The sequence below is a fragment of the Agelaius tricolor genome, unplaced genomic scaffold (assembly GCF_023055355.1).
Source record: "Agelaius tricolor isolate 1412-34295 unplaced genomic scaffold, bAgeTri1.0.p SCAF_2, whole genome shotgun sequence".
NCBI lineage: Eukaryota > Metazoa > Chordata > Aves > Passeriformes > Icteridae > Agelaius > Agelaius tricolor.
In genome coordinates, this window is record NW_027269262.1 from 11,291,369 (window position 1) to 11,546,660 (window position 255,292).

Here is a 255,292-nt window from a genome sequence, read left to right on the forward strand (position 1 = left end):
CAAAGTTACCCCAGAAAGTTCATTTCCCACCTTGGCCAAGAGGTGGGAAATTCATGGGCTACTGTGATGAGAGGGTATCAAGCCACCCCTTGCCAGGCCCTGTTGGAAGCAGTGTACCATGGCAGCACTGCAAACACAGCTGCAAACAATTGCTTGGCGAGCTTCCACCTCAGCCAGGCCAAAACTCCAGTCAGGGTCTTCAGGGTCTTGGTCTCTGTCTTTGCAACAATCATGAGGCAAATGAGGGAAACTCCAGACCACCCCTTCCTTACACAGGCCCAGAGCAAACAACCTGAGAAGGGTGTAATCTTGACTGCCTGATCAGAGGTTCAAGACAGAGGGTGTATGCCAAAGGCTGTTGGTTGCAAGACTGTGTGATGAATGTATCTCTTGGCACTCTCTGTGGAACTTGATGAAGAGACATGTTGTAGCTCTTGATCCAGGAGTTGATAACAGTGAAATTATCCAAGTCAATTGGCTGCAAACCAGAGGAGGAGGGAAAAGGAAAAGATACTGTGATGATGTAAAACCCTGTCTTGGTTTTGGCTAGGATAGAGGTAATTTTCTTCCTACCAGACAGTACAGTATTGTGGCTTGGATTTAGGATGAGAATAGTGAAAATAACACACTGATTTTTAGTTGTTGGTGAGTAGAATTTACTCTAAGTAAAGGACTCTTCAGCTTCTTAGCTGACTCACACTGGCCAAAGACATATTCCAAACTATATAGAGTTGTGCTTGGTATATAAGAACAGAGAAAAACCTAGGCAACATAGGCAACAAATGCCGTTTCAGTGGCTTCAAACTAAGATTTCAAACAAATGTGGAAGTTTGTCTTTCCTTTTCTGCCTCTGTACAGGAAAGCTCCAGGGAAGCTGTGCAAGAAATGTTTTTCTGATGGAGAAAGGTCTATTCAAGAGATTACATTGCCTGGGGTGGGATGAAAGACTCATAAAATCAAAATATTTTAGACCATGGAGGACCAAAGTGAAATTGACTCCAGAGACAGAGGGAAGGTTTCTTGTGGACTTTACAGGTTGTCTTGAAAGACAGCCCTTTTGGATTGGAGATATGAAGAACATAGGAAAGACATGGCGTACCTGCTGTGCGGGTGAGAAGGCACAGTAGCAAAGAGAATTTCAGAAGGACAGTGGGACTATACCAGTGGATGCTGCTTCCTTTTTTGTAAGATTCCTTCCTGCAGTATAATGAATTAGACATAAGAGATGTTTAGAAATCAAACTTTAGCAGAGACCTGAGATTTCCAGGTAATACATTGCAGCAGAAACAAACTCTGTGAGGGACTGCCAGCACAAGTGAGACATCCACTGAGGTTATTAAGCCAAAGTTTACCCTGGTGTGCACACTGTTCCAGCAGATGCAGGGGAAGTTACACAAAGGCTGTGATTTACCCTGGCACATGCAAAGTCCTCATTGTGCCTTATTCAGTAAACTTAAAATGTCTCAGGGGAGAGGAAAGAAAGGAAATTCCACGCTTTACTTTGCAGGTCAAAGAAATTACCATACCTTGCCCTAAAGAAACTTGCAGCAAAGGCTTGGCTGCCCTGAAATTAGTGGCAAAACTCACATGATTTCATGCTGCTTCACATCTGATGTTTTTTTCTTGGCAATTAACCTCTCTGACTTTTGTCACACCTTGAATCTTGCTCATGACTGTGTGCCTATTGCTTCCAAACTGGAAATTGCTTTTCGTGGGCCAATACATTCATTGCAACCACCTCCTTCCTCTTTCTTACTTATTCTTCTTGCCTCCTGTTATTTCCCTTTTCCCAGAGAGAAATTATAGTTGCACATTTTGCTTTTCCACTTTTACATATATGCATGTATTTTCCAGATGTCAATCCTCAGGTGCACATGGTAGTTCTAGGTGTGATCTGAAACTCTAAGAAGGTGATCCACTGCTTCTTGGAGTTGGGGCCTGACCTAAAAGAAGCCTTGAGACAGCTCTGGGAGCCCCTGTACAGTGGCTGCTGCTGTCATGGAAGAATTTTCTTGAAGTTTTTGTAAAAAATGGTCTAGAACCATATTCAGATTTTCTCCTTGGTTTCCAGCTTTACAGCTCTGTGGCCTTTGTGAGATGGGATGGGGAGCAAAGGCTCACCCTAAAAGCCTGTTAGTCTAAACTTCATCTGAAACAAATGCATTCTTTTGAAAAGGCTTGTCATTTTATATCCAGTCACTGGAGCTGGCTCTTCCTCTGCACACAACTGTCTCATCTTGTTATGCATGCCTATGTACATTTAAGAGGTCACCTACTAAGAACTGGCATAATTTGGTTTTGCATTTGACCTGCAAGGTTACACCCTTTGTTGCTCCCATGGGCTGTATTTCCTGGGATTTGGAAGGAATTTTGCAATAAGGTACTTACTGCAACTACAAACTTTCTGTGTGTCTTGCCATCCTCCTTTCCCAAGTGGCTGTCCTGCAGCTGCCTGGCAGGTGCTGCCTTTTGCCCTGCAGCAGTTTTCTCTCTGCCCTCACTCAAGGGCAGTGCGTGTCTCACTGCTCCTTTTCTCCCTTCCCTCTTCCATTTTGCCAGGGGGGTCTGATGTGTCCCAAACTGACCAGTTCTCCCCTGTTCCAGTTGGCTTTTTGGGACGTTTTAAGGCTTGCCAGGAGACAAGCAGAACTCAGGTAAGTAGGGGAGATGTGGCACACTAAGGCTTGCAGTGTGATCTGCACAACTGCAGAAGTGGCCCAGTCTACCAAAAAGGATGCTGGCCACTCTTAATCTCATTGTCTTGTCAGGAGAGGACATCAAACCCACTCCAACTCACATCAATAGGTGCCTCTGGGTTTTCTTATTGTGTTTGAACTCATCACACTCAGCATTGATGGAAATTACAGAGTGCTCAAGAACATCAGCTTGATCATTGGAGAATTGCTTCTGTGAGGCCTTCTGCCCCAATAGCTCTCAGTCAGTCTCCATTACTTAAGGTATTCAGGGCCTTCCCAGACACCCTTTTGGTTTTAAAGCAGCAGTAAGAACTTAATGTATGTGGATGATGGGTCTCAAAAGGACATGCTGGACATATTAGAATAAATGCTTTCTTTAGCAAAGTTTTCACAGAAGGCATTCCTATGGTCCTCCTCTTGTATCCTACAACTAGACTGTCCTATGTATGTTTGCAACAGTAGTGTAGGATGTTCAGGCACTAAGAATGCCTTTTCCTTGGCTGTGTTTACCTTCCATGTCTTGTTTCTAGGAGTCATCTTTTTCCTATATTGTAAACTCTGATGCTTGCTGGCATTACTAAATTCACCAAGGCCGGGTTTGCAGTTCTGCAACTTGCAGAACTTCCCAAAAGCAGCAGGCCCATATACAGCAGTACAAAGGGATCTTTCTTAATTCTCTTCTTTGTTCCAATTCCCAAAACTACACACCAGCAAGCCTAGTGCACATTGCCTGGTATTTCCTAAAAAAAAAACAGCTTAGGCTTATAACTGCAAATGGTCTTTACACGATGGTATAGTCATGGTGTCCCCTTACATGATGGTACAGTGGTAATGTCTCCTACCATGAGACTTAGATTTTCAGAAGAGCTGACCTGTAAATAAGCTCTTTTTGGATTAAGTGCTCAGTGCTGAAAGCTAAGTCTGCTACTGTTGTAAGCCCCAGAGCACTAAGTGTCTTTGGTGGCAGCAAGCTCAAGTTGAAATACTAAAAAGTTGTTCTTAAAATCCCCAAACTTTCTGCATTATTTTATTATTATGTTGGTTTAAATTGTATATTATGTGATGGCTGGCTAGGAATTATCTGAGTTGTGAGTATGAGCTTGTCAAAATGCATCAATTCATCTTTTGCTAGACAAGAAGGAAGTGACATAGCAGCCATCAAAAAAACTTCCAAACCTGTCCTTGCAGAGTGTCCTTAAAAGAACCCTTTTCAAAATACAAAAATGTGGTTTCTATACATGCAAAGAATTTCCTTTTCCTCTCCTCCTCACAAAGGTGTTCATTATGTTTCAATGTGCCCAGGTTGATTCTGTGCTGGGCTCCTCTTGTTGCAAAAGAAATACCTCTCTTGTCCCCAATAACAAAGATTCAATATGAGAATATTTTTATTGATGTACGTGGACCAAATACCATCACCCTACATGGGATGTTAATGCAATTACAGGGATAGATGCCTTTTCTCTGGATTTGCATTCATGAACGAAAGGCTGAGCCTGACTTAGAAGTTATTCCAGACTCATTTCTGATGGCAACCACCACACTTGGCAAGAGTTAAATTACCACCTTGTTGATGAAGGCAGATATCACCCACTAATCTTGACTGAACACATGCCAACCCATAAAATGTGGGCCCTTCAGTTAATTTTCTTGAAGAAAGAAGCAATGGAAAAAGTTGAATTTTTCTTTTCTTATGGATCTGCTACAGAAGAGGGCTACACTGTGACTGAGAATGCCAAGTCTAGCTCCTGTGAACAGGAGCAACTTCTCATAAGCTGTTCTGCCAAACAAACTCTTCTAATTCTTTTGCTCTTATAGAATGCTGTCTGAAAATAGAATTAATTTTCTGCAAACATGCATAAAATCATGAAAGGAAATGAACAGGATATTAAAATGCTCTTGAAAGTCCTAGATTTCTAATGGAGAAGATAAAAGAGTCAGTATATATATGGGTTAAAGAGATCATTATTTCCTTTTTCATTAGTTTTTTTTTTTTTATATCTACTACAGTTCATGCTCTTTTCTCTGGAAAATATTTTGGATATGAAATTGAGGAGAAAAACTTTTGTCTAGTTTCAGAACAGCCAAACAGGCAAACTTGTTTCACTGCTTCTTTTTGTAACACGAAATGAAAATGTAAGCAAATGAAAGTGAGAGGAGTTTAAACTAAAATTAATTTTTAAACATTTTCCTTTGGATCTACAAAGAGAGGGGAGGCTGCTTCTTTGTAAGGAAAATGTTGCTTTTATCCTCCTTTCAGTTTTTGAAGGGGAAAGTCTTTGTAGCATTTACCACACAGGAGGGATTTATTGCCCAGAGCCGAGCACAACTGAGAAAATAATTTTGACCTGATACATAGAAGTAATGTCTAGACAGAGAGCATTGAAGTGCTCAAGGGGAAACTCAGAGTAGGAGCCAGTTATGACAAATTGAGCTTTTGAAGTGACAAATAGAAGCAAACATGTAAAAACCTGAAGATTTCATAAAGTAAATGTGAGATTTGCTGCTGACCTAAATGAAACTGTAAGACAGGACAAGATAAATGAGAAGGTATTTGTTTCTGCTGCCCTCCTCTTCCAAACAGGAGCCAGAGCAATTGCTAGTGGGGCCATGCTATGCAACCAGAAAGGTGAAACCACCTTTTTCATTTGGGTTGGGTTTCTAAACAAAGCCAAGACTTCCTTTTACCTGGTCCAGGTGGAAATCTGGATTGATCTGACAAGAATTTTCATTAGGATGACCTAGAGGTTAATGAGCTGCTTTGTGTGGGCAAGTATTGTAATTAACTGGGCTGAACTCTGTAGGCAGCTGAAGGGAGCTGCATTTGTGAGGTCCTGAATACATCATATTTGGGGGCATTTTGCCTTGGCAAAGCTAAATGCTTATTTGTTGGTATTATGTGTTGTAAAGACGCCAAAGTAAGTGTCACCTGCTTCTGCAGGAATTGAACTGAAGAGTGATTTCAGATTATCAATGCTTCTGAAATGTTAGAAGTGGGAATCTGATATTGGGATGAGAATTTTGATTACAGAATAGAATTATCAAAAAGGAAGACCAATTGCCAATTGTCATTTGCATCCCCACAAAATATTCTGGGTTCTTGATCTGTATCAAATCATTCAGCCTTTCTCTCTGCTAATCCACTAAAGAGCCTGTGGCATTGAAATTGACTCCAGAGTCACAAACTAAAGAAAGTTACCTAAATACTGGACTTTTCTTGACTAAAGAACATTAAAAAAATGAGGAAAGAGCAGGGGGTTGTTTATATTTAAATAAGCACAGCAAATAGGAACTTTCTTTCTTTCTCTAGCCTCTGATGGTTTTGTTGTTTGGGTTTTTTTTAACTAGGAAATCTGAATGTTTATCAAGGCAAATAATAAATCCTCACAATCTGAATTAAAACGGCAACAAGAAGCATGCAATAGATACTATTCTTCTCAAATTTCTTTGAGACTACATTTTTCCTGCTGCTGTGTGGTACAAAAATGATTTTATTTTGAACAGCAATAAATTATTGAAGTTCTTGAGTTCTGATGCATTCTCAGATATCAGCTTTAAGACTATGTGGATGTATTCTACATGGTGGAATATCTTGCACTAAAGGTTTTTGGCCCCTTGACTTTGGAGGGAACTGGAGCAGCAAAGGAAGAGCATGCGTCTGGAAGTGTTAGGTGATCCAGTGCAACATCCTGTAATAACATCCTATTATGCTTGTCTGAAATGATTTGATCTCTCTTATTTTGGGGGGCTGGGGTGGTGGGGGGAGTGAAATAGATGTCAAGAAATGATTTTCCTTCATGTATTAGGCCAAATGACTCTGGAAGAGTTAGCTTAGTCCAAAACCTGGATTGACTGACACTTAAATGACTGCTATGATGCTCACAGTCAATGACCTTGAGTTACACATCACTTAAAGCATGGCAATAGTTTTAACAGAACCTGTTTCCTGCTCACACTCTCCCATGCTGACTTTCAAGAGAATGACTCCATCATGTATCACAGGACAGGAAATGGCCATAAACATGGCAGAAGAGAAGATGGTGTTATTGCAGGCTTTCACATTTCTGGTATGTTTAATTTTCTTTGGTTGTAAAAAGGACATTTTAGGTTTAATCCATGCAAGTAGGTTTGTAGAAAGTAGAAAATGGAGATATGGGGCATGAGAACTACACAAGGGGAATGTCTGAGAATAAATCTAAAATGGAAATGTTTGCAGTGTTTTGCTTAGGGCACAATCAACATAACCAGAACATGATATTGCCTGTTGCAAGAGTATGTAAATTACTTGGCAAGTGCAATGCACTGTATTGATCTATTGGTGTTCCTGGGTTGTAGCTAGAGTCCTGTATCAGAAGTGATGAGAGATTAGAACAAATGACCCAAGAGACTTCTAAAAAAGCTTTTCTAAAAGTGTGCTATTTTGGACAGGTCTAGGTAACAATCCATGGCAGCTGATCTGATCCAACCAGAATTACAGGGTTACAGGCATGATAAAAACACAATTTGCAAGCAAGATATGAATGCCTAACAAAATATATGTGATAAGAATTGATAGCAGTAGCATTAAAGTATTCCTTACTTCCTTTTGAACCAAGTGGTAAATGTTTATCATGTCTGAGGTGCATCACAGGTCCTTAGTGTATGACAGAGCATGCCCACACAGCCACATGATGCTGTGTAGGCACAGCAATCTGTTGTCAGGAGGCATTACTTGGGAAAGTGTTCACTTCAAGCATAATGAAAGTGAAATTGCTCCTAAATGCAGTTGTGAGCTGCTATTACTCTTTGGACTGTATGCCAGGGGTTGCCAGCAAATACACTGTAGATTTTCTGCTTTCCACCAGGACAAGAAAATAATCTCCTTGGTTTTTTTTATTTCCTTTGTCTTCCTTTATATGCAATATGGGCGGTTTTTTTCAGTAAAACACAATTTCACTTTTAAAATATTTTTTTGGTTTTTTGAGGTTTTTTTCTGTTGCTGATTGTTAGTAGGACCACCATAAATTCACACTGGAAACATTACAAGAAAGGGAAAAATTAAATCCTTCAAGTGCTAATAGTTCCTTCTTACATATGTGAGGATTTATACAATGTAAAAATACTGGTTTTAACTTTTGTATTAGACAGTTGTTTGATAATTTGCCTTCTTTCCCATTATAACACTAGATTTGTTTCTGGCACATCTTTATTTCTGGCACATCTTTCCCTGTCTAGAAGGATATGTTAGAGACACACAGCACTCTCCTGAGAAGCATGCAGTCTGTATATGTAATAAATTCTTCATCAGCCCCATTTATAACTTGGGTTATACTGAATAATATGACATTTTCTCTGAAGTAAAAAGTTTAATTATCCTTCTGTTTTACAAGGAAAGCCTTGTAAACCTCTTGTAATTACAAGCTGCTAAATATTATCTAGCATTGAAATTTATTCTACTTGAACATACAAAAATTATTTTCATCTTTATTGAAAATTCCTGAATTATTTACTTAACTAAAGAACTTGGATGCTTAAGTATGAGCAAAGCAAAGGAAAAGAAGACTTTTTCACTCAAACATTTTCCTTTTAAATATGGGAATTGCATATAATTTCACACTAACAATAAAACAAGGCCTACACTAGTATAAAGCCAGGTTCAAGCCCATGGAGTAGAATTCTAAGTGTGAAACCTTATAGTAGAGCCTTTGACAAATTCAGCAAAACTGGAATTTTATCCTGAGGCTTTACCATCTCTTTCATGGTCATGACCATTTCAACTTTAAAACTCACAGAAGCTTGAGCTTTTTATTCCCCTTTATTTTGAATGATGGAGCATAATTACAGTCCCTGTGCTCCACATTCAATTTTTTCTATTTTGCAGAAGTGCTAAGACTTCAAAGCAGAGAAGACTCATGGGCAGGACTTTTTACCACAGAACTGCTCAAGAAAATGCCTATTTTTGAAAAGCTGGTTTCTGAAAAGGCATTATAATACTTCAATATTTTATTCTGCAGTTTGTAGTTAAAGCTCTAATCCTCCTACAAATTCCCCAAAGCATTTTTCTTGCAGAGTGGAGGGGGATCATTCTGGAATGCTTTTTAAAATACAGATGTGTATGAAGGAGTATTTAAACTTGCATGACCCAAGCAGGAATGGGAGTTAATTTGAAAACAGAGTGTAGCATTTCAAAGCATGGAATGAGGTAAGTTTTCAGCACTGAACTTACTCACCAACCCTGTAAGTTGCCATATAGATGATCTTTCCAGATCAGAAACCTTTCAATGAGCCTAGGATCCAGTTAGAAACTCTTCTTAATGTTGAAGCTGATCCTGCACATCTTTCACAAGTTGGTCATCAGCAATCTAGGCCATTATGAAGAATAAAGCCAGGCCCATGTGTTCGGATGTTAAAGGAGCTCATGGAGCAGGATGGGCTGCACGTGATTTCCGAGTCCATTCGTTTAGGCGGGAAGGTGGCACCATGTTTGGCTCTTTGAAGGGACTCGCAGTAAGCGCTCTGGGCATCTAATGCACAGCCCCATACAGCTGACAGGACTTCACCAGTCCTTGTGCAGGTAGTGGAGAGCAACCTTCCCTGCTCAGGTTTCACAGCCCCGTTTGGCCACCTTATGGGACATATAAATCTAGGAGCTAAGAGTGTTAATGAGCTTCCCACATATGCCAACAAAGGGTGATATACACCACTTATTTTTTTTTGCTGCCTTTTCATTCTTCTTAAGCATACATAAATTAATTGCTTGTTTTCCTTGTACAGTTGTTTATGCTGAGATCCAGCTATTCAAACTTCAGTGTAGATTCAGAAGAATTTCTTTCTTGGGGAGTTGTTCAAACTTGGGCCAGTGTACACAGGGTAAGAATCTCCCTGGACGACACTAGTGGATTTAGTCTGGTTTTATATTTGTAGAGCAGATGTTTCCTTGGAAGAACAGGCAGAAGTTCTATTTCAAAAACTTCAACAGCAGTTAAGCTTTGATAATACACTCCCTTCTTTGCTTTGTTATGAATACCTGCAGGAAGAAAGGAAAGGGTTTCTTTCTTCTGAATCCCAAGTACATTAATCTCTGAAGTGACTAGTCAGGACAAAGTTCAAGTGTCAGATCATGATATCTGAAGTAGATTTTAGCATAATTGCTCAATATTACATGTTGTTGAGGAAGATGGGGGAGGGTGTTTGTTTTTTTTTTTTTTTGTACATTGCATCTGAAAAATCCTGCTTCCTAAAACTTTACAGTTGTTATTGTTTATTAATTTGTTGCAAAAACCCTCTAGGTTACAAGGGACCTCAGGAGGTCTGTAGTTCAGCCTGCTGCCCAAAGCACAATTAGCAATGAGATCAGCCCACATTGCTCAGGGCTTTATGCAGCCAAGTCCTGAAATCCCCCAAGGACTGAGATTACACAACCTTTTGGAAACCGAGCCACTGCCTGACTGCCCCAATGGGTAGTTTCCCCCTTCTATACCTGTTTCAGTTTGTGGTCACCATCTCTCTGCTATGTACTTCCCTTTTTATCTCTTCTCGAAAGTGCAGGAAGTCTACTCTCATGTACCCAAAGATACCCCTTCTCGAGCCTGAACAAGTAATGGTCCACCAATGTCTCCTCACAGACCTGTGTGACAACTTCTGGCCCTCCTGGACTTGTCCTGTCTGACTCTACATGTTTTCACCCCTGGGGCCAGAGCTGGATGCCATATTCTAGGTGTAGTCTCATGAATGCCAAGTAAAAGGAAATAATTTGTGATCTGTTGCCCATGATGCTGCTGGCCACCTTGGCTATCAGGCAGGCTGTGGCTGGTGCCCAGGTCACTATTCATCACCACCCTGAGCTCCTTCTCAGCAGCACTGCTCCCCAGCCAGCACTGAAATCAGGGATTTTTACTCAGACTATTCCTCCCTGGAGCAGAAGCAAGCCCTTGAGCTTTCTGAAGACCATCTCTGAATGAGTCAAAAGCTTAGGGACCTTTCTGAGCACAAGAAACCTGCAACCTAATAACTGTGATGAATTCCTTCCAGAGGTCCTTCCTCTCCTTGGGAACAGAAAGTTGGTAATGATGTGTCTGTTACACACAAGCACCCAGGTAATGATCTCTGTGCGAGACAGATATGCACAACAGGGGTTTCTACACCACACTGTGTTTCTTGAATCCTACTAGGGAAAGCAAAGCAAACCGTTGCTTCTATTTCTAAAATCATCATTAGTTGTTAAAGCCACTGTTACTTTTCAAAAGTACCATGGTGCTATTAAAAAGGCAAAAAGTACGGCAAAAATGCCCTTTAATTAGTTACGCAGAGATGAACTCTTAATTCTGTAACTGCTTCTGTGCTTTATTTTGAAGGAGCAGGAAGGCTGCCTGAAAAGGAATAAAGAAGAATGAAAGTCTGAATTCTAAGCTCAGTTATGCCAGCTAGTATGCAGTGCAGCTTGGATCCAAATCTGTTTTAGGAAGGACTTTAGGATTTAGCTTGTTAAATCTGTACAAAATGAATTACTGCAACAAAGGAAGAAAGCAAGCCTTGTGGTGGTAGGACAAAAAAGGTTTTATTGCTGTTTTTTCACAGAATTTCCTTGGTGATCTTGATATTTTTAGGCTGTGCAACTTGGTCAAGCTTGAGCAGCTGTGGGTGGGCACCAGACATGCATATGCAGGGATGTTTATAGTAAGCAACCTGATTTTGAGAGAGTTTGATCATCAAACCTTCTAGTTTGATGTGCTCTACTTGGCCTTCCAATTCATCTGATGTGCTGTGGTCTGACTGGATGTCCCCAAGTAAGCAGATGATGCTTGCACAACCACATCTGTGCTTCACCCTTTCTTGAAGGAAAGGACTGATTTAATGCATGGTTCTGCCTTAAAGCCGGGCAAGAAGGATTTGGCCCTCCAGTCCTGTTTACTGTTTTCGAAATTGTTTTTTTCAATTTCTGAATCAGTGGACACAGCTGATATCTTGGATTATCTGAGTCCTGAGTGGGAGACTCAACTGAGTGTCAGCAATCTGAGAGAAAAATAAAAGATGGCACTTTATATTCTCAATGAGTTCAGCCTCAAATCTACTAAATTTTTTTTTTTATGTCCCTTGGCATCTGAGGAAATTGAGCGTGATTTGAAGAGGAAAACATTTATCAGGAAGGTCTCATCACATGAAAAGGAGCAAGCTGGGAAGCATTATGTATTTTTAATAGTTTTGTACTGACAATGGTGGGAAGCAAGTGGGATGCAATGGCAACTTTGTATGTTTTATGTATTTTTATGTTTATTTCCCTCAGTCATGTATTGGGGTCCCTTGTCTGGTAGTGGCAGCCATGTGCAGGGGTACCTACTTCGGCTCAGTCTTTCTTGCTGGACAACTTTGTCATTGCTCCAGTAGGCAAAGAGTGGTTGCTTTTTCTGGGAAAATTAAGCCAAGTTATTTGAGTACCAAATATGGCTTTGGAAAAGTACTATGGGATAGATAACTTCTGGGTTTAGACTGGAAGAAACTGCTTATCAGTTTTGAAGGTTGTAATACATCATTGAGAGGGATGTTAGGAATAATTACTCTAGGGCCAGCCAGTCTTGCCTTCTTGGGTGCTATGGCATCACCAACCCTTGGAACTAAATGGAGAATAAAAAATGCACTGTTGGAGAAAAATGAGCTCTTCTGTTCTTGAGTTGTACTGTGGTAAATTTCTCTGCAGACCTTCTATCCATCTGGTTTGCTTTCTAGAGTAAGATAAATCCTGCTAGCAATTGCTAGAGAAGCTAGAAGATAAATTAGTGTGTGATTTTCAGCACTTAGCACTACTAATACTTCTCTGCTTTAACAGTTATGTGTGCTGTTACATACTGGCACTTCTCAGTAGAAGACAGCAATGCAAACATATATTTTAACAAGTCTCTGCTGCAGCATCACTGATTGTAGCCAACTATTGTTCTCCTGAATCCTGCCTAAGACAGGGAGTGAGAAGCTTCCTGGGATTTTAGGCCCAGACCTTTTTGACAGGAAGCCAGGGAACAATTAAGAGGCATTGAATCTCTTCCCCCACACACATGCACTTTTTAAAATTGCAACTGTGGAGAAGAGGAAGTCAGAAGAATTTCCCTTGCTTTACTCAGGTGCTGTGCAAGGGGCTGGCTGTATGTAACATAGTTATGTTCTGAACTGCTTTGTAGACAGGGCTTTTTCTGGCATGGGGTGGTATCAAGCCATCTAAAGGGAGAAGTTGCTCAACTTCTCACTCAAAAGAAGGTGACATTTGTGAGCTGTGGCAAGGCAGGAACAAAAGCTTGCTGCTGCTCCACCTGCCAGGACAGGCTTGCATCCATCCATCACCTATTGGAAAGCACAGGAGCGGCAGTTCCCCACAAGCAGATGGCTGATACTTATGCTGTTTCTCCTTTGTGCTCTTTGCTTCCTTTCAGGATTGGAGGATACAAGGCCCCAGTATTGATTTTTCTGTGCAGCTAAAAAGACATGAAAGCTGCTGTGCTTTTCAGGGCTTAGTCTGTCAGTTTTCTTATTCCCTGTAGGTCTTCCCAAGGTCTCTCATCTCTTTTTCATCTCTGCAGATGCCTCTGTCTTCACTAGATCCTTCCTGATGACTCTTTTTAGAGAGGAACAGAAACCTCAAATTCTGGTCCCATTGAAACATTTTGCTGTAAAGCTCCAATTCCATGCCTAATTCTGCATGGGCTTCATTGGCTTCTGTGTTTTATTGTGCTGACACGTAGCTGTACATGGGAGTGATCAGAGCTCTCTGGTGCTTTGCACCAGTTAATCTGTGCTGGTAGAGCTACATCAATACAAAATTTTCAGAAAAACTTTCAAATTCATGGGGAATATCTTCGGGGATGAGTGAAAAGGTGTCCTTCACTGTGTTTAGTCCTAACAAAAACCAAGTTACCCCACTATTCCCATCCAGCCCCCCAAGCTGAATTATTAGAAATTTCTTGGAACAACCAACAAATGTTGCTTCACATTTGGGACTTTGTCAACAAACAGTATCCTTACAACACTAATAGTGCTTTTATTACAGGTCTCTTTGTTCACAGCACAAGCAGCATTATGAAGTTTTGATCACAAATGTTAAAAGAAAGCAATTTAAAAGCAAAAAAAAAAAAAAACAAACCCCAAGAGTTCCTCAGACAGAATCATTACCTGTCCTAGTTGAAATACAGAGATGATACAAAGCAGCACACTCCATTTTTAGAAGGCTTCAAAATTGTTATATTATTTCATGCATGCTTTTTATACATCCTTACAAAACTCATAAGTTTGCACTTTACTCATTGGTCAGGAAAGACAAACAAAGTGCTTATTGGAATAGGCAGTTGCAGGTTTCTCTTATTTATCCTTCTTTCTTTTTTGGTTCCTATGTCAACAGCCTTGGTAGGAAATTCTTTCAGGGGTAAACATGCATCCTCTTATCAAACTTCTCTCTGGCTCCCAGAAGTCACTGTAAAACCTCTTCCACAATTCCTGTTTTATTTTTTAATAAACAGAAGATGCACTGGCAATATACATTGGCAAAAGAGTTTCCAAAAGCAAATACAAGTCAAAGAAAATGGCACATAATAGTGGCACTTAGCTAACTGTGCATACCTCTCATTTAATCCTATTTTTAGTAGCTCTAACTGCAGGAGTCACCACAAGATGACATAGGACTGGGATTTAGGTCAGACCTTTTTGACAGGAAGAATAGGATCCTCATTACACAGGAAGTTCACCAAAGATTAGGAGAAAAAAAATAGCACTAGTTTAGCAGCTACAAGTAACCATTCTAGGCAGTTTTTGTCACCTCATCTTGAGTTAGAGTAATAGGAAATAAGAAAACTGAGACATCTAAGTGGTAGGAGTGGAAAAACAAGCCTTAATATTTGTCAGGCAACAACTGAAGAGAAGCAACTTGATCAACAGGCTAGCTCACAGATCCATATTTTACCATATGTTTAAGATAAGATTGTATTATCCTATCTCTTTGTCTTATATAATTAAATCACTGGATGTTAGTGATGGCACTGTTAGGAGTGGCATAAAAGAAGAGTTTGGCACCAAGATAGTGTTCCCACCCAAAGAACCCCTTCTTCATGCAGAGGTTCCCATCTGCAGAGTTTGTGAAAATGTCTTTCATAATTAGACACTGAATTGAGTAAAGTAAGGTTTTGAACCCTCATGAGTAAATTCCCTACTAAACCTCTTCAGAAACCCTTTTGTATTTAGATTAAGATTTCTTCTTTTGTTAACTTTTTGCTCCAGTCAGACAATATGTATTTTCCATCAGAAGTCTGTATTTCATCATTTGTTGCTTTCTCATTGTATTGAATCTTTAATTTATTTAGGTCAAAATGTTTTTAACTACTCCCATTAAAACCTACTTCTCCTTCAGGAGGACTCCTTGAACTCCCTTCATGTCCACTTGATTTCTGGGATGATTGATTGTGTGTACAGCTACCAACTTCTAATACAATTAATTTCTATTTGCAGAAGTTTCACTGAAGTAGCAGAAGAGATGGTCTTGGACTAAGGGCTGTGTTGGGATCATATAGTGATAACAAGGGGTAAATTTTGGTGGGAGGGCCTAAAGAAAACATGCATTGCATTTACAGCAATCCTGTGGCATGATATTTCAGCAATTCCTGCTGCATAGCCCTCACTTTCAGCAGAAATTGAGAATTTGTACTTTTGATATTGACAGTGAAGACCCTCCCTCTCTCACAAGATGAATTGGGTTGGTGCCTCATGTTGCATTGTTTGTTGGCTCTGACCCATGGGATATGACAGCATTGTGTGCTGAAAACTGGATGCTTCTGTAGATTTTTTAGCTGGACTAATTTGGGCTCACTGCACTTGAAAATCAGTTGGTGTCCAGAGGGATTAGCACTGGAATACAATGAGCCTTTACCTGCATGGTATGGAAATAAGAACAGGCACTGGCTTTGCATCCCATCTTCTCCCAGATAAGACAAACAACATATCATTAATGCTGAACCTGATAGGTTTTTGCACTGGAAGCATCTATGCAGTCTAGTCAAGAGTCTTTTTAATATGGGAAGAGGTTGTTTTTCCAGCAATTTACACTACAACCACTGTATGTCTTCTGCTTCATTCTTCATGCTTATCTGAGGCTTCACAGTGGGTTCAGTTGAGAGTCCTTAGTTGATGTTACAGAAGAATTAACACTGTCCTATGCAAACACACAGATTTTCTAGGTTTTTTTATTAATTTCATTCTATTGAAAGTGACAAGAGTTGTCCATCAGATCTTGTCTTTATAAGGAGAAGGTGCTCTGCTACCTTTTTCAGTGTGTTTTAAGTGTACATGATCCCAAACCATATGGATGTTTAAGATCTCTGGCCTCTATAAGGTGACAAATAATAATAAGGACTTTAGGGAAAATATTTCTCATATGTCTGCTTGGAAGGGGTAAAACCTGTAAGGCCAACACAGTATTTGATCTAGAATGCTATAAAGGGAAATATCTTTTCTCATAGAGATAAAAAGCCTCGATTCACACATGAGCTGCACCAAGTAGAACTGATTAATATAGCACAATAGTCCTAACAGATTCACTACAAGCCCTGTCCTGAATAACAAAAAAAAAGAAACAAAGAGGAAGGGGGCAGGGAAATGGTTACCTTCTTGCTCTTGGGAAGAGTTAAAAAATAGAGTGCTAAGCAATATAGGGAAAAAGGGAAAAATAGTCACATATTATTCATGCTTCACTTGTGTTTGGTACATTTACACAGGCATATTACGCATGAAAAGAACTCTGAAATGTAAATAGAGACATTCATTGTGTGGTTTTACTTTATTTTTTAAGGAGGAAGGCAATAGAACAAATGGACTCCCCACTCTGCTCTTTCTCAGAAGAAATCTCTTCTGCAGCCATTCTGATGAAAGCATAATTAACCTTGTTTTCATTAATGGGTCTTTCCTTTGTAGCTCAGATGACAAAAAATGGGAGAGAGCATGGGCCACCCTTGGCGATCAAGGAAACATCATAAAAATTGAGACTGAGGTTGTTGTGCACAAACTGAACTATCAAAGGTATGATGGGCTTGAATTCAATTCCCGTAATTATACTAATGATGCAGAACATAGCCAGGCCAAAATAACTCAGGTAATTACTTAGCATATTGCTCCAGTTTCTGCAGTGGCAGTTATTGTTTACATCTCTAATTATGCTGTGTAGACACATCAAATCACTCACGCTTGTTTTGACTTCAACTATTTGAAACAGCAAACACCGATGAGCTGTGTCTTACGGATGCTGCCGTGTGAATGAATGCAGTTCAGCAATACTTGTTCCTCAGGCTCAGGGTCCAATCCTGCATGTCTGTCATACTCAGAATTCCTGTTGCTGTGACTCCCTTATGTATTTCTTTCATTGAGAACTTGTCCTTGCCTTAAGCAGATGTTGAAGGGCACCTTATTCACATAGCTGAGCACTTTGTGTGCCCTTAATTTTAAGAGCATGAATAGCTTATTGCAGGTCAGCAGGATGGCTCAAACGTTTGCAGAAGAGTTATCCCTGTTTAAGACACAGAGTTTTCATCTAAAATAAGGGCAATTTCTTCTTCTGGGGTAGTGTAGCAAGAGCAAAGGAAAGACTCATTTCAATTACTATCAACAGCAGCAAAAAAATACCTAGTTTGAAGTTGTTATCCACTGCCTACCATTTTTAAACTGAGTGATTTTTCTTCACAAGAATGAGAAAAAAAAAAAAGGAAGAACATTAGAACAGTTTGTCCTTAAAAAAAAAAAGAAACCAAAAAAGGATTTGTTAGTATGTGCAAATGGCTCTGTTGGACATATACACCTTTAGTGGTCATATGCAATGTGATTGGTTTCCTTCCCCTGCAAAACAGTATGTTCTCTAAGGGCTGTATACAAACTCACATGCCAAATGCTACAAATACTTCAGACTTTAGGATGACCTCTTTCTGCAGTCCAAGCAAGCTGCTTTCTCTTCTCTGTGTCTCAGTCTCCCCTTCTGCAGACACAGAATAATGATGCTCATCTATTTTAACACTTTAGGGCTTCCTATTTCAAAATGCAATACAAATTTGCAGTGTTAAGCCATCTGAAGGATCATTACAAACTGTACTGAAGGCCAGTATTGTGGACCTCTTTATTGCCCCGATGGCTGATTGCACTAGGCTAAGAGTCTGAAAACACAGATAAATTTTGTCTTGCATATTTTGATGCCAATGGTTTTCTTAGCAACCTGCAGGTATATTTACTTTATTTTGCTCTGCTAGAAACATAGTGAAGACATATTTTCTGTGTTGTCTCCAGGAAAAAGGCTCATAAAGGGTAAATTGTCCCACGAGAAATATTCTCCTATTACATGAAGTTAGTTTACCCTTTGGCAGGAATATACCTAGCTTTCAACTGCAGTTACAGCTCCTTGAGCATTTATAATACACTTTTTAATGGAAGGAATTTCAGGCTGTTCTATTAAATCCAATTCAATGTCAACTCTAAGGGAGAAGAAGGGGTCTTTCAAGCACTTTTTTACCCAGAAAGTATGTTACAGATTCTAATAATAGGCTGTGCATACATTAATGCCTATATTATAAGGTAGCCAAAAGTGGAAAGATGTTGAGGACTTTCTAAACTCCCCTTGGCTCTAGGAGGGCTCAGTACTTTACAGAATCTGCCTGAGGGAAGAGGGAAGGAGAACAAAGTGAGTCCCAGCAGTGCCCTGGCTATGCATGCAAATATTTTGCAGTCAAAACTCCCCACAGGAGCATGAAAGAATGTTTCAGTCTGTAGCTCATTTAATCTAGGGCTCCCCCTCAACAGAGGTGTTCAGAAGGAATGGATCTTGTCCTGTGGACTAGAGGCTAAAACAGGACAGGCTGTTTTGACTTTGGCTTGTACATTCAGAAAAAAACCCCTTTTAACAGAATAGTGCATATTGGGGGAGAACAGAAAAAAAACCCCTATGCCCACCCACCCTATGTTGTTTGCAGGTATTACAGAGGAGAGGGTTGCTCTTTAAAGCCCATCATTTCCTTCAACTGCTTGAGTAAGTGTATAAAATTTCAATCCCTCTTGCTTTACGAATTATTTTGTTGAGCAATTGATGAAGATTTTTGTTACTCCAGCACTGCACTGGCAACAGAGGCAAATGAGCTAACTGAGCTTCTTTGCAAAGACTCCAGTCTCCTGTTTTACCAAATCTGATAGCTGAGGATGGAAATGTTACCCTGTTGTTCACTGCAGGGTTTCAGGCCATCCACGTTCTCTGACAGAAAGATTTTTAAAAGGCACCAGACAAAAGCTGACAGATGACTCCAGACCTGGGAGTTGTGGTGGCCTTTTGACTTAAGTGACTTCAGGTACTGAATAGTAAAGAGCAATTATTAATGGAGCCAGGCAGCTTGGATATAATTTTTGCTTCCTTGTGCAAAAGAGACCTTGCACAACCAGAGAGCTTCTTAGCCCATGGCAGGCATTGTCACTCTCCTGCCCCTCCTGGACTCTTTCCAGGGTGATGCACCAGAACTTATTTAGACTGATTTTTTAGATCAGCATTTTCCAATCCTTCAGTTTTGGTGGCAGTATCTGCTAAGGGAAATACTCCCTTGTTTGCCCCTGTCTGGTTGTTCCTGCTCTGTACCTCAGTAATGTGGTTTTAAGCATGATCACCTGGCAGGGGTAATCACTGTGGTGCAGAAAACATGACTCTGACAGTGCTGCCAAAGCCAGGCTGCCTGCAGTTCACAGCCTACCTCCATCCTTGAGTTCCAACTCAGCTTTTCCATGAGAAGCTTCACCTTGAGGTGTCCCTGTTCCAGAGACACCCACCTTTCAGATGGAAATGTGTGTTGGCTGGTTAGTGGCTGCCACTGTTACAATAATCTGTTTCCTTTAAAGAGGTTAATGATCCAAACAGAAGTCGTGAAACCTGCCAGTTTCACTGGTCAGGTCATGCTCACAGAAAATATGGCTCATTTATTCCTTATGGTGAAAATTTTCTTTATCCCTTGTTTGCAGTTTTCGACACTCCTTATTAATTAATATAAAGCCTGCCAAAATGCCAAAAATGAGGACTTTAATTATGAAAATAGTAGAAAAGCCTCTTCCTCCCCTGAGAAGTATATAGTTCATGGATGTGGACAGAAAGAGGGTGAATCATCATGCCTCTGTGCTGAGGGTGTTGAAGCCACAATGGTAAAAAGGAGCTCTAAAATGACTTTGAAACAATGACAGGGAGAGATCTTAGATATTTAGATGAAGTTCCACCTAAATGTAGATGCAGTCTGGGAGACAGTAATTGTTGGGGACTATAGTGAGGGCAGAAGAAAGTGCTGCAGTGGACTGCAGGCTGTAGGACATGTGAAGAAAAATGTAGATAGTATAGAAATAGCCTTTAGAAGTCTTCGTAGCCTACTTTTATATGACAAAAGGCGAATATCCCTATAATTTCCACTACACTGATGAAGAAACCTGAAAAAGTAGGGCTGACATGCCCAGCACAAAGTTAGAGCTACAAGCTCATTCGACTTCATTTGTGTTTCTAGCCCCAGTTCATAACCCAAATATAAGAGCCAAAGCTTACCTGCCCTTGAGCTTCTTAAGCACCATGATTTGGCCCTGGCCTGGTTTCAAATCCAGGCAATTTTGCTGCATCATTTTGATTGTGTTTGCATTGGTTTGGTCAGAGCAACCTTTACAGGGCCTGAGTCCTTTCAGCAAAGTTATTAAGAGTATGTGGAAGGTACCCTGCATGGATTTTAAAAGAATGAAATCCTTTACAAGTTTGTGAAAGTAAAAGGCAAGATCATAAAATTGATAGGTTAAAATCAATCTAATAAATGGCCAAGCAAATGCATGCATTCCCATAACATTTTCTGACTCCAGTGAGACAGTAAGATCACAAAAATGCAAGTGGATAAAACATAGGCTGTTGGCTCTTTATTCTCTAAAGTGCAATTGCCAGTAATGGCTTTTGTCTCAAAACTTAAAAATGGAAAATAGTAAAACTGCATGTCACACAAGAAGGAATAAAATGTATTTTAATAAAGCACATCTTTCTACTTTAAATAAAGTCAAATACATTTTTCTATTTTCTGCTGAGGAGCAACCATGGCACAGTGCCTCTGTCCATGCTGCATACGTGTAAAAAACTTGTCAAATGTAAAGGCCCAGCCTCTCAGTATTTTTAAAAGTTCACAGGAGATACAAGTTGTAGTCTGACAGTAAAAAGAGCTAATAATAAAAGATACTTTCATCTGGAAGATGTCTATGTCCTTTGGGACTATCTGGTCTTCCTGAACATCCATTTTACATTCCACGAAGTAGATACCTTGTGAATTCCACCATCCTCCTCAGCACACTGCTAGTCTAAAGCAAACTTTTCTTTTCTGTATGTAAGCATGGAAGGAAAAAAAAGGAAAACCTTTCTGGAGCCACACAGTAATAGATGTTTATTACTAGCCCAACTTTCATGAATATCCCTTGTGCTCATGTTTAATGTGTGGTCAACATTACACTGCTGTAATAGGGGCTCTCCTGACCCAAGGGGAGACAGGACATATATATGTACATGCCCTGCCACCTGAGCTGAGAATGAGATTAGATTGTAGTGGGTTACCAATTTGGCCCCAGGCAACAAGTGCCAGAAGTGCTCAGTGGCAGGATTAAAGCTGTGCACAGTTCTATTTTTCACTCCAAAAGGGGATGTTGTTCTTCTGGAGTTACTGGATTAATGTTTTTCTGAAACAGGATCGTACTCTTGGGGGAATAACAAACTGACCCCGCATGTTCAGCATTAGGCATAAGAGTACTTCTACCTTTCGTACTTGTAAAATTCAGTAGGATCTGGCATCAGGATGACAGTTTCAAGCCCTTTAGGTATAGAATTTTCAGCTTAGACTCATTTTCCATGAGCATGCAGTGACAGGTACACAGGGGTTTGCGTGACTTGAATATTTTTGCTAAGTTGGAAGCATGGCACCAGTCAGACTAAAAGAGAAAAACAGCACAAACTACTTAATGCTTAAACCTACAAGATAGCACATGCCAACTTTAGCCCAAATTGAGAACCCCCAGCCACGACCTTGTGGAGTCCAGCTGAAGCCAGAGTTTCTACTTGGTGCTGAGAGCCTCAGAGGTTTATTGAGTGACACACAGGTCGTGGGAAGGCCAACAACAGCAAAAATCATTCTATTGCAAATGCAGAAAATACCAGTCAGAATGAGCAGAAGTCAAGTTCTTTCATTGCTTTAACAGAAGCACTGCAAGGCTGACATCTTTACAAAAGGGGGGGTTACTCTCATGGTTCTCTTCCTAGAAGTTTCACTTCCTTTGGGTGTGTGTTTATTTCAGGTTAGCACAACAAGTGCCAGAAGAGAAGGCATTTTATTTGCTTGGATTTTTTTTATATTGAAGAACAGGCAAGACCACCATGTACTGGAACAAGAGGAGGGATTACAAAAGCCTACCCTGAACAAAAGGAGCTGTGTGGAGTCCTTTCTACCATACAAAGGTTCACAGTAATTCCTTTCCTGTAAAGCCACACTGAACTCTCTGAACAGTTAATACGTAGTACTTGGGACATATCTAGCCTGACAGTGATGTGAAAACTCTTTTTCTGGTGATCCAAGGTGATTCTCTGCCACGTTTTGCTCTGTGAAAGGCTACACACTTCTTTAGGGGAAGCAAGTGCCTTCAGGTTGTTTGCTTTTTTGGTTTTGTACCACAGCTCTGGGCCTGGCACTGCTCTCTGTGAAGTCAGTTTAGCAGGAATAGGATCTGCTCTGTCATCTTAAGTATCGCCCACCTGTTCTCAAAACCACAGATTTCTCTAAAGAAATGTCTGCAGGTGCAATAGAGCAAGGCTGCAGCAAACAGTCACGTGCCTTTCTGTTTGGAGAGATGAGGCTCAGTTGCTTGTTTGCATTCTTTATATATGACTGTGCTTCAGAGAGAGCTAAACCCAGTTTTATTATGTAGAAGGAAAACAGAAAATATACAATTGGGACACCATTGCAATTGTTGGAGCTGCTTTAACGTAGAGGCATGTAGAACCTGAATGATGTAGGCAGCTACCTGCAATGCTATCTATTGAAAAGAGTGTGGTTTAGTTATTTAATTATGCATTTTACAAAAAACTATTATATTTCACCGTTGTGCCATCCCATCATGCTTGTTTGTGCTACCCCAAGCTGACCCAGCCATGATGCTCTCCAAGCACTGCTTTTTGGCTGATCCTTGTAACAGTGGACTTGCCTGTGGGCTCTGCTGGCTTTTCTGAGAGGTTAAACAGCACCTGAATTTTTACCATGTGAATTCTTGGTCTCCTGAGCCACAAATGTCACTCTGGCAGAAAATGGCTTAAATTTTATAGTAGTGTGAGTGTATCGACCTCTGACTTCCCCAAATTATACAAACAGGAAGGGTCTCTCCTGCCCTGGGCCATGGCATGACCCAGGGAAGTTCCTCCCGCCTCCCTTGGCCCTGCCGAGCCCCTCTGCCTCAGAAAGCCTGATTCCGGAGGCCACTGACTTCCAGCAGAATCCCGTTTTGGATGATGCATCCTACATCACTGCGCTGTCATTCGCTTCACCTTCAGTATGCATATCTTAACCCCGCAGCTCCAAGGCATTTGCAGGCATCCAGGCATCTCCCACACACTTCCTTGCTCTGCAGTGCTGCTCCGGTTTTGCCAGATGCCTGCTGCCGACTGCTGCGGCCCCCACCAGCTCTCCCTGTCCCCGCTTTCTGGGCGTTGGGGCACCGCATGGCATGTGGTCCCGGTGGGAAGGAGGGACTGCATTTGCAGCACAGACTTCCCCATCTCCCTGCCGTACGCGATGCTCCTGGAGGCGCCTTCAGGGATGCCGTCCCGCCAGACTGTTATTAAAAGGCCGAAGGAGTCCCAGGCACCAGCTGCGTGCTCCCTTCCTCCTGTTTTTCTTCTCTGTGCTGGCGCCCCTTCCCGCTGGAGGGGCAGGCTTGGCTGCCGGGGGCTCCACCGAGGTTTCCCGGGGCACGGCGGGGGCGCTGATCCGCCCTGCCGGCTGACAGCCTGGCAGTCTCCCTCTTCCTCCCTCAGCTGGCCGGGACGGAGGCTTAAGGAAAAAAAATAAAAACCGAAAAAAACCTTCTGGGGTCACTGCGAGGAGAAAAAAAAATATTCCTCGTTATGTCTGCGGTGTCTGCGAAAACGTCCCGAGAAGGGAGAGGAGGATCCCGCCCCGCGGGGACCGCGGGGTTCGGCGAAGGGGGTGGGCGCTGCCTGTGGGGCCGGGGCGTCCCCCCGCCTTTAGACGGGAGGGGCTCTGCCTTCCTGCGGAGCCGAGAAGAAGAGGCCGAGCCACCCTGCTCCCCGCCCCGGAGGGGGTGAGGGCCGTCCCGCTCGGCGCCGTGGGCTCGGCGGGGCAGGGTGCCCGGGCCGCCGTCTATGAGGCACTAGCGATCCTCCCTCCAGCGCCGGGAGGCGACACAGCCCCGGCGGGCAGGGCCAGGCCGGGGGGGCCGTGCGGCGGGTGGCACCCCCCTTCTCTCTTCCTCCTCCTCCTCTTCTTCCTCCTCCTCCTCCTCCTCCTCCTCTTAACTTGGCCACGGCGGCGCGGGGCGGTGCGCTTCGCCCTGCGCCGGCGGCGGGGGATGTGCGGGCGGCGGCGGGATGGCTTCGGCCGTGTTTGAGGGCACCTCGCTGGTGAACATGTACGTGCGGGGCTGCTGGGTGAACGGCATCCGGCGGCTCATCATCAGCCGGCGGGGCGACGAGGAGGAGTTCTACGAGATCCGCACCGAGTGGTCGGACCGCAACATCCTCTACCTGCACCGCAGCTACTCCGACCTCGGCCGCCTCTTCAAGCGGCTCCTCGACTCCTTCCCCGAGGACCGGCCAGAGCTGTCCCGCTCCCCCTTGCTCCAAGGTTTGAGCGGCTTCCGCGGCCCTGGCGCTCCGTGCTCGGCGGGCGGGCGGGTTTCGGTCGCCGCTTCCCCGGGGTGGCGGTGGCCGGGGAGGACGGGCGGGCGAGCTGTCCCTCTCGGCGGAAGGAAGGGGCTGAGGAGCTGAAGCCGCTGAGAACCGGACGGGGCGGGGGGGGGGGCAGAAAAACTGCGGGGGCGTTTTGCGGTCGGAAACTCCTCCCGGGATGTTGATTTGTGTTTCTCCTTTTTTTTTTTTTTTTTTTTTTGACTGTACTTTTGGAGCCGAGGGCTCCACGCAGGACGGTGACCCCAGTATCGCTACTGCTGTCTCCAGCTGCGCGGCTCCGGGCTAGGCTGGGCTGGGGGGACAGAGGGATCTCCGTTGGCGCTGCCCCTCTCCGGTGCCTCCGGGCTCCCCGAGGAAGGGCTGGGGGTGGTTGGCAAGAAAAAGGGTGTAGCTAGAAAATCTCCGCATGTTGCTATGTTGTTTGCCACAAGAAGAGGGCAAAAAAAAGGGCTGCGGCGCTTGCCAGGGGACGGAGCAACTCTGGGAGTTGGCATAATTCCTCGCATAACTTCCGTGAAACGGGAATTGCAACAGCGCTTAGTAGAGACGTCTGTTCTCTTCCAGTTTCTGAAGTGGATTAACCAAACTCGAGGGATGTTGTCCATGCTCAGGCATTGCTGTGCAGAAGCAGGATGCACCCTAGATGTCTTGCGGGTTTGGGTTCAGTGTGTTTAATTGTTGGGATATTTTTTAGATAGAATTACGTGTTCTACTCTGACGTATTTCAAGTGTGTAGAGTGGTGAGGAGCATCCAGTCATCTGAAAATGGGTGTACGCCTAGCCCTTCCAGTCTCCCCACTTGTTTGAGTTACGACGTAAATGATTTGATTGACAGGAACGGGCAAAAGACGATATTCTCTGTGCCTGATTTTCTCTGTGAGAGGGTGGGAAAGTTTTCCCAAGCTCCCACCTTGCTAGTGGGACCCCCTTGCAGAGGGTCTGCGTTTTGCTGTTCTCTGAACTGGGTGTCCACCGCTCGCAGAGGTGTAAACCCTCTGGACTTCATTCCTGGCCCGTCCCTGTGTGACAGCGAGCTCTGTTCCCTGCCAGTGGCGATCTCTCCCGGGCTGCCCCCCCCAGGATGTTTTCTGACAGGTGTTTATAGTGACACAGGTCTTTTTCCATGCTCCTGCCAGATCCCTAACCTCTAGTGGTGGGCTTGGTTTGGGTTTTTTTATGTGCCTCGCATTAAAACGTTCGTACCTTTCCCTGTCCATCTTCCTGGTGTGGCGGGAGCCGCAGCCCTCTCCCCGCCGGTGTCCCCTGGCTCTGTGCTTTCCCGGCCCCGCTGCCGGGAGGTGGCGGCCCGGCCCCGCCGGCCCCGGGCGCTCCGCAGCACTGGCGGGCCCCGAGTGCCCTCTGCAGACGGCGGGAATGGGCGCAAGGCAGCCTGGGCGGCCGCACCCCCACAGCCCCCGCTCGCTCCGGGCTGCGAGGGGCAGATGCTCGCAGGGCTGGGTGCCGGAGGGGGGCTGTCTACTCCCGCTTGGGTGCAGGCTGGGAATGGGGCTGTTCCTGCGGAAGCCAGACCCCACCTCTTAGCCCGGGTGCGATTTTTGCTAGTGCTGAGAGGCAGTGAATTCTCAGTAACATGGCCTTCAAGTGTATGTGGCACCTGGGCCACGGCTTTTGAGGATACTGGGTAGGTTTGGAGCGAGCCTGCCTGTGGCCTGCAGGGCACAGCACCTAGTGGAGTCACTGTGACTAAAAATTGACGTCCCAGGGTGCCGGTAGTCCTTCTTGTTGGGTTTATGAGGCTCTGAAGAGTAGCTTGGCAGCTGGACTGGGGTGTGTGCTGTGTCTGGCTGTAAATGGACTCGGTCCTTGGCCTGCTGCCCCTCCCAGTGCTCCTTTCCCATTGGTTACTCACAGGAGCTGCTGCTTATCCTAAAGCCCTTCTCATTCCTCAGTGCCTCTCTCAAGCGAGCATGGTTCCTCTCCTGTCTCAAGGCCTGCCTGAGCTTTTGCAAAGTATTCAACTCGTTTCACTTCTCTCCAAAGCATTATTTGTGCGGTTTGAGCCAGATGGGATTATGGTCCCTTGCACTGGCTTTACTTGACAGTCCCAGGTAGATACACCATTCATGCATGAACAGCTGGGAAAGATTAACCATCCTCAGCCTGCGTTGCTCAAGCTCTGCCTAAAACCTGGAGCCTTGGCTTACCTTTATCTCAGGAACAGGCACGCTGTCTTCAGTAGAATGGGGAATGAGCAAAGCATCAGTTCAGGATTTGAAAAATCGAAACCTAATATAAGTAGATTATGGTCTGTTTAGCTTGTTGAAAGGGTGGGGGTTAACTTTGCAACAGAGGCAGAATAAAAATCAGGAGTAGTTTCTAAGCAATTACAGTGTGCGTCACAATTTCAGCAATTCTCTGTTTAAAATTATGCCACTCCTGCTCTAAAGAAAATTACTTTGCAGAGTATGCTTCTCTGCCTAAAGAACACTTCATCAAACCAACATTTTAAATTGGCTGGTCACAGCCTCTGATAACTTGACAAAGTTGAAACATAAAAATCTCATTTAACTAAGTGACAGTGATGCAAAGCTTTGCATGTAAAAAGAGATTGCATGAGGCATGTCCAGTCTTTACAAAATTCACGGGGTAAGCATGGTTTCTTAAGCCATGTTTGAAAGCAGATGTCTTGCTGTCTACAGTGAAGCTCAATGTACTTAACCCAACAAAAACACCTGACAAAAGCCCATTCTTGTGTGTGTTAGCATTTAGTCATATACATTTGCGTGTATTTTTATATATATATATATACAAATGTATTTGCATATGTATGTGAGTTTATATGTGTATGTGAGTGTTTATCTTGGGCTTCCTGAAAGAAGGTGAATATCAGCTGTGCCTTTTATCTGGAGGAAGTGATAAAGTGTTGCAAGCCAAATTTGCATTGCATTGAAGGACTCCGAAGTCCCTACAGATTTGCCTAAGGAGCATTAAGAGGACTAGCATTATCCTACAGCTCAGTCAAGCTGCAGTGTGTTACGTTTAAGGGATATGACTGAGAGGGGAAGCTTGAGCTTTTTGATGTTATTAACTTTTTAAACGAAGGTTGTGGTTATTTTAAAAACGTCAGCAATTTTAGAAAGAGTTGGTTGTTACCTTTATTGCTGGCTTCAGCAGACAGTTCATGCTGTGCAGGAGTGTGCTCCTTTTCTTGCTCAGCATGAGGAAACCATTCTCTCCATTCCTTTCTTGACCCCTCATCCTCCCGGACAAGCTTCCACAATACTCTCCCCTTCCTTATTTGCTGGAGCTGCTGAGTGCTTTGAGATTGCAGAGGAGAGGATGGGAGGTGTAGCTGTCTGCAGTGACTGTTCATCTTACCTTTTCTTAGATATGAGAGATGGGGAAGTCCCAGGGGAGAGTAGGGCATTCCCACAGTTTTGTCTTTGGTATCTAGTAGGAATGCATGGCAGAGTGCGCTCTCTGGAATGTACACTGATGCTAAAGGCCAAGGATGTTCAGCAGCACAAGGCATCTCACTGTGAAGCTGGTAAACAAGGTTAGATATGTGCATACCTGCAGGGTGGCTAAGTATGATTCACTGTGATGTTGCCAGTAACTTGCTAGTATTTTATTTGTCTTTGAAATCTGCCTGTCCCTTGCTCTAGGTAAATGTACAAAAGAGGATCACAGGAGAACATGGGTTCATTCACTCCTGCAATGAACACAGCCTAATGTTACTAAACTGTCTGTTTCTCCATGCAAAGTCTACTTTTGAATTTAATCAGTTTTCTTGAGAAAGGCAGAGCTAGGGACTTAGAAGCTGACTTAAAATTGATGGAAATAGAAATAGTTGCTGCAGACCAAACAGACACCAAAACTGAGGTATACATCTGGAAAAGGACTCTTCCTTCCCCCCCCCCGCCTCCTTTCCTATTTTCTCTAAATACCATTTGTGAGGAGGTCTCATCTAAGGTTTATCCTTGAACTTGAGCCAGTTGCAATACAGTCAGCAGTCATACACCTCCCTCACCTCTGACTTCAGCGCAGGCAAAATCAACCCCTTAAGGAAGCCAAAAGAGCACATTAGCAGCCTTTCAAAACTGGGATTTGTTTTGCCTTTGGAGTGCCAGGGTGGTTTCTGGCAATCCTCCTCTGCACTTGTTTGTTGCTTTGTTACCAGGACAGAGGCTCAGATGCTCCTCCAATGTAACTGTTCATATTGTACATACCTGAAGTGCCTGGTCCTGCTTTGATACTCTGAGCTGCCAAATCAGAAGCCCTCTGACAGATTTATTTTATTACTAGATGGGCCTCTCTTCCCAAAGTTCTCATTTTCCTCCTTTCCATGCCTCCTCTGACTCATTCTGCTTTGTCATGGTTTTTTTCCCCTTGCTCTTCTTTCTGTTATTTCCTCTCTGTTCCTTTTCTTTTCCTCCAGGTTTCCCTCACCGGTGTGCCGCCCTCCATGGTTATTTATGGCTCTGCAGAACTTCTCTGTTCCCTTCCACCTTGCGGGTGCTCAACCTCTGTCCATCCATAGAAGTTTTCTAGTAGTGGTGGAGATTTCCTGTAGAAACCTTGCACCTCTATTTTGCTTCCTAGCACAGAAGCAGTCACTTTACCTGCAGCAGACCTGAGCAGTCCCTCAGAGAGACTAGGCTGAGCTCTAGCTCCAAGCCCTGTGCCTGCCTCTGGGGTGACATCCTCCTGCAAGAAGCAGGTGATCAACTGTTTTCCATGTCCCAGTGCCTGTGCAGGGAAGCTCCTGCAGGGCTGCCATTGGAGGGATGTGCACAGCACAGAGGGCAGTTCCCAATGAGCCAGCCCAGGAACATTGTTTGCCTGCAAATGCTGTGCTCATAACTTAGTTTTCTATATGCTGCATTTTTGTTGTTATTGTTGTTGTTGTTGTTTACAAGACCATCTGGGAATGTGATTTATGAGAAGAGGGAGCTCTACAGAAGCAGCATAGTGGTTTCCACAGACAGCAGCTGTTTCTCGGTGCTGTGACAATACAGATAAATACACTGCATCTATTGTGCTCTTTTCATTGTTGACATTGTCAACAGTTCATTAGTGGAGCTTGCTCAGAGCTTCTGTCTGGCAGACAAAAGATGCAGCTCTTGGTTATCAGGCTCTAGCAGAACTGTATAACCAAAATTAAGTTTATGGCTTCTGGGTTTGTTTTTTTATCAGCTGAATTTCATGGTTCATTTGTAATAATGGAGATAAATGGAGCTGACTGTGTTATTATAAAGCTAGACACAAGTTGCCTTTTTGTGGTGAACCAAGGCAATATGTCAGGGAAGGTTTTGGTGGAAGGGAATGGAAATGAGGTGAGTTTTTCATGACAGCTCTCACCTGATAAGAAACGAGCACTAAAAATGGTTGTATGAGCTTGCATTTTTCATCAGATTTTGACTGCTTTGTTCACTCCTATCTCATGCTTCTTTGACATCTTTTTATTTCTTGTGGCTCATCAGGCATCAAGACAGGGAATTCTGTGGGGAAAGCCTGTCTGCTGTGTTCTGCCACCAAAACGTGCTTTCTCCATTCCAGAGATCCTGAGAGATCCCATAACTAATAATACCATGTGTGGAGAACCCATCATCTTGAGGGTCTGGGTTTCTCCGCTTTTGACCTGCCTCCTTTCTTTGCATGGGTGTTCGAGAGTGCCAGTGTCATCAGGTCATGGTCACTTTTGCTTTGGGGGATTGCAGTCAGACAGTTGTTTGGACAGGACTTCTCCCCATCCTGCATCTCCTTCATATGAACTGCAAAAGAAGAAAGGTGTGGGCAGGCTTTTGAAAGCTCTCTCTCTTTCTGCATCAAACAGATTTATCTTAATATCTTCAATATGTTTGCTACTACCTTGTGGAACTTCTGAAAATATGGAGTGACTCACATGAATTTTGTGTACTGATACCTCTTTAAAAATTTTGGTCCCCTCTTAAAAGCTTAAGAAGGGCAGCACAATGTGATAAATGTCAAAAGTCCACCTCCCTACACCCACCCTTCTTTTCAGCTCTGCTGTGTCCTTTTAGTTGCTCCCTCAGTAATGCCACCAAGAGAGATCTTGTCAGCAATATTGCATTGATAACAAATCCTTTTTAAAGGCTGTAGTGACTCCTGTCACATGAGATGGATGAACTCCCCCACAAGGGGAAGGGGTAAATGTGTCTGCCCCAAAAGAGATGGGTTGAAGAATTAGGAGAGAGGCATCAAAGAGGAGTTGCTAGAGCCGCCAGACTTAAGTCAGACCAGTGCTGTAGCTAGCTCTAGGATCCTGTCCCTGGTGATGAGAACCAGATGCTCCAGAAGACAGCATAAATAAAAGGCAGAGAACAAAAAAATGACAGTCCTGGTCTCTAGTAATTGAAGATCTGACATCCCTGATTGCCTGTAATTATCTGCCCTTCTCTGGATCTTATCAAGTCTTTGGACTTAAGGGATCCCTGTGGTGCTATTTCTGCAGTTATTGAAGGAAAGTTGTGTGAAACAAGCTTTCCTATCTGCTGGGTTTTTTTTTTTTTCATTTCCTGCCTTTACATACCCCTGAGTATTCCTTTGCCCTTCTAGCAATCTTTTATCCTTCTTTCCTTCACCAGAGAGGAGGCAGCCGTTAATGGGAGCTGGTTTGGCCTTTTCAGAATCCAGCCTGAGGTGGCTAATGACATAGTTCTCAGGTGGCAAGGTTGAGGGAACAGTGTTTGGGGTGAGGAGGGATCCTACCTGGCAGCTGCTAGGAGGAGCGAGGTATGGTGGCCATGAAGCAGGGGAAAATGACAGCTGAAATGGTATTGAGAAGACCCAATTAAGCAGATGGAGGAGTTAGGAAGCAGTGCAAAGGAGCAAAAGAGCAGAAGAAATGGGCCTGAGTTGTCTGTCATCTTTCAGCCCTGATCCATGTGCCAGCTGAGTAGCTTCAGTTTCTGCATGTTTCTGTGGAATATCTGTCTGTGGGTCTGTTCAGAAGTTGTCTAGATGTGGTCCCTAACAGCCTGATCTGAGTTTGGACCTGGCCCTTCTTTGGATGACTCAAATTAGACTCTTTAATTTAACATTATTCTCTAATGACTAGGACCTTCCTTCTATTGCTCCATCTACATCCTGGATTGTGTGTGTGCACAAGGCTTAGAACATATCTGAGGGAAAGGAGGAATGAGGGGAAAAGGATAAAAAAGTTTTAGCACTGCAGTGGTAATGAATGCTGTAACTGGGGAAAAGGGCCACATCTCCCTTTGAAGTCTGGTCAGGAGAGACAGCAAAGTAGCAGTCTCCCATGCAAGGCAGCTTATATGTTTTCCCTAAAGATTTGAAATCCCTAACTGCTGCTTGGAGTCTTGTGCAAAGAGAGAAGAATGGACTCATGATTTAAATCTATAAGCCTCAAATCTTTCTTGCAGTGTAGATTAGCAGAACACAGTAGGGTTTCTCTCTGGATTTATTTGTTACTCATTTTTTCCCTTTGATACCTACTCTGCAGTCTCCCTACAGGGAATGGAAAGACAATTAAATGAGAGGGTTTCAATGCAACTTTAATCTTCATAAAACACACAGCATTTAGGACTATTGGCATTCTATCTTGCATGTATCTTCAGAAAGTACACCTTGGCTTCTTGTTCAGCTTCCTGTATGTATAGAACTGATTTTGAGAAAATAGGGTATCTTTTGGACATTCTTTACTCCTGTCCTGACCAAAAACATGATGTGCAGTCCTTCAGACTGGAGAGATGGGGTTTGCCCGCAGTTTGGTATTACGTATACATAGTGACTTGTACATCTCCAGAGAAACAGACTTCTGTGTGTTGTTGTCATTGACATGACATTACAGATACATACTTGACTTGGGCATGAACTTACTCTTCCTTGGAGGGCACTAGAGGATTTTTGAGACAATGCTCATTGTGTATGCTGACTGTCAGGACTGCTCTGTGATTTCATTATGAGCCATGAAGCACATGCTGCAATTCCTGTCCTGCTTCCTGTGGTAGAAACATGGGGTGCATTATCTGTGGTTTTCAGAATGTCATTAGTTGCAGATTTGGTGGCTCACAGCAGTAATAGGACAGCCCTACCAAGGCTTGTGTGTTTACATCAGGAGTTGGCTCCCTGTTCATTCTCCCCTGCTGCTGAGCTCGTTTCCTGCCTGTGTGCAGCTCTGGGCCCCTCTCCCACACTGTGAGCCAGCGTGCCAGGTACACAGCTGCTGGTCTGCTCTCCCAGCCTCCTGCAGCTGCCCCAGCACCAGGGAGCCAGGGCAGGAAGAAAGCTGCAGGCTTCTGGTGCTGCTTGTGCCATACTTTTCCAGACACATGTTGCTCTGTGCAGAGTTGTTGCTTACGCTTAGTCTGAAACAGAAAGCAAATCCTTTTCAGTTTTAAGGACTCTGCCCGGGGCTCTTTGTCTGGAAAGGGGCAGAGAAAATGTCAAAAGGATTGAATGAGGTCACTGATTACGTAATAAAAATAAAGCAGTCTCCCAGGCACAGGTGAGTGCCACACTGGTTTAGGCAGTATCATCCCTCTTGTCACCCAGCCTGTTGGCTCCCCTCTGTGCAGGGTGAAGGAATCTTACAAGTTTGTGGTATTTGGCAGCAGGGTTTGTGGCAAAAAATGGAGCCAGGAGGACCCCAGTTTATGTCAAACCCTATAATGCTATAGGTGTTTATAGCATTTAAATCACTTGAAATAACAGCTAATTGTCCAAGTACAGGATAGGTAACAAGACAGAGAGCAAAGTTTTCCTGGGAGGAGTTTGTGCATGTTTTCCATTAGCAGTCCAGACAAGGGCCAGAGCTGAGAAAAAGGCATGAGAACAGCCTTTCACCATGACCTCACTAACAAATTTCCCAGCTCTGAGTTCAGCTCTGTTGCATGACTGAGCAAGTGAAGAAAGCACAACTGGTTCCAAGATACTGGCTGCTTTACTAGTATCTTATTTTTATTTTATATCAAACCAAGTAAGGTTTCTTGGGTAGTAAAAGCCCCAGATGGAAATACAGGCTAGACATGTGTTTATGCCCATGGGCAGAGACAGCAGCCTCAGGACATGTTGTGGCTGCTGTATGGATGCTGTATATGTGGCCAGGGGGTCCCTCACACTTCAGATGCATCCACATTTTGGTGCATTTGTGTCAGGGTTAATGAATGATGGGGGTGCTGGGCTCTGTCTGCAGTGTCAGCTGGCATGTCTGTGTGTCTGTTTGTTCAGGCGTTTCCAGTGTCTGGAGATCCTACATCAGTCTCTGGCATTTTTTTTTCCTCTTTCTTTCTGCCTTGACAAATCTTCCAAACAGGAGAAAGAACACAGGCAAAGGAGAAACACCCACAAAGTGAAGGATAGGCCTGGAAACTTGGGTGAGGTTCTGTGACCCTTCTTTACACAAATTCTGGCTCATACTTAATATAGTGCCTGGGTGAGAAAGGAGCTTGGATGGGGCATCCTTGCCTGCAGTCTCTTGCTTCTTCTGTGGAATCTGGGGTTTCCTGAGGTGAAGCCTTTGACAGGAGTGGTTTGAAGTATTCCCTGCTGCTCACCTAATTGTGCTAGCAAAGCAGAAGCAGCTCTGTGTTGTGGTGTGGGAGAGGAAATGAGGTGCAGGGGAGGGTGGGAGCACCTTAAGCCAGTGTTGACACCAGAGACTTTACTTTGTGAAACCCCAGTGTTCCTCGTGCACTTTGGTGCTGTGGATGATGACAGCAGCCAGTTAGAGAGTGCTGAAAGAGATGGAAAGGAAGGACCAGAACCTCCACTCCTCCTGGTTGCTTGGGCAGGCAGGGCCTCTCTCTGGTCAGCGTGGCTGTGTGGTTGGGAGCACTCTGAGGTTGTGGGATCATGGTCTATGACTAACTGAAAACCACAAGAGCATCTGTTAACTTTTAAAAACAGAGACTTGTAGAATTAAGATAAATGGGGGCCTTACAAACTTCATGACAATTGCAGAAGAAATTAGAGGCTTAAATATATGTATATAAGGCCAGTCAAGTGGTTTCTGTTTGTTTGGGTTGCAGATGTATGAAAATAAAGGCTTTAGCCTGGCCAAACTGAACTCCCTGTATGGGGAATTCATTTAAGGTCAGCAGCCTTACGTCCCAAAGCTGCACATCTGCAATCACTGAGCACATATATAGGAAGCTGTCCAGGCAGATGTATCACCCTCCTTCCTACACTGTCTGCTTTTTGGTTTTGATATTACTGAAAGCTTCAGTAAGAAACACTTTTATGGTGTCAGATGTTACAAGTTTTCTGTGCCAGTTTCCAGGTTGGAGTGTGGATTTGCATGGCTGGTGTCTTTCCAAGAGGTGGAAGGAGATAATATACCAGGGCTGGAAATTCCTTGTGAATGCAAGAAGCTGTAAAACCTCCCACGGGGCGATCTGTGACACTGCAACAGGCTGACAGCCTTGTCTGACTTCTTGGTGAAGCATAAAAAGACCATGTGGAGCTGCAGATGCTTTCCCTGATTACTAATGAGAGAAGTCCTGACCACTTGGCTGCTTTTCCTCATGGGATGAATGTTCAGGGTTGTTGCCGAGGTGGTTTGGGTTTTTTTTTTCTTTTTCTCCCCCTCCCAGTCTGAATATCTTCATTTGTTTGAATTTATCCCTCTTCCTGGTAAAATACTAGTTCCAACAGTGCATGCTTATCTGGGAAATGGTCCGAGATCCAGGGCAGATTGGAGAGGGAGCAGCTGAAAGCTGAATCCCTGGTGGATTGGCAGTGAGGTGGGAGCCACAGCTGGGCAGTCTCTGCTCTGACTATATCAGTGTTTATGCAGAATGGATCAAGACCAGCAGGAGAAATGGAGCAGCACCCCATGGCAGCTGGCACCAGGGTGGCTGGCTCTGTTTTCTCTGTGTTTTTGATGTGGACTGCAGCATGGCCAGCAGTGTGTTGCTGTGTGATGGGTGTCTGAGCTGTGGGGCCATTGGCAGCTTCTTCTTTCTTTTAGGGAAAATGACAACCCTTTCACTGAAAAATCTGAACTCAATCTAAATGTGGGATGGGAACTATTTGTGGAGGGGCCAAGCAAATCCACCCAGCCTGCACCCCATAGTTAGGATGATGAAGGGTGCTGGAATGCAATTCAGGTCTGTAATGTCAAGCACAGCCTAGCTACTATGCAGTCTGTGGACCCATGCAGATGAGTTTATTCACATTTACAGCCTTTCAGAGAATTTCTAAGCAAAGCTACCTGACTGTAGTGTACACCAGCCAAAGCAAGACACACAGCACCTCCCTTATACGCCTGCTGGTGTGCATTGCTCTGCTGTCAGGAGAGGGGGCGAGTTGTACCTGGGTGAAGGGATAGCCATGCTGAAAAAACAGGCAAAATGAAGGACTCTTGAGCAACAGAAAGGCTTATACAAACAGGGGACTTTTGTGGGACAGCTGTCAAGTAAACCTGGTTGCTTTGGAGACAATCTCTGTTTTATTTAGAGCTGTAACTGGAGGAGAGCTGACAGCTTCCAAGTCACACTTTTGTTTGGAAAGTTTTTGTGGGATTGTATCTCGTTGGGAGCAAACAACAAGGACTGGTGCAGACTGAAACTGTTTGTGGATGCTGTTCCCACACTCTGCATGTTTGATGGCTCTATGTTTGTCTTTTGAATAGGAAGATGCAGATAAACTTACTTTAACACAATGTAGTATATTGAAGTGCTTTCTCACAGACTGCTTTGCAGATTTTTAATTTTGATGGTTCTAATTGATTGTGTCTTTTCCTGTTCCAGCTTTTTGTTTGGTTTTTTTGTTTGTTTGTTTATTGTGGCTTCTTATATTTAATAATTTCTCTTAGGTATTTCATTTTCATGGGTGTATCCTGCTCCTTGGAAAAGATGCACAAATGTAGAAGTTAAATGATGATTTGATTAGAAAAAGTAGGTTGCAAATATCAGCAATAAAAGGCTCACTATAGGGATGTGAGATTTTGGGATTTACTTCTCATATGCCCCATACATGCATCCAGCCTGTGCTGTATTTCCTTCAGTCTGCTGGAGGAGGGGAAAGTTAGAGATGTCCTGCAGGTTATACGTACAAAATATGGTATCAGTGTTTGAGATCACCATACCAAGCAATTCCATTTTGCATTGAAATGCATTATTCAGGACATTGGCAGTGAAATTTTGGTCTTAATCCCTTCTGCAGCACTGTGATAATTCAGTGACTGAATAGATGAAAAAAAAATCCTAACAGTTATCTTGCACTTGAAAAACATGATACTGACAAATTTTCCTTGGACCACTCACTGGGGCTTACAGTCAGAGAAATACGAAACTGCTCTCAAAGCCTTTTGTTTAGCTTGTATTTATTTTTTTCCCTCTTATCTGTAGGAAGTGTCTTTTGGTTTTCTTGGGTTTTCTTTTGCTTTTTATTTTCAGAAAAAAAAAGGGATGAATAATGGTTCTTGGAAGCAGAAAGTGGGCTGTTTAACTATCACTGCTGGGAATGCTGTGTGGTGAAACTGTGGGTGAGGGAGTAGGTGGTTCTACTTCTGCTTGTCTTGCAATTCCTACATATGGTCATAAACAGCTGAGTTTGTGTCAGGCTTGCAACTCTGCTTGTAAACTACACCCACCTCAGTTTGGGGTGCATGCTTTATCATCAGTTGGTTTAAAAGACATTTCTGGAAGGCATATTTGAGGTTGTTCCACATCTTCCTTAGGGGCTGCTTCTGGCTGCTAAAGTGTGCCTAAGTTAGCTTTTGTTTATGCTTATTATCTGTTTACTTTGTTTCTAGGGCTCATCACAATAAAAGAAGCCCATGATATAGAAGCCAGACTTAATGAAGTGGAAAAGCTTCTGAAGACTATTATAAACATGCCCTGGAAGGTGTGTAAGCCAAGTTCCAATTTAGCCCAGCTTGACTCCTCCTTCATGGTGACATGCAGTCTCATGCAGATTAGAATGTGATGGGCTTTGCCAAACTCTGAAAGAAGCAGCAATTTATTGAGTAACTTGGAGAAATGCTGAGTGCCAGAACTGTGTAATGATGCCTCCAAGCTGTCACTTATTATAAGTCTTCTTGTCATACTATGAAGGGGTGGAAATAGAGAAGAGGGACAAAGCAAACTACTGGTTAAAAATGGATGTCTGTTTTTATTTCTCTCTTTTTAAGTATTCAAGGTCTGAAGTTGTCCTCACGTTCTTTGAGAGATCACCTTTGGACCAAGTTCTAAAAAATGACAATGTCCATAAAATTCAGCCAAGCTTTCAAAGTCCAGTTAAAATATCAGGTAAGAATTGTTATCTACCTGCAGTTGACACAAGAATTGAAGAATGAAAATTACTTTATTTGCTGTTCCCATTATTATTTCTCTATCAACAATTCAAAATGTAGTTCTCAATAGTGCTTTGTGATACAGAGCATATAATTTTCCTTGTAATACTGTGCAAGGTGCATTCAGGCAATAAAGTGTCAGGTGAAATGGGAGGCTGACAAATGCAAAGCAGTGAATGTGAGGAAAATGCAGTCCTTACTGCACATCATCACATATGGATGAAAATTTTGAGGCTATTGATACAGTTCTGTGAAAGGGTAAGCTTGGTGCCAAGCAATGGGCAATGTCAGCAGTGAGAATATTAGGTACTATTAGGAAAGGAGAAGGAACCAGAGGAGAGGAGCATAGCGCCCTCTTGAATACAATATGCACAATTTTGGTTTCTTCATCTCAGGATATAATAGAATTTAAAATTATACAAATAAACGGCGAGGACTCAAGTTGTTGAACAGCTTGTCTAAGAAAGGGGTTATTTAAAGAAGGACACCTTCACCTGTGAGATAAGATGACAGACTGGTATGTCTGATGGAAGTCCACAAAACTGTGAATAGAAGGAGGTCAATTACCCTGTACTTCTTCTGAAACAAGAGCTATAGGTTATCCAATATCATTGACAGACAACAGGCTTTAAACAAACAAAAGAAAGGTTATAATATTGTTTTGTTTCCATACAAAGCATAGTTAAGGAGTGGAACTCACTGTCATAGGATAGAGTGGAACTGAAAGCAGAAGTGACTTCAAAAGGGAATTAGACAGGAAAGTGGAGGACAAGTGCATTGAAACCTGTCACAGGTGAAGACATAGGAAGTTCTAAACCACAGATTGCTAGTGGGTAAAGCGGAGAGCCTATCCTTGCCTATTCTTTTAGCCTTTCCCCTCTTCATCTGCTACTTTTGCTGTTGCCAAAAGGTCTGTGAGCTTCTGGTGTGCCTGGTTTTGTATTTCTATACTGAAACTTTTTTTTTTAGGTTTAAACTTTGTTTAAACCTAGTGCCAACTCCTGGTTTTGTGTCACCAGAAGAGCTTATTTACAGTTAATTGAAGTGAAATACTACATAGTCCTCCAAGGTTTATGATATTGCAAAGAGCTGGTATCAATTTTCTTTGGTACTAACAAAACTAACTATCTCAGCTGAGTAATAGCATGTTTTAATTCTAAATTATTGTTGGTAGTGACAAGTCATACCTCATTAACTGGAGGAAGATTCTCCTACCTATGCAGCTATCCAGAAGCATCTTGTGGTAATTAATTTCATCATTCAAGTGATTGCTGCAATTAATGCTAAGAACATAGGTGGAAATTTGATGTTAATTGATATTTGCCTCATCTGGATGTTGCACAATGGAAATGGTTCAGTGTCTGGCAGTGCTGTCAGTAGATGGCAGTAAATGATAATGAGTAAAGCAGTTCATGCAGCAGTGGAATGCTGTAACTCTTAGGTCAAATCAAGGACACTAGGAAAATACTGACATTCCTGTTACTCATAGTGCAGCTCTCTACCTGGCTCTCAGTCTTGGAAAAGCAGGCAAAAATGTTTTGTATTCTCTGAAAAAACAAACTGTTCCCTGAAAGGTGCTGCTCAGAGTGGTAGGTGATGGAGAAGAGAGAAAGGGCTGCCCTCTAAGATGAAAGCTGAATTTGAATTTTTGGTGTAAATCTTATTTAACAATCATACAATGATGGCTCAAGATGAGTCATGTGAAATGTGATTCTGCTGGGGTTCAATGTTTTCACAACCCCCAAATGTATTCTACTAAAATGAGCTGCAGTGAAACACGGAATGAAAGTGAAAGATGAGTCTCAAAGTGAGTATTGGCTTTACCTTAATGCAGGCACATGTAATGTTAAAAAAAAGTTACCTCCTCTCTCATGCCTCATCTCCTGTTCATTGCTTGAACTGTATATATAGATGAAATTTGTTGGTTGTTTTCTGCCAGCCATATTTTGTGCCACAGACTAATTTTTTTTGTTGTTGTGCTGAAAATGCAAGGCTGTAACACAGGGTCTTGAGGCAGATCAAGAGTTATCCTACTTAAGTCAGTGCTGATTTTTTTTGAAAAGTGCATTTATTCAAAAGAAATCCTTGTGACTTGCCTAGTTTGATTTTCCATAGAGCACAGATGTGGATAAACTTCTCATTCACATAAGATACTGTTCTTTAGTTATCAATTCTCCCCATGGTAGTAAGTCAGTGGAATTAGGTGTAAATTTTAGATATTCTGTATTGGAGGCTTCTAACACAGTTAGAAACAAATAAGCAGTATCAAGGGCAGTGTAAAACATGATATTTCTTTATACATCTTAGAGGTTGAATTAACTTGTAAGGTCACTTTTCATTTCCCTTGTTATGTCTTTTTTATTTTTGCTTAAGCCTGGCATTGTCTGAGAAAAATACAATTATGATTTGGTAGTGGTAGTTGCTTCAGATGCTCTGTGTCATTAATTGGTTAGGTGAATAAAATTACTTGAGCACTGTCAGTTTGCAGATTTAAGAAGCTGTGAAACCAACTCTTCATTCCTGCTTTCCTGTGCAGATTTTCAATGTCCTATGCACATATCAGTTCATAGCCATGTCAATTACATATGATATACAGTTGTTTTCCAGCTTTTTTTTTTAATCTTGTTTTCTTTCTTCTCCCAACAGAAATCATGAGATCAAATGGATTCTGTTTAGCCAACACTGAAACAATAGTCATTGACCACAGTATACCTAATGGAAAAGAGAAGCACCTGGATGTAGATTCAGCAGAACATTTGTAAGTGGGGTTTGAGCAGGAGCAATGCTGTCACCTTCACTGTAGCTTTCCCACCCCCCTAGAAAAATGTTACTGTCTGCCTAAGAGCAAGACTGGTACAGCTGTCATCCTGACTGGTTAAAGGTTACTGGGCCTGATTGCTAACACTTCACAGCAATTTCCTGTTAAAGTGGGAAAAAAGGAGAATGATTGACCCCAGAGTGATCAATCCTCTGTGTATGAAAAAAGAACAGAGGTTGCCATAGGGGTGCTGCAAAGGGAGAACAGAATTATATCTTTCTCTCATGACCGTGATGAGAACTGGTTTGAGCCCAAGCTTGGAAACTCCAACAGCCTAACAAACGTCATATTCTGCTACAAAGGATCGTAGGATGTTTGGGAAGCAAAACACTGTCCTCAGAGGGGAACACATCCCTGAAAGGTCAAAAACTGAACAAAGGTGAACAGCTGCACAACTGGGACTTGGTAGCATGTGTATATCTTTAGGGAAAAGGCAAGTTAGACTGGTTTCATTGGGCAGTTCTGCTTCCTAATGCATATAGGTATTCTGGGGTCAGAAACCTGTAACCAGGAGGGCTTCTGTGGCCATAAAATAAATCACAAGGAGTTCCATCTCAACATGAGGAAGAACTTGACGTTGAGGATGGCAAAGCACTGAAACAGACTGTCCAGGGAGGTCATGGAGTCTCCCTCTCTGGGGGCATTCTAGATGCAAAACCACCTAGACATCTTCCTATGTCATCTGCTCTGGGTGACCCTGCCTTGTCAGAGGGTTGGAGTGAATGATCTCCAGAGGTCCATTCTAAACCCAATCATTCTGTGATACATGTAGGTCTTAAGCCAGTGACTGTATTCAGAGATGGGTATTGATGGAAATATGCTCTTACAGATTTCTGTTATATCAGGTGATTGATATTTCAATGAGCTTCAGGTAGTGAACCATTTTAATATTTTTGATGAGAAATGTTGACCTACTTTTTCATTAGAGCAGTCAAATGAAGGAAAGAGAATAATGAAAGACTAATGGAGCCTTTATCTTTGAATGCAATGATCTGTCTTGTCATATTTGAAATGCCAGTCTGTAATAAGGTTTAGAGCTTGGCAACATTTTGTCAGAGGCTGGAGAGTATGTCTGACTTGAGTGTAATTTCTTGAAGTCTTTTTATTAATTTATCACTTAGTGTTTGGAACCTTGACCTTGCTAACAGCATTTAAGCTTATAAGATTGTAATAATGAGGCTGAAATGGCACACTAGAGGTAATTCTGTAAGGCCAATACCTGGAAATTAAAATTTTTATAGTTCACAGTGGATCACTCTTTGTACTGAGAATGACAAATTATAGAGGAAAATTACCAAAGAAAACCTTTTCCTGCCTTACTTTGATTCTTTTAAAAAAAATTATTTAAAAAATATTTATAGCTAGTTTTGATTTTAAAAATGTGCTCCAGCCCAAGCAAAACTTACCAGCCTGGAATCAGAAACTACAATCATCTAACTGTCATCCCATTGAAGTCAGAGACTGTTAAGGTCAGAAAATACTAATGTGACAAAAACTGAATGGTAGGCATAGTTTCCCATAAACTGTGGTGGAAGAAATTAATCCAGGGTAACAGCCTCATTTTGTGCAGCCTGACTTAGTTTAACTTTCCAAAGGATGTGAAGTCAAGAGTCAAGAAGTTAATAAATTTCCAATGTGTGTTTGATACGGTGCCCTAAATTTTCCCATCCTGCAGCTGTATTTTATAGCCAAGACCTAATAGCTAGGAGATAGTGGAACCAGTGTTCCACAGCTGTTTTGTAAAAATTGAACCTTTTACAAAAGCAGAGATTTTCTATACTGTTGGTTTAAATGTATGTTATTAGCCCAGAAAGGAAACTTTAAAATCTTTCAAATCCTATGCTGCTCCCTTTCGGTTTCAGTAAAATTGGATTTATGGTGTGTTCTACCCTGAAATCAGACTTAATTCCTTGTGGACTTGATATCCTCAGATGGGAATTTTTTCCTTTCAGCTGTATTAAACTCTTTATGACTTCTGGGTTTTGGCTGCTGATGGACTTGAATGAGACATTTTGCAGAGCAAACCTGTATTTTTTGGGAAAAACTGCTTGAAGCTTCAGCAGGAAGTGCTCATTCCTTATACTGGTTAGCTCTATAGCCTGCACAACTGCCTGCCCAGTGATCCATCAACTGAAAAGTCTCATACTTGTTGCAAAAGAAATCACAGCACTTTTCCAAATTTCAGTTGCTTACTCTGTTGTTCTGAAGTAGGTCTTTTCTGCTTCCTTTGTTTTCTTTTTGATTTTAGTTGGCAGTACACCACACTGTTGTAAACTATAGTGAAGCCAGTGTGCTCAGCATCCATGTGGCATAACTAGTCCTTTTGTGTGTGGTTTTGGAGTCTGAAGTCCTTTTGAAAGAAAAAGGTGGTAAATAAATGCAATTGAACTCATGGTTTGGTTTTGTTACAGAGGTACCTTTCTCTGCAAAGACTGTTTCCACTTCTGTCTTCTAGGCCAGCAGCAGAGTCTGTGGCATTGGATAAACTGCCTTTTTGGCAAATTCACTCCAGTACCTGAAGGAGGCCTGCAAGAGAGATGTAGAGGGAATTTTCATGGAGGCATGTGATAGGATAAGGGGGATGGCCTTAAGCTGAAGGAGAGTAGGTTTAGATTAGCTGTTAGGAAGAAAATCTTTAGATGAGAGTTGTGAGATACTGAAACAAGTTCCCGAGGTTGTGGATTCCCCATCCCTGGAGGCATTCAGAATCAGGCTGCATGGGGTCTTAGTAAACTGACCTAGTGGAAGGTGTCCCTCTGCCAATGGCAGGGGCATTAAAACTAAATGATCTTCAAGGTCCCTTCCAAAACAAACCATTCTGTGATTCTATGATATGTGCATCTTTTAAATACTTCCAGTGGCGGTGACTCAACCACTTCCCTGGGCAGCTTGTTCCAATGCTTGATAACCCTTTCAGTCAAGAAATTTTTCCTGATATCTAATCTAAATTTTCCCCAGTAGAACTTGAGGCCCTTACTTCTTGCCCTGTCACTTGTTGCATGGAGAAGAGTCCAACCCCACACCTTGCTACCCTCCTTTCAGGCATCTGTAGAGAGTGACAAGGTCTCCCCTGAGCCTCCTCTTCTCCAGGCTAAACACTCCCAGCTCCCTCAGGTACTTCTCATCAGTACTTGTACTGCAGACCCCTCAGCAGCTCCGTTGTCCTCTGGGTGTGTTCCAGACCCTCAATGTTCTTCTTGCTTGAGAGGCCCAGAACTGGACACTGGATTCAAGGTGCAGCCTCACCAGTGCTGGGTACAGGGGGACAATGCCTGCCCTGCTCCTGCTGGTCACTATTTCTGATACAGGCCAGGGTGCCCTTGGCCTTTTTGGCCACCGGGGCACACACTGGCTCCTGTTCAGCCACTGCTGGCCAGCACCCCCAGGTAGTTTTTTGCCAGGCAGTTTTACAGCCACTCTGTCCCAAATCCATAGCTCTGCATGGGGTCACTTGTTGTGACGCAAGTGCAGGACCCATCATTTAGTCTTGTTGGAGCTCATACAGGTGCCTTCAGCTTATCAGTCCAGCCTGTCCAGATCCCTCTGGGAAAGCCTTCCTAGCCTCCAGCACATTGGCACTCCCGCTCAGCTTGGTGTCATCTGCACACTGACAGAGGATGCACCTGACTCCCAGATTCAGACCATTAATAAAGATAGACTGGCCCCAAAACTGAGCCCAGGAAAACACTATTTGTGAAAGGCTACCAAATAGATTAAAATGATAAAGAATTTTGTCTTACACCACAATAATTAGGCTCTTGCAAAAGACAGTGTGTCTGTCAAGGTACTTAGAGGAAAAAAAAATAAGGGCAGCAGTTCAGGCATTTAGGAATCTGAAGGTCCAAAGTAGAGTTGCAGAATTTATTTTAAGAGAAAGGGCTGTTAGTAACAGCACAAAAGCATTTTGACTGTTGGTGTCATACACAGCTTCTGACTGTGGTAAACAGTCCTGGTTTATTGAGTTTGGTTTTGTGTGAGCACTCCAATGCAGTGCTTTGCAGACTGCTGTGCACACACTTCATTTTTGGTGGCAATAAAAGCTTTCTGCTTAACCACAGCATCTGATGTCCACTGCTTTGCTCCTCACATTCGGCTTGTAGTAACCTATCACTGAGGCTGGAGAACCACAAAATCTGTGGGACCTTTCAGATGTAATAATGTAGCTTTATGCTGATAAGAGAAACAGAGCCGAATCTGAATAGCCTTCTTGACTCCTCTTCCGCTTTCTTCACTCTATCTGCCCCGCTGGTATTTCATAATCTGTTGTTTCTGGATCACTTGCAGTCCATAAGACAGCACAACGTGATCTGTGGAGTATTTTCAAGATACCAAGTCAACTCCCTTGTGCACTCGTTCCCACACACGCAGGCAAGTAAACAGCCTGGAGGGACTAGAGGAATGAGGGTAATAAGCATTGAAAGTTCAGTCTCATTGCTGTTTCATTTAAAGTGAAGAGCAAAGCCACAGCACTGCAGGAGAAAATCTGTGAGTTTCTGCTCAAAAAAATGTTCTCTATTTTGGCTCTCATAGTTGAAAAAAAAAGAGATGAGAAGGACCAGGAAGGAGTATGGAAAAGATAGAACTTGTGGCCATATGTTGAAGAATGTATAGACCAGGCTATTCTATAACCCATGATAGTTCTTAATAAAATTTTGGGAAGAGATGGGAGTGGGAGACTTATCTGTTTGTTTGCCCTGCCACCCTTCTTCAGGTCCTCTGAAATACTCAGCTCTTAAGTCACCCTCTAGGGTGAGGTTAGAGGGATGTCCACAGTTGTTTCACTTATCTAAAGAGTCTAATTAGTTCATGTATAGATGAGATGCAGTTTTAAGTATTAATTATTTTTAGGCTCATCTGTTTATCTGTCATTCGGAGAGCTTCAGTAGGCCAGCTGAGCTGATAAAGGTGTTAGAGACACATGCTAAAAGTGAGAGCTAGGTTAGAATTTCTTTTTCCATCTTGTACAATTTTTCAGTTTCTACTTCCATTTATTTCTCACTCTGTCATAATGAATGAAATTTCTTTCAAAATATTAAAGAGAGTGTTTGAGAAAAAGAAACTTTACAGTTCTTCAAACCCCTTTTAGAACTGAGGTGAAATTTAGTCCTTGGCCTGCAGTGACTGCCTTTAACTGTTAGGCTATCTAGGAAGAAGATAATGTTTCTTACTGCAGAAATTCAAGCCTTCTTGAAATGGGAATGTGTAACTGTGAGAAGTGTAGGTTTTAACAGCTCGATGCCTTCTGGTTGAGAGTTGGTATGAGACAGTAAGTAATTCTTGCAAAAGTGCAGGTTATGAAACAGGTGTTGGGAAGTGGGGAGGAAAATACCAAAACAAGTGAAACTAAATTTGGGAATCTCTTTATATTTGTAGATTCTTTGATTGTCAAAATCTAAACCTTGTACCATAGGAAGTACAGCTAGACTCTTGAAGAAGGACACCCTAGTCATTTTTTCCTACCTATGTTAGACACTTGGCCTATTAAAAAGCCAAACCCAGAGAAGGTGCCTGTGAAGTGAAAGACTGAGTCCAAATTCAGATGTGAAACAAAAGCAGTTTCTTTTTCACTTTTATGTGACAATTGAGGCATCATGTGTTGTTGACACATGCTGTGGGAACAAAATAGAAAGATGTGGACTTCAACTGCATGATTCACTCTTACAAGACTCACTTGCTGCTTTCTTCCTTCCTTCCTCACTAGTAGCTTTGAAAGTCAGGGGTGACAAGATTAATTGCTTGCATTCACCATGGTTCTCACTGGCCCGTGGTTTAGTCATAAACACATGAGTACAGGAGATGAAGGAGGTGTGGATGAAATCAGCTCCAAGTGCTTCTCCCACTCCCTTAGTACTTTTTCCCCAATTCCTTTGATTTTCTAAATGACTTAATGCCTTTTGGTGGTTTTTTTTTTATCTCTCCTTAGGTTTGAAAGTGTTAGTGACTTTACCTCAGAGCTGGAAGACAGTGATGATCCAACAGCTTATGTCACCAATTTGACATACTACCACCTGGTCCCATTTGAGACTGACATTCTGGACTGAGGCTGCTCAGGGGTGCAGCTAGCCAGCATCCAGCCAACCTCTTCATCCATAGGTTCTGCTATCTTTGGCATTGCATCTCTGTGAATGAGGCTGTGCAGACAACACCAACAGCAGGGAAGCTGCAGCAAGAGCGCCACAAAGCTGGTTTTGTAGGTGTGGTCCTCTGTTGTGTGTTACGGAGACATCTTGTGAGGAGGTATCTGCTTTGCTGCTGACAACAAACTCACTTTCTGAGAAAGCAAGGCAGCAGAGGCTTCCTGGGGATCAAGGAAATCTCTGCTATGTCTGTGGGAATTGCCACCCTCACACAGCTGTCAGAAACTTGTGCTGAAGCAGGCACAAATCACCCATGCTCCTTGTGGTGCAAGTTGAGTTCCCCTTTTAGGATACCACCAGAAACTTCCTTGGATGGCGTGACCACACTTTTTATGCTTTGTAAGCAAGAAGACAAGCAAACCAGCTGAACTTTGTCAGTTCCCTCTGCAGTTGCTTAATGGAGGTCTCGTGGGTCGCTTTTTGCTCAGCTACCGGATGATTGGTGCCTTACACGAGATGTCAGAAATACCATTGAGTGCCTCCAGGACACAGAACACACGAGCTGACAGCTTTACTTCTTTTAATCATGGGCTTTTGTATAATCACTGGAAGGGCAACTGCTCTTTCCTGGAATAGTAAAGCAGACAGCAACTAGCAATGCAATGAGCTGTGCATGATGTTTGGGTACCCGGATGATTTCAGAAGTCTGGAAAGCCAATGGGAAAGCTGAGCTGCTCTACTAAGAAGGGTCAAGGCTATGGCAGGCACTTTGATAATATTTTTTCTTTTCATGTGGACCAGCATATGTGAATGGTGCTTACAGATGTTTACATCAGAGAGATAATTCCCTATGCATATTTCTTCCCAGAGGATGGGAAGGAAGACACTGAGATTTATGTTGTGTTTGGACTGAAAAAGAATGATAAGCTGCAGTGTTCCTACAGTGGTAGGAAAAACAGTCTCTCCACTTCCACCCTGTCTCAAGGAGTTTGTCCAGCTTTCTGAGATTGGCCTGGAGGGGCAACGTGCAGGCCTCCTTGTTGTGTAATGACGTGGATTTCAGCAGAGATAGGACAGTGGCAGCAGGAGTGGGATTGGACCCTGCAGCCTCTTGACTGTTGAGCAGTGCAATGTTAATGTCTCCTTGGAGTCTGTCCCTTGCAGAGCACCCTGAATTCCCAGCTCTCACTGTGAGTGCTCAACACTCACCAGCATGACCTTTCATTGAGCTTTTTGCCATCTGTTTGCAAATATTATTTTGAAGGGACTGAAATGGAAAGAAATGCATTTTTGGACATGTTTCTTGGACAAGAGGCTTGCTTGGTCCTGAAGAAGCTGATACAATTCCCTTCCGCAGACTTTTCATTTCTATCTATAGAATATCAGTCAAGCAGAATTTGTTAATGTAAATACTAAATTATTGAGAATCCTAATTCTTTTACACAGTATGTTTTTAAAATATATTTTAATGAAATAAAATAAAATATAACTCACCTTCAGTACACTTCTGCAGCTTCAAACAGTGCCTTCTTTTTTTTTTTTTTTTGTCTTGTTTTGAGTACACTTTCCCAGATATGTCGCATCCTCTTTCTTTTCCACATAGTTTCTGAAACATGCTGAGTAATAGCAATTTCTGTGCTCCACATGTTATTTATACTGTAGACATGGTGTGTATCCACATGGAACCTCTGCCTAGCTGTTGAACTTAGGTCTAGGTCTACGTGGTTTAATGCCACCCAGCTTAGTGGCAGATTTCAGTATTTTCACTATCATCAGTGAAATCAAATTTGGACATGATTGTTTTTGAAGATGAAGCAGATTCTTATAAGGTAAATTTCTATAGTGGAAAGGAATATGTCATTACTCACTCAAAAACTTTCTGAGCAGCCTCTTCAATTAGAATTGGGAAGATTTTTTTTTTATTTTGTTTGTTTTACTCTCATTTGTGGAGGGATAGAATGTAAGAAAATAAGGATAGTGCAGAAGGTAGTCTCACACCTGAGGAGTTGCAGCTGTACTAATCACCAAAGATTAGGAACAGGCCTGCCCTTAATAGGCCACAGCTGTGTCCAATGAGAAGATGAGTGCTACAAAAGAGTGGGTTAGCTGGGTGAGGAGGCAGTTTGGGTTTGTTGGCTGTGCTGTGAAGCAGGAGTTAGTGCTGCAGGGAGCTGCCCATGAGCAATCACCAAGAAGGTATGAGAGCTTTGCAGTAAGATGACAACACTCATTAGTTTTAGTTATTCTGCTAGTGTTTTTAGTTAACTGTGATGAAGTAGAAATAGCATCTGGTAGACATGTGTATTGGACTGGATACTGGAATATTTTATTTCAATTCCTGACCTTGCTGTCAGCCTACCACATTGCTTTGGGTAATTCTAGTTCATCTGCCTTTCACTGAGTTATCCTTGACTGATATTTTGGAAAGCAGTGTCAATGGCTTTTGATGCAATGTTGTCCCCTAATTCATAATTCATTTGAATTTTCCGATGAATTATTGACCACATGGTAACTACTTATCTTGTAAAGCACTTTAAATTGCGTGAATTAAAAAATAAATAGATAAGTATTGTTAGTTTTTAAATGTAAAAAATTAACATCATTATTCATTAGTTAACCTATTGATGATTCCAAAGGAAGTGATTGGCACAAGGATTTTGTCCACAAACCCCTCTCCGTTCCATGCCAAGACACTTCCTACGTAAGGCTTGTCCTTGAAAAGCTGGTCTGTGTTTTCTCTGCAACTTTGGCTTCTGCCCTTGGCACACATCATGGGGATCATGTGTACCAGTGCTTGCTATGAGCTTCCTGAGCAGAGCTGGAGTGTGCTGGTATCTAGGGAAGAGCAGGAGGTATGTGTCTCTTGGCAGGAGCAGTAATGACAAAATCATTTGGTTTTTATTTCTCGAGTCATGAAATATGCTGACATTATAGTGTTGCCAAATCATAGGAGAGTTAGGGAAGACAAAGTGTATCACACTATGCTATGTTTTGTCCACCAGTCTCTTTTTATTGGTTGCATCAACTACTATTTAAAAACTCAGTCTTGGATTCCATGTCCATTCTTCGTATTTCATAGCAGCAATAATCTGTAGCTTAGTATCAAACTCTAAAATAAAAATGGGGGAAAAAACAACTTTTTCTAATTGCTTCCTGTAATAGCATTCCTGCTCCAGTCAGCTATCTCTGAACTCCCTTCCCCACACATACACAAATTATTCAGGCTATTTTACTGATCAGCTTTCATCGATGTAATTGCTTTCTTGTGGAAATATTCACACCCTGAAGTGCAGTTCTCAAGTTTTATAGCACACAAACCATTCCCATTTTCAGTGCTGTCAGATAATTTCTTCTTGCTCTAAACTCATTCTCCTTCTAATTAACTCTGTTAGCTAAATCCCCCAATGTATGTGTTACTAAGGGCGAAATATCAAGGTAATAAACATAATATATCTAGAGTTAAGAAATGGAGAATTCCTATTTACCTAAAAGCAGCAGTGAAGATTGGTGGGATGCATTTACAATTGAGCTGTATGAAATCAGACTTTCCTGGGCTTTCTCAAACCCTGTTATTATGCTTCTGTTTCTTACAGTTAATTTATATAACCCCACTGTACTCTGTTGTGAGAAAGAACAGCTTGAACTTTGGTATCACAGAAGGGAAGATGGAACACCAAGAGTTAGTTGAGACATAATTTTGCAGTGCTTAGTTTTTGTCTAAGCAGGACATCTAGCATGCAGATGCCTTGCACTGCAGGATAGGAGTTGCTGCAGAGATTTGGGTTGTCATTCTTCACAGACTGCTGTTAAGGGAGCCTGCTCAGGTTCCAGGATTTAGAGAAAAGCTCCTTATTTTCTAAAAGTTGCCTTGTCTCACTTTTCAGAGTAGCAAAGTTAATTTTCTGTTGTCCTGTGAGGCTACCTACATGTCTGAACTGAAGAACTGGCTGGTAGGAAATAATCTCTCAGCTGCACAAGTGCCCCCTTCTGCCAGAAGGTATTGGATTAGAGCCCAGCCCTGGCCTGGGCTGTGGAGCCTTCTTTTAGTCCTCAAATTCTGCTAAAAAGTTTTCAGAAACTCTTAGATAGAAATGACAGCTGATATACTGGCAAGAAGAAACCCCAAATGTGAACAGGGACTCTTGATTAAAAGCATCCCAGCACCAATTCTGTGTATGTATTTTCCAGTGAACTTCAAAAATGAGAAGATGCTTCACTAAATGTTTTACAGCATCTGTTGGCACTCTGTGTAAGGCCTTGCATGTCCCTCTGGTACAGCTCTTTCTGATACAACTTGGTAAGAATCAATGCTTGGCCACAGTTGCAGCATGTGTGTTTGTAAAGTCTGTGAGATAGTAAGCTTCCTTTGCATCCCCTGGCAACTCACAGGAGGCTCTTAATTCCTTGGAGGCACCTGTCAACTCTATAGATCTCTGTGCAGTCACATTAAAATTCCTCCTGTGTTCTGGGGGTTCCAAGCAGCTTTGATAATTTCCATTAGTAAGTTAGCTCCATTTAGCATTGCAGTTCAGTTTGGAAACCATCTGCAAGTAATCTTGTTTAGCTGTATCACCTTGTACTGGGCAGGCTGGAAATAGAAATAATTACATGTACCAGAAGCCAACTTTGTTATGTAAAATGGAAAAAAAAACCACCATCGGCACTACCCCCAGCAAAACAACCATTTCCTATTATTTTCTCTTGTAGCCATTAAAATTAAGTTGAACAGATTCCATGACTTTTGAATAAACATGGACTCATTTCAGAAGAGAAATGTTCCAAATTTTGCCAAGTTTCCCTTTGTCTTATGGGAGCTGGCTTCAGTGGTTGAGCACAGTGATAGCACATGGTACATCTAGCCATCTCACAGTGGCCTTCAGAGAGGAAAGCAAGCAGTGGCTGTATGTCAAAGGGAGGGCAGGAGGCAGAGGCATGGCTTGGAAGGAGAAGGAATGAGAAATAAACAAAGGATTGTAATGCAAACAGAGGAGGTCTCCAGGGATAGTTTCAGTCTTGAAGCTGAAATAATTTATCTTTGTCAGAGAGCTCTGCTCTGGTACTGTCTGAGTGCTGAATCACTGTTCCTCACCCAGTATCCTGCAAGGAGTGTTACCAGCCCTGGCTGGTTTAGTTGAGAGGAGATGTCTGTGTCTGATCAGGTGCCTTTGTATAAAGTGAATATGCTGAACCTTGTGGAAACAGATATTTTGCAGCAACAAAGTTGATTGTGATTGCCACTTCAAAGCTCATGTAAATGATTTAGGAATTCAGCTTCTGTTTCAATTATTCCCACATGCACCTTACTCTGCATTCCTCATGCCCATATGTGTAGGATTAAAAATGGAGATGGCTGCAGGTGATGGCCATGAGGGCCCTCACAGGCTTGGATTGCCCTGACCAGCATCAGCTGGGACCTCATTCACACCCTCCAACCAGAGGCTCTTATTCAGCTCCACCCAGAACCTTTAGCATTTTTTAAGTGGACTACAAGAGTGGTTGCTTCTAGTCCTGCAACTGAGTTGTTGGAGGGATTCCTCGGGCTGCCTTCTGACATGAGATGTGTCATGCCTGATGCTCACTTGGGTGACTGATGACCACCCTACTTCATTCACAGTGAGTTCCCCTGTTTTGTCATCTTTACAACCATTTCCTGATATTAGCATGATTTTTCCTGTTTTAGAGAAATACTTTCCAGAAATCTCTATAGAGACTATATGCCTGGGGATACATTCTTTGTGTAACATGTGAGTTAAGAGTATAGCCAGCTTGTTCTGCAAAGTATAGCTGCTTGATGACTCAGCTGCTAGAAAGTAGTGATGTGACATTGGTGTTTGTGATAAATTAATGTTGCCCAGGGTTTTAGAATAAAACAACATCTATTCACATGTAGTTTCCAAAAATAATCAAGTTACAGGCTTTGATGGCTGGGGGATTTTCTTGTGTTTCTTCTCTGATTCCAACCATTTTCAGAAGTCAGTGGGCAGTTCACTTGAAGTGATTTATTCATGCTTTCCCTCTGTAAAGCTAGTAAATATCTAATCCAATAAACAAGCTGACATCATTATAACCTGTCCTGGTTTAGGGCAAATTTGGGAGAGAATCTCCAAAGGGGAGCCCCTCCAGAAAGCAAACCCACATGGCCCCTCCCCCCAACCAGTTCGGGAAGAATTCCTTAGAGACAAGTGGAAAGAACCTGTTTATTTAACAGGCACAGCACCCTCCAGCACACAAAATGAGCAATACCAGATGACACCACTCTTTCACTGCTCTGAAAAAGATGACAAATTCAGAAAGTCTCTCTTGGCGGTGGTTGCTCTGTTATCAGTCCCTCTGGTGCTGGGGCAGCTGCTGCAGACACAGGGTGCAAACTCTCGGTGTTCCCAGGCCACAGTCTGGAGCAGGTTCGAGTAGTTCCAAAAAAGGGAAAGGAGGAACAGTCCAGGAAGAAATTTGGACTGTTTAGCTGAGCTAACTAATGAGCAGAAGCAAGACTGAGAGCAAAGCAAAAGCAGCACCATGTACTGCCCTGTCTCTGTGTCTTGCCAGCTGTGGGGGAGCAGGCTGATAAGAAACCAAAACAAAACTTTCACCCTTCAGAGCCAGTCTTGAAGGCACAGAACATAATATCCAGCATAAACAGATCACATGAATGGGGATACAAGCATCATAATGTCACCCTAGGACATAACCACAAATTTGAACCGATATTGGTCATATAACCTGTGGTTTCAGGTGGTAAATATGCTCATTGCCAGAGGAAGAGTGGAGGTGTTCCTGGCAGAAGACTCACAGAGGTCAGGGGTTTGATAGATGTGGCATCACCATGGTGCCTGCACAATCACTGGTGCTGGACATGTTGAATGTGCAAGCAATGAGTTTCTCAAAAAGAAAAAATTTATCTCCTTTCTACTTAATATCATAATACCCTTGGGTTTAGTTGTGGACAGGTTAAGAGGGCTGGAAGTCCCATTCCTCAAGTTGAGGAGACAACAGGGACATTTACCCAGTCTGCACTGAAATGTGTGGAACTGCAGCTTCTGAGCTGTGAGAAGACTCGTAATTCAATTTGTCTCCTTTGTGCTTAACAACCTGAGCAATGACAAAGGTGGCAGGCCAGCTGTGGAGGATGGATGCATGACTGAGGGGAGAAAAGGCTGGCTGCTAATGGGTGTAAGCAGATACCAGCAGAACAGGAGCAAGAATCCCCATCAAGGGCTACAGTAACTGCAGCAATATATTGTGAACCTATGGGGCTTTGGCTTAAGACCTTGCGGGCATTTAAGTGGAAAACAGGCATTATTTTCCATAGGGCTACAGTGCCAGACAGGATTTTTATGAAGCATGCAACAGGGCGGAGAATTGTATATCTCAATGAGTCAGAGGAGAGGTGCAGAGCAGTTAAATGGACATGATAAATAGAAAAGATGGAATTACCACTTTAGGTGGCTCTGAGATTGTGGATACAGACTTTGTGTTTTAGCCTGATCAGGGAGTATCAGGCACTGTAGTGCCTAGTAGAAGAATAGGGGTTTTTCACCAATAGAGTGGTTTAGGTTAATGAAGGAAGCAGGAGGCTATTAGAATTTAATGTGCAAGTTTATTAGGCATCTAAATGGTGATTCAATAATAGCTGCAAAGGAAGATTAATATCTTTCATTCTATATGCAGTTAGATGCTCCCACTTGGAAGCCTCCCCTAATACACTTAATTAGCCTGAAGAGGGAAATTATGCTCCCTGTGTACAGTTCTGTTGTCATTCCAGTCACTGAAGCAGCCTCCAACCTAACACATCCTATGGGGCTGCTGTGCTAAAAATAGCTGCCCACTGCTTACTACTGCAGCAGAGGGCATGGCTGCAGATTAGACACGCAGACTCCTACAGCACTCCTGGATGTCGAATTCTTGGTTAAAGCAGATGTGAGTGGCACACAGCTGGAAGAAGTGTGACTGAGCAATTAAAGCCTGTAGTGAGCTAGAGCACAGGACTGATTTCTCCAGGTGGGAAAAGCAGCTTCCCACCTGGCTGTTGCCACACTTCAAGAAGTGGTGAAATTGGATTTCTGCTTAGATCAGGACTTGAGATGGCTCTGCTCTGCACAGTCCTGCATGGTGTTTATATACCAAGCTATTCCCAAGTAACTCACCTCGAAATTAGTGTCAGCACAAGTCCTGTAGCAGGATCTGCTACTCATCCAATTTAAATGCATTACCTTTCATGCACCACCCTGCAGATACAAGGTAAGGATTTTGTATCTCTCTCTCTCTTTAGGTCCAGTGTCGGGTCCGGCTGTCTGTCTCTGCCTCGACACGGGTAGGGTGGTTCTTGGGTGGCACGTGTTTCAAAGGACGAGTCTGGACTCTTCAGCTTTTTGATCTTCAGATTGTTTATTGTTTCTTATCTACAAAATTTTCTGTCTGCCCAACAGAGGTCTGATCTGCAAGGCAGCCAAGGGCACTCTTGACCACCCACGGGGCGGTCATGTCTTTTTATACTAAAATCTACGTACATGATATTCACCTTTATTTTCCAATACTTTTCACCCGTGTTGGCAAGTACACCTTCACCATAAACCAATCCCCAAGTGCCAACATCACAGGAGATGGAGGACAAGAAGAAGAAAGAAGAAGGACGAGACACGCCCTGATCCCTCCATCTTGTCTCCATAACCCCCCTGTACCAAAAACCTTAAAGTTTATATTTCACCCTCTAAATGTGTCCCTTTTACACCTTTCACTCTAAAGCGATTCTCATGTCCTCAAACTGCTGTCACTTCTGTGGAAGGATCAAAATCAAGCCACCAAGCACTCTTGACAACATTCCAGGATTTTCGAGACCCCCAAGGGTTCTCCTGGCATCTCTGGACATCGGGAATGATGTGCTGAGTTCCCACAGTCCAGCACAACAATTTAAACCTTTTGAATGGCAAGGACCTGGGAGAAAGGATATGATGTGCAATGAAAAATACTGACTCCTTAGGCCCTCTTCCTTTGACTATGGCCTGTGTCCTAGGTTTATGTAGTCTGAGGCATTTATGTGGAAAAAGCCCTTTCTGAGAGCCTTTTAGACCAGGATTCCAAGTCCTTATTCCATTTAATATTCATAGCTGAGGAGTGTCTTGTGATCCATTGTAACTATTATCATCAATAACCTTTCCTATCCTCTGGGGGGACACTGTATGAAATCCCCTGTTCAGAAGCCAAGTCAGGACATTCAAATGCAGGATTAATGTTAAAAGCTGAAAGTGAGACAATTATCATGTTTGTTTTCATTCTACCCTGTTAATACCAGTGCTGCTTAATCTTAGAGATGGCACTGGAATCTGATTTAGGATAAATATTTTAGGCAGCTGAGCTAAACATTAGTAGGCATGACAACTTTGGGAGCCAAAAGTTATACAGAGTTTAGTTATATTAATAGGAAATTATATGGATGGGAGGGAGAAAAGGTGAAATTTCAGGTACAGTCTTCCTTCAATAAGAATAACTATGTTCCTAAAATTATTACCAACATATTTGTTTTAAAAAAAACCAAGCCAACAAATATTGTCTCAGCCTCCTGGTCTGTTTTTCTATATATTTCTATACATGCCATTATGGCAAGGCTTTTCTTAGGGCAATTTTTACCCTGAACGGTTTCATTATAAGAAGATGTATTCTGATTTTTCTTTCCCCTGATGTTTGTATTGCTGTTTTTCTCCCTGCTGTACTCCTGCCACTACCACCAAGAAGGCTGCAGCAAAACAGAGGAAGGAGAGAAGGGGGAAAAGAAAATTTAAAATGCAGAGCACCATAAAACTGCATTAATTTTCTTAAATAGAATCAGGAGAAACTATAAGATATTTTAGTATCGGGGTGAGTTTTGTACCAATAAAACCTGCTGTTTTGAAAACCTGTCTTTCTAAGGTGCTCTTCCTGTTTCTGCTCTCCTTGCTGTTCACTTATAGCTTGTTGAGATGTGGCTATAGAGCTTAGATTGACTTTTGGTTTTAACTTTTTGTACCTCTGTATGTATTTCAACACAGAGTTATCAATATGCATTAGCATTCTTTTTGAAGGCTATTTAATAATTAGTACTGTAGAGGAGAATTTTCTAAAGCATAGTCAGTGGAAGACTATATGCCATCTCCTTTGTAGATTGGCATAGTAAAGTTGTTGCCAAAATACAGATTTTTATAAAGGAAGATCTGCTAGCTGAGGCTATGAGCTGGCTACATTGACACAATATGATGTATTATATTCATGAGTAAATTTTAGGAGCTTTAGCATGAAAAGCTATTTTCTTCAAGTTTGAGTGCATCTTGACAAGACTTAGGGATATCTGATGCCCAACCATGTGCTAGTTTATTTATACATGCTGAACACGGAAGAGGACCATTATCTTTTTGGTAGATTTTCTGCAGAAAAGCTCATCTTGTCCCTGCTCTGTAAATGAAGCCTCTTTCTTGACTTGCTAAAGTTAATGGCAATCTTCCAAGTTTTCCTAGCTGTAGTCAGGGCTGTTGCTGTTGATATTTGTTACAGGGAGGAAGGAAGGAAGGAGCATTCTTTTGTTCTCAGGAGAAAAGTTTAATCCCTTTTAAGAGCAAGAGGAACTGACAGGGAGCAGTTGAACAACCAGACTGAGGTCATGCACAGGGATTGCGTGTGGTGTATGCAGTGCCTGAGCCTCCTCTGGTAACACCAGAATAAACTGGAGGTCCCTTTTTCCCTTCTCTCCACATATCTTTTCAAAACCATTCCTCAGGTTTGTTCATCATGGGTTTGAAATTTATGATGTTAATATAATACAAATATGAGAATCAGATGGGAAAAGGACCTGGTTGTCCTTCCATCCTGTCTGCCAAGCAGAAATGGAGCTGAGGCTGCTGCACAGGGGACAGGGAGCCAGGAGTGAAGGTGAAGCAAAATAGGTGGGACAGTGCCCTCATGGTGGGTCCTGGGCAGAGTGGGCTGGGTGGTGTTGACCAGGGGCAGCCAGGAGTCCAGCTGGATACACGAGTCTGTTGTGACAGGGAGGTGCGGGGTTGGGAAGTTAAATTATTGGGTTAGATTTGGGTGCTCAGGGCCAGCTACAGCATAGCTTGGGCAGGGACCAAGAGCAAGGGCTTGAGCTTAATACACTGGAAGGTGCAGAGAGCCCCAGTAAGGCGTCTTCCAGCTCTGCTCCCAGCAGTCAGGTCACACAGCTGCACCATCTCAGAGCCAGCCTTGAGCACTGGCCCTGGGAGGGGGAGGAGAGGCTGCAGGGCCTAACACCAAGGACAAAACTTTCACCAGAAGGTTGGTAGGGCCATCTGTTAGCCATGTGGATAAGACTGCTGCAGTGATAATAATTATTTGTGTCTGCTTACTGTAGGAGAAGCCGGGGAGATTCCCTATGCCATTCTTTTTAGCAGTGATTCAGCAAATGCTCAGCCTGAAATTTGAAGTAATTCTGGAATAGGTTGAGGTACAAATAAACAACATGAAAATTAGCAGATTGCTGGGGCTGGGACTAATCACCCAAGTGTTCTGGAGGAGCTCAAGGGTAGACTGAAGAATGATCTCCTGAATTTGAGAGATGGATAGTAAAATAGGAAATGAAATTTGGTGCATGTAAATGTAACTCCTGGGTAAAATGAATCCTAACTTCACATATAATATTCTGAGCTTAAGCTAACACTTTATTATTCTTATGTAAGAGTGGAACTGTGGGTTTGTAATAGTTCCATGAAACCATCAGCTATTACTCAGTAGCAATCGAATAAAAGATTAGATACTTTGTGGAAGAGAACAGGAATAAAAAAGTCTGACTCCAAGGGTCGCTCCCCCACCAATGCAGTTTTGATCCTCTCCTCTCGAATATATCACAGCAGAGAAGTCTGAAGAAAGGTAATTCATTTGAGCAAAGGTATGAGATTTTATCTTTCAAGGAACAGTTAAGCAGTTCCCTTCCAAGGATGGGTGGATGGTATGATAGAGATCTACAAAATCATGAGTGACACAGAAGAGGGGAATGGAGATTGACTTTTTATTTCTTCTTGCATGAGAACCATGGCCCATCAAGTGACACTAGTGGGAGGCAGGCTCAATGCAAACAGGAGGTGGTTGTTCCTGTGAAGTGAAAGAGGCTTGTTGTACTGGCTGCCAAAGGATGGTTTGGAAAGGAGCCTGGAAAAGTGTTCGGAATAGAGCTTCTTTGAGTCTTAGTATCTAGATAAACCACAATAGGCTAAAGGAGTCCCTTAAGGCTGGGGTGAATGTTAGTGTGAAAGTATCTGCCAAGTGGCACTTGTTTTTTACTTCATTTACAGACACTGTTGGAGACAGAAAACTGAACTGCATGGACCAAAGTCTGCTCAGATACAGTGCTACCTTTTCTGTGATTTAGCTCATATCTTTATTTTTTATTTTTGAAGTAAAAAGTCTAAGTTACTCTTTTAAATTCAGAGCACATCTGTCCTAGGCATGATGCAAGGTTGTCATATATGGCCATGAAAATTCACTGTTGTGTCCTTTGATCTCCAAGATGTTCAGAAAAGTTTTGACACTGTGCAAATCTTCACAGAGTACAGCAGCAATGTTAAAGATGAAACAGAGGACTTTGTCTAATGCCAGATGTCCAGTGAGGAAGGTCACCAATCCAATGGCAAGCCCTCCAGCATGAGGATACTGTGGTTTTATCCTGTCTTGCATCTATGAAGACAGAATGCTATCTTCCTCTTCATGTGCAGCCTTCTTAAAATATTTGTTCCTTTCCATCCTTCTGCTTTTGCGTTTTGAGGGAATTTGCCATGAGTGGTTTCCATGGTTACAGGGATACGGCTGCTCTTGGAGTGGGAAATCTGCAGAGAGCAAATAGAAAAACCAGTGGCATCTGGGACAGGGTAAATGTGCTTTGTATCCTTAATGGTCATTCCGGCCCAGTTGGAAGCCGATATGAAATTGGAAAAAGAGATGTTATTCTTAACCCCCTTGTCTTACTGGGAAATGTAGCACTCTCCTTTACCATTAAGTCTTCTTAGATTGCTGAAAGCACTCTGATTTCTGTGGTCCTTTGAGTATTAAAGGGCAGGAAACAGGCTATGTTGCAAAATAGCTCCTAAACCAAGTTGTGCAATTTTCTTGTGTGAGAAGGAAAATGGTTTTTTTCTTTCTTATTAGTTGTACACTTCCATTTTGTTTTTTCCTCCAAATGAAATGGAGGAAAACACAGGAGCAATGGTCATCTCCTTGTCTTTGCAGTCTTTGGTAGCATTGTCAAATACTTGTGCCTCTGACCAGCTCTGCAGTGCACTTGGTTGAACCCAGGAATAATGCTGGGCACATCTACAGGGGTGCAGGGCGTGCACAAAAATCTTCTTATGAAGTAGCTGCATTTAAACAAAGTTTGTGGTAAACATGAAGCCAGCCTTGTCCCACGACTGGCACTGAAGAACAGTCTGCTAAAAAACTTGAGGAAAGCTTCCCCACAAATGCAGAAGGTGAATTAGCATGTCTTTCTGAAAAGATCAGTACAGAGCCCCTGCATACACTTGTAGTCTGGTGGGAGGAGCTAGGAGATAACTGAGCCACCCTTTAGTAAAACTTTTATTCTGAAGTGGTAATTGCCACTCTGGTAACTTTGGTTAAGGCCATCCTGCAAGACCTGACTGTAGGGAAGAGAAAGGGGAGAAGAAAAAGCAATATAAACAAAGCAAAATCCTACATTAGAAATTAAACTTGATGGCTTCTCTTGCTCTCTTCCTCCACGGATTTTAACTGTAGTTCATTGCCACTTAAATGCAGAATCTCTTATCTGAGCAAGCATCAACACAATTTTCAAGGTGAGTGCAGCTGCATCTCGCAGATGCTGATAGAAACACTCAGGGGACTAACTGATGTTCCAGGCAAGACTATCAAATGATTTATTCTAATTTATTTTCATTAATTGTTAGAAATCCTTCAGTTAGTTAACATTAGTAAAAAATTAGTTAGTTACATTAGTAAAAAATGAGCCTTTTGGCTAAATACACACAAAAATCTACCCCATTTTTAAAATGTATTTTTCTTATAAAGCCTAAGTTGCAGATGTCTTTTTGTTTGCAACTTCTACAGCAGATTTCTGCCATACTTGAGAAAAATAAAATGAGTTTTTGATAGAAGAAGCAGCTAACCATTTAGGGAAGCTTACCAAGCAATAGAACATTGCAAAAGGCAATAAATATTCAAATCCCAAAGCAAGATATTTCCAGGCTTCCATATTCCAATAAAATGATTAAAATGAATGCCTTGCTATTTATAGAGGGTGCCAGCTTAACACCATAAGATGTTAATATTTAATAGCATGCTCTTGTACTGCTGCCAATGCTGAAGGGTTGAGGGACTGCTTGCCATGATGGATGGCTTTCAGCCAGGCAGAGTCTGCTGCTGATGCTCAGCCACCACAACAGCCACCTGCCAGCCACGAGGTTCTTCTGACAGGGCAGCAGCCCCTTGATGGGGAGAATTTGTGGCTGATATTTATTGGTGTTCTTAATCACATGATAGATATGTCTATGATATAACTTTGTAATGCTGCTGGCAGTCATAGGGCACAGCTGTAGCCATGCCAAATTTGGAGAGAGTTTTGAGATGTGCAGTAGTAATTGTGTGTGTACCTCTGTCAACTAGCATTTGCCACTTGCCTGGCTCTGTGGTGTTCTATCCCTTTTACTTCAGAAAAATAACCTCTTGCAGCTTTGCCTTCTTCTTTGATAGTCATGCAGCAGTCCCAGAAAAATGTGGGGCTCTTCTAGTTCCACAAAAATTAAGCTGGATCTTCAGGGATTGATGGTGGAGGGTACAAAAAAAACCCCAAACCAGCAAGCCAGAAATACTTCTGCAAAGCACAGTTTATTGTAGCTAGTTCTTTTTCACCATAGTACTCGGTGAGAAGAAGTTCTGCCAGCTGTGTGTTAAATGAGATGAGTAACATCTGCCTTACGCTCATTAAACATCACATACATGATACATTCTGCAGAATCTGGTGCTAATTAGGATTTGTAATGAGAGTTATTCTCCTTTTAATTAATATGAGCAGGGTAGATTTTCAGTAATATCTAAGTGAGTGAGGAGCTTACATCTGCTTTCCCAAAAGCAGCTTAGAGAAGCATTTCACTAGACTGAAATGTCATGCAAGCAACAGTAGCAGTGGCTGTTCTTCAAACTGGGCCACAGGCCTGGCTGCACTGGAACTGTTGATTAGCCTAAATCTGTTAATTCTGCTGTAGGGAGTTTAGTTACCAGTGGGGTGATGTGATGGAATTCCTTTCACTTTGCTTTCTTTCTTGTGGTTTGCTTTCTCCCCTGAAACACAGGTGGCTATTCTGGAGAAGTGTTGCACTTGAAAACTGAGTCTTGGACAAAAGCCAAGGTGTTGATCCAGCTCTTAGTGCAGCAAGTGGAAAGATGCCCATTTATGTGAAAAAAGCTTCAGATGGCCCATGACAAAAGATTTAATGGATCTTTTTTTAGTAGTTAGGTTTGCTCTGATTTCTTGGTCTGTGTAATAACTTTGTCTTCTAATATGTGCAGTTCACAGTCTGACACAGATACCCTTTTACAGGGGACAGGAAAAAGGTGTTTTTAAAATAAATCCATGTAGGAGGATAGAATATAAGAAAATAAAGATAGTGTAGAAAGTAATCTTACCCCTAAGGAATTGGCCCAGTTGCATCTGGGCCAATTATCAAAGATTGGGAAGAGGCCTGACTTTAACAGGCCACAGCTGTAACCAATGAGAAGAAGAGTGCTATAAAAGAGTGGCTTGGCTGGTTGAGAAGGGAACTGGAGTCAGTTGGCCACTTTGTGGAGAAGAAAAGGTCAGTGCTCTGAGGAGCTGCCCATGAGAAACACCAAGAAGGTTTGAAACCCTTGTGATAAGGAGACAATGGTATGGAAGCCCTGCAATGAGATGACAACAAATCCAGATATGTGGAGATCAAGACTTTTGCACAACCCATAAAAATCAGTCTTTAGGAGAAGTAGTGGAGACAGGCCTTCTAAAGGCAGGTCAAACACAGGCTCAAGGAGCAGTTATTAAATAATGAGAAAAAATTGCTCCATCCACGAAGGATCTGTACCATTTATGGGACAACATTGTCAAGGATGCAGCTCAACAGTGGGAGATACAAAGGTCTGGCTTTGCCAGACAGAAACTTGTCCCCACTCCCCTGCCAAAACCCATCCCATAACTCCATTTCTAATGCACAGCCTCCTTGTCATGGGACCTGGGGAAAATTCATGCATTCTTGAAGTTGCAGTTCCCCACAAGGCACAATTTAGACCATTTAACCAGGAGCCAATGAAGTCAAGACAAGCTCTAAGTCATAGCTGAGAGGCAAGATGGCATTTCTTGGGAGTAGTTGGCTTCAGCAGGAAGTAAGATCCCAGCTCCTGCAGAACCCCTGCAAGAAGACATTGTGTTGCCTTTCCCTGCTGCAGGCTTCTCCCAGGATCCTGCTGCTGCTGTAGATCAGGCTGCCTCCTCTGCACCTCACTGCTCCAGGCAGCAGCACCTTGTCCCTGTGCAGGATGGTTGGGATCTGCTCCTGCAGCTCTCCTGCGGTGAGGGGCAGCACAGCCCATGGGGCTCACCTCAAAGTGCTCTGCTGGGGCTGCCCAATGGGAAGAACTCCTGGTCATCCCAGGGTTCACACAGATGGATACACTTTGAGTAGGCTACGGGCTTCTGGGCAATGAAGGTAAGTAATCTTTTGCAGTAGGTTAAAGAGTCAAAACACTTTGAGCTGAAACCAGGTGCTGAAGCAGAGCTGAGCGTGTCTGGTGCTGAGCTGATTGGGAAAATCGCAAAGGCATTCCCTCCCTCTGGCTTCAGCTTTATCATTTAAGTTACTACATTTGGTGATGCTTCAGAAGCAGCAAGCAAATCCACAGAGATAGAGCAGTGGTTCAAATGTGTCAAAAATCAGCTCTGCAGAGCTATCCCATCTGATTTTTAATGAATACTGTGGAATGTGTGGCTATTGTGTAAGAGAGAGCAATTGAATTACTAGTAGAGGTAGTCCAGCCTGTTTTGAGGAAAATAATGAGCTTTTGATGCTGTAATAAGGATAACTAATTTTCAGTTTAAGGTAGGCTTAAAATAGCCTGGCTAAACAGATCTAGTGTTTCCATTTAGAAATAAATACCAGAAAAAACCCTGGTGTGTTATGTTTCAAATGAAAAGAATGTAACTCTGTTCAAAGGAATCATAGCTACAGTTTTGATTCGATCTACCAGCATTGGCTGAGTATATGTTCTCTAGAAAATAGGTCATAGCAAGAAAGGCAGTTAAATTTAAAGAAAAGAAATATGAGTGGTAGTGACTAGGGAGATTAAGGTGTTCAGTGGTAGAATGGCACTACGTAACAAACAGCCCTCTTTCAGCTGGGCATAAATATTAATGCCTTCCACATTGATGCTAGACAGAGCCTTTTATTAAAACCTACTACATAAGAAAATTGCCATCTGCATTTCTTGGGTTGGAGGCTTTGAACCTACTGTGGCTGCCTAGTAGGAAAAATGTAAAGCTGTTTTTGTAAATAGTCATCCTTTCATCAGTTGTGAGAGTGGGGAATTCCAAATCTGATTTGACACATGGCTTTTCAGGACAGTAGTTTATTTAATATAAATATAAAATAAACACTGGCATCACTTCCTTGCTGCAGGTATCCATTTGTTCAGTAGCTGTATTCCCCATTCTAGCTTGCCTTCCAGCTTTGTTTCTGTGCCCATGATGTGAGAATAGCCAGGGCTCTTGCTTGAATGTTCCCCTTTCCTAGCTAATACATTATCTCAGCTGTTTAAGAAATACAGTTTTGAACATTTTAAGTGATGTACTCAATATTGTGATTACACATTGCTCTTGTTTGCAATTATACCATCAAGATTACAATGTGGCAGTCTGGAAAGAATCCACCATGCCATTCTTAGTGGTGTAGTGCTGTTACTAGGGAAAATTTGTTTAGCATTGTCCTTTTCTAGTGTGATTAAAAGAACTAAATGCTTCATAAAGTCAGATAGAAATTTGAGATAAATACCTGTACATATACATGTATATTTGTGTGCATGTACGTATATATACATACATATATGTATATTCAAATATACATATGTATATTCAAATATACATATGTATATTTGAATATTCACCATTATTTCCATATGCTGAACGAGCCTTACACTTTAAATGAAGATTTTAATAATTTGGCTATAATTTCTGGGTCAGGACTGAAATCAGTTAATATCATTAATTCTGTTCCTGTTTGTTTCTTGGCTGCTTCTCACTTTTCATTCTTCCCTGTGGAAGGGAGCTTAAGACTCAACCAAGACACTTAACATGTTTCCTCAAACATGAGACATATCGAGGCAGGGGCCTGATAGAATTTCTCAAAGGTATTTATTGCTTTTGCTGAGGTTGTTTGTGCTCTAATGTGAAGCAATAGCAGTGTGCACAAGGGCACTTAGCTAACAGGAACTAGCCTGGAATTTAACAGACAAATTTAGAGCGAAATTGTAGCCTTTCATCAAGAAATGAGCCTGTTTCTGTAGTTTTCTGCTGGCTGATGGCTCTTTATTAGATTCGATTGGTAATGTTGTTATTATGGAAGGAATTGGTCTTTGTGACAGCTTTAGGGCGCTGTGAATGTAATGAGAGTTGTAGGAGGAAAAGCAATCATCTCATTGATTCAAGTAATCAATGAAATCATCCTATTCATTCCAGCTGCTTCAGTGATAAATATGACACTATTCTCTCCACAATCTACCAGGAACAGGTATTTTTGTGAGCATTATTCAGTCAGAGGTTTTGCAGTATGTCATGCTTCTTATGTTGATTCCTGGTGCACTCCAAATTCTGGTGTGCCTGTGCAATAGCTGATTTGGGATAGCTGGTTGTAGTCATGAGGAAATGCTTGCAGGAAATGCCTGTTTACTCTGAGCAGGACTAGAGCTTTGGTGTTTAAAGTAATTTGAAGAACACTGAAGATCATATTTTGAGTAAAAATGAAGGCCAGTGTCAAACTGAGGGATGAAAAGGGGTGTACAACCTCCAAAAAGCAAGATGGCCTCAGGATGATGCAAAAGTGAGCAAAAAAGGAGACATGTTCTGGGAAGTCTGCTTCCAGCTCTCCAGACAGAGAAGTCAGTGCCAATCTCTGTATATTGGAATTTGTGACCAGTTGCTTGTCCCCAAAGCAGCTGTACTGAAGGTGGGGAAAGCAGGCATAGGAATGGTGATCATGTATTCGGGTTTGCATCAGCAGACAAGCACTTTATAGGGAAGGCGTAGGAGTGCTACAAGAAAATGCCATCTTCTTTCCCCTGAAATGCAATGAAATCCCACTAGATTCCAGAGATAAGCCACTGTCATGGACATATTTTATGAAAAATCCTTTTGACAGGATTTTTTTCTGCTGAGAATCCTCAGAGGAAAGGAAAAACAATTATCTGCTGCTGTGGAATGCAGAAGGTGCATCTTTGGTCCATGTGAATTGTTTCTACTTGATGACCAATCACAGGTCCAGCTGTGTTAGGACTCTGGTCAGTGTCAAGATTTTATTATAATTTCATTCCCTTCCTTGCTAGCCTTCTGATGTCTCCTTTTTTTATAGTGTAGTTTTAATATATTTTCTTTTAATATAATATATATCATAAAATAATAAATCAGCCTTCTGAAACATGGAGTCGAGATTCTCATCTCTTCCCTCATCCTGGGACCCCTGCGAACACCACCACAAGCCACCTTCCTATAGAGGTCCTATATTGGACCTAGCCAGAACAGTTCTTTAGAAACAGTTTTCTCTCTTAATCTTGCCAGCAATTTTAATTCATGCAGGCAAAAGAGTTGGCATTTGCTACTAACATTGACAAGATATTTCTCATGTATAACATTGATTGTCAAAAGCAAAACCAAATAAGCCCTTTCCTGGTGGTTTGGGTTTTTTGTTGTTGTGGGGCTTATTTTTGTTTTCTTGGTACCCTATCTGTTCAATAATTTAATGACTCATTAAGCATCTTGGAGGCAGAAACCATCATATTGTACTAAAGCTAATACAAGTCAGTCCTTCCTCTTGGCCAGGACATCATAAAAACTGCAAAATACTGATGTATGATTTGGAATACGAGTTTCCAAAGAACAACTATGACATTTTCTGTATCCTCAGAATGACTCTTTTGTGCTAAGCAAAATGTTACAAACACACACTGAAACTCTCATTTCCTGATACTCACTTCTGAATGTTCTAAGTACTTTCTCAGCTTTCCCTTCCACTTAGCTGTTCTCATTTGCTGTTCCCTACTGAATGACAGGTTAACAATAGAAGAAAGGACAGATGAATTGTAATAGGCTGTTGTCTAGAGAGTGTTTTTGAACAAAGCTTAGCTGAGAATTAAAATCCTCATACATCATGTCCACATCTTCAGAGACTGTGTCCAGGAGGGTGGCTGCTGCTGCTGCAGTCTGAGACCACCTGGATCTTTTGGACATAGGTAAAGTTGAAAATCGCCTTTCAATCAATAGATGAAGCTGGGTTCTTGATGGATATGTTCAACTGCCAATTTTGGGTATCTTATGAGACAATGGAGAGAACCAAAGTTAGATACTTCAAAATTCTAGTGGTTTTGAAGGAGTGATCTTCATGGAGAAAGTTGAATGCTTGTGGTATCTTCCTATTTTTCAAATCTAAGATTATATTTACTCTGTGTGGGTTGTGTTTCACTGCTTTGTTGCCTTAAAGATTTCATCAGTATATTTAACAATGTTATCCATAGCTCTCATTCAAGGATCAGTGCATAGAGACAGAGCTGAGCCATACACTAAAGTACTGAGGCACTCTTTTGCTATTTCAAACATGTTTATAGATTGTGAGGAAGAAAAGTCTTGAAAATAGAAGCCTCTAAGTTTTTATAGCTACAAACAAATGATCATATACCTAGGGTCTGAGTATGATGAAAAGGTTAGTAATGTTTTAGGAGGAAGAAAATGAGTATTTGTAAAGAAAAGGCTCCTGAAATGAGTTTGACATTCACCTATAGTTCCATTATAATGTGGTTGACATAGAACAAAAATAAGGATGTTGTGCTTTACAGGTCAGTTTTCTAGTTGACAGCAGTCTGGGGTGAATTGTTATTGCTTGAGACTTGAAGTAGTTTTATTTTAACTAACTTCTAGCAGTCACAGAAAAACAGTTTGGAAACCCCACTCTCCTTCTGATCACTAACCCTGTATTTTGGGGGTTGGAATGGCTGTGTTTGGAGTACTGTCAGCAAGCACCAGGGTAAGGAGCTCATTAGGATCCAGATGTGAATGGGGAGAGAGACTGAGGGGTGGGGAGGTTCCCTGAGACCCCTGTAGCTTGTTCATCTTGCTGTGTGGAGCAGATTGGACCTGCAGGTCTGAAAGGAACGCCCTCCAAGTGATCTTTGCTAACAGAGCCCAGTGCCCTGTCCGCAGGATACAGGAGTAGTTTTCTTGAGGTGTCCTGATCCCTCAGTTCTGCTTTGGGAATAAACATTTGTAGCAACAGCCAGAGCAGCTGCTGCAGCAACTCTTTCCAATACACCAAGCTGAACAGGGGGTATTCCCTCATACTGAAGAGGCTTGATCCTGTGGATTTCTTGGGCCAAATGGAGCACATACATGCAGTCTGCTGCCTGCATGTCCAACTGTCTAGTGGACAGGTAAGATGGTATCTTACCTGTCCAGGCTTGTTTAGAGAGAGGACAAGCCCATCAGCCCAGCTGTGAGTCTTTTATGGCTCCAGCTTGAAGGGTGGTGGCAATTTAGCAGTTTGTGTGCCTGGACATGTTGTCCAGCATCACACGATTGGCCGGCAGAGTATATTCTCTGGATTTAATTTACAGGGAAACCTGAGCAACAGATGAAATAACAAAGATAGTTGGGTAAATAGGGTTTCTATTTACACAGATTTCTTCCCCCCACCCCCCAAGCTGTTTCCCCCCACACTGAACCTTGGCACTTTCATGGAGTTGCTCTGCTTGGACATGTCTTTGCCTAGATCTGGCTGCATGAGGCTTCCTGTGTTTCAGACCACAGCTCTTTCCCTTCATTTTCCTCATCAATATCATTTGGCCTCTGATTGGTGGAATCAGTCAGCCACTGAGTTGCACCAGTTGAGGTTTTGATGTAGAGGTGCATGAGGTTAAGTAGTTAGTACCAAGGGAGGCTTGTTGCTGCTGCACATTCCAATCAGGGATTTACTTTTTTATGGAAACTGTTTTAAAATTCTCTCACACAGCACTAGAAAGTGTCTTTTCTTGCAGAGGTATGATGAAAAGTTAAGTAGGTCATTATTTATCTTGAAGATATAAAGCTTGAAAATGAAATCTCCTGAAATAGCATCCACTTGGTAAATCTAGCGAGGGGTATTTTTGTCATTGCTTGATGATGCCATCAAATAGATATAATGCTACTGCAGTTTGGGATTGCTCTCTGGCACTGGGTCACTGTTGGCTCTTGCTTTGAAGCAGGCTTTCAGTGAAGTGAGCCTTCAGCAACAAAGTGAAAATATTGTGAAACTACAGTTGGTCTTCAGTGACTTTGGAGATGAGCTGAACATGTGTGTTCGCCTCCTGCTCAGTGTTTGCTTCACCGTTCCTTGTAAAAGGAGTAAAGGCAGAGCAAATTACAAAGCAGGTTGAAAAGTAAGACTTTCACTTGACTAGGAATAGCCTGAGTTGCTGGCTGCTGAGCAGTCTCCCCTGAATCCCTTAAATCCCAATGGTCACTTTTTTGTGTTATGTGCAACCTGGATCTGAATGCCTGGGGATGTTCAAATCCAGCTATTTAAGGAGCAAGATAAAAGCTTATAGAAAAGTTCTTTTTTTCTTACTCATGACTATCTTCTGCTGAGTGCTCTTCTGGAGCATAGCAGAAGGCACAAAGTGTTCCTCTTCTGAAAAACAACTTGTTTAAGTGTTTATCCTGACACTGTAATTTAGGTCAGAGAAGGCTAGGCTTCGCTTGTGCTTTCAGAATTTCTGTTGCTTGTAAATATGACACTGTTTGTAATCTTTCAACCTACATACATACATATATACACATATGCTAAAGTTTACGCATGCATACTCTTTGTCTTTAGAGATAAATGCCTCTTCTTTCTGCCACTACCTATTTTTAGGGTACATTTTCTATACATACTAGGCTATGGCATTTACCAGCTCTTGTCCCTGCTATGACAGAGCTGCAGCTCCGAGTTTTGCCTGCCTAGGATGGCGAAGAAACATTCCAGCTATTCCTAATTTTCTTTCAGTGAAATGACTCATAGAGGCTTAAAGCTGATGTTAATTGTGGGTGGACAGATGAGGGGTTGTTGGACACCAGGGCTCCCATGAGACCTGATAGGTATGTTGTGTTTCCTTTGCATATTAAGTGGTCATAGCCTAAAGCAAGGACAATTCCTGTCTGCATTTTTGTTAGGGCTGTGCCTGCCTCTGTGTAGCACTTCCTCTTCATTTGTAGTACCTCTGGCTTTCTGGCTGACCAGGAGCTGCACCTGCAGCTGTACAGACAGCTCTTTCACCTCTACATGCTACCATATGCTGAGGTTTGTGTTGCAGTAACCAGAGCATGCTCTCCTAGAGTGCAAGATAACTCATGACAGCTTGCAAAATCCCTGCAGACATCTCTTAAACCAGACTGCCTGCTCATTTCAGTTTAAGCGAATGCAGAACACCACAAAGAGAAGTGACCTGGCTGTCCAAGTTATAAGTGACAGGTTCAATCCCACCTCCAGCCTCCACTGGGTTTTCAGCTATTCCCCCTGCTTGGCACTGTTGCCTCTGCTTCAAATCATGAAACCACAGTATCTTCTTTGGATCAGCACCCAGCCATGTTTAAGGCATCATCATGAAAGGCATGGTCTATTACAAATATAGTTCCTGGCCTGTAGTATGACCAGGAAGACCCCTTGGCTCTTGTGCCTCAGTTTCTCTTGTAAGAAATAGAAATGATGATGTTTCTCTAAAGAGCTACATGAATCTATGGGCAGGGAATACTGCAGACAAATCAAATCTTATGGTTGGTCACTAAAATTTTGTAGACAAGTGTGAGAGGCAGCAGTAGGAACCATTGGTACAATGCAGAGATTTCTAATTCCACTGGGTGGCAGCTGAGACTGAGCTTAGGTGAGGAATAATGCTTTCTCCTTTGGGTTGAATGTAGTGACTTTTTGCAAGAAGAAAACGGATCCAGAACCAAGCCTACTGCAAGGTCCCAATGCTGTAACCACCTACAATTGCAGTTTTCTTCTTGTTTACATTATTTGAATCCCCTATTTTAATACAGACAATAAAACAAGATCTTTTGAACCCAAAACCGCATCAAACCTGCTGGGTTTGGATTGCCAGTCATTTACAATACTTTGAAAGGCTTATAAACCCAAGTCATATCAGCAGAAGTCCATCCATTTTTCATTTGATGTATTTTCTACTGCAATCTGTTTGAAAACCAGGCCATGAGAAATCATGTCTCAAAACTCTGTTTGTTGAGGAGGCAGATAAGCAAACAAACCTCTTTTGTTGTGCAGAGCAGATCATGTTGCCTACAGCCACCTTCCCCCAGCTGTGTCAGGCCCTGCAGAAAGCAGCCATTCTATGAAGAGCCACTGGGCCTGAAATGGCATTCTGGCAGTCCTGCAGTGTTGCTAACAGAATGTTGTGGTGTGTGCTGGCCTGAAGGCACAACTCAAAGCCCTGTGCTGTAAGGTAAGGCACTACACTTCATCCTGTGCCATCTGGCGTTATCTACATCCTCCACCACTGCTGCCCCCAGCATGAAACAATCTTTCAGTGATATCTCCCACTGTCCATCTCAATGCTGGTCCCCTAGGAAGGATCTCTCTGGTGTCTGTTTCTTTCTTGGTGCCTTGTACTCTTTGGACCTAACAAATGGATACCAAGCAATGCAGGATACTGAGCCATTTAGCAGCTGGGTCTTGCCTTTCTGTTCAGGAGGTAAAGAAAAGCCTCCTGTGAATGATGGCAGCCTTATGAATTAGGCTACAAAGCTGTGGCAAGAACTGTTCAGAGCTGGTTAAGTGCTGTATTGGTGCTTCAGGAAGAACTGCTGTCTATGTCTCAAAGGGAAAATAAGTCTTATTATCCTTGCTTGCTGGCTTTCTTCCTGTTTCTTGAACACCTTGTCCTTTCAAGGAATTCTTCCACAAGCCCAAGATTTCTTTGCATTTGGGCTTTTGGAGGAAAAATGACCTCCTTTTCTCTCTTTCTCTCTCTTTGTGCTGCCTCAAAGTGAATCACCACCATGGACTTTGACACAGAGCTCCTCATTTTCTACTGCACACTCACTTAAAGTGCAAGTGCCTCATTTAAAGATTTTTTTTTTTATTCTCTCTTCTGTTCTTACCTCTCCAGTTCATTCAGGGAATGCTGTTCATGTGAGTGCAGTGGCCAGAAAGGGACTGCAGAAGTGCTCTAGGAAGAATCTCTGTTTCAGGAGAGCTAGCACAGCTGCACAAAGCTGGCAAAGGCAGCTTTCACAGGAATTGCCTACAGGGTGACCAGAGGGCATGACAGGAACAGCAAGGCTGTGGTTCATCTGCCCCTGGAGTACTACTTATTTATTCTCCTGCCATCAAAGAGCCATTCTCAGCCTAGTCTCAACATCAAAGAGATCTGACACCTGGGTTCTTCTTTGTCCAGCAGATTTGGGCTGCAGAGGAGAAGCAGGGGTGCAGGAAGTCTCTGCAAAGCTGTAAACACAAATACACTGGGCATCAGTGTATTTGCTTACCAACATGGGAGGGTTTGGGTGTGAGAGGAAATGCCATGTGGAATTAGAGAGTGAGAGAGCATGGAGGCTCATTCTTAGGGACTGAGTGTTAATGAGATTTGACAAGAGTCCTAGATGAAAGATTAAATGGCTGCAAAGCTAAAACAAGGCTGGCTTTAACCCTGAGACATCTTGCATGTTCCTGCTGAAGACATGCCCCTGAGCATGCAAAATGAGGGACCCCTCCTGTTTGTGTCTGAATTGATTTTTGAAAGGAATTTGAAGGCTGGGATGGATGGGCATGGGACTCTCAGAATCTCTGCTGGTCAGAGCGACTCTGAGATATGTAGAAGTCTTTTTTCTTAGCCTGGCAGCTGAAGAAGGAGTCAGGATTCTTCTGTTCTCAAGGTTGTTTATTATTTCTTATCTGTCTGGCAGGTCAGGTTGAGGCACACTGACCACCCTCGAAGGCGATGTTGTCTTTTATATTAAAACTATGTGCACATTATTTACAATAACTTCTCAATACCTATCACCTATGTTAGACAGTGAGGTTCTACCTTAAACCAATCTTAAAGTGCCAGCATCACCCAGAAGATGGAGGCTAGGAAGAAGAAAGAAGGACAGGGTATGCCCAAATTCCTCCGTCTTGGGACCCCAAGACCCATTCTAAAAGCCCGAAAAATATTTTTTTCACCCTGTGACAAACTATCTATTATTCTACTTAAACTTTCTTGACTTGTAATTCTTCATATAAAGCTGGTAATTTGCTCCATAGGTCAAAATCCAAGTCACAGGTGTGATTTGGGCTCTGTGCCAAGGTCTCTGAGCCCCCTGGCAGGGGCTTGAGCTATCCAGCCAGAGGGATGTTTTGACTTCTGACATGGGACCATCCATCAGCTGTTCTTCAGCAGCACAGCTCCAAGAGTGTGGAGTGTGGAGAGCAGTGCAGGAGCAGGTGCCCTGAGAAAGGAGGAGTGGGTTTAGCTTTAGCACCTCTTTCTTTAGTGCTCTGTGATACTGCCTCTCATCAGGTGAGTAAGAAGCAATGCAGGTTCCAGCAGTGCAGGCTAACATTGTGTAGGAGACAATGAGGATGGTGTTACACTTAAAGTTTATAGACCACTTATTGCTACTAAGTGGCACACTAAAACTAAAGAACAACAAAAGCAAGGTTGTTGGATTTGCATCTGTTGCACTCATGAAATTGTCATGTCAAGCAGTAATAATACACTGGAAAGCAAACAGTAGCAAAGAAACTGAATTATCTGCCTGGACAGTGTCGACTGTCCAAAGGGGAGCCCCAGAAAAAGAAATTAATCCAGGAAAAACTGAGGCAAACTTCACCTCTGTAAAGAGACCTAGCTGAAGCAAAATAATTCAACATAGCTTGGCATATAGCTGTGACACATGGTGCCCTCCCAAAATAGTAGAGGACTTTAAAAACTTTTGTCCATTAAATGGAAGAAATCCTCCACCGGGGATGAAATTGAGAAAGAACATATCACATATTCACTGAGCTATACAACAGAAGTGAAATATACACACTCCCTCCAAGAAGCTGTCAAACTCAGCCTAGTGCCCCGTGAGGTACAAAAAAAAGCCTAAAAACTTTTATAGGGACAAGCAGAGCAGGTTGCAGTGGATAGCAGGTGGAGATATCACCCCACACAGCAGTGCTGGCCTGGGGCAGGTGCAATTTAAGTGTGCTAGAACAACTGTGAGCAGAGCTATTCACCTCTTGAGAAGCCATTCTGTTTTCTCGTGAACATCAGCCCCTCCTGAGGCTGCGCCCACCCTGCTGGGTGCAGCGCCATGCTGTCACTCAGCCTACTTCAACCCCCTGCTCCTTGGTTTCTCCCTCTGCTAGCAAAGAACAGAGCTGCAAGGGAAAGCAGCTCTAAAAGTTCTTTGGCTCCCTGCAGTGCCCCTGGCAGCAGCTGCCCAGTGTCAGGAGCCTGAGGTGTGCTAGCAGCAAGCTCTGCTCTGCCACCCTGGCAGTGCAAGAGTGCCTGTCCCACGCACCCCAGCCCGACCTGAGTGAACCCTCCTCCCCAAACTGGTTTGCCAGTGAGTTCCAGGCTGCTTCTTGCTGAGTCTGCAGCACATGATGGTCTGATTGAACAATAGATAGATAAGCAAAAGGGCTTGATACCACTTGTTTTTGCCCTGGCAGAGCCATCAGGTAAGAGCATAGGGACTATCTTCCCTGGTGCTCCTCTCCCATCCTAGAAATCCTAGAGGAAATCTTTTTTCTTTGATGTTATTTAATTTTATTAAAATTAATTCTATTGGCTTATTCAACTAGATTTTATAGTTAATTAATCTGAAGTTGGTGGTTAGAAGTAAAACTAGTTTTACTAGTGGGATGATCACCCTACCAGGAGCACTAGCATTTAGCTGGACTGCTTCTTTTGTTTCAACTTGTTTTCAGCAATGCCAGCTCCAAGCTTCTGGAAACATGAACCAATTCCCTTGTGTATCATAAGAGTAGCCACACCACACAGACAAGGCCATAATTAGTGCCTGGGACAACCACAGGAGAGAAATATGTACATGAAACCCAACACTGGACTTAAAGCTGGGGGTCTTTGAGGAGCTGTGGGATGATGGGCTGCAAGGCATATCTGTGTGTCAAATTCTTCACTGCTGTCATTTCACTCTGATTCCTCAACACATTTTCTGCATGTTGAGCTGTTTTAAAAACAGGGTCAAGTGCTGCCTGCCTTAGCCTTTTGTTTACCACTGGAACAGATGGATCATTCACTTGTGCATTGCTCAACATTTGAAACCAAAAGCCATGTAATTGGAGCAGGGGATTTTGGGCTGATCTGTACAAATAGTTGAACTGACTCAACTGTAATCAGTTATAGAAAACACCACTTGGAAACACAGTGTTTTGGCTGATAGCAATTAGGTGTTAATTTGGTAGTTTATGAACCTGAAACTAAGTTTTAAATTGATGTGACACCTTACCAAATGAAAGGTAAATTGCTCTCAGTCATAACTGATATAAATTATTACACCTGTGTCCCCAAAGGAGTTTCTGAGGAATTAAGTGAATCAGTTTAATAACTGATTGCAGTTAAACTGGCAGGAACTATTTTGTGTAAACCAGTCCTTGGGGCTGGGAGGTTTCACAGTGACTCAGGTGAAGAGTTACACAGCAGCACCTGAGGAGAAACATCAACAACTGTTTGGAGCTTCTCACATAGATCTGCTCTGCAAGGAGGTTAACGTGTGCCAGCAGAGCACGATTTCTTTTGGTGTTGTTAGAAAGACACAAAGATCTTCCATAAACCAAATCAAGAATGCTTACAACCAAGTGACACAAACTGCAAATGCAGTATGGCTAAGTTCTGTTGCTTTCAGTTTCCTAAAAACAAATCAATGTAGCATCTAATTTTCAGCAGGCTCTGGTAGAGCAATTATTGCTTATCTTTGCCATCTGGGAAAATGCTTCTGGATCTAGTTATCATGTGAAGTGTATAAATTCTGCATTGTGTGCACTAGCTCCTTCTGACAGAAATGTGTTTCTGTGAGCATGTCTGATCTCTATCAGACTTGCTCTGGGCATGGATCAGTATTAATGGTTTTTAGATGCTTAAGAAATAGCAGCCAGGGTAGGCATTATACTACTCCACTGTCCCTTGGCTGAGGTTGTGTAGGTTGTGCCACACACATACTGTGCTATGGTATAGTTTCCTTGGAAAGATAAGAGGATTTCAAAGAAACCTTTAAGTCAGTGATGTGGAAGAGAAAAATGTCCTCAGTGCTCCTGCTGTGTATGGGCAGAAAAAGTCAGCAAATATTTTAAGGCAGTGGCGGTGAGAGCACAGATCACACAATTTGTAGCATCTTTTGAGAGTATTGGTCAGATAGCATTCCCTTAGGCATCCAGGTGGATAGGGTTCAAAACTTCCTCTTGAATATTGATGGTAATGGGAACAACTGTTCACTGTCATGGTCAGGTGTGAATAAGGTGTTGTTTAATGGGCACAAAATCATCTGTTTGCAAAGAGCAACCCAACCTTCCCCACCAGATGCAAGCTCCTAGGGCAGGCTCCAGCTGAGCCTGGCCCATGTACCAGACCCAGACTGGCTCTGACCCTGCACCCTGCCCTGTGCTTGGGAGGACCCAAAATTTGGCTCTGTGGGCCTGACTTCCACACCTCAGGCTTGGGCTCTACAGCCCTGTCTGTGCACCTTGAAGCTGAGTTTGCCATCACCTCAGCTAGCACAAAATGCCATATAATCTCTTTTATATCATGAAACACAGATCATACACTGATCGCTGCTATCTGTCACCTTTGACAGTCCTCTTGGCAGTGAGCTCTGGGATGGATTTGACATAAAGATTAATTTCTGTTGAGTCAGGAAAGGAGTAAGTGAGAATCTGGACAGCTCACACTCATTCTGTCTATGGTGCAAGGATTTAGGGGCTTCTGACCTTCTCTGGCTTCATTGTTTTGGTGGTTGGTTGGATTTTTTTTACAGTTAAATAATTTCAATGAGCAAGATTAACTTCACTGCAATAAGTAAAAGACACCATGCCCTTATTAATAGTCTGTCAGCCTGGACCTTCTCCCTAAATTAATGTATGACAAGATGGGTATCAGTTTCTGAGGAGTCAGTGGTGGAGGGTGGGAAGCAGTGTGATGTGCTCCCAGCTCACACTCAGTAAATTCACTGAGCTGTGCACACACTGCACAGACAGAGAATGCTCAAGGAAGGCATCAGGCTCCACTAACTCTCACCACAGAACCAAGCTCATCAGGAGCTTGCAAGCCTCCAAAGATAGTCCTTATCTTCTTACTTTAACTGTGAAACACACAAGAAATACAAAACAATCCCTGGCTGCAGAACACTGTCAGCATCTGGTGTTTTTAGGGGAAATGCCCTGGGTTTTTCTCCTGTACCACTGGTGGTACTGCAAATAATCTGAATCTGAAAAAATTGCTAATAATCAGAAGTAGTGTGCTCATCATTGCACGTAACAAAGAATTTTAATTACATCCTATTTATATCATAAAAGGCTCTGTGCATGTGTCACCCTTGTGTTTTGATGTAGCTGTCTCAAATATCTTCTGATAGACATCTCTGCCAGTCATTGTGAGGCAGTAGGAGTAAAATATGCTAGGACATTTAACACAATACTGAGTATTTTTATTTGCCTTGTATTCCTGGCTGTGTAGTACTCCAAACTACGCATCAACAGTCAGGTTTGGAAGGGTTTTTCCTTGCCAAGGAAAGGCTATGCTACTGTGACATTCTTATAGATGTCTGTTATCACATGATGAGCTACAGCAGAGAGACCCCCACCCATACATAGAATAGCAGCATTTCTGGTCTGCTTGGAACAGACATGGCAAAGAAATACTAAAAATATGTAGGACAACTGGGGCAGAAGGATAAGGGTAAGAGCAGTAAGGGAAAGGGATGCATGGCTGTGAACCCCTGCAGGTATAAATGCTGCATGAGTCATCCCATGTAGTCCTTTGGCTAATCTCAGTGCTCCCACCATGACTCAGGGTTTAGGAATGAGGATGCAAATGCAGGCAGCAAGTATAGGCCTCTTGTGGCTAGTGAGCAATTGTGTTTTCAAATCATCAAAACAGACAGGAAAGACCTAGCCCTGCCATTAGTCTTTTGTTCCAGCTTCTAACCCAAAGAACATAAATGAGGACAGGAGATGATTGTTCTCAGCAGATCCCACCAAACTGGGAAAGCAGCAGATGAGACAGCTGCACAGATGCCCAGGATCCAAAAGATAGTTCCTGTCCCAGCTATTTTTAGGAAGGCCACACTTTCTTCTTCCATATCTTGAGATTCTTTCAGTGACATCTCTGAGTATGAAATTAATTCTGGTGGATACAGACAATGGTTTTGTTTGCAGGCATTTTAAATAATTTTGTTTAAGAATAATGATATATTTATGCTGAAACTTCCAGGAGGAAAGTGACTTAGCTGTGATAACAGAGATTCTACTTCCAATAATCATCACAGAGATGGGGAAATGACAGCTAACCCAATATCACACAAAATCTTTCCATCACAGCTGGGAAGAAAATAGCAATCTGTTGGTCCTTGGTTTCCAAGATGAGATCCTCCCCAAAAAGAAATATTTGCAGAACTAATACATAGAACTATTATATGGCTGACAACCTTTGTACATCTTTGTGCATTAGTAGCTGTTTTCTACACAGTTTGTAATGGATGAGTTTGCCTTGATTGATGGAGAATTGAGACTCTGTTTCAGATGCACTGTACTCTGACATAGTTTTCACTACTTTCATTACTGCCTTGTCCCAGCCTTCATTTTCATCACATTTTGGGGTTATTTTAGGTTTTATAAGAATAAATGTGATTTACCCTGGGAAGAAAAGACACAAATTAAACCAAATCTTCACTGTGCAAATAATCTGAAATATCCTATCCAGTATCCAAGAATGATGGTCACCTTAAAGAAAGGTATCTGTCTTTTCCCAACCCACTTTTTTAGTTTTCAATGCTCTTTATTTTATATCTCTGTGTAGACATTTAAAGCTTTACAAAGTGAGTATATTTTTTTTAAATCTTCCTATTTCACCCTGACAAAAGTGACCTACACAGTGTGGGGTGATACAGAATTTTTTTCTCTGAGCTGACTGGATCTATCAGTGTGGAAGATTGAACACACTGGCATTCAGTTCTGTCAAAAGAGAAACTCCATAATGTGCTCTGTTTCAGCAAATACTGATGTCCTTTGTTGCAAGGCTTTCTGTATGCATCATTAGTCACTTGACATTCTGTGTACCCTAGAAACCCAGAAACAGCAGCATCAATGCTTGTTTGTTTATATATTTTAAGAAATTTCATTTATGGTTTGACTTCAGTCACATCACTTCACAAATTATCTTTCAAGAGCCTGTCTCATCAGAGAATAGCTGGAGACTAGCCAACATGCCCATGGCCTTACCATTTTTATTCCTTACTCCAATGACTCAACTCACCCACACCCCTAGGACCTCCATAGTACTCATGACCTCCCCGAGGAGTGCTAAAACTATTCATAGCTACAATTCACAGGCTGACTGACACAGAGGACCACATTCACGAGACGGGTAGAGCTAAGCTGCTTTAGCTGGAGGCTTCATCCAGCAGATGGAGCAGCTGCCTGACACTGTGGGGATGCCTGTATCTTTGTCCAGGGCAGCATGATCTGGTGCACCTGGTAATTATTAACTAAAATGTGATCATTATTATTTGCTAGCATTCACAGGCATGAGAGAGAGCTCTGCCCCACTGGATATTTTGGAAAAATTTTACTACTTCCTGTGCTTGTGCGCTCCCATTAAAATAGTTCCCAACTTCAGAGTTTGTCTTTAGGCTCTTAGAGCTGGCAAGGCAAATGGTGATCTCTGCTGTAAATCTAGAATGTCATCTGACACTGGCCTGACTGATGGAAACTGATCTTAGGTGGAGCCCACTGTAGGGCTTAAGAGAAACCTGCTCATGCTCTATAATTATCAGTGGTTGTAGTCAAAGGGAGCTGATGCACCTTGTGGAGTTAAAGACCCCTAAGTTGTAATGGCAAGACCTATGGGTGCCCTTTACCTTGCATAGAAGCTGTTCCACATCATTCCATGGGAATGGGAACACAAGGCAAACGTAGCATTCCCAAGGTTTCATGTGCTGCTGTTACATTTCCCCTACTCCATCCTGGAATACTTTTCAGCCTTACCTACTCTTTCTGCCAACCTCCTTAGATGGTGTCACGTTCTGCCTGCTGGGTAAAGTGCTGATGCATTTATTTCAATCTTGACATTGGGACATGTGCTTTAGAGATAATGACAATTTCAGACAGACCATGGCATGACAGGCCCTCATTCCCATGCTGTTTAAACATGTACTTCTGTAGGAAACCAAGGAGGAGTAGATAATGATGCCATCTGTACCCTAACTACAAATCTGGGCCTAAGAATGCAAAAACTGTAGCTGCCCTGAAAGTGGGAGCTCCTTTTTGTCATCAGAGCTCCAGGCAGGGGGACTGCCTCCTCACACAGCATAAGGGCCATATCTTTGCATCTTCTCAAGCCCAAGCAGAGCTGGTGGGGCAGTTCAGCTGTCACAAAGGCAATGTGCTGCCTTTCTCCACAGAGGCAAACTTGGGCTACTCACCAATGTCTTGCCCACTTGTGCTGTTTAAAGCTGTTCCACGGACATGGTTGTTGCCAGGGCAGTAACACCTTGCAGAGAGGCAAAATTACTTATTGTTTTTGCTTTTTATGACATTTGAAAGTGGGCAGAAGTCCTTGGAGTTGTCTCTATCTGTCAGCTTGGCACATTTCACCAGCAGAACCAAGGGAAGTTCTACCTATCAAATCCTTCTGTTGTGGCATCTTTTCTACAAGCATTTTTCCCATACGTTTATGCCGCTATCAAACATAAAGGTCATGGAGACCATGGATTTGTTTTCAGTTACAAGTGACTGGTTGTAAATCGCCTTCTGACCTGGAAACTGCTTTTGGCAAAATCCTGGACCCATTTTCCACTGGTTTTCATGCCATGACTTAGTGATTGCTGTGGGCTTGGCTGATCCTTCACCAACAGTTTTCTTGCAGGAGCTCAGCCTAATGTTAGAAATGAGAGCACTTCCTGGGCTGCTTCTGCTTTTTCCAGGATTGGACTTGAGATTTCCAATGTATCTGGAGGTGATGCCCATTTTCTCCTGCGCAGAGCAGAGCTCTGCTTCCAGAGGCAGTCTGGCCCTTTGTGATTAATTTTTTGGTTAAAGCCTAGGTGCCTTTGATTTAGGTTTGTTTTTTTTTTTGCTTCTAAGACGTCTTCTCATGTTGCAATATTAAATATCTAAACCCCTCAGGGATTAATTAGCAATAAGTTATACAGGATGTGGTCTGAAAGCTAGAAAAGAGATCTATATTGACAATATGCAGAGACCATGTTTGAGACAAGAGGCCAGTGTTTGATGGAGCCCTGGCTTCTACTTGACATTCCTGAACATCAGGATAAATTCTTCTTAAAATACATCCTCCTTTCTGATTTTCTGCAGTCTAGCTGTACCTTGTCTTGACTGGTCATAATAGAGAGTCTACTTTAAACCCTAATTTTCAAATCTCTTTTGTCTTCATACAGTAACATCTTAGAAAAGCAAAACTGAAGGCTACATTCAAATATTGCACTTTGACTGTGTGGCTTCTGTTGTTTTGGTAATCTCAAAAAATAAATTCATAGCAGATCTAATTTCTTGATTTTCTAATTAGCTACCTTCCTTACACTTGGCAAAAGGAATATATCCCTTGTGGATAGATCAGTGATGTTTCTCCCTGACACCCTAAAAGCTTTAGTATGATCTCAGTACAAGCAGTACTAAAATCCAGTCTCTGAATTTTTTGTCTGCTATTGTCTAAGATGCAAAGTCAAGTTAAATACAGCAGGCAGGACGTCTCAGGGGGAGCCTGTCCTGCCTCTTCATGTCTTTACTCACTTTTCTGACTAGCCAAGATGCCAGTTAGTGCCAGCTGCCACTTGATGTTGTGGAAACCTACCCAGCCAGAACCAAATGGAGACAAGACTGCCATGAGGTGGCACTGATTGCTTTAGTGAGCCAAGCAACTCCTGGAAAGGTGGTATCAACCAGGCATGCATGTGTCTCTTAGCCTTTCTGTGTGGGTGCCCTCTTAACACAGCTTCTCTTTTTGACTTCAAGTTAAGAAACCTGGTGTTTTCCCCACAGCTGAGCCATAAAAGCATCAACTGTTTGAAAAGTTTTCTTAAGGCAACAACAATGGCAAATGTCTTTTCTCCCCTTCCCAAGTGATGCTCACACCATGAAAACTAGCCCCTCAGAGGTGCAGAGTTTTTGTGCCCAAGGGAAATAGTGAAACCCTTCCCAAGCTGACAAGCCCTATCTGACATTTTATATTGCTGTTTCTCTGTCCCTGTGCCAGGGTAAGCAGATACCTGGTGGATATTCCTGGGAAATGAGCCCGTCAAGCTGCACAGGAGCTGCTTCAGAGAAGTTTGAGTGGCCAGAGCAAATTCATGCCATTTCCTACCCAGGTTGTGGCCTGGCAAGGTGAACTGACTCATTGCAAGAGCAGGATGGCTAATTCTCTTGGAATGAGAAACAGGCATACAGATTTTCCCCCAGGATGAATGAGAGCTCTGTGGTGAGAATGAGACCTCAGATGTTTAGGATGAGCTAATTTCCAGCCTGGTTTTATAATCCCATAGCAGACTTTGACAGGCATCTGCCTGTGCAGTGAATTGTTGTATTTCACTGGTGAGTAGGCATTTCTGAGATACCGGTTCTTGCCAGCTGAGATGACTTAGGTGACCCTGACATGTCTTGCCCTTTCTTCTGGGGAGTATGTATCACTTTAATTCTGATTTATTTATTTTTAACACAAAGGAGACAAAACATTTCAACTTTATAATAGAAAGGGTTTCCATAGCAGAAATTGCAGACAGTTTGGCTGGATATTTTTGTTGTTGGAGTTTTTTGGTGTTGGGCTTGCTGAGTTTTGATTGTTTGGGGTTTTTTTTTGGTACAATCCAAGCAGTGACATCTAGCTCTAGAAACACCAGGTTATAGAAAGCAGAAAGATACCTGGAAATGTTCATTGGCTTAAATTCTGCAATGACTTAATTCTGGAATGGTCCTAATGGCCTTTCTGGAGCTCTCCCACTAGGGCAGAATTGTTGATCATGCAAGACTTCTTCCATTCTCTGCAGGGGGTGGAAAAATAAAAAAGCACAGCAAAAGCTGGGAGCTGGAGTGGACTATTTTTGTGGTGCCATGTATCTCTATCAGTTTTATGGCTCTATTTATAAGCAATCATGTGTCAAGAGCCATTTTGTCTTTTGCCTGTGACTTGAACCCAGAACTTCCAAGGAGAAGAGCAAATTCCAGGCTGATACTCTTTTGTGTGTGCAGCAGGCTCAGATCAGATTGTGCTGTCTGTGAATAGGCTGCAGAAAAATCTATAGGGTAGAAAAAAGAAAGATTATTAAAAGCCTTGGCAGGGGTCTGAGTTCACAGCTCAGGAAGGAAGCTGTGGAGAGAAGAGACAGGACACTCAAGCATGGGGCTTTTCTCCTGAAAGAATATGTAAGGCAGGAATGAAAGAGAAGAAAATTGTGTTTGTGGAAGAGCTCTAGAGAGGAGGTGAACGTGCTGACTGAAAGAGATCGAGAGAGGCTGAAGGGGCAGTCAGGTGAAACCAGGTTAGAAGAATACTGAAGGAAAAATCTGATGCCTCGTAATGTCTCACCAGCTAAGTCTTTGCTGGGCAGCTGATTTGGCGGTTCATGATCAGGCAGATCCCTCAACTGCTGCTGGATCTCACACTGGTGGATGCTGTGCTTGTGGTGCCTGTCCTTAGACTTCGTGTTTGGAAAGAGTTTAGACTTGGCCAGTGGACTGACCTTCCTGCTGTGTTATAACCTGGTGGATGGAGAGAAGCTGAGGTAGGTGCTGGGCAGACATAAGCTGTGCTCTCTCCAGGGTCTACTGACCTGCAGGCAAACTTTTGTTAGATTTGATTAAGAGCTCTTCCTTTCTCTTATGATGAGCAGCAGATTTCTGAGTCCAGAGTCCTCTGTTAAATCAGTGTGTTCAAAATACTCAGTGTGTTCAAAATACTAGACCAACAGAAGTCTCAGTAAAAATGTCATCTTTCATAAAATATGGCTGAAGTTAATGCAGGTGATGTCTTGAGTCTATGATAGTGAACACATCCTCAATCAAACAAATTGAAAGGAATCACTCAGTTTAGGAGGAAAATGTTGATGGAAAGCAGCTGAGGTGAGCATCCAGCAACATGCCCTGTTTCCAAAAGGAAAACATTTTACTCTACTGATTTTGAAGAATGCATTATCCACATTGTTAGCATTGCAGGAGTGGTTTTCAGATATACTTGCACATGCTACCAAGTTTGAAATTACTTTTCCTCAATACAAATGTGCCTAGCTATAATCTGCTTCTTTAAAATCTCTATTGCCCTCAGTAAGCTGAAAATTAGATAAGTGAGTCTGGCTTTACAGTTTGAGCAAAGGCTCTTCCTGACTTCCTTATGATATAATGAACTATTAAATACCTGGATCAGTTTTGCTGAACTAGTAAGTTCTGAAATATCTTCATTTTATTGTGCTGTCTTAGAAACATCTTGCTCCTGTGTAAAACTCAAAGATGATTTGATTTTCTGGGATATCTTTAAGAGATACAGGCAGAGCAGATAGTAATATATTTGTGTGCTTGACAGTGTCATCAGCATTTTAAGAATGGTTGAATATCTAGTACTATATTCTAATACTATACATATATACACTATTCTGATACTAATATTGTACTATATATTGTAACTATATATAATATTATATGATATATTCTAATACTATACTCTGAGAAATTACTCTCCAAGTAAATCTATGTTCTGCATGAATAAACCACAATATGTAATTAAGTTTTGAGGTGTCCAAAGGCCAACCAATGATAGTTATCATTTACTTTCCATTCTAGATTTCTTTTCTGAAAGCCTTTATCATACAAATTCCTTTGCAATTACTTACAAGACTTGCTGATGAGGAAGGGCAGCTAGTTTGAGTCCTCCTGACCACTTCTTGCTTCTTTTTCTTATCTTTATTATACTGTGTGGCCAAGTGACAATCTTGACTCCTGGTGGAAAGAAAAGCATGTTTGGTTTTTTCACTTCAAGTTTAGTTTCTAGTTTGATCCATTATCAGTGCTGCTTGAAGATGGTTGTATATAATTAAACCTCTGTGTGTGTTTCTGTTTTGTTTGGGTTTTATATTTAATGTAAGACCAGTGGCTATCTTGGCTATGGCTTGGCTATGCTGGTTCAGCAGCTTTGTAGCAGAACCCTGAGAGCTACTCACTCTGAGAAGAGGAAAAAAGAAACCATTAAATTTGCAGTGTGCCAAACTGCGTGTGTTGTTAGCATTCCAGAACATCTTTCTCTGGAGTAAGGTAGCATCCAGAAGCCTTTCCCAGGATTAGCTGGCAATGTGAGAGTGAAGAGTGGTCTGACCTGCCCAGTGCCATGCACTGATCATGGAAGCAGGTCAGGAATAAGGGTCATGAAGTCTGGCTATGATTATTGCCTTGGTTAATGAGGCAGTCTCTCAAGCAGGATCTACTACTTCAGGGCTTAGCCTATAGCTTGAAGTCAAGGCTGCACAGAAAGCCTAGAGGTACAGAAATCTCCCTTGAATGTGTAGCAACATTGAAAAGATTTGATTCTTTTTTGTTAGGTTGGTCCTGAGAAAAGAAGTAATGCTACAGCTGAGTTTAAGCTATGAGGATCCTTGTAAGCAGTAGCGAGAGGCTGAAACATGCAATACTCCATACCAACGGAGATTATTTGTTGGAATAAATTGGTGTGGAACATTTTTCCAGGTAACAAGAAGATAACTGTCACTGAAAATGATGAAAAAGCTAGGTAAAAGCTGATCTGGATAGTAACTGAATAAAAATGGTCCAAGATGTGGATCTCAGCATACGAGTTGCTGTTGAGATATCAGACTGTAGTAGAAGCAAATGCAGGAAGCCTTCTGGCTCGTTAGCTTTTAATGCTCCCCTCTGTCCCTGGTTTGTAGGTACAGTGTTTTACTTATTTATGCCCAAGGTGATATAGGTGAATAAGAGCTGGCAGCAGTTGCTGAATAATGGATGAAACACCCGAGTTCTGCTGGTGGCAATTTCCGCAGAACGGGGAGTTGGACTGAGGGCTTGCTGTTCCCCTGGCTGAGCACTCTGCTATTGCTTCCCTGGCAATGGCAAGAAACTTCCAGCAAGTCCTGGGGTGTGTCAGTGAAGAATGTCTTTCTGCACAGTGTACCTTGACATCTTACATCACGGTCTGTTTCATTTTCTAGCTGATTGCTCCCATTTCTAATGAAGAGTCTGACCAGCACTGGTGTGCAAGAATAGCAATTTCCCCTTTCCACTACCTTTTGCAGAGCTTTCAAAGTGCATTCTTAAAGCCTTTATGCACAATTTCAAATGAATAAGCTTTGCTAAGAAAGACAGCAGAAATGTTTTAATTAGAGTAACCTAATGGGCTGGCTGAGCTCTGAATAAAACAGTGGCAGGAGATCACTGAAAAGCTTCTGCCCTTATCTGGCCTTAATCATATATCTTGGTTTCGAGGGCACTTGAAGGCTTTATTTTGAATGCTTCACAGATTACACTGACTAATATGAGAACAGGGTCATTAGTGTAATAAATCTCAGGTAAGTGTAGAGCTAGCCTTAGGAAACCTTTCTATATTTGGCCACTGACAGCAGTTGTCGTACAAGTCTATAAAAAATAAGTGTTGACATACGGTGTAGGGTACTGATGCACACATGTCAAATGCTAATGCTGCCATTTTTCCAGCAAAATGAGGCCAGGCAGTCTTGGCTTTGGCAACATGGCTCTGTAACATGCCTTGCTTGCCCTGGAGGAAGCCAAGCTCCTCCTTGCTGGGCAGTAGTGTTTGTCTACACAAGACAAACACTAAAGGTCTGATTACAGTTCAGTGACTTGCTCACAAAATGTTGGATTTTTCTCTCCACTAACTGAGGAACTTGAGTCCATAGCCCAGCTGGCAAAATAGGTATTTATAACCTCATTTGTAGGAGGGACAGGAGTTGGTTGGGCTACAACAGCCTGGTTAAAAACATCTGACCATCCCACAAGCTGTGGTCAAGGATTCACTCTGCCTCCTGTTTTAGCCAAACAGGGCTTGACTTCAGAGGAACTTCATTTGCCTCACCCTTTTGATGACCCCTGGGCTTGCAGGTTGTGTGGGAGGGGTGCTGGCTGGCTCCTCTATCTGTGTTTTGCTCTTCAGTCCTGAGGGCTTATCTCAAAGTTCACACCAGATAGGAGGGGCTGGAAAATGTGTGGAGAGGAAAAGAGGAACCAGCCTGTTGTGGGACTATCAAAGGGACAACCCAGTGACATTTGCAGTAAACCAGCTGCCCTCTGTCTGCAGCTGCTGTGCTAGGCAAATTGGTGGGGAAGGGATTTTAATCCTTACCTGCCTAATCCCAAACTGCTGGGGATATCCTGCAGTACAACAGTGATGGAGAAACAGCTACCCTGCCTCAAGTAAAGCTGTCAAATAATGCCCAAGGATGTTTGAAAGCACACCAGCAAGATTGTTTAGTGGGCCTGCCTTTGGGCAGTGTGATTAAACTGCATCCTAATGAGTTTGTTGCTAATTCCACCCCAGCTTGCTCTGTTACTGTAAACTGATGGAGATATCTCTGCTGGGTCCCTTGCTCCAGCACACAAAGGCTTCTCTGTGTACATGTCTGCAACAGTGTCACTATTTTCTTTCTTGTTTTTAATCCTTCATTCCCAAGTGATTCTGGACAGATTGTTTTTCCTTCTGTATAGCTTTGTAAGGATAATAAAGTAGCAGAAGCAGTGGGGGGCTGTGGGGGAGAGAATCAACACTCTGTTCCTAGCTTTAGGATGACCAGATGCATGAGGGGGACCTGTCTCAGGGAGGGCTGTTCCCCCTGCAGTCCCTGCACAGCTCCTGCTCTTAGGCTGGGACACAGCTCCACTTTGATTAAAAACCAGAATGGCTAAAGAAAGCTGAAAAAGGGTGAAGGGGGCAGTGCTAAATTGTGCATGTGTGCCATTGGGTAATCTCAGAGGGACAAATGCACAAAATCCAACACAATGATCCTAGGACAGAAGTGTTACCTCTTTGTGGCCCTGTGTGTGTCACCTTTGCCATTACTTTTCACGGGTCTGGAAGAGTCTCTGTTCATCCCCAGCTTTGACAGCAGCTGCTTTTTTTGACTCTGGCATGTGCCCAGCAGCTGAGGGGGATGAAGATAGTGGGGGTAGATCCTGTACAGTGTAGCAGCACCACAGGAGTGCAGGGGGCTTCAGCACTGTGGCAGAAGGGTGGGGGGTTGGAAAGCCTCTCTGTAGGACAAGGTATAAGGGATGGCATCAAAGGGACTGGGGAATCATTTTCTGCAGACCCATGGTGACACTGCCTTGATCTGCTCTGCACTGCTGGGCAGGCAGGCAGCAAAGTCATCTTGTGTGAAGGGTAAATGGGGCATTGGGTTTGGGGAGGGATTGTCTGAGAAAATTGGCTTCCTTCTCCATTAAGTTATAGCATGAATGAGGAAGGTAAAGGATGTTTTACCTAGAATGAAACCTCTGGTACTGGAAATACCAGCCCCTTCAGACCTTCCAGAGGCTTTCATTTGGTTGCAAAGGTGTGTCTTTCCTACTTGCTCCGTCTGAAATTTCTTACTGAATTCTTGACAGCTTTCAGAGCATCACAGACCCACTCTCTTCCCCCTTGCTGTGGAAAATTAGACTTCATTGTCTTCTAGTCAAGACAAAACTAGTTAAAAGGTATAGGGAGTAAAACCTGCTTTCTAGTCCCTCTCTTGCATGCTGGATTTATTCTTCAAAATGTCTGTCTGTAATTATGGTCATCCTTCCTGTGGAGAAGGTGGCTGACCCCCAGCCCTGGTGGGACAGGCTGCTGTGCTCTAGAGAAGGAAGCTGGCTGCTCACAGGTACCTGGCTCACACTAATAGGGCTGCTAGCAAACACTTAGCAAAATATTTAGAAAAAAAAAAATCTTTAAGCAAATATTTAGCAAATGTCCAGAGCTACCAGTAAGAAGAAGGATGTTTCTGAAGCAGTTTAAACAATTCTGATCCTTTACTAGGTAGTGTTTGTAAGGGCTGGGGAGGTGTTCCAGCTCCTCCATTACAAAGTATGGCTTTCATTGTCGTGCATTTTTCAGCAATATCCCACCATGTGGGGCTTCCCTCTAACTTGAAAATTGTCCTGCTCACCTTTAACCCACAGTGAAAGTACTGATTCAGCATATAACTTGTGCTGTGGTGTACCTTGCCCTCTTAAACTGAGTTAGAGAGAATGAAGAGCACTTTGGATTGCTTTGCTTTTTTAATCCCTCCAAATAATAATTTTGCTTTAATCTGGATTTTACAGTTACCCAAAATATTTGCTTTTAAAGTAACTGGGGAATCCCACTTCTGAGTGAGAAGTTAGTGTTATTTATATTAAACATGAACAGAGGTTTTATATTTTTGTATTTATGTTTCGGATTTTCTATTTATTTCTGCTTGTACCCACCTACTTCAGCTTTCTGGAGGGAACTACACCACTTGTCCAGCAAACAGTTGTCTCCAAAGCCCAACTGCAGGCTTGTCATCAGGCATTTTTGTGGGACTTTCCTCCATGGACTCCTTCCAAGCCTGCCTGTGCTGTTCCTCCCCAGTCTCATCTGTTTCACTGCAGAGTTTGCTTTTTATCTTTAGTATAAATGGTCATTGTTCAGCAGTTGAAAATAATCAGGCTAGAAAACCTGGCTTTGTTCCATCAAGTCAGGTGCTTTTTTTATCCTTCTTGGGAGTGGGGGTGGGGGGGATGGAAATGAACCCCTCTAGCTCTGTGTTGCAAATGGCTTTTTCAGCATTTGTGGTGGTTCTCTTGCCTTATGGGTGCTGGTAGTTGCTGCTGGAGGAGGAAAGCATCTTATCAGTGCCTCTCAGAGCTGCAGTGAGGGAGAGACAAGGCCAACCATGCTGGCAGCTGCCTGTGCCCAAAGGTACAAAAATCTGCTGCAGCACTGTACATGTGCCACACCACAAAGGATGGTTACTTTTTCCCTTTGGGCAAAACACAAAAATGTTATTTCTGAAGTGAAGGGGAGGAGCTACAGCTTAGGGGAAGGGTGATGTTTTCAAAAAACCAGACAAAACCAAATGCATTCTTTTTTCCCTCCCTCTACCCTATTTGCCAATGATATGACTTCTCCTAAGCTGTAAACAATATTTGAAAGTCTTCCAGCCTCTAAGCTTGAGAATGTCAAGGGAAAAAAAAAAAAAAAAAAAAGGGACAGTTTGGCAGGGATGCTATGGAGCTCTTCCTTTACTTTCTGAAAGAAGTTCAGGCAGCCCCAGGGACACTCATGCTATAGTTATTAGTCACCCTGTGTGCTCAGTCTTTCAGAGGCTGTTTACTCTCGGTAAGAAAGGGGAAAGTCCAGCAACAGTAAATCTGCAAACATGAACACATGCCTTCATATTTGCTTGGGGTTTTATTCCCAGATTTGGCTTTTCTGATGACATAATAATTAGAATGGAGTGCTCTGCATAGTCAATCTGCTATTGTTTACTGATAGATAAGACCTAATTTAACAAAGATCTTCTTTTCTTCTTCCTTGTCCCGACATATATTTATCCTTTCCCTAGTTTTTAAGTGCCAAGGGTTGCTTTTTAACAGGTCTGACTATCACAGGAATTAGCAGTGGTTCACATTGAAGTTAGCTGCTGCTTTTCCAAGTGTTCTCTTTCCCTTCTTTATTTAAAATTGAAATATTTGTTCATAATCTCTCTGTTTAATTACCTGGACTGCACAGATGTCTGCAGATGTGATACAGGTCTGAAGGTGTGATATTTCTCCCAGTGGGACAAAACCTAATGCAAGCAATGCAGTCACTGGTGACTCCCAGGGCTAGGAAGGTTACCAGATTACAGCTAAAAGCCCTCTGAAAAGGGGCCAAGAGGTTGACTCTGTAACTTCAGTGTCATGTCCAAAAGGAAGGTGCCGAGAGGATTAAACTGTCTTTAAAATAGAGAGTATTTTTAGAGAACCAGGCTTTTAAGTTACATCTGTTTTGCTCATAAACTGACTCTGGTCTGATTTTGCAGAAGCTTGACTGTTAATTTTCCTGCAAAGCAACTCTGAACCTCTTCACCTTGTAAGCTTTTAAAGCATTGCTGTGTTTGAATATGTAGTTCATGTCTGATAGGTCCAAGCTGAAGTCATTTTGCAGGCTGGATGAATTTGACTATGCTGAATGTCCAGAAGATGGGGTAAAGAGGTGCCAGACTTGTATCACCCTGATCCAGGATTTTCAGTAGCAATAAGGAGTTAATGGCAAAATCTTAAAGTTCAGACCTTGCAAATGCTTGTTTTAGCAATTCATAGATACTGTGTGGAAAAAGCACACTGAGCATTGCAACTGCTAAGTTTTGTTTTATTTGGTGGAACAGAGTTATCCAGTGGACAGGGAGAATGTCTTTTAGTGTAGTCCTTTATTTGTGCTTTGTAAGATATTAGCAGATGAAGATCCAAATGAAGAGGAGGCAAAAATCAAGACCAGATCATCACATGTCTCATTAGTCGTGTGAGAAAACAAGTTTAATTGAGGGGTAGGAATGGAACAAAAGCAATAATTGAACACTAATGTTAACCTGACTTTTATATGGTTGTTACTGGAAACTATGTGATCTTGCTATGTAAGACTTTTCTCAGATCCTTAAGTTCTTCCACTCAAAAGAAAAAAGAAAAAAACAACATTAGGAAATGCTGACCTAGCTCATATCTATGAATAGTCTTCTCGGTAAGCATTCCAACTTGTGAGCAAAGGCTTTGAAATCTTCCCCTGCTTGTAATGGAGCTGAATGAGTTCAGCAGTAAATATGCAACAAGTGTAATGCCCGCTTCCGCTCTTTGTTCCCCCGAGAGTCATTTCAATGAAACAAATTCAGTGCACACTAATAAAGTGGGTAGGTAGCTATTGCAGCTTAATAGCTTGTGCTCGACCATTTTGCTTGGCAAGGAGCTTAAGGAATATTTCCAGCGAGGTCATGGTATCTTCATCATGGACTGTTATCAGGAATTGCCTTTCCTGGTGTCAAGTCCCAGTGCTGCAGATATGCTGCCCTTTGGAGCCCTGGGCTGCTCAGGAGACACAGAGTTAACCACACAGCTGATCCCCACAGCCCATTGTTATTGCTGCAGCCTTCTCCACTTGCACTCAAAATGTTTTCCAAACAGAATATTTATTGGGAATTGTTCTGCTTGATTTGCCCTTTTTTTTTTTTTTAGCTATAGCTGGCAATTTCTTGCGTCTTGCTAGACAATTTTTTAGCAACGATACCTCCTTTCTTCAGCTTCATTTTAGTGAGGTGTAGGGTAAAAATGTTCTACTTGTGGTACCTCCTGAATCTCATGCTCTGTCATGTCCAATGCAGCTACCTGAATAACATACCCAAGTGTTGAGCAAATTTGCTGAGCTACAAAGAATGATGAGAACATGTCTTCCTTTGGGTCATCTCCTGCCTGCAGGAACTTGCCCAGTTCTACTGTAGGAAACCAGATAAGCAATGGGATCTGGGGGTGGGGTAATGCAGGAAGGTCTAAAAACTGTTCCTCACTGCGTGTAGGTAAAATAAGTGCAGACAGATTAGGGGAAAAGAAATTGTCAGTCAATATATTTGCATTGTATCCATGCACCTTGAGCCATGAGCTTGTTGAACACTCCTCTGCAGAAGAGGACCTGGGCCATAATTTGGCCTGGCCTTGTGCCAGTGTTGCCATATCTGATCTGGGCAGCACCCTCAGCCTAGAACTGTCACCTCCCTGCACAGTTCAGGGACTCCTTGGTGGAGGCTCCCTGTGCAGGCAGGGGGTGGGAACAGCAACTGTTTGAGCCAGAAATGCTTCTGGGTTTTACTCAGTGAGCTGTGCTGTGAGTTCCCCTACCCACCTCCTGAGCAGATCTTATGCTGAGTAAGTGTTAACAGTGTGAACCTCCTCAAAAGAGGAACAGTCTGCAAAAGCATGACTGCCTGTTACCTCTTTGGTCTTCTAGGGATCTTTGGCAAGTGGTGAAATAAACTAGAAATAAATGCTGTGGACTGAGGAGCTGATGCTGCCTTGCCTTCCAAAGGGTTTGCATTCATAGCTTGCCATCTCTGAGGTTTGTCCTTCCTTTGATGGTTCTCCACCATCTAGCAAGGTGGGAGTCTGCGTGGCACCATTCTCCACAGCAGGAGATTCATGTGGGTCTGCTTAGGGCATCTCCACCTGTTTGGACCATTACTCTGATGTTATGAGTATAATAAGCATATTGAATTTACCTGAAGGAGTCCCTAACTACCAGAGGTTGAAAAGGAGATGGATAATATGACTATATATGCCCCTTGCTTAGGGAGACTGTAATGCTGATAATTTGCTTGGTGTCCTCTAACTGATGCTCTCTGCTCAGTTCTGCGTGATTTTCTTCCTAGCTTGGTATGACCGCATGCTCTGCTTCTAGAAGATTGATTATCTAGAAATCATGCCTGAAAGACTTTTTTAATTTAGCTTCAACATCTAAAGGGAACTCAAGTTCAGATGCATAATATGATTAAGTGCAGTCTAGTTTCAATCAGAACCTGTTATTTTTGCCAGACAAACTCCAAATTGAAAAGGAGCAGGGCATTTCTGATGAGCAGCAGACTAATTGAAAAATTTAGAACATAGTTATTGAGTATCCTGGGTCAAAGTCAGTCAATGGCTGAGCAGAATAAAAAGATCTTGAAACACTTATATTTAGAATATATTTTAATGGTTAATTGCTTATTTCAGAAAGCTTCTCAAAATTGCTTAAGCTTTAGGAAATCAAGCCAACATAAAACCAGAATTTCTCCATTACTTTGCTGTTGTTTTTTTGTTAAGAAATAAACATTTACATCTGCAAGTTTGGGCACAGAGGTCAAGCTAACAGGCCTGTAGTTCCCCAGATTCTCCTTACAGCCCTTCTTGTGCATGGAAAATAATTAGCAATAATTGTGCCTCCAATTAACCTCTTTGGTTATAACTGTGACCCTGCTCAAGGCAAAGCCCAAACATTGTTACACATCCAATGCTGCTACTAGTAACTTGTTCAAAGTTTTACACATGGGTGGCTACTATTTATAACAGTTTCTATAGCTGAACCCTCAAGAGTTACTTTTTGCCTCCCAGAACAACAATGTCTAAAATGCTGCGCATCAAACTCCGCTTTGGAGGTTGGTTTTATGTGCCCTGCCTTTTGAGAAGATCAAAGGAGGAGTTCTGATTTAAGGAGTTCTGCACCGTCCTTGCAGCTCCTGAAAACCTGGCCATTGTCATCAATGCTCACTTGTGGATGCAGGGCCTGATTTTTTTAGCCAGGTAACTTCAGTGTCTGCATCACATCTCAGAGCATATTTCACATCATCCCTACGTATATTTGATGCAATCTGGTACTCTCCAGGCAAACACACAGCTACTCAGAGTCCCTCCCCAGAGCCATCATGTTAATAGTTAATGGTCTTCAGCCACCTGAGAGCTATGACAAGGGGTTTCTACTCTTTACACTTGCCCTGTAGGCAGCAAAGTGCTGCCTCTGGCATGGCTATCTACAAAAAGGGCTGGTTTTCCATCAGTGGGTGTACTGTGCTCCCTTTGTGGAGCACCTGATTCCGCCAAACTGTAGAGGAGCAGGAAGCAGTGGTGGAGTGTGGATCTGGGTGCTGCACTCTTCAGGGTGCTGGCACTGAGGCCACACGCAGTCTGGAGTGAGCAAGGAAGAAACAGGAATGGGTGCCCATGGTCTCAGCAGAGAAAAATGCTGCAGAGGTCTGTAGCACCTCCTGCAAATTGCTGCAGTTGTCAGGACTCACTGCTGTTGTGAGGCTGCTGCTTGGTGGTCTTCTGTCCTGTTAATGCAGGCATCAATGGGCTGCCTATTCCATCCTCATAAAGGAAGCCTGTTTTGCAGAGGACATGATGTAAAGAGCCTGCAAGCTTGAAATATCTGGATGTCTTCCAATTTCTATTCCCAGAAGTCTTGTTCTAGCAAATGCTGTTGAATGTACACACAGTACAAGGGGGTGCAGGGAGAGGCTCAGCAGGAGATGGGATCATACAAAACATCATCAGTCTTGGACTGTCACAATTAAATAGTCTGCACTAGATGTTTTTAAGTCAAGTTGGAATGATTAATTGTTTGTGGAATCCCGTTACCTGACAAAGGCTCCAACCTGACTCAAATATGTGATCAGCTACAGTTCTGCATTTAGGGGCTTGATTTCCAGTCTTGCTGTAGTCATGCATTTGGATTTCAGGATGCACCTTAGCAGGAATACTCAACTTGTGTGACAGCCGTTTGGAAAAATCCAGATATTGGGAGAGTCCTCACCCACTCCAGTGGATGGATAGTCTTCATTTGTCAGTCTAGCACAAGGGAAAATGAACAAACTTTTCCCCTTTCTCAAACACCCAAAATTTCTGCTTCCACTGTCTGAGTTCACAGCAGTTGATAGTCCCTAAATTGCCCAAGACTGTAATTGTTTCCTGTTTATTTAGGTTTAGATATTCACAGACCCAGTTTGAAAAATTACTATACCAGAGCCAAGTAATGAAGTTTGCTAAAGGAAGTCTTGCAGTCCAAGCAAAAACTAGAAAAAATGTTCCCTCTTCTTTCACCAGCTGACGGTGAACTCTTGACAAGTACAACAGAGCCAGGCTCTCTCCAGCCTCATTTAATCTCTTTAAACCTCTGCATGCAAGAGCTAGGTTCCTTCCCCATATGCACCTGGGAACATGGAAACAAAAGAGGAATTAATGACCTACCTTGAAAAACCAGCAACTTGGAAAAAAATAAACCATAGCAATATAAATTAGCAAAGGAAGAAGAGCAAAACTGTATTAGTCATGTTTAAATGCTCTCCGAACTCAGTATGCTTAACAGTTTGAGATAGAAACCCCAGCAGTTTCATGTTCAGTTCTGAACATTAGCAACTTAAAAAGAAATGAAGTGAGGTCTCCTGAGAATTAAATTGTGTATATCTATTCATATGGTCAAAGAAGGGTTTTTGCTGTTTGCAACCTCTCTGCTTACTCCTTCATACTTTATTGTGTTCAGGACTTCTAGGCAAATTCTTTTTTATAACAGTAGAAAGTTTTGCATGGGTTTCAAGAAAGCTTATTTCATAGTGCATGACCTGAGTGTGCCAATATGTTTTTTAATTTACAAAAACTTTTGAGTGGATGAACTTGAGACCCGAACAAGAGCTCTCAGGCCTGAATATTTTCCTGCTTGAAGAAACCATACATCAGAGGTGAAGACACCTAGAGAACCATTCAATCCAGCAAAGCTGCCAGGTGTCCATCAACAACTCCCCATCTTGAGAGCATTTTCATTTCTCAGCTGTCAACAAACTCTGTAATTTTTCATGCCATATCTTCACCACTTATCTAACTCTCTTTCTCCTCATGATGCAGTAAACATAAAGGAAATATCAAAGTGAGACTGTGTGCTTTGCATTTAATAGATCTAGTGATCTGACCACAGGCCCCCAGGGACTGTTCATTGTTCTCATTCCTTTGGCATATTGATTGTGCCAAAAAACATCATCCTCTGTCTGCTATCAAAGGACATTTCCCCCTCCCTTTCCTTCCTCCACCAACTCCCTTTTTCCCTCATTCCTGCATTATGCTCTGGTAGTATTTCAGCTTTCAGGAATTTTTGGCATAATTTTTGGGTGTTCACTTTGATGGTCTCATTCTTTGCATCCAGTTCTGATTTGGAGGCATTAGACCCCTTGTGCATGGTGTGCTGGGTTTGTTTTTGTTTTTTGGTTTTTTTGGGGTTTTTTTTGTGGTAGTCTTTTTAAAATCAATATCTGTGTATATCAATTGCAGGCATGGGGTTAATGCTGTGGGATCACAGGTGACCTTTAATTTTGCTGTGTTGCTTGCCTCAGAGCCTGCAATTCTAATCAAGCAGGTTTGCTGTCTTTACTATGTTTCCCATAGGGTGCTGCTTGCAGTGATATTTGGATGATGGAGAAAATTACATCTTGGGAAAGCCTTTAGTGATTTTAAATATGTGGCTGAATTAAGTGGTAGTGCATGAACAGCAGTTGCTATATGAAAATTACCAATGATGAAGTTTTAAACTGAAGTGACATTTCACACTATTTTCTTTGAAATTAATGCCTAGTGCCTCATTTAGCTATTTCACTAAGAATGTGTGGAAGAGTGTATTTCTATGAGTTTCAAAAGTACTTTTTAGCAGTAGATTAAAATGTTGTTTAAAAAGGGGCCAGAGTGATGGCCAAGCCTTTTGATATCTGATCACAAGTCTAGTCTTTCTGACAGTTGTTCAAGAGTCACTCAAAGAGGAAAAAAAAGAGGTCTAGAACAAAATCTAAAATCAGAACTCTATGACTGGAGGTCTGCAATTAGATTTGGGAGGTCAGCCTGATATTTTGGTCAGAATCCAAGCTGTTCAATGTCAGCACCACATTACCATTGCAGATATCAATGTGGCTTATTATTTCAAGTGCTGGAACCAGCAGGATCTGAAGAAGCTGTTCAGCCTCAAAAGTAATGGTCCATGACCCAAAAAAACTTCCAAGTGAGGTGAACAAAACCAATGAGAAAGTGGTCTAAAAGAAGCACAAAGACACAAGGTTGACAAGACTTGTCAGCCCTGGAACCAGAGACCTTGAGGCACATGAACTCAGTGGTCCAGGCACTGTTTAGTCCACATGGCAGAGGAGACAGAGCAAGTGGATGAGATGGATCCATGCTGGCTGTATGGAGCTGGGTCTAGTTATGGAGGAGAACCCATGGAGAGGGCATGAAGATGCTTGTTCCACTCTCTAATAAGAGGCCTGTGAAGCGGCCTTTGCCAATAGGAAGCAGAAATTCAGATTGATATGCTCTTGTAAAGAGGCTGGTGACTGCCAAAGACTAGTGGATTTGTCTCTGTACATTAATTACAGCTTGGAGAAAGTTTGAGTGAACAGTATGTCTTGCTATACTAATTCCAGAATGAAGCATAATTTCCTTCTGCAATGCTCCCAGTCTCAGTGCACTTCATTAGAGCCACCAGTCTCTGAGATGTGCTCAGTGGGAGCAGTGGCATTTCCAGCATCTGTTGAGCTGACTTTCAGCCCTCTGCTGCCAGTAGATTCTGTAGGTAACAGTGGAGACAGCAGAAATATCAGCATTGAAGAGAAGAAATTAAAAGGAGAATTTGAAGGGATTTTTAAATACAGTTGGTTTTCATATCTATTCATTTATCCTGTATTGCTGAGAGCTAACACTTAAACCAAGGGTCACTGAAGCAGAATAAATGGGCAAAAGATTTTGAGCAACACCTGAGGAATAGAATCTCACTATTGACTTTGAACCGTGGGAGCAAAGGAAATGATTTCTTGTATGTAGCCGGTGTTACAGACCAGAAGCCTCCCCTTGTTATGTCAGAGCAACTGCTCTCAAGTTTAGCTGTGAGTAAGGGAAGCTGGGGAATAAATGTTTCTTTTAGAAACACAGTTCACAGTGTGCTGGACTTGACTTCTAATCTGGATACATGATATTGGCAGCACTGACAAGCCACAGCTATGGAGGGAGTTTTGCCTTGCCTCAGAAGGGGAGAGGTGGGCAGAGCATCACAGGTGGGAGCATAAAAATGTCCCTTGGGCTTGAAAGGCTGAGCTCTACAATCACTCTGAGCAAAGCTCCAGACCTACATAACATAAGCTGTGTTTTACAGTCAGTGACTATGGAAAGCTTATAGCTTTTGCGTTGCTTTGGTGATTACCTGTGTCTGTCACGTGGCCTTGCAGCTGAATGACAAGATCACAGGACAAGCTAACAGGAGAGAAAACTGACATTATTCCTGGTGGAATATCATGCTGAGACCCTGGCTTCCTGTTGTAAAAACAGGAAATGTTGGGTTTTTTTTCTGGAAGGATGGACTAGTTTCAGTGCTGGGGCACATTCACAGAAGTCCCTGCACCTTTACAATTGGACAGCTTTTTGTTCCCACTGTCCCCAGAATAATAGCTAAAAAAGAGAAAAAGCTTTTGAGTAGGTTCATTTTATCTTGCCTGTAAAAGACTGAGACCATGGGGGTTTGTATGCTTTGGAGTTTTGGCCAACCCACTCCTAAATGACCCAGCTGGTTGGACTGCTACTAGTTGTTCAGAGACACCACTCTATAAAGTGCTTCACTGTGATTTTTTTTTCAGTATTGAGCTTAAACTTTCCTTTTGGATTCCCACTGCCTCTTCCTGGAGCACTTAAACAACAGCCAATCAATAGCAACATTAGGAGTAGGGATGGACAGGTGGTTCTTTCCTTAGCTTCTCAGCACTGAACTGTCAAAACTACTTGTCTAGTTTTCTGTTGTAAACATCCCTAGGTGTGAATTGCTAAAGAGCTTTTTTTATGAGCAGCAATGAAATTGATTGTTTCAGATAATTTGAAAAATTTACAATATACATTGTTAAAAGGCATATGCTTTTTTTTCCTTCTTTTTGGTTTGTATCCTCAGTCTCTTTATTATTAACAGAATTTGTCTGTATTGATAAAATTTGAATATTATTCTTTGAATATTACTCTTCTAATTGAGGGAATCTGGAAGGTCAGCTGGTTTGCATTAGTGGTTTGCATTTCTGGGATGATGATGCAGAAGTGGAAAGGTTCTTTTGTAGGTATGTGCTGACGAGTTAAGTGTTTGGTACAACTCTGGGGCAATGAAATTACTGCTGCAAGCTTTTGAAGCTGTATCACAGAACAGAAATACCTACAAAGATTGAATAGAGTATACACACAAGATCTAGGAGTTTTGTTTGTTTTATTTTTTAAGCCACACATGACTTCCTTTGAGCATAGTGAATGACATAAGTTATCTCTTTCTATACTATTAAACATTTTAAGTTATTATCCCCACTCATCCTTAACATATATACACTCCTGCCTCAGAGGTGTTTTCAGCAAGCTGAAAGTACACCCTCTTACAAATAAGTGTGGCTCTCCAGGCAAAAGTCCAGCCCTCACAGTGAGCCTCATCCCGGGCAGGATGAAGCAATCAACATCAAGATCTCCACTGAGCAGAGACTCACAGAGGGAAACTTGTTGCTATTTCACTCTGCAGCTGAAGAAACATACAGTAGTGGCAGGGAGCCTTGGGGCAGCTGATTTAAGGATTGATTTTGCAAGTTGTTCCTTACTATCTGACATTCATAAAATTCATCTTGAACAACGGGTTTTCCTACTGAACTCTTCAACTCTGACCAGAAGAAGATCCTGCTGGCTGGACACATTCAGATCATCTCTGGAGCTACACAAAATGGTACCAGATGCACTGAGATCAGTGAGTAGAGTTTGAGGGTTTTTTTTCCTGTCAGTTGTAAGAATCTGCTCTAATCCTTCCCTGGAAACTTAGCTAATGTGAGCAGTAAAGGCTCTCCCCAGAGACAGCCTCCCACTGCATTCAGCTCTGTACTCAGAAAATGGGGCCGGATTAAAAGAGCACAATTGCTCCTGGGCAGTTGGTTTGTGGCCAGTCATATGGTAGAAAAGCTTGGACATGAATTTTAATTTAATGCAGAGTTGCTAATCAACATCAAACATGTGAATGTCAGTGGCTGATAAATTTAATTGGATGTTTGTTTAAGAGCATTAAAGGAAGTATGTGCTTGAAGCATCAAAGAGTAAGTCTTAGAACTTCAAACAATACTCTGGTTACATTTTTGGGAAGGGCTGTCAACAGATCTGTGCTCTCTGGCTGCTGCAGTGATACCCTATTGCATCAGTTTCTGAATTTGCGTAGCACTTACTAAAATACATGTGTACATAAATAGATTATGAAGGACAATATACGTAATGTACATAAATGTATATGTGTGTACATAAATAGATTATGAAGGACAATGTACGTAAACACACTTCTGAAGAATGATGTTAAAAGAACATTCTCGTGGTGGGCAGCAAAGACCTAGCTAGGCAGTGCAATCATCAAGAATGCCTGCCAAATCCTGATTTGCTCCTCCTGTCATCTCACCACCATGTATCGTGGGCACAGCTCTCGTTTGATCACACACTGCATTCCTAGCAGGGATGTGAATACAGAGCATGGCTCTGATGAGAAGCTGGGACTGTGGGAAGAAGCCAATTTCTCCAAAGGAGCACATGTGTGCTCTTTCTGCCCACAGTAGGTAGACTAAAATTTTTAGCCATGCAAAGGAAATGTAGGTTAGGTTTCATAAAGAAAATGCAAACAGCAAAATGCTGACATAGAATTACCTGGAAAGATGAAAGAATTTCTGGTCCTGGAGCTCAAAGTAAGGCAGAGCAACCTCTTTCTGCTTCATGGGAAACAAGCAGAATAGATGGCTTCCACTTTCTTCCACACATTCCCATCCCATTGGCTCTGAATCCTTGTTTTCTACCTCTTTTTCACTAAGAACTAAAGTTAGGAGATAGATGACAAATGGGGCAGGCGTTGGTAGAAGGTGAAAGGAGCCTTTGGCAGCTGAATATGGTCCTAGAGAAAGGCATTCCTTTCCATCCTGCAAGGCACTGCAGAAATTTTGCAGCTCTCTGTTGCTTCCTGTTGGCATTCTGTGTGTGTCCACCTGCAGTCTCATGTGAAGAATTAAACCCTAAATGTTTAAAGTGAAATAGCAGAATATGCACTCTGAATATGTGATGTTGACCTTCCCAGAAAGCGGCATCCTTCTGTGCATCAGCAGCTTTCCTGTAAAGTGAGGGTAATAGAGCATTTTCAGTGGGATTGCACAAGAAGGTTTGTTAATACTTCAGAGCACTTGGATGCTGTAGGGATGTGTGATGAGGATGAGGCCATAAGGAAAAGATTAATTTTGCCCCCACAGTGGGGCCTGAACAGTGTACCATAAAGAAAGCCAAGGGCTATGAGCTGAGTGACAAGAAGACAAAACATTGAATGAGTTCTGATTAAATGACAACCTTTCATTCCTTGTGTTGGATGATGCAAGAACACCAGGGGAAATGCACTATGGAGTGTTTTACTGAAGACTGTAGAATAATTCAGTTTCCTATCACATGAGTACTAAAGTGGGTGACTTGCCTCTTTGAGAGGAATGCAAAGCCACTCCTAAAGCACACACAAGCATCTACCTTAAACAAAGAAATAGAAACAACTCAAACTACAACAAAAAGATTCAGCTCTGTAAATTTCATGTCTGTGGCATTTGCCAGGTGTTAGATCCCTCAGTCCTGCACACAGACAAGATGACAGCGATGGCAAGCTGGTGTTCCCAATGCTAGTAAGTGCTAGAGATCTGGAGCTCTTTTGCCAGCAGTTATATGTTGATGCACAGCAGGGGATTTGGGTGGCCTGACCTTATCCCAGATTTGGGAGGGGGCATACTGAAGAAGGCATAGACTTTTTTTGTTGCAGTCTTTGTCCTATGCTTGTTTTCCCTGAAAAGATTTTGGTACCTTCTACTACTGTCTTGGGCTGCCCAACTACACTGGATCACCTTAGACATAAATTTTAAAAATTAATGATTTCTCATAACCCCATCCTGCATAAATGGCCAAACCATTGTGCATTTTTGTGAGAAATTTTGGGTATATTAGATGCAGTTTTGTCTACAATATCCTGTCACTCTGTATGTACTTGCAGAAATGGCTTGAGACTGTAAGGCAGAAACTGTAGGAAGCTTGAAAATCTCTTACTGTAACAACCATGGCAATCAGCAAACCTAAGTCATGCTCTGACTCCCTGCTCTGATTTTCTCTGAACTTCAGGAATAAATGTAGGGCTTCTGTCAATCATCTAAGAATTGCTATGCATGGTGTAACTACATGCTAGAAGAAGGGGATATCAGCCTCTCCTCCAAGATCATACTGCTCTATTTAATTTAATCACTCTATTAGTGATTAAAACTCAGGGATAAATTCGAGTCTCCTAACAATGTCCCTGTGAATGTACATCTTTCTAGGGAGAGCATGAGTGCTTTGTTCTTCATTCCATAACCTTGTCTCCAAACACTCCTACACCTTTATTTTGCAGGCCATAATCTGGGATGCCATAAAATGCCAGCCATGTGAGAAACACGGCAATTCCCCCCAAAAATAGACTGTGCAAGGGACAGAGTGCAAGGTACAGGCTCCCACAGGGGTGCAGCTGGCATACAGGTATGACAAGAAAGTATAATGACAGGCTCCTGTCTGATTACAGCTAGGCTTTTTTCAGCCCCTTCAGGAAGGATGTGAAAGAATGATGTAACCTCCAGTAAAACACATCTCATTCCTTCTTGCTGTCCATCTTAGGCAAATGATGCAACACCTGGGGCTGCTGACACATTGAGCTGATTTCACAGCTGACTAAGGAGGAGGCAGTCAATAAAAAGTGAGACAATGCCCACAGCTCGATTCAACGGGCTTGATTCTTTTGTACAGTTTCTTATGATCAAAAAATTATTAGATCAGCAGAAAAGGAGACCAAAAGAGATTATATTCTCCTGGGATTCCCTAATTTTAGTTTACAGAGTGAGTTAGTCAGATGAGACACACTTAGAATGAATAGGAGCATCTTTCTGTGCATGCTTGGGAATTCCTTGCTCCAATCACAAAAACCCACTAATAGAGCAGTAGCAAAGCAAGAGCTGAAATTCTCATTTCAGTTGATTTCTGCCCCCACTTAGCCCAGTGCAGACACATTTCTGCCTGGTGCCCTGGCTTAGCTGCAGCCAAGGACACAAGGTCACACCTGGAAGATCTTTACAGATGCTATTGATGCTTGCACTGCAGAGCACCCTGCCCAATTAGAGATGGAAAAATCCATATTTTAAATATTTTTTTAACTAGAGCACATTGCATCTAGTGCTTGAGACTGTGTAATTACAACAATTTGTCACTGTCTGTAGTGTTGCCTCTCTGAAAAATAAACAGAGATCCTACAGTCTTTCAATATGTGTTGACATTAATCAGCTTTTCCCTGATTGTAACTATCATCCTCAGTAGGTATTCAGTTAATGGTCCCTCTTCCATTGTGAAGCTTGAAATAATAATATTTGGAATATAATGCAATGAATTTCAAGGTTTCTTGCTAAACATATTGTAACCCTTTTTTAGTTCAAACAATGATATTAATGATACTTTAGAGGGAACATGGAGTTCTTTGACACTGTACTCCAAAACTTCCTGGTTAACAATATTAAAATCTTTCTGCAGTGTGATACTAGCTAGACCTCTTGAAGAACATCCTCAGAAGTGGATTATTGCTCCTCTGGGAGAATAACTCCAACTCTGTCAGCAGGGCAGGGCAAAGCCAGCACCTGCTTGGTCTGCTACCAAGGCAGCTTGCAGCACCATCAGCCATCTGTGACTGCTGCTCCACCAGTGAACAAGGAGTGAATCCTAAAGCACTAGCTTTCATTCAAAAGCAAAATCCCATAAATCAAGTAAGTGTCCACAAAAGAGGCAGAGAGGAAATGGCAAAGGTATTGAATTACCTCTGGGATATTGTCTCCCAAATATTAATAGAAACCAAGAATTTCTAGGCCACGTATCTTTATGAATAGCCCAGTCTCCAAAGCAAGCCCTCAGTCTTGTGAACTGCAAAGGCTTTCACAAAACCTCTCACCTGAAACAGACAGCACACACAGGCTCCAGTATCTCCTCCCCAAGGATAATGCATGGAAGGATGTAGAAGAGACCCATCCCATCTCAGCCCCACCCTGCTCTCTAGTAACTGCAGGGTGGCTTAAGATCTGAAGCATAACACCTAATTTCTCTTCTTAAGTTCATGTAATTATTTGTAGCTTTATTCCCAGTAGTCACAGAAATGGTCTAGTCTCTCTGAATTCTGCTGTGATCACTGACACCCTGAGGCACAGAAGTTCTTGCTCTTTGTGAAGTCCTTGCCCTCTCAGTTTTATAGTCATCACCTTTTAGAGACATCAGGTGTCTCCTTGCCATTGTGTCTTGAGTTAGAGAGAGCAGAGTTTCTACACCTTGGATCATTCATAATTTATTATACTTTTCCATCTCCCATTTCTAGCTCCTCCTTGGAACAAGAAGTGCCAGAAATTTAATCACCTAAACTTGAGCCTTTCCAGGTCTTTGACTGCCCCTCTTTTTCCTTTTTGAAAAGTATTTGGTTATTCAACAGCCATTTTTTAGGATAAGCAGCACTGAGCATGCTGTTGCAAGAGGCTAGCCCATTCATTCACTCCTTCATTCCTCTTACAACAATATGACCTTTTTGCATGATAATCTTCATCTTGTTGCTTATTCTTGTTTCCTTTTGACAGGAATTGGAGACTGAGCATAAAACTTCACTGAACTATGTAGATTTTGAAAACATGTCCATTTTCCCTAATATATCTGTAAATTAAGTATTAAGAAAGAAAAATCTCGATAGAGGAAAAAAAACAGAATTTATTTCTCCCCTACCCACATGACAGTTTTTACTGTTCCATGCAAAGTTTAAGGATTTGACCCACAGATGTGTTGTCTTGATCTGAGGTGTATGCTTGAGATAATTAGGAGCAGAAGTAGACCGTTGGAAAACCTACAGGTTTTTATTTGAAAAAAAATCCTTACCAACATAAAAGGCTAAGAAAAACAGAAATGCTAATCTTGTTTTCTCTACTCATGGTATATTTCCCCCAGACTTTTATTTCTGTAACTTGGCAATACTGCAACAAATAAGGAAATCACAGTTTGAGTGAAGCTATGGCCAAATATGTAAGATGCAGAATCCTGAAGACATTTGACATCACAACATTTTTTACCTTTAATTTCATTAAGATCTAGTGGATAACTGTACTTCCAGGCTTTTGCATATAGACAGGCATTTGGATAGCAGGACATGTGATTATAAATTTGTGCTTATACAAATGCTTCCAATATATCAACCATCCCCTGGATGCTGTTTTATAGTGTCAGCAAGTTTAATGTTTATTAACCATGGGGTGAAACAGAAATGTGAAAGCAATACTGCTTCTCAGTTTACTGTGCAGCACTCACAGGCTAAAATGCACCTGAAAGCAGAGGAAGGCTCATGCAGTATTCAGGACCCAGCACAGGTGAGAAATTACATGCACGACAAGCTTGATAGTCTGCCTGAGTTTTGCACAGTGAGGCTTGGCTCACAAGAGCTGTGCCTGATGTAGGATTTAATAAGGCAAGGGAAAGGGAGGGGGTGATGGGGAACCTCACCTAAACCAGATTAGGATGCTGGGCTCATACTGCTCTGCAGACTGGCACAAAGCAGAGCATTGACCAGAGCCAGCCAAAACTCTTGTTTCGTTGGTGGTTGCCAGGTAGCGTAAGCCTTCTGAAGGGTTTATTATCCAAGTAACAAAAGAGGAGGGTGAGTTTTCACTGACACAGAAAGATTACATTGCTGAGGTTCATCTCTGCACAACAATTTTTTCCCCTGTTGTTGCTTTTTTTCTGTCTTATTCCAAGTACAAAGAGAGCATGTCAGGAGTGGGAGAGGAAAAGCAAAGCTCAGCCTGTAAAAAGACTGGAAACTTGATCTTAGAGTGATTTTAAGATATTCCAGTACTTTTCAGGGACCAGGAATTTGTAAGTTTGAGCTACTGCCTCACCCCAGGACAGTATTTAAGATTGCTGAAGTCAGTGAAGCTGTGGAGTGGTCTCTTATCTGTGGAGAAATGTGAATCCCAGAGTAATTGCTTAAATGAAATAATGGTTGGCATGTGATCTCCCAGCTCAGGGTTTCCCAGGGCAAGGGACATGGCCAGCATCTGTATGTTTGGCAAGAGCAGGACACATATTTTTGCTGCTAGTGCCACCAGTGCTTACAAGGACATGAGCAGGTTTACCAGGGAAGGGAACAGATCAAAAGAGGTTTCTCTGGTTTTTTATCAATTCCTTGCATGACCTCTTGGCCCATCTACCTTAATTAAGGATCACATTTACAGTTGCAGTGATTTATTTGAGCTGCCTGCTCTCAAAATGCAGCCTCCAGTTCTCAGCTATTTTCACCTTCACATAGCTCAAAGCAAATATTGGAGGGGGTAGGGATGGATAAGATATTTAAACCTTACAAAAGGCTGGGAAAAGCCCAATTCTCTTTCAGTCTTGTCCCCCAGAACATCAATATCTCTAGCTGATAGCTGTTACACAGGCCACTTTCTTTATTCTGCCTGTCTCTGCTGGAGTTACTGACCACAGCTGGACTCCTGTATTTCAGAAATGCTCACTCCAGAGCTCAACTGTGTGTTGGTGAGACAGGATCTGACTGCTGTAGGAAGCAGCAAGGCTGAGCAAGGCAGACACAGATGCTGAGGGCTGGAATGTAGAAATTTTTGTCATGTCTGGTTTAGTAATGTAAATGAGATAGTTATAGCAGAAGAAATTACTATAGCAAGCTAAGTAATCATGATGCAAATCAGAATTTTTTTTAAAAAAATTACTGCATCACCAGTTACTTTTACTTCTAGTTTCTTATCCTTCTGTGCTACACAAGAGTTTCCCATAAAGAATTATTTTTACTGTTGTTATTGAAATTGTTAACTGTTTTTACTGTTGTTTTTGAATTGTTAAGGGAGAGCTTGACTTACAAAGTAATTGTCACTTCCTGCAGTGTGTTTTGGTTTTTTTTTATTCCATTATGTGTAGCACCCCAGCCTGGCCACAGACTACAGTATAAGTTTTCTGCTTGCAACAGGAATTTACTCTGCCTGGTGGCTACTCCTTCTACCCCTCAGCAGCAAGCCACAGGCTTTGAATGGCCAAAATTGGCCCATGTTGAAATTTTTTCTCCTGAATGGATCATACTTGTCCTTGAAATTGTCAAAGGACTTTTGTCTTCAAAGCCCTCAAACCAGCAAATCCATTTTGACCACAGGGATCTGAGGGCAGGGCTGCCTCCTGATCTTGTCAGTGCTGTGTGAGCACACCTGGCTGAGGGCTTTCTTTCAGTATTGTGAATTAGTCCTGGGAGGAGAAGATCTTTTTGAGGGATGATAGAAAGAACTTGGAATTGCCATGTCTTTTGCCGGGTTTTTTGCCTGCTAACAATACTTCCTATGCAGACTGCTTTTCACATTGTGTTTTCTTCCTCTCCCTTGGGACAAACACTGCTTTTCTTTACCAAAAGGAAGGATGTAGTTGCTTACAGACCTTGGGAAAGAGAGAGCTTGCCTCTGCTGTCTTTGTTGTATTCATTTGTGGGTTTTGTAGCCTGTTTCTTAAGATAAGCAAAGCTTGAAGAGTCATGTTTTCTGTCTGTCTTCCTACACAATTATTCTTGAATTTGTTGACAAATGCAATTTTAACTTGATAAACGTTCTTGAGATATCAATGATACTGTATTCCTGTAAGTTTTCAGGAAATAGATGGTAGTTCAGCAGGAAAGATTGTGTTAACATTCTGAAGTACAAGGTAATGAACTGATTTTTTACAGCAGAGAATCCACATGGAAAAAAACAGGTGCCTGTAATTCTTCCATCTGTGGAGCTGCTATAGAAAACAGGCAGAGGGCATGCAAAAATTAAATATTGTATTAAATATTGTATTGTCAAGACATGACCAGCATTAATTTTATATATATATATATATATATAAGTGGAGCATACAGGGTACACTTTGGAGATAGGGTGATGGTGCAGCCACATCACTCAATGGGCAAGAAGAAACTTGTTTAGGGGAAGGGTCAGGAAGTAGTTTAGTTAAAAATGCCAGCTTTGGGGGTTGGAGATGAGGGTTTGAGTACTTTCTTCCTGAGGTGGGGTAGTGGGTAACTCTAAGAAGGGATTTAGCCTTCAGTCGTTGGCTTACAAGACCAATGTTTTTATAAACTATTAGAGTTAATTAGAGTTTGAGTAGTTTATTTTCTAGAGTGGCTGCAAGGGGGAATAAAACGAGAATGATTGTGAACTAAGTGAATGAGGCTAGTTGGCCAGTGATGATGATCAATGGGTGTTCTACTGGTTGGCCCTGTCTCCAAAGAAGAAGAGCATTCTGCAGCCCCATTTGTGCAGGCAGTGGCCAACAATCCTTCCTGAAAACAGGAAACCTGCTGAGGAATCTGGGGAATGGCTACTCACTATTCTAAATGAAGAGCCTTAGGGAGGTCTCAGCAGCTCTGTGACTTAGTTTTCATATTTGAAAGTGAGCTGCTCTGGTGAGGGTGGTGCCAGTGCAGCGTCTGTGCTGTACCCAGGCTCCGTGTCACAAATGTTAATCAAGAGCAGCAGCATGAAGGGCAAAGGTACTGGTTGCAGAAAAGGACAGTGGGTCAAAATCACTTTTGTCATCCCCTATAAACCTCACAGTTCTACCTCTAGGACTGAAACCTAAAATTGCTGAGTGTGCAACTTCTGTGTGTAAGAGCACAAACCTTAAATTGCTAGCACTGCATTACCCTGCACTTGAAAAGCCACTGGCTGTATTTTTAACTGCACTTAGGTTGCATGCTGTCAAGGGAAGCTAAAAATTCTATCTCTTTGAATTCAATGATATTGATGATCCTTTAAATATCAGAGAGGTAATTTCTCTGCAGTGTGGTGGCTTCTGGACTTTTGTGACTTTCCAGCACATGCAGACGAAGAAGTTCTGTGTATGTTTGTCTATCATAGATTATCACCAGTCATTACAGAATTATTTCTCAATATTATTGCTCTAATTTGTGACAGTTTAGCTAAGATAGCTGGAATGTTTTAAAAATTATTTTTTAAAAGAAAAAGGTCATCCTGGTAAAATAATCTACCAGATGTCTGCAAATAACAGACAGGTATGATGAAGCCACTTGTGGGCTGAGAGCAAGTTCTCCACTGAGACATGAGGAAAACAGGGGAACATCTGCCACTGTCCGTGCAAATGGCAGGTCCCAGCTGTGTGTGACAGGGGAGGGGAAGGAAAGGCACCTTCAGAGGATGCACCTGGCTGAGGTGAAATATCATACTGTTGCAATTAATAAAAGAACAGGCACACTTGCCCTGGAGTAAATGCACTGCAGTCTAAGATACCTTCTTTGGAAGAGTAAAATACCTACCCTATTCTGGTGCTCTTTGAATAAGGCTATTACTACCACTGGTGTGGCTTAAATCTAAAATTCAAGGCTGTTAGTGGCTTAATGCATTGGGCCCCTTGATGGCTTATGGGGACACTGATACAGACTTCCATTCCCACCCTAAATCCCTGATCTTGCCCCCTCAGGGATATCAGTTCATGACCCCATTGGTCACTTCAAGTGAGGTACTTGACCTGAGTGAGCAGAGTAGGACTTGGCTCCATGGAAAATACTGCACAGGCAGCACAATATCTGTCAGGGAAGGAAGTAAATCATGCTGTTCCTAAATGATCACTATAGTCAATTTAAGAAGGAGTGCTTATATTCTGAAAAGTAATTGCTGTCCAGTGGGGTTTTTTTTGCCCAGCCATGACCAAGCACTTTCTCTCTAGGAGCAACAGTGCAGGAGGAAGGGATTGTTTGTCAGACCTCCAGCGGGGAACTGGAAGATTTGCAGAATAAATGACATCAAAAGCCTAATCAAAGTTGAGTTTTTTCCTAGTAACACTTCAGGATCCTGCTTCATTTTTTACTGTTTCCAGCAGCACACAATTAGTGATCAAACCTGCCAACCTCTGAGAGCTGGACCATTTGGATGGAATAATTGGGCTTTATTGGCTGTCTCTTGAGGACTCATTATTATGCTTACAAAAATGGGCAGTGCAGCACAGTCTGTATTCTCAGTATATTTTACTGTAGTTCCACCAGAATTCCACAACCACTGCACCAATTACAGAGTCTTCATGAGTGGTGTGTGAGGGGGGCATGGGAAAAGGCTTTGCTCAAACACAATTCTTGGGTCTGGCAGCTCTTGATTTTCAGAGAGGAAGTGAAGTTAGGGAAGGTGGAGGGGTGAGGAGAGACTTGTCTGGTGTGCATTAGGCCCCTAGTACTGACAACCAAAATCTCTGCATCCTTGTGCCAAACTTGAAACTGTCGTGGTGGGGGACCTTTGCAAATCATTGCTCTCTGTGCCTCCCCCATCACTCCCTCTGTGAAATGATCCTGGGGAACATATTGACGTAGCAAGCTGCAAAGAATAGGCTTTGAATGCAGGTTTATTATCTTGGAATGAAACTTGCAGTCCACGTAACACATAATAGTAAGCAGAGTGGTGGAGTGGGGTTTATTTTATTGTTGTGTGTGGTCTAACAGAGAAAGCTTTTATCAACATGAGTTTTGCCTTGTGGTAATTTATCCATGCACTTCACCTTGTTGTTGAAATTTCACACCTTTAGCTGCTGTCTGTGTCAGACAATGGATGTCACCCAACTATTCCCCAGCTCACTGCAATGCACTAATTAGCTCAGAATACAGCTCTGGTAAAACTAAAGCCTAGTCATATGTGGAGATGTTAAAAAGTAAACTGAGACAGAAGTCCAGGGGTGTGTCACAATGGGCTCTGCATCAAGGGACAAAACAGCCAGAATTTGTTTATGAAAGACTAACATTCAGCTACTGAGGATTTAAATTCTTATGTATCGTGTGACATATTGCTGTGCCAATTATTTACCTGAAAGAGCAAACAACAGAATTCAGGGGCACAGAGACATATGCAGTTTTCCTGCTCTACCTTGGACAAAATGATTTAATGTTCCATTCAGGAAAAAATACTTCATAAAAATAATTGTCTTGTAAAACTAGAACGTAGGGCCAGACCACCACTGGATCTACCATTTTATATTGATATTTACTTGATTGTATATTCAAAATACTAAATGGACCTTTATTTACCCTCTTGTTTCAGCTTTTCTCTATCTCCCCAGTATGCCAATCGAAGATGACAGCAATAATCAAAGTCTAATCAATTGAGCCCAACTTATCAGTTTACTTGTGCTGAACTGATAAGTTGCACTCATTGTTTAAGTTCTTATATTTCAAGGAGACAATACAAGCTCACCCATACAATTACATGAAACACCACTTGGCCTGTGGGGACACTCCTGCTGCATTTACTCGTCTTGTTTTCATCTCTTCTGTTTCAATGGTATCATCACCATTTGCAGACAGCTGATGACACCAGCTACTTATCAGCCCATTTCTGCTCTTGCTGTCAGCTCAGTGTAAATTGCCTAAAAAGGGATGTGCTGGTTTTCTTTGCATGTTTCACCTGCTGGAGAAGTTTAACTCAGCCATACAATTGCAACATACAGCTACGTGGTACATTTAAATATCGATAGTGCCTTCAGACTCAAACTCTAAAATGCATTTGTACCCATTCTTTAATTATTTGATAAGATGCCAGAAGCTTGAGTGAGCTATGAAAGCATGAGCTTGGGATCTGTGGGAAGCACTGCTGGCTTTCTCTTATTTTCAGCAAACAGACAAAACTTGGAGTGTAATTCACTCCTGCAGGGAGTATCAGCACAAAATATATGCATATTGAACACCTATTTTGAGGACTCAGCTAGGACTTAACTGGTATATTTTGTGGTAGATCTTTACTAGTCACAAATTTCACTTCAAGCAAGTGCAGCTCCAAACTCACAATTTTGTTTATTGGATTTAGTTTGTTTTAAGACTTTTACTTTTGCTTTCAAGGAGAAAAAGCTGAGCTCTTTTCTCTGGCATAGCAGGAGAATTGTTCTCAAATTCCCAGTGAATTATGCTGTTCAAATCCTTTAAAAATCCCAAGGTTTCCATGGTGTCACTAAAAGGAAAGCATCATTAAAAGGAATGTCATTGCTCTTGCATAAATGAGGATGGAAATTACTCAAAGAAAATTCGTTTTTACCCTCTTCCATGAGGACTGAAAAAAACGCAAGAAAATCCTCACTTGTGTGCAGTGACCCCAGATTGTGTCTTAGTGGTGGCAATTAGAGAAATTATCTTTTTGTTTGCTGGGTTACACCATCCTGCTGCTATTTCTGCTGCAGAGTAGAACAGTGCTTTCATATACGAGCTCCAAAAAGAGAGGTGGACAAGATCCAGGGCACACTGAACTTTTATCCAGCTAGCACAAATCCCAAGTGTCCCACTCACCTCAGGACAGCTGAGTGCACCTCTTTTTCCAGGCTATGAATGTGTTGGTCCTCTACAGGTTGGCACTGAACCTCACAGGTGAGATAACATAAGGAAAAGTGCCACTGCAGCCCAGCACAGCTCCCTGGTAAACCTGTAAATTCATGCCTCTTTTTTTTTTTTTTTCTGAGGATGCCTGGAAGGCATCACTGCTAAAGGCAGCAGCTGTCATGACTAGTTTAATTAGTACTTTTGCACTCTAATTCTACTAAATTTAGCACCTCTGTCTGCTAATCTACAGTGCAGCTGGAAGGCATTGGATATAGATGGAAAATGAAAAATAATTGCCCTGGCCTTGGGGACTAAGCATTATAATGATGACAGAATTTAGTAAATGGATACATTTTTCCCCTCTCAGGAAAAAAACCCAAAGACATGATCACAAATACCTGGAAACAACCAATGTGTTGAATAATTGCATTCCATGTCCAGGCAGTAGAGTGTACACGGTATTATTGAATCCTTTTCAGATCGAGTCCCAAGCAGGATTGTACAGACTGATCCTATTAATTACCACCTATTTGTTATCTGAAAGTAAGAAAAAGCAGGGTTTTGCATGTGGACTCTGGTGGGAAGTGAAGGTCTTTTAGTCCTTGTTATCTTCTCATGCTGTACATAGGGACTGAAAATTCACTGCCAGAAGGTTCCTGTGAGCAGGAGGAGAGACACATCCTCTTCCTCTACTCTCAGGGAGAACAATAGGGTTAAATAGTTACATGTTATTTTTCACACTCTCTCCAGAGACTCATAAAACTTGTCCTCCTCATGCCCAAAGGAGCACAGCCTCCTAACAGCCTCAGAGGAATTTCAGACAGATCATCTGTCCCCAGGGTATCAGCCAAGTCTTAGCAGCACAGTCCAAGCTGAAGATCCCTGGGATGTGTTGTGATACTTCTTCTCACCCCTCCTTGAAAAGTGAAGAAGTGAAGAGGAAAAAGAAATTAAAAGCTGGAAGGGGTTGCCACATTAGCTCTCAAAAAGGGCTAGTCTCTCCTTGCTGCATCCTCTCCTCCTGAACCAAGTCCCTAAGGGAGGAGATGTGGCCATTTTTCTCCCCACAGATCCAAGGCAAAATGAAAGGACCTTGCACATTCCCAGCTCTCCTGCTGCTGGGTGGGTGCCCTCATCTCACCAAGGAGAGTGGGGGAGGTAGGTAGGGTGGGAGTCCTGCTTCCCTGGGGCTTGGTTTTGCAGATCATTACTGAAGACTCCCTGTGCCAAGACACAAGGGATGGAGGGTGTCACCTCACTCTGCCTTCTAGGTCTTTGGGGAGTTCACTTTGTAAGAAACTACAGAAGTCACCTTTCCAGTACAATCCATAGCTAAGGAACATGATATTTGTGCCTCACTATATCTTAGACCTTGGAAAAAAATACTGTGTGTCTGTGCATGCACACAAAGCAACAAAACAATTCATACTAGCTGGATATTGCAGATGTTTCTGAAAATGTATTTTCCTTAAGATCCTGAAATCCTACACTATTCCTACTGTTTAAAGAATGCAGAGGAAAGCACATGCTTTATTGTGCCCTGTGCTAGTGTGGCTGACTGAAAGGATTAGGGTGGATAGACATGTAACAACCAATGTAAGGTAGCTTTGTGCACTCGGTGTAGCTCTCTGGAGGCATCCAACCCTGACCTTCAGCTGTAAAAGCATGCTAGGCTCCTACCTTCAGGCATCTGTGTTGGATTTAAACTAGATGCTGGAAGGGCAAGGGAGATTGGATAGTGATCAATATTTCCCCCACCACCAGCAATGCCAATTGCCTGTTGGGGACTTTGAGGTGCTTCATGGTATTTCAGTGGTACTTTGTCAGCCATCATTTATGCTTTGCTTCATCTACAGCTCTGGAAAACAACTTTTCTCTGTTTGCCCTGGGGTTTTTGTTTGGTTTGTTTGGGTTTGTTTGGTTTTTTTTTTTTCCAGCAGTGATTCTACTATTCAGAAACCCGGTGACAACAGATTTAGTTTCTCTAACTGCAAATTTCAGGTGCAAATTACTTGTAACTAAGTGCCCAGAAAAAGCTTTTGTATTGTTTCTGTGTCTTCTTTTTCTGGAAAAAAAAAAAAACAGCTTGAGGAAAATTCTAGAGGTGTTGGGCTTTTGTATATCCCTACAAAATAGATGAGATTCTTCAAAGTAAACAAGAAAGTCACTGATACATTAAGTTTTCTGAATTCCAGAAAGGAAAGGGAAAATGGTAATATCCTGATTGAAATACAATGCACTCTATCTTGGGGGGAAAAAAATCTTACTGGCACTGCCATTATATGCTAAGCAAGATGAAAATACACTTTAAGTGGAGATGTAGACTTGAAACTCTGTTCAGCAGCCTTGTGTGCAAGCTGTGACCCTGGTGTTTCAGAGAATCTCAACAAATACCCAACCTCACTTGTATAAAATGAGATAATGGAAACCATGGCTCTTAAAACCACAAGGGAAGTTTTCCAAAAAAAGAGAAAGGACTAAACTGTGGTGGGAAAAATTATAGCACTTTATATGAAAGTACAAGTGGTTCTGTGCCTGCTATGTGAGGGTAACAGCATGAGTGCTCCCAGATCATTGACTGGGTATAGAAGGTGTTTTCAGGATCTGGATTATTCCCACAAACACTAAGGCTTACCAAATTATTGAGAATAATATTACAGTAAATTATTGAGAATAATATTACAGTAAAACCTTTGCAGTCAGGGAGGGCTGTAAGCTGGGAATTTGGCACACAAGGAAACTGTTGCAGAATGTATTTATCCAGGGGATACTTTTGAAACTGTTAATAAAATCTGAAAACAGAACAGATTTAAAGCTCCTCTTCAAGGGGAGGCAACAAATTGGGACATGAAATGTAAAATGTTACAGTTTGTTCCTCTCTACACAATACAACATCCTGCCAGCAACAAAGAGGTTCCTCTTCTGAAAACTTTGTTGCACCCTATTTGTTGTGGGAGGTTGAAGGAGGTTCTGAAGTTCAGTAAATACCTACAGTCAAATCAGGGACGGAGTCCTTACACTCCCACCCTGGAAAACCCTAAATTTCCCCAGGGTATTGGATTAGTTTGAAAAGGGATTGCAAGTTCTATGGACTTCATCAAAACTGTGTCAGATACCCTGAAAGGAATAGGCACATAAATAAAAGAAAGTGAATTCACTTGTTTCAATCAATGACCTGATGGAATACATCCACCAGAACAGTGGGAATCCCAGAATTTCCTTCCTTCTGAGGAACTGGAAATTTCCCAGAAAAATGCCTACAGAACAGGACACTCCTAAATACCCAGACTTCACAGAGCATATGCCTAAATTCATCTCCTCCCAGAGATTACGTGAGACATACAGTTTCCAATCAAAATCTGATCAGAGGCTCTCAAGGTTCTTTTGAAGCCTGAGAACATCACAATGTCACTTACAAGATGTGCTACAAATGTATGGGTTGGATTTCAACCCCGTGCAACTGGTGACTCAGCTTTGCCTGTTTCAGGCCAGCTATCAATTTGCAGAAGGTCACTGAGGTCCATTCCAAAATATTTTTTCTTCAGCCAAACCAAATGCTGACTGTTTTGCAAAAAGGTGAAGCTGACATTAATGTTTTCCATGACAGTAGTGGCCAGCCCTTAAAATGGAAGGAATAGAGATGCCTAGTATCAGTCATAACTCAGGAGCTTGTACCTTATGCAATGAAAAGTCTGATTTAGACCTCACTGGAGTTTTAGGTAAATTCACTTAAAGAAAACAACAGCCCCTGAACTTTGTCCAACTTGGACTCTGTTCCTCTTTTTCTGTTTTTAAAACAAGTAATTATTAGCTTTGTACCATTCCTACTTTGTCCACTTTTAAGATGGTGAGGAAAAGAAACTTTGTCCTAAATTTTAAAACTTACTATCTGTAGTTTTCTTCACTTTTTAGTAGAGGTCAGTGCTCATTAAGCACTGCACTGGTTTGCCTGGAGGTTTTGGAGCTGGTTGGATGCTTCATTCCCAACAGAGTGAACAACATCCTTTACATCTACATTCATCAGCTGGATAAAGGTTTGCCCTCAAATCTGAAAATAGTGGAAGGATGTGTTTAAGTATCTAAGAAGAAAGCTTTAAAATAACTGGCTCCAGAAGCATTTTCCCATAGCAACATGCTTTTAAAAATAATTGAGGGAGGTTAACAGAGAATTCCTGCATAATTACACAAATACATCTTCATCTTTTATTGGGGGGTTCTTAATCACAAAAGCATGTAGCAGAGGAGAAGCTGAACGGGGCACCAGTTAATCATCTGCTCCAGGTAGGCTTATGAAACTAAGCAGGAGCCAGAGAGGTGCCTGGTCAGGATAACAGTCTGACACTGAATAAGGAGATCATGAGTAGGTCAACACTACTAGCCTAACAATCTCCCTCCTGCCTAAAGCCCAGGAATAGTGTTACAGCCAATTACCATACAGAGCCTTTTGTCAAAAGCCAAATTACCAGGAACACTTGATCCTTATGGAAAAGAACTGGAGATAAGAAATGTCCTGCTTAGGACAGCTAAAAAAATCACAGAAGGCTTTTGCCAGGGTAGGTTTGGGCTCACTGCCTATCTCGTTCCAAACCACCACGAAAATGATGGAAGCCTTTGATGTTCTCCCATGACGCCGTCACAAGTAGGAACAATTTGCAACATTTGCAATCACTAGTGCAGACTTTTTACTTTGTAAGTGCTAGCTGCTTAAAACTCATTGCCCAGCTGATGTCTTCCTGAGGAAAATGGATGAACCCCTGGCATGGCTGAAAAGAATGTTCGCTTGACACCAGGTACAGGTTTGCCAGCAAGACTCAGCCTCCTCCTTGCTGATTGTGGCCATCAGGATTTCCTCTTCTGCTGGTTGACCAGCCATTGACCACCTGAGTGGGTAGTGGGAGGCAGGGAAAGGCCACAGCAAAAGCTGCTCATGAATTATCCTTTGTTATCTCTTAATTACAAACAGAAATCTTGTATGGATGAAAGTCTAATTACTTTTTCCAACATCATCCTGTACCAGGTCTACTTCTTCATGCAATTGTTTACAATCTGCTGCTTTCTTTGGGGTTTTTTAAGCCTGGGGAGGTTTTGTTGCTGTTTGTTCTTTTTTTAAGCCAAACCTCTCCAACTCCAGCTGACTCATCCCTTACAGCATTTCTTCTTGATCCAGGTGTAACATCTCATTCTCTGCTTGCTGCTGGCAGTTTTTCCATCCTAGCAAAACTTTTCTAACTAGATGTCTGCAGCTGCAAAGGAACTTGAGTTTCCAGACTGTCTTCTGTATTTTCAGACTTCTCAGACTCAGCATCCTCACTAGACAACAAAAGAAAAAAAAAAGCTGGGACAAGTCTGCAGTGGGTTATTTGTTGAAGTATAACATGGTATGACTAATGCTCCTTACCTTTCTTCAGCTAGTTGGGTGTGTGCTGAGCAAACATCCTGGCAAGCTGCATGTGACAGCCAGATCCTACTGGTCCAGAACAAAACTAGTTGGAATTTCACCCTTCAGTTCAAATGCACCAGGTCCTGGGGCTCTTGTAGTGTAAAATATAGAGCTCCTTGGATGAACAAAGGGGCCTACCTGTCTCCTTCTCTCCCTTTCTCCCTTTTTCTCTCTCTTTGTTTTATTTTTATTTATTTATTTATTTATGTATTTCAGGAGTCCGGAGACTCCTTGATTTCAAGCTGCACAAATTCACGTAAAAAAACTCCACTGTGATAGAAATGCTTGGCATTTCCAGGATAGTGGTTAACAGCTCAAGACAACCATTGCTAGCATGCTGGAAACTGGGTTTTGACCTTCATGAGGTAAGACATAAATCAGTGGTTATGCCTGAAGAGACAAAGTCTGCCAGAGTGACCACACTGCAGAGCTGCATTTGCACAAGCTGGCTTGACTTCCAGATAATTACAAACTTTTTAAATGTAGCAGTGCAAGCCTCTTATCTCTCAAATCTTCAAATGTTTGTAGGAAATACAACCAAAATGTTAAATATTTTGTTATGATTTTTTCCCCAACTTCTTTTTTTTCCCTCTTTTGTTCTTAAGATCATTATTTTATTTAATAAGAAATTTCTTGAGGAAAATCAACATGCTCTTTCCACAACTAGAATTAATGCTCTTATTTCCCTCCTAAGCCTTATGTGTGCTGCCATACTTGGTTTGTATGTAGACAAGAGGGAATATGCTTTTCTCCTTGACATTTTGGAAAGGATTTATCAGGAGAGCAATGAGCTGAGCCATGAGCCACAGGTGCAAGTGTCTACTGTGGATGAGCAGTGGGAGAGTATCAAGGGCTGTATGAGAAGAAAGAAGAAGAGAGAAGAGAAGAGAAGAGAAGAGAAGAGAAGAGAAGAGAAGAGAAGAGAAGAGAAGAGAAGAGAAGAGAAGAGAAGAGAAGAGAAGAGAAGAGAAGAGAAGAGAAGAGAAGAGAAGAGAAGAGAAGAGAAGAGTTAGAAGGGACCTACAGTGGCCAGCTAGTCTATCTGCAATCAGGTCTTGGCAGTGAGTGCCAGATAACACACAAACAGATGGGTATATATATGTCAACATCATGTGGCTACACAACCTGCTTTAATTGAGACTTTGCTCCTTCTCAGCCTCTCCATGTGTAACATCCAGTTGGGCCTGCATTGAAGGATAGAAAAAAGGCTAAAGTCCTTCTGCAAGGTGTCATTTATCTGTCTGAGGACTGCACTCTGAGTCACCGAGTTCCCTCAGGGTGTCCTGGATCCTTTCCTTCAATAATCCTTAAGGAATGTCCTAGGTGCTGTCTGGTTTTTGCTTTCCCTTTAGAAACTGAGTTGTACAGTGAAAGTGACATAGGCATCTGCATACAGCTGGCTGTGACTCCCATTATAGGTGAAAATGCACCCATCTTGCTCCTGAAATAAGTATTACTATTTCAGCCTCAGTATTTCTGTTAAGAATCTGTCAGCAGCCTTAGAGGAGGATGCAGAAAATACACACATATATTTGCACTAAGTGGTTTTTCAGCATCAGATATTCCGCTACCATGTTATGACCAAGGGAATATAAAATGAATGCTGCTAGAGACTTTGGTCTTTTGAAGCAGAAATCCAGCTCAAAGCCTGTTTAATTTAATTTAATTTAATTTAATTGTTCATTTAATTTCATTTATTTAATTCTACTATTTGAAGTTTGTTTAAAATAAAAAAGCCACTGGACTGACTTAATTCCTACTTGATTTCACTGCAGTCCATTGAGGCATTCAAACAAGCTGTGTCTAAAATTATGTACACTGTAGAACTTGTCTTGTGTAAGCACTGGGTTAGTGTTTTGCATTGTTTTAATGTATACACACAGACAAAAAGCCCTACATTTAAACACCATGAAGAATGCAAAATTAGGCACTTGAAAGCCAAAAATTACTAAAATAGTTTGTGTAAGTCTAATTTGGCTTCTCTGTGTGTTCACATAATGTCTGTGTGTTATACACATACATATATATATAAAGTGCATAATACTTGTGTATGTACAGTGGGAAAAGCCTTTAATTACGTGACTGCTTTTTTGTCCACCGAGTGTTTGCTTTATGGGGTGAACAGGATAGACCTGCTTTACATGTGGGTCACCTTACTGGGAAGCCAGCTGTTCCCAGTACAGCACTGCCTCGTTAATTGTAGAGGCAGGTGAATCACAAGTGAGGTGGGAGACTGCATGAAGAGTCACTGCTTCTCCAGAAAATGAAATTCGTCACTTAGAAAGTCAACTGGCTGGCTGCTGACAGGCATAGAGGTATCTGAGAGAGCTCCTGAACCCCCCTCAAGGAAAATTATCAGGACAAGGTTATGCAATTCAAGTTGCTGTTCAGTGTGAACCTCACTGATCTACATGACTGTAAAGCAGGGGATCCATGCAGGAACTGCCCTGAAGGCAGGTTGGAAGGGGAAACAATTTCTAGCTAGGAATGGTCAGAGCAGCTGGTGGAGGTAAATTCCTCTGATGGCACCAGTGAGAACAGCTTGGTCCAGGTTGTGAATCTCTATCTTGCTGTATAGTCATTCAGAGTCCACATCAGTACCATTGTTTTTGTTATACTTTCCTTAAACTTAAACCTTAAGTCAGATTAACTAACTCTAATTATCTTACCTAGTTTTAATTCTTTATTAATCCAGTGCTATACCAGCTGCTCCATCACTTTGCCCAGGAGTGATCTCAGGCTTCTCTCTCTTCCTCAAAGCATAGTATGATGCTATTCCAGTTGCATTTGTCTAATTTTGTGAGTCCATGCCTTAAGACTCTGGAATTTGAGTTGCAAAAACACTGCACAATCACAGTTGCCAATAGGATCTGGGCTTCAAAAATGCAAAATGCTGCACTGTACTCTAGAATGTTAAGCAGCTGCAAGTACCCAAAACATCAAGGATTGTACCTTAACCTATCTGCCTCTGAGATTACCAATATCAAAAGAAGGTAATAAACCTTCCCCTTACAGAGACACCATGAAAATAAATGCATCAGTATTGGTGAAGCACTTGGATACTTCAAAGGGGAGAATTTTAAGTCCTATAAGAGCATTAATCATTAGTTTTTGAAAGCAGGGTGGAAGATAGTAAATTAAATAAGTCATGAGGCTACATACCAAACAAGGAGAAAACAAAGTATTGAAATGCTTCTCATTAAGACACAGATACTCAAAGGTATTTTAACTGTTGAGAATCAAGCTTCTTAGGTGAGCATCTATTTTTTTTTATTTACTTTTATTTTTAACTGAACAAAACAGGAGATCTGCAAGAAAAATTGTCAGCGATTATGTAATTATAGGTTGTAGCATAATGCACTATTCAATAAATTTTGCATCAGAATGTATGTGCACCAAATCTAGGGCACAAATTGACATTGCCCAAGCAATCTTAGTTACAGCATTTACCAATGTCACATTGCTTGACTTTGCAACACATACGATTTTTCCCAATAATTAGTGTACAAATAATTTTCTCTGGTTTTAGGATAATACACAAAGTCATCCACATTCTTCCATGTGCTCACATCTGTAGGAGACGGGATGGGAACTCTTCTCTTGCTTCATCCCTCCCTATATGGGGTACATACCTCTGGCAGCAGAGTAAATAACACAAATAATTGGTTGTCATCTTCTTTGAATCAGCATCAGGAGGGACAGAACATTTTGCCTGTGAGTTTCACCAGTGTTTGCTGACATCAGAACAACAGTGGAAGTCAGGCATTGTTGGTTCTATCAGGATCATAGGAGAGCACACTGAAATAAGCACAGGCTTTTCTAGCTGCTCCCCTGGTGGCTTAGCCCCTTTTACCACTTTCAGCTCATTATTCTTTCTTTTGGTTTATCTTACCTCACATCCAGCTTTGACAATACTCAACTGACCCTCCTGAGCTGAAAAATCCCTTATAGCATTTTGATAAAGCACTGCATGTCCAGATCCAACCCCACAGGAGACTAGAGAGCTCCTGATCCTTTTCAAATTGAATTTTCATATGATCCTATGAAGACGCCATGTTTTCTCCAGCATTTAAATAGTCTTCATTCCAATATGGAAGTTTATTAATCAAACTTTGTACCAAGTAGCTTTGGTTTATTACACTGTCATAATTCCACCTCTACAGTAAAAGATTCCTTTAGACAAAAAAGGCAATGAAGCATGCATCCCATAAAACAATAAAATATAGCTAAGGTTGTTGCTATGGAAGGAAGTTGCTGCAAATTCCACATAAAACAGAAATTTATGCCAGGAGTTCTTCAAAGTACTATGGCTGGCCTTACAACAATGTGAAAATGTTAACACCAGGGCTAATGGAGCTAGTTTTTTTTTTCCTTCCTTTGTGTAAACATGATAATATTTCTCTGTGTCCTGGCTTGAAACCCTCTTGAGCTGCAGCAGGTGCCAATAGACAGGATGTTTGTTCTGCAACAGGACAATCAAACTGCTCCTGTCAGAGTAGGTCATGGTCACCTTCTCTGTTCCTCCACTGCAAACTGTTGATGACCCAGGTCATAAAAATGGTGCACAAATTTTCTAATATAACTCAGTGAAGGTGGATAAATAAACAAAATACATTGATTTGTTTTCTTCTTGAATACAGCTTATGTTTTAAACTGTATCTTTTTGTATTCCTGTGAAGGATTACCCCAATCCTGGTTCTTCTCTCTCAGGTCAAAAAGGCACTGCTGGAGAAACCCTGCTTGATCACAAAATGTAGCTCCTCATGAAACCTTGCTCAGGAGATAGAGTCTTGATGCTTAACTTCAGCATTTGTTCTTATGTAGGCTCTACCACCCATCTGAAATATTCCTTTAAAACAATTTTCATTTCCTCATTTAAACCAAAAACAGTTTTCACAGGAATATGTGAAGGCATTTCTCTTTTTTGAATCATTTTTTCCCTTAACGTTTTGCTTCAGTAGTACTTATTTCATCAAAAATTTATTTCTTAGCTCCTAGAAATGTGTTTTCTTTCCCTTTTGTCTGCAACCTTCTTCTACTCAGAAACAGTCTCTTGAGGATCACTGTTTCAAGGGCAGAACTTCTGCTACGCAAAATATGTAACCCTCAGGAAAATGCTACCTTTGAAATTTTTCTGTTCCAAACAAAAACTGAGGATGTAGAAGCAGCCCAGAAAAGGTGCTTGGGATGAAAATGTTTGATCAGTTTGAGTAAGGGTTGTAACCTCTCATTACACACTTTTCATTGTACTGTATAACTTTATTCTCTTTCTACAGACCTACTACATCTTCTCTTGCTTCTCTAAGGGATCTTCTTTTCCTTCCCATTTCTCCCCAATTTTCAATTCTTTGCTTTCTTCAGTCAAATTTCTCTGTCCTCAGAACTTACACTTGAGACCTCCATTCCTAAAATTCTCTTCCCCTCAACATTTGGACTTGCCAGTCCCAAGCCATGATGAGGCCTTTTCCCATTAGTGGGAAAAGACAGTGAGTGGAAGCTGGGAATTTCTCGAAGACCACAAATAATCACATTGCAGAAGAATTTTAGGTACATCAGGAAGCAGGCAATTGGGCTAATGATGAGGTCACAAAAAAACAAGCACAGAGAAAGCAGATCTTTCCATGGGATGAGTGAAGAAATGCTGCTTGGCAAGAATGGATAAGGACAAACACAAAAAAAGCCAATACAACAAATAAAACTTCACTAGCAAGAGCATCCCAAGTAATGAGAAACCATCAGTGGTAAGAGGAAGTCAAGAGCAAGTGGATTACTCATCAGATAGAAAAAGCTATTGACTGATGCCAGAGAGGGCTCAGATTGCCTCAGGTCTTCTTTGCACCAGTCTCAGCTAAAAGAGGTCACGTTTGATCAGGTGACTGATGTGATGCACATTAATGACAAGGGAATAAGGCTTCAGCCCAGGCTGGGGCAGAACAAGAATACAAGAATAGGTAACATCAAGATGTTCAAAGCAACAGTCTGGCTGCACTTTATGCCAGGGTAGTGAAGGAAGTGGCTCAAACAGCATTGGAAACACTCATGTTTATCTTTGAGAATCCAGGGAATAAATAAGGGCAAGAAATAAGCAAACTGATGCCTGTCTTTAAAAGTGGCATTTGAAAATAAATAAATAAGCCAGTTTTTCACCCCAGAAAGCATCTAGTACAAATAGACACACAATTTGTAGACAGGTAGAACGAAACAATAGGGTAAGCAACTATTAATATGAACTTGTCAACTAGAAACTGGGACAATATGGGCAAATTTCCCTTGGCAATGAGGAGCAGAGCATGTTATGGAAGAGGGGAGAGTGGACTCCACTCATCTGTGCCTTGATTAGGCTCTATGCACATGCTTATGAGGAAGGGAGTTCAGCTAATCTGAAAAATTTAGGCAGGGGGTACAGAAGTTTGGAAACAGCAGTTGTCAGTGTTTTACAAGCAAGAGGGTGGATTATAAATGCAGTTCCAAAGGGGGTGTTTCGTTAGCAGCCTTCAGAGATGGCATTAACTGGGAAGCAACTGTAAACAGATTGGAGGATGACATAAGAATTCAAAATAACCCTAAGGTTCTTGGAAAGCAAAGAACTGAAAATGACTGAAATGCAATGAGGGGAATTGCTTTTGCAGGCAGGGTTACCCCCTGCACACACAGAGGCTGGGGCACTGCTCAGCACGGGCTGCAGACAGCAGCTGAGGAGAGACCAAAGAGCTGCAGGCAATCAGTGGCCAAAGAGACTGCAGCAGAAGCAGACAAATTGCAGCTGGTCATCTTAAAGAAAACATGGCACAGGGACGTGATAGCAGCCATCAGATGTAAAAGGACACTGCAACACAGAAAGAGAAGACTTCCCTTGGCAGGGACCACCACATTCACATTTCAGCAAGGAATATTCAGAGAGGAGGATAAAGTGTCACCTGGAGAGGCTGTAGGGCCTCTGAAGTACTGAGTGTTCTTCAGAGCAGATCCAGGGAAGCCCCACAAAAGAGACAGAGACACACTGAAGTGGTGTAGATGTGAAACCTTTCTGGTATCCTCTGTAAGACAAAGAGCTAAAGGGAGGAAGATCTAAGGCATTAATGGTGTACAATAATTTGCTAGCATAGACGAGATCAAGTACATGAAATTCCATCAACAACTTGCTCTTCCATTTATATTTGGCAATGACACCCATCCTCTTCTAATGCACACAAGCATTTTCTGCTCACTAACTGTGTTCACGTGTACAAGCGTATATTGATCTGTTTCCTCTCCTTCCCTTCTTACAAAGGAAAAAATAACTGCACAGTTCAGTAATGCACGGGCTGTGCTCTACGATGAAAATAGTCTGAGTCACTTACACGCTGAAGTAAATTTAGCTTAACATAAAAATAACCTTCACAAATTTGAAATGCCTGTTTTACAATTAACGTCAGGTGCTAACAGGATATAATTTTCTTCAAAGTGTGTACTGATGTGACAGGCTGACTGAAGCGATGCAGGCACGTCTCCTCGCCGCCCTCTGGGTCTCAGAAATGCCCCCTTCACCTTTCGGCTCTTCCCTCCGAGTCTCGTCCTTTCCTCAGCCACACAGGGTGCTCCTGCGGCTCGGCGATGCGGTGCGCTCCCGCCCAGCCCGCTGCAGCCGCGCTGCGTTGTTAAAGGCACACATACCGTGTAAATAATTGATACGGAGCGGGCGCGCTGCGGAGCCCGAGCGCCTCCTCCTCCTCCTCTTCCCCAGCCCTCGCCCTGCCCGCCCCGCGGCCCTACCTGCCCCGGCCCGCCGGAGCGCGGCGCGGCCGCGGGGCGGCGCGGAGCCCCCGCCAAGCCGCCCCGCGCCCACCCCGCCCCGCGGCGCCGTCCCGCCCCCGGCGGCGGCGGGTCCCTGGCGGGGGCCGGGCCGGGCCGGCGGCGCGGCGGGAGCAGGTGCGGCCGCCCGGCACGGCGGGGGCGGAGCGGGGAGCGGCAGGTGGGGGCTGCCGGGAGGCGGAGGGCGAGGAGCCGGGAGGGTTTGTCCGCCCGCCTCTGGAGGTGCGGCCGGCGGCACGGCGCGGCGAGCGGGCTGCCGCGGGAGGCGCACGGCGGTGGCGGCGGCGGTGACCGCGTCCGCAGCCCGGGCCGCGGAGGGGCCGGCGGGGCCCCTTGCTGCAGAGCCAGATGTACGGGACGCGGGGCTGCGAAGGGTCGGCGGGGAGGTGCTGGGGGCTGCCGCCGCCGCTGCTGCCGCGGCCGGGGGGGAGCCCTTAGCTGTGCGGGAAGCGGGGAAGCCGCGTCCGGAGCTGTTATTTTCCCCTCCTTCCTTTGCCTTCCCTCTTGTCCCTCCTCCCCCTCCTCACCAAAACCGGGAGAGGAGGCGTGTTCGGTGCCTTGCAGCACCGGTTTTGCTTGGTTTGTTGTTGCAGGGTTTGGTTCTCAGGGCGGCTGGGTTTTTTCTTTTTTTCTCTTTTCTCTTCCAACCTCCCCGCCTTCTCCCTTCCTCTCCTTTGGCCCATCGTATGCTCGGATCCGGCTGGATCCTTCCTTCGCTTTTCGGCGGTGCCTCTCGGAAGGGGGAAGGGAGAGCTGGGATGAGTGCAGCTTGACGCACAGGCGAGGAGCGGGGGGGCACCGGCGGCAGCTGCAGCGGTTCGTGGCCGCAGGCTGCGGGTGAGGAACGGAGAGAGCGAGGGGCTCCCTCGGTGCCTCCCCCTTTCTTCACCCCTGTCCTTCCTCCCCTCCTCCCTCTCTCCCTCCCCCATCCGTCTCCTGCCGGGTCCGGCTGGGAGCGTGTGTGCAATATCTTACGTTGCAAGGTGTGTGAGTGTGTGCGCGGAGCGGAGGGAGGGAAGGACTCGCGAGGGAGCCGGGGCTGCCCCGGCCCCCCCTATGTGAGCCTCTCCGGGCGGCTGGATGGCGATAGACCGACGCCGTGAGGCGGGCGGCGGGGGCCGGCCGCTGCCCGAGGAGAACGGCTCGGTGCCGGGGGCCGTGGGGGGGGGCGCCGCCGCCCCCCCGGGGCCTCCCCCCGCCAACGCCGCCGGGGCCGAGATCCAGGCGCTGCCGGTGCCGCCGCCCGCCGCCGCCTGCAGCCCCCTGCTCCTCGACTACGACGGCTCGGTGCTACCCTTCCTTGGGGGGCTGGGCGGCCGGTACCAGCGGACCCTGGTGCTGCTCACCTGGGTCCCGGCGCTCGTCATCGGCTTCAGCAAGTTCTCGGACTCCTTCCTCCTGGACCAGCCCGACTTCTGGTGCCGGGAGGCGGACGGGCAGGGCAACTGGAGCGGGACCCTGGCGCCGATCCACGCCAACCACAGCGGCAACGGGAGCATCTTCCCCCCGCCCGGGCTGCCCACCCCCGCGGGGGGCAACGCCAGCGAGTGCAGCTGCCGCGAGTGGCACTACCGCATCCGAGCCGGCCTCGTCCAAAACGTCGTGAGCAAGGTGAGAAAGGCGACTTCCCTGGGCCCCCCTCCCTGTCCAGCCCTCGCGGACCCTCTCGGCACCCGCTCTTTCCAAGGCAAGGGGAGCAGCTGGGCACGATGCGGATCTGTCCTTGCGTGTTGTAGCTGGGTCAGTCAAGTCCCCGTGGGTGAACCTCCCACCCGGAGAAAGCCAGTCCCACACCCGTGCAGCCCTTTCCCTCCCGGGGTGTCGCACCAGGTGTCCTGCCTGTGGATTTGTACCCGCACACTGCTTGCAGCGCTAAGCTGCAAAGTTATGACCTGAAACGGGATCCTGTGCATCTCTTTGAGTTCCTAGTACTGTCCTGCTGTCTCTGGGTGTCTGTGGGAAAGATGCTGGAGGCATGTGCCCCAGATGATAAGGGGAAAGGGTTGAGGAGAGGGCTCTGCTTGATCTTTGTGTGAGTATATTGAAGCAGCCCTACACGCCGCAAACCAGGTTGATTTTTGGGGAAGCAGAAGAAATGGTGACTGTTGTGTGTAAAATAAGCCAAAAGTTCTCTTGAATTCTTCTGGTTATGTACTTATTCTCTTGAAAACTGTCTTGGCAGAGGAATTAAAGAAATGTCTCACATGAGTTGTTTTACTCCAGAATCAGAAAGTGCATGCTGCTGGGTTTTGTGTTTCCCCATGTAATGACTAAAGCGGAAAATTTCTAGTGAAGAGACTGTGCCGCTTTCTGCTCTTGCTTTGTATTTGCTGAGTAGGTCATATCAAAAAAATCACCTTCCCTTTTCACCTGAAAGCTTTTGCTTGTTTATAGTATCAGCCCTGCAAAAGCCCTGCTGGCTGCAGATGGGCCTTATTCATACTAACAGGCAGCTGGAGCTCCTGGAAATGTAAAATGAAATGGTTACACTGGGGAAGAAGTTCCCTTAATCTCAAGACCCCCCTCCTAAGATCAGCAAAAATTACTTCCTGCCTAGGAGCAGTGTTTTAGCTTAACTGTGTTTATCTAGTTGGGATAAAGAAATGAGGCAACAGTCAGATGAGCAACATAATTGTGCTTTGGTCAGCCAGCACGCACTTATATTGAGTCATTGAAAATCATTTCGGTTTCTCTTTGTGTCCCTTGAAAGAGTGTGCAACGGGGAAAAAGCAAATCCCTCAATACCTTGAACCCAGAATGGATTAAAAAGGAAGGTAGCCCAGCTACATTCCTTTCATGAGAGAAACATAGGCACATGTTGGATCTGATTGGGTTGTGATACAGAAATGCATAAGAAAATTAGACATTTAAGAAGTTCAGATTTTCTTCTGTTTATATACAGAGACTGAGCTATTTATATATTTGAGGGCTTAACACTGAAGTTTGAGCATGAAAAAATTATCTTGAATATTTTTTTAGTCTAAACTTAAAAAAAAATTTTTTTGGAAATGTTTGAATCTTTTGAAGGTCATCGTCAAGTTGGCCACAAAAGGTCAAGGGAGAGTTAGTTTGCTGTCTTGCATGCTTCTTTAGAGATAATAAAAAAAGTGTTCTTTGGAAGAACTTGCTGTAAAGGGCAGATCAATTTTAAGGGATAAACAAACATCTGTGGCCCCTGCTGTCTTGTTTTCTATTAGAAAGAATAATAATCATCTTTTGAGACTATGGGTTTTTCCAGTGTGGAGTTTTTTTTGTTTGGTTTTTTTTTTTTTTTTTGTATGCTCACTTCCAAAAGCCTGGCAGCTTTTTTGCTTTGATTTGTAATCCCATGTAATTATAATTAGATTGTTTTCTTGAGGTCAAGATTCCTCTTTAGTTTGTGCTTTGTTTTTGTTTTGGGGGTTTTCTGGGTGGGGGTGCTGCCTGTTTTTATTCTAATGGAGAAAGAGAGGAAAAACCCAGACAGAACATCATCATAGCTTGATTTGGACTTAATTTCTTATCAATCCCCAGGAGCTCTTATACTGTGGGAGCAATTCTTGTAACTGCTGAGTCCTCTTACATGCATCTTACTGTCCTTTGTGAGAAAGAGCTGCTCTGGATGAATTCAAGAGACTGGATGTTCAGATCACCCTTAACTCTCCTCAAAAATACATTTATTTCTGTAACGTATTATGCAATGTTCTCATCTTTCTAAATAGAGTTTTATTAAATCTTAGTCTAATATATGCTCATCTGTGTAGTAGCCAGGGGTTATATTGAAATATCATAAAGAGAGCCAAAAGTATATTAATAAAAAATGTACTTTTGTTTGGCAAGTAAATCCTCTTGTACTTACCTTCAGTGGTCTGAGCTAACAGCTGCTGGATGCTCCATCATTGCCTTGTATTCAGAAACAATGAAACAATTCTGGTTCTTTAGCACAAAGCACATTTGATGTACACACATATGAGACATCACTGCTCCCCCCATTCCTCAGGGATAGGACAGCTGTCCTTAAACTGTGTTAAGTTCCACTGTCTCCACAGCCTCTCTTCTAATGGTACACCCTTCTTCAGATACTGTATCCCTGTCCAGGCTTTCTCAGCTCTCCCTTCCCTGGTGCCTATTTTCTCCCAGACTATGTCATGCTTGGGATTGATGGAGTGGAGGTCTTGCTATTTCCAGCCCTGCTTGGTGCTTTGTTTAGCCCCACTTCTCTGAGTGTTTGCTGGAGCCAGCAGTGGCCTTACACCTTTCTTGAAGACTGGCATTGCTGTGTCAGACACTGTCATTATCCTGACCTGCTTGACTGAGTCACTGGGAACGGTGCTTTTTATAGTGCTGCCAGTCATTAGAACTGGAAATGGTAATAAAGGACATAGTGCTTATTATTTAACACTGCTGGGATACATGTAGTGAAGAGGTCAGATGCATAATTTAACCACAGGGATTCCAGTGGCCATGTTAAATCACCCTTCTGAGCTAATGTCCTGACTTGGCACATAAATCTTGGTCTTTAGCTTGGATTGTACATAAATACCTTCCTTTAGCACAATTCACTTGCAAGGCTTTTTCACTGCTAAATGATTCCTTGAAGATTTTCATCTATTCTTTATCAGAACATCAACATCACCATACTGTTATAAACAGAGTGCACATGCGTTTCTTGAGATGTACATCCTAAACCAGCCCTTAGTCAAAAGGCTAGAAAAAAGTCTTTTAAATGGTTCCATGTATCATCTCACCTGTGTCCAAAGGAAGGATGCTGAGAAACACTCTTTATATTTTTTTTTTCTGTGGGGAAGCCTGAGATCTCCTTTTAGGCATTTGCAAAGTGGTGCTTCTGGTAAATTATTAGCATTAACACAATGAGCAATATTGTGATAACTAAACATATGTAGCAATGAAGCTTAGCAGGAAGCTGGTATGTGTATTCAGCAGGGACTTTTCTAACTCTCTCACTAGTTTCCTTAGTGCCTGCATCTTCTGACCATCTGCAAAGCCAGTTGTTATCTTGGGACAACGTTTTCATGGAAGCTCTTAGTTACAGGGTTGATGGTTGTTGGTTTTTTCATTCCGTTACTAGGATGACCCATCCTCTGTGTTTGATTGCATTAAGTGGTGGTGTTGTTTGCTGTTCTGCATGCTGATTTGTATAATGGAGCTGGTGATGGACAAGGACTGGGCTTGATTAAATTGCAGAGGTTGATGGCACAGCATCCCTCTGTGTGCACTTGCAATGTTCCAGATCATTCCACCTCTTGGGGTTGGCGTAAGAGGGAAGTGGTTAGTTTATGGCTGCATTTTAATCACTTGGAGCAATTATGTAATAATATTTTGTGTCTAGTCACAAGGGAATTCCTGTTGTGACTGCTTTTATGCTCCAGATGCCTTGTTTTCCTGCAATGCTGTTTGCTTGGCTCTCAACTTCCCACTTGATTTGGGTTGAGTCATCTTCTTTCCAAAGTGTTATGGCAATAGTTTTACCTATTTGCCACTGGTTCAAACATTCTCATGCCAATTTGGCTGAGCCTCTAGCAAATTGTCCCTGCCAAAAAAAAAAGTGGAGCTGAAGCCAGAAGACCCAAATGGTCCAGGGGCAAGGATGTCTGAACTTGGATTGGTTTGGTTTATGACTGGTGCTCTTTGCTCCTGCAAGGGGAGATGTCTGTGCTTAACTGGTCTTCCTTCTCCTTGCTTTTATTGCAGTTCTGGCACTTTTCTGGGCAGACCTTCATTTGATTCAGCTTGTTAGCCTGGTAGAAAACCTGCCTCTTAAAAGAAACTTTTTCTTCTTTTCCTGGGTGTTCTACTGGGTTAATCAAAGTTAAATTGTTCTGTGCAGTAACATGTGCTTTAGTCTCTGGTATTGCCTCATGGGATTATTGCTGGTATCTGCAAGTAGCCAGAAATGATAAAACAAATAAATTTCTTTGTGATAATAGTGATGATGAATTTGGCACATTTTGCGGAATAATATTTCTTGGGGTAGAGGATAGGTGTACATTTTAAATGGACTTTCAGAATACAGCTATTAATTACTTTGAAGGGATCCCTCTGACAAGATCCTTCCCAAAATAAGAACTGTGCCACCCTTATCTACTCCCATTTGTGCCTGTAATCTCATTTGTTTCTGCATATTCTCCAGTTGGCTGGCCTCTGCAAAGAGACTTTAGAAATGCTGATGCTTCTTTTTTTTCTCTGCAACTGACAGGATTTCTCTTGTCAGTGTTAGTTCCTGGCTGACTGGCTTCTACCTAGTCCCAAATCAATGAAAATCTTGAGTTATTGTACTCATTGCGGTAGTTGGGTCAGAAGTGGCAATATTGAAGCTACTGCATCATTTTATTTTCACTGAACAGATTGAAGGGGGTTTAGGGACCCACAAGGCCTAACTTGCAGAGGGCAGAAAGTCTGTTCTAAATTTCTTTCAGCCAAGGCTTTGGAATGACTCTTAGCTTCTAATGGGTACTGAAGGTCTCCAGAAGTCCCTGTGGTCAGAGGTATCCAGAAATACTGCCAGACCAGAGCAAACATCTACTACTATTTGATTTCATGGCTTCCTCAGCTATGCGAGAGATCCCAAACTATTTTTTTTCCTTCCTCCCTCTGCAAGTTGTCTGATAAAGAGTCAGTGGTTACCGCTCTGAGCCTTCACAGACTTGAAAAATCTTTCTGTTAAAGAGGAGGCAAAGGGGAGCTGTTGGCTTGTCCTGCTGCAGCTGCCCTGGTGCCTGCTTGCACACACCGAGTGTGGTGATGGAGTCTCCTGACTATCAGGACACAAGTGAGCAACACCCTGAAAGAACAGGGGCAGTTTCTGGGTGAGGGGCATCAAGGAAGGGGATGGCTCTTTTGGGAAGAGCACCTGCAACCTCCCATGTGAAGAACTGTCCTCTGCCTGCAAACAGTAAATAATCTGATGTTTGAAATAATCAAGTGTGATGTCACAGGGCTTCTTGTTTAGTGAGCCTAGATACTGGTTTTACTGATTCGGGGCTGTTATGTACCAGCTAAAGCCTTTTAAAGCAGTGGTCTAGAAAACAGAGACTGGATTAAGACCGGTACTGACATGGGAACTCAGGTAGTTTTGAGTTTTTGTCTGGCATGGATTCTTTTTCACTACAGGAAATGTACATGCAGTTCATGTTTATTATCACCCTTAAGATAAAATGTCTCAGTTACAGGAATCTGATTTCAGCTTACCATAAATAGTTTGTAGCATTGCTAGAACTTACAATGATCCTTCAGGAAGGTAATTCCTTATTGAAATCTCTTTAAGACATTCTTAGCTTTCCAAGGCTTGCTATTGAGCTTTTCATATCAGTAATTTTTTGTGTATATGTCAAACAACTGCCTTTTTTTTTTTTAACCTCCTGGATGGACGTGATATTTGAAATGCTTGGGGTTCTTTTTGTTTTTGTTTCCACTCCCTAACACATCCTGTATCTCTGTCACGTAATTTAAATATACCGACCCTGCCCATGTTGTGACAGAAATTGCTGGCTGTAGTGAATGTTTACCAGCTGTGCAGGCAGTCTAACCCCAAATTTCTGAAGTGCACTAGCAGTTTTAGCTCTTCTTACCCTGGCTACAAGACTGCAGTAATAAAAGGTGACCTCGTGCATTTGACAAAGCATTTGTCAAAGAAAGGAACTGGCACTCAGGAAGGCATGTAATTTGGAGCCAGTTCTGATGTTAATGTTGAGATGAGGCTTACAGGACAGCCAAACTTCAGGGGTTCATTTCTTAATGAAACAACATCTGGAATAGCACAAGATTTATGATTTTCTTGAATTTCAAGACTTCGGCCATACTAATGGTGAAAAGTCTTAAATTAAACCTTAATAAATCAGTTCTAGAGAGCTGCTAGATTTAGAAAATGCTGAAAGAGATACAGTACTTTTTTTGATATCTTTTTGTGTCTCTTTTGTTTTTTCTGTCAGTCTATTTGTTCCTGCCCACCCTGCTCAGGACAGCTACTCTCACTCCCTCCCTTTCATATTCCTTCCCGCTCTTCTGCAGCGCAGCCAGGCTGGCGCTGGCTTACCCGCAAGTGACTGTGGAATTAATTAGGCTGAGATCTTGCTACAGAACAAAGGACTGGGGCTTGCTGCAGACAATGGGTAGAAGATCAGAGTAGCCTGTTGTAGGAATATGCTGCAGCTTTGCAGCAATGCTGAGTGTTCAGTTCTTGTACGGAATTCCATCAAAACAGCTTTTCTCAGGTTTTGGTCACCTTAACACAAACGTGTACTTAGTTGTTGTAATGTAATTTATTTTTATATTTTTTACCAGCTGACTTTTGACAGCAGGTGACTTTGTGTGCATTCTGAATTCCCTTTTAAAGTCAAAGGGAAAGGAAGGAACTTGAAGGAGAAAAAAAGGAGTTTCAACACCCTTTCAATCCATGTCATCTGGGGTGTGTTGCAGAGGTTTCCAGGCAAACCCCATTTCAGTGTTTGATAACTACTCAGCACTACTGGAGTTGCTCTGGTCCACACCCAGTGTTGGTGCTGGGAAGCCTGCCCCCACACCAGCCTGTAAAAACTGGCAGGCAACAGGGATTATTGCATGGGTTGAGTTATTCCTGCTGATCCATGCCGTGTCATACCTGCTGGGAACATGCAATAGGTTTGTAGCTATTCCCACAAAGAAGGACCAGTGCTGTGCTCAGTGTGACTGGCATGCTTGGGGTGCAACCTCCTGCCTGTCCTGTGAGCTGATGAGGAGAGGCTAAATATGGTCTGGGCATGATGGGCTGGGTAGGAAATTTCAGTGGGTAGTATGGGACTTTGTTAGCATTTTTTATTTTTCTTATAATCTGGGAGAGGCCCAATTGCCGGTTGTTAACACTGAAAAACAAGAACAAAAGGTTAGGTAAGTGGACGTATCCTGATCCTCATTTCTGGGATGCCTATCTAGATTCCCCAGGAGCAAAGCTGTGAGAATCAGGAATGCTGCCTGTGAGATGCAGGGAAGTGGTATGTTGGCCTTCTCCAGCAGCAAGTAATTTATAGTTACCCTCGTGCATTGTTTTCAGACCAGGGTGGTCTGGTTCCCTAAAAAAGGTTCTTTGCCTCCAAACAGTGGTGAAGGAATTCATTTTGGCCCAAGTACTGTCTCCCTGCTACTCTCAGCATTCTGGAGCTGCCTGCTTTCTTCCTGGCCTTCAGGCCAAAGTCCATGATCATGCAGACAGTGTTGCAATGTCTACCCTACAAATATTATTTGGATTAAAGGATAGGGACTGTAAATCAAACTGTAAGACCTTTTCCCTACTGTGTCTTCCATGGCTGTGTAAAATGTTGTCTGCTTGAACAATACAAGCTTGACAGACCATTTCATCTTCTGATTTGTAAACCAAGTGGAATACTTTTCTCCCTTCTTCCCTACCCTTAATATTTATTTAGGTCTGAATTAATACCAGACCCTGGGGTTTTTTTCTCTCTCCTTTTCTTCTTGCCTGAGTTGCAATAGCTGTAGTTTGCAAATGATGAGAGGGCAAGGTCATGGCAGCAATAATTGCATGTCAGAGTTAAGGTGTCTGATCTTTTTATCTAAGGTGACAAGTTTTTCTCATGAGGAATGACTTTCTCCTCTTGTCTACTGCTTCACCCTTTTCCACTTCAGAGTTTTATGCCATGCTTGAATTTGTGGGTTTTTTCCTCCTGGATTTAAAACAGCCCAACAAGATAGCAAACTAGGTTTTGCTATGTCAGCCTTGTCAAGCCTGCAACATATTTTGAGCATGCATGTTTTGGCAGCCTGAAGAATACAAGTCCACAAAGCATTAACTTATTTTTGATAATGAAATGATAGTGAATGTTAATATTTAACTACAACATTGCAGGGTTTTCTTACGTGTGGCTTCTATTTTCGGTGCTTAGACCAGGTCTAAATACAAATTTGATAGCTAGTTTGACTTTTTTAGTTTGGTTGCAAAGTCAGACCCAGCAGAACTGGACACACTTTGTCCAGAATACATGTGGTTGTTGGCTGGAAACTGAGGAATGGTACTCAAATGCCACTTTTCAGTGTGTGTGTGTGTGTGTGTCTCAGTCTTAGGTATGGGCATGGTTGCTCATGATCTTTTCATGCAGCCAGAGGGAGGCTAACAGCTACAGGGTCTTACAGCAAAGACTAGACTGAAAATTAAAGTCACTTTTGTGGTGAAGTGTTCTAATCATGTCAGAATACATATAGAAAAGTTACTTAGTTGCAGCACAAAGATGTAAAAGAGATGTTGAAACATCCTGATGCTGCTGTGAGGAAAATTATTAATATAGTATTATAAATACTGTGCAGGAAAGCTGCGAGCAAGATTTTGTATCTCCCAACTCTTTGATGTTAGATGACATTATGGAGTTGGGAAAAACTAAGTAGATCACATCAGCTGAGAAACAAGTTAGTTGACTAATCTGTGGATGGCAAAGGCTGGAAAAGATCTAAATGTCTCAGAATAAAGGGAACTCCTACTGAAAATAAAAGAAGTAGTGATGGAGAAGTGGGTGGTGCATGGATGCTACTAAAGTTGATTTAATCATGTTGAGTATTCAGAAGATTGTCATAAGATTAACAAATCATATTTTAATTGTTAGCAGATTAGCAATTATTATTTACTTAGCAAACTTCCTTCTTCCCTCTCCTAATGGGGAAAAAACAAATCTGTGATGAAAGCAAGTTTGGGAATAAAAGAGCTAATTGTTCCTGACTAAAGTGTGAAGTTGAAGAGTAGATGAAATTTTTCAGCTCTGCATTGTCTCAGAGGGCATTATTTTAGGAGTCTCTTGATGTGCCCAGTGGACAGCTTGGAAGGTCTTTTTTGCTTATGGCATAAACTAAGGAACAATTTAGTGCAGAACACTAAATTTAAAATCTTTTCCAAGTTAGTTTATGGGCATTGAAATGGAGTCAATATGTCCTTTTGCATATTTGAAATTCTGAGCTTATTTTGTGACTGCAATGTTGCTTGAGCCTTCTCCTCACACTGGGGATATGTCCCTTAAAGGTGAGCCATGACTGAAAGGCTCTAGCAAGGCCTTTCAGCTGCCTGGGGGGGAATGGAGCCACACACATGCTGCTTGTGAGCAGGAGAGCATCTCCCTGTGGGAGGCACAGTGGGCACAGCCTGCTTACTCCGAGGTAATTAATACAAGAGGCACTGTGTCTCTGCCTCTCCAGTTTCAAGCAGCTTGAGGAAACCTGTGCCTTAGGTATCCCATTATGATGACAGAGTCAAAGTTTTCACACCAGGAGGAAGTGCTGTGCTCTGTATTGGTGCTCACACACTAATGTGTGGCACCAAGCCTTTGTGCTTTATTTTTAAGGCTGAAATAGCAGACTAAAAAAATATGCGCTTAAAAAGTTAATGCAGAAATTACACAGCTAAGACATGCATATCAGAAAATTGTGCTTTTGAAGGAGATGTATTTCAGCAACTTAAACTATGTTAAACTTCAGAAACCATTAAGGAAACTTGTGAAGTCCATGGCTATGCAGTCCTGTACTATTTTGTAGGGATGGAAGCTGATTTCATAGGTTCATATTATGCTGCACAATCTAATTATATCTTTCTTGGAAGACAGCTAAGCACATGTCCCCTGGCTCATGTGCCACCCCCTCTTTTTCTCCCCACTCCTTTCCCTCCCCATGTCCTCAAAACCTTTGTCCCTGTGGTAGTATCAAAAGTAATTTCTTTCCTTTACTTTTAAAATGGTGCATTGCCCAGGTGGTCAGTCTTGTCTGTAGTTAAAACAATCTGACAATTTCTGTGTACATGACCTTGTGTTCACTGTTCACACAGTCATTTTCTGGGCTGCAGTTTTCCTTGACAGGTGTCTGCTGTGGTCAAAAATGGTTTGCTGGTTTCTGAGAGTGAAAAGTACAGAAAACGTTGTTTCCACTGCAAGCAAAACAAATTGGATAAGAAGCTGAACCAAAGAAGCCCTTGCATCTGTTGAATTAGCAAGCTCCAGTGTATGGGGATAGGGACCCCAGGTTTGTTTGGAATGGGAAGAAGGCAGATGTTGGGCTAAAGGCCATACTGTGGTACCAGCAATATTTCTCTTGCCACCTGAGTAAAAGTTCTTGCAAATCTGGATGATTATAAACTTCTCAAAATACCAGTGTGTACTTGCTCAGTAAAAATTTTGTTTTGAAGTATTAGGTTCTAAGAGCTTAGGCGCTGTTCAAAGATCTCAGCAAAAGCATCCACTTATGATAAAGCTGAGCAATGTTAGATGTACTTGGCTTTTAGAGGTCTAGCATCATAGAGAGAGGAAGTAGCTTGAAAGTCAGGTGTTGACTGTGTCTTGGGTTGAGGCATTCCAGTGTAGGTGTGGTGTAGGTTTATTTGAGTGACTGTTCCAAGTAAACAAACAACAAAACCTCTCAATAACTGGTTTGTTGTTTTTCTTGTGTGTTGTGTTTTTAATGACTCTTCTGGTTTCCAGTCCCTTTGTGTCTGATTAAAAACATAAGGAAAGTTGTTGTTTGGAGAGGTTTGGTTCTGAATGTGGCTGTGGCTGGTAAAAAAAAAGATAAAATTATTAATTTTTATACCTTCTTTTCAAGTCTTCCAGGATTAATTCTGTTAGTTTTTTACTCTACCTAATTTTCTTATTTTCAAATGTTATCTTGAGATTTCCACCCAGCTGATTATACTGATGATCACAAAAAATGCCATGTATTCTCAAGAACACTTTATTGACACTTAAAACACAGATCAGGAGTACTTTTCCCAGCTGTGATCTCAAAGGAGAGGCACCCTTACTCTGAACCCTGAAGATTAAATAGTTTAAATGCTCTCATGTTGCCATGGCTGAGAAGGAGATACAGAGATGCCTGTGGCACTAAACTCCCCACCCAGCTTTAGGTGTTGCAGTTGGAGCATCCCTCTGGGAGGCTTCTTGTGCAACCTCCCTTGTGTGTGTTTACTGCACAGTTATTTCCTGCAGAGTTGAGCATCACACCACTTTCTGGGTCTCATGCACTTTCTTTAAGATTAAATGCTGACAGAGTGTCATTTTTGCGGGGGGCTGAGAAAGGTAGGAGGGAAATTATGTCCTTTAGCAGTCTAGAAGGAAATCTTGGTACAGTGCCGTCCTGTGGCTGTAATTATGAGTATTACTTAGATTATTCAGTTCTGTGGAAATAAATTACTGGTAGCTATATTGTATTAGAACTGCTGGCTGCTTTGCTTTCCTATTTGTTTTGGGTTTGTTTTTTTTTTAATAGTGCTTGGTCTCCTGACTTGGAGCTTTTTCTCCAGGAATAAGTACTTGGAGACTGTTCTGCCTTTTTTAAGGTATATTGTATGAGAAACAGAATTGTATTTTTTTATTATTTTATTATTTTTAAACTAACTTTGGTTCAGGTTGTTGGGGAAAAAAAAACATTGTAAGATCGTTTTTTAGGAAAGAAACCACTGTAAGATAATATGAAGGCATCACAAATTTAAAGTCTCACTGGGTAAGGTGTTGGCATAGAAGATGGATTCTAGTTCTAGTGCAGGGTAAATTGACAGGGTTTGGTTATAAAAGGATGGAACAGGAAGGAGAGGAACAAAGGAAGATGAGACCCAGCATACCTCATTGATGAAGAATCAATTCTTATTTTCATTTATTGGTCCTAAAATCTTTCCTGGATGAGCAGGCAAGCTGGTGGCTTTTCCCCAGGCAGGGTTTGATGCTGCTGTGACACACATGATACATAGAGGACAGGGCTCCCCAAGTGGGACCTTCACTCAAGGGATTGGGAGGTCACAAGTGGTGTGTGAGGCATCAAGATGGAGAGGGTGAAGGCTGGCACAGCAGCCAGGTGCTGCCTGCCTGGGGAAGGACCAAGGCTGCAGCTTCCTTCCTGCTGACAGGCTTAGAGCCTTCCAAGGCAGCAGCTCTGTTGATCCTCTGGTGTCTTCTTGCTGAAACCACTGCAGAGAGCAGTCACAGCAGAACTGCCATCCACCTGTTTGGGGAAGGGGGTGCTTTCTTTCAGCAGCAACCTGGGCATTGAGCAGTGGAAGCAGACTCTGAAACCACAGTGTGGGAAGAGGGGATGTGTGGCCAGTGTCCCTCTTGTGGGATTTTTGTGCCAGACTCTGGGTTAGCCTAGTACTAGAAAATCTCTCCTGCTTTGTCATTGCTCCTTTTTAGGACAGAAGGGTCTGCCTTGCATATCTCCTGATGAGGTGGTGAAGGTAGAACCAGCCAAATCCTCAGCAGGCATTACCTGTTAGCAGGGGGTATTCAGTGTGCTTAGGTGCCACAGATAGCACTATGGCCACTGGAGTGCAAGGGCTTTTGAGACAAGAGCCCTTAATTCACACAGCTTGTGTTTGTAGTTACAAACATGCAGCAGACTTTACTTTCATAACTTATAGCAATGCAAATACTAATGCACCACGTGAGCCCTGTCCAGATTTTCACCCTTTGTAAAGAAGTTACACGATGGTTACTATTTGGGTGTGTTACCTTTTGCCAGGTGTCTTCCCAATCATCCCATGTTTTAATAGTCCTCCATCTTGCCATGAATTATAGTGAGTCACAGCATGGGTGGTGACTCACTGATACCAGTTAAACTTTAGGCTCCTGAAGGTGTGACTCCTTCAGCTTTGACCAAAATACCCTGTCACAACATGAAAAAATCACTTGCAATACATTGCACATCTGCATAAGTGGAAAATTCTCTATGTTGCTGTACTGTTATGAAAAAGAAGCTTTTGCTCTTTAATGTTCATTTTCCACCAACATATTTTAAATGTAGTTATTTTTGTATTGGCATGACAATACAGTTACTTTTGTTTAGCAAGTCAATTTATCTGATCTCTTTCTTATGTTGGGAGGACGGATGGAGGACAGAAAGGCTTACAAAGCCCAGGCACACACAGAGAAATCCCAGGGAAAGGTTAGAAGCATTCTTTCTTCAGGCTTGACACTGTCAGCTCCCAAGTGGGATACCAGGGGGTTCAGCCAGAGCAGTTATAGGATTTAATGGTTTCCCTACTTGTAACAGATTAATCTACCCTTTACAAGAGGTGGTAGAGGATTACTGTTCATTCTCCAGCCAAAACAAATCTCCCAGTGCAGATTTACTTGGAGTGCCACTTGAACTGTCATCAGCTCTACCCATCCCAATGTTTTGTTCTGCATGGGAACTTGTCACTCCTTTCTCCTTGGAGCAAATCTGAGTGTCATCTTTGCAGGATGAAACTACTGGTGCTTGGAGCAGGACCTGCCATGGCTCTGGGCACAGCTGTGCCATGTGGGTACATGTCAGCTCTGTTCTGCTCTGCTGAGCCCAGGTGTATGTAAGGGGAGAGGCAGCACTGATGTTGTATAAATGTCCCTGCTTTATTTCTAGCTCTTCAAAGATGAGGTTTTTCCATGGGGAAGTGAAGACAGAACACAGGTCTCTGGCAAAATCACTGTGCTTTCAGCATGACAAAGTTCTGCTGGTTTGCTCTGCTGCTGTATTAAGATATGTGGGGATGATATGCTTGCTATTAAATATGTATTTTGTCCTATTAATGTCATCTTTACCTGAGGCTGCTCTTGATTCCAGCATCCATTTTTCTTCTTTCTCCTTATTCTCATCTCCCTTTGAAAGCTGAATGCCCTGGTGGCACCTACAACTGTCCTGCCAAATTTATTTTGGGTAACTGCTTCATGGTGACCTCTCTCTGGTTTGTGACAGCTGCCAGAGGAGAAACCAGGATATAATTCAGCTCTTAGTACTGAGCAAGTAATTTGGGGTCATGGCAGATTCTCCAGAATTGTGTGTTAAAGCAACTGTTGATATATTTCACTATTTTTGTATTTACAAGTTTGGAGGGTTTTGCAGAGGAAGGTATTTTGGGAAGGTCAGGGCCTGCCTGGTCTGTAAGAGTCTGCCCATGTGGAGGAGGATCAGCTCTGAGTTCTGCTGGCCTGCAGTGAGGCTTAACAGAGGGCAGGAAAGGGCCAGATGCAGGGTTTGCAAGGAAATAGATGTTTTTGTTTTCAGAGCAGCTGGGGAGTTGGACAATAGCCTCAAAAACAAACAAACAAAGGATGACTTGCAGATAAGTAATCAGAGAAGTGGGTGTGTTTTGGGCACCACTGAAGGACAAGCTGATAGACTGACTTTTCTCCTGCTTTTAAACTCTTGCTCTCTGTGCCAGTGTGCCAGAGGGGTTTGACATCTGTTGTCCTGGACTGAAATTTCACAACAGCCCTTGATGAGATTTTGGCTCTTCCAGCCAGGAGCCTTTGCCTACATGTAATCTGGTACTGCACATTCCCTGCCTGGGGCTTGTGTAAGGGCCTGCTAGCACTGGCTAGCAGCAGCAAGCTGTGAAAATGGAAAGGCACCAGGACATCTCACTTTTCTTTTTGCACTTGGAGGACACTACTGTTCCTCTGACATCAATTAATATAAAAACAAATGATTGAATTTTTAAATCTGTTCTCTTTTTAATAAACTTAATTTTTTATCTACCAAAAAATTGATTTATCAATTTTAAGCAGCATATATACCTTCTGGATTGTGAAAATGAATCTGGAGAATTTTAAAGCCTGCCTCTGTCTCAGATGTATCTTCTGAATTTTGTTTTGTTTGTAGCTTGTCTGGGCAGATATTTTTGTTTGCTAGCTGGAGATTGGTTCTAGAACTGCTAGTATTAGTAATTGCATTTCCTCTACTTGCTTCTGAAAAGTCAACATTTTTGGAGAGCAATCCACAGTGCCTTGCTGAGTTCTTTACTGCAAATTATTCATAGCTATCTGGTGGAAAAAATCCTTCCTCATACTACTTGCTTATGGTTCTTTAGTGCCTCCGGTCTGTAGGGTGGAAGATGAGACATATATGTCCCAACTTCTACAAATCATGAGTGGGGAACACAAAGTACATTTAATTTAAACAAAAAGTCTGAGCCTGAGTGCTGGCACATTCCTTTCAGCCACAAAATTGCTATACCTCTTGGAGAGGTGTATATTGTAGCAAGGACATCCGCGGTGTTGGACAGAAGGCTGAGTCTTGCCTTGTTTGTGGAAAGGCTGTGCATCATGGAAATGCTTAAAAGTGCAGTGCACCTAATTGAACTCTTTTGAGGGGAGTTTTTTTTTGAAGTTGCATCTGACTTTTAAAAATAAATTGCATAGTTTTACTTTGTGTTTTTGTCTATGAAACCTCAGTTACTGGTGTGAGAAGGGCTGCTACTATTACATTACACACAAACAGCCATTTATTCTGCAAAGTTTCAATTCTGGAGTATCTGACTCTAAAGTTAGCTGTACTTATTTGTCATGAAAAGTGTGTGGCTGCCATTACCATCAATATTTGAACACTTCACAAACCACAGGCAAACATATCCTCTTACATTTATTCAAGGGTATGAGAGTAACTATCCACACTTTACACATAAGAAAGATTACATTACATGTCTGAGGGCAATGAGGATGTTGGGCTAAAGCCAGGAATGCAGTCTGGTTCTTCTGGTTTCCTCTGCCTCAGAAGAGTTTAGGGGAGCCTCACTAGAAACCTTGTTGTTCCTATCTTTCTCATGGGGATGAGGCAGTGCCCTAGTGACAGGTTGCCTGAAATGGTCCATTCCCCCTTTCTTTGGACAGAAGGGTTAATTTCAGTATTAGCATAGCTTTATTGTGGCAGTTCAGAACCTGTCTGGTCTCTGAGCTGTGAAAAGTCACTGTGGGGCTGCTGTCCCAAGAAGTTGTACTGGGACTTCCAGCTGCTCTGTCAGGCCCCATGCCAGGACTTGTCTTGACAAGCTGTGCCTTTATTCAGTCTTCATCTCCCTTCCACCACCTAGGGAAATCAAGATGCTTTTCTGAAAGCGAAAGCATTGTGACACTGAGAGCCTGGAGCAAATGGCCATTAGGGGTCTGTGGCAAAGGAGCTGCTTTCCCCCACATTTCCAAGCAGCCCTGAGGAGATTAATTGGAGCATTTGCTCTTAAATTGTCAGGTTTGGTGCTGGTGGGCTTTGTGGGGCTCAGGTAATAAATGTCTGGGGCTGGGATGGTGAGATGCTCCAGCAGCACCAGTACAGGTACTGCCAGCACCTGATGGAGATTTCCCCTTAGGCTAACCTCCTGTGGCCTGGAGAGGGGGACCCTTAAGTGTTGGATATTGTCATCTTATAATTAAGGATCTGATAAAATTCACTGAGGCAAATGATTCTCTGCATTGCTCCTTGGGGTCTGGGGGTAGACTTGAAGGGGAAAGCTTTCCTCTGCCATTTCCTTGCACTTGTGCTAGGATTGACCTTTGGAAAGAACTCTACACTGTATTAGTATGTTTAAATACATCTGAGGTATTAATTTATTTCAAATTATCAATCTCTTTTTTTTTTTTTTTTCTTCCAGTGGGATCTTGTTTGTGATTCTGCCTGGAAAGTCCACATTGCTAAGTTCTCCCTGCTTGTAGGATTAATCTTTGGCCACTTGATAACAGGATGTATAGCTGACTGGTAAGTGAAAAATCTTTTAATGCAATGCAACTATAAATAAATAACAGTATTAAATGTTGTTTTGAGTGCTTTCTACTTGATATTCATTAGGAACTTTTGCATAATGGTTTTTAAGGTTCTGAAAGAATCATGATGGACAAACAGTGTAAAAGTGTGTTAATTGTTCCCGAGTAATTTAAATCAAGCTAAGTAGCACAAACTATTTGATGTTTGGCTTACTTGTTTCCCACCGACACAATTTATTGCAGCTGTAAAGCTAGTCTAGAATGAAGTATTTTCTAATTATACAAGCAAAGGCTTTAGTTTAGGGTTGGGTTTTGTTTTCTTAACAAGGAAAGAGGACCAAAAGAAATTGGAAGCTACATTGATTTCACTGAATACATGACTAATGTCAATCCTGTGCTTACACAGTACCTTTTGGTGAGTTGAAAGCCATTTTTTGCAAACTTTTCAATTGTTCTTTTTCTAGAGTTCTTGTTAGGCAAACATTGTGATGTAGTGTTAAGGATTTAACACTGACTTATGTGCTGCTAGTATTGGGGTATTAAGCTTTAAAAGAGTAAATCATAATTCCTTGAATTGAGGCAGTTAAAACATTATTGGATACCCCAGTGTTGCTGAGGATTCAGCTTTAATTTGAAAAGGTGGTCTTGTACTGCTGAAGATGGGAGGAAAAATTACATGGATGACTCAAGTGATTTCAGTGGAAACTTGAAGCATCTCAAACAATAGCTCTACAGTGCTGTCCCAGTCACTTCAGTGCCTTCCAGCAGAGTTGCCAGTGTTGGTGCTTTTAATGGCCCCAAGTTAACTCTTTTGCCATTCATTAAAACAGGAAAAGAAGAGTTGTCTATTAGGGAAATCTTATAAAACCTCAACAACTCGCCAGCCAGTTGGGAGAGAAAAGGCCCCCTGCAGCACTGCAGTAATTTGGATCAAGCATTCCTAGCAAAATTGCATCTTAATTCCTGAATAGTCACTGAAAATCTTTGGGCAAGAGACAAATAATGACTTTTCAGTGAAGTAAGGAACATGCATGAAATACAGTTGAATTTGATTAAAATACCATGAAATACAGTTGAATTTGATTAAAAATTAAAATGGGGCTCCAAGAACCCAGAGAACGTATAGAGGGGAAATGAATGAGGGATCTTGCTTGGCTTTCCTAAAATGGAATCAGTGAAGAGAAAGCAGACTTATTACCAAGTTAGGAAAGTGCTGCTATAATTGACAAATAAGCCACAAATAAGTGAACAACTTGTTGCCTAAGGCACTAAGTTGGAGAGAGAGCTGCAGTAAGCAGATTTAATAGCTCTGTGCCACCAAAAGGAGCATCCTGTGCTTCCATCCGTTTCTGTCCCCAGTGTGTACTTTGTGCTGCCACATGAGCTTGTTGGACCCCTCTGCAAGCTGCTTAGCTGAGCTAATGCAGCATAAAATTACCCTGATTTTCAAATATCTAGAAATGTCTAGTGAATTTAGGAGAATTGGTTTCCAGTTGTGGTACAAAGGAGAAAAAGGGTAACTTGGTGGCAGGAGGGAACAGTGACCCTTTTGTGGATGACTAGAATGGACATGGTTTGCTGCCACCAAGCTGGTCCTCATACTCCTGTTTAGTCCACATTGCCAGCTGATGCCCCTGACACAGCAGAACTCCTGTGCTCAGTAGGTTTTTTGCTGTTTACCAGTAGCGTTTGGGGCTGGTAAAAGAAGATCTAAATGGAATTTACTTTGCTATTTAATCATAGCTTGAATTTCTGCTAAGGTGTGGGGTTGTACAGATTGTATCTGATAGAAAAAGAAAAGTAAGGAAAAAAAGATGTCATTCCCAAGCAAGAACCAGGGAGATTAAACAGAGTAATGCATAAAAAGTGTTATAAAAATTCAAAATCTGTTTTCATTTCACTTATATACCACTCTCCAGTTCAGATAATTAGAAGATGTTTTGGGGTTTTTGTGCCATTAGGGGCTTTGCTTTTCCTCTTTGAAAGATGCTTTTAAAGCAGAATGCGGCCAAAGCATAGAGTGTATTAAAGCAATTTGCTAAGTAAACTGAGTGCTCCGTGCTCAAAACACAGTAGGTGTGCACACTGGGACAGCTCTGTGTGTAAAATCTATAGGAGGAAGGTCTGCAAACATCCTCAGCTGTGGGAAGACCAGCTGTGTCCAACTCCTGAATAAGTTACTTGCTCCACAGGCAGAGTGCTGCTGGCAATTCTGCCTACTCTGGACAGAGCCCGTTGAGGTTTGTGTGGAAAGTTTCCTCCTGGAGCAGGTGGGCACGGTGTTCATGTAGCACCAAGACGACAGTAAATCTGTACCGCTCATTGCCCTGTAGTGCCCCTGCTTTGCACCTTCTCTGATGTTTTTTGGAGCCTTTGAGTAGTTCCAGTCCCAAAAGCAAGAGAGAGCCTGCAAAGAATGGCATGGGAAGGGCAACTTGACCAGCAGTGAGAGCAAAGCTTGGTTATCTTAGGGTGGCAAGGTACATGCGTAGGAGTATGGGAAGAGCAGCTCTTCTCCTCAGCCCATTCACTCTTCCCCTGCAGGGCAACTCTGACATCAGGAATATCTTTTTGATGTATTTGCTTATCATACCGTGTGGGGGCTGCAGATTCTTCAAAAGCCTGGGGTTGCTTGTATCCCTGGTTATTTACCTGTGCAGGCAGCATTTAGCATTTGATCTAGATAGCCGCGTGCGCTGTAGGTGGAGACTTCCATGATACAATAATCTCTCCTGGAACAGTTTGGATGGCAGCAGATAGCATCCTGGGGCTGTTTTTCCAGGGAAATTGTGTATGGTTTAATTTCTCACAAGCATTTCCATGTACTGTTAGACAGATAATTCTGTCTGCATATAAAAGGTGCTTTTTTATGCTCTGAGACACCATCCTGTCAAAACACTGCTGGATCACCACATATATGGCTGATAGCTGCCCTGAAGCTTCAGTTTTTTGAGAAGTGTGCTGCTTGCCTTGGTGAAGAAGATGACTAGTTTTGTGCTTGTGAGGAAATGCCTCTTACCAGAGGGATTTTCTGGCCTCAGTTGGTTTTTATGGGCTCAGGAGGCTCTTGGATTTTCTGATTTTTTTCATTAGCAGCAACCATTCATTTGTGTCACTTGTATAATGGTAGAAGAAATTCTGTGTCCTAATGATGGGTAACCTTGAGCACAAGGGGTGGGAGGAGGGGAAGAAGAGAACTGAAGTATGCCAAGCATAAAGTCCTTTTCAATCAACATCAGGGAATGGCAGGTCAGGCTTGTGATGAGAATTAAGTTCCTAATTCTGAGTGTTTGCATAATGTCTTTCATCTGCAAAACACTTCCACAAATACTAATTGGTATGAATTACAGCTTGGCATAACAAAAATGGGGCTGCAAAATTCTGTGCAGATAGCTGATAATACAAAGTTCATAGGGTTTTTTTTTTCTGTATTCAAGGTTTTACATGAGGTATTTCCCCTCCCTGCCCAAGGGCTGTGTTCCATAAATACAAAATCTGAAGCACAGGCAGCAGCCACTCCCCATGTCCAGCAAGTCCCCAGTGTGTTGTGCATCACAGAGTCACAGAGTCAGTGATGCTGTGCTCCCACCCTCAGCCCCACTGCAGCTCATCTTCCAGTGGGCTGTGCTTGTACCCTGATGGAGAGCAGCCTGTTTTGACCTTGCTTTCTTCAGCTTGCATGTTGGTTCTGTTTTAAAAGCTTTGAATGACTAATGCCAACAAGTTAAATCTTTGAGGGGCCTCAAAGGTGATACTACAGCTAGTAATAACGATAAACCTGTTTTCATGCAAGGAGTCATGACAACATTTTCTTCGGTGTGACTTTGGAAAAGCCTGACTGATGACTGGTCCACTCTTCCAGTTCCCAAAATGCAAAACATTATAATGATGTCTCTTTTTCAGCCCTTCGCTCCTTATTTTATTTTAAGTACTGCAAAATCCAAAGTTCTAATTGTGAATGCATATGTATAATGTATTTTATAACTGCTGGTGACAATCTGCTGAAATAATTGAATAGAAATGCTACAGCATGTGAAACTGGACTAAGTTGTGAGATTTAAATGCTCTTTATTGTGCTGACATCCAACCTGATGGCTGGCTTGCAGCTGACAGTCTGCTTTGAATGGGTCTGTGAAAGCTGCCTACGAAAAGCAAGTTCATGTATTCTTTGTGAAAATGGCATATGGAGCTGACTAAAAGAGATCCTCAGTTCCACTGGAAAACTTGTGGGAGTTGACAAGTTGAAAAATTTTGGAAATCTCCACATAATGATCCAATTCTTGCTTAAAAATAGCCATGTGCTCTGATGCTTCATGTCATTCTCCTTGCATAGAAAGAGGGAGAGAAAAGGGAATTATAAACACTAAACATATGAAAAAGAGATGGTAAAAATTTCATGTTCCTTGGACATGAAACAGCCAAATTCTGCAGTGGCTGCCCCCACATCCTGCGGTAGCATAACTCTTCCTCCTCATCAGCACTGTAGCAATACATGCAACTACAGGTTGCAGCTGCAAAGGAGGGCTGCAAGTCCTCTGCCCCTGTTACCTCTAATGGTTTTTGAAGTTTTTTATTTCTCACCCTATCCTCCAGTTAGGCTGGTTTTGTGGGTCTCTCCAACAGCTATGAGGATACAAAGTGGAAGGACTTGGAGCTCACAATTTTCCTGTGAGTTATATTATCGACTCTCTGAGGCTCAGTGGAGTGACCTGAGCCCTGTTTTGTGTTCAGTCCATGTCGTTAGGCTTCTCCTCAACAAATGAGACCAAGAAAAGTAGTTTTCTGAGCTGGCTGCCCTTGTAGATGAGACTGAAAAGCACATGTCTCTTGGGAAAAGGAAATCGCTGCAGCTAAAAATATATAATGCCATGTAGTATATAATACCATATATCCTTCTGTGCTACTACAGAAAACTCTGAGAAGTTGATTTTCATCTCCAAAGGACTTATTTCTGGCCTTACAGTAGTTCCTAGATGGTTCTTTGTTTATCTTTGTTGTTTTGAAAAGGCTGGTTAAATCAAGCACCAGTACAATGTGCTGTCTCTGCTTAATCCTTTCTGAGATGGACTTGTCAATGTAAAGCTGGCAGAGAAATCTGGGATTTAGTAAGAAAAAAAGGAGAAGAATGGAACAAAGGTTAAAAATGGGTAGTAATATTTGGAAGGGATTGCCTGACTTGTTCCCCTCTTGCCCAGTTTTAATGATCCATTGTGTCCATCCTGGCTTTTAACACTGTTTCTCCATACTTCCTTACTTTTAGGGTTGGTCGACGGCCTGTACTGCTCTTCTCTGTCATATTCATTTTGATATTTGGACTGACTGTGGCACTCTCAGTGAATGTGACCATGTTCAGCACACTCAGGTTTTTCGAGGGATTTTGCCTGGCTGGAATAGTCCTTTCCCTGTATGCGCTGCGTGAGTATTCCTTCAACGCCCATACAAATGGGGTTTTATCAAGTATGAGGTTTGCTGTTCTCTGGCTTCCTGCTTTTGTTCAAAGAGATCAAACCAGAATCATATTGATTGCAAAAGCTTTAGGTCAAATTTTTCTAAGGAGGATTTTTGCAGCTGTCTCTTTAGGTTGCTACAAAGCCGCCTGTGAAGCTGTCTCAGAGTTCATTTTAGAAGTTATAAGGTGGTTTGGGTTTGTCTGTTGTTTTTTAAACCTAGAAGTTACCTGGGTCATAGCCATAATGTATAATGGGAGTAGATTTCACCCTGCAGTATTGAGCTCAGTGGGAGACTGACCACTTTGGCTGCCTCTAGCAGTTTGTACTCTGGCACTTTTTCAGAACTTCCTCTATTACTTGCAGAAATATCCTGTGTCCCTGCCTCAGGATTGCAAAGTTACAGCAAAAATGTTAGAAGACTCTGAAATCCTTTTATCAACTCTTTTTATTTTTGGCTGGGTAATTTTGGGTTCTTTTTTGGATGTTGTTGTTGCTGTTTTTGTCTGTTTCATGAGGAGGAAAGCAATCTCTGAGAGAAACTTGAGGGAAAGCTTGTAAGAAATACTTACATGCTCCCATCTGGAGTGACTAGTAAACTTGTGGCCAGAACATTTGAAAACCCCCTCTGGAGGCCTTACCTTTGGAGAGTGCATCCACGATGCCACCAGCCTATCTGTGTCCCTTGGATATGTTCCAGAGAGCATCTTCTGCTTCCTTGGCTGTTTGTAATTAACAGGTAGCACCACACCAACCAAAGAAAACACAAAATTTTGTCCTCCTTATTATGGCTCTGGAAAAGTATTATCTAATTATATCCTGGAAGTTGCTGTACAGATCTTCATAAAATTTTATTTACTTCCTATTGTGGATGGTATTTAACCCATCAAGATTTAGCATAGTATCCTTACTTTGCACAGAACATTTTGTGGTGTTAAGTTCCACAGTTTTTGTTTTATTTTTGGTCTGTGCCATGGGGAAAGAGGCCTGACTGCAACAGACAAGAGTTTGCTCTGTATTGCACTTCATTGTTATACCTGATATGGTACCCAAGATACATGATTTTTAAAATTCTCTTGTGTTTGTTCATATAATCTATAGTGAGAATCTTATCCCAAAAAATGAAACTACCACTGAAGACATTACACTTTTATTGGGAAGTAATTTAACCTGTGTGGTTCCCATGGGCTTCAGTGATTACCAGTGTGATGTTCAGCTGGATAATCGGCTTGTCAGGATTTTTCACAGCCCAGTTGCAACATGTTAGCTTTTCTTACTTGATGAGGAGTTTTTTCTAACTTTTAAGAGATTGCAACTGATGATTTTCATGGGTAAATGCCAACTAAGTAGAAGTTTGATTCTGGACGTTTTTATGATTGGAGTGAAAGAGTGTATGTGTTGCTTTAGACAAACAATAGCTTATCAGCCCAGGCTTTCATTCAGAAAATGGCATATTCTGGTTGCTTCATGCACTACTTGGTCCAGAGCAATGATTTGAGTCTGCTCTTTTATCCCCACCCCCTCTAAAATTCAGGTGTTTGCTATAACCACTGCTGTCTGGATAGACAATGCCTAAACAGAGCTAGTAGGTGTTAGGAGAGATCTGTGTGAAATTAGCTGCAGGCTGAACATCAGCACACTTCTGTGGAGGTGAGAAAATGTGAAAGATGCAGCACCTGTGCTTCTGATAAATCTTCTGACCTTCTGTCTCAAGAGATGATGGGAGTGAGTTTTTACTGTATTAAATAATTTAAACAAAAAAGAAGTTGTCACCTTGGTATAGAGAACTTGGAGAGAAGTTACCTCTAAAGTCTCAAGAGAATGGGAGTTGTAGGGTTTTCTGTTTGGTGGTGATTTTGATTTTAGTTGTCATATAATCTGTTAGGCTTCCTCTCAGTCTTTACTTACTACCATCTTTCCTGCTGGTATCAGAAAAGTGTGTGAAGTACTCTTATGATTCATAGCTTCTCTTCCCTTTCCCTTAATGGCCTTGATTTCTTCCCCTGGAGATTTGTTGCCCCTGAACTCCCAGCTGGCTGCCCTGAACAGAACAATAGAAAGTGGAAAGTTTGACCTGTTAGTGGCAGCCATTAGCCAAAATTTCCATAGCTACTGTGCAGAAGAAAACTGCATAGGCTTGCATAGCCTGCAATGGTAATTAGTCTGCCTCTGGGATCCTTTTACACTGTGTTGAGCTTGCTAGTTGTGCTTGGATTTATGGCCTGCCTGGGGGAAATTGTAAATAAGAGTTCAGGATGCTTTGGGAGTGAGAAGAGCACCAAAGTGCTGTCTTTAAAACACAGAACTGCCAAGATGGAGTTGCCTTCACCATCCAAACCACACACTTCTTCATAGCCTAGTGCTGTTATCCATGGTGCAGAGTGTGTGCCAAGGATGAGCCCTGCCTTCCATGGAGGGACAGCATGGAGCTGCTGTGCTCCTCTGTGGGCTTTCCTCAGTGCTGTGCTGAGCTCACTTCTTGTGGCCTGCAAGTACAGCCTCTTCTTGCCTGGAGCTGCTCAGGGCTTATCTGAAGGAACCACCTTGGGATGTTGATTTGTTAACCAGAAATTTTGCCTGCAGCTGCCATAGTTTTGTTGGAAGAGGTGTTTCAGGTGAAATTTTTAGTGAAGCTGCAGGAAGAGACAGGCTTTGTGCAGGTGATGATGCTTGCTGTGAGAAGGGGAAGCAGAGGAGCAATGAGCCCAGGACTTTCCCCTCCTGGCTGCTGTGGGTCCTTGCATCATCCAGGAGAATGAAATGCAGCAGATCCTATTCCACTGAGCAAACACATGCAGCTTTGAAAGGCTTTTCTTTCATGCTAATGTGGAACAGGAAGAGCATTTACTGTCTTCCAGAAGTGTTTTCCTGCCTGGAAAGGTTTTCCTACAAATCTTCATGGGTTCCTATGCTTCTCAGCAGTTAGCATACATCTTGTATGGTCAGGGACCAACAAGAATGTTGTTTTTGTCTGTTTCATGTGGGAGCTCAAGAAGCTCTTCCCAGGATGGCACAGTGTCTCCCAATATGCCATACTCAGCAGCAATGTGATGCACAGAGCTGATGCTGCCTGCTTGGTATGCTATGGGTGAGTCCCCTAACATCCTTGCTTAGCAGATTTCTACAGTAATGGGCCACCTCTTGCTGGAGGAGAGTGCTGGGACCATTGGCAAAATATCCTGGAGAGAGTAATGGTGAAGGGATGAAAAGGAGTGCTGTGGCCACAGCGGCTGGAAGGGCATGTATGGGCTGCCCAGCAGCTAAACATAGAAGAGAGTACAGACTGGGGACTGCAGGAAAACAGGGTAAGAGAAGGCAGGGGGAAAGCTGTTTTTTTCTCAGGGTGCCTTCTGTTTGGTATTTGCTGCTGTGTGTAAATCCAGAGAGGAAGGATGGGCATTCTGCCCCTGTTAGCTCAGACGGATGGATGCATGGTGCCACAGCCTGCTGCCCAGCCAAAGGACAGGAGGTTTGACTTTACCCATTGGGGGGAAAGCCCTAAGATGCTCCTGAGAAGAATTGTCCTTTGGACAGGCTGAGAGGAAGAGGAAGAGGAAGAGGTGTGGGAGCCCTGAGCAGGGTCACGGGTGCCTGAGTAATGCCTCTGCTGGTATCTGTGGATTTGCAGCAGCAGCCAGGCATGCCAGTCTTACTGCAGATAGCTCTGCTTGCTGTTGCAACTCACGTGGGTCCTAGTACACTCAGCAAATGTGGAAGTCATGGGAGAGAGCAAATCTGATTACTTTGAGGGTGGGGAGGGTGTTGCAACTGGGTTACTTTCCTCTCACTGGGTCATTGTGTTGGCCCTGAGCACAGAGCAGCCCTTTCCTGGGTGCTTGTGGGGAAGGGCAGATGCTTTGGCTGGCTCAGCACAGCGCCCTTCCTTAGGGCTCCTTGCCATCAGCTGACACCAGAGCTCTCATGGCTGAGGACAGGAGTTCCCCCTTCACCCCCTCTCCTCTCACATGCTGCTGCCCAAGACAGGCTGGTGCCAGCATCTGCCTGAGCCCTCTGCCAGGCAAGCCATCCACCTTCCCTCCGGAGACCACCAAGGGTGCCAATGTCAGTGGATTGTGCCCTCTGGTCTTGTCCCCTGCTTCCTTTGGGAGATCTGCTGGGCACAGTGTCTCTGGTGCTGCCTGAGCCTGGGGGACAGAGTGGGACTGGAGGCTCACACTGGGCAGGGCCATTAAATGAACAAAGGAAAAATAGCGTTCCCTTCCAGCTGTTCATGTCCCGTGCTGTATCTGTTTCACGGTCAGGATCCCTGCTTTTGTCACTTTCTGGAGCCAAAGCTAGGACTTTGGTATTAATTAAACTATTTAAGGGGAAGGAGAGGAAGTGAAGAGATATTTTTCAGGCAAATGCTCCTGGCAGGTTTAAAGAGCTTCCCATTAAAGAGCTGTATGCTGTCACTAATGACTGTACCTGAGCTCAGGCAGTACAAGCCCCAGTGTGGATTTGCACACAATTGCAGGATGTTCAGCAGTTTCATGGGTGACTGAGCTACAGATTATGCTGCAAAATTAGAAAGTCTAGACTTGAATGAACTGGTAAATAAGCTCTGGAAATAGCTTTGCTAGAAAGAAGACGACATCTAAGGTTGGAGCAAGGAAGCAGGGGTGTCCCTCCAATGCATAGTAGCGGAATGAGTGGGCATGTTTCTTCTCTTTCACTGTTGGGAGAAAAAAGGTAGAAACACTGTTGAAAATCATAGGTTGTGTTTCAAAAGCCTGTGGAAGCTTGGCAAAAGCTTTCAGACCAGTGAGGATGTCCAGCTGTGATGCATCTTTCTCATTTATAGCTAGGTCATTCTAACCTGTTACTCCTGCAAATTACACAGGCAGTGATCTGAAAGGCTAAATGTGGCTTCCTAAGATTTTTTTTTTAAATGTGTGTCCTGGAAAGCTAAAGCAGAGTGCTGGAAAGTTTGCCCCTGACTGAAGAATGAGCAAGTGCCAAAATGGAACAGCTCTGAGTGTTGAGCTGCAGTGATGTCAGATTTTTAAAATAATTTTGCTTCCAGTCAGGTGTTAATAGAAAGAGTGAGATTTATGTGGAGTTTTTTTCCTCCTTTATTTTTCAAAAGCATATAGGCCCTGAAATCCTGAAGCATTCCAAGTTTAAAATTGATTTCATTCTCCATTTTCTTCTCATGACTCTTCAGTAGCAAGCATGGCCTTGGCAAGGCAGGTGAAGCACTGGAAACAGCAGGCTCTGAAGCTGTTCTGTGTAACCTGAACTGGCTCAATAAATAACCCTGCAAAGCATTCCCAAATTGTAGGATGTGGAAAACATCTGATTCCTTTCCAGTGCATTGACATGTGAGTTAGCTCTGCAGTAACATGCAGTTCTCTCCACTGACAGGTCTGTGATAAGATCAAGGTTGTTAAGCCACCTACCTTCTGTTTATGTAACCAGCCTGCCTTTGTCTGAGTCACTTGAGGCAGATCTGGTAGGAGTGATCACAGAGGGATCCACTGAAGGAAACATTTTGACTGGCTCACCCTAAAGTGACCATTAATTGTTAAATGATACGGAACCACTTTGTTTATAGAGCCACCACGGGCTGTTCTATCATCGAGCCAGGATGTGATTTTCTGGAAACAGCACAGCTACAATTTTCGATAGCTTTGTGGGAGAACTGTTAAAAAAAAAATAGTATGCAGTAGGAGCTCTCCAGCTGCTCAAAAAAAGTGCTGTGCATGCCTTTTATCAAGTGCCTGGGGGCTCAATTTATGCAAGAGTGGAAAAGGTTATTGGAATTACAGTACTCTCCTCAGAAGTATAAATCTTCCTGTTCTACATTGCTTCCCTCACTTTAGTCAAATCACAACTCATAATGGTCTGTTTGTCTGTTTTTCCTCAGTACTTCTGCTGAATTTCCTTGCCTTTTCTGATGGTCATAGTGGGTATAGGCCCTTCGAGGGACACAATGTCTGCCATTAGGGCAGAGGTGGACCCTCATCCTTATTTTAACCCCTACGCACTGTCTCCTGGAGCAGAGGTGCCCTTGAAGCATTGCTAACATGTTGTCCTGAATCCTTGAAGAAGTGAAGCATAGAAGACACCCCACTTGAAATTAATTTATACAAAGTCTCCAAGTATGCCAAAGGAGAATAAAAGTAGGCTCTTTCTAAAGCTCCTTGGAAAGTTAGAGCATGTTTCCTTGATGCAGATATTGCAGCAAATATAATTTTAATCAATTTTTCTATTTCAGTTGCTGAAACTATTGTGTGTTGACAATGTGACAAAAAGCCTAAGGAATTAATTTTATTTGAGATTCTTTTTGTATGACTGGTCAATTGTGAACACAATTAAGATAGAACACTGCAGTTGTTACACTTGTGATGATGACAATCAGATGAGATTAGAGTACACTTGCAATTTCCCCGGCTCAGAACACAGCTTGCATTTTTACCATTTAAAGTGTCTGTGTTTTTTAATTGTTCCAGAGCAGCTCCAACACTCTGGGTATGCTCAGTCTGCAAAATCTTACCTTCTGTCATGCCACTTGTAACTGTTCAGAACTGTAATTACACTTCTAGGGATTTTTTTAATTTTTTTTTTTTTATTCTGAGCAATGTCAAATAGATTCATAAAGCTGAAAGCTTGCTGCCACTGAAAGGAAATGAGAGAGGCTTTTCTCTTCCTCTTCCAAATTCCTTTGCATTGTCTCAGCTGCTCACACAACTAATGACTACACTTTAAGGGAGTGTTTAAAATGGATCGTTAAATCCAAAAAGTTGCCTTTCACTTGCAACTCTGACCCAGCTGAAGTGGTGTTATTCACTGTGAGAATAAATTGTGAAGTGTCTGTTCCCTCTGCTGGTTTGTTGGGTTTTTTTCCCCTCTTGCTGTAAGACAGCTGCTAAATGGCTTTTTCTTGCTACATGGATCCAAGCTCATGTTCTGCGTTGTGTAGGGTGGCTAGTAGTAAAATCTTCCTGTAACACATGTGCACCCATCCATGCAGGCCATGTCCAGGTGACTTTGGTTTTTTAAATCTTACTAATTTTTCCTACCAGGAAACTAAAATTTTTGCAGAGAGTATCAGAGAGAAGTTGTACGTATAAAGCCCATTGTGCTGAGACTGTCGGCTTACGGAGTTTTAGTTGCCCTGTTCCTCATCTGTGTCCTGGCATTTGGCAGCACTTGAAAACAGGATGGGCTAGTGTTGGAAATGAGAGGAGCAGTGACATTCTCAGGAGTTGCACTGAAGACAGGCAGCATTCAGGGTTGGATTTGTTTTTCCCCCAGATGCTTCTTCCAGTGAGAGCACAGTCACACACACATTTTTTCTGTGTGTGCGTGTGCCAACTTTTTGCTGCAGAAGGAAGGATGCATGGGTTCATAAATCACCTAGGAATGAACACTGCTTTCCTTCCCTTTCCTGCCTATCCCTACAGGTTAGCTTGTCAGGAAAACAAGCCAAGTTATAGCAACAGGATGTGCATAGAGGAAAAGCTGTGTCTATGAGGAAGGTGCATTTAGAAGTTATCTGTAGTGACTTTGCTCAAGTCCAGCAACAAATGTCAGTGCACAAATTCACATAAATATTTATGTGTCTTTCAAGGGGAACCATAATTAAACAAGGCTAGCCAAATTCCCATCCCTAATCACGCAGACATGACTCCTATTTTCTCACTTACAAATAATATAACCCTGTGGGATTTTTACTAGTTCAAGTTAATTAAATTTCACTCAAAGCATGAAATTTGCAGGCAGTGCTCATTGCAGTAATTCTGAAGTGTTGGTGTATTATTTAGTCAGATACAATAAAAAGTTCACTTTTGTTTTAATTCTTCATTTTATTTGTTGACAGTGTACAGAATTTAATCATACAGACCACACTATACCAGTGCTTATATCACTCATTTTTCTTTTTTTTTTAAAGAAAACTCCTTGATATGTAGCATTGTGAATTAATTTGTTCATAAGTTATATGTTGCAATTATTGATGGACCTAACAATGTGAGCTATGTTTTTGTCTTTTGAGAACATGTGGTCCCTTCTTAAATGACTTGTACAGACACTTTTGTAGATTTTAGAGATAAGTTAAGACCTAAGTGCTTGCTAATATCTTGGAAACTTGTTTGTTCACATTCTTTGAATTCTGGTTATGGAATGAATTGTGAGAGAAGAATCAGTTTACTGAAGTCTAATGGATGATGTGCAAATCTTTGCACTACTCCAGTTTTGGATATATCAGCTGTTTGTCTGCTTTAGTCACCTATACATTCAGTATGAAATCTTTCAACTTTTCTTGCAACAATTATTGAATTTAAGCCTGCTAAAAAACCCCAGACAATATATTAGAGAAAAAGGGTGTTTGAAGAAGGTTCAGTGGCTTGGAAGTATAGCTGTTCTTGATGAAGTGCTTGTACTGAACTGTGGAAGAAAGCACAATCCGGTACTTGCATCAGAAATGGATCCGTTTGGATCCATGTTCTTGCACCTCTCTGGGTGATGTCTCCAGCTCCTGGATGTCCCAGCATTTCTCTCTAACTGGCTTGTGCTTGGAGGAATTCTTGGCAGGCTGACAATCCTTGTGGTCTCTCCTTCCAGTTTTCTGCCCTAGTCCCACGGCAGAGACCACTCTCTTGTACAGTGATGCCTCAGCTCCCTCCCTTTTCAGTCAGGATTTAAGTGCAAATACATCTCCATCTGTGGCTTAGCTCACATAATCAATGCACTAGGTTAAGGACATACATTTCATTCTGCTGTTGTTTATTCTCTGAGGAGAATAATCTCTGGCAGAAGCAGCAGGGGGAGAGCAGTGTTTGCGCATGCCTCGGCTCAACTGGGACATGAGAAGTGCTGTGGTGCAGTGGAGGAAAGCAAGCTCTGCTAGAGCACTGTGCACTGGAACTGTGATTTTGTTAAAAATGCAGACTGGAGAGCCTGTGTGTCCTGGTACTAAGGCATAGGTAGGTTATTTAATGTTATTGTTATCCAGACACTTGAGATTAATTCCCTGGGGAAACGAGGAGGGCATTTTCTCTATGAAGCGCTGAGTTCAATAGATATTTAAGGACCAGAGTTGTTGTCCAAAATAAATAAGTAAATGGATCCCTAGAGATTTCTGCTTGATGTGAAACTGCTGTCCAGAAGGAACAAAGTGTCAGCCTGCCAGCTCTTCAGGGACATTTTCCTGAAGTTCCACTGCTGCTTCCACTCAGATTTCAGTTCTTGTACTTGTGGGCACTGTAGCTGTCTCCTGGATATGGAGCACTCGATTAACAGAGTCAGAAGAAGGTAAAGTAACAAAAAAAGCACAGGAAGCAGAAAAGCAGAATCAATAATGTGGTGAGGCAAAAAGCAATATAAGGGAAGAATTTCTGTGGGGTTTTATGCTATTATTATAGCAAACAAAAATGGATTGAAGGCAGGAAGGAAAAATAAGAGCAACTTAAAAACTGTGTAATGCTGGAAGTAGCTTATGTGGTGAAATTGCAACCATTATTCCTAATAGCATCCCATTTTTGTTTCATTTATAGCTTTGACTTTGAAAGGTTTGGTTGGGGTTCTTTGCCTAGAACTTGACTGACTTGTTTTTCAATGCAGAAAGCCAAATCTGTCTTTCTAGGAAGCTTGAGGAAAATTAATTAAAGAGCTTTTGAATTATAGATCCATTAAAAATGACTCTGCTTTGAAAGTTAAATAAATAAATAAAACTGTCAGTGTTTGTCATCTGTTGAAAAAAAATTGTTTCTCTTGTATCTGTACAACGGAGAAACCCAATTACTGAGCTCCAATGCTTTGGAATGTGGGCAGGAGAAGCTTTGATTACATCAACCTTGACTGTACTCATATGAGTCTTTTCAGGTGTCATTTGTGAGTTTAGAATAATGAATCAGCCGTTGTCCCATTCTGTCCAATCAGTTGTCCCGTTCTGCTTTTTTTTTTCCTTTTGTTTCTGTGCTAAGTCTGGAAGAAAATATGCAAAAGCTACTCTGCATCTTGCAAACCTTTAACCTGATAGATTTGAATTCTGCAGGAGACAGACTTCATCCTTTTTAACTGAGTGTTTTATTTCAATAAAAAAGCCTTCATACAGATGCCTTTCCTCCCTTCCTGACCTTTTCTTTAATGGTGGTCTTTCCCTGAGGATAAGTGTTTCATATGGGTCTAGGGTTAGTAACATGTGCCAAAGCAGAGAGGAATAGCTAATGCATGACCCAAAGAGGAAAAATAAAAAAACCCCAGACTATACAGAATGTACCACAACTGCCTCCTCTCTCATGCTGTGATAAAAGACAATGTGGCAGATATTTTTCTAAAATAAGGAATCTGCTCCAATCCAATGAAGAATAATAGCAGCAATTAAATATTTTGTGCCCTAGTTGTTTTGGAAACAAAAAAAAAACGGCCAGACAAAGCTGGCAGCACGTCATGCTGGCATGTGTGAATGTGAGTAGCACTGCTGCCTTGGTGCTGTCCTTTGCTGGGATCCTGGCAGGGAGGTTTTCAGTACCTGGTGGGACTTGCATTGGGCATACCATTGCTTTTTCCTGACAGGACAGCTTTGGATTTGACTTCTGACTAGGATACTTTTATTTGCCTATAATCTCCATCCCTCCTTCAGGCCACAGAAGCATGTCCTGCTTGCCCAGTGCTGCTCAGGTGCCAGCCAGCAGCTGCAGTGTGGCTCTGCCCACAGCAGTGCTGTGCAGGTGGAATACCTCAGGAGTGAGAGGCTTCTGGGAGAAATAACCCACCTGCCTGTCCAAGCAGGACAGAGCCTTTTGTTTATATGTCTGATCCTTTCTGCCCTGATTCTGGGAGTAGTTAAAATCTCAAAATGACAGTGCAGGAGGAGCAGGCTGGAGCTGCTGCCCTGCAAGAGAATCTGGCAGCTGCCCAGGGACAGCCTAAGCTGATCTGGCTCTGCCTGCTCTGGGAATGTCCATCCTGCCCTGGCTGGTGTTCCCACCTACTGCTGGCCCTACTGATTCAGCAGTGTAAAGAAGCAGAAAACACCTGATTTAGTTGTTTGTTTGGTTTTAAGTCAGTTTTCCCCTGGTCTTTCTCTTTCCCAAAGCTCACTGCAGGGTGGAATAAGCATAGGCAAAGGTGGAGAGAAGGACCAAGTGGCTGGGGAGTCAAGGAGAGAGAAGGGACTGCAAGTGCCATGGTATAAATTTGCCTTGCCATAATGCCCTGCTGTAGAAGCAGTTTAAGAGCCCTTGTGGCTTGCTTTAAGTGCAAATGAATCAAGTCCTGCAAGCTTACTGCAGCAACCTCGGGTCAGGAAATTCCCTTGGTGTAAACAGATTAGTCTGTTGCAAGTCATGGTGAAGCTTGACTTAATTCAGTGTGGGTCATTCTCAAATGTGGGATTTAAAACTTATTTCTTGCAGGCTTCTCAAAGATTAGACAGTGTTTAATTGTATCTTGGCAGAGACAGCAGGTCTAATACATTGAGAAACATATGTCTAGGACAGGTTGATGCTTCCTTTCAGGATAGCTGTCTTTGAAGGAGTAGCAGATGGAAGTCCTTCCACCTTTTCTAGGCACTGACTAAATTCAAGAAGAGCAGATAAACTGGCAGCAGAGAAAAAGAATTCTGAAAAATAATTTACAGAGATCTGTATGGCTTTAACTTTATTTATTTAAGCTTTCACAGTGAGAAGCCTGGCTTTGGATTTATTGAAAACTTCTGAAGCTCAGTTGGAGAACCAAATATGATCAGGCCCTAGTTACAAGATTTCCACTTTTCTGGCTGGCTTTTCTTAGCAACATCCAAATTAGTGAATAAATAAAACCCTTCAGTCTGCCGATGACAATGAAAAATCTGTGATTCAGACCAAAACATCTTGATCATGAACTTGGCAGTGCTAACCTTGGAGAGCAGAAATGCAGACCATCAATCTCATATTTCAGTACTGTAAAGAGTTGCTTTGAAAAGGTCATTTTGTTGCTGTCCCATCTGTTTTACTCAGTAAATTTCACCCTTCAATGAGACTAAATTTTATTTTTTGGCTTTGGGATTAGAAAGGTTAGGTCTTGAACTGGGGGGGCAGAGATGATGATGTTTGTGTCTAGGATAAAGATGCTGAAAGATGTTCTCTGTACTGAATTATCTGTCAAGCTCCTATAACCTTGGTCTTTTACTTAGAACATTTTCAAAGTCTTTGGGATTGTCAAAATTTGTGATGGTTTTGTTTTTGCTTGTTTGGTTTGGTTTTGGTTTTTGTGGTTTGGGGGTTTTGTTGTTTTCTTTTGGTTTTTTATTTATTATTTCTGCCTTCTGAATTAATTTTTGATTGCTAGTTAGGTAGCTTCCTGAGAATGTCTGACTACAGCATGCTCATTTCTATTTTAAAATATACTGTGTGAAGTAGGAAATACAAAAGGAAGTTTCTGGATTTATGTGTTTAGGCTTCAGCTGTGTCTCCTGTTTGCTTTGTTATAAATGGCAGTTCTGAAAACTGTACTCACTGAAAAGTGAGTTTCACCTTCCCAACAGTGGAATGAAAAATAGTGCTTCTTGGAGAAGACATCTATGAGAAAGGTACACTACAGCACTTGTTATGATGTATTAGGAGTATTCACTAAGATTTATCTGAAAACAAGTTTTCCCTGATGATTTTGAATTGTAATACTGGTTTGCAAAATGTTATGCACAACTCTAATTTCAAACAGGACTTTAGTGACTTAAATTAAAGCTACTACTGCAAGAAGGCTAAATGCCAAAGCAAACAATATTTAAGCTGATTTTTGTAATATACTGCAGGCAGTTACACTTGTACAATGTGTAATTGGTATAAAATTTGGTACTTTTGAAATCTAAACCTTGAGACAATTTCAAGACAGGCCCTCAGTGTAAAATTCATTAGGTTTCATTTCACTTAACGGTAAATGTAAAAGTACCACACATTTGAGAAACCTAAACATACAATTTGTTGAAAGTTCCATTTCCTGTTTGTTCTGCAAACTGGTGAATGAGGACGGAACAGGATGCGGTTGGCAAAGCCATTCCATGTTGTCTGTACCTGAAGATCTTTGCAGCAGCCCAGGTACCTCTGGAGCAGCCCAATCCTGCCCCAGCACAGGCACCTGTGGAGAGAGGTGCTGTCAGTGTGCTGTGGCTCTGGGTGGTAATGTGCCCATTCCTCAGAATACTGGTGATCCCCTGAAGGTCTTTAAGGAAAAGTCTTACTGCATGGGAACTGTGCTGCAGCTCTCATCCTGTTAAGATACTGATGCTCAGTAATTATGGGATATAGCTGTTAACAGGATATTCCTGTTAATGTGCTCACCATTAGGAGAAATGTGTCTGCATTTCTGTCACTGCTCCTAAACTCCCAGCCTGGGGAATCCCAGCAGCTGCTGGTGCAGGGAGCAGCAGCCCTGCTCACCTGCGTTCCACTCTGCATCAGCTTCCTTTCTGCTGGCTTAGTTCAGCCACATAATCCAGCCAACAAATTAACAAAAATTCAATTTGCGGAGCGATTTCCTGCTCTTTTGTTGAAATATCCATTTAGGCAGCAAACATATGCAAATGTTGGCGGTAAATGTCAGGGGAGGTGAGAGTGCTGGGAGGTGGACTTTTGTGATGGGGTGACAAACTGCATCTGACCAGCATTATCTCCTGAAGCTAAATCTGAAAATTGAACAAAGGTGTAGCCATACATTACAGCTCTCAAAAACCACTGCCAGTGTCAGAATTTTCTGCCACGTGTTGACACCTCCTGAATTTTGGCAATTTGGCTGGTTTTGTAGCTGCACTCAAAATCAACTGTGCAAGGTGATGTGGCTTAATCAAAATAAATCAAAAATATTTCTTGAAATATTACTCCCACACTGCCTGTTTCTGTGCTCTGTTTTTTTGACAGATCCACCCTAGGATTATTGTGTGTTTGCAATAGCAGTGGAATTGGGAATAAGGGAACCATAACCAGTAGCATGCTCTTTCCTTCTCATACCACAATGTCTCTGTGTTCAGGGTGAACTATACTTTGAGTTTCTTGTGTACTGCAGAGTACATTTCAGGTGGAGCAAAATCAAGAGGGAAAAAACCACAGCATCCTTCTGTGAGGAAAATTGACTTCTTGAAGTGTAAAATTTTCTATTGGCATCACACAGCCTTGTCTGACATGGCTACAGTCTTTGCACCCCCCTACAAGAAGTTAAAGAAATGATGGGTGAGGGATAGTGCATGTATGGATTGCAGCTGAGCTGGCCACCCTCCCATGGAAAGGTCAGGGAGAGGAAGAGACTCTCACTGAACTGTTTTTAGTGGCAAGTTGTGGTCTTTCCTTCATTTGGAATTCTGGAATACTAGTAGCAGACCTAGCAAAGATAGATGAGTGAGTGAATGGCAGCAAACAGGTCAAAGGCACATGATGAAGCACCAAAAGGAAAGATTGGCATATGGGAGGATGTGTCTTAGAGGAGGGGAAGACTGCCTAAAAATAAATATATGTAAATAAAAATTAATATATATATATATGTTTGTGTATATGTATGCACATATAACACTCATTTCTTCTTTAAACTGTACTCTACTGTGATAGAAACTTTCTATAGAAAATATTTGGCTTCTCTGGCATCTCCCTGTGCTGCAGAAGCCATGGTGTTTTGTTTTGGATCACATTTAATGTCTGTGGTCTCTGGAGATGATGTGTTACTTTCAAATGCAATAATGTGTTGCTTTTAAATACTTATGTGTGTTTTATTCCTCATGTCTGGATTCCTGGATCACGTTTACATTGCAGATTCTTTCCTTGTCAAACTAGTCTGTTGTATCATGGGAATCCTTAAGCAACAAGGACAGATTCAGTGAAAGCAGATGTCAAAATATTAAAATTCCTCATGGGATAGAAACTCCCTGTCCCACGCAGACAGCAGGTATGATCTATTGTTGGCACAGTCTCCCATGCAACTCCTTTACATCTCTTCCTCCTCACCAAGTTCTTAGTGACCAGAGAGTGGCTTTCAGAAGACACTGCAATCCAGACTGGCCTGGAACAGGCACAAGGTCTGACTCTGGGGGATGTCCTGTACAGGGCTGGGCGGGGCTCCATCCTTGTGGGTCACTTTCAGCTCAGTATGTTGTGATTTGATACTTGTGTGCAGCATGGACATTTGGTGGGAGAGGCAGCTGCTCCCCAAATCTGCAGGCATCACTCCTGGTGTCCTGCATACCACTGAAATTTACTGAAACAAATTCCCAAGTGCTGGCGTCTGCATTTTCTTCATTTCTATTTTGTCTTTTTGCCAGGAGTTGGAAGTATTTAGTCTTTTTATGTACCTTATCCCCTTAAAATAGTGTGGTGAAAAAGCACAGTGCAAACTTAGTTATTCATGTGATGATAAAATTGATATAAGATCAGGTGGTCAATTGACAAGCAGTAAACACAGGCTTTTAATTCTAGAATGGTTGAGTGCTTAGTTCCTTTTGTAATCTTAATGTGTTGCATGTGACATAAGAGGAGATTTTGTGTATGTGCATGATCTCTTAGGCTTGTTTGGAGTGATGGAAATTCCTTATGGTGGCACAAAGCTGCTTTGCTGTGAACCTGGAGCCTTTGACATTAAAACCTTGGCCATCTCTCCACTGTCACTTGCATTGCCTCAAGCACTTTGACGCTGCTCGTGGAGCTGTGGTGAGGGACACAGAGGGAGCTACCCACGCTCCTGGGAATGCCTGCTTGCCAGATAACAGCAAAAATTGGGCTGGTACTCCAAAACTGTGTGTAAAGATGCATGCCATGCAGTGCCTGGCCAGTGGGTACACAGCCATGTGTGACACAAGAATGTTTTCTTGTATGATAGCCACAGACTAATGGAATGTGGCTGGAAAGCACAGGGAGCATGTGGGTGGGTTGTGGAGGTGGTGTTTTGACCTCTAGTCCAGACTGGTCTTCTTATGCTTTCCTAAAGAAGTATAAATTTTTGGTTTCTGGTTTATGTTAGCAAAGGGTCACATAAATGATGCATGTGTGGATGTTCTGTCATGAAATCATAATAAAAAAGTGCAATGGCAAAATCAAAACTCCTGGCTTCTCTGTTAATGTTTCTACATTCTAACTCATAATTTCCAAGTTAGAATGTAAAACTGAATTATTTCTCAGCTTAGGGAAGTTTTCTTGTTTAAAAAAGATGAGGAAAAAAAGGTCAAGTCCCAAATGATGCTATTGCCTTTAAGTGTTGGTATGGAAAAAGATTATGGGATGCCCTGCAGTCAGCAAATCCGTTTTGGTCTGGTTTGAGTGCTCCTCACCTGACCAAAAGCACATAATGTGTGTGTATGTGTGTTTCTGCATTACTATTGATCCTAATTTCCAGGCAGTGCCACTTAATGGCTTTTGCTGTTTGGAGACAGGCCTGGGCTGACTTTCCCAGCCATGCCAGCGTCATCTGTCCCTGAAATGTCCTCCACCCCAGCAGCCACCACTTCTCCCCAGGGTGTTTGCATTGCTCACTGCACTCTTGGTTTCTTCCTTGACACAGCTCCTTAATGAAACACCTGATGAGTCAGTGTTAACTAATCTCACTTGGGTGTATGGCTGTCACCTCCCTGGAGAAGTTCTGTCTGTGTCTTGAGAATGCCTTGAACCAAAGTCAGGTGGTTTGCATTCAGCTGCATCTTCTTTCTCCACATAATTTTAGAATTTGGTACCTGTAGGGATAGCAAATTGGAAGTGAAACTGGCACAAGCAGAAGGAAATTCTTCCTCAGGCAGCACTTTTACATAAGAAGGACACTTTAGAGATGCATATTGAAATTTATTTCATCTTTCTGCCCCATTAAACAAGCAGTTGGTTTTCAACAGCAGCTCACAGATGAATCTGAGTCAAAGCAGGATGATTAACTGGAGGACAGCCAGCTTGGCCATTGTTGTCCTCTCCTGTTTAATACTCAGTGTATAGTGATACATGCATTAGAGGCTTCAAACTCCTCCCTTTGAGAGACAATAAGTAAATTAATCTGTTGAGAAATTGCTGAGACTCCAGCTTCCCTACCAACATTTTCATTTAACCACGTTGAATACCGCTAGCTGGAGTTGCTCAACTCAATGACTCACAGCCAAACACTGTAAAACATTATTTTTGCTTTTCTGCATTTTCTATCTATAAATGGGTGGCTTGAAGTTCAGTTGGGTTGAATACACTGAGGAGAAACTTAATTCCTGTCAGCTGATAACAACTATTCTTCATTCAAACCCAGAAGAGGCTCTTTCACTCACAAAACTGGGTGATCTTTGCATGTACATATCAGCAACCCCAAAACTACCATGTCTTGAGGGCACACGTGCCCATCCCTCTTCTGAATATCTGAGTTTCGGGTGTTCTAGTGACTAACCTGACTTTAGAAAGGCAAGGAGTGTCTCTTCAAACTCCAACAGGCCTAATCTCTTATATCCCAGTATTTGCCATCCCAATTATTTTAAAGGAAAAATAGGTGTACTTAAAAGCCCTTAATCATGTTCATGGTCCCTCTTTTGGTTTGTTGGTCAGGGAAGAAAACATACTCTATACTTATGGGTGTTGACAGGAGAGAAGATAGAAAGATGCAGGAAAATGCTACTGCTGTGTACACTGTGCCTCTTAGCCAATTTAAACAACCATTTTCATCAATTTCCCTTTGTAAGAACAATTTAGAAAATATAACTGTTGCTATCCACAGGGAAGGGGAAGTGAATCTACAAATTGAAGTTCAAGGTTATTGGCGCTCTTATCTGTCTATAATATGGGTATATGTCTCTGAGCTGCTGAATATTTTTATTGCTTCTGGTTTAATAATTAATCTGCCTTTTGGAAGCTGCAGGCTTTTTGCCTGGGATTAATGCACTCTTAACATCCCCATGTCTACCACCTTGTCCTGAAAGCTAAGTGGTACCACAAGAATCTGCTGCAGGGGGCTTGTTCCATCTTTGATCGTGTGTTCCTATGTCTTCATAGAAAGCATTTTTAATCCCTCTCTGCTGCCAGGCTCAAACATAAAATCTCCAGTGCTGTTCTACAAATCTCTTCTACACCAGCTTGGAGGGCTGGTGCATTAGCAACTAGCAATGGTAAATGGCAGGTTTCTCTGAACTAGGCAATGAAGGAAGGAGTGTGCGTGACAGAAAGGGCTGTTGCATGTCTGTCCCCAGCTAGGAGTGGGGAAATGTGTGCCTTTGAACTCAAATCTTCCTGCCTATGGGATTAACTCCTTCCCCCATGTCAATGACTGGGTCAGTTCAGGGCCTTTCTGTGCTTTCTTGGGAGAGACCTTGTTTGGTGAGATGTTACAAGGACCTGTCAGCAGGCACTGCAGTTTTTTGGTGCCTGTGTACTTTGTGTATTTCCCCTCCTATCTCGTTGGTGTAGAATTAGTATATAATGTCTGTTACAGTGAAAGTGGGGTGAAGCAGGATGCTCAGCTGCTCCCATTTGCTTATGAAGATCCCAATAGGTTTCCTGATAGAATTCTCTGAAATGTGGAGCTCTTGCTTTTGTCAAGTGGGAGAATCAATACTGTGTGCCATGCTCTGCCCTGTTCACCATTCTGATTTCCATCAAATGTCAATGATGCCTGCCATGGATTGCATGTTGTGCATGCTGCAATGTGTCATTCAGGGGGAAGAATCTCCCTCCATCTGTGTGTTGAGCATCCTGCTAGGCAAGATGGGATGAAGGAAAACATCTTTTATTCTTTAAGGTGTGCTTGATGTATTTCTGATCCCTGTGATAAAGGGAAGAAGAGAAGTGAGGCTGGGATGTGGGATAACAGAAGTGTGGAGAGCAACAGAGGCAGCACACTCATCTCAAGGTTGCTTTTTTGCTTCTAAGAAGGAAGTGTTTTGATGAAGGCAATTGCTGTGGGGCAGCCAGTTATGCAAGCCCTCCTAACTATGAATAGAGGGATACCTCTGTGGGAGAGTGCATGAAGCAGAAGGAATGAAAATAGGAGCTGCTGAAGCTGCATCTGTGCACTGGGGAGAGGGAAGGACAAGGAAACTTAGGATAGAAACAAGTAATAACAGGATTCTGACTCAGTCATGTATTTCTGAAACACTGGAAAGAGAGATGAAAACGTGGAGTCCTGATTTTTAACAAGACTTGTTTCCAGCTAGTATGTGGAGCGACTTAGTGGCTGATATAAGCCTTTTGAATAGATCCCTTTCCTGTTGTGTTTGCACTTGATTTTTTTCCTATATACAGAGCTTGAATTCCGAAGGTCTCTTCAGCTCCTCCAATTGCATCTGAGCAGAATCTTCCTTGGTGGATGGTGCTTTTTCCCTATTTGTACCAGCAGGCCATGATGTTTACCTTCATGGCTGAAGCCATGGTTTTAATCCAGGTTTCCAGAGGCAAAGAGTTATGTTTTTCTGCCTCATTGAACTGTTTTTAATTCAGTTAGGGCATTCTTCAGTCTCCAAAGAACATTGTACAGGTTGTCTAGAAGTAATGGAACAGCATGGTTGTACAGCCTCACTGGTGGGCAAGTTTTCCCTTAAACCAGGCCTGTGCTGCTTTGTTCCCTGTGGAGCTGCTGTAGCGGCACACACAAGGAGCACTGGTTGCAGTTGATGGCTGTGAGGATCACTGGTACTATTCTTCAATCTGGAGTGCCTCTTTCCTCGTTTCTGTCAGTCTGCAGCAGAATATCTGCCTCTAATGCAAGGGTGCCCCATCAGAACAAAGTCATTGCCATTCCCATGGCAATCATAGAAATGCAACATTCCTAATTTTATTTTAACTGTGGTTAAGCACACAAATTTCTAGATTTGCAATGTTATACAATTTAGCTGGGTCGGTTGCTGTAGCAGTGACACTTTAAACCATCAGAAATACTGCTTCTTTGTTGTAAAGCCATGTGGATTTTACATTATAAACAGTAATTACTAATTTCATTCTCTGAAATTTAGCTTTCTGTAAGGAATAGTTGTATAAAATGAGAACAAAGCCCTAACAGCTCACAGTTTAGTTGTGTTGGTGATGTGAGTTGGTTAGCACAGGCTCAAGTACTCTTCCTCCCAGGGGCTGAAGAGGATGACTTTGTGCTGGGATTAGACACAGCTTCTCTTAGGGAGCTAGTTCTGTGTACAGTATCCATGGATTCTCAAGAGGTTTGTTTTGAAACAACAAACTATTATTTTTATGCTGTCCTGGCTGTAGTCCATCTGCATTGTAGGGGTAATAAGGTGTCCCCTCTTACTTCCCTTTGCATTAGAGACTTTATCCTTTCTCCCTGTCTACTCCACATGCACCACACAACTTACCATTGTCTGTAATTAGTATTTGAGCTTTTCTCAGCTTATAACTATTTATTTGTCTTGGAAACTGGCCAGTGTTTTCCATGGGATTACCTCTCTCTGTTATAGTTGTTATAGTCAGGATGGTTTAGGCAAAGCAATGCAACAGTTGGTTTTGGGGCACCAAGGGCTAATTGAGGTCTCAGAAACCTTGGTTTGCAGCCCAGAAGGGCACTCTGCCCCATCCATGGCAGATAGTAAGGGCTATCTCTTGCACACATGCAACTAATATTTTGTCTTCCTGCAAAACATGAGGGTTTTACTTGCAGGGATCGATGCTGGTTTGTGATAACAGAGTGTGCTGTAGGAGGTGATTGTACTAATTTTGGTTTGGTTAACTGACAGTAGAACAGAGTAAAGCAAGTTTTGGCTTGGTGGAAGGGCAAAGCTAGCATTGAAGGATTACCTTCAGTGGTCTGGAAATGCTTACTTTATGGACATGGGAAAACATTTTCTCAGTAAGAGTATGGATAGACCTAATTAAGCAGTTCTCCCTGTACAGTGTTTGTTTCTCAGGTCACTGCAGTGGTTGTTTCAATCAGGTTTCTCACTTGTATTGAAACTGCCCTGGAGTGCCATGAGTGCAGGTGTCAAACTTTGTCCCTAGGCAATGATTTTTTTTATTTGAAGCCAAAGGAGTCCAAAAAGACAAGTTAACTTAATGTGGACTTCACCCATGAGGTTTCTGCTGCTTTTTTTTCCCCTCATAGCAAAAGCTGTTGAAGTATAGAAAGAAGTCTCCGTGACCTCATAATTGAATAAAATGAGACTGCTAATTATGTCTGGGAGGATTGTTAGGTTGTCATCAATATTTCTTGTTGCGTTTAGTCCCACAGAGTTTCTTTTTTAAGAAGAGAAGAATTCAGGGTGGATGCTACTGCAGTCTACCAACTTTACTCATTTTCTTTTTTTGTGTATTTCTGCACAGATTTATTTGGGAAGGTTAATTGCTGGGTGAAACTATCTGCCTTGGCAATCAATGGTCCTGGGCAAACAAAGGGCTATAATTTTATTATCCCACAAATGAGACTTGAAAGGTTTGCTTTATCATTGCTTCCCTTGCCCTCCGGACAGAAGCAGGAAGAGATGCTGCTCTTTGAGTGTTGCCTGCTTGTTCCCTGGCCCTGGAGGAGTGGGAGATCTCTTAGGAGGAGCACCACAGAGCCCGTGGTACTGTGAAGGCCCTTCTAGCTGTGTTACAGCTTTTCAGGAATGCAGAGAGGGGAGGAAGGTGCTGTGCTTTGTGGATATTTTGCTCAAACCAAGCTGTCAGGAGGAGGAAGAGGCAGCTTGATCCAGGTTGCCTGTTGTTCCCCCTCATCTGGCTGCATTCCTCTGCTTTCCTACCCCCTCATGCCTCTCCCTAACTTCCTGGCAGTCATATTGCATGGCATGCTCTTTTCACCCCATTTCAGGCCATGCAGCAGCAGCACAAGAGAGCCTTTGTTTAGCTGGAGTGCTGTATCTGAATGCAGTGAAAAGCATTGTGGCAGCTGCCTATGTTTGAGACTGTGCTTGGGGATGTCTCCAAGGGGATCTGTGTGGCCAGCACCCTCTGAGCTGAGCAGCAGAGCTGTAGGGAGGCTTTAGGGGTAGAGGAAGGATGCTGTAATGTGAACTGCATGGAAACACACTGGCTGTCAGTGCCATGGAAGTGTTTCTGCAGAGCAGCTTCTCTGTGTTGATGCTGCAGCAAAGCGAGTCTAAGGATATCCATGATATGGGAAAAAATTCTTTGATGTCTAAGCAGTGGTACAGAGGCCAGAGAGAGCTGTGGTGGCAGCTGCATCATCCACTTGCAGAAGGAATACCAGTTCTTGGGGAGCTTCTCAGGGCTACCAGCAAGGTGTTTTCCTTCACTGCCCAGGTCCTTGGCCATGCTGTACCCCAGAGCCAGCCCGTGTCTGTATTGTTGTGGGCCACCCTTCTGTACCAAAAGCCATGGAGCAGAGCTGTCCTGGGGAGGCCACTGGCACTACAAGGAGCTCTATTTTGAGTCAGCGTGTTGATGCTGTGCTGCAAGTGCATCTTGTTCAAAGGCTGTACTAATTATAAATTGGTCTTGGGAGCTGAGGATAAAAATATCTTTAGTCAGCCTGTCTCCGTAAACAACCTGTGATGCTATTTGGAAATGTGGTGTAGTTTTCATGTTGCAGGGAGTGTGTGGTGTGTGTGTGTGTGTGTGAAGGACTTCAGCATCCAAAGTGCAGAGCTTCCTTGTGGTCAGGGTGACAAATAAAGCAGTGAAGGAATTTTTTTGCATGCTAGAGATGGCAAAGTGGATATTCATGACATTCTTTTCCATGCACTTAGAGAAGAAATTCAAGTTTACCTCAGGATTGTAAGAGGAAGGGTGTTTATTATACCAAGCATATGCTGTAATAGTACCTTCCTTTTTATAAATAAAAAAATGCCTTTGTAACACCTTCTCTGTTCTGGCCATATGAATTTGGGTAGACTCTCTCCTGTACATTGCAGGAGAGGATTTGCTTCTGTGGTACAAGAAATCAGCTGGTTCACTGCTAAATCAAATGCTGATCTGCACTGTCATCTGCAAGGTAAGCTTTCCTACTGGGAAGGGGATGCCAGAGGCAAGAGGAAGAGCTGGGTGCCAGCTGCCAGCAACAGACACACAGGGGAGCACCCATGAGAGGAAGTGATGCTGGATCTGTTACAGGAGCTCTCTACACAGCTGGAAGCTGCTGCAAAGTGGTGGCAAGAGGAAACCCCACAGCCTCCTTTGGCTGTCCTGGGGCTGATCCTGACAGATCTGTCACTTGGCTCCTAGTGGAGCTGAGTCCCCTGTGAACACCCCCTGACCATGTTTCAGGAAAACTTTCAAATGCATGCTGGCTGTTTGGGAAGATGAATTATGCGAGCATGCTCTTCAGGGAGGTAAAAGCACTTTACCTTTCCTCAAACCTCAAACCAGGATGCTGTAGGTCCTGGGCTGCCCTGTGTTGTGCATTCTGCTTTTTACAGAACAGGGAAAATACAGGGAGAGGAGGGAGGACCAGATACAGCCCCTTTTGGATGTCTTCCAGTTCAGTACTTTGGAACCACATCCACAGGCTTGAGGAAAAAAAATGTCTGTGTGTGAAAGGGCTTGCCATCAGAACTAAATTATTCATCAGAATATTAAAAGAAGAGTGTGCAAAGATGTAAACTGAGTACATCCCAATGCAGGCTGTAATGAGCTAAAATTATAGTTGTGGTCTTGGGAAAAGACCACATTCTCAATTAGCTTGGTGCTGGCAGCTGCCTGAGTGCATACAGCACCTTCTGCATAGGGATGATGCCAGGCATTCATCAACTTTGTACTCGTTTTTCAGTAGCTTAAATAAAATAGGATTTAGTCTGTATTAGCAATAGATGACAGCACTGTCAGTTAAGAGGGTGCTGTAAATCTGTAACCTCTTTGCACCTGCTGTCTTATAACTCTCCCAGGTTTTCTCATTTGTTTTTCTCCTTGCTATTTGTCCTGGAAATGTGTGTATCAAGGTTTCCTGTAATGTCGGCCTCCTCTGTGTCCCCTTCTTGCATCAGCTCTGTTTCCAGCTGTTAATAGTATGTGCTTGAATCTGTCTCCATCGGTGTTTTAAAAATTGATGGCTTCCTCTTTTAGTTCACAGCCTCTGTCTTTTTGATCATCTCTATTCAACAGTCTATTTTCTGACTGTTTCAAAGGAGGTGACCGCCTTGCCTCTCTTGCTGGAGTGTGAGGATTGGCATGCATCTTCTGCATTTCAGAGAAAGGGCGAATGATGTGTTGAGAGCTTTAGAGTGACTGAGTGACAAGGTTTTCTTCCTGTTTATTTTGGTCTTTTTTAATGTTGTTGTGGAAAGGATGGGTTCAAGAACCAGGTCTTTGCAAGGTTTTTAAAATGCTGTTAAGTCTATGTTTTCTCTGTTTGTCACTAGTAGTGCTTCAGGCAATATATTTCTCCTCATGAACATGAAGGTCTTGCCTTAACTGATGACAAGCTCAGATGTTACAGCAGTGTGCTTTAATTCTGAGAAGTGCCAGGGCTTGAGTGTAAGTCAGTCTGCATTCAGGGTAGTAGTTAATATGCTTGAAGCTGTAAGGGGATGTGTTTGCCAGGATGACAATGCTCCTCTGTGCCTCTCTCTGTTCACCCCTCCCCCTGACCCCACTTGTCTCTCTGTTTCTGTCTTATATTAATTAATAATAATCACTGTGTGGGTGGGCATTTCTAGAACCAGAAATGGAATGAACCAGAAATGACCCAGGAAACTTCTGCCATTGTGGATGTATATATAGCTCCTAGACAGCCACAACAAAGAAGATACTGTTAATTATTTTCCAAGTAACTTTGACAGAGACATGAACAGAAAAATGTATGTGAATATTTTTGGAAGATCATCTGAGCTAAAACTCTAAATTTAGAATTTGCTTGATCTGTTTTTAAAATATGTGCAAGAAGTCTTTAACAGAAACTTTAAAAAATGAGAGAGAACTTTTCTCTGAGGAATGAAAATCAATTTCAGTTTTAAATGAAAACCCGAACAATATGGACAGGATTTGTATTAGATATACTTGGGAAGGTTGGGGGAAGTGTGAAAGAAGTATTTTCCTGATAAGTTGTTCTGTGTGTACTTGGTACAAATATCTCGTATGACGCAGAACTCATCTGAAGCAATAACAGGAAAAGAAAGCTGTACAGAGAGCTGTAAAACATGCTGATTCAGGGATAAGAAATTCTTATTTGGAACATTCAGGTTATGATAGTATTTTAGGCTTCCTTCATTTTTGATAAATTCATTTATATTCAGTGATGCTTGGCAGTATCTTGATTTCCACGCTGCAGGAGAGACTGATTCTCAACCAGAAAAATAACAGTGGAGGAGGGAGAGCTGGGAGGTGTAGGTAGGTGTACAAATAAAGTGTGAATGCCTTTCTGCAAAGGGGAAGACTATCATCCAGGGCCTACAGTGGAAGCCACTGTTTTTTCTGTATATTGTATGTAGCTTGGGAGATACTGCAGAGACTTCATGTGAAAATGGGAAAGCAAGTGCACATTCCTTTCCCCAAAATGATTGTCCCTACCTATCTCTTCTGAGAAAAAATGCCTGACTCTGTCAGTAACTAGACAGTTATCTTCATCATCCTGTGTTGCTGCAGCTCTGAAGTGCTCTGGTTTTGGTGGATGACCTCCTGTTTGTGCCCTTTGAACATCTTTCTGGTCCTTCTGCATTTTCATATTGTCTTGGGACAATATTCTAGTTGGTTGCTCTAGCCTGGTCCACTTCTTGTATCTTTCAAGTCACAGGAGGCTTCATTTACCTCTGTTCACCATCTGCTGAGTTCAAGCACTTCCTTATCTAATGTAGTTTTGGCTTCTTGCTCTTAGTTTGTGTTCCATCTAACTTAGAAATGCTCTGGTTTTCTGTCACTTTTGGCTCTTCTGCACAGGAGCCCATTACTGTTCATGGCCCAAAGGAATGGGGTGAAAGAGAAGTGTCTGAATCCTCTGTGCTTATGGCTGCATCCAGCATGGCCAGAGCTCTCTGTGGATGTAGGGCTGGGACACTGTGGCTGAAGAAGTGTGTTTTCTGCCAGGATCTAAACTGTTGATGTCCTCTTCCTCTTGTAGAAGGGTAATGTTCTTGACTGTAGTGTCACTCAGATCTTTTTTTTTTTTTAAAGCAAGAATCACTGGGATGTTGACCAAACTGTTGTAATTTTGTTTAATTTTCACCTTTAGGGTGAAAATTAGGTTCTTTAGGGTTATTCCACTCCTCCTTCAGAAAAACTGAGATGAGCTTCTGAGGGAAGATTCATCTCAAACATAGACTTTCCTTAAATTTATGGGCTTTTCATATGGACTGCCATTCAAAACAAACTTTTTTTCTTCTGTTTTTTTTTTTTTACCTTCCTTCAGTCCAGTCTGTAGTCCAAGATGACATGGGCAGGTTGACTGTGGGAACAGTTAATAGCTTTTATTCTTGTAACGTTGACATTTCCAGTGTTCTGACACTAGAGCTGATGTGCTAGCCTGTAAGCAGTGATCTGATGGGGTGTGAAATCCCTCACTCCCTACAGCTTGGGCACTCTTTGGGAAGTAGGAGAGCCATCTGAAGGAACTGGATGCACACTGGCTGCTTGCTTCATGCAGACCTGAGGTGCACATAAACTGCAGTTTCGTCATACTCAGGGTGAGATTCTCTGCCTACTGGAAGTTTTTACATATAGGGAGGACAAGTTGCTCTGGATCAAAATTGAGAGGCATCAGCAAACTCTAATCTTCAAGTCCATTTACTTGCAAATGAGAAAGAAAAAACTCTTAAAAAAAAATACCACAACAACCCAAGCAAACAAAAATAAAACCTACAAAAAACCTGCACAAACCCTACAAAAACACAGAAAAGCTTCCCAAACAGAGATTCCCACTGCATGTGGGTTGGCTGTGTGTTTGTGGGCTTTTCCTTGTTGTTGCAATATATATTTCTCTCTGTTTATTGTCATACAGTTTGCCTTGTGAAAGACCAGCAAGTTGCATACTGAGCCTCTGTTATTTAACAGAATTTCCCATGTATTTTTTATTAGTATCATCATGTGCCTGTGAACAGGGAGGTGACACATAGGAATATGTGAAGTAAAAGTAACTGCAGTGAAATCAGATAATTGACAGTAAGGTGGGAGTGCAGGGAAGACAGCTTGCTTGGCTGCCAGCTTGACAAAGCATGTTAGTTCACTGGAGTTTTCTTTTGTTTTATTTGTTCTTGATTTTGATTCCCTGTTTGAGCTCGGTTTCCACCTGAAGTGTTCATTATTTATGCAAGGCAGCACTGTTATTCCTTCAGGGTAAATGTTCTTAGCTGCTTGTACCAGCAGAAGGACTGGGCCTGACAGAATTTATGCAGAAATACAGATATCAGACTGGATTTGTCTAGTGCTATAGGTTCTCCATACTCTTTTGGGCATTGTCACACCTAACTTACTGCAAAGAGCACTGCTTCTCCAGTGTGTTGTTGTAAGGTGTTTTCTCCAAGCTGCTTCTCAGGTGCTGAAGTGAAATCCAGTTTGCTAGTTTATCTGTACCACTAAGCCTTTGGAAAGAATGGGGAGAATACCTTGTTTTGCTTTTATTTTGCCCTGTGCCAGCCAGAGTTGATAGACTGTGGCCACATTGAACAAACCCTGGGGAAGGCAGAGAACCCCTGCAAAAGTGGGGAGGAAAAAAGAGTTCTTCCTGGTGTTGTGTTTGCAATGCGAAGAATGTTGAGCAAACATGTTTGCAGAGATTTAGCAGTTTGCAGGTAGTAATATAAAGGGTTGGGGTTGGGTTTTTTTCCCAGGTATTAAGTACTGCATAACTGAAACTTTGTTAAATTGCTGAACCAATTTATATATCCCTCTCAAAAGCAGGGGTCAAGCTTTCTTGGCACAGGTGAACATTCAATATTTCTTTTTATTTAATCCAAACAATCTTTCCTGCTGTCAGCCAAATTGCCCATATCATTTCATGTTCTGTGCTGCCAACACATTCTCCCTTCTCCATAGTACATATGATCTCATATTGTGCATAATAACTCCAGATTTTTCCTGAAATATCCAACCAACTTGACCTGAAGGAAAAATAATTTTCTTTTTGCTATATTGATGCTTTCTGTACATTTTCTTTATTAACTGATTGTATACTCTTAGGATAAAATCTGCCAGTAGAAAACAAGTAGAGAATGTAAGGAAAGAGTCATGAGCAGCTTTTGGTAACTGCGAAGACTAGGTGGACATCAGAGCATAATATCCACCCTTGCTGCACCAAGGCTAAATTATGGGTATTTTTAATGGGTTGGTAGCTAATTTTAGTGGCACAGCTCTTCAACTGAACTTTTTCATGTGGTTCTTTCAGGCAAGTTTTGCAGCTTACTTAAGTTTGTGACAGAGTAAATTAGTGTTAATCAGAATCGAGCCATTTTAAATGCTCTGACAGGTCTCCATGTGCCAAGAAGGGCAGAGCATTCAATCCTGAAGGTGTGACAGCTCCCACAAAAGCAATGAGCATTTCCTCTAGCAATACCCTCTCTCGGGCTTTGTAGTTTAAAAGCAGCTTTGTAATTTGTCTTCTGTGGCTGCATCAGGTGGGGACTTGCCTTGTAAATATCCTGAACAAAGTCTTGCTGTATACTTCTACCACAGGCCACAGTCTAAAACAGTACTCCAAATTTCGCATCTTTGCTTTAAATTTTCTGTGTCTCTAGGCCAAGATGCTTGTTGTTCCGTTTAACTTAACTTTTTAAAAACTTGTTATCCTAAGAAAAATCAACTCACGTAGCCCATTAAGCCACAGTGTGTCCTCCTCCTTGCCCCACTACTTTCTCCTTCCCCTGTGCCTGCATCACTTTTGAGCCTGTTGACCAGATTCAGTCACACAAAATCAAGACAAAATCCTCAGGGTTTTTCCTCAGGGTGGAGGAAGGACCTGGCACAGTTCAGGCTTTGTTAGTAGCTGTGCTTACAGGTAGCTCCTGTGGTCAGCAGAAGCCATCCAGAGAGAAGCACAGGCCTAGATGACCAGCACAATTAGGAAGAAGATGCCTGCCTTCTTCTAAGCCCTAACTTGGAGTGGAAGCTGGTCTTACAGACAAGACAACGTGAGCTGCCCCAAGTACCATATATACCATGGTGAATCATGGATCCTTTCTGGGGATTTGGTTTAGCCTCATTTATTTACAAGGATCTCTGCCAGCAACATACCACAGACTTGGCATGCAGCTCCTCCTCATTACCTTGGCCTTCTTTCTGAAGCCAGGCTTGACAACTGGGGAGTCAGAAGGAGAAATCAAAGAGGAGGTTCATCTGGAATCGGAGAGGTCGGCTGACCCACAGAGCAAGATATATTGGCCCAGCTTTGTGTTTTGTTTCAGGGCAATACCATCCCACCAACTCCAACACTGTTGGCATTTGACACCTTCAGAGGGCTCTCAGCTTCAGCTGAAGGGCAGGGGGAGGCATTTGCATGTGCTTTAAAAGTAGCTAGCTAAATAGGTAAAAGCTCATAAAGCATTTAAGCTTTGCTCACCATTGCCAAGTTTCCACATGTTTAGAACATTGAGTGCTCCTGTAAACAAGATCTCAGCCCACACCCTCCTCCTGTGTAGGTGGCCATTGAGGTTTCATTAGAACCCTGTAAAAGCCTGTGTGTGACCAAGGCAATGACTGACCTAATGACTCTGTGGACTACGCTCTAGTGATCAAGCCTTGTTACATGGCTGGCAAGGCTGGGAAACTCTGGAGTGTCTCAGAGCTTCCTGGACAAACTGCTGTGATGTGAAATATTTCCCACTCCTGGAGCAGAGGAGTCCCCTAAAGGCAGCTGAATAAAAGAAGTAGCACAGCCTGGAGATGAAAGGAAGTGGCCTCTCCTTTTGGGTTAAATAAGTAGGTGTGGGGCTCTGAGGCTGGTGGCTGTTCTGACTTGTTTCACAAGAGACTGAAACCTATGCTGGGCAGGGCTTGGGGTACCTGGCTCATACGAAGGCTTCTGGAGGTTTGGTGAGGGGTGCAGGGGGAGGTATCTTCTGCTGGTTAGAGGTGGCTGGTGCCTGTTGAAAAAATACATGCAAGCATGGCAGCTGAGTTGAGCCAGGGGCAGCACAGCAGTCACGGTGAGGTGTCTCCATCCTCCAAACAAAAACCATTGTCTGACATTGTCTCCACATTTTTCCTGCCTGAACAGGCTGTTTGTGAGGATATGTAAACTCTGAACTTCCCTTTAAACAAGAGGATGCGAAAAATGAAGAATGTGTCATGATCATCAAACTGAGCTGAATTTGTGTGTCTGGCAGTAAGACTGTGTTGGGAAATGGAATGGATCTGCTTAGGGGTATATTTAAAGAGGGAGACTGTAGTGAACCCACATGCAAGTGAATTGAAATTTTATTTAGTATATTTAAATATGTTTGTCTAATCTCTCTGAGAAAAGTATAATTTGCTCTATAAATGCGTTTTACCTGTTAGCTTGGTTTTGTGTGGGTTTATACGTGCGCTGTCAATTTTTGCCCCTGAGATATGAGCCTGTTTCTTTTTTTTTTCCTTTAATGCACATTTAAAGCTTCACACTGAGTTGTTTCTGAACATAGTCTTTCTTATATCTCCAAACATAAAAAGCCAAAGCAGTAAAATAAACAGCCCTCCTCAATCCCCTCTCCAAACAAATTGAGGGAGAGCTTTTCTAGTGTTAAAACAATTTAGGAAGTTGTAGCAGTGGCCAGGGCTCCCCTTGCTGCCCCATAGCTGCACAGCTCTTTGTCTCAACAAAACTCACATCTGTAAAATATAGTTACAGTGGCCTAGAATATTAAGGTTGGATGTTTATGATTCAGTAAATCTGGATCTAAGATGGCTTTTGTGGGATCAGAGGCACCCTGCAACCATGTGGGCTTGATAGGTTTATTCAGGACAATTTCACTCTGACAAATCTCTTTTGCTTGCATTAGAATATATAAACTCTATTTTAGTTTTTTAATACCCCACCTCCTCATCAGAAGATGATTTTGATCCATTCTCATCTGTCTACCACTGTACCTCTACCTATCAGATATTGCTGTCCTGCCCTGGACAATGTTGTTCAAGCCTGTCCCACACCAAACTCGGCTGGTTGTTGTAAGAGAACCATGAGTGGTTTTGCACTGTGATGTTGATGCTTCTTAATTTTTTTTTTTAAAACTTAGTCCTAAGACTAAGGCTTTTCTGGCTGTGTGAAGCAAGGTCTAAAGCTTCACTTGACTGATTTTTAGCCTGGCTGGTGACAACCATCAACGTCTGAGTCAGAAAACCTTTCGTCTGCAATGAAAGGATGGCCAGAGAGTATTAAAATGGAAAGGTCTTGAATGTTTTTTGTGTCAGCCAGAACTCAAGAAGAAATTGGTGGGAAAGGGAGGAAATGAAGTAGGTAGAGTTCTTCATGTAAAACCCAAAACTGCAGACTGTCTGCTAGTCGGTGCATGAGGTGGTTCCTGTTCCTCCAAAATCCCAATTTTGGAGCTTAAAGTAGACAAGGTATTTAGTATGCAGAAAGTCAGGGATTTAGCTATAGATTTTATATTCTTGCCTTCAGACAGCAAGGCTGAAACTTTAAGGCAAAGTCAGAATTTCATTATTTAAGATGCTTTTCGAGAGGAAGTAGGTGATCACTGGCTGGTAGTAATTCAAATGTGTTGACTTGTAATTAAATATGGTTGTCACATTCATTTGGCACTATTCCTGGAGAACTGGATGGGTGCATGCTGGATGTGTACATGTGCTCACTGAAGTAGTTGTAGGGCTCAGCTTGCACTTGCTCAGATCCCTGATTAATGGTTGTTTTCCCTTGTGGTCTTTGCCAAGATGAGTTTGGATGGAAAATGGAATTAAAAAGCACTTCATTTAAAGACTAATTATTAGTGAAACAAAAGCTTGTTCAAATGATCTTCTCTTTGAGCAAAATAGAAGTTTACAAAAATATGGTTTTGCTCTTTCAAGTTAATATGTCATTAAACAAAGGAAGCATTGTGGTTTTTTGTTTCTGGTCATCACATCCTTCAGATTTGAGATACAGTAGATAATATAATGGATACCGGAAGGAAGAGAAGCATAAGCTTTCCACATCCTGAAACTTCCCAATTCCCATAGCTTGCTTTCAGTGGCAAGTTCAAAACCCATAGAAGTATGTTAATTTAAACAAACTTATATTTTCAAACTGTGTTTTGGCCATTTGGGGGAAGTTTAGCTGTCAAGGAGCTGAGTTAGACCTTCTGCAAACTCTTGTTTCAGAGCATTGGTCTATGGCTTTTGCAAGCTCAGCGTCTGCCTTGCTTGAAATCTTTGAGAAGCAAACCATTGTTTCCTTGAACAGTGTTTTGAATTAATATAGTTTTAATTTTTTTAGAATTAATTTAATTTATGGTAAGGGTACTGTTTTTCAAATATAGAATTAAAATTATTTTATTTAGAGATTCAAATAGAGTTGATGTAATTCCAGCTTTAAAAGTGCAGAAAAGTGTGATTTGTATTTAAAGGGTTCCCACTCACTTCCTAAACCCCCACCCATCCCAGCAGCTCTTGCTTTGCTTGTTAAGTTTTCTGAAAATAAGAATCAGCCAGCTGTCATACCTGAACTATCTCCAGATGAAAAACCACGCACCTGAATGAGTTTTCTAGAAAGGAAAACTAGTCCTACATATTTCAGTGCAGTATTGGAGATAAAATTGAGTGGCAGAGGGGTATGTCTGAAAATAAGGTGAGGTTTTCTTGGACTGTCTGGTATCTCTGCAGTGCACTTAACTTGTCAGCAGGTTAAAACTGAAGGCTGTCATCAGCTGCTGCTTGTGTAAGAAGGAGCATCATTCACCCCATCTCAGGAATGCCGGGGTCACCTCAGGGTGTGCAAGAGCAACAACAAAAATGTCATTCAATGGATTTGACTTTCTAAATTTACCTTTGTACTTCATCTGACTCCTGTGCTGTGCGGTAGTTCTTGCATCAGGGAAGGCTATTTGTGTGGTGTTTGCAGGGAGATTGGCACAAATCCTCTGTCAGGAGTTTGGGAATGAGAAAGGTCAGTGTTTATCTGGGTGGGTGGGTGTGTGCCCAGTGGGGAAAGGAGAAGCAGTGGTTTAAGAAGAAATGATAAGGATATTCTATTTTATACATTGAATTTCTCTGGGGGAAAAAACCCAAGTGGTTTCAGTTTTAAGTGCTGTTCCCATTCTTTAACTGTTCCTTGATTTTAATGTTGTTTTAATTTTTCTTTTGAGATGTCTGAATGCAATTGCCAAGTCAAAGGTCACCAGCTTACTTCAGTGCACTTTAGGATTTCAGCAAGCTTTAGACACGATTTAAAAGCATCTGTATCAAAGCCTACCTTGAAGATGCAATAGAAGAGAAAGTGTTCTCAGGTGGTGGAAACAACTTAGCTATAAAAATTGGTACAAAGGATGATAAGTCTGTACCAGAAGCAAGGAATGTCTGGGGGTGTATGGTATTTGGCTATGGGAAGGGGTTGGGTGCCAAGATGCTTGGGATGTAGTTCTTTTGGAAGAGAGAATCAGGATCTCTGAAAAATTATGCTTCCCTTTGGTCACTCCATATCTCTACTCAGTGCACAGACCTGATAATGCTGCCTGGGTTTGGAAATAAGCAGGACTGCACCAATGAAATAGGCAAATTTTGTTTGCTAGTATCTCCAAGGAAGAGAAATGTCTTAATTCCTTCACATCACCACTTGTGCTCCTTAATTTCCCATGCAGAATACATCCTCCATCTTTTTCTTGAGAAAGAAATTACTGTTCTCCAAATTCTCACTTCTTCAGTCGTGTGCTTATGATATGTAAGGGAGGAAGATCTTACTCTTTGAAAGAGCCATCTCAGAGGAGACTCTGTTCTCTCTCAAAGAGGCATCTGATGGTGCCTGCTGAAGCATGTGCAATGCATGCAATGGCAAGGCTAGACTTGGGAAAAAACATCAAGCATCTAACACAGAAGCAAATAGGAAGAGGGAAATAGGACAGGTCAGGCTGCTTGTTTTGGGGGATTTGTTAAAACTCAGATCTATGCCTTTGGATTAGGAGCAGATTTGGCCCACGACACTGAGTCTGTAACACCACAGATTGGTATGCCTTTGTTTTCTAATATAAGATACAGAAATCTGCTGTGTTGCCAGCATTGTGAATGTACTAAGTTATTTCTCTCTTGCCTCTCTTTGTTTCGTTCCAAAGATGTTAAGCCCCTTAGTGTTCCAGGCTGTTATGTTCACTCCAAGAGACATTCACATTTGGAGCTAGTAGAGTGCTTTGTAGTGAGCTTCTCATGGGGAATGCAGTCACAGAGAACTTAATTTTTTCAGCCATGGCTTTGCTTTTTTCTAATCCTATATAAAGTGCATTAGATCTTGGGCTTTGAATCTTCATACCCTTCAGTGTGTAACTTATTATAGGGATCAGTTGGTTCAAAGAGTAGTATGTGTGGGAAATGCTGGTAATATTAGACTTTCATGATTTCTTTTATGAAGTGCTTCATCTAAAAATCTATAGTACTTGCAGACATCACTAGTTATCTTAAAGCATTATGGAAACGAGACCTTACCCATCCCATCTCATCTATATTTACACATGTATTTGGGAATTCAGTGCTTTGGTTGCTCACCTGACAAGGAATGTGATGAGGATCATATTTCATGAACATAAGTTACTCCTCTGCTATGCCTGTGGTGCTTTGGTGACAAATATCATTCCCCAGGGCTGCACAAGCAACAGTCTTTCTGACATAACAGCTTGCTGTTGAGACACTAGTGACATCTGGTGTGGCAGGGTTAGCCCCAAATTTGGGGTTTTGTTTTCCTCTTTATATTTAGAGAAGGTGCCTCTGGTTGCTGCCATCCCTGCTCCCCCTGTTTCATTTCCTGCTCCCACTCTTGTGATGTGCCCTGTTCCCCATGTGGCCTCCACCATCATCCTGGTGTCAAAGCAGCCCCAGGATCTGGGGCAGAGATGGGAGCCCTGAGTGGGTTGGCATTTGTGCAAACACCCAAAACCTCCTGTGCTGGAGGGATGCTGCTCATTGCACCATGGCCATGCATGGCTTCTTCCAGGCAACCTGTGGCCAGATCCAGTGTGCACAAGGTGTTCTCAGATATATTTGCATTTGCAGAAAGGTCTGCCACCCCCTTGCTGGAGACTGCCCACTGCTGCTCTTACTTATCACTGCTTAAAGCTTGCAGTAGTTTTGTGTTTGTTTTTATTAAGAAAAGACAGCAGCAAAACCAACCTAACAAAAACCCCTCTTTAATGCCAAAATAATTTTCTGTTCTCACTGCAAAAAAAAAAATTTGAAAGAGGGGAGAAGTTCACTGAAGTGGAAGAACTGCAGTCCATTTTCCAGAAAAGGGGATCAAATAGTCTAAGTGTCCCAGCAGCAAACAGCACCCCAGAGAATTGTGCAGTTAGCTGTTTTCAAACATGGTTTTAATTAATACAATATCTTAGTTCTGTTGAATTCAGAATGAAATCATGTCTCAAATATTATCTGTTGCTCTCAACTTGTAGCCATCTGAACTTTACAAAACTTGCTTCAGCTATTGTGGGGCCCAACTTGTGAATCTTTAGGAGACTGGATATTTTAATTGCCTGGTTTTTGGAGAGTGCAGTATAAGTCAGCTGCATTCTGATGCTTACTAATACTGAAGCATGTGTCGTTTCTCTTTCTTCTGAAGCATTATGAATTGTTTCCAAAATCCATAGGCCAGTAGTAGTTGCCCTACTTGAGTCAGAAAAGTCAGGACATGAAGATGAAATACTCTTCCCTCAGCCCACTACCTTTCTGGCAAGATGTGAAAGAGAAACCCAGACAACTTCATAGTGAAGGTGTGTTACAAGCTGCATTCATAGTGAAGGTGTGTTACAAACCACATTCATACCCTAGGTAAATTCACTATCTCATTTCAGGTAATGGGTTTTTTTGTTGTTTTTGTTTGTTTGTTTGTTTTGGGGGTTGGTTTGTTTGGTTTGGTTTGGGGGGGTTTTGTTGTTTTTTAATTTGCTGCTATTCTGAGCTGGAAAGGAAGTATTGCAGTGGATTTGTACAAAGCTGCTCTACCCTGTCCCAGGAGCTGGCAGCCCCTAAGCAAAAGGACTGATACATATTTTAAGAGTCAGTAGTTTTTGTGTTAGGCTCCTTTGGTGATACAAGGTAGGTAGTGGACGTGTGGATAAATATTAAGTGACTGCATATGCTGCAGCACATAGTCATTAAGTGGTTTATGTGTGAAACCATGGAAGGAAGGGGTTGGAACAGGGACACTTTCTCCTGTTTGATCTGAAATACCTGGTGGTGTATAAACAAGAGAAACTTGTTCTTAGGGTGGTTGGATATATACTGTACTCTTGTTTTAATTAAGCCTTGTCTGTTGCACTTGGTGATGCTTGTAGTGGTACAAATATCTGTTTGGCTCCTTTAACATCCAACATGTTTTGTTGAAGCAGAAATAGTGTAGTCAGTCACTAAGTGGAAGTATAACTGAAGCATTGGATCCAGGTCCTTGTTTCACAGGCTGCAGGAGTGGTTTTAATGTAAGACTCCTTCTGGTCATACTTTCATTAGCTGAAAATGTTTGCAGATGTTGTGATTATATGGGTCTTTCAATATCAAAAATCATGCCCAAAGTTATTTTTATGGAGCTCATCCTGATGTTGGCCAGTTAGGTGTCTTGTTGCCTCATGTTTTGTTTTTGTCATTAAAAAAAATTAAATTCAGATATCTTTATAATTACAAATTCCTATCTGTCTCTGAAATAAATTGTGCTTTGAATGTTTCTAGGAGGTTAATGAATAATTGGCTACTGAGTAAAAGGGAAGATCCTTTTAACAGGCAATTGAATCTGATGTAATGTATGAAAATTAATGGTTAGGCTTAGAGCTTTAAATGTGATATAAATATTTTTCATATTTAGACATGAAGATGTCCTTATTAGCAAAAATTTCAAACATTATTTATTTTGCATGCCTCTCAATGAATTCAATTTCACAAAAAATGAAGGTTAGAGTTTGTGTATTTAGGATCTGTACTTGAATGCAAGGACCCTTTTTATGTTATTTGTGATTAGGTGAGGGAGAGCAAGACTGGGTTTGGGTTTTTTTTTTCTTCCTCCTTAACATTTTTTCCCTCTTTGTTATGATTGTGGAGGCATTTGTTCAAATTGAAAAGTCAGCTCTTAGTTTTTCTACCTTCTAGGAAGGAAGAGTGTGCAGTGATTTTTAAAATAGAAAATATTTTACATCTGTTGCTTTTATAGTTGGTTTTATATGTTAGCTGCTGATAAGCCAGTAATAAATCAGTGCAAGCCCTGCACGCCTACACTTTTCCTTCTTTGAACACAGCTTGGATATTTTTTGCTCCCCGCTCTCCTCTGTGTGGTGAACTGCACAGGGAGTTTTCCTCTGTTGCAGAAGGATTTGGAAATAAGGTTGCTGCCACACTTCAGATCTTAATCTTCCTTACTGTTTGCAGAGGATTCTTTGCCAGTCAGCTGGGTCAATATTAAAACCAAGCTATGCTGCCTAAAACCTATCAATGCATCCAATTTCTCATATCTGGAGTTCTGAAACTGGCTATCAATTGAGTTCTCTTAAAGGGAGGAAGGCCACAAGTGACAAGGCTCAGCCATCCCCAGCCTGCCAGTGAGCTGCACTGCCAGCCTGGGGCAAGGCAGGGCTGATCATTTGCTTTGTTCCATTTTTGTTTACCAGTGTTTGTCCTCTCCTTTTAGGGGCTTGCATACCACTTTTTGCCAGTCATAAGTGCGTATATTTATGTGGTTATGTTGTCCCTGGGTGGTGGTGGTATTGTTGTTATTACATTGATGTGTTGTTCTCAATTCTACACCCCCTAAAAATTTAGAGTTTTCTCTCTGCTTTGATTTTTGTTTATGTGATTATGCAGAAGCGTTGCTGGTGATACCAGACCATCAATGGAGATGGCAGCCTGACAGTAACTAGCTCAGAAATTCTGTCTTTCAACTCCTCAGCCCTTCTGTATCCATTTGTTTCCATTTCAAAGGTGGTCTGCCTTTTAGTTGACTTTATTTTAATCAAATGCATGTGAGTACAAGGCTGTGTTGTGGATGTGTTATTTATAGCCCTACAGCAGTCAGGTGCAAAGTGATCTGAGCAACAGCTCCTGGTCAGGTTAAAAGAAAAACCACCTCCAGATGAAGGTTATACAAATGACTTAACTCTATGTAGACAAAGGTGCGGGTGTGTGATGTCTGGATTTTGGGGTGAGGGAAACTCATTACTGGTAGTGAAACTGTTGGAGGTTGATTGTGTGTTGTTGGAGTATCCATCCTCTGTATTTACTGGCAATTTACTCTCGGGCAGTGAATGCTGGAACATGCAGGGAGGGAGGGCAGGGAGTGAGCTTTACTGTATGACAGCGCATGCCGGTGCCCTGGGAGCTCAGAGTCTCTTGCTACAGAGTAAACAGAGGGCAAAAGCTAATTAGCTGCTTTGCAATTTTTTTCTTCATAAAAAGGTAATTTTTTATTTCACCCCCAGTGCACTGGTTCTGCACAATGGGTGCAAGAGGCAGAGCAAGCAAAATAACAGGACCTTCCCTGCTTGCTGCTCCAGGATAAGGTGGTACCTGTGCCCTCTCCTGGCACCGTGCTGAGATTGGATACAAGGCTGGGCAGCTTCTGTGTGCCTTGGGCCGCTCCGACATTTCTGCTGCAGATATCTGGCACCTTACTTATCTGGAGGGAGTCAGGGTGTTATGTCACCCAGCCTTTGTGAATGCCTGACATTTCCTCTCCTTTGGGCAAGAGCTGGAAAGGAAGTTGGTTTATTTAGAAAAGGGTTTTTTTTTTGTTTACTTCTGTCTATTCATACTGTTGGTAGAAAAGATATTCCTGCTTCCGTGTGAAACATCTTGCTAAATTATAAATGTGAGGAAGTGGCTGAAGAAATGGCTTAACTGAATTGTTATTTATTTGTTAATTTTGTAGCTCTAATTTCTAAATTCTGTATTTCATTGTGGCACAGCCATATATAGCCTCATATTGCTGTTAAATAACCAAATTGTGATGATAACAGAACGCCCTTTCTTAAAAACCTGAGCTTAAATCTGGTGTTCTGCATTGAGGCACCTGAAGGAAGGTGCTTCCCCATGCAAAGCCCTCAGGAGCCACCTGGAGCAGACCAAGTGCTCAGTGGTTCCAGCCTGAATTCCAAGTTTTCCAGTTCCTCTGGCTGTGGCCCCGTTTTTAGATGAGAAAACAGTGATTAAAGCTTCCCTGTGTCTGGGAACATCATGCAAGTGGGCGGGGATGTGTGAAGAGACCTGCTTACTGTCCAGTGCTGGACAGCCTTGTGCAGCAGCTTTCTCTAGCTTTCTCAGCAAGGTGGGAGAGCAGTTTTTGTCTTCTCTGCTTCCATAAACATATACAAATATAAGTGAACATTAATTTTATTTTTTCAAATTACATGTTCACAGACTTTGTTTCAGCAAAACCAGATCTTTAAGATTTAGTTATGCTTACTTCCCATGTAACCCAGAATACCTTTTGGATATAATTCTTTAGCTGCTGACTTGGTAAAATCTGGATATAAGCTACCAGGTGGTTTTCCTAATTGGACTGTGCAACATGTTAGATAGGTTTGTAGCCTGAACTCAGTTCCTCCTTGTTCCCACAAGTGTTTGAGAAAGTAGTTTGGAATCTTGTGGTGTGAATGGTCTGGCAAAGGGCTATGCCCTCCTTTCCTGGGGATGCTTTGCCCTTGAGCCATGTGCATGGTGCTGCCCTGGAGTCGTGGAGGGTGTTTCCTGTCCTGTTGGATGTGTGGTTACCCGATCTGGGAAATATTCAAGCCCCTGAGACATTCCTGTGTTGTTCATACCAGGAGGAACACATGCCTACAGTGTGCTCAGGTTTGCTGTGTGCCTGCAGGTACAGGGACCTGCCCTGGGAGGTGGTGGTGTCTGAGCCCTGCATGGGGGTGCTGAGGATCCCCTGTCACACCAGGAAAGGCAGGATCAGCCACAAAGGCTTTTTTCCTCCCATTTCTCTCAGCATTTTTCTCACGGATAGGAATTCTCATGTAGTTTCCCATGTTCCTGTACGTGACTGAATACAGTTAGGAAGCAAACCAGTGTTTGAGTTGAAAATTGTATCTCACCTCCTGTACTTTTCCAGTTCTGCCCTTTTTTATTCCCTTGCTGGCTCTGCAAGAGATACAAAGGAAAATTTGGAAACAGTAACTGAATTATTTCTGTTGTGCCAAGCAATGGAATGATTTATTCAAAGCTGAGTGTGGGAAGGAAATCTGATATGATGAGCCAGGGGCACTCCTCCTGTTAGTTATGTCTCTCTCCTCCCATGACCATAATCTTCTTTTTGTCATTCTCTCTCACTCTCCCACCTTCTATGCATTTTTTCTCTTGCTACAAAAGGGTGGTAAATATAGGAGGTTTTTTTGAAGTACCTGAAACTGTTCTCTTAGGAGGGATGATCTAATACCACATACAATGCAACCCTTGCATAGGAAACAGCACATAAGATTCGTGTTGCCATTTATGTACTATAAGCAATCAAAGTATTGATGCACAAATAAAAACACAAATAATGGAGAAACTGCTTGCAGTGTGCATGTATCTTCAAAGTCAGTAGCAAACTTACTACAGAGAGAACCTCCCTAAGATCCTCTGACCTTAGGAGTACAGCTTGACTGTCCCTAGGCAAGGTGAAGTCTACACCAGGCTCTGCTGGGTGATCTCCTGGACAGCATAATCTCTATGCACAGCTCTTATCTTTGGCTTTGTATCACCACAGGTACAGCACAACACCACTTAACAGGAGCTTGCATTTGAGACAGAAATTCACATAGAGAAACAGTTAGGTGCTGCTAAGAGAAGGTTAGGAGTCATTCATTTCTCAAGGTGTAGGTATGGGCATATATCTTCACAATTTTAGCTGTAGCTGTGGTGTGTACAAAGTCTACTGCTGTTGTAATCGAAACAAGTGAAATCCGCTTTCATGAATTGCAGCTGGATTCTTTCCAAGGAGCTGGGCTTCCTTTTAATGTTGGGCTATTAATTAGCTCAGCAATTTATTCTAGTTTTATTTGGAACAACTCAGCAAGTGTTGCCATATTTGAACTCTTCTGTAAGTGGCAGGAGTTTTCTTGAAAGAAGTCTTTCACCACAGAAAAGTGAACATACCCATGGGAGGATGGCTTCTACTCAGGAAGATCCATCTATTCCCAGCCTACTTGCCAGCTTTCATGGAAGGAAGATGTGAAGAAACATTGTCTTTCTCTTTTCCAAAGTTATTGCAAAGCAAGAGGAGGCTTTCCATCCATTCAGCAAAAACATTTATTTCTTACCCCAGGTTTAACAAGATATTACTATTTAAAACTGATGAAGCTGCATATTCATCTTGGCTGTGAGAAACTCTCGAATAAACTCACATGTTTTTCAGGGTTGATTCTGGATAAACTTTGAATCCCAGTGGATGTTTCTGGGTGGTCTGGTTTGCTATTGCACAGACATCCTTAGCACAGCAATTCACATGCAAATATGAGATGCTGGAGGCATTGTAATGCCAATTCCCTTTTTATTGTTCTTCACTGTCTAATCAGGTTTTACCAAATCAAAGAATTCTGGTACTTAACAGGAAAAAAGCTTTCACAAAAGCTTTTGTCTGGTATTTTTAAAGATAGTAAGGAAGAAATTCAAGGAATATTTAAGCTTTGGCAGTGTTAAGGTCATTTTATGTCGTATGTGACAACAGCACAGTGAAGGATGTTCCACTGTGCTCACCTCTGTGTGTGTGCACCTGCAAGTGCTAACCTGCTGAGTTACCCTTGGCTTGCAGAGATGTGCTTGGAGAGGGCTGGAAAGGGAATGCTCTTTCCCTGACAAGTTTTGTGCACCGTCACCATGCCCATTGGATCACACTCTGAACTGCAGAACTGCCCACAAACCAGCCACAGGCAGACCCCACCATACAGAGCCCTCTGTGTGTGCAGAGTGGTGGAAAGTGTTCTCTACAGCACAGAGATCATGCATTTAACATAAGGAATAAAAGCCTGTAACTAGATATGGAAGACTTGATTTTGAATGAAAAATAGAATTTTCGTTGCTTCAGGGAGCAGGTTTTCTCCCAAGGTTGGATGTCATATCTTTTTCACTTTAAAATCAATAGACCAAAAGGAAATCTTCACTGGTCTTTCCTCTTCTTTTCCTAGAATATATTTTTTCTTTTCTTTTTTCCCTAGAATATATTTTTTCTTTCCAAATGTTACTTTGAAGATAAAAGCTCATTGGGAAATGGAAGAGAAAAAACAATATCTGTACTACTTCTAACTGTGCACCATCTGCTATTGTATCAGGTTTCTCACCATCTATGCGTTACCACAGCCTCATTTTTCTTTTTGTATCCTCATCCTCATGGGCTTAAAATTAGAGATCTGACCAGGGGCTGTCCTGCCTGTTCTTATTCAGGCACAGTGGTTTTGTGCAGTGTTCGCCATGGCTCTCCCTTGTTGGGTGGGTGTCTCAATTCTGTCTGCCTGACTTTGCCTTCCCCAGACCTGTGTCAGGGTTAATGCTGAGCCCTGGAGCCAGAGAATTATTAATGCAAAAGTCACCCCTTAGTCTGAGTAGCACCTCCTTCTCCAGTGAATGCATGTGTTGCTTAGAGCACCCAAAACACAGCAGCTCATTGGCTCTGCATCCCTGCAGTTCCCCTTTCACAGCGTTCATTAAATATCTATCCAGAGTGCCTGGCATAAATCTTTAAAAACGAGGCTGCCCTGGGGGCCAAATGTGTGGCAGCCCTTCACAAAGAGGCTCACTAATTGCTTTTGATTAAATCGCCTGCACTTCTGCTGGCCCTGGTGCTTTCAGCCAGTGCTGTGTGTTCTGGGCTCTCTCTGACATGGTGGTGCCACCTGAGCAATTCAGGTCCCCTGAGATGGGATGGGTTATTCAGGACATCACCCTAATTTCCACTGATTGCTTCTGACATCACAGGGGGATCAGGGGAGGAAAAGGAGCTTGGGGCTTTTGCCTTTACAGTTATATTGGTGTGTATATACACACATATCCATAAATATGTGTGTATGTTTATATATCTGCACATGTGTATGGGGTTACAATTGTATTTATGAGAGTTTTATAAACAGCACCCAATGTTTGCTTAGACTCTGTATGTAATCCCATTCAGGGCTTGTTATGAAGTTGACACAAGAGAAAGGAACAAGGTGCTTTCCAGGTTGTGCCTCTGGATGTGAGGAGCTTCAGAAAAGCTGTCTCCCTTTGATCTGAGGGAGTGGGTGCAGGGCAGGCAAAGCTTTATTATGACCTAAAAAGCACCAAGTACTTTTCTTGGTCCTCCATTTACTTTTCTTCCATGCTTGTCTCTTCTGTTTGATAAGCTAGGCTGCAACCAACTCAAGTCTCCCGTGTCAAATTCTTGTTAGCAATGTGCAGTTCTGCTGACAATGTGCTCAAATCCAGGGCCCAGTGCATCTATTCACTCATCCAATAGCATGATGGTAATGGTGAAAAAATCCTCCTTGAAGGAGCACCTCATGTGGGATCAGTGCTTGCAGAGAGAGGGGCTGCCCTGCTGTCTCAGTAAGCTGGGAAGTGTCTAATAGACCTGAAACAAGGTGTTATGTTGTTTTTTCTTTGTTTCTGCTTCTTTGAGGACCATCATCCATCTAGAGGTTGCAAACTGAGCTTTTGAAACAGCTGCTTGCTGCTGGAATATTGTTTGTCAGTGATAAATTAAGAGAAGTGCAGATTTCCAGCTATTGAATTTCTTCTCTGTTCTTATTTTAAGTAGCTACAATGTTGTTAAAAATTTGCTAACAAATACAGATGCAGATCCCTTTCAACTAAAGCATCAAAGAAAATGAGCTCCTCTGATGCATCTCACATCAGTTTTTGTTTCAGCTCCTCTCATACACATTCCTGTCAAAAAGATGTCAATAATGATTTAAATCCTACTAAGAGAAAAGGCACCAGCTGTTGTGAACAGTAGAGGTGTTAGGTTTGCAAAACATTGCTGTGACCAATTGTGCGTTTCCTTTAGAAAAAGCCTCCTTTTTGGAACAAGAAAGAGTCCCATATATTTCTGTGCAATCTCAGTTTTTTGCAGAAATAATCAAACATTTATATGGGTTTGGAGAGTATCTTAAGGGGGATAGGAAATTTTAGACTGGAGGTGGAGGAGAATTTTTTTTTTATAGATGGCAATTAACATGCATAAAAACATATGTCATGGTAAAGCTTTTTAATCACTTTTTAAATTGCATTTAATTTAAGCCATCTTTATACTGAAATTATAAATTTCTCTGTGTTCTGTATCTACCCATTCTGTATCTACCCATTTCTCATGCTCCTTGTCCCTGCTGTTTAGGTTTCCAGGGGCATTCTCCTTGTGTTGTTTCAGAATGCTGTTATTCACATCCAGGAACTGTCACCAAAAGTCAGTGTTGGCTGGGAGCTGCAGTGATGCTGCTGCTGCTTTCCTCTGGAAGTAGGATAGATGGCAACTGCAGCACCTCAAATGTGATTTAACATTTCTTTGGGTTTATTTGTATATGACAGGCATGGTGTATTAAAGGTTTCTTATGCAGTCAGCCATCTGTTTGGTAAGATGTTGTTTGTCTTGTGCAATGTAAAACTTGGCAAATGCAGATGCCATGGGATGAACGGGGGGAATGACACGTGCTTCTTTCCCTGCCACTGATGCTCCCTGGACAACAGCTTGCATCCAGGGAATGGTTGCAGACATCTCTGCATCCCACACACTGGTCAGGCAGCTTCTGCTCAGGATCTCCTGTCCCTGCAGGAATTGGGATCAGCCTTGCCCTGCCCTGCCTTGCTGCATATACATTGTGCCTGGAAAGTCCACAGCTCCTGCAACTGAGTTAATGAGGGTTGAGTAAACGCCCTGCATTAAATCCAACCTGGCTCCGTGCCTGTGGTCCAAACCCTCCACCTGTGGGTAGCTACACACTGTCTGCAGCTCGGAAAGCTCCTCCTAAGATACCCTGACACAGCTGAGCAGTATCAGGCCTGAAATTGGGATGGCACGTTACTCATTTGTGCCTTACAGGAGCAAGTCAGGCATGTGGAAGGTAAAGAGAGGGAAGGTTGCACCTTGTTTTTTAGTTGGATTTTGCATGAGAGGTATACCTATATTTACTTTTTTCATGCTATTCCTCTCTGTGGGGCTCCACAGTTCATCTAAAGGGTATTTTGCCTGGCGTCAGTTTTGGCACTGTCCTGGTCTTTGTATACCAAATGGTCATCTGAATTAGTTTTGATAAGAAAGAATTCTGTTCTGATTAGATATTTCCCTATCAGGACAGCTCCATGCAGTAGATCCGGGCAATCTATTGAGGTCAGAAATTAAGTGTGCTGCTGCACATCTGGTGAGGTGTCGTGCTGGCTGCCTGCCCTGGTGCCAGCCTGACGGCTCCGTCAGCTCAGCTTATGTCAGTGCTCAGGGACTGATTTGACACATATTAAATGTGTTAATTAAATGGTGGGCTAGCATCTGTTCAAAGGAACTCTCACCAAATTGATGATGTGTAGAAAAGTACCTTTGAAGGAGCACCTGTGTCAGTTCACAAGTGTATTTTAGAATAACTTCTGTCCTGATGTGCTGTTAGGGGAAAATAATAGTATTTACTCAGCCATTGGAGTTTCAGTCTATTACTGTTCTCTTTTTGTGGCAGTGGATTGGATTTCTCCAGAGAGGAAATTAGATTTTTCCTTCCCTTTCACTCTGTCTCTGTCCTGTGCTTACATCAATTGGTGGTTGTCTGTGCACTGCAGTGTGTGTGATAACCTTTACTTCCACAAGTTACTTCATTTGCTGTTCCCTAATAAACTGTGTTTACATGTGATGGTTCTTCCTTCTGGTGACAGCAAAGGCAGTCAAGATGATGTGCTCCTTGTCTAAATTCATGCAGGAGTGAGTGTTGGCTTAGCCTGGGCCACTTCAGCCAGGACTGAATCAGAAGTGTGGTAGCTGAGAGGTGGAAGTGTACGTAGCCCATGGGTAGGGCTTGCAGCTCTTAAAAGTCTGTGTCTAGTAACCAAGGGGAAATTTGTGTATATAAGCACATATGTTGGATTTTATTTTCCTGTCTCCCTAGCAGCCAGCTGCAGACTTGTCTGGGAGTTATTGATAGTTTTTGCTGCAGTTTTATCTGGTCAGCCAGTCAAAAGCTAGCTTGGGGGCCATGTTATTCTAGGAGAATCCAGTGAGACAATTTGTTTACAGCAGAGGGCAAATCCCACAGAGAGTGTTGGAGGAAGACAAGGTCCCAGAGGTTTGAGAGAGCTTGGTGGGAATTAGGAAACACAGCAGCAGCAGGGACAGGGTCACCTCCCAGCAGTCCTCAAGATCACTGTGATGGAGGTGGCAGAGCTCCTCGTGCCAAAAGGGTGACCTCAGGGAGCATGGAGGTGGTGGGACGTGCTGGAGGCGCTGAACAGCTTGGGAAACTGAATGCTCTTCGAGGTTTTTTTCCTTTCCTTTTGTGCTCTGATGAAAAGCAGAGTCCAAATGCAAAATTCTTTCTCCAGGTCACATCCTGCGCTTGACTTTTGGCTGAGCAGGGCTGAGGCAAACACAGCCTTGGTGCTGTAGGCTGTTATTGCCACTGGGAATTTCTGGTGTCCCACATTTTACACCTAAAGCTATGTTGCCATAGAATCCTTCTCAAATTATGAGTGTTTTTCACCTGAGTCTCATTTTTTTATCTCCCTTTCGAAGAAGAGGAATGTCTCACAGGAGTGCTAAGATGGAAGGAATTAAGAGAATTGGGTGTGCAGTAATATGGGGCAAACTGTCAGAAATTGGGGGATTTTGTTTGATTTTTTTTTAAATACAATGTGCAACTGTGAGTGTGAACCTAGAATCAGACTGTCTCCTTGGGGATTTTTTTCAGTGTGAATGCTGTTGGCCAGCAGGTGCTTTGTCTTGGCCATTTTCTCCAAGGGATACTCCTATATAATTACAGTCTTGGTGGCTTACAGATGGAAACTGGGCAGGGAGAGAACACTGGAAAGGCACAAAAAGCTGCTACCTTGTGGTTTCAGATGGAGCTAAAACTTGGGCTGCAGAACAAGGATTGCTTTGTGTTTTGGGTCTGGAGATGGGAAAGTGAATGCTAGAGAGTTGTTCAAGCAGTGCAATGTAGCCTCTTTTTCCTCTTGATATGCTATTTGCAAATGACTTAACTTCTTTATTTTTTTTAAAATAGAAGTATTTGCCTTTCATCCTTGAGCAAATATTCTGAGAATAAATGTCAGCCTTCTAAGAAAAACGAGAGGGTTTCTGAAATCTGAAACAGATTGTTACCAGTGTGCAAGTGCAAAATGGAGTGAGGAAGGACAGGATGTGCATCTTAGTCCCTCCATGGCAGTGACAGCTTGCCTGGTGGGATTTGGAGGAGGTGGGCTATGCAGGACCATGTTCTGTGGCTACATGAGCTGATGTTAACCCAGTAATACTGCAGTTCTTCCCAGTGTCCTGTCTGTATGTTCCCAGATGCTCCTTCCACAGCCACAGGTGGAGAGGATGGGAGAAAAAAAAACAGTTGGAAAGGGGAGAGGACAGCATTTCAGATGTCAGGATATGGCATAATTAAAGGTGATTTTATCTCACTTTCCCATCTTCTTTTCAGGAGACGTTGCCTGAAAACCTGTTGTAAAGGATACCAGCCCAGTTTGTCCATCCCAGTGCCAGGGAGAGAAGCTGTTAGCAAAGACATTTTCCCCTTTCTGATGTAAAGTCCTTGTACCTCTTGTCACCAGCACCTGTTCCATTTGCCTGGTTAAGCTGTTGTCTGACCTGTGGTTTTCACTGCCCAGGGCAGTGACCTCCTGCACAAGGCAGTGGGGCTGAGCCCCCAAGGTGCTGCAGAGCTTCTTCAGTAGCTCCCTCACTCACACCCCAGCAAACCTGAGTGCTCATGGGCATAACAGGTCTGGCCCCAGGACCCGGTTCCCACATTTCCCAGCCAGAGGTGCAATATGCTCTGCATGTCTCATGTGTTCAGTGCCCTGTGCCTGGGATGCCTGGGGGGCCCAGCTCTGGATTACACCTGACATAAGACAGCTGCCTTCAGGCTGGGAGCAGTTTTGCCTTAGGGGGATGTCTGGGTCTGGCTTGTTTGTCCACTGTTGCTGAGCACCTGTTGACTGTGAGAGAGTCTGTCCCACGTGTCCTGAGCATGCCTGATCTCACTGCCCATGTACTGCAGGACAGCTTTGCATGCAGGTTTCAACTTGCCCATACCATCACTTCCCTGGGCTTGAGGGAATTTAGGTCTCTGAGTTAGATGTGCTGCTCTGACTGAGCTGCATAGAGTAGGAATGCTGGGCAAGGAAACAAAATCCTTTACATGCATGTCTCCTTGCCCACACAAAATTTTCCAAGTGGAGCAAATGGATGTATCTGGGAGTTTTTGGTATTGATGACAATTTCTGTGATTAGCGTGTATGATGAGGCTTTGCTCCATGCTCCACAAAGTAATTGAGATGGAAACTTTCTCATTGATTTGGGGAGCTGGAGCTTGCTTGCTCGATTTGCCATGGGTGGGTAAAGCTGATCTCAGTCTTGGAGTGATTTGATCTGAGTTGGTATTTTTGTCATGTGAGCTGGGTGGAAATGGTTGCAGGTGCAGAGGCCTCCTCGTGCCTGGATGCACGGAGGCCCCAGTGTGAGCATCAGCTGGGTGCCTTTCCTGCTGCTAGGGCAAGGCTGCTGCGGAGGGTGGCTTTGCTGCAGGGGTGGGAAAGGGTTGACTGATAGATGCCTGCTAAAAACTGCAGTGCTGAATCTTTTATCATATAAAATTGAAGCCAGATATGTTGGAAAGTCAGTAGGCTGTCCTAATATGTAAAGCATTTCAACAGAGATGTGGTATTTCATATGCTGCTAGTGTTGCCTGAAAGTCACACTCACCCAGCTAGAGCAGGGATTATTTTCTTGTCATCTCCAGCTTTTTTAGAGGAAAGGGCAGAAACTGATCATATGCATGTGATAATCCAGAGAAGAAAATAGATGCTAAACAATCTCTGAAGCTATTTCCTTTCTATACAATGAGTAACTGTTGCATGTAGAGTTTTTTACTGTGCACCAGTGACTTAATAAAATATACTTTTATTATTTGGTCACTGCTTCCTGACTTTATATAGAAGTTGATATCTCGGTTATTTTTATTTTTACCTGATACTAACCTGAGCAATGCAATTGAAATGCTAAAGCCTCACATATCTAATGCAGACTTCCTGTTTCTATGGCAACAAAACTCGACCTTGTACTTAATGAAGGAATATTGGAGTGTGAGTAACTGTTACTTTAAGGTTTAGAAAAACAAACAGAAGCACTTTATATTTGGAGATTAGAGAAATAAAACGGAAATGACCTCTTTGCATAGAACAACAAAAATTTCCTAGGCTTGGGATATTTCATTAGTAAGAATGAAACCATATTAATGTCATAAGGAGCTCTGTGTTTTAATCTTTTTTACCAAATTAAAATGTAAAAGCCTTTTATAGCATGTGAGAGTCTTTGAGAGCTTTTTCTCTCCTTTTTGTTCCCAAAGCTGCTGTGTTTGTGGTTAGGCTAATGAAAATTTGGGCTGCCTGACAACAGATACAGTTTCCTTTTATATTGGCAAAAATCCGTTGGTAGTTTTTGTATTGGCTGAAAAGAAAGGGAACAAAATATATGGTGTTTAATCCTACATTTGATCTGCAAGCTAGTTCCTGCTCAGTTAGTTTAAATCTGTGTTACAGTGATAAATGCAAACTGCAGGTTAGAGAGTGAATGAAGGAGTACCTGTCATCTCTTCCTATTTTCTTAGAGCTTTTCAGTGAAATTTTTAATAACCATTAAATTCTAATTTAAAACTACTACAGAATACACCCCATAGAAAAGCAATAATGCTGACAGCAACATATCACAAATGTTTACAGGCCTCTTTCTGTATCAGCATTCCAATAAGTGCTACACAACATTTGTGGCAGGTTTATTGAGCTAAAGAATTAGTCTGTGCAAGTGAATGTGGGCAAATGGGAAATATGATATAGAGGCCTCTATTACAGTCTTACTGGTGAAAAAGTTTCCACAAGCCTGTCCCATTTTTGTGTTTTCTATTTCTTCTGTGACTTTTAAAAATTTTGTTGTTAGGCTGTGATTCTGACAAATTCATCTTCTGACTGAATAAAGTTAGGCAGGATTCAGGGTTTAAGGAAACATTTGATCTAGTGAACTGAGTTTTATCAACTCACTTGTCACAAGACAGCTGAGGCAACTGAAGATACCAGTGATGGTGGTAAATTGCCCCACAGCAAAAGGAAGGATGGAGGGCAGGATAAGACAGATGGGAAGTTGGCCTGTTTGAAAGTTGATCAAGATAAGCTATTAGGAAAAGCAAACCCAGAAACAACACACTCAGCCAAATCCAGCTTGGAATTGGCTGAGTCAGAGCACATTAAGCTGTGGGCAGGTGGCATCTCATTTGAGCTGGGTGCCTGAATCCTGCTGAGAGCTGTGCTCTTCCACCTCCCAGCAAACTGTTTGGGAAGACAGGTGGTGTTCCTGAGAAGTGTGAAAAGCCATGACCCAAGATCTTTGGCTTGTGTTTGACCATACATTCCCTTTTAAAAATAAACACCTTATTGTTAAGTAAAATGCTTCTCTAGGCAGTGACTAAAGGAAATCTGGCAGTGAGGATGCAGCAGGTATATGGAAGTTACAATGTTTGCTCCACAGACAGCTGTTAATGGGCTTCTCTAGAGCCTAAATATGGGAGGAAGCAAAACTTATTTGATTCTGCATAGCTTTGACCAAAGCTCCTGTAGGACATGACCTCCCTTGAAGTTTCCTAGAGTTGCTCTGAGGGTGTCTTTGCTGGTGGGGGCTGACTGTCTGTGTACTCTGTGTTTCAGGGATAGAGCTCTGTCCTCCCGGGCACCGATTCATGATCACCATGGTGGCGAGCTTCATCGAGATGGCAGGGCAGTTCCTCATGCCAGGGCTGGCTGCCCTCTGCAGGGACTGGCAGGTCCTCCAGGCAGTCATCATCTGTCCCTTCCTGCTGATGCTGTTTTACTGGGTGTAAGTATTTCTTCCTCCTGCCAGCGAGCTCCTGATGTTGGACCTGGGAGATGCTCCACTGTCGGGAAGTGTGTGCTCTTCACAATAAATATTCCTTTCCCTTTGTTCTTCCATTCACCTTGTGCAAAGCTTGACTTTCAAATAAGAAAGAATAACTTTATAATCTGCTGTAGCATGCACATATGCTACACCGTGCAACACGGTGGGCACTAGGGAGACAGTCCCCTTTCACTGAGGTGAAGTTTTACTTTGTTATTATTCTGGCTGTCACATCCCCTTTAAGGACCAAAATAGTTCTTGAGAGGATGCATCCCAGCCTGGCTGTTGTCAGATTGTGACTGCATGGCTATATTTTCCCTTAATACCTATGTTGTGGTTCTGGACTGACACTGTTGGTTTCTTTGATCCAAGAAAAGTTACAAAAAACATCTGTCAGGCCTGGAACAAGCACACTGGGATGTTTTGTATGCCTGAGGTAGTCAGCCCTGAACTAGACTTGATTTTGCCCAAATTAGCACATGCTATGCTGAAGTCTGGGTGGCTGGTCTGTGCCAGGCATTGGCTTGGGATTGTTCCTACAAGGAATTCCCCACTCCCAACCAGTCCCACTCCTCTGTGCCTGTGACACTGTGGTGTTGGTAGGGCTGTCTGAGAGAAGTAGGATGGCTTTCACCTTGGGAATAGTGCCAGGTCCATCTCCACCATGACTTTATAAACATTCCAAAAAAATCTTTCTTTGTTACTCTGTCTTAATAGTGACACGCAGTGGCGGCATAAGACAACAGAGGCTTATGAGAGTAGTGTTGTACAAAACCATAACAATAAGAACACTAACAAGTCTAAAATATTTTGTTATTGTACACTGAGAAAAATGAGGGAAAAGGCCACCACTCTACGCAGGACCAACTTGTTATGTACCATGGCGAGCTAGGCTGCTAGTTGTAATGCCTGACAAGTTACAACATGTAAAAACGTTGCACTATGTAACAGTTTTATTTTTGTATTAACTTCTTCCAGAGCCCTCCTGTGTTGATGGTGATAACCCTCAGTGGGGATTTCACTGCTTATTCCCAAGGTGGACATGCCTCAGCATGGGCAAAATGTGCACTCAGGAGAGTTAAAAGTCCCTTGAAAATAATGACAGCAGGGGTGGGGGCTACTGTGTTCCAACATATAACATTTAAATAGCCTCATCTTGACAGTGTTCATCTTGATGAATAATGAAGAGTGTTTTTGTTAACCTGTGACGCTGTTCTTCTCTCCCTTACCTACTGTATGTTATACACATGCTGGTCTGCTCCAAAGTTTCATGTAGTAATGCCTACCAGCTGGAATATCTGATGTCCACCACTGGATAAAACAATATCAAACAGAGAATTTACAGACATTTGTGTCCAAAAGGATGGTACAGTAGTATGGAGATGCCTAATAAGCATAGGCATCTATGCTGCATGGAGAGCAGGCATCCCTCAGCAGTCTTCTGGAGGCCACACATTTTTCAGGTGGCTTTGGCAGGGTCTCACACATTCCTGTTGAGAGGTCATTCCTGAGTGACGTTGAAAGGGATAGGAAATGCTAAAAATTATGCTGTAATCTGCAAGAATTCTTTGGCTTTTTAGCTGGACAGGGCAGGCAAACCAAGCAAATAAGTCCCCCTTATATATTGTGGAACATGGCAGCTTGAGAAGTAGTGCTAATAGCCAGAGGATGGGGATTTTTGTTGCCCAAGGCTTTTGCATTTGCAGAAATGAGCCTTGGTTGGGATGCCTCTTTAATTATATTGTCAGTAAAGTATGTACTTTTCTCTTAGGCTTTTTTCTTCCATCTGTTGCATATTCTCTGGGAAGTGTTACCATTTTATTACCTCTTTCTTTCCTTCCAAATGGAACGTGGACCCGCAGTGGGTGTTACAGATAAAGGAAGAAAACTAATTGATTGGTGATAAAAGAAGAACTGGAAAACTGCGCTGCTTGCTAATTCCCCATCATGTACCCAAAGCAGTGAGTCAACAGATGCTGCAAATAGCCCCTGCACTGCCTCCTCCTTCCTCTGTACTCTCTTTACTTCCATCTCCTCCTGTGAGAGTGCTGTTTGCCCCTCCAGGCGGGGGCTTAGCCCTCTCCCCCACCTATGGTTTTGCTCTTCTGTTGGCCACGTGCACATGGCAGGCTACACAGTCCCCAGGAGGTGCATGGCTGAGTGGATTGGGAAGCTGGGCATGGATGGGAGAAAAGGGAAAGGCAGCAGATTTGTCTAGGAGGGATGGGCAGATGGGCTTGGACATAAAAGTATGAAGCAGATACCCCTACTGGGCTCTTAGGTCATTCTGGAAGGGCAGAAAGGCACCCATGTAAGTCAGACATGGGCACAGGGGTTTGTGACAGATGTATAAAGATAATTTAATAGAAGTTAGACTCCTTTCAAGTCTGTGTGTCTATTAGAGCCATAAGGGAAGGGGAACTCCAGCTATACCTTATTTCTTCTCCCTTGAACAAAGGAAGCTCCAGACAGGATGATGCCATGAATGTCAGTAAAGGTATCAATAACTTGAAATAAACCTTCTGCTTCATTCTAACCAAAACTGAAGAAATAGAAGAGGTGGCTGGTTCTTTTCTGGTGCTTTTAGATAGAATTTACTCATACCAAGACGCAAAGTTGCGAAAACTGTGTTTGTTGACCTGAGGTAGACCCCTAATTGACAACATATTACAACCTTTCCATGAGCTTCCATTTTCCATCCATCTGCACAGAATCACAGTTCTCCTTGCAGCAGACCTTCCTGGTCTTTATCAAGGATTCGTCTCTCCTCTTAGGATTTCTCAAACTTAAGATCTTTTTTCCCCAGTGTGCCTCCCAGTCATCTTCCTCTCCTCTCTCAGGCAGCAGCAGCTGTGGAACAGGAGATGAAAGTTTAACCCAACCCCACCCCTGTTCTTTCCTTGACTGTGAAAGTATGGCCCTTTCCTTCCTGATAGAGGAGGGAGCAGACTATCAGCCAGCTATGTGAAGAAAACACTGAAAACCAAAGGCCAGCAGGAAGGAGTGCATGCATTGGCTGTGGTTCACCAGGGACAAACTGTCTGCACACCTTGGAGCAGGAGCACTGAGGGAGCTTGGTGTACTGCTCTAAGGGAGACAGGAAACAAAGGATGGAGTGGCACAGAGGGATTGTGGTCATGCTCTGTTTAAAACAATGGAGCTGATGGGAACTGTAAGCCAAAGGAATGACCCAAAAGGTGACCAAAAGCTGAACTTTGTGACATTAGCTCAAAAATATGTATTACTTTTCACACCCCCCATATGCTAATGACTGAAGTCACCCAAATTCCAGCCTAAACACGAAATGACATCACCTGTAACTTTACCTTTTCCCTTCCTTCAAAGAAAACATTATAAATGTAGCTTAATTAAGGAAGGAGGTCAGAGGAGGCTTCACTTTTGTACCCTGGGACCTCGATGGGCTATACCTATCTTCTCTCTCACCACCTGTGGTGTAAGACTCAAACACTCAGCAATACTGAGTGTTTTTCAGGAAATTCAAAAAGCAAGCTTGTGTTTGTGATCATACTTTTAGTGCTACTTAGTCATCTCACAATTTAATGTATTTGTCAATGGCTGTATCATTCATACTGTAGGTATTATTGGTGTGTGCTTCCACAGACAGTGTATTTATCACCAGCAACCCAAAAACCTGCATTCCTGTTACTTTGTATCTGGCCATGAGATTTATTGAATGTGACCGGACTTCTTCTCTGGCCATGAGAGTCCATTGGGTGCAACCAGACTTAGTGTGTCACACTGTTTGAGAATTTGTGACCATGGGAGTTCTTATTGAATGTGACTGGACTGATGACCTGGACTCAAGGCAGCCCATGGATTTTTAAGTGTCCCTAAGGAACATTTCTCACTGCTGACACTGAGTGATGGAGCACCTGAAAGATGCTAGGCTTCAGCACTTCCAGTCTGAGAAACCTGAAGGACCCAGAAGATAAATGATATGTTTGTGCCCAACCTGTGATGCCCATCCTCGTGGCTCCTTTCCTTTTCCTACGTGTGGGTGGTCACCACAGGACTTGTTGTTTGGAACCTGTGAGCAGACTGCTGAAAATCTAAAACTTACAAGCTGGTGGCTGAGGCTGTACCCTCACCAGGGCCAATCATGCAGATATTTTGCATTCAAAAAATTTTTAGTACTTTAAAAAAATGCTTTTTCTTTACGACTTTCTGCTGAAAGATGTGCCAAATCATCTGTGCAGCACGAGGGGTAGTAAATAAGCTGTCAAGCTGAATGGCTGTCATCATAGTTGTTATATACTTTTATTAGCTGATATCATTTAGATTGCAGTCTGCCTGATTTCTCTCTTTATTTCTTCTTCCAAAAATACTTTCTGTGTCTCAGGTGGAGGCTTTGCTAAGGTATCTTCCAAATTGTATCAGCCCTCAGAGATAGTACAATAATGGTGCAATTGGCTGCTTAGAAGGACATGAACTGGGCAGCATCCACAGCAAAGATCAGTGCTTGGTGAAGGAAATTTGAGGGTTTATTATGTATTTGAAGTTAAAAGTAGTTGTTAAATGTGTTTTTAGTATGGTCTTTTGGAAGAATAGTAAAAATGAGGTCTTAACATGAAAAAAACCAGAGTGAGATCTGAAAGTTTTCATGTCTGTAGAAGTATGGGAGGTTTGGGGGGTTTGTTCTAAGAGCTATGTATTTCTTTTGTATTAAAATAAAATCATTTGGAAAAAAAAAAAGGGAGAGTGACCAGTTAAGCTCATTAATCTAGTTAATATCAGCACTTGTAAGATACAATTGGATGGAAAATGGGCTTTTTTAACTGTATGCATATATATGTTTTTAAGGCAACTAACAAAATATTATCTTTAGTCAGGGAAGCTTATGATCCTAAGAAGTAATTATTCTCTTTTGTCTGCCTTTAAAAGAGAACCCAAATTACTTCTGTCAGCTGTTTTCTTTCTTTGGTCTGAATTATCATGTGTGAACTGCTCATCTCATTTGCTCCCTGGCATCAAATGTCTATTGCAGACAGCACTGTCTCTTCCTCTCATTTCTTTCAAGTTATATTAATGGACAGAGCGCCCACAATATGTTATAAAATTCCAATGTGTCGTATTTCCATGTGATAGGTACTTGCTCTATGACATGTGAATCAGGGAAAAAGAAAATATCATAAATTTGCACATTCTGAATCTGTTTTCCCTCTTTTTTGTTTTATAAGTTATTCTTCTGTATTTTGAAATAATTACGTAGATTCTGAGTGGTTAAATGAGCAGCTAAAACTCTACCAATTTGTCCTCTGACAGAAAATTGGAAGGAGCCCTAACCTGTTTTCCCTCTTTAAAGTATTTTCCCAGAGTCTCTTCGGTGGTTGATGGCTACACAACAGTTTGAGGCATCCAAGGAACTGATCCTTCAGTTCACGCACAAGAACAGGATGAACACAGAAAGCGACATCAAAGGAGTGATGCCTGGTGAGTTGGACAGACAACTGCAAATCCCCCAGCTCTTCTCCAAAGGCTGCACGTGGCATCACTGCCCAGAATTAAATTATCCATTTATTGCCTGTAAATCATCCCATTCATTCATTCATTCATTCATTCTGCTCTTGAAAACCCATTCCAAACTCCAGCACTGTGTTAAAAACTCCATGGCCTGTTGAACAGTCCTAGTAATTATAGTCTTGTCTTGCAGTGCCGTGTGTCTTTAGAGACATCTCTTGAAGAATTTTACCATGGCTACAAGAGTGCGCCTTCAGCTCTGTGTGCCTCTGGAAACTGGGTTTTAAGGAAGCTGCTTGCTGGGATCCTGCCCATCATCCAACACTTACTCTGTTGGTTTGGAGAAGCAGCAGCACTCAATCCCCCTATTCTAAAGTGCCAGCCCCATGGGAAACTTAAACCACATTAGAGTTTCTCTTTAAAGCTTTGCTCCAAGAGCTGTTTTGCTTTCCTCTCCTGCATCATCTGAGTGATGCTGCTTTAGGGATGGAGGGTTGCTGCAAGTGACAGTGGTAGGGTGCAGTTCTTGCTTGAGAGTCTGAAGTATCAATTCCTTGGTTTACTGATGCTTTTAAAAAGAGCTGGCCCCCCTCATCACCAAAATTGTCACTGAAAAAGCCAAGATCCTGTCTTGTAGATTGCTGTGCAGAAAAGACTCTGTGCGTGTGTGTATGTGTGTTTGTCTAATTACAACAAAGGCAAAGAGCTCCTGGATCTTTATCTCCCCAGTGCACCTGTCAGATTTGGTTCAGGCTCCCCTTTTTCTTCTCACAGGCTTGATTCTGCCCATAAACACCCATTTTGCACTGTCATTTGCAATCTGCATCAGACTACCCACTTGCCAGAAAATGGTGGAAACATTTCCCCTGCTTTTCCAACACTAGCTGCTCTGACCCCAGGGGCTGCAGGGGAACCTCAGCCAGTTGCTCTGCCATTGGGCAGAAGTGATGTTTCTTTTCTTGTCTGATCCTTGTTGAGGGTCTCTGGGGTAACTGTAGTTTCTGTCAGTCAGTATTAAAGGCATCAGTCAGCAGTGGAACATGCTTAATCCAAGATAGAAAACTGTCACCATTAACATCAGTGCCTAATGAATAAAGCAGTCTCCATCAGTGAGAGATGGAAAGCCCAGTTCAGGATCTCTGGTATACATTCCCAGGTCATTGGTGTGATTTTTGGTGCAGTCAGCACACTGGTGTTAATTAGCTGGCTTGCATGTAATTGTGTGTCTGGGGTTACAGCTCCTGGATCTGCATCACACAATGTGGCTTTGCAGTGTAAATACCGTTTTTCTGGTAAAGTTTTGGAAAGCATTAGGGGTGTGAGAGCTGTCATTAACCTGTTGATATCCCCCCCACCTGATGTTTGCAGGTCTTCCTCAGAATAAATTATGGATCTTGAGAAATGATGGGTCCCTGAGCCAACAATTGGCCTTGGAGTTTCCCAACCAATTCCTAAATTTGGCTTTTGTCAGTCAGCTTCTTCAACTTGCAGATGAAATAAAACATATTTTAGGGGAAAGAGAAAACTAATTACCTGTGTTTCCTTTGAGGAAAATAATAAAGGCACAACTGTGTGCTGGAGGGATTTATTTAAGCCATGTATAATGATATTGCCCATGGAGGAATGCTAAATTTCAAAATGGCTTTATGACTATTATTTGTGACCGATTACTTTTCTCAGCAGTTTCATGGTAGGAGTACACTCTTGTTCAAGGAAGGGACTCCCTTTCATGTGGAAAAACAGAACATTATTGCACACCTTGATACTTCTGACTGCAAATACAGATCTTGGATCTTCTGACTACAAATACATTTAGATACAGCAGTTGTCAGTACAGCACCATTTGCAATTTATAAATGATTCAGAACATGGTCATCTCTGCCTCCTTGTTGATGATGAGATTGTTGGGGTTTTTTATTACTTCTTCCCTCACTTTTTCTCTTTAAACTCTTTCTGCAGCCCCACACTTAAAGGCTTTTCTGATGCAGGCCTGGAGGGAAGCTGTGTTTCTGTAGGAAGAGTAAGGAAGGAGCAGTATCAAAAGAATTAAATAAGATTAACTACAAACTACTGAAGGAAGGACCACCTCTCTCATTCTGGGTGCGTGGGGGTGTTGATGGTCTGAGTGAGGACAGGAAAACAGTAGGATTGTTGAATTAAGAATGTGATCAAGCTGCAGGCCTTGCAGTGGGTCAGGAAGGAGGAGGAATCTTTTCTCTGCTCTTGTGTGCTGCAATAACATGCCCACAGTTGCTCTAGCATGGAATGGGTAAAAAACTGGTACTTGTCTGGGAGAAAGGATGCATTGAGCCTGATGCAGATATCCCTTGTTTTCCCTTTATTCCATTGTTGAGCTTTCCTATCTGTGTGGAGGGATTTTTGTTTTGTGATTCGTTTTATTCTTTGTTTTCCATCTGAAAGGGCTAGAAAACATTTTGCTCTAGTTAGGGGCCATTGTGTTGCTGTTGATTACTGCTCACTGCATTGTTGTAACAGCCTCCTGTGATTGAATTACTCCCAATGTATTTAAATGATAAACTGTTCACTTGCAGTCCCTTCCAGCTGAAAATCCCACTGTAAGTTTGCTCATACATACCAATCAAATTAGTGTATCCAATATAACAGATCATCACAGGAGTTACAGGAGTTTCATATATACCTATTTTGGCACTTGATATGAGTCCCATAGTAAAAAGAAGCAGTGTTCAAGAGGACAAAATATTTCTGGGATGCAAGAAAATTTAATTTTGAATTGCTCTCCAAGCAGTGAGCAGGCTGATATTCCTTTCTGAAGAATTACACCATTTCCACTGCCTTCTGATGGCTTTTGCTCATTCACTGGCTACACTGCCTATAGTGTGAGTGCCACTAACCATCTGTAGGGACTCTGCTCCATGGGGAGGTGGCCCATGTGTCAGGTGGGGCAAGGGGGAAAGGAAGCAAAATTTATCTGCAGTTTTTGACAGCATTGGGGTGGTTGCCAGTGCTCTCCTGGGAGATGTCTCTAAAGACAAGAACTAAAAATCCAGACAGTGATCCAGCTGCAGCTGGCAGGTCCAGCAGCTGCCTTAACAACACCTGCCAGGGGAAAATGAGGGTGGGCAACTGATGGGGAATGCCCAGCCAGCAAGATGGAGAGGGAGTGTGCTTACATGGGAAACAAATTGAAGTGAGACAAGGGATGTTGATAGCAGTCTAGAGTGATGTAAATTTACATTGCCCTTATCTTCAGTAGCCTGTCCCAGGGCTGATGTTGGTTTCATAAAGGGATCCTTTTCCAGCTTCAAGTGGCTTTATTTTTGAATGCTTGGTGTACTTTGTCATTTTGGGCAGGAATAATTTGCCTTTATAATGAGATTTTTAGATTTATGTGGTTCCGTTTTCTTCTTTAATGCTTAAGAAACATGGGTGAATTAGACCTGGTTAAATTACCCCTGGTATGTTTTGACTCAAAATTTCACCAGTTGGCTTTAAACTTTGCCCTCTTTTAGAAATAAAAGTTTAAATCTGTTTTTGCATCAAGGAAATTATTTTTATTCAACTGTGTATTGAAATGTCGTTTTTAAAACAGGCTTGCTGAATTTTGTTGACATGTTTCAAAGCATTACCCAAAAAAGTCAGCTTCAATCATGAGCAAATTAAATATTTTGATAATATTAATTCAGTACAGGTTTTTCACTACCAGTTTCTCCAGAAACTTCACCATCTCTTTCTTGTTTCCCTGTAGAATGAGAAGCAAACATACAATTCAGTGCAGCTGTGGGACAGTTATTTTGACCTTAGTGTCATAAATGATAAGGAAGTATGAAGATTGTTTAAGGAACAGGAGAAAAGAGTGTTCAGGGGAATTGGAAATCCTAAAGAACCAACCATAACCTTACACCTTTTAAAGGCGTATTGCACTTTAGGTGGCTTTCATTATTTTTATGGAATGCATTCTCTTTCTTTGTGTGGGGTTGAAGGGTCTGTGTGTTGCCTGGAACAGATTATCTGCTGCAAGCTGACCTTGGCTGCACCAGCGCCCAGCCCTGCTGTGCTTGGGTGTCCTGGGAAATGCTCCACTGGAGACACTGCTCTATCAGCAGCTACCCAAGTGTCACACGTGGTGCTTCCATGGAAACCCACCCCTGGGCAGCTCTCTTTGGCTTCCCCTGTGTGGGGAGACATTTCAGGTGTTCCTTAACATGGAAATAACTGCTTGGCCAGCTTTGAAAAAACAAAGCTCCCTTTTTTGCTCGTCTCTGGATGGAAACACAAACCAGTGGTGCTCCTGTGGGCAGAGAGGTTATAGCTGTTCCTTCCTAAAATTCCCTTCTAAGCTTAGAGAAATAATATTGATGGAATCACAAGAGGTGGACAGCAAAGGTAAAGCACCCAAATAGATGCCAGTATTTTAGCATGCAGGACACAACATGGAGGAGATGCAGGGGTAGCTGGTGATAAGTGCTCTGTGTGTGTATGTGTGTGGATTGCAGTTAGGAAAGCTGTGGTTTTCAGGGAGTTTCCCTTTGAAGAAAAAAATTAATTCTCTCTCACCTTTCTTGCTGCTGAACAGCATGCTGCCATCATTCTTCTTTAAACATAAGCTATTTTTCTGTTTTGTTTTGCTATGTATATTTTTTTTTCCTAAACATGAGGCTTGAATCTATGTAATTATATGCATTTTCCTTTTCCACTGGGTAAATAGCAGAGGGAAGGGTGAAAATGCCTTATGTCTGAAATTCAGTCTCTTTCCCTACAAAGCTTTACTCATATCCTTAGACCATCACACCCATCACTTCACTACTGGTTTAAAGCTTGTGATAGATGAAAAGTGCATTAGCTGGAGAAGAAAAGCAAGTTTCCTGGTTTCATAAAATAGGTGATTCCATGTGATAGTGAAGTAAAAACCTACCAGATGTCCTTCTTTGCCAGGTCCTGTTTCTTGGGTGTTTAATGGTGCTAAACTTAAATGCTCCATGCAGCTCCCAGAGGGTGGTCAGTTAAATGTGGGAAATGTAGTTAAAACAGTTCAAGGTGCTGCTTGAAGGCTGTGTGTCAGCCACAGAGATTTCTATCTCAAATTTAAAAAAAAATACCCAGCCAGTGGGTATTCTGTTGTTCTCTTATATGTTAAATCAGTTTCAGGGGGGTCTGAGTTTCTCCTGCTTGAGCCCCTGTTGTCCAGTAGCTGTTGTGGAGTTTGAGCAACTCATTCAGTTGTGCTGTACATGATAGTGATTAACAAGAGCAGAACTGGTCAGTTAGGTCCTCTTCTACTGGCTGGGTCTACAGTAATGGAAGAGGAGAGCCCATGCATGTCCTGACTGTATCCTTGGCAGAGGTAGCAGTGATATCTGACAGTATCAGATCTTGGAGGGATCAGGGGGAAAAGGGTGAGAATGTGCCTACTGAGAATGTGCCTTTTGATGCCACTGGGAAAAGCCAAATATGCTAGAAAATTTAAAGGGAAAAAAAAAAAAAAGGAAGGAAGAGGGGGCTGTCAGCCTCTGTTTCAGTTTGAATGATTCTTTCTCACTAGTTGAGTCCTCTGCAGACTCGCTGGCTGCACTCCCGCCTGTTGATTTGTGCCCTGCTGGCACACTGGCTCTTTGTGCACAGGGCTACCTATGCTCCCAGAGGAGCCAGCTTTACAGGCCAGGAACCATGTGCAGAGGGCTGGCAGCAAGCCCTGGTGCTGCTGGCATTTCCCCAGCCCACAGGCACCAGAGGGGAGAGGACTGGTGAGTCTGGATGTGGATATGAAGGGTAGGAGGGAGACCTTGAGAACCAAGTGGAAGTGGAGAGCAGTAAGAGGGGACCAGTGGCCATGACCAGTGGCCACACTTAAAGTGGCCACTTTAAGTGTGGGACCAAAGAATAAAGATATCTGGAGGGGACTTAGAGAGGCAAGGGCAACAAGGGACTGGGGGAAAGCAATGGAGGAAGAGCATTCTGTAGAGGAAGAACAGAGGAGAGCTAGAGCATTGAGACCAAAGGGGCTGCAATCATATGCTCACCCCTCCTTCCAGAGCAAGCTGCCATGCCTAAGGATTCATTCTTAGAACTCTTCCTTTGCAAAATCCATTCCTAAAATGTTTGCTTCACCCCTCCCTGCTGCCCAACTTGCTTGCTCAGCTTGCTGGGGTTCCCTCCATAGTTCCCACAACAGAGAGCAGCAATGCATGTGTGAGTACCTGCAACCTCCTGATGGCCACAGCTCCACACAAGGACATTGGAGGTGCTCTTTGTGTTGTTGGTTTGTTTTTTTTTTAATACTGGTGATGCTAGAAGGCATTGACAAGTCATGCTCTGGGAAATGCAAGAAGTCAGGTTGCCTGGGCAACCCCTGCTTGGCCTCCTGGCATGAAGGCATGATGATACAGCCTTTAATAACATGATTACAACCTATTTTTTCCACAGGGCATAGGATGGACGAATCAGTGCATAGGATGGACGATGATGTGGGAATGAAGCTGTTGTCTGTTCCTCATTTGTTGCAGAATTTGGAAGGTGTGTAGTGAATGAGGCAGAGACTTGCAGAGGGAAAAAGGACAGTGCTGGGGAAATGAAGCTGAATACCTCCTGAAGAGCTGTACTCATTCTCTGGATCTGTCAGGGATGTTCTTGTACAATGATGGAGATTTCCCTGGAATCAGGCCCTTTCAGTGCTGTCACTAACCACAATTTCTTCAGTGTCTGTCTCTAGCGTGTAATTCTGGGGCTTGTTCTGCAGAAAGATGGGAGCATTTATATCAACACCTACAAGGGGTATTGCTGCATGATTTTTTCTCATTGTGGACACAAGTCCTCTCTATTTTATCTTCCTGCTTCCAAACAGGAGTAATCTTTGCTATTACTCGTACAAGAAGTTGGTAGAGATTTGCATTTATGAAGTATATATATATTCTGACAGCACTGTAGGAATGTCTCTAAGGAAATCTATTATTTTTTGTACTCACTGGGAAGTTTGGACAATGAGACTTTCCCATGTTGATTGGGAAAGGTAGAGATGTCTTTAATATCTGCCCCTTGAATGACTGCAGTGAACATTCTGGGGGAAAAACTAATGTGTGATCCTCTAAACGCTGTGTCATAATGCACATGAGCAACTGAAGATTGCAACAGCAACCTTATGTCTGACTTTTCGATCTTTTTTGAATGTAATTAGAAATAGAGGATTCAAATAAATCCTTGCAATCAGTCCTTAGCTGTTAGAGTCCTGGAGTTACAGAGTTGCTCTCATGAAAGGAGGCTCATTTTAAATGCTGTTAGTATTTATGTCCGGTGCTTTGGTTAGAAAGCCATTCCAGTCTCCATATTCCTCTTGTGCTGCAGGTGCATTTTAGCATTCAATTCAAATACACAATAGCTGTCTGGGTTTGTTCTTTTTCCCCTTTCCCATTTGCTCCTGTCTGTGCCTATCTTAAATCTCTTTCCTCATGCTCTATGAGAAGAGAGCAGCCCTGTTCCTGTACTGAGATGAAGTTCTCTTTTATTGCCTCTCCTTTTATAAATACAATACTCCAGCTTGCCAGAGCTTTAGTTTCTCAAATATTGATGACCAGAATTGTAAAAGAATTCCAGTATTTCATTGTCTGAATTGCAAATACCTCATGGCTGCATTAAACTGGTGCCATATAGTCACTTGTGTTCAAGTAGTACATAACAAAGTCCAACACAGGTTTTGCTCATCTTCCACCAGGAACATTTCCCCTTAATCACTGAGAATTTTGCATTATATTTCATATTTTCACTTGCTTTTGCCACATGGATCTCAAGCTCACCTAGTTCCTCCAATGGCTCATTTGCATTGTACTTACCCTTGATAGTAAGGTAGTGCCTCACTTTGTCACCAGCAGACCTTACTGGTACCTTTCTGAGGTTTTTGCCAAGCTCTCTACTCAGATTATTAAACAAGATTTTTTTTTTTTAAATAAGATGAGTCATGCCACTACTAATGTCCTGCCATCTGCTTATGATTTCTATTTTTCTATCCCTTATCTCTCTCTCCCCATCAGTCAGTATTTTACCTATCTCATCATTTCTGTGTATGGCTTGAGAGCTGGACAAAAGTCCTGGAAGGTATAAATAAACCTGTGTACCAGGAACTCTGCCTGCCTGAGAATAGATTGCTTCACCTCTGTGTTTCAGACTGGTCCACCTCCTGCTGCAGAGCTGTCATGCTCCAGGGATTGATTGAGTCTCTGTGCTAGGCTTCCATAGATCTTTTCAAGTTCAAAGAGCTACTGACAGTATCATTTAGCAGCCAGAAAAATCCAGCAAAAGTCCATCACCACAGGACACTTGTCATTTTGGACATAATTTTTCTGTGGCTTGATTTGGGCTTTTGTCTGTTTTGTCTATGCCAAGTGATGCAGAGATGGGTGGCTTCATCTGAAGGCTCTAAAGATACTTTCTGATTTTGAAAGGCATACTCCTGAAATGCAGAGGGTGTCTTGAGAATTTAGCAGCTTTGAGAGCTGGGAGCTGGTAGGGTTCCCCTTCCCATGAGACTTTTAAAGTCTGCCAATGAATAGTTCTAATTTCCACTGAGATGTAAAGAGTTAGCTTGTTGACAGTTTTCCTACTGAGTCCCTGAATAGGAAGCCTAGAGTGTGTGTGGGCTCTGGAGTATGGGAAAACTTATTAGTGGCCTCTGAATAAATGCATAGAAATATTCTTATATTCCACACTCTACCTTTTGGTAAATCAAAACTGAAACATTTAATGCTAATTTTTCTGTACTGGTGACTTCGGTGTAAAATCAAAGAGTAAGCTGGGGGTACAGGGAGTTTTTCTGGTGTTAGTTCTGAAAGAAAATAGTTTGCTTCCGTGAGGTTTTAATAGGCTTTGGCTTGCCTTTTAATATCTTAACTTTGACCTATGAAGTCAGCCTGAGAGCTGCCACTCTCCTGATGCTCATCAAAGTCAGTTGGAGCAGCTCCTTTCATGCAGGCAGGCTCCCTCCAAAGACAGCAGGTCGCTTACATGAGAGCCAGTTCTGTAGTTGATGGCTTTTTGGCAAGTCACATAGCTTATTTTTTCTTATTAGAATGATATTTTGGTTATTGCAGGTCATTAATTTTGCAATGGAGATTTTTGGTGAATATCTCACTAGTATTCATAGAAGCAAAGGAGGGAGAAAGCCATCAGAAAGATGGATTGTGTTGGAGACTTGGAGGCAAATCATTCATCTAAAGCAGGTGACTTAGATTTGGAGTTTTAACAACATCCTAGAGGGATGGAGGCGTAAATAGCTGGTTAAGTCACAAGGCCCTCAATAAAAAGTTAGGTTCTGTTTGCATTCTTTGGTGTAAGGTTTGAGACCAGATTCTTTTTTCCCCTCTTTTTTTTTTTCTTTTTTTTTTGTTTGTTTGTTTGTTTTTAAATGCTTGTAATGATGTTACATCTGGAATCAAGACATTTTTGTATGATGCTGTGATGTGTCCATGGCGTATAACCCCCACAAAAGCAGATTAAGGGTCCACTGCAAAAAGACTGCTGCGTGAGTAGGGTAGAGAAGGGGTGAGCTCCCCTGTCATGTGTGATCCTCACTGCAGCTGACACAGGAGCTGTTTGACAGTTCACATAACCAAGTGAGCCTTTACTTGAGGGCAGAACAGCAGTTCAGTGAAAAAACACTGGTGGGAACTAGTTCAGAAGCACTGACTTATGAGAAAGTTTAAAAGGGGGGCCTGAGTGCAGGTGAGAAGGATGCATGACAATAAACAAAGAACATATTGATTATAGGAAGACATGATATATGAACAAAACAGGAGTGGAGGGCGTAATAATGGTTGGTTGCAAATAAAAGTGTAGCCAAGTTGATCATTGCTTCTCTTGATTTTATTGAGTTGTGGCTCAGTACAGCATGTGTTTACAAGTTAGACTACTCTCTGTCTTGAAAGAAAAAAGTAAAGATTTCTCTGAGAAACCAACAAACAAAAAACCCTATCAGATTAAGAAAATCTGGCATATTTACCTTCTGCTGTACAGAGGATGAGATGTTTTACTTTATAGGCCAGATCTGGTCATTCTTAGTTTGAGAGTGAACCCTTTTGAAATCTGTGCAGTATGTGTTGTTTGGGTAGTGATTTTTATTGTTGCCCTTCAGCTGAAATAGTTAACACCCACCAACAGCCTTTCAAAACCCTTATGCTTCTTCTAGTGTTTGCTTTGATTTTTTTTTTTCTGTAGAAGGTTTGGCCTGGACTCAACCATGGCCTTTATAATTATGTTTTACTAACTGCTTCAATTATTCTGAATTATTTTGTTCCCACTTATTCCTTCCTAGAATCTTGCTACAAAAATGATTTTGACCTTGTTCTTTGAGATTAGGCTCCAATTTTTTTATCGCTTATATTTTAATATGGGCCCGATCCATTGCTGAGTCTGAAGAGGGTTTCTGTAATACAAATATTTATTTAACTAATTTTTTTCTATTGTTCCACCTTAGTTTTTCTGCTTTTGTATGCTGCATAGATTCTGGGGAGAAATGGCCATTATCAGGTAGTTAGGAAAGTAGTATAGCAATATTCTGCCTAAATACAATCACTAATGTAAAATACACTTCGCTGCTTTTGTCAGAAGCCTTCCCAGTAATTACTCTAGAGAGAAGACCAGAAGTGACCTGTGAGCAGTTAGTAGATCAAGTATTTGCATGTAAATAGTGTTTGCTTGATTTATTATTTTTGTGATGCACTTTTCAAATAATAGCTGGCAAATGTGGTTTTTGTTTCATTTGTAAATTCAGGTGACTTTTTTTTTTAAATCCCCCCTTCCCCCCCAGCTTGCTTTTATTTTCTCCTGTCTTGCATCTCTTTAGGAAGCTGCTATTCAGCAGAGTAAGGCAGAGGTCAGGGCAGGCAAGGCCAGTGTGGGCAGCTGAGGACACCCAAGCTCATTGTGTATGCACGAAGAGAACTCATGCACCCTTCACAACAGGGCCACGCTGCTGCCTTTGAACACAGTGAGGGGAAAAGAAAAAAAAAAAAAGGAAAGCAGCAGTAAAAGCCTTTACCCCAGAAAACAGACCTAGTCTGTGCTCTTGGTGGGCATTATTTTTGTGATGCTTCTTTATAGCTACAGCTCCTCCTGCTTTTATTGGACTTATTGCCCACTGATCCGGTAGCTTGGAAACAGTGGCTGCTTTGGCACGCTTAGGTAGGTGTTCAAACTCCAACTTAAGGATAATTGGGAAATAAACAGTGCCCTTCATTATTGTCCCATGCCAACAAGGTATCAGAGGCAGCATTTGTAAGGCTTGTAAGTTATTTCAGCATTGCAAAGAAAAGTTCACTTGAAGCTGCCCAGAACTGGAAGGATATGGTGGTGTTTTAGTTCTGAAATGCAAAGACACCACAGCTGCTGATGCCCAATGATTTTTCTTTAAGGAAATGTCTTAAGGTTGAGGACATCCATCAGAATATTTTTAAATATTTGAAAAGGGAGTGGAGTGGAAGATGGATGAGCTGACATAATGTCCTAGCCACTGCATTCTCAAGCTTGCATTTGAACAAACTACAAAAGACGATCCATGAAAAATGAGTTTGAGCTCCAGTCCTTTCCATGGCTTTTTAGGTATGCATTGCAGAATGGGGGCAGAGCCTGTAGCTGCATGAGTGCAGTCCTCCCTGTGGAGGGTTCTAAAAATTAACAGAATCCTGAAGTTCTTCAAGAAATTTGCTATCATGCTTGTTGGGGTCAAGCTCCATAATGCTCCCACTTTACATACACATTTTTAACTGGGAGGATGTTTGGAGTATGGAGTTCTTACTTCTTTTGCCCCAAGAAGATGAAGAGAAGCCTGGAAGAAAAGGAGGAACCTGTGCTGGACTTTAGGCAGGTAGTTCAGTGTTTTTATAGCTCCTATAAATGTAATCAATAGTGTTCTGCTCTCCAGAACATCCCTCAGAATATCTTAGTTCACAAGTAAATCTTCTCATTCTCCTCAGTGAAATTATAATTCTGATTTGGTTTGTTTCAGAGCTGGAAAAGGAAATCACCAGGAGACCAAAGAAAGTCTGCATTGTTAAAGTGGTGGGAACAAGGAACCTGTGGAAAAACATCGTAGTGTTGTGTGTGAACTCGTAAGTGCAATCTCTTTGTTTAAATATCTGTGTGGTCAGTGAACTGGAGCAGCAATGGGAAGTGATGAGGGAGCTCCACTATTTCCTACTGTGGGACCCTTCACTAACATCTCTGATAAATGATCCTGGAAAAACACAAGCTGTTGCAGGGAACCATGTTTTTATGGCAAACATGGAGGAGCTCAGTGGCTGTTTCAGGCAGCAGAACTGCATCTTCTCAGGTGCCATGCTGCAATTGTGTTGCTGTCACCAGTGGTCTGGTGTGGCCACGTGCTGATAAGTGCCCATGCATACACACATCTGCTTGGCATCCCAGGTGGGAGTTTGGAAACCATTCATGCCCCAGGAGTACAGGTTCAAGTTGTTTACATCTGACAGGGCTGTGGTGCAGAGGAAGATGGTGCTTGCCAGTAAATACAAGTTGCTCCCTCGTATAACAGCTGTGTTTGGTGGGTCTTCAAAGGCAGATTACAAAGTGCCTCAGCACTCCCAAATTATGTGCAGGGGGTCACAGGGGGAATGTGCAGTCTCCAACAGGACAATGTGATGCTTGCCTCCTAAGGCTTCAGTTTGGACATGTTCATGTGGGCAAAAACAAGCATCAGCCTGAGGGTTTTGCAGGTTACAGGTTCTGAGATCTTCTGTGCAGAACTGACACCTTGTAAAGAGGAAATACATTAACTTGCAAATTCTGGAAGGGCACCAGCAGTGCATTTTCTAATTTTTCCACCTTGTAAAACGCCCATTTGAATTTTTCATGGTTTTCTTTTCAAATTGGAGGTGGGGCTGGAGAAGGCTGGGAAGCCCCTTTCTCTGCTAGGTTTCAAAGTATGTAGCTCTCTTGTGGCTTTTTCTTCCTCACTTCAGGGCACTGCTCTGCAGCCCTCACTGCTGTTAGCAGGCTTATGGATCAGTCAGCACCCAGAGGGGACAGCCCCCATGCTGGGCAAGTAGTCATTCACAAGCACACAGACTTCAGGGGTCAGTCTCCAGCGTAATTGTTGCAGAACCAACTCTGGTTTTATGAGTTTTGTGTCTCTCTTCCACCCACCAGTGAGGGACTAGCTCTGTTCTGAAAGAGTCCTTTCTTCTTAGGCTCACCAAGTACATTTGGTAGACGGTGTTAAATGTATTTGTGAAAACTGCTTACATGGGGAATTCTCCCCTTCTCCCTCACCCACATTAATTTGCATATTTGGAAATTCCTTAAATCAGATCTAGGCAGTCCAAAAAATAATTTCTGGCATTAGCACATGAAGGCTGTTTGCATCCAAGCAGAGCATGAAGCAGATGTACATCTGAGGAAATAGATTTCATGGTTTTTTTTAAGGGGTGGAAAAAAAATTAATTTTACTTCTATTACTCCTGTTAGACAGGGCTGTGCTAAATTCTTAGTTCATGGAGAAGGAACCTTCTGCAGGGAACAAAAAGAAATTAAGGAAGACAAGAATTCAATTTTAAAAGTAACAATTCTGAGCTGATCACCAAGTGAAGAGAATAGAGTAATTCTTAGGGAACAGGCTGGAAAGCAAAGTCCAAATGATTAAATAATTTATTTTATAAGTCATGATCTCAATAGCAACTTCTACAACTGTGTTTGCATGCATAGAAGAGAAAGACAGAAGAAAAGCTGGTTAACTCTGCCCTTTTATTACTACTTGTTTTGCTGATTAATATTTCTCTTATGGGAGGAGTCAGCTATAATCTAGTTATTCAAAGCAAAAGTCAATTTTGTGTAACAGGAAGCACTTGTATTAGGTTTTTATCAGGGGCAAGGTGTTTGGTATTGAGGTTGGGGTTTTAAACTAGAGCATTGATTCACAAGTTTGCAAGAAAAGCTCCTCAGGCCGTGGGCTGTCATGCTGCACTCAGGGTCTGCACAGCCCCACAGCTGTTTCTATGCTTATTTGGATACCCAATTTATACTGACAGAGCTTCAAATTCCTGAACTTCAGAAGTACAGAAGTGTATCAGTGTAATGTACCTGCCTTTTTTTCTTTTTTTTTTTTCTTTTTTTTTGGCAACCTGGATCTGTGCCTCCCACTCTCTCAAGCACTGTTAATTTGTGCCATGAGATTTGTCTTGTATAAGTGCCAGGGACAAGAGGTTCTTCCTGGCAGAGGTACTTGAGCTGTGATGGGTGCAGTTGAGAGCATTGACCTCTCCTGTTGCATCCCTGCTGCTGTTTTGTACCACATCAGGGGTGAAGCTGGGGCTTCTCATCAGACTTTTGTACCTTCAGCCCCCTTCTCTTTCTTCCTTTTATTCTTTTCCATTTTTTGGAGGCAGAGGGTGAGACAGGAGAAAGATGTGTGAAATGTGATGGTAAGATGTTGATCAGTGGCATCTCAAAGAAATTTTTTAAAGAGGAGGAGACACATTGCTGTGAAGGGTGGTGTAAATGTGTAGACTGAATTAGATCTTATTGTTTCATAATTGTAATAATCATTGCAGCACATACAACTTCAAACACTCCTTTCTCAGGGGATTTCAGTTTTACCAGGTTAGCTTGGGAAGTGAGGTGTAATGCTTGTATTTAGTATGACCAAATGCCACAGGCAGGTGGGTGTTCCTGGTGTTTTGCTGTCCTAGCACAGAGCCTACTTCTTCACAGCAGTTCTGGCTCTGTACTGTCAGCAGGGGCACTGGGAACAGAGAGATGTGCTCCTCTGGGAATGGGATTTCTCAAATACAATGGGAAAATCTACCATGCACTAGGAGTTCTAAAGATCCCCATGCCTTGATCATACCATGAGCAGCAGCTAAATGAATAAAGTCAGTAAATATTTGGTTGAACGGAGATTTTTTTTTCTTTTGCTTCTTTTTATCAATGCTTATTTTCACAGTAGCACCTAGAGATAAGCTTCTGAACTTAGGGTGTTGTACTCCTGCATTAATGCCTCCTCACACTGAATAACACTGCAGTGTGTGTTCTGCCCTCTCAGCAATGGTCTCTCTTGCCCTCTCCTGTTTCTCCCAGGCTGACTGGTTACGGCATACACCACTGTTTTGCAAAAAGTATGATGGGGCACGAAGCGAAGATGGCGATTACCCACAACTTCTACGCAGACTACTACACCATGGCCGGGATTGCGCTGGCATCCTGCCTGGCCATGTGCCCCGTGGTTGGCTTTCTGGGCAGGAGAGGAGGACTCCTGCTCTTCATGATACTTACAGCTCTGGCATCACTTCTGCAGCTGGGCCTTCTCAACTGTAAGTTGGAGATGAGAGCTTTTCAGGACCACACAAGCTTGACATGAAAACAAGGGACCAGGAAATACTGGCATTTCCTTTGTCTGTCCCGGATTTGTCATGTGATACACCTGCATAGTTTTAGAATCTGAGTTTGTTTGAAGGTTTCCCCAAACACTTGTTTCTCAGCTCATTAACAAAAGGCATTGTATTCTGGATGATTCCCATGGTGAAGCTTATTGAGCTTTGGTGCTGTATCCGGGGTAGTCACCAAGAAAACAAGCAAGGAAACAAGAAATGCTTCCAATTTTATTTTAGTGAAACATCCGCCAGGGAAAGAGCTATATCGAGATTGGGAAGGGAAAACTTTCCCACTCAAGTCTGCTTCTCAAGTGGCCTCCAAACCATGCAGAAATTAAAGCAGTAGGTGTATGTCCTCTGCTTGCTCTTAGCATCTTGCTATGAAGAAGTAATAAAAAGGTAGCACAGGAATGGTTCAGCTGAAAGACCCCACTTTTAACACACCGTGTATGTTTAGTCCATGTGAATGTATACACATGACTTTGGAAAGTGACACAGCATTTGAAATTGTTGTTCCTGCAAAAAGTGAGTGTCCCACCTCTTCCTTTGCAGGCAATAACTTTTGTGTGGCCCTTTTGAGCTGCTTCAGCTATTGAAACTGCTATAGAAATATTCCCTTTCCTTTTTCAATTTTATTCTATTCCCTTCATTTTTTATTGCTTGAGGAGGTTGAACTTGATGAATCAGAGAGGTGTTGAAGCAGAGGGAATCTGGAATGTGCTTTGCCTCTCTCACAGTGTCCAATCATTAGACCCCTGTCCCATAAAACCCCACCCCAAGGAAGGGGGAAGAGGGTTGAGACATACTTTGGACAAACTGGATGTGAGACGAATACCAGAACACTGGCTGTTGCTGGTTTTAAATTCTAAATTTAGAAATAATTGAGGGCCTTAAGAAAGAGCTTTTTGCATTGAGGATGGAAAGCTTTCACACACTTGCATACTGAGGGCAGCTCTGAGCCAACAGGAATTGTTCATATTTACAGACTCTGTTTCCCGGAGGCATTTACTAAGTTCGCCTTTAGCAAACAAGTTATTTGTGGGAGTGTAGGAGGGAAACAGGGAACCTCTTTCATGACATGGAGGAAACTCCAGCATCATGTGTGTTTGCTCCCAGCTTGGCGCAGATGTTTACATTCCCCTTGAGCACATATTTACCATGTCCAGCAATCCTAGCTGAGAGTGGGAGAAGCCCCCTGCTGCACCTCACCATGTCTGTTGATGGACTGAGACCATTCACATGCACATTCACACTGTGCATGTGTGCAACCTCCCAGAACTCCATGTTCTTCTGTGGGTGTCCATCAGGGTCTCTCTACACTGAATTTGCCCATTTTAATTTTTGTTTTAAGGATGGGACATGTTTGTTGAGGCTGTTGTGGCAATACACACACTTGCTTAGTTGAGAGACAGTGTGTCAGAGCCCTTAGTCTGCTCCAGAGCCACGAAAATCTGGTTGCATTTTTTCAAAATAAATTTATGAGGGAGGTGGGAGGCCACACCCTGTAGGACTCATTACAACCTTTTCCATAACAGGTTTAGGTGGTTTTGTGAGCCAAGTTGCCAGAAGATCAGGCATGGCTTTAAGTGTTTTGTGCTACACTGGCACTCTCAATGCAGTGCCCTTGTCAGCCTTTCTGACTCCACTCTTTTCTTTGTGGGAAGAGGAGAGAAAGGCAGCCTCAAACTTCAGAGCAGCTCTCCCCACTCTTGACCATGCCACCTCTTCCTCAGAAGAACTAGATATTGTTTGGAGAGAAGCAGTGATCCTGTTTATTATGAAATCTGTCACAGCATCTTGCATGTTTTAATTTAGCATAATTTGGGTGTAATCGGAAAATGAAATCAGTATTTGAGAATGGTGAGAGGGAGAGGGGTATTCTCCACCAGCCACAAGCCTGCAGCAGACCTTGAAGCTCTCCTTGTTTGACCCCTCCTCTGAACTCTGGAGTGTCATCTGGAAAGTCACAGAATCAGGATGGGAGATGACCAGCAGAGCTGTGCCCAGCTTGTGCTGATGCCCTTCCCCTTGCTGCCCAGTGCTGCCATGTGCTCCTGTGTGGTTAGGTTTGGTGGCTAGTGTGACACATGGACCATCAGCTCATGGTTTTAGAGAGGAATAGGTCTCCCACCAGTCTGACAGCACTGATGCCCAGATTTTGCTCTCTAACCCAAGCTTCTGTTGGCCATTCCCTCAGGGCTGCAGCAGGAGGGCATTTTCTCTTCTCCCCCTTCATTAACAACAAAGAGGCTTTTGTGTTAATCCCAGTGGTAATTCTGGGGCTTTTAAATATGCTTTACTGCTGGTTTGTTATCACTGTCTCATTAGCATGCTGTCCTCCAGCTGAGATGTGCCTGGACACAGCATGTCCTCTCTGGTGGCCAGGGAAAGATGTGAAGGTTTTGGCATGGGAAAGAATTGGGAGTCAGAGGGTGGGGCTAAGGTGGCATGTGGAATTTACCCTTTTTTTTTTTTTTTCAGATAAATAAACATATAAAAACTGTATGTTCTTGTTTTCACTCCCTTTCTCTTTTTTATCTTTCTCTGATTTCCATGGTCTTGGATCCAGTGATTGGAAAATACAGTCAACTTCCAGACTCAGGTATGATTTACAGACAAATCTGCATCATGTGGGAAGCACTCCCCCAGGAACAGGTAGATCCAAAAGGCCTCAGCCAAAGCACCCAGAGCAGAGCTGCTGCCACAAAGGGGTTCAGGGGGAAAGTCCACTTCTGTGCAGTGCCTTGAGACCCCACTGACAGGCAGGCCTGCTCATCTATGCTCAGCCTCTTTGTGTAGCATCCCCTCCACATAGAACTCACCTCTGCATGTCAAGAGAGGGTGCAGAGGTCCCCCAGAGTTTGACATACAGGGTAAGGCTTTCTCAGAAAGTCTCCTTCTGAGATTCAAAATCTGAGTTCAAGAATCTCAGAATTTCTTTTTTTTTTCCCAGAAAAGAAGAGGGGACTATAACACCTTAAGGACTCTTTAAATAAGGAGAGTTAAACACCTTAAAAAATGCTTTCCCAAGATGAGGTACTATAGGAGCAATGCAGTAACAATCTACAGGGGAACAAAATGTACCTTTGTGTATCAGATTTGATGGACCTGTCCTTGCCCAGTTTTTCCAAGGTCTGTTCTGCTGAGCAGCCATGATTCCCTGAGGTCATCAATGGTGTAGCCTCACTTGCTATGCAAGAGTGGCCAGAGACCCATGGTTTGCAAGGTGCTGTGCCCACATCCTCGTCAGCTGGCAGAATTTGCTCTCTCCCCCAGACTTGGGGTGCATTGCAGAAAGAGCTTAGCCCCGAGCAAGCTGTAGCACATTTCAGAAGATGTAACCAAAGAGCTCACAAACTACTTTTACTCTCCTGACAGCTGATATATTCAGCAAGAACAAAAGCAGGTGTTAATTTTCACTGGATCCAAGCCAGACAGTATGCCTGCTTGGGACTGCACACAGCAGTTCTTTCTTCAGGCAGGCCTTGGGACATGTGTGTAGAAAGGTGAGGGAGCACTGGCTGCAAAGTTCCAGTCCTTTCCCCAGTGCTCCTGTCAGGCATGATGCACCCTTGTATGGTGCAATGGTGTGTGTGAGTGATGTGGCCTCCTTGCTGGCCAGGACAGGCTACATGAGCTTGTGCAACCCTGGTCAGAGATGCCAGCCCTGCCCACAGGAGGTGGCAAGCAGGGATCTGGTGAGAGATGTACTGTCATCATGGCCAGAGACAGTTTCCTTGAGCTTTGTTTAGATTTGCTGGGGTTTCTGCAAGTGCTTGATAGACACTGTTTGCTCCTGGAAACCTTGCTGGCATCCAGCTGTGAAAGGGTTGAGCAAACAGCCCTGGCTTAAGGAGTGCCTTGCCGTCCTTGGCATCGGCTGCTCTCGCCCAGAGTTGTCAAGCTGGGAGTTACGACAGAGGTTGCAGACTGATCACATGCAGAAGCTTAGCACAGAGATGGGAGCACTTCTAGTTCTTTCCTCTCTTGTCCTGGAAGCCTCTTCAGTGCTCAAGCCCCACTGTACAAGATGTTTGGCAGCTTGAGGAACACTGCCTGCATCCACTTCTCTGTCAAGCATGAGAGGGAAGAGGCTGGTGCCTAAAAGACTGACCAAAGATTTTGTTTTTTCATGGGTTTTACCTTTTCTGTGGTGTCTGAGGATAAAAAAATCAGAGACCACTGTCATTTTTTGGCATGACATTATGGGTTTTTTTCATGTGTTTGTATCTCAGGTGTTTGGGGAATGGATTTTATAAATACCAGTTTTAAATTAGTATTACAAAATTACTCAAATTCCTGTTGAGGGAGAAGAGTAATATCAACTTCATTGATTGTTTTCTTCCTTAGAAGTTTGACCTTATTCTTACTTTTTGTGAACACACTTGTCTTGCCAGGTATGAGTGACAGTGTCAAAGACAAATTCTCTGTTGCGTTTTCCATCGTGGGTATGTTCTCTTCACATGCTGTTGGAAGCCTCAGCGTGTTCTTCTGTGCTGAAATCACACCCACAGTAATCAGGTGAGACTTTGGAGCCCTCCTCAAAAGATGGGGACAAAATTATCCTCATTTGATTGATAATGGGCTGTGTAACTTAACACACTGTATGGGAGGGGAAGCCCCACGTAACTGGAGACCTCACAGCAGCTTGGGGGCTGCTTTTTGCAGTGGCTGCAGTCAGACTGAGCAAGTAAATTCCTGTCTGTGTATAGAGAGGCTTTGTTTTCCACGGCTCCACCTTGTGTCCCGTCGTGGTGATGATCAGCAGGCCTGGCAGCACATGAATTGCAGCTTGGTAGGGTTTTAAATACTCCACTGAAGCACTTTGTGAGGTTGAGCATTGTCATTGCTTCACTAACTCTGCGGGATTTGTTCAAGCAGCAATCAGGTGAGTCTGCATCTTGATATTAAAGGAGGGATTCCATGACTGTGCAGAGGTGCCAGCAATCCCTGCCTGCATAGGGCAGATTAACCAGGACAGCTGCAGGGGTGCTTCAGTGGAAGGAAGGTGTTGAGACCTGTAGTGTAAATGCTTTTGGTGCATAGAGGTTCTCTGCAAGCCTGTCTCTCTGCCTTTATTGCAGACAAAGCTGTCTTTCTCTTCACAATCAGACCTATCTTAGCAGAGGCTCAAAGTTTTTCTAAAGAGGAGCACTTTCATCCTGGGAAATAGGAGAAATCAGACAAATCATCTTTGTTGGAGAGTTTCCATAACACATCTTTGTATGGTCAGGAGTTTGTATCATTTTGTACATGCACTGTTATCTTTCACAGCACAAAGGTTGTGCTTCTGTGTTCTGGAATATGCTTTCAGCAATGCCACAGCAATTCAGGAGTTTGCTCTGATTTCACTGAATTTCCCATGAATGTAGGTCATATGGGTGGGAGAGAGAGGGAGAGTAGAGGAAAGAGGATACTTTTTTTTTTTTTGGTCCCCTCCAAATTATATGCCTTTTCAACTACTTTGCAAAAGTATTATTGCAAAACTGTCATCTGAGTAGCCAGAGTCTCCTTGCTCCGTGGTCTTTTTTTTTTTCAGGCTATCTAAATTTGTGAATGTATTTTATGGATAGCATTAATTCCACTGGAAAAGGCAGTGTGAGGAGTGAGATTATACAGCAACCTGAAACACTAACAGCTATTTATTTATGTGTGTGTCAATCAGTTTGGTGTTTTTATGCCTTTTTAATTTTCTCCTTGGCTCTGTTTGAAAGACACACAGATAAGGAATTGACCATGTCAGCCAGAAGAGAATCTGCCAAGTAGAGTCAGATGTGCAGTCTGAACTTAGCAAGCTTTTTTCCCTTAAATCACTTATGTTGCTACAGGGAGTGGGACAAAATCCTGGCTGGGAGCCAGAATTCTGCTTCCCCTGACTCTGCTGGGTGACACCAGGCGAGTGACAACAGCTAGATATGCCTCAGGGTCCCTGTTTATTTGTAGAAATTATGACACTCTGCACTGCTCTGTGATCCTACCACCACAATGAGATCCCCTCAGGATTGTAATTAGGAGGTATAACTCAGGACAGTGCATAAATCTGTCTCATGCAGAGGTGTGCTTAAACTGCCTTCTGTCTTGCCTTTTTCTGGGATCTGGCTAGTCCCTCATAACCTGCTTTCCAAAATGTCACCCTGGATGCCTTTGGGAGTTGGAACTAAATGATCTTTAAGATCCCTTCCAACCCAAAACCATTGTATGATACTAATATGCTTTTGGTTGGATCTCAAGGAACCTTAAGGAAAAGGAAGGCAAAGAGAGTGCTGTGGCTTTCTCTGGGGTTTCCCTGATCAAATCCATTGTCTGCAAATCCCTGGGAGTGGAAAATAGCACTGCCATTACCTGGGGTAGCAGTGGCATGACAGCAAACCCACAGCACTCATCCATCTCTGCTGCTGTGGCGTTGAGATGAGTAGTTCCAAGAGGAGAACAGCCAGACCTTCATCACCAAGAGGTGACACCTGCTCCAGCAACATGAACATTCCACACTGTCATGTGTCACAGAGGGGTCCTTGTGATCTGTGCACTGCAGCCCAGTTTCCTGGTAGTAGGCAGGGGGACTTCATCAGGAGCTATCCTTATTTGTACCTGGGACTTCAGTGCAGACCTCCCTGCAAATGCTGAATTAAAGCACCAAGTGTCACTGATAATCCACATGGAATAATCTTCTCACCACTATAGCCTGCATGTCTACTAAATGGGAATAGGCTGAACAAAATACAGCATGTCCTCTCCTCATCCTCCACATTCTCAGTTACTATCAAGTGGAAGATGGTTCTGGCTTTTTCTCTCAATGTCCTGCTTTTGTGCCCACACAGCCAAAGAGTGGGCAGGATGGCTGAATTAGGATCTTTTCCCATAAAGAGCTGCCTCAAGCCAAATTTCCAGTTGTTGAGGAAACTTTCCTTTCTGACCACCCAGGAGCCACTTGGCTCAGTCACATTCACACAGACGCTCTGCACCTGTTGACAGCCTCTCCTCTTGGGGTCCCACCCCCCTGAGCTCAATCTGCAGCTGACACCACACCTTGCCCACCCAGCTACCTGCACTGAATGTATTCCTCAACATAGTGGGATGCAGGGCTGTTTACTGGGACCTGAATAAGGCCTGGCTTCTCAAAGGTGGTGCTTGCTCCATGGGGCCAAGGGTATGCTGGTGTATTACTTGAATCTCTGGCCTAGGACTGAGTGCACAAAATGTCCTTTATGTACAAGCTGTGGAGGTTTTCAGGGACTGACTTTAAGAAGTGGCTGAGCTGGAAAACCTGGTCTGATTTCAGTGCTGGCCCTGCTTTGTGCAGGAGGCTGGACTAGGTGCTCTCCCAAAGCCTCCTTTAGCCTGGGCATCTCTCTGGCTCACTTGTACTCTGAGCCATGTTGTGTGTTGACCCATTTGCTCAATGCAGACATGGCTGTCTGAAGACAGGAGTAACAATTCTCTGCTCTCCTGAGGAGTGCTGAGCAGGACAAGACCCTTCCCTTAGAATGTCAGTGAGGATGTCTTGCTGCTCTCTGACAAAACACTGAGGTAGCAAGCAAGGAAATTCTACCGTATGAGCAAGCAGGACCTTTCTGAGGGCAGAATTTTGAATTTTGCGATTTACCCATGTTAGGACCATAAACCTCATGCAAACCATCCCTCCCCACTGTCAGTGGGGTAGCAGGAGTTGGGAAAGTGGTCCTGATTGATCATCCATGGGGCCATGCCATAGGAAAGGCCCCCCAGAGCAGGCACTGGCAGGCAGAAGTGCAAGAGAGAAAGCTGGGACTCACTGTGGGTGCCAGCAGCCCTCGCACTCCCTCTCCAGGCTCCACTCTGCATCTGGAGAGTTTTTGAAGTACAGACGCTGGCCCCTGCCGTGGAATTCCTTGTGCTGAGGAGGAGCAATGCCCCAAAGCACTCAGAATGTTTTTCTTTTCCACCTGCTGCCCCTTGTCACCTACAAAAACAGTGTGAATCATGAGCATGCTGCCTCTTCTGTCCTATAGCTGTTTTCTTGATGTGCACAGAAACAACAAAAAATTCCTGAGAGTATTTTCAATTTTCTCTTTTTTTTTTTCCCTTCACATTTCACATCTGCAGTAGTTAAACTTTAAAGAAACCCCTTTTAAGACACACACTGAAACGCACTTTCAAGCCTTCCTCGGCCAGGTTTTGATGGCACTGGAAAAAGTAATGCCTACTCTAATTACTGACGTCATATGGAAAAACTTTTTCCCCCCCTGTAAATCTGAAGCCACTTGACCCATAAATGACAGAGCCATCTTTGTTGTTGCCTTTTCCCGTTTTCTTTCAGCTTGCTTGATGTCCTTCTACAGCAGCATTTAAAACTCACCTCAGGTCCTTCTCAGGGGGGTTGAGATACAATTTAGCCATTGCAATCACTGATGTAAATGAGCCAGGCTTTTGTTGCTCCAGAGCCAGCTTGGAGAGAGATCTGCAATACATTTGGGACTGGTTGTGTCAATTACTCATGTGAGTGTATTAATGAAGTTGCAGGGAGGCCAGTTGCACAATAGTTGCATTCAGCTGGGTTTCTAAATTGCCATCGGAAAGCTGGCAAGTTTTTAATAAGGGCTTTTGCAGTATTTGGGGAAGCCACTGTGGTCTGTGAAAGATGCTCTGCTGAGTCTGAAGAACTGGAACATACATATGTGAATTTTTGATCCAGTCAGTGTCCCAAGAGCATCTTTTGAAACCCAGGTTTGCTATCCTTCAGCTGTCAAGCAAGCAGCAGTGGATTTTGGAAAGGATTGAGTAAAGATTAGCTTTAACACTATGGTTGGCTGAGTGAATTTGGCATTTGTAGGTTTATTTGTACAGTGATTTCCAGGATGCTGTAGTCTGGGAAGCTGGTTTTATGCCAAATATTTGACATAAAGCAGTCCATTTGCTTTCTGCAAGCCGTCTTCTGTAAGGGCCAGTTGTTGTTGATAGTTACAGTTCTGCATTGGGCCAGGAACTGAACCCCTCTGATCTGCAGAATAGATGGCATCTCCCAGAGGAAGTGTAGGAAGTGTGCTGCCCTCACAGGCTTGGTAGGGAAGCAGGATGCCAGTGATTAAACTCACAGGGAGGTCTCCCTCTGCAGGCAGCAGTCTTTGAAAAATGAAAGAGGAGCTGCCACTCTCACAGATTTTGTTAAAATGAGTCATTTAAGGGCGACCCTCTGCTGGCAGGAGACCTCAGTTGTGTCACAGCAGGAGGGTATGGCCTTCCCCAAAAAAACACCTGCAGTGCCACTTCTGTGTGGGGACACCCAGCAGAGACAGCCCCAGGATGTGATGTGTGCCAGGCCTCCTGCACCAGCCTCTGGAGAGATGCTGATAAGCAAGACAAGGAATTGCAAGAGAGTTTGCTTGCATAGCCAAGCATCAGGAGAGAGCACTGAACTGGCCTTTCGCAAGCAGCCTCTGTGCCTCTAGCTGGAGGAATATGAGTCTATTTTCACACTTCTTTTTTTCTGAAAGTTATGCATTTTATTGCATCTCCACTGTGTAGAGAATTTCCAGCCATAACATGATTTTAGGTAGAAAATATTCCAGCACTCTGTGTTTGGTATAATGGATTGTAAAGTCTAATCTCCTGCCTCCACTGCTGAATGGTACCAGATACTTTAGAGGCAGCCAGAATTGACTTCTGCACTTACTTCTCCTTGGTGTGTCTTGTCTAAGTGGAGAAGGGTGGCATGCTAAGCAAAATCTGGTTTTCCCTCACTGAATGTGGGAGTACTTGGAACTGGGAGTACTTTAGAGTGCTGTCTACACATTCACATGGTAAAGCTTCTCTTCTTCTTATGTGGGGCAGTTAAATGGGTGTGAAATGATACTCGAGTGTGATTATTTTGCCCGTTCTCTTGTTTGCAGGGGTGGCGGGCTGGGGCTGGTGCTGGCCAGCGCAGGCTTCGGCCGCCTGACCGCCCCCATCATGGAGCTGCACAACCAGAAAGGTTACTTCCTCCACCACGTCATCTTCGCCTGCTGCACACTCATCTGCATCATCTGCATCCTGCTGCTGCCCGAGAGCAAGAACCAGCACCTGCCTGAGAACATCCCAGACGGGGAACACTACACCCGGCAGCCGCTGCTGCCGCACAAGAAGGGCGAGCAGCCCCTGCTCCTGACAAACTCTGAACTCAAGGATTACTCTGGCCTCCACGACTCAGCAGCTGTGAGCGACGGCATCTCGGAGAACACCACTGCCAATGGCATGAAGTAGATGTAACTGGGTGGATTTTTTCCCTTCTCCTTTTTTTTTTTTTAATTATTTTATTTCCCCGTCTTATATTTCTTCTCTTCCTTTTGTATTTTATTTGATGCTGTTGTGCGGGAGGAGTTGCACTTTGGGCAAAGGTGTTTTGCACAGATTTTACAAACCAGTGATGGAGCAGACACAAACTTAGAGGAATTCAACTCTGCTACTAAAGCAAATTTTGGCATCTTCAACAGTCGTGCAGATTACTTTTGAAAAGTTTTGGGGGAAAAGACTCATTTGAGAAAAGACCTGGCTGGCAGTAGCCCTTAAGAACTCTTTTTTTCCTGCCATTAAATATGTATATTTATTTTGATTTATTCTCAAGAAGCACTTTATTTCCTTTTCCCTTCATAGATCACAAAAATGAAGCCATCTTTTAAGAGGTGCAGCCATTCCAAGAAAGAAACCATGGGGGGAGGGGGAGTGTTGTTTTCTGTTTTGTTTTTTGTGTTTCTTTAAAGGAAAGAGGGATTCACTGCAAAGTTGAATTGACTTAAACTTAGACTTGTGCAACATTCTTCTGCCTGTCTAGAAAGTCCAAGTGCCCAGATTGCCTGCTGTGTTTGTATACAGTAAAAAAGAGGAAAAAAAAAGGAAGAAAAAGCAAAGCAAAACCTCTTGTGACTCAAACTCTGACTGCATTTTAGGCAGCTTATATTTGTCTTTATAGCCCATGTGCACTTAAAAGTTAATTTCTAAATTAGTCCTTTTTTGTTTTCACTGAATGCATTGGAGAAAATCCTACCCCACCAAGCTGATTTTTCAATGAGAATCAGCTTTCTGCATTTTAAGAATATATTAATCTATTTTAGGTGATTGCCACTGGTCCTTAATTGTAATGTAGATGATGCAAATGATTTGACTAATGGTGCAAAAATGAATTTTGTCTAGAATGGTTATAATTATCAGGATCTCTGACTGCTCCAGGAAAAAAGCATAGACCAGCAGTGATAAATAATAAGGAGCATGGGAAATTATCTATATGTTTATTCCAAAAGGCAGCATAGCTGGGATATCTGCTCCTGGGAAATGAGTGTCCTGGTATTTATTGTCTTAAGTGTTTTTAGAACCAGGGTTTGGGTTTTCAATTTAAGTGGGAAAACTGTTTAAATGATTGTTGGAAAGGAATTAATTGATAGCCTGTGAATAATGACTTACTCAGCTGTCTTGGGCTCTGAGAGATGTGTTCTGGTTCTGACCCAAGAATATACAATGAATTCACCCTTATTTCCTCACTTTCCTGACTGCTCTTGTAAGATTTTAGTTCAGGAAAAAAAGTTTACTTAAATTTGATTAATTCTACACAAAGTGAACATCCAGTTTACCTCCTGCTGTGCAGATGGCACTTTGATAGTGGCCACTTGTCTTCTCTCCTCCAGCCCCCAAATTATTTCCTTTGGCCATTGGCGTTTGGTTCTCACTCAAGAGAATACGGTGAGGATCTAGTTCAATGCAAGGACTCCATAAACAGCTTTCTTGCATTGTAGTTAACTCTCCCCTCTCTCCCTCCCTGTTCTCCTTTCTCACTCAGGCCATCCATTTGTGATTGCTCAGTAGTGCAGACATTCAAGCAGAGCAGCAGGATGTCAATGTTGTACTGACTGTCCGTATGATTGCCACTTTGTTTGATGTACATCTTGCGTTCATAGGCAGGAGAAGTGCTCATTTGCACTCTCCTCCTCTACCTTCCCTCCCCCTTCCTCCCTTGCTGTATATATTGTCGATTAACTACTGTACCTAACAATTTCCATCCTCCATTAGGCTGCCAATGTCCTCTTACAGCTCCCAATAAATCAGAGATCCATGCTCCCCGGCAGGCCATGCAGTAAGGTAGCACAGCCTCAGATGCTGACGGATGCAAGGGGACAGGCAGACCTGCAGAAGCAACAGAGGTGGTTGCGTTCAGAGTAACAATGTTGTCCTAAAGCTGCTAATTTTTACAGAGGATGATGTGGACACTTGGGTTCTTCTTGAGCCTGGTAAGAAACACTGGACCAGTTGATGGTAGTTTCGCCCAGTTACACTACTGTTTTTTTTCACCCTTGCTAAACTTGCTGTGACAGCAAGAGCCTGATCTTCCTTACACTCAAGTTTTATTGTCAGGCTTGAGTGTGGCTGCTTCTTTTTGTTCTGTGCCGAGACCTTTGCAGTCTGTGTTCACCTGAGGAAAAACCCAGCCCTTCCCCACTCGTGCAGTATTCACACCAAATTTGTGCAATACCTTTTGCCTTCGATGCAAGATGCTTGTTGCAAGCCACACACATTCGGGTACAAAAGAAATGGGTTCACAACAAAAAGCTGAAGAAGCAAAACAAGGCTTCAGGGAATACAGAAAGGGCCTGGGAGAGGAGAAGGTGCAAGCACAGAGGCAAAAAGCAGTGCCCTGCCATCCATCGTGCTGTGGAGTCAGTGGCTCCTTCCCTCGTGGTGTCCTTGGTGGCCCATGTGTGCTCAAGGTGCAGTACAGCTCTTGCAGAGCATCCAGGCCTGTGAACCCGGCTGCTTCCAGCACTGCCAGTGCTCCTGGTGAGCTCACCGCTGCTGTCCACAGCGCTTTAGCATTTCCTATTCTGGTGGTTGCTCTCCGATGACAGGCACAGGGAAAAGAATACTTGTTTAAACATATCAACATTTAGATAGTAAATACATTAGGTGACAGGAACATGCAGCAAATTTTTTGTTGTTTTTTTTGGTTAAGAAAAAACTCTTAGGAAGTTGATTTGATTTGTTGCTTTTTTGCTTGAAACCAGGTAGTCGGTACTGATCTGCAGTGGAGCCCCAGCTTCTCTAGTCAGTCTGGCCCTCTGCCTCTGTCACGACAATAAAGCAAAAACTAACTTCCTGCCTTGGCAGTTCTAGTTTTGCTCCTTTTCCTGAAAATATGAACACTTCTATGATGATTATGTTCTTCCACACGCGTTCACAGAGTTGGAAAGCTTTCACTAAACCTATCTTGTGTGGAGGAGCCAAGTACCAGATGATGCAGCAGGGCAGAAAGGAAGCGTGGGGAAGCTTGCCCCGCCTTGTCTAGTCCTGCAGCAGGACAGGGCTCTCTGCTGGGGTCTCAGCCTGCTGCACCATTGGCTCCTTGGCCATGTCTCCTCTGCAGCCATCACCAGGAAAGGCTTTTCTCAGGTGGCTCTTTCTGGCCACCACAACAGGGGAAGCAGTCCAAAGCTGTCCTGTCCATTTTTGGCCTTTTTCTGTGAACCTTCAGTAACCTCTAAGCCCATCAGTAGATTTTTCTTTGGGTTTACCATTTAAGGGCTTTCTCCATCTTTGTATGTTGAAACAAAAATGTGAAGTGACATTATGCTTGATCTTGGGGGTTTTGTGCCCCTTGTAAGATTTCAGTACTGCTTTAGTTGCCAGACACCCTGCAAACAGATAACACCTGTTTGCAAGTGGTTTGTGGCCACTCTGAAAGGGGGTTGTGTGATTTACTTTTGGGTTTCACTGAGCAGGCTTTTTTTGTTGTCGTCCTTTTTAGTGGAAGTATTTTACTTAACTGTTGCCACTTCCTGGAGACAAACACTTTATTGGTCACCAAATTGGAAGCAGAAGTGCCATTAACTGAACTCTGTGAATGTCAAGTTGCGCCTGTAGCTGGCACATGAGACAACACCATTGAGTGGGGGGATGATCTCCCCCTTGTAACTTTTTTTTTAATTTAATTTTTTAAGAAAAAAAATGAAATTACAAACCTCATTTTAAATGTGTTGTGTAAAATGTTTTGGGAAAGGAGTACGGTGTGTTTTGTCTAGTGGGCAAGATCTCCCTCCCCATTTCAGTTTCTGATGAAGTTTTAAAGAATCGTGTTACTGTATGTTTTGATCATGAATAGTCTGGTGGTGCTTCCTCATAGCACAAGCTTAAATCAAGTACTGAAAACAGTCTTACAAGCTAAATGTCTGCATGATGTTACATCTGTTGTACCTACTGAGAAGAACTTTGTATGTAAATGTACAGAATAAAATGATGTTGTCCCATCAGTTTGCTCTCCCTAGTCTGGCTCCCTTGCAGTGACTTCTCAAATACCCAGCAGCAGCTGATGCCTCAGAAAATAGCCCTACCCTGCTCTACAAACAGAATGAGCTGTTTGTAAATCAGGCTAATTAAAACAGCACATTGATTTGCAAGTAATTATCCTTTACAGTCAATTACAGAAGCATAGTTGACTCTGTTTCCTCGGTGGTGTAAATTGAAAAGAAAACACCCTTCAACAGTTGCTTTTTGCTATTCTGATCTTGAACTGCAGCCAAGGACAGGAAGCTGTTCCCACCAGGTAAGGAGAGGCCCTCTGCACCCACACCAAATATGAGACATTGAAGCCACTGGGTGTTCGAACCCTTTTGGACAAGAGACTCAGCAGCTGTGCCTTCTACAGCAGCAGCCTCTCAGTTACAGGTTTTAATTGCTGATTGTAGCACCACAGCAAGATAAATTCATCACTTTTCTGTAGGTGTTTAGACAGTTGTCTAGAAGCAGCACTAGTAGTTTAGTAGTTTTGGTTTGCTTCAGCTCAAGCAGAAGCTGATGCTTGAGCACAAGTCAGGGCTCAACTCGGAATGAAAGGAAAAAAACCCACCAAAACCCAGATAGTTAACTCCTGGCTGCCATCTCATTAAAAAAAACAGCCAATGGATCTGCCTTAGTAAAAGATACCCATCCTACCTGAAAGTAAGCCCAGAGATGTTGCAGCAGGATGCTTTTCACTGGTGGTCATGGTAGTAGACCTCTCTGATTTTATGTATATGCTCAATTTACATGTGATGCTCTTCTAGCAGCCTGACAGCTTTATCTATTGCTCCAGAACTTGGCTTGTGCTTTTTCCTTCTATGTAGTCCTCAGGGATGCATAAATAAGCGTTTGTGAAATCCTTCTCATGTTCTGAGTGCCCAAGGGATGGGAGGAAATCCATTGTTTAGCACCAGTACTATAACCAAGAGGGGCTAAAAGGACAAAAGTAACACTCATGTCACAGCTTTACCATACAAAAATGTGGGGTTTCTTTATTTGAACACTAAAAGCTGCTATACTATGTTCAGTGCTAGTACACAGCATTATTAATTACACACATAATTAATTAGATTAATTGTACAGATAGCATTTGGAACTGATTCGCCATCAGATCCCAGTACTGTGTAGAGGCCACACACCACATGCACTTTTTCAATCATGTTCATCCATTGCAGCATCCATTTGCTATCCTACTTGGCAGGATAGCAAAAAAAAAAATGCTTTGAAAATTCAGATTCTATTTGAAAAAAAAGAAAATCCTAGTCAAGTGTATCTGTATTTAATAACAACCACAAATTCAATCAAAATAATATAAAAGAAATATACTAACTTAATGTCAGTGTGAAAATTGAAGTAAGTTTTCTGAAACAAAACCTTCGTCTTCTTTTACAATGATGCACAATCAGAACTTGTCTGGAAAAGCTGTCATTTCTTCTTTGATCCTGTTTTCTATGAGTAAGGTGAAATTGCTGTCTGTGTTTTGAAGATTGTAGCTGACAAATATCTGCTTTTTGGTCTTGCTGGCTAAAACACAAAACAGAATAGTCAGCCAGAGTTTACTCATATATAAAAGTGATTATGGTATTTGATCAAGCCTCTAAAAAAGCCACATCATGCAGATTTCTAAGATGTTCTCCACTCTCGCTGTGCTGGGTGCAGTTATAAATGAAAAGCAGAAAAGTCCCTGACCACTGGGGAGCAGGGCAAGATTTTGCACATCACAGAAGTGAACAATATAATACTGGTGACTGTCAACTAGTTTTTGACCTGACACAAGACACCACTAGCCACTGGAGAGCCTTGCAGAGCTTGTAGTGGATTTTTGGACACATCTTAAGCATCTTACATTGTAATTGACACCACAGACTCTTAGCACTGGACTCTTAGCACTGAAACTCAAAGTTTGTAAAACATTAGAGGGAAAGTGCCCAAGAAAGTCATTGGGCCCAAATTAATTAAGTTCTGGTTTTTTAATGAACCTTAAAAGGTTCATAAGCCTTAATAGGCCCCAAAAAGCTATGCACCAGTTCTGTCTAAGCTTGCTATCAATTTTGTTTCCATTAACCTTTTTTCATACAGTGTCCATGAATGCTCCAAGAGGCTGGAGAGCCTTTGCTGAACATGATGAAGCCAAGCACAAGTTCCAGGCTACTGTAATGACAAGTACCTAGAGAGAGGTGCTACAAAATTAAGAGCTGCCTTCCATGACAGAGCTAATTAACAGTGACAAAAAAAACTGTCCAGTGGGACAAGAAGATTTAATTATCAGAGTAGAAGAGATAACACCAAGAAGTGTTTTATAAATAAAATGCCATCCTACTTAGATTTTACCATGGTAATACAGCAAATTTGTGGCTCTCCTTATATATTACTGAAGCTAAACTTTTTGAAAAATGTAAGCACTATAGAGGGAAAATAGGCACTAAATTTAAATTGAGTTGTGTAAAATAGAAGACAAAAAATAGTATTTGGGTCACGAGATATTCTTGTCCGGGAATGAGCTGGGAGCTAATGACCCCAGACACAAATCAGACTGTTCAGCTGAATATTCAAAAATGTCATCTGAATTTTTAACACTTCGAAATAGAGACACTCGGACTTCTAAGATTTTAATCCTTTCTAAATAGGAAACCAAATAGTTAAATACAGAAACCCACACATATGCATGTATAAAATGTAGTTAAACAACTCCTTTAAGGCATTTTCATTATGCAAATTATTTTTTTATTATTTTGTATCCTAATAGGTTACCAGCTTCCTGACTCAGTAAGTAGAGCTGCTTCTGAAATGCAAGGATTCATTTGCCTTTTAAGACTTGGCACTACAAAATGCTGAGATAATGCAGCGTGGTGCTCTGATTGCAAAAATTAGCACCTGGCACTAGATTTCTGAGGTACAAAGCAGCATGTTTTGTAAGCACTAGTGCTTCATCATCATGGCCTAAATGAATGCAATGCTAATTCTGAACTCATTAATGCCATTATCCCAGCTAACAAAACTACAGAGTGCACTGCAGTGTCAAAACTCAACTTGTTAATTATGTTTGCCTATAGAGTCTCTGGGATGCTGTTCCAGTTCCCAGGAACAGTGTGAATCTGGGAGTCTCTCTGGGCTGCCTGTGCCAAGGCCTCTGCTCCCAAGGCTCTGTCCCAGCTCTGAGGGGCAGGGGGACCTTTTCTGTCCCTGCTTCCTGAGGATTCAGCCAGACACGTGCACTCCTGCGGAAAGGACAAAAGAGGGCACATCTCATGCCTCTGTGGAAGACCATCTGCAGCTTCAGAGCAAAGCAAAAACTGCAAAGGACAAGGCTTACCTAAAAAGCCCTCCAGCAGGTCTGCTTCCCATGCAGCTTGGGTAATAACCCCTGTTCCACTGGCTCTTCAAAGTGGAGGAAAATCACCTTTGACAGCCATCGTCCGGGATGTGCTGAGTTCCAGGAGAAACTACAGCAGCACAGATCTGCTCCTACAACTTCGTGTACTGAGCAAAGACCCAAACCAAAGCTTGAAGAGGAGCCCAGCAGGAGCAGAAGAGGCTGGACAAATGTTAGACATGAGTTTGTAGACTATTTATGCTGGAAAAGATGTGATGAAAGTGACCAGTGCCCAGCTGAGAAATACTCAAAGAAAAGGTTGAGGTGATTTTCACCAAGAGTCTGCCAGTCCCTACAAAAGGAAGATTGAAGACGTTGCACTAATCAATACTTTGCAGCCCAAAGCACTGTGATTTCAGGATATGTACATGAGGGAGGCACTAATGGACAAGGACTTTCTCAAGAATTGGCCTCCAGTATTCTACATGAAACTTTCTTAGGATTCAGGTTTATTGACTAGTGAGACACATCTTGTGCCAAAGTGATCACGCAGGGTGGTGGGAAACAGTCCCTGCACCTCATAAAAGCAGATATAAATAGATATATGTAGAAAGAGGAATAAGAATTAAGTACACGTGTCTTCAGCAACAGAAAAAAAATCAGAAATAAGGAAGGAGATAGAGCCAACACACAAAATGCAGCTGTGTGGCTAGGACCCCTACCAAACTATCCAGGAAAAAAAAGGAAAATGTGTGCACTGTGCTGCATAGCAGCACTGAAACTCCTGCTCGAGGACAGGAAACCTGGCATTGCAGGAACACTTGGCAGATGATGGAATGCGACTGGCAATTGTAAGAAATAGAAATAGCTATGTGCAAATGGCACTGCATGCTGCTCCTGCTACTGCCTGTGGAGACAAGAAACTGCACAGAAAAAATGGTGGGGGGAGGAAAGGAGAGAAAAACTGCCTGCCTGAAGGTTACCACATGTCAGGATGGTTAAAACAGCTACCTTGGAAGTACAAGTCAGACTTGGCTGTGAATAGGATCTCTGCTATTACAGATTGTGTGGGTATAACAGGGATTTAAATTCCCGGAGAAAAACTAAACACCAATAACAGCAAAGATGGGTATTTCTAGCTGAGGTGAAGCACAGATTTCCTTACCAAGCACTTTGTGAAACAAAGATAAGGGATGCTTGTTGATGATCTTGCAGATCCACTGGTCTTAGGATAAATAAATTTTAAAAAATAGATGAATAAATAAATAAATTTGGACTAAGTGACCATGAGTTGACCTAAATTGCTGGTCTGTCAAAGCCAGCCTAAAGACTATGGTGTGAGATTTCAAAAAGATGTATTTCTTTTCCCTGAAGCTCAAGTAAAGAGCAAGCACAATTATTCAAACCCATAAGTGTATGATAGACTTATAGACCTTTTTCACCTTTGGTTCAAAGGAGAAAGTCATTCTCAAAATAATATACCTTAACCAGGATCACAGTATATAAAAATAATAAGAACAGTATATAAAAATAATATGAAAGGAGCTGACTGGCAAGGAAACCTGCAACCCAGTGGATAGATGTCATGGATACAGAGGAACATGGACCAAAAGCCTATCTGGGCCACAACTGGCTCAGAAATTTAAGATGAAATAACAAAAGACACCTAAAGCGTTCAAAGAAAAAGAAAATAGGAAGGTGCATTATAGTCCAAGGACAAAGAGTAACCTATAGACCAGTACTGAGCAACCGTATCAGTTCTCAGTAACAAAGTATGGGAAATTAGGAATGTAAATAATAAAAGCACCTTAAGAAAAAAATAGAAAAGGATAAGAAAAAAAGGCAGCAAAACTGAGACAACTCACTAGGAGAAAAGTCAGGCAAGTCAGGCAGCCTCTGTCCTGGAACACCGAGAGAGCTAATGGAAGAAATGGCAAGTTACTATGAACTTCAGCTATGAAACATGTAATAAATCCTTTAAGAGAGACAGCAAGCATACGTACAAAAAAAACAAACCAAAAGGAGTATGGCAATCACTAAGATAATTTAGAGCTGTCAGCCGAGCTGCAATGCTACACACAGGATTAGAGCAAGGTTCAGAAGAAATGAGTGACAAGGACATCAAATGGAAAGTGGAATAAACTATTATACTTTATCCCAAATAAATCCTCTCTGATTACATTTTTACTGACTTCCTAAGGATAAGGCACTAATTACACATAAAGAAGCTGTGTTATATAGTACCCTATAAAATTATTACTTGAGGTGGAATGGATTGAATTCAGTGTGTAGAGAAAATTGTGCCACCAGGGTCAACTAAAACAGTCTCTTACTTTCATACAGAAGTTATTGTGAAGAAGAAAAGATGCTAACACCATTTTTCAAAGATTAGTCTTGTGAGCAACCCTTTTTTATATGAGGCCATGGAGAAGAAAGTGTTGTAGATTCATGAAAGTGCCTGACAATACAAACTCAGGACACACTGTCTGAAATGGAGATCAGCACACAGATCATTAATAATTCTGTGGCCTTTCCATCTGAAACAGAGGAAGTAAGGTGAGACTGAGCAGAGCAGCTCAGCATGTTGTTTCTAAAACTGGGTAACAAGCACCTCAGCAGTTCACCAGCTGGTGCTGCATCGGCCACTGGTGGGTGATGATGAGTAACCAGCATGACACAGCTCTCAGAGCTGAGAAGGTGCTAGGATGTACTAGGCCGTGTATTTTTCATCTTTTTAGTATGGACATGGGAGTTTGCAAGCTGTTGTTAAGATTCAGGATTTCAGCTACTGCAGCAGCTGTAGCACACTGCACATGATGGAAAAGGAAGCATCCCCAGCAGTGCCCATGTGGGTCAGTCAGATCAAGCCCAGGCATCTGTGAGACAACCCTGGGCTTCCCAGGCCAGAACTTCTTGGAATGTGGGGGCTAAAAGGTGCGAGATGTGATGAAGGTTGGCTTCATCTTCAGGTAAAGTGCACATGCCTGGCATGACGGCCACCTCGGCAGTGTCACAGCTTTACAGAGAGCAGGTCACTTGAAACCCCACTCGACAGGTGCAGCATGTGCTGCCCCTGCCTCGCACCCAAAGCCAGGATAAGGACAGCAAATAATTCACTTTGGTAGGGCATAGCGTGCCCAAGGCCGCTGACTCAGGTACCGCAGACTCGTACACGGATGGGAAAATAAAAGTGACTCGGTGGATTGGATGGAAGCTGCCAGAACCCGCAGCAGTGCCGGCTCTGCGGCTGGGGCAGCGAGCACCGCATCCCTGTGCACCCCCTGGGCCGGGCTGGCGGCTCAGGGCCCCCAGAGAGGCCCGGCCCGCTCCCGACCCGCGCGCTCCCGGCGGGAGGCGGCTCCGCGCAGCGCGCCCCCGCAGCGCGCCCCCGCACCTACCCAAGCGCTGCGCCAGGCAGGAGGAGGCGGTGTCCGAGGGGTCCCCCAGGAGCGAGGCGGCCACAGGGATGCTGTCCTGCAAGCGGAGCACAGCACAGGGCACGGCTTAGTCCCGGCAGCGCGGGGCAGAGGCGGCGGGGCCAGCCCTCAGCGCCGCGGGGCTCCGGGGGCGGGCGACACTCACACGGGGGCTGCACATGGCGACGGCCAGGCTGGCCAGGGCGGGAGCGGCGCCCACCCAGAGGAAGAGCGAGTCCCGCAGCCGCATGGCGTGGAAGTGCACCCGCTGCTCGCCCAGCTGCCCGCTGAAGTCGTGCAGGGCGATGCCGCCCGCCGCTCCGCCGCCGCCCGCCGCCTCCATCGCCGCTTCTCCCGGCGTGGCCAGGCCCGAGCACGCAAGGCCCGAGCGGGAGGCCGGACTCGGCCCGCCCCGCGGCCCCGGGAAGGCGGTGCTCGCTCCGCTCCGCCGTGCCCGCCCCGCCGGGAGGCACCGCCCCCGGCACCGGCCCTGCGCTGCCGCCCGCCCCGTCCGGCTGCCGGGGCTTGCACGCTTCCCACTCCCCCAGGGAACACCCGCACACGGACACGCACACCGGTGCCCGCACCCCGCTCCGTGCGCGCCCCTCCCCGAGCCTCCCCTCCGTCCGTGCACAGACCCCGCCAGCACGAACACGCCCGGGTACAGCCCCCCGGGAGCGCCCCCTCCGTGCCCCCTACCCCCCGAACTCTCACTCTCCCCGGTCGGTGCGCACCCCCTCCGTTTCCCACTATTCCTCTCCCATCTCAAAAGACACAGCGCCCTCCCGGTGCGCAGGCACACCCCCTGTGTGGGAACACAGCCGCAGCCCCGGTGAGCCCCCGTTCCGTGCACGGCTTCCCGCGGCTCCCGCCTCCCCGCGCTCTGCCGCGCCGCCCGCCCGGCAGAGGGATAACGCGAGGCAGCCGCAGGAATGGGGGAACCCCGCTAGGTGGCAGGTGAACCCCTGCGTGTGCGCCTGGCACACCGATGGCTCCGGGGAGTCACCCGAGAGGAGCCCCGGGGTTTCAGACGAAAGGGAAAGGGTTCAGCCTTCCCTGTGCAGCCTCGGGAAGGGGGAGGAAGGTCACAGCGACCTTGGCTTCATTCAGCTGTGGAGGTTTTCGGCATCGGGGATCTACAAAGCAAGTGATTCGGGTTTGCATAGCTCTGGAGAATATGGAGCCGTGAATAATTAAAAGCCCTACTTTGGGTGTGAATTCTGTGCTCATCGCTCTTTCCGCCGCAGCACAGCAAAGTCGGTCATTACTGGAGAGGATTTCAGTAAGTGTACCGTCTGTTGCTGATAAGAATATTGTCGGCTCCCCGATGGCCGTGGGCCCTTTTCAATTGGAAACATGTATCTTCACGCCACCGGCAGGGCAATCATCGCTGCACAAAGAACAAGCACGTTAAAGGTGCAGGTTGGCTTTTTATGAGCATTTCCTCTGCCTCCGGTTTCCTACATACCGCTGGAAATCAACATTTCCATTTCTAAATGGTAAGATTTCATTTTCCCATTGAAGAAATGGGTGGAGGGGAAAGAACCCTTCATCACTTTTCTTCCCTGAGCCGCTCCAGTTCTCCTGGCATCTGCCAAAAAAAAATCCTCAGCCCTGTGCTAATTTCTGCCCATGCTGCTGCACTGACACTAAATCCCGGGAGGCAGCTAAGCCCGGCTCAGCTGCCATACCCCGACATCCCATGGCACAGGATCAGCTTGGAGAGAAGGGGGGGTCGCACGCCACCCTCCTGCCCTACATTTGTCACTTGCTTCTTGCACAAAGCATTATGGGATGTATGGTGTCGGGCCCCCACTATGTCTGTCCCCTGCCTCGCTGCTGAAACAGCATCAGGCTTGTGCTGGTCCAGCCAGTCCCGACCCTTTCCCGCCATGTGGGCTGGCCTCCCACAAAGTGAGGTACTGCAGAAGCTGGTAATTGTGTTGGGGCTCAAAAACCTGTCCCCACAGCCTGTTGCAAACTGACACTTTGCCTGTGGCAGCTGTGAAATCAGACAGGAAAATAGGTGACAAAAGCCACCTTGGAAGGGAGAGAGTGTTGGCTATATGCACTCTGCTCATTGCAGCTGCAGGTTCACTCTGCAGCTGGGTAGGCAGGCCTGCCAGCTAAAACACCCGGGAGCCAGGAGCATTGCAAAAATTAAATTCTAGGAACAGGATAAAATGTCTGCTGGGAGCCACACAGGTGGTGGTGGTGAGATTCCTCTGGTTAGACACCTGCAGGTGATGGAGGAATGTGCCCCAGGCTTGTTTGATCAGTGGAGAGAAGAGGAAATATTAGCGCACAGTTCACCTGAGCTGCTTTAGGTCTCTCTTTTGAGAGAGAAGGAACCTCTCTTGCCTGGTTTCCATTGCCTTGAAAGAAGGCAAGGGTGAAAGGTAAGGCATTGCATAGCTTTGCAGACAGATTTATTCATGCAGGCAAATCCTCCTCTAAGTGTTTAGAGCCAGTTTCTTTGCTATGCTGGGTTAGAGTTGGCTTCTGCAATGGAGTCCTAGTGGAGGATCTGTTCTAACAAATTTCTAGCTCAGTGTGTCTTCCCACAAAGTAGAAGGTTGGGCCTCCTTGTGTGCTGAACCTTTGTTAAAGTCATCTGCTGGACTGAAGTAAGAGTTTTCTTCACTGCTCTTTCCGCATCAGGTGCAAATGTCTGGTATTGCTTCTGAGGCTGTCTCCTGACTTGCTTCTCCCTACAGGGAACTGCCCCTATTTCATCATGCTGTGATCTGTTCCTCTTCTCACCAGGAGTCTTGTCCAAAGTGCCTGTAACTTCCCTTATCCTAAACCCTGCAGACCTCTAAAAGTAAGTCACAGGGCTCCTCTGCTTGTTAGCAGTTCCGTGTATTCAATGCTTTTCTGTGAAATGCAGCTGCTCTCTGTAAATCATGCAAAATCCTTGTTTAAGCTCAGAAAAGGAAAAACATCCATCTAGTGACTAAAATGCTGGTTAAGCATTTTATTTGAAGTGCAGGTGTGTGAGTAGAGCTGTGCAGAACCAGACCATCAAGTGTGAAATGAATTTCTTTATTACCACACTGCAAGGTCATGAGAATCCCTACAAAATAAGAGGGAAAAGCACTCTATACCTGTATGGACCCTCTTACATTTCCTTTAAAATGCTCATCTTTTTTTCCTGTGGCCTTGAAAGCAGCACCCATAAGTCTGCCTCGTTTGTTAGGTATGAGGCTGCAATCAGCCTCAGGTGTAGTAGTAGACACACTGGAGAGGAAAAAAATAATGATAAAGCAAACACACCTTGGCAAAAGCACTGCCTGTTTATATGGATGCATATGTGTTCCTGCTCAGGTAAGATCCAAGCTCTGGGAAGGGTGATTTAAAGGTATATAAGTGATTTAAAGGTATTTAGGATTTAGAGGTACTTCTATCTACCTTGTTCTTCTCCAAAAGTTAGGTTGCCCCTAAGAATCATTAGATCCTAAATCTTGATTTTTACTGATCATCATCTCCCCTACAGTAGAGTTTTAAGTGAGGAGTAAATCTTCCTGGTAACTGTGGAGTCGAGACCCATAAAGCATAGTTATGAACTGGGATATCACTGAGAGCAGCAATTTTTTCTGATTCCAAAATGTATTCAGTGCTTTGGCTCCTGCATGAATAAAGAGTGAATCTGACATGTGAGAAGGCAGGTAACCATTAGTGTGTGTCAGTGAACCTCCTGTTGATGCCTAGGGTGTTCTAATTTTCTTGATTTGCTATCCTTCTGCAGAGGAGTAAATTACTCTTGATAAAGCCAAGCAAAACCTTCCAACTGTTCTGTTAAGGCTCCATGACACCAGGCTGCTGCTGTGGTAGCTGTGCTGCAGTCCCAGGCTTCCAGGGATCTACTTTATTTGAGGCTTGGATGCTCATTGTAGGTAGACTTCCATCAGTGGCATCAGATGGCTGAGGGGCTCTTTTCTCTCCCTCTACATCAAGGCACCTGAGGATCTGGAAAAAATACTTCCTTTTTTTTTTTTTTTTTTTTTTTTCTGACATTGAATGATTTTTCTCAGCTGGATCCATCCTCTGATGTAGATTGTTGTCCCACTGCTCAAAAACTTGTGCTGTCATCATGGAGGGCAGAATCAGGCAAGTAAGAAAGGGAGAAGTGTCTTTCCTTACACTTTAGTGTTACCGTGGTTGTAAGGCTGTGGCCATCTAAACCAATTTAAGGTGGGGCTGGCCCAGTCTTTCTTTCTCGTGCCTCTGAGGATGAGTCAGGGTCCTGGCATGGGTTGTTGGTTAGCTGTGATAGGAAGTTGCTCCTGAATCATCTAACCATGGCCACAGGGGTAACCTGAGGACTCAAAACTCTTTGTCAAGTGTTGATCAGCCTGAGTTGTAGTCTCAGAAAAAGAGATGGAAAGAGAATCCAGGCTGGAACTTCCAAAAAAGTTGCAGAAAATGGGGGAATCAGACTTGTGAACTTGTATGAAAATCAGTTTAAGAGATCTGCAAGGGAACTACACTAAGTTCATGCTGTGAATCTTGCAATCTAAAGCACTATCAAAGCCAGCCCTCTCTGAAAAGCACTAGTAAGCAGATGCAAAATATAGATGTACAAGCAATTCCACATCTGCAGCAGCTGCTATGACAGTGTTAGCAGAACTGCTACAACACCTCCTCATCACACATGCTGGTACCTAGGCAGGCACTGCTACAAGGAAATTAAGTTCCTGATTTCCAAAAGACTTAAGGTAATGGTTTTGGGGTTTTTTCTGGGGTTTGTAACCTCAGCTGTTAGGATTTCCATACATGTGGGATGAAGCCTGGAATGCAAGTGGCACAGCAATTCTCTGTCGGTTGGGATCCTCTGCACAGTGTGTTTGATTAGAAATCATGTCTGTTAGGTTTTGTGCCCGACTGACCCAGTGGCCTCCTGCCAGTCTCTTCTACCCTGTTTTATTTCACTCCTCTGCAGACTAGAAGAGTACAATAATTGTTGCCTATCTCCCTGCAGCTGAACACAGCTCCCTGTGACACACAGCTTGTAAGGACCTTTGTGAGCCCAGCCTACATTTCTGCTGTTATCAAATCAGACAGTTTCCTTTCATTGTCATATGAGTCATTGGAGGACCTTGCCTTAGATCTGCTGGAGCATTTCAGACACATGGTTTTGTAGCTGCTGGACGGGAGGCACTAACACAGAGTGACTCATTGCTCCCCTTGGGGACAAGAGATTTATGCAGTCAACTGGAAATCATATTTGGTATGCAGATAGACCACTTCATGGTGGAGAATCCCAAAGAATCTTAACAACACCACCTCCCCTGCATAGATGTCAGCAGCTGTAGCGAGTTCTACAGGAGCAATGGGGTAATTACACACCTGTGACCTGACAGGAAGGGCACAGGTGTGAAAGGCTAATGGAACTGACTTTTTGAAAGGCTGAGAAGGAAAAAAAACCCATGAGATAGTACTGAAAAATATTTTCCTTGATATTGCTCAATTCAATTTCTAGATCTTATGTGACATACGAGACACCTGGTGGATCCTGATATTTTTCTGTCCTTGGGTCACCTAGACCAGTGCCAGGCCAGTGCAGAGAGTATGTGGTGTTCTTTAACCAGAGGGAACATCGGTCTGCTGCAGACTCAAGAGCTCACTTGTCTGCTCAGGCTGAATGTGACAGAGAGTCACGTTCATAGCCATGGAAATTACTGATTCAACATGCAGCACCGGCAGCCACATAAACAAAGGTTTGACCGAGATTCAGGCTGCTTTGGGAGTGGAATGAAATTCCTTTTTTTGACAGATAGTTTGCTGTTGCCATGGTTATGGAACTTGCTGCACTTCTGGTCTCTTCCCCACCCCTCTGGGTACTTTCCTTCTGCTGATGCCAGGATTTCCATTTTCCCTTAACCTGCAGGTCCAACTGGATGTGCCTGTGTATGGCTTGTCCCATTCTCCAGCATGCCAGCAAGGGCCTGCCTCTCAGTCTGGTTCTCCAAACAGCCACTCCCTTTCATTACTCTTTAAAGTGATGCCATGGCCTTTTCATTTTTCCATTTGCAAGCAAGCAAAACTAACTGTACAAAACCAGCTTTGATTATTTTCCATCCTCTTCCCTGAGCAAGGCAGGAAGCTAACAGACCTGGCATTGTCCCTTAGCAGCCTCCCAGTCTTCACTCAGAAGTTCCTCAGCTCAATCCAGTTTTTTCTCTTGGCTTTTCCTTCCTGCTCTGTTGAACAGAGTGTTTTAGCCAAAAGAGTAAATATTTCAAAGAATCATTTATACATTACTAGAGAGCAGAAAATGTCACCTGATCCATAAGGATATGGCTGCTTTGGCCAGGATCTCCAAGTTCCTAGTACAGTTCTTGAAAATCATGATTTAGAGCTGGTGTGTATTTTATTTCCTAGCACAAGGATATCAAACAGCTACTGTTTGACACCCCATCAGTGTATCTGGTGTTATTGGTGATTACACAGGACATGGCTTTCCCAAACATCATTTTAGTGACCTGTTTCCAAATTCCTGAGTTAAAAAACATTTAAAATAATAATTCACACTAGTAGCCAAAGATGGGGGTGTTCCCTATTTGCATGACAACAGAACAGACAGAATAGTTTGGCTGTCAGAACACATCACCCTAGGAAAATGTTATCAGTACCTTTACTGCATTTTCAAAGTACAATTCCAAGAGGCTGAAACTGCATCTTCAAAAAGTCTGTGTCACACCCTTGAACAGAAGCTGAAAAATATCCTTCTCTGCTGCCTCTCAGAAAGCATGAGAAATTATGTCCCTTTTCTGCTTTTGTGTTTGAAAAAGCTGGTGCCAGGCACTGTTGCTGCTATTTCAGTGTCCTGGGGTGGATTCTTCCTCAGGATTGAAAGATCTGTGTACATGAAGTTAAATGTTTCTTGTGAGGCAAACACAAATTGGTGAAAAGTATATCCCTAAATCCTGTGAAGACCCGTAAATGGGAAAATGGGAGGAGAGAGCAGGAGAAAGGAATTCATGCCATTTGGAAGTGATATCTTTTTTTAAATGCATTCAGAATCTGAGCCAGCCTCTACACAAATCAATTGAAAAACTACCTGCTCCTGCGAGGAGAAGATAAACCTTGTAATGATGAACCTCACTTGGCCATTGTGTAAAATGCTGCAGTGTGTGCTCAGAGGCGGTGCTGGATGGTCTGCTTACCTACCTGCATCCCCACCTGTGCCAAAGTGAGGCCTCAGCCCTTAAAACCTGCAAAGGCAAATCTGCAAGCACAGGTTGACACTCCCCTACAAGCGCCTGTCAATCACCTTCACGGATGGTCCCGAGTGACAATGTCAGTACTGGCGCTGTTGTCCTCTGTCACCACACCCCAATTTTGCTGCCTTTTCCTCATCACTGCAGCTCCAGCGCAGGGATTCCTTAAAGCACAAGGGGAAGGAAGGGATGGAAACGGTGCTGTCTTGGTGAGGATGCTTCCAGCTTTAATAAGCCAGACGATCAAAGCCTTTGTGTAAATCCTGCCATCAGGAGAACGGCTGTACTGCTGCACTGACAGCACAGCCCAGCCCTACACAGCTCCCCCAAACCCTGCTTTTGTCAGCTGCGAGCTCCTCACACCCAGATCATCTCCCTCCAGCCCAGCACCGGACAGCAACTGGTGCCAGGGAGAGAGACATCGCTCAGTCATTTTCTTTGCCAGTAAGACAGATATTTAATGCACATATGAGTGATCTGGGGGACCAATTTTTTTTAGCCTTCAAAATCAGATTTCTTTTCTCTCCACTCTTCTGAAAATAGCCTCAGAGGCACCTGAGAGGCCAACGCAGCTGCTTGATGAGGTCTTTACGATTAATTTGCACGATCATGCCTTTAGCAAAGGCAAAAAGAAAAGTGTTAACGAGTTGACAAGCACACTCTTTCGTACAGCAAGCAGCGCTGCCAGCCGCAATGTAACTGCAGGGAGGAGAGAGCAGGGTGGTGGCAGAAGACCTTGAAAAAAATTTCTTTGTTCAAACCGGTTTCAAAGGCTCCTGCTTCCCTAACATACCAAATCCGAGCTGGTCGAGGGAGGCAACGGATTCAGTAGAAATTAGACTTAGTACTAATGCAGGGCAGCGTGTTGCTATCGGGGTTTCAAGGATGAGTCGTTGGGGTGGAAGAAATTTTTTTTTAACCGAGGAGAGTCGAAACAAAAAAGGAGTATTTGCTGGGCATGTGGCTCCTGTGTGCTGCACTTCCAGATTCTGACCTGATGGCTGCAAATGACAGTCTTGCCAGCGTTTCTACCCTCTGACACTGCCATTTGCAACAAGATCCTCAAATTGTGCAAATTTGTCCCATTTTACTTGAGCCCGAACATACACACACACACCCCAAAAAAAAATCCTCCTTATGAAAGAAAGGAACAAGACCAGATTTCAAGAATAATTCAGACAAGCAAGTGAATATTTTCTTTCATGCCTTGCTCTTTTGCATTTACTGAATTTGTTCCACATGAATGTAGAAACAGCTGCATCAGCAACAGTACTGAGGCTGGAACCTTATTAATATTTATGCCGGGCAAGCAGAGCACACAGGAATCAAAATGCTTTACCATCATTGGTTCAGGGACCCCAGTGTCCATTCAACATCTTGCCACGTTTGGGGCCAGGCAAGCGGATTTATTAGAGAGCAGATCAATTTCTCATCAACACTCTCACCCAGTAGTAGGCAAACTGCCCTTTGCCTCTTCTTACCTGCTCTTTGCTTCTCATCATTTAGTAATTAGAGAAACCATTTTTCATCTCTCTTTTGCACTTCTGTAGTTTATATTCCCAGGTATTATATATTCTTGAAGACTTTATAGATGCTTGAATTATTATTATTAATATTATAATTTCCTTATATGGGGGCATACCCACCAGCCTTAGTGTGAATGAGATGAACCAGGAAATAGCACTGACACAAGTCCATTATGTGCTATGGGAAACCAAGTGCACAATATGTGGCACTATGCACATGAAAGGTGTCATGTGGTCCTGGGATGTCCTTTAGAGCCTCCTCTGGGGCTTCTTACTGCTGTAATTTTTGCTGACAAAGTGCTGCAGTGAGAGTCCTTAAGCTGAGGCTGGGGGGTTTCCTTTCTGAGAGTACTGAGTGGGGTTCTGGCTGACAGCCTTGCTCCAGCTTTTGTTTTGTGAAAGGAATCCTTACGTTCTGTAATAAAGAGGAATTGGTGAGCACACAGGTGCTCTCAGAAAAAAATTAAACATTCACAGAGTTTTAACTATTTGCTAGGAACAATGACTTGTAGCAGCAGTGATAGAGAAAAAAAAATTATCTTGCAATCTGGCTGAAGCCCATTGTGGGGAAGATGCACCAGAAGTTCCTGGCCTCAGCAGGGATGAGGCCAGGGATGGGCCAGGATGGGCAGCACTGGCAGGGGCTATGGGGCAGCTGCCCTGGCCCTGGGCCCTGCTGGCAAGTATGGCAGCACTGTGGGGGTGACCCTGCTCCCCTGGGGGGACATGAGGGCTGTGAATACAGCCCAGACCTCACTCACTGGGCTTGTTGGGTGATCAGAGCCCACCCAGCAGACAGGATGGTGGGGGCCACTGCTGACAGTGTAACCACCCCTCACTCTCCAGTCCTGGATCTCCCTGTGCACGTCTCATTGGGACACATTGGCATTAACCCTGGGTACTGAGGTCTGAAGGCAGCTTGGCCTTGATGAGCTGTGGGGTTTAAGCAAAGCACTGATGGGCAGAAACAGACTCTGGTGTGCTGGCCAGGCAGCTACAGGCAGAAGGAAGAGGGCTGGACTTTGCTGCTCCCATGAACGCACCCCTCACTGTTGATGCATTGCAGTTTTCTGCTGCCTCTCAGCTTTCCATGCTGGTGTTGATTCTACCCTGTCCTTCAGCCACTGATGATCATGTTCTTATAATCTTCTCTCTGCCTGCATCTGTACCTTTTCTTGTTAGGCAGGGGGCTGTGCTGCTGACTTTCCCACAGCTTAGCAATTTTCTCAGGAGTTTGGGTCCAGGCAGTGCAGCTGAGCTATGTTACAGCCAGGGGTTTTGTTGGGAGCATGGGTAATGAGGGTCACAGCACAGAGCTGTGGCTATGACCAGCCTTGTCCTTTCCCAGCAGCTGGCACAGGTGGCTCCAGCCACTGACACAACCTGCAACTTGTCTGCAAAACCATGAAGACACATGGAAACGGAGATACTCAACAAAATTTTGTTTGCAAAATGTTCCTTCTCCACCTGCACCACCCTGAGTTCCTCTCAAATGTAGGCAGTGTCCTCCCAGCCCACCCCTCACTGACCCTCTGCTGAGTTACAATGATTCACGCCGAGGAGCAAAATATTGGTTTTCCCTAAATGACCTAATGAGCCACTCTAGATGTCCAGCTTGGTCTATGGTCTAAGACTTCAACTTATGAGAGTCCAAACTTCTAATTTTTGTATAATACAGCATCCTTTCCCTCAATATACAGAAGGTCTAGGTGCTTCTCGTAGGAGTTTGGGCATAACTTCAAGGTCTGTAAGGAATTTCCATCCTTCTGAGAGCAGCCACAGACAAGGAGTGGGATCTCCATGAAATGTGATGCTGAGCCATGGGACAGGTCCAAGTTTCTTTTTAGAAAAAACGTTCTAATGACCCACAATCTATGCTGCAGCACATCCCACAAAAGCACATATTTTCTATTATAAATTAAAATTACTAAGTCTTTCTCTTGGGCTTTTGTTAGCTGGCTTTTGCAACCTTCTGCATCTAGCAAGGAAACCAGGACTTTGTTTAATCCGTGCCCCCTTCAATAGCGTAAGACAGAGGCTCTGACGGTGATCACACCCAACCTTGTAGTGGGAGGATGGGAACCACAAAAGGGAGCTATGTGGAGAGCACATATTAGATAAAACTGGGTTGATCCTCTGCGTTTCATTACAAGAACTCTTGACTGAGATTGTCTTATTCCTCCTCTCTAATATCGAGAACGACTGTGAACAACCTTGCAAGCTGACATTTCATCCGCCCTGCCGCCGTTCCCGCCGTTCCCGCAGTCCCCTACCCTCAGTGCTTTTACACCCTGGGAAATCAGCCTGGCGAGTGAAAATGTTGCAGGCTCTTTTTTTGTTGTTCCTTTTTTTCTCCCTGCCGGGCGGGGGGGCGGTTGCCAGGGATATGGGGATGGAGGAGCCCAGCCAGGGCCGGCCCCGGCGCTGGGGCAGGGGCTGTGCTGACAGACACAGCAGTGTGAGGCAGAGCCAGAGAGGGGGGAGAGAGGCACGGGCAGCCAACAGCTGAACACTTCATTTCCCTGCAAGTCATTCACAACGAGCTGTGCCGAACCTTTGAGGAACCCTCGGTCCCAAACATTCACCTTAGAATTAAAAAGGACTTTGTCTGAAGTCTCCCGAAGTGACTTGAACGGCTGCACTCACCTCTAAGGAGTCTGGTCTAGGGGCTGCAGAAAAGCTGACTTGGGTTTCCTCTCTCATCCCTCTGAAAAGCAGCTATTTATTTTAAAAATAAACATTTCACCTATTTTTCTTACAGTCTCAACAAGTTCTATACAGTAGATATACTTGAATCCCCCCTGCTTCGAAGAGGTGTATTAGTTTATTTTAAGGCAAAGCTATTGGGGGGGGTTTCTTTCCTCCACTGTTAATAATCTGTTTTCCTTGAATTGGATTTTAAAATGGCTTCCTTTGAAGCCTCAAGCTGTTAGGAATGAGCTTAGCGTAGGTATGGAGGATGTGTAAAATCAGCTACTCCCCTTCACACCGAAATGTCTGTTATTCTCCTCGTAAAAAACTAATCTGCAGTGTACAACAGGCAGGATACTTGGAAATAATAGTATCAAAGAGTCAGAGTACCTGTATTTTGCACCAGCTCTGCTGTGACAGGGTTTTCAGGAGCACACCCGCAGCCATGGGAAAGGCTGGCATTAATTTGAATCATTACCTGGAGCGGTCAGTGGTCCCCTGGAGCTGCTAATCTGCAAGCTATTCTTGAACAAATAATTATAGATGGGGATGTTGATTATGCAGTTAGCATGCCACAAAAAAACCGTTCGCTTGGAATTACAGCTACACATTGTTTGTGAAGTGTAGTCAACCAAATAATTAAATTGTTCCTGGCTTGGGCCAGTAAAAACAGATTTCACAGGGACTGCAAATGATCAGATTAATTTTTCTCAAAATCACTACTGAAGAAACAAACATGAGGCTGTATTTTCTAGCACGCCTTTTGGAAATG

General features: G+C 42.9%; 3 protein-coding genes across 5 annotated transcripts; 2 read left to right on the forward strand and 1 right to left on the reverse strand.

Moving 5' to 3' along the window:
* Window positions 1–23,896: 23,896 nt before the first annotated feature.
* PXDC1 (PX domain containing 1) lies at window positions 23,897–49,904 on the forward strand. Its single transcript, XM_071452767.1, has 5 exons — window positions 23,897–24,565; window positions 37,334–37,425; window positions 37,712–37,829; window positions 40,520–40,631; window positions 46,615–49,904. The coding sequence occupies exons 1-5, from the start codon at window positions 24,310–24,312 to the stop codon at window positions 46,730–46,732; spliced, it is 696 nt and encodes a 231-aa protein (XP_071308868.1). The 5' UTR covers window positions 23,897–24,309; the 3' UTR covers window positions 46,733–49,904.
* Window positions 49,905–127,493: 77,589 nt separating this feature from the next.
* Window positions 127,494–236,323, forward strand: SLC22A23 (solute carrier family 22 member 23). Of its 3 annotated transcripts, XM_071452781.1 has the most exons (11): window positions 127,494–128,024; window positions 144,760–144,863; window positions 150,129–150,283; window positions 201,048–201,216; window positions 206,579–206,706; window positions 213,136–213,225; window positions 218,702–218,804; window positions 221,785–222,017; window positions 224,647–224,679; window positions 226,475–226,598; window positions 231,944–236,323. In XM_071452781.1, exons 1-11 carry the CDS (start codon window positions 127,494–127,496, stop codon window positions 232,293–232,295), a joined length of 2,022 nt encoding a protein of 673 aa, XP_071308882.1. In that variant the 3' UTR covers window positions 232,296–236,323. The 3 variants fall into 3 exon arrangements, with proteins under 3 accessions (XP_071308882.1, XP_071308889.1, XP_071308896.1); XM_071452788.1 differs by lacking the exon at window positions 213,136–213,225; XM_071452795.1 differs by lacking the exons at window positions 213,136–213,225; window positions 218,702–218,804; window positions 221,785–222,017; ... (1 more) ...; window positions 226,475–226,598; window positions 231,944–236,323 and adding an exon at window positions 206,927–207,453.
* Window positions 236,324–237,316: 993 nt separating this feature from the next.
* Window positions 237,317–243,580, reverse strand: PSMG4 (proteasome assembly chaperone 4). Its single transcript, XM_071452806.1, has 3 exons — window positions 243,247–243,580; window positions 243,063–243,138; window positions 237,317–237,875 (listed from the first exon to the last, which is right to left on the reverse strand). Exons 1-3 carry the CDS (start codon window positions 243,421–243,423, stop codon window positions 237,754–237,756), a joined length of 375 nt encoding a protein of 124 aa, XP_071308907.1. The 5' UTR covers window positions 243,424–243,580; the 3' UTR covers window positions 237,317–237,753.
* Between the last annotated feature and the right edge of the window lie 11,712 nt (window positions 243,581–255,292).

Bases quoted from the DNA above. Each gene is read 5' to 3' on its own strand.
- SLC22A23 (XM_071452781.1), top strand. From the start codon at position 127,494: ATGGCGATAGACCGACGCCGTGAGGCGGGCGGCGGGGGCCGGCCGCTG. The intron at 222,018-224,646 runs GTAAGTTGGAGA...TCTTGGATCCAG, and splicing joins GCAGCTGGGCCTTCTCAACT to TGATTGGAAAATACAGTCAA. The intron at 226,599-231,943 runs GTGAGACTTTGG...TCTTGTTTGCAG, and splicing joins ATCACACCCACAGTAATCAG to GGGTGGCGGGCTGGGGCTGG.
- PXDC1 (XM_071452767.1), top strand. From the start codon at position 24,310: ATGGCTTCGGCCGTGTTTGAGGGCACCTCGCTGGTGAACATGTACGTG. The intron at 37,426-37,711 runs GTGTGTAAGCCA...TCTCTTTTTAAG, and splicing joins TTATAAACATGCCCTGGAAG to TATTCAAGGTCTGAAGTTGT. The intron at 40,632-46,614 runs GTAAGTGGGGTT...ATCTCTCCTTAG, and splicing joins GTAGATTCAGCAGAACATTT to GTTTGAAAGTGTTAGTGACT.
- PSMG4 (XM_071452806.1), bottom strand. From the start codon at position 243,423: ATGGAGGCGGCGGGCGGCGGCGGAGCGGCGGGCGGCATCGCCCTGCAC. The intron at 243,139-243,246 runs GTGAGTGTCGCC...CTCCGCTTGCAG, and splicing joins TCGCCATGTGCAGCCCCCGT to GACAGCATCCCTGTGGCCGC. The intron at 237,876-243,062 runs GTAGGTGCGGGG...TTTGTGTTTTAG, and splicing joins CTGCCTGGCGCAGCGCTTGG to CCAGCAAGACCAAAAAGCAG.